The 288,358-nt window shown below is 37.7% G+C and overlaps 2 protein-coding genes across 5 annotated transcripts; both read right to left on the reverse strand.

Annotated features, from left to right (window-relative positions):
* Positions 1 to 3,404: 3,404 nt before the first annotated feature.
* LOC131061991 (uncharacterized) lies at positions 3,405 to 4,751 on the reverse strand. The gene has a single exon (XM_057995822.2). The coding sequence runs from the start codon at positions 4,649 to 4,651 to the stop codon at positions 3,815 to 3,817; it is 837 nt and encodes a 278-aa protein (XP_057851805.1). The 5' UTR covers positions 4,652 to 4,751; the 3' UTR covers positions 3,405 to 3,814.
* A 17,369-nt stretch (positions 4,752 to 22,120) lies between these two features.
* On the reverse strand, positions 22,121 to 159,336 carry LOC131061992 (uncharacterized). Of its 4 annotated transcripts, XM_057995823.2 has the most exons (11): positions 158,999 to 159,336; positions 62,463 to 62,563; positions 60,198 to 60,387; positions 59,790 to 60,086; positions 59,564 to 59,702; positions 58,572 to 59,437; positions 58,355 to 58,469; positions 36,273 to 36,337; positions 23,335 to 23,441; positions 23,105 to 23,192; positions 22,121 to 23,008 (listed from the first exon to the last, which is right to left on the reverse strand). In XM_057995823.2, exons 1-11 carry the CDS (start codon positions 159,128 to 159,130, stop codon positions 22,751 to 22,753), a joined length of 2,358 nt encoding a protein of 785 aa, XP_057851806.1. In that variant the 5' UTR covers positions 159,131 to 159,336; the 3' UTR covers positions 22,121 to 22,750. The 4 variants fall into 4 exon arrangements, 3 of the variants coding, with proteins under 3 accessions (XP_057851806.1, XP_059072642.1, XP_057851807.1); XM_057995824.2 differs by lacking the exon at positions 22,121 to 23,008 and having other exon boundaries at positions 23,288 to 23,441; XM_059216659.1 differs by lacking the exons at positions 22,121 to 23,008; positions 36,273 to 36,337 and having other exon boundaries at positions 23,103 to 23,192.
* Between the last annotated feature and the right edge of the window lie 129,022 nt (positions 159,337 to 288,358).

Here is a 288,358-nt window from a genome sequence, read left to right on the forward strand (position 1 = left end):
TGATTAAAAATCACGATTCACATTCCATAATTAACTAATCAATCAACATAGTTAACTAATCAATCAATTTAGTTAATAATTCAATCAAATCAATTAAGTCATGAACAATTTAGTTAACAATTCGACCAAACTAGTCAACTCATTGATCAAAATAATTAAATAATTCAATTATATGAGATAAATATCTAATTGCTTCCATGCAAATGGATAATAACTACCACCTCTCCATATCCATTCTACCATTAATTGGGTAAACCGATGATCTAAAATAAAATCCTATTTGTGTCGACTTGAATTTCATCCTCAGATCGTTACCTGTAATAAGTTAGTTTCACAAAATACAAATGAAAATGCATATAGGAAATCCAAACTCAACCAATGAAACTGCATGAAATACATATGAAATAAAATATTAATATTACCTTCATGGCTTATGTCTCATTGTGTCCTAACTCCACCGTTCTTGGTTGCAGGTGGTGTGCTCTCAGACAATGCACTGATGGCTTCCAAGATGGCATATGAAAAATGGACTGATAACTTGTAGTTAACTGATACTATGATATGCAAATACTACATGGTTATGCTAAAATGATTATGCTATTTTCTATTTGCTTCAAAACTAAAACTCACGAATGCATATGATTAGCTTGGAAAATGCACTTTAAGTCTCTTGAAGTCTAACTCTCTCTCAACTGAAGCTCTTGATTTTATAGACTTTGAGAGGATGAGATGATGTGGCTTAGATCAACGATCATGATCAGATCTACGGATTTGGATGGTTGTGAGCAAAGGTGAAGGTTGAGAGAAAGGGGGAAGGAGAAGACAAGTGTCACCCATCTCACCTTGACTGGGTTGCTAAATGAGGGAATCTAAGGATGGTTGGAGAAGATTTAGGCATGAGAGGACAAATGGACTCAAGTCCTTCCTAAGATGTAGAGGGTGTTGGAGAGAATATAGGAAATGGTTATGAAATATGTGTACATACACAATATTCATTAAATTTGGTGGTTGAAGATAAATGATAAATTAATTTCCTAGAAACTTATCTTTTGTTAGATCTCACACTTACATTTGGCATCAAATGGTATTACATGGCAAAAATTCTTGTTACAAATGTGTTGCATTATCATTGTTAAGATACTTTAGGTTTCAAAAATACATAATAATTAATTATGTTTTAATTGAGTTTGTCCATGGTAAATTATGAATGTTGTAATAGTGTAATAGAGCTTTTTGTGTTTAAGTTTGTGATAAGTATGTTTGCTCTGTGAACACCGCACATACCTCGACCTTTGGCACACGTCTTGTCTTAGGATGTTTGACTCACTCCTTGTCTGCAATGTGGTTGTTTTACTTAAAGGGATTGCATTATCGCCTTGCCCTTAATACCATGATGTGCTGCATCTCTTTTGCAATATTAAATAAAGGTTCTCACCTACTCTTTGTGCATTTGTGAAAGTAATATCTTTCTTCACCACCAACTCTTCTCCATCTAATTTCCTCTAACTAACATTGTTAAGGCACAAATTTGCACCCTACTAAACTATAAGTTTAGCAATCTGGCCTAACATGGGATTCACTTCTGCATGTGGGCAATGCGCAGCTTGAAATGAAACCTCCGGTTCTTAGGCCGGTTCCTATTGGATAATCACCTGATACTCTATAATATTGGACTAACTTTGCAGGGTAAAGGGTAAGAAATTACAGAAAAGGTACTTAAAACTGAACTAAAATTAACTAGAACCTGGTGATACACCAAAATGTGAGAGATAAATGATTAAAAACTGATCTCAGTCTGCAATATTCTACTTTAATTGATAAACACTTCTTTCCTGTTATACGTTTGCATAAGTATTTCATAATAAGGTCTTGAGACGAACCAATGAGGAAATAATAATGTTTCACTCAAAAATTTTGAACTTTAAAACACATACTATGACCTGCAAACATACATACGTTCCTATATTAAGGTACTGACTAAGACAAGTAAACAAGGAGTAATATAACTCACAAATTTAGCTTCATCAATCATGCTTGTACACAAAAATTGGAAGGATAACAAGGTTTGATTCCATAGAAAATCGCTCCAAAAGATGCTGTTTCATATATCATATCTCCAAATCTGAGTTACAAAATCTGTGCAAAAGAAAATGCTAAGGACAAGAAAAAAGTCTCTCAAAACACTATTCTTGCATAAATCTGAACTAACTCCAAATGAAGTGTCTTCAGGCATTAAGTACAAAAACCCCCAACTGATTGGGTCGGATGCAAGAAAAGTGCCTCAAAAAGAGGAGTCTAGAAGACACCAAAGAGGGCTATAAACCTGGAAAAGTCTTCCTTAATAAATAATCAACCCAAAAGATCACTAGAAACAACCTCAAAACACTTAACCAAGTAATAAAAGCTCCCCAAAATGGTGGAAAAGTCCAACTTCGACCCTTTACCTAAAAGTGCTCCAACCTCCCTAGATTCACTCCATTTGGTTTCAAACAACCTCATGTTCCTATAAAAACGTTCTTGTCTCCAAAATTATCTCAACTTCTTTTGAATGTTTCCCAAGTGGTTATGCATGATCCTATATGCTCTCCTTATGTCTCCAAACTGAAAAGACTTCTTCAATGAGAGCCTTATCTCTCCTGAATTAACTCCTCCTTCAAAACTAAGTCAAAAGACTTAGTCTCCTTCTTGCATATGGATATACCTTTTACATTTCGAATAATAATATTCAATTACAATTTATAATTGCATTGTAATTAAATACTTTTTACAAAGAAATACCAGCTTTTTGAAACAAGAATGAAAACAAAAATATAATAAAAATAAAACATATTTGATATATTAATAAACATCTATTTATCGAATATGTTTGATTTTTATTATATTGCATATAATAAAGCCCAGCGGACTTGAGGGAGAATATAAAAAATGATAAAGGGTTTTTGTAACCCTAAAAGTTTCGCACTCCATTGTATTTCTCATTTTGCAAAGTGCGAACAGCAAAGAAGGTTCTGGAGGGTTTGGTGCCGCCATTGACATTCTGATTTTTTCATGAGGGTTCGTGATCTATAGGTATGGAAATGATTCCTTCGATTTTGTGGCTTCCTCAAAATCTCTTTGAAGCATCCTATTATTTTCCTTCTCTTCTAATAAACTCCTTTTAGATGCCTCTAACTTGCTACTTAAAGCTGCTGACATTTTTATTTTTTTGCGCATTCAAAGCCGCAAATGAAGTTTCAGCTGTCTTGCAAATTTTGGATAGTTCTTCCTTCAAATTCTCATTAGAGACTGTGCTATCTTTTAATTTCTTACTCAAAAATAATATTTCATTTCCTGATGTATCCAATGCTTTCCTAACTGAACCCAATTCACTGGACAGTTTTCTCAACCTTCCAGAAATTTGCAAATAATTGCAAATAATCTCTTATAATATTTTATGAGATCTCCAGCCGAACATTCTTAATATCATGTTCTCTGATTTATCTTCCTGATTACCTAGCATCTCTTACAGGATGTAGTCAACTTCACATGAAATAACTTAATGTCATCACCTTCTTCTATTCCCCTTCTCCATATTCATCATTCCACTGCCGCAATTCGAGAATGCTTCTTGCATCTGCAGAGACACTGGAACAAACCTTTTCCATAGCTTTGCGCATATCATCCATGCTTATGGGCCGCAGTTCTGGTGTTTTAGTGGTTGGAGGAGGTAGACGTCCTTCAGATTTTGCTCTCTCTCTCTCCTTAGATTCTTGATCTAATAGCTCACGTATCCGTTCATATGCAACAGTTGTACACAAACTCATATAAATTTTGATCAGAAATGATATTCCCCAGAAAGCACCAAACTATAAGAAGATCTGTCAACAAAGACTACCTTCAAGTCACTTCCTGAATATCCATCAGTAACAGCAACCAATTCTTCCATATTAAATTCTGGTGCCAAGTCTTCATTCACAAGGATAACCTTAAGAATTTTAGATCGATTCTCAATATTAGGAAGATCAACCATTAACCTCCTTGGAAACCTTCTGATAACTGCCTCATCAAGATCAAAAGGTCGATTTGTAGCTGCTAGAACCAGTACTCGTTCCTTATCCCGAGTTCGAAGACCGTCCCAACTAGCCATAAATTCATTCTTTAGCTTACGCATAGCTGAATGTTTTGAGTCCTTCCCTCTTCTTCCAAGCATACTGTCCACCTCGTCAATAAATATTACACTTGGGGCTATCTTGTTAGCCAAAGTGAATACTGCTTTGACATACTTTTCTGCTTCACCAAACCACTTTGATGTAATTGTTGACATTGAGATATTAATAAAATTTGCTCCTGCTTCCGTGGCTACAGCCTTTGCAAGCATCGTTTTTCCAGTTCCAGGAGGGCCAAAGAGGAGCAATCCTCTGCAAGGCTTTCGTAATTGTCCTTTTGTAAAAAGCTCAGGCCGCTGCAATGGAAGCATAACGAGCTCCCTAAGTGCTTCCTTAACATTATCGAGTGCCCCAATACTATCAAAAGTAACTCCCAGTTCATCAGGAGGTATAACTTCAGAGAGGAGTATTTTCTCAAAATCATTGTCACAAGTAACATCCTTCAATGATTTTTTCATTGGTGAAGCTCTTTGCACAGATAGTAGCTCTGTAAGGCTTTGTTGCATGCTTTATGCTGTTATAACCAGTCTTCCATTGAATAAGACTGGCTCACCATCATTCTGCAAATGACGACTCACAGCCCATCCCACCACCTTCTCTGCCATATCATGAATAGTAAAGTAAAAGGTTTCATATTTAAAACAAACATGTCCCTTTGATACTTCAGTTGTTTTTTTTTATCATTCCACTTTGATATTCTGAGATTAGTTACTCTAAAGGGTATGTCGGGCTCATACCCGAAGGGAGCCTCGGTCAGGGGCACATGCCAATTAGAGTAACTAATTATCTGCACATGAAACAAACACATTAGCATAAACATTTCTTTTTCCTGAAGCAGTGATTTGTGTCTTTATCTTTCCCGCCCTTTTCAAAACAGAAATATGATAGGCTATGATAAATGATATGTTGTAGGATAATCCTTCATTGCTTAGATCTGTTGGATCTAACACCTCTTCTCTTTTGTGCAGGAAAGTAGGGGTTTTTCAGAGTCTGAAGATCGAGAAAACATCCATAAGGGCAACGGGGCAGGCAATAACCAGTCAAAGCAACCCAAGGCAATGACTGGTTATCCTCACACTCATTATTTGATTCTATCCTTTTTTGTTTTGGATATGTAGGAAAGATAGAAATGCTAAGCTCACGGCTTGTGTGAGGTTTTAAGAAACTCAGTGTCTATAAATATGCTTCAGATGCATGAACTCAATTTGTAATCTATCATTGTTCAATACAAATGAAAAATACGCCTTTTTTTCTTTTTAAACACTGCAATGTACCTTTTGTAAATGCAATCATTTGATAAATATGCATCCTTTGGCTAAAATTACATGGGTAATGAAATTTTAGATAACAAACATTTCTTTTGTAAGTCATTGCGGTCATCTTGGTCTAGTCGTGGTATTATTTTCGATAAATTGGCCTCTTTTCTGGATTTTTCTGGCCAATTCCTCGAGGGGGCATCCATAAATGTTGTCATTATTTGGGGCATATTTGTTGATTGTTCTTTGAAACAACACTCATAATCGCATTGTCTCAAAGAGCGGCAAAATGTTTGCATCTAAAAATGATCAACGCTTGTTGTGTCATACTTTAACATGTTTGTGTGACCTTATTTTAAGGTTTTCACATCCTATTAACATTTCTTCTGTGTGACCTTATTTTAAGATGTTTCCAATGGGGTCAAGGAATTTTTTGGGGCTAGGAAACTTTTGAAAGAAATCAATGGCACTTTTCTGGCTCTCATTCCCAAATCTCAAGGTGCTGACTCTATGGACAAATTTAGACCTATCAGTCTTTGCAATTCCCTTTATAAGATTATCTCTAAGGTTCTAACTTCCAGATTGCTATTTGTCCTTCCTGCTCTTATTAGTCACCAGCAAAATGGTTTTGTCCCTGGTCGTCAAATTCTTGACTCTATTATTACTGTCCATGAGAACATCCACTCTCTTGTTAAAGCTAAGAAGCAGGGTCTCATCCTAAAGCTTGATCTCTCCAAAGCCTATGATAGGGTTGACTGGTCTTTTCTCTTGAAGCTTCTCATGTCTTTTGGTTTCTCGCCCAGAGTTTTGGATCTCATCACCCAACTTATCACCTTCGCATCTTTTGTTGTCCTTATCAATGGTTCCCCTTCTCCTTTTTTCCAAGCTTCTAGAGGTCTTAGGCAAGGGGATCCTATTTTTCCCATCCTCTTCATTATTATGGCAGAATGTTTTGGAAGGAGTATGGAAAATTTGGTTTTGCAAGGCTCCTTTAAGGGTCTCCACCCTTCCTCAGTGGATCTTGTTTGTTCACATCAACAATTTGTCGATGATACTATTATCATGGGGGAATCTAGTATTTCTGAAGCTAAAATTTTGAAGAGTACTCTTTGTAAGTTTGCCTCTGCTTCGAGTCAACTAATCAACTGGACAAAAAGTGAAGTTTTTTTCATCAACACCCTGGAGAGAAGACAACAGAGAATCAGTAGAATCCTGGAGTGTAGGATTGTTGATCTTCCTGCTAACTACCTTGGTCTCCCAATGGGCACTTCTCCTCCTCACTCCTTCTAGAGTTCTCTAGTGGACAAATTCCAGAAAAAGTTAGTTGGCTGGAAAGGAGCCCTCCTAAGTCAGGCTGGAAAGCTCCAACTTCTTAAAGCATCTCTTCTAAGTATCTTGATATATGCTCTTAGCCTTTTCAGAATTCCAGTTAAGTATGCTGATGCTATCAAGAAAATCCAAAGAAGATTCCTTTGTTCTGGGGTTGAGGACAAGAAAAGAATGTCCCTGGTGTCCTGGGACCAGGTCTGTAAATCGAAGAGCCATGGAGGTCTGGGCCTGAGGAGGATCCAAACCCTAAATGAAGCTCTTCTGTCCAAACAAGTCTGGAGTATGTTTCATCTAGATACCGAATGGTGTAAAATTTGGCGAAGTAAGTACTCTCTTCAGTCCTCCTCCCATTCTTCTTTTATCAATTCGGATCTTAGTATTAATGGTTCCCACATATGGAATTATGCTTCTAAATGCAAAGAAAGTATAGCCAAAGGAGTGATCTGGAAAGTTGGTAATGGTAGGAAAGTTAAATTCTGGGAGGATCCCTGGCTTTTTTATAAACCTTTGATAGAAATCAATGAATGGCCCCCCCATGCTCCCTCTTGTATAAGATCTTTTGGCTTCTTAGTTGCTGAGTACTGGACTGGTAACAAATGGCAGAATATTGAAAGCATCCACCCAAGCCTTTCCAAGCTCAAGATCTATTTGTCTGCGGTATGGTTGAACAAAGAGGTTGACTCCCTGATCTGGAAACATGATCCCAAAGGTACCCTAACTGTTTCCTCTATGTATTGTGTTTTGTCCCCCAATCCTTTAGGTAATCCCTTCTGGTCTAAAGTCTAGATTAAAGGCCTTACCCCCAAGATCAATTTCTTCTTCTGGACCATCCTCCATAATAAAATCTTGACCCTTGACAACCTAAAAAGAAGAGGCTTTGCTTTCCCTAATAGATGTGCTCTATGCCTTCAGGAATAAGAGTCTGTGGACCACCTTGCCATCCACTGCCCCTTCTCAACCTCAGTCTGGGAAAGATTTCTCAATAGTTTTAGCATTGCTTGGGTGTTTCCCAATACCATCAAAGATCTGTTTTCCTCCTGGAACATAAAATGGACTAATTCTTTTTTGAGATCTTTGTGGCAACTCTCTCTTCCTCACATCCTATGGGGACTATGGAAATAAAGAAATAATCGAATCTTCTAGAATGTTTCCCTCAATCAGGATATTGTGTTCCAGAAAATCCAATGGGCGATTCGGGAAAATATAGGGATCATTGAGGGTCCTTGTTTTTCGAACAACTCTCTGGAAGCAAATATATTAAGGGTGTGGAATATGAAGAGTACCGACAGTCCAAACCTCAACCATAATAAAAGGCTTGAAGCCAAATGGCAAACACCCCCTCATGGTTGGTTCAAAGTTAATTTTGACGGTGCTGCCAAAGGTAACCTGGGTCCTTCAGGCTGTGGAGTTGTTCTAAGAGATCACAAAGGAATGTGCAAGGAAATGGTAGTTGTCCCTATTGGAATCCAAACTAATCATAAAGTTGAAGCTATGGCAGCTCTCCAAGGTATCCTCCTAGCTAAAAAATGGAATTGTCCCTACCTATGGATTGAAGGGGACTCAAACAATATTATAAATTGTCTTAAGGGGGTCTCAAAACCTTCATGGTCGATCTACAACATAATCATCTCTGCTAGAGACCTTATTAGCACCTTTTAAAAAAGCTACATTTCCTACATTTACCAGGAGGCCAATGGCTGCTGACTAGGCTGCCAATGCGGTGGTTAACAAGGAAGCAATTACCACGTGGACGGGAGAACAAGGACTCCCCGAAGATGTCAGGCAAATCATTTGCTATGATCGTTATAGAAGTACTCCAAAAATACTTGATGGACATGATAATTATGAAAAGAACTGACTTGAGTACTTCGAGTCATTATAATAATGAGAGATTCATTCATTATATAACCAATTCCATAAGTTCCCATGCTTTCTGGGTTACTTTGATAGTTCCGAAAAACTCTCCGGCTAATTTGCTCTGCAAGTTTCAAAATTTGGTGTTGAACAACGACAATATGGGTGGTAATAGGAGGCGATATGAACCAAGTAGCTGTAAAGATTGGAAACAAAAGGAGGAGGTTTGGGGTATTCTGCAGAAGGGTGGCTTCTCGAAATTCATGGAGAGACTCCATGGTCGAGACGACATGGTCACCAGTTTTTTCTGTAAAAATTGGAAAAAGGGCATGCTGAAAATGAGAGACCAAACTGTAGAAATCGATGAAGATTTAATTGCTCAAGCTACAGGCCTCACAAGAGAAGGGTGCAAATTCTACAGAGATAGGAAAGTCGGTAGGGAAGCTATTGAAAGATACCCAGATACCGAGAAGGAGAAAAAATGATTGGTAAAGTTGAGCAAAACCTACTACCCGCCTAGGGCTTTTGCCAAACCCTGGCGGTAGGTCCTCTTTGTTTTAATGCGATATATCACTCTAGATGGTAGGTTCGCAAAAGTTTATGGTTATCACTTTAGGCACAATGATAAGGTTAACTTCCCTTATTTTCTGCTCTGTTCGATGAATGCATCCCTCAAGGCCTACAAAGAGAACCCACGGGGTGATACGACCATGCATCAAGGCCTTATGGTCCTAATCTATGACCATCTTAAGGCCAACCAAATTGCTCGGATGCAGCCCTCTGTGGATTCTGAGGATGAGGGGTCTGACCTTGCCTTCTCAAAGGAATAGGAGTCTGAAAGTGACCCTTCGACTGACACTAAGGACAACATGGATGTCTCGGATTATGAAAGTGGGAAGAAGAGGAAATACATCAAAACCAGACCCTCATCCTCTAAGGGCAAAAAGCCTAAAGGTAGACCCCTGATTAGCATTTCTTCAGAAGAGGAGACTTCAGACGACTCTGAGGAGGAGAACCCTCAAGAGTTGTTGAAGAAGAAGACAAAAGCTCACACCCAGACCAGGAAAACACACAAGAAGAAAGAGGAGACTGTTAAGGAACTGGAAGCCCACAAGCAGGTAAGGGCCCTGGAAGCTGATCAAAATCTGGAAAAGGAGACCATGGAAGAGGCTCTTAGGGCTGTTGACACAACTACCACCCAACACACCCCTAAAGAGGAAAAGGCAACCCCTGGAAAACTTGACCCCCCCTCTAACCCTCCCCCCGAGGGTTTTCAAGGTTTCATGGAAACTATGGAGTGGCTTATCAATGGTTACAAGAAAGCTGTGGACGAAAACAAAAAACTCTGTAACAGAATCTTGATCGTGGAAACCATCAATACTGGGGAAGGGAAGACCATGGCCAACTACATAGAGGACCTAAAAAGCACCATTGCCAAAGCCGAAGACATAAGAGATGCTTTCAACCCCAGGTTTGAAAAAATTGAGAAGGATTTGCTGGAAAGGAAAAATCTTGCTGACACTAACGACCACACTCTCTCGAAAACTGTTAGCAAAATTGGTAAAATTGAGGAGTTTCTGAAGAACATTGTTGAATAGAGCCTTAGCATCCTGAAGATTTCAGCCAACAACACCAACACTCTCATCAGCAAACTGGATGATGAAAAGGAAATCCTGGACATCGACCCGAAAATTGAAGGAACAAGGGAAGCTCAAGGCCCCAGAACCCGCACCAGAGGCAAAAAGAAGGACAAAAAACCTAACAAGGATCTGGAAGACCTTAAAGTTGTTGGGGCCACTTACGACAAGCTGGTGATAAAGGCGGAGGACTTGTTGAAGAAAATTACTATGTAGTGCCTTCTTTGTTTCTTTGCTATTGTTTGTTTTGCTGTCCTTTCGGTTCACTGGATTTTTGCCAGTCTTTTTGTATGCGGTTCTTAAGCACTGATCTTTTTGGTGTCTTATCTTAATATCCTTTGTTAAAGGTTTCGGGTCCTGAAAACCTGCTTTTTTAATTAATCAAAACATTTCTTCTATGTCACACACTTGATCTTCATTATTTATCGACATCTTGTCATTATTTTGCATTTCTTCCCTCTTCAATTGTGTTTCTCACATTCTCAATTAGGTCTTGTTCCACACTCAATCATCAATTTGTCAATCTCTTGTCAATTTGCAGTCGATTTTCTCATTGATCTTTTGTCATTCGACCTTCCTCAAGTCGACCTTTTATCAATCTTTGATCGATTCGTCATCGATCTCAATCAATCATCATTTCTTACCAAATTGGATTGATTAGTCATTGGTCCTCTTCAAGTGGTGTCTATCAATTTCATCCTTGTCAAGCTTGATTAATTTATCATTGATCTTTATCAATCAACATCGACACTTTATCAATTATCCATTTTTCATCATTAAATCATGATCAAATCGACCTACATAAATTATCTTTTGTCAAGACCTAATTGCCATTCTTGCATTTCTAATTCATCTCCTAGGGTTTTCTAATTTAATCATTTAATCCTTTTGTCATTTTCCTTCTAGGTTAAATAAATTTATTTATTTTATCCTAGGTCCCTTTGTCACAATTTAATATTTTTATTTAATTGGCTAACTATGAATTAATGAATAAGGAATATTTATTTATTGATTCTTTCTAATTTCCATTTTTCAAAACTTTCTAATTCTTAATTTCTTCTCATTTTCCTAATTTTTAATTCATCAATATCCAACTAGTTCTTCAACTTTCTATTTTGATTTTGCCAACTAATATCCTTCCTAAAATCTATCCTATTTTGTGCTTTATTTGGAAGATATTACTTCTATAATTTTCAAATCCAAGGATTTGGCAATCTTATCTTGACATGATCTTATCCTCTTGCATGGGAAAGTGTGTCATGGCATTTCTTTTTCAATCTGATTTTTCCCTTGATTGAAATCAATTACAATTTTATTGATTTTATTCCAATCTTTGATCAATCTCTCCAATTTCTCTATAAATTGGATTCATTTCTCATTCATTTTTCAACCACATTTTCGAGTATCCTTATGCTATCAAAATCACTTTTCTATCATTATCTTGCTTTCAATACACTTGTGTTTTTAGGTGAGAGCCACATCCATTTGAAGGAGAAAGAAAGCCAATGGAGAATTATGGAGGAGATATCCACGTTTGTAATGGTTTGCATTTGGTTTGATTATCTTGTCTTCATAGCTCTATTGAGTGTATTAGGAAATTTTTCATTGCAATTTAGCTTTGTGGTTAGCTAATGTTTATTGCTTTGATGCATTTTATTTTCCTATTCACATTTTCTAGTGAGCCCGACATGAACTAACAATCGTGCTAACATTTGTGATTTTTTTTTATGAGTTCTTGATTGCACGCAAGAACTAGGAGGCAGATTTTAAAAGTGTTTTGTGCAAGTTTTGAAGTGTTTTGCATCTACGATCATAGTTTTGAGCCCAAATCTGCATCTCAAATTTAGTCTAATTAGGAGGTTTAAATCACTAGTTTGGACTAATTCTTTCCATTTGGGATTAAAATTAACATAAATTTGATTTTCATTTTGGTTAAAATTAACAACAAATTGCATCTACTTTCATTGCATGTGTTAAAATTTAACACAATCTGCATTTTCACTCATCTGGTTTAAAAAGAACCCACAATCTACATTTTCACTCATCTGGTTTAAAAAGAACCCACAATCTGCATTTTCAATTTTAGTCGTTTAGTTTAAAATTCCAATCAATGTTAGATTAAATAGGGGATCAAATTAACCACAATCTTCATTTTTTATTTTACAAATTGTTTAAAATGAACCCTATAGCTTTTTTTTTAGTTGCATGCTAGGTTTTTAGGCATATTAACTTTTTTAAAAAATTGCACGTCATTTAAAAAAAAAAAATCAATGTTAGCTTTTTTTAACTTTTTTGCATGTCATCTTTTTAAGTTGCATGCCATTTATTTTAAGTTGTATGTTAGTTTTTTTTAGCTTTTTTGTTGCACGTTAGCCTTTTTAGTCGCATGTCATCGTTTTTAGATTGCATGTCATTTTTTTTAGCTTTTTTATTGCATGTCAACAATTTATCTTAATTGCATATCTGTTTTTTTATTTGCATGTAGCTTTTTCCATTGCATGTCACTTTTCTCCACTTGCATGTTGCTTTTTTTTAATTTGCATGTAGCTTTTTTTATTGCATGTCACTTTTATTTGCTTGCATGTTACTTTTTTCTTGTTGCTTTTTAGTTGCATGTTGCTTTTTTGCCTATTGCTTTTTTCTTGCATGTTGTTTTCTTTTGCACATTGTTTTTTCTACTTAAGCAGGATTTATGTGTTACTAATCATTTTGTGCAGCATTAAAACTATTGACATATTTGTTGCAGGACGCGACCAAAGACATATTTGAAACCATGTGTTTGTGATTTCTAGCTTAGTTGCACACTTCGTTTCTAAGTGATCAATGAACACCATGTATGCCATGTTTGTTTTTCATTTGCTTGCATGTTTTAACCTTTAGATAGTGGGTTTGCCTCCCGATTTTGCCTAGTACCTCGATAGGCATTGGTGAGAGGGAACAATCCTAAGTGGTGACAGGGCTAAGGCCAAGCCTCTTCCAAACCACTATAAATAAATGTGGTTGCAACGAAAGTTGTAGACAACGGGTGCTGGAATGGCGTAGCGACGATTAAATTTGTCAGATCTACGTCCACCCGAACGGATGACCTGACTAAAAACCTTTGTGTTTAGAGACCAAAAACCTTCTAGTCATTGGGACAAGAGGTCGGACCTCTGATGTTATCTCACATTTTTACAGCTCATAGTAGAGATACAAAGTTCGCCATGAGGAGTTTTCATGGGAACTGATGCTTGGCTGCCCCAGAGAAGTGAGTGTCGTGGAGTGGAGCCAGTGGGGTCAAGCATCTAAGTATCCGCTTTGAGTAGGCGTAGCTGGGAAACCAAGTGAGATCCAATGACCATTTTCCTTGCCAACCATAGGATTTGTTGTTGAAGGTGCACGATTGTCTTGGATCATCAAAGTCAAACAAACATCTTGTCTTTTATGCTTGTAAAAGGTTGAATTAAAAACAATTGTCACAAGTGGTCCTAAACAACCTTGTTTTCAAAGTTCAAACAAATTTGAACAAGTCAAAAACAAGTTTCAGTTGTCCAAACAAGATTCAAACAAAATCAACCTTGGTCCAAAGAACTTCAAAATATTCATCCAACAATTTGCAAAATTTTTATCAACATGGCTTGGAAAAAGATTGGGTATCCTTGTTTCAACATTCATGTCACTTAGGGCTAGGTTTTGCATACTCCAACTTAGGTCTTAGGACATATTGTCATCTTCCTTCATTTTAATCCATTTCATTTGCAGTGTCCTCATTTTGCACTTAGGTTTAAAATCATTTTCCTAAGTCTTCATTGCATTATCATCATTCCAAAATTAGGTCTTTCTTGTCTTAGGTTGCACTTTGCATTTCCAAAGTCATTGGTCTTCACATATCCCTATCACATTAGCTTTGTCATTGTATATTCTAAACCCTAGGTCTTTTCTTAGGTTGACATTGTCAAACATTTCCATTCATATCCCTGGTTCATATCATTTTGTCATATCATATCATATCTTGAGAACATATCATATTCATATCATATCCTTAGGCCATTATCATTGCCCTCTTGCATTTAGTCTCAAAATTAGGTTTGCCAAACTTGCAAAGTAAAAAAATTAGATTAAACCCTAATTTTGTGTTAGGGAGTCTTGACCTTGTCCAACATTTGTCCTTTTGTCATTATCATTTTGTCAAACCTAGCTTAGTATCCAAGCGTATAGGTGAGACATTGTCAATTTGTCCTTTGTCCTCTTAAGGTCTTGACTTCATTTCAATTTCAAAAGGGTCACATATTTAGGTTTGCATTCTAAGAGTTTGTCCAAACCTCAAAAAAAACAAAAAAAACATAGATTGCATTTGTGTCCTAGATTGCATGATCATTTCCTAAGACTACATTTAGTTGCATACCATCATCACTCCAAAAATTCAAAAGGTACAAAAACATTTAATTGCATTGTCAATCACCTAGGTTGAATTAGTTGGATACATCATTCCTAAATTCAAAATTCCCAAAAACATTGCATAGTGACATGTCTATTGAAGCAAGGTTCCAAGCTTCTATGATGCAACAAAGTTTGACATATCAACCGATGATTGGTCCAATGAATAACACAATGCAATCAAGGTTTGATCCAATGAAATCACAATTCTATCCAACCCAACAACAAAGCAACATTGATCAAACTTTTTATGACAAAGTAAGTGTCTAAATACGACAACTGGAGGAAAAACTAGCTCGAGAAAAAGAGATCTTGGAACAAAAAGTGAAAAACAATGAAAAGATTAGATCCCAAATGTCCAAAACATTTCGAAAATTTCAAGGTCCAAACCCAAACTTTGAGCAAAATGATGTAAAATCTCTTATTGAACAATAAGACATACCTACTCTCATCTCTCAAATAGAGATGATGAAACAATTTCAAGCAAAAAACACAAATTTCAACCAAATCCCAAATCAGACCTCCTTTGATCAAATTTCATTCAATCAAATCTTGGATCAACAACCAATCATCCAAAAACTTCCAATGATCCAACCAACACAACATATCCAACATTTTCAACCAGCACAACCAATGGTCCAACATATTCAATCAACACAACCAATGGTGCAATTTCAACAATTTGTCCAACCAAACACACAATGTCAAGAAATGGTTCAACCAACTGTCCAGTACCAACAAAAACAATATCATTCAACAAGTCAATATCAACAAATACAACCACCAATTCAAAAACAAAAGTTGCAACTCACAGCAAGACAAATTTTAAACATGAAAAACCAATTCAACCAAAAACCAATTCAAGATCAAAGCGTAACATCAAATCAAAACCAAATACCTTTCAAACAAATCCAATATCAAAACCCAACCATGTCAAAACCTCACAAGGATTCAAATATGTCTCCAAAGAAAGGTGGCTCTATTACACAACTCTTAAAGAGATCCCTAGGTGATTTTTCTGAGAAAGATCAAAATCAAGCAACCATGTTTAGCAATGGCTCATCCCCCCGTAAAAAAATTGACTCTCTAGTGGCCTCTATTCATACACCTTTTCAAAGTTTACAAGAACCTCCCATATCATCCTCATCAAATGATACATCAAATAATGCATCCTCCCAAGGGTTGTTTGCCACAGAAATACATGCTAATCAATGCCTTTATACAAATCCCTTGTACTATTTGTAAATGCAAGATTTAATGCCATCGAATGCTTCTCTTTTAGAGAGTCCCATTCCAAGTCTAACTTCCTCATGTCAAAGCATTTATCCCTTGCTAAAATCCTCCATGCATATCCAAAGTCCAACCCCATGTTAAGAGGATAATTTAGAGCACAAAGAAATGAGTCCTAAAGAAAATCAAGATCAAGATCCTAAAATCTTATCAACCCATCCAATTGTTGACCAAGATCCCATCTCCCCAGAAACTCGCGATGATTCCCTTATTCCTATCCATCCTATCCAAAGTCCTATTGACATTCCACCTCCTAAGAAAGATCAAGATATCCTAGTCCATCCTATCCAAAATGATCCCCTTCCATTTTATGAACATAATGTCCTTTCAAATCCCATTGACATTCCACTTCCTAAGAAAGATCAAGACATCTTTCCCAATGATCCTATTGAAATCCAAGACCAAAGCACCTTTTAAAGAGGATTCCAATGATCTTCCTCCTTGTCAAGATCAGATTATTTCTTTAAATCCTCCACAAGATCCTTTTGTTCCTCCATCTCCATGTCCTAATCCTCCATATACGCTCCAAGATCTTATTTCCTTTGATGATCCCATTATTTCTCCCATTCCATCTCTTGAAGAGTCTCATTGATCCATGTCCACTACACAATCATAGTCCCCCTCATAATCCTAATCCCCCTCATGATTCTAACATGTCGGTGCAAGATGTTCATGAACCCTCAACATTCACAATGGATTCTTTCAATTTGGTCCAATCCGATCAACTTCATGATCTCATTATTTCTCTCATGTCATTTCCAACTCATAATGGACTCGTGTCTTCTTCCCAAAGCAAAAAGTATCCTACAAGTCAAGATATTCATAAAGGCAAAGGGGTAGACCTCTACAAGCAAGAACCCCTTCATGTTAAAGAAAATATTAATGGTCATGGCCTTAGTGGCATTCCTCAAGATGTTGGTACCCCTGCTAAATCCAACACCCCTCCAAAATCCAAACATGTCCCTTCCCCTTCATCCCTTCCATCCATCTTAGGTCCTTATATTCCTTCGTCCCCTAGTCAAGGTCAACACAGACACACATCTTCAAGCACCTTCCATCCATCAAAAAGACCTCCATATCATTCCTATCCATCCATACATTCCTTTCCCCCTCCAAGCAATTTGGATGCCAATCATAAAAGTCATAAGTCCAACAATCCACGTGTATTCAAGGATCAACATGCCAGTCTAATCAACATGTCAAAACAAAGAAAAATATGATCCAAAAATAAAAAGAAATGTCCAAAAGGCCACAAAGGCCCACTGAGCAAAATAAAGAAAAATCAAAATATATATGGGTTCCTAAATCCCTTGTGCAAGCTATGCATTCCAAAGAACAACAAAAGCATGAAAAATCCAAAACAATGTGTGTTCCTAAGTGACTCCTTGAAGCACAAAAAGAAAAATCCAACTTGGCATCCAAAATTGCTATTCATCCATCCAAACCTTTCAAATTTGTTCCTCCATCACCTCCTTCATCCATTTTGGGTCCTTATGTCCCAAAATCCCTAGCTATTCCTTCATCAAAATCTCCATATCCAAAATCCATTCTTCCTCCATCAGTCCATCACCCCTCAAGGTGTGTGCCAATGTTGATCTTGCCTTCATTTCCATCCACTGAAGCCCAATTCTTCCAATGCCCTATCCATTATCCCATGCATATTTTCCATCCTTCCATCCCTTTGGTCCAATCCTTTGCATAAATCCTTGCCTTAGTTTCATCTCATAATCCATGTCTTTATCCTACCAACGTCTTTCAGCATACTTTTAAAGGTCATGGTCCATTTTTTTCAAGGCTACTATCCAAATAACAAGATGCTTGAGTCCTCCTTCCATCCCCTATCATGTGTCCATTTTTAGCTAAAATGTCAAAATCCAAAAAAAAAACAATTGAAAAAATGGAAAAAGAAAGAGAAAAAATAAAGAAAAATAATTCGTTCATTGGTGAAAACCTGGCAAGCAGGCGCCTTGGGAAAGTACCATGATAAAAACCTAGCAAACAGACGTCATGTGTAATCCATGAACTTCTTTCATGTCATATTTGGGGGTAGGTTTTATCCTATCATTCCTTTTTGCCTTTCATTCCTCCATTATCATGTCATATCCTATTACCCTTCATTATCCTATCATAACCTATCATACCCTCCATTATCCTATCGTCACTCATGTCCATTTTCTCTTTTCCACCTTTGATCTTGACAAGGCTCTTAATGAATACCATGCATCCTATTCGTAGGTTTCAGTCTATCATAGCTTTTGGTCATTATCCGTTGGCTTATTACAACCCTTTGTCCATATTCCTTGGCTTATTGCAACCTTTTGTCATTATCCCTTAGTCTATCACATCCTTATCCTCTTCATATCCTTTATCCATTTTTTATCTTGCTTATTTTGTCCATATCATGTCATCATCCATACACTCTTTTTGTCCCTTGATCTTGATCTGACATAAGGACGTGAAATGCAACACGTTTTTCAAAACCTCTTGACATGTCCCTCATTCCATGTCACTCTTTTACATTGTCATATCCAGTCTCTTGTCCCATCACGCAATAGCCCTTGAAAATTGCATCTATGTTGTCTCCATAATAAAAGGCCTCTGTCTTCCCTCTATCCACCAACATTTCAGCAAGCCTATTTATTCACCTGTCATATTCCTTGCCTTGCTAGACACTGAGGGCAAAAACATAAAAATCCAAAAAAATCAAATAAAGTCCTAAAAAAAATCCTAAAAACTCAAATAGTGTCCTAAAAAATTCCAAAAAAAAATCGAATAATGTCCTGAAAAATTTCTAAAAAAAAACATGAAAAACATCTTGAAATTAATAAAAAAAAAATTATAAAAACGTCCTGAAATAATCCAAAAACATCGTAAAATGTCTTGTAAAAAGCACAAAAAAAAAACAAAAAAAACAAAAGGTTCAAAACCATAAAAATTTGAAACATAAACAATCCAAAAACAATCTTTCATTTCATTTCACCAATAAACTGTCCCATTTGTATATCGGCAAACATTTTGAACAAACGTCAAATAGAAACAATAAAACATTGCGCTTAACAAATCACGCATTAACAGATGAACTATTCAACCAATCAAGCGTTCAAACTGATCAAAGTCATCCTATCAATCAACAATATCAACATTATCAGTCTTTTGTCCATATTATCATGGGTCTTATACAGGATGTGGTATACTCGAAACCAGGTTGTGTCTTGTCTTAGATGGGGTATTGCGTTCCCTGAAACCAGACATCATGATCATACTTTTATCACAACACTATCACTTTGGCAACGAAAATCAGTGTGTTTGTTTGACTTGTTTGAACTGGCAAGTCTTATATTTCTTGGATTTCTCTTGGATCATGTTTCTATGTCACTCGATGATGTCACTGAGTGATTTAGAGTGGTCGGGATGGCTCATGATCATTTTTGTGTTTTTGTTTTTTGTTTTTTGTTTGTGGAGTGTTTCATCAACTTTTGGGACAAGTATGTCTTGGGTGTCTGTGATAAGTACGTTTGCTCTGTGAACACCGCACATACCTCGACCTTTGGCACACGTCTTGTCTTAGGATGTTTTGACTCACTCCTTGTCTGCAATGTGGTTGTTTTACGCAAAGGGATTGCATTATCGCCTTGGCCTTCAATACCATGATGTGTTGCATCTCTTTTGCAATATTAAATAAAGGTTCTCACCTACTCTGTGCATTTGTGAAAGTAATATCTTTCTTCACCACCAACTCTTCTCCATCTAATTTCCTCTAACAAACATTTCTTTTGTAAGTCATTACGGTCATCTTGGTCTAGTCGTGGTATTATTTTCAATAAATTGGCCTCTTTTCTGGATTTTTCTGGCCAATTCCTCGAGGGGGCATCCATATATGTTGTCATTATTTGGGGCATATTTCTTGATTGTTCTTTGAAACAACGCTCATATCACATTGTCTCAAAGAGGGGCAAAATGTAGGCATCTAAAAATGGTCAACGCTGCTTGTGTCATACTTTAACATGTTTGTGTGACCTTATTTTAAGGTTTTCGCATCCTGTTAACATTTCTTCTATGTCTCACACTTGATCTTCATTATTTGTCGACATCTTCTCATTCTTTTGCATTTCTTCCCCCTTCAATTGTGTTTCTCACATTCTCAATTAGGTCTTGTTGCACACTCAATCATCAATTTGTCAATCTCTTGTCAATTTGCGACCGATTTTGTCATTCGACCTTCATCAAGTCGACCTTTTATCAATCTTTGATTGATTCATCATCGATCTCAATCAATCATCATTTCTCACCAAATTGGATCGATTAGTCATTGGTCCTCTTCAATTAGCATCTATCAATTTCATCCTTGTCAATCTTGATCAATTTATCATTGATCTTTATCAATCAACATCGACACTTTATCAATTATCCATTTTTCATCATTACATCATCATCAAATTGACCCTACATCAATTATCTTTTGTCAAGACCTAATTGTCATTCTTGCATTTCTAATTCATCTCCTAGGGTTTTCTAATTTAATCATTTAATCATTTTGTCATTTTCCTTCTAGGTTAAATAAATTTATTTATTTTATCCTAGGTCCCATTGTCGCAATTAAATATTTTTATTTAATTGGCTAACTATGAATTAATGAATAAGGAATATTTATTTATTGATTCTTTCTAATTTCCATTTTTCAAAACTTTCTAATTCTTAATTTTTTCTCATTTTTCTAATTCCCACTATGTGTTTGATGGTCAAAATGAATTTAGGTAATGAATTCAAGTTTGTCCTTTTATACAACACCCTACATGCAATCCAATTGTTTTCACACTTTAGTTGGCTCATTATGGTTGACTAGAAAAGGAGAATAGGGGACCAAATTTGAAATATGAAATCACTAGTCATTTCCACAAATCGCAAAATACTTGTAATTCTAAACTTGGGTGGTGGATGTATACATTGAAGATCAAGTGATCAAGTGTGAACACTAAGATTAAATGGAGATAGAATTCAACTTCATCGTGTTATTAACCAGCTTTCATATAGAATTCTATACTAGTCATTACATTTAGGATAAGCAAGTCAAAATGAATTTAACATAAAAAGAAAAAATATAAAATATACAATTTTCACCATTACAAAAATATATGTACAAATATTTTGAATCTCTATTGAATTCATTTTAAATCCACAAAAGCCTTTAAAATTAACTATGCTTATAATCAAATTTTACAAAACTATTTAATGATGAGAAATATATTTCATGAATAATCATTAAATAAGAAATTCATATCAACTATCTACAAAATAGCAAAAAATAAAAATAAAAAACGATAAAATGAATATCATCCCATACTATTAGGATATTCTTGCATTCTACATCCTATGTTCGCCATTAACGTAAGTCTTGGCACTCATTGTTTGCTTCTAGGACTCTTGGCAAAACCGCCTAACGCCTTCAACCATCAATCAAAATGCAATAATATAGACCAAAATAACCTTCTACACGTTCATTTGTTACTTACAACGGTGGACCAATATTCGTCTTTTGAAGTGGAATATGCTGAAACAAGGTCCAGCTTTTAAGTATACTTTCACTATTTTACTCTGTTGAGAAGGCTGAGGACAATCCATCACAATTGCTCTTATAGTGAACTTGCTGAGGTATTGCAAAAGTACTTCTAAATAAAATTTAATGAGCTACTAATTGATGTGAAAAATACATATTTTGAGTATCCTGTATATTTTTTCTTATTCTTATTGCTGGCATGTGAACAGTTTTTTTTTTTTTTACATGTGAACAGTTTTTTTTTTTTTTTATATGTAAAAGATTTGAACTCAACACCATTTAAAATCTAATGTTTCCAGATAAAAAATGTAATTTTTTATATCATATTTCATTATTTAGAGATATGGTGTAACAGATTACAAATTTACATATTACCAGTTTTTTTTTGTTCTTGTTTTTCAGATGATGTCAACCACTAGAATTGCCTTATTCCTCACCGGTATTTCTTTCATAATGTGGATGAAAGATTGAATTTGGAAAGAAGATGTTAAACTAGTATTACATATAAAAACTAGACTTGCCCAATTAGCTAGTGGTTAATAGCCACGGGGTTTATATCAGACCTATAAAGAGCATGCTAGAAGCAATGGTACAGCAACCCCATAACAACCAGAAGCCATATAAATTCACGAAGTGAAGAAACTAAAATGGCAATCTACCCAGGTAGCATTAGACAAATAATCCGTACAAAGTAAAGAATATCATTAGCATAGAATATTCTTTGAACAATGAACTTTCATTTCATCCTTCTGTACCTTACCCAAAGATGCAACTTAATTGTTTTCGTAGGGAAGCAACTAGATTCAACTAGTCAAATAAGTAAAGCTGCCCTTAGGTTGATCTTTTCTTTTGTGAATCATGAGAAAAATTTTGTTAATGTAAACGAGCTAACAAGCAAAAAATTTGTCTCGTGGATTGACAACTTCCAGCACCATAACCATTATAAATGCTTGAGCAAACTCGGTTAAAGATCCAAAGATAGACTAAATGCCAGCTAGAAAAGATTTAAGATGAACACCATTTGCTGTGCTGCAAACCCTGCTATACTTACACACATAATGCTAGCTTTTCATCCCCTTTCATAAAGTGCCCAGAGTTACATTCACAACTTCCTTGATATGCACCCTTAAAGGTAGGTATACTAAACACGCTATAATCTATTTTAGGTGTATGTTGGAGCAGGACTCTCAAACAAAGTTTCTGTGGGAGCTTTATTGTAGGTAAGAGAACGTGTGTATTGCATGGATCCCAGGGCCACCAGGTTACCATTTACTGCAGGGACAGAGCTTGTTCAGGAGTAGTTTCTGGATTTCTACTACTTCCACCCATTGATCCATCTCTTCGCCACTGAAAATGTTGAGAACCAGTATTGGTTATTTGTAAAGAGCTTTTCCTAAAAGAAAATTGTGAACCTCTCGAATATGCAGCCCTTGCCATAGACCTGACAGGGCGTGTAAGAGGGCATTGTAAAGAAGGCTGAACAGAGCTAGGAGATGCTTCAAAGTGGGAGTCAGTTTTTGGCACAACCTAACAATAAACATGAAATAACAGAAGTAATTAATATGGATTGGAAACAGGGATTTACATAGATTCCAGTCAATATTTGAAAGAATGGAAGCTTACCTTCAACATCCGTGACATATATGATGTATTATTCAATGACAACGCTCTCTCTGCTGCTTCTCTGGAAGCAAACATGATATATGCTGATCTGTAACAGAAACACAATTAGGCACATAAAGAAACGAGATATCTGACTTCATGGAGAAAAACTAATTAAATCATAACATAAAGGCCTCATCCTACCCCACTCGCCAGAAGTAAATAATTATAGAGGACCATCATATATGTACCCTTTTGGCTGTCCATTTGTAACATCAGTTAGCACAATAACCTTGAGCACTTCTCCACACTGATTGAAATGGGAAGACAGTGCCTCTTTTGTTGCTGCAAAATGTACCTGCAACAATAGACCAGCCATATATTTAGGACAATATTATTAATCCCCAAGCACTTCTCTTAATTTGGTATGTTGCTCAAGACAAATATTTGCATACAGTTAACAGCTTTCTTAATGCAAAGACCATAAAGAATGTCATAGTTATGGTGTTGTGCACACCCAGCCTCCAAAGCATAAAGAGACACCCACTAGCATTTAATATTCACTCTAAAGTCTTGTTGATGTGTGTTTTAGGCACATAACATAACAGAATAAATTACCAAGATAATTTACCCCCTCTTGAACAAAATCACCTCAGATGCTAAGAATGAGATCAACTAAAATGATTCCAAGGTTTCTACATGTCAGGTCTTGACGAGTGGGTAACTCAATGGTCGATGTGAATTGTAGTGTTCATTTGGGGACTTACCCAAATGTTTGGATTATCATGAATAATGCGGAATAGGTGTGCTGACAACTTAAGATTTATCAATATGGCTCTGGATTTTACTTCTTACTAAAAATTGGGCAAAAGGAATAGGGTTCAAAAAATCTATTCTAAGCCTAGGAATGTAGGAAATGATGAATGGATCTAGTGGAATCAAACCAGGCAACGTCTCACAATCAGGTATTGACACAAGCTTAATGCAATCGTCTAAGGTATAAAGATTTTCAGGCTACCACCATCAAACGTTGACACCATCCAAGTTGATGCTTGTCAAGGGACGCGTAATAGTTGAAGTTAAGCTTACTTAAAACTCCAGTTGACCACACAAGGCACACTTACCAGCGGCAAGAGGCTAGTGGTATGGATTAAGGATTCCACACAAATAAATTCAACAAATCTTCCACTCAATCTAACATACATGAAAATAAATTCTAATCTAACTTGGAGGAATTGAGAACCATGAATGCAAATACAACACTTGAAGAGCAAAATCACCAACAATTGAACAATGATTATGATTCAAATAGCTGCAGCATATACCAACAATTCTACAAAAACTCTCTTACAAATGAGAGACAAGGAGGCATATATAGAGTCTCTTACAAAATGGATGGCCCAGATTGATACAAGATCAATGGCCAAGATCATGCCAACAAAACCCTAGAATTGCCCTAATTAGGGTTTACATAAAAAATGGCGCCACCTACATATGGCCCAATGAAAAGATACCTAGTCATCAAATAGGGAATCTTCTACATTCTTCAGTTGAAAGTCCAGATTGTCACTTATATCTTAGACCAATTTACTAATGTTCCTCTAAGACAATCCTGGATGAAGTAGAACATCCATCCATCGAATATTGCTCCCTGCGGCATCCTCATCACTCTGTTGAGAAGGAATATCAAATCACTATACTCCTCTTTGAAATCTATGCACATGAGTGTCTTGGGAGCCTTGGAATGATGAGATCTAGGCTCAATCATCCACTCTTTGTTTATCAAATTCTTGCATACACCCATCTTCTTCGTGTATCTTTCTGTATATTCATCCTTGGTCACATCCTTCATGTCTGTTCTGCGCGGAATTCCGAACACCTCAGCAATGGCATCCTCAGCAAGGTAGGCAATAGCAATGCCCTTAGGAGTCTTGATCATTCATGTGAGCGGATCGTAACATTGTGCACACTCCAAGATAAGCTCACTACACTGTATGGACTGTGGGAATCCAGTGGCATGGAAAATACCACTATTCATAATGTTCGCATATGCTGGGGAAAGAACTTGATCTCCAACTCCGAACATCCGCCGTTGCATCTGGTCAAAGTCTAGGAAATGCATGTTTGTATCTGTGATCTCCTTCCATCTTGATGAAATCTTAAGCTCTGGATAGAATCCAGTTTCCAACATCTTCAATAGTTATTTCCTTTCCTTATATCCAGACTTTGACATTGTACCTGTACGAAGCTTGAAGTTAGACTTAGGAAAATAAATAATGCTCTTGATAAAATTCCTGACTTTCTAAAGATTTTAGCTAATTAGAGCATAAAGTCTGGAAAATAGTCTATAAACTTTAGAGATTTTAACAATTAAATACAAAGTGGGACAACGCTAGGGCATGGAAACCCTCTATAAAATTCATTAATACCTCCTTATGCTTAGAAATTGTGCAAACTAAAATGCAAAGGAGTATACCGGATCAACGATGACTAAGGAAAGGTGTGAAAGGTAGTGTTTTCACACAAAGTATGTCTGAAGACACCTTTCGCAGTCAACAATGGAGGTCTAAATCTAAAGACAACCTACAACTAATAAATTAACTCCAAAAAACATGTTGCAATCCTTAAAAAATATGCATTAACTCGATAAAAATCAGTTTTGATGATGAAAACAATCATATCCAGGAATGTAAGTGTGGCTAGTAAAAAATAAATTTCTGAGGACAAGTCTGAAAATTAATTACTTCAGACTTACCAAAACCTTGCAAAGTAGTTAAAAATCCCTGAAATGATAGAAAATAGCTAAAGAATCAGTTCCACGCAAAATCGCCAAAGGGGTTAGGTGGCTGGAAATGAGAATTTCTGAGGACAGCTGCCTATAATGGAGTTTTCAGACCTGCAACAGCGATAAAATGGTCTGAAAATGCACTAAAAACTCCACAAAACACCTCCAAATGCAAATCGCCTAAGTTGGAATTGAATGGGCAATGAAAATTGAAGTCTGAAAATTAATTTGCAGCCAACAATGGAGGTCAAATTTGAAGCAAACCTCAGATCTGAAACAAATCAACGAGCTGGGAATGATGGCAGCCACCAAGCATGAAGAAAATCACCCCAAACAATGGCACAAAGCACTCCCAAATGCAAATCGAAATTTCCCAGCTATAGTGCCATTTTTAAAATTCTGAAAAATGTCTTTAATGGCAGCTCGGATCTGCAACAATGGAGGTTGGAACAGCAAGTAACAATGGAGGAAAAAATCACCAAGTTCTCCAACACCAAAAATCGCTACTTTTCACCAAAAATCGCCAAATTTGGAAAAATTGCAAACTTAGGAAAATCGAAAAATCTGAAAATAGTCTTCAATGGCAGCAAGGGGATGAATAGCCAAGTTGGAAAAAATGGAGGAAAGAATCCTCAACCCAACACTTCACTTCAGCATTTTGCCAAAATTAGCCAATAAGGGAGAAAAATCGTCTTTCATGGAGACACCCGGCAGATTTAATAATAAAATAATGCTGGAAACTCCTCTCATATACTTGTTTTTACCTCTCACTTTCACCACACAAGCAATGTGGGATAAAACACTTGCTTATATACTTGTTTGGTAAAAACTAACTTGCTTCTAGAAGGTTAAAATATTAAAATTTTATAGCAAGTTATTAAATTTTTGCTTTTAAAATTTTAAATAATCGTTAATCATTATTTAAAAGCGATCAAAATGGGGCTCACTTATTAAATATTTCGATTTAAATCCAAATTGAGCCTCCAGGGGAAAATCGACTTAAGTTGGGATTAAAAAAAAATCCCTTTAAAAATCATTTAAAATGTCAAAAATTCCCCACAAGGGAAAATCGATCTGAGCTTGGATAAAAATCCATACAAAACTTCATCAAAATGCATACAAAACACTCCAGGAGAAAATCGATGGCAGTCTGGACACAAAATCCACACTCCAAATCAACTTTTCTTGCAAAAAATACTCCTTGGTGGAAAATCGACCTCAGTCTGGATGAAAATCCGAACTTAAAACTCATCAAAATGCTCTCAGTGGAAAAACGATTTGGGTCTGGACTGAGAGTTTGCACAAAAAACCGCACTAAATTGTCACAAAACATCCTGGTGGAAAATCGACCCAGGCATGGAATCATCCTCAACGTTGTCCGCACTATAGTCCGCACTCCAATCCGCACTCCTGGTGGAAAATCAATGGCAGTCTGAAAAAATCCTGACACTTAGCCAAATTTTAGCACTTCCAGGGGAAAATCGATCCAGGTATGGATAAACAGTGGTGGAAAATCATAGCTAGTATGGATTTCAGGGGAAACCCCTGAAATCCATGTGTAGTGTGGATTTTGAGTGGAGGAAAAGGGTGGGTAGTCTGGAATATGAGGGGGAAAGCACCTCTAGCATGGAATTTGACCCTCTAACCCTTGGAATATGGATTTCCCTTAGGAATTTATCATTTTAACCACTCAAAATAGCTTAGAAACTTCAAAATTAGACTGGACTTAGGCAAATTTTCCAAAAAATTGAGCAAAATGCTAGGAAATTATTGGGATAAAGTGCGAAATCAATTTAAATAATACCTTAGGAGCGAAAAAACAACTCCAAAAGATCTGGGAATACCTTGGCACTTTAAAATCACTAATGCGCATGTTTAAAAACATGTTAACGCTCAAAAGGTCAACACTAAGACAAAATTTAGGATCATTAAAATATCAACGTTTGCAACTTGATCCTATAACTTCAAAAACCCTAGACGGCACTAGGCATGATCAAAACTCCGAGACTCTGGCACGGGAAACACAAAATCGCCCACTAAGCAGCCAAAACCTTAACCTAACAATGTGTTGACGTGTCTGAAATCGCATTGCTGCAAACTCCATACGGCCAACGCAGAATAGAATAGCCAACTGATTATCCTACTCTCTCTTGAGATAAGGAAGTCTCTAATGCTGCTTTCTAAGTTTGATCAAAGGAGACTACCTCAAGGTTTCTTTTGTCAGGTCTTGACTGTGGGATCTCTCAGTGGCTTTATGTGTTTATGCTGGAAACACAAGGGGGCTTACGTTTGATTAGTAATTTCATATGCGAATTCCCAGGGACCTCTTTTGGTTTTCTTTCAGGTGATGTTGATTTATTTGAAGCTGATTTAGCAAGACTAGATTTCTAAAAAAAGGGATAAAATTGGGAGGAAAGAAAGGAAGGGTAGAGAGAGAGAACAGTAAATATTAACTAGGACAACAGATTTACCCAAGCAGACAGACACCTCCAGGAAACCAGGTTAAGCATCATCAGTCATTCAGACACAATGTTTGCATAAACTTAGTGCAATCTTCAAAGGAGAAACCAGATTTTCATATTACCAAATACAATATTAGAACTTCTATATTCATGATATGTGTACTTTTGATAATCGAACTGAATCATAAAATAGCCCAGATTAACCATGCAGAAAGGAAAAAAAGCAATCAGCTATCCTCTAATGGTATGGACTGTGGAGATTCTATCAGATGCTTGGTAAGAACTGCTGTGTAAAATGAACAGACATAATTAAAAGCTTTCTAATTTAAATGAAGAAGGAGACCATGCACTCACAAGGAATTTTGAAGGTAATTTCAATCCATTGTATTAATTCCTGCAAAATTTCTTCAGAGCTTTCGCAACAATTCAAGAACTTCCTCCCAAATGAGGGAAAACCAGTCCCCTTAAATAGGTTTCCAAAAATGGATGAATGGCCAAGATCTAATCTAAACAAGTGGCCCAGATTCATCCTTACAAAAGAGGGACCCACACTCATAAATAGGGAGATAAATATCTACAACTACCCAAAAAGGAGCAATAACTACCAAAGGATAATTACAACTTTGAAATAATCCAAAAAGGGGAGGTGCACAAAAAACTTTACAATATGTTGACCAAAAGTCAACTGTCACCCTTTTGGGACAAAAGTGCACTTTTTAAGACTTGGAGGGAAAAGAGCATTTTTGAGAAACTACTTTCTCTATCCTGGTTTCACATTCCTTTTGCAGAAACTGGTCTTCGCCATGCAGGTATTCTCGCCATAAATCACGACCTGCTGCTCGTTCCTCGCGGACATATTCCTGAAACTTGATGCATAATTGGAAGAGGGGATTAAAAGGTGGCATGGGAGGGTGGCGAATTTTGTATTGCATGCCTTCGAGATACTGGTCCACGTGCCTTAAACCGTCCTTCCAGCTGGAGCGATTACGCTCGAAGCATAATATGTCTGAATGGAACTGACCAGCAAAACTCAAGTCTTCAATGGAATAAGAAGCCTTATCTGCTCCCAATCTTCCCTCCCAATCCGGCCAGATTACACTGTCGGACAGGTCATTTATCCACCCCGAAACCATTGATCGGAGGATGGTCTTGCCTAGTTCTTGCATGTTCCCCAGAATCGCCTCACACGCGTCATTTTCTTTGTCAATAATTTCCTGGGCGTCGTTCTTCATGGTGACGGTCCAATACCATTCCTTGAGAACACTGATGCTATGGGGATTCAAGATGTCAGGCAGTGTGGGAATTTGTGTATGTGTCCAGAAAAGAGCTCTTAGGAGTGGAAGGGTAGAGGCCGCTACTTCATGCATGTGAAGGGATTCTCTCTTTACTTCCAACAACCTGACGAGAGTGAGCTCTCAATGGAGAGCCATTTCCTTTACTTCTTTGAGGATCTGTTCTCCCTTTTTCTTGATGTCTTGCAACCATTCCTTAACGGCCTTTGCGGTATCCCGGATTCCTTCAAATTCAGTTGTGGTCCTTTGCGCCAATGCCATTGGGGGAATATGGGATTCAGAGGGGTTGTGTAGTGGCCGTAGGAGCTTATCGATGTATCCCTCGGCTTGTTCAGCACGAGCCCGATACATGTCCTTTTCAGCCGTGATTTCCTCGAGCTGTCTGAGTATGTTTTGCACCGAGTCCTTAAATTCCTCCTTTTCTTGCTCTTTTGTAGCTCGTCCGATGGGGACAGTCGTAATGCTATAATCTGCCAGGGTTATTTGATCTGCTAGCTTGTTTACGGGCGGGGTAGCAATATGAAGAGTGCGGTTCCTTTGCCCATCCTTGGTTATCTTAGAGTATGTTCTCGGTTTCTTCTTCCCTTTTGCTTTTGTTTGATCCATTCGTGAGAAGATGTCTTCAAGGTCGATGGGCGCCTTGGTGGCGGCCCTGCGTTGAGCTCTGGCGATCAGCCACTCTTGAGGCACCGTCTGGGTTGAGGATAGGGTTAAGTTAGCACCTTGTGCTCCCATACTTCCAACTGGCTGATCACAAATTAACAGCTGTCCCGCCATCGGAGGGGTGGAAGGAGGAGGAAGCTCTTTGTTTGCATCTGAGTTCTCCCCTATCTCACTGAATAATTGTCTGACATCTTCCTGTGATGGTGGCTCCTTGGTTCCCTCGAGCTCATGGATCTCGTCTGTTCTTTGTTCCCCTTCGACAGTTGAGTCGTCCTTGACTGCATGGAGGAGTAGTAATTCATGGCGGCTCTGCTGGGTAGGTTCATGCACTACGATCCCCTGGGTGGATGGGATTTCTCCTTCCTCTATCTGGTCACCCGGCTTAGTCGGATTGGGGCCCTTTTGCTCGGTGTCCGGCATATCTGGAGCAAGAGGATCATTGGCTTGGAATGCCTCTATGTCGCTCTGGGAAGGCGGAGCAGGTATGCAATCCAAATCTATGGCATCATCGGGCGAACTGGGGTCTGAAGATGAAGTGGTCTCTGGCCTTCTTATGGGAATCTTCTCCCTCCTTGTTCTCTTGGACGTCCGAGTCCCTTTGCAAGCCTTAGTTTTCTTCCTTTTCTCTGGTTTTTCAGCTGATGTCCTTTCATCTTCGGAAGACTGAGAGTCGAAATTGCCCATCAGATGGTAAGTAAACTGGACCCCTTCATGGACTAGCCTCTCGATCTGGTGTTGTAACCATTGATCTGTGTATCTTGCCGGGGCTGCCATGACTGCTTCGAAATCCGTGATTGGGTCTTGAGACCAATCAACGCCTGGCAAGAGATGCCTCACTGCTTCGAATTCCCGGACTTGGAGACAGTTCCCCGAGTCTGTGAGCTGATCCGGGACCCGACGGTACTCAAAGAGTCGCATTTGCTGCACACTCAATCTAGAATATTCCCGTCGCCTGACTTCGTAGTCATCGGAGCAATTTTTCCAGTAATCTTCAATTGACTCCTTTGCTCTGTAGCGCCTACCGTAAGCTCTCTTTGCCAAATTGTCATGATCAAAACATTTTCTTGGGAAATGTTCCTGTAGGCCATAAGAGGCTAGCTCTGCAAGGGACTCTTCTGCTAGGGTGGGAGTTCTCAATTGGACATCATGGTTGCCTATGATCATTGGAAATGCGAATCCAGCCTGCTTGCTTTCTCGTAATAATATGCCGGCAGGGCGTGATTGCCTTGCCACTTCCATGAGGACTACTTTATCGGTTGGGTACCGCGGAAGTCGAAGGGGGGCACCTTCAAAGCCAGCAATTCGGATGTAGGAGAATCTTGGGAACTGAATAAACCAGGCCCCATACCTCTGCACTAAAATGGTAGCTTGCTCCGAGAGCCTTATGTGTAACCCTCCCTGCATTAGCCTGACTAGACGCATTGTGAAGGCGTCGTTGACACGTTCGTACTGTCCAACCGCGTAAGCCGGGCTGCTCTTTTCCCTTTGAGCTATATCCTGGTAGTGCAGCTGCGGGTAGCAATCATAAACCTTTACCTGACCAGGCCCATTCCCGATCTCACCTTTCATTATTAATCCTGGCAGTGGCTGGTTCTTTGCGAACATATAGACCAAATAGGAGGTCATGGTGAAATACTTCTTTGTCTCAAGCTCAATCAGCTGAGCGTGGATGTTATCACTTATGATCTGAGCCCAGTCAAACTTAGACTTTCCGGCAAAGCCCTGTTCTGTAAAATAGAACATCCATTCTTCAAAGTAGTTGGACTTAGGGAGTCCCATGACTCGGCTAAGTAAGGTGACCATATCGCCATGTTCATTATGAAAGTCACTTCTGGGGGTCTTTTTCACAATCCTGGTGCTTGAAGGCCTTTTTTCTTTGAACCATTCTTCGTTAATTAGTGCCCTGCATCGAGCTGGGTTCATATCATACGCCCCCTGTGCCTCGTCCATTGTTGTAGCTATGGGATTATTTGGAAAGGGGATATCAAATGCATCGCCGATAGCCTCAGGGGAGAAGTCGGCAATAGTGATATCTTCCAGAAGCACTAATCTGGACTTTGGCTCGTAATGCCGAGCAGCTTCCACTACTAATTCATAGTTCTGGATTGCTGGAGGAAAACCTGCTGCTTGGGCGATGCCACTTTCCAGCATTTGCCTAGGTCTGCCATATGCATTGGGTGAGAAGACCCGATCCCTGAAATCCTGAATATCAATGTGGCCAAGGTCGGTGTCACCAATGTTGTCCCAGATACTCTGGACCTTTGACTCTCTTAGCCCTCCCCTCTGATACTGATACTTCATTCTTTCAACTTTCTGTGGGATGTCTGATTTGGATGCTCGTGAGGTTTCTGCTGCAGCGGGTGTTTTTGATGATTCTGCCGCTGATTTAGGCATTTATCCTGCACAGCCAGACACGGATTACAAGGTGACACGAGAATGACGATGCGGGTTAGATAATAACAGAAGTGTTTCAACAGACCGAGATTAGTTTAAATATCACTCTGGGCTAACAATCTGATTAACTTCTACAGCATCATATTCCTGAAGATTTATGACTAAGCATTCTTACTCTCGAATTTTTTGGATTAATTTTAACAAAGGCAAAACATGAGAATTTTGAAAAGAGATGCAGTTTTCGGCCAAACTCCGGGAATAAGTCCTAAATTTTGGATGCTCGAATGATGGAGATGCAGACTCTAAGCATTTCAAATTTTGCGTATTTGCGTATTTGATCCACACATTTTAAATGACCGTACGCGATAAGGCGTACTTACCTGATCGGAGCGAATGATGGGTGATTGCTCGACCTTGCGGGGGGGGGGGGGGCGAGCGGATGACCCTGCAAAATTTGAATCCCAACGGTTATCCTTCCTGTTTAAATTTTCGCAGTTTGGAAGATGAAAGAGGATTTATTAATTTCACACGGTTCTGTGTCTAGCAACCTGAATTTTAAATGGTCGATGGGAGGATGATGCAGTGTCTTACCTCCTTGCTTTCGGATTTAAGAGTTCCTTTCGAATTTTGAATTAGAGGTTTTCGAATCTAACCTTCGCGGGTGTGCTCGTCCTGACCTCCGCGTTACACACTGTGCCTTCTGCGTTTAATGTTTTGCTTGCTTTTGGACTTCGTTTTTAAACTTTCACCTTGGAATTTCGGACGCTTAGGGTCCGAAAACGCTGTTTGCCCGATGATGTTGAAGCTCGAACGCGGGGGGCCGAAGTGCGTCTCGATGTTGTTTTAGAAGCTTATACTGTCTTTGTTATTCGGACGCGGGGGTCCGAAGTGCGTCTCGATGTTGCTTTTGATTGTTATTCGGACGCGGGGGTCCGAAGTGCGTCTCGATGTTGCTTTTGAAACACCACACTTTCCCTTTCGGAGCTTAGGGTCCGAAGAATGTTATTTGATATGTTTTAAAACTTACACTTCGCCTTTTTCATTCGGACGCGGGGGTCCGAAGTGTGCCATGCGCTGCGTTTTTAAAACCTCAGTTCGCCCTTTTCATTCGGAGCTTAGGGCCCGAAGTATGCATTTCGATGCTGGAGAAATGCCTTTAAAAACTTACTTCGCCCTTGGTCATTCGGACGCGGGGGTCCGAAGTGCGTCTCGATGTTGTTTTGAAACACCACACTTTCCTTTTCGGAGCTTAGGGTCCGAAGTGTGTTATTTGATGTGTTTTAAAACTTACACTTCGCCCTTTTCATTCGGACGCGGGGGTCCGAAAACGCTGCTTATGTTGCTTTTAAAAAAAACTTTAACTTTGTCCCTTTTCGGAGCCTAGGGTCCGAAGTATGCATGGTATGCGTTTTGTTTTTTAAAACTTACTTCGCCCTTTTCGGAGCTTAGGGTCCGAAGTATGTATGATGTGCGTTTTTGTTTTTTTTAAACTTACTTCGCCCTTTTCGGAGCTTAGGGTCCGAAGTATGTATGATGTGCGTTTTTGTTTTAAAACTTACTTCGCCCTTTTCGGAGCTTAGGGTCCGAAGTATGTATGATGTGCGTTTTTGTTTTTTAAAACTTACTTCGCCCTTTTCGGAGCTTAGGGTCCGAAGTATGTATGATGTGCGTTTTTGTTTTAAAACTTACTTCGCCCTTGGTCGATATTCGGACGCGGGGGTCCGAAACGTGGTTTTTTTGACGTTGCTTAAAAAAACTTTAACTTTGTCTCTTTTCGGAGCCTAGGGTCCGAAGACGCTGTTTGATATGTTTTTTAGAACTTAACAGCTTGTGTTATTCGGACACGGGGGTCCGAAGTATGCTATTGCACTGTGTTTTAAACTTAACCTTCACTAAAATTCGGACCTAAGGTCCGAAAACGTTGTTGGGCAGTGTTATGTTTTGAAACTTTAATTTTTTGGAAATTTCGGACCTAGGGTCCGGGATGCGATTGCCACCTTATGCTTTCAAATTTTGAATTTTCACCTTCGGACGCTTACATCCAAAAAGGGGGGGAGCGCACAACGTTTTAAACTTAACGGCTCATCTTGACTTTCGCCAAGTTCGGACCTGGAGTCCGAAAAGATGCTCGCATTGCGTTAAGTTTTGAAATTTTGGAACAAACTCTCGGTATTTACGCCCGAAAGCCAGATTAGTCAAAAGGGCTCATTGGTTCATTACTCCAACGTTGATCAGCTTACGGACTGATCACGAACTCGCTCGAGGAGACACGAGAAACTCTGATTCGATTCTCGGGATGACGATCAAAAAACTCAAAACTGGAAAGGGGGACCCTGTCGGCGACAGGGGGCGTGTGCAACGCACAACACAATGCAGAAAGCAAGAAAAGAGGGGGTCCCCGTTAGCAATGGGGCAATGTGTGAAAAGGTCACAAGTCTAAACCCTACATACACTTCTTTTGAATTTTTCTACATTTCTTGTATAACTATGCATACAAAGGTATATAATATGTGTATAATAGCATAATACAAATGCACCCTTACCCTACACACCCAAGTTATGAGGGTCAGCACCAGGAGCTACACAAACCTACACCCAACTTGAGTCCAATTAACCTTGGTAAAGACCAATCAATACAGAAATCGAAAGCATTATATTATATTTTACCAGATCAAACATTCACATACTGAGTCATACTAGAGTCAAAACAAGAGGCCATGGAAAAATAAAGGCATAACAAAAATAAAACTGCTCATGCCTGTATATGACCTTAAAGAAGTTGGTTATTCAAATTTAAGCAAAGAAAAGTCTTTACATAATTGGACAGGTAGTTAGGATGACCACACAAGACCAAACCAATTTAACAATGCCGCTAAGAATATTTACTGCTTCTTGGAATAGATTAGCCTCTAACAAATGGATCGGAATTCACTGTCTGCCTCTTTGTTTCCTTGATGTTTTAAAGCACTTAATGTGCCCAACCATCATCCAGTTTAGTTGATGAAAAATTAATAATAGTGGCCGTGATGTTTATTTCATGTACTTAACTACTTAGGTTCATGAAAAAAGAGAAAATGAGTATCTTGTACATAACACTTTATGCTTCATTCCACTGTTTATTTGCATATGCCATATTCAACCAAGATCCCAATGCATCCATGTGAATACCCAAGGGATGTACCAGACAACACACTTACAGATCAAACACTTTTTGCACAAACATTGAAGTCATCCAGTCTGAAGCAAACTTCGACCATCCAAATAAAATCATTACCATAGAGCCAGGATGCTAAGTGAAAATTTGCTATCACAAACCAAATTTAGCTTAGTTCTTTTTCTAACTTTGATACAATAAAGATCGATATTCAACCCTTTATCTGTTGCAAGACTCATGTCATTAAAGTTCCAAACTCATGGACCATAAAATTACATCATTGTGTCTAGAAAAAACTTCCTACAAAATGAATTATACAAGGAAATAACTTGGAAATTGTCCAGAACATTACATCAAAAATCTCCATGCACTTATTTATAACTCCTATTAGATAAAATGCCAAAAAGAAGAAAGTACAGTTCCAAAATATCGGATTTACATTATTGACAAAAACTGTCCGTGAGTCAAGATTATCCTCAGAGTCTAGCAACAAGGATTGGATTCCTGAAAAAAAAAAAGGTAGCGCCCTCAGCATTTCTGTTTTCGTAAATATTACATTTATTCATAATTATGAACTTCACTACGTCAAAGAATTCAACATCAAATGGCATTGAAGATTTTAAAATACTAAAAACAAAAATATACCTAACAAGCCAACAGCAGAAAATGCATAAACACTATTAAAAAGATTTAAGCAATATTGAATTAAACAAAATAAGTTGGAGCTTCATTTTCACACTCCAAATAAATCAATAAAACAGGAAGTCATTGTTATGTCAAGCATGAAAAACTTAAATAAATTTCACAGTCACACTCGACCCAATCTATCACAATTCTATAAGAAATTACCTGTTAATGCCTGTTCCCAAAACAGAGAAGTCCAAGACTGAGTCTTGGTATTCGAAGTTCAATACAATCATATGTTTCATCCTTCATGCTATGGATTACAAAGGCAGGCAGGCATATTATGGTAACGAAGTGATAATGGTTTAGCTGAATAACCATGAGATGGCATCCTTCTCTGTATCAATTACTTGTTGACTAATTTATGAACATAATGACCATCCCTGTAAGCCATTGCATGTAGTTAAATCCAAACAAGAGCTATGTTACCCTTTGAGAATATATTTTGTTACAGAGGTCGGCACTTACGAGATAATGAGCAAGCTTAATACTCCAAATTTGAAATTTGAAATCATGAAGCAGTTTGGAAAGTGTAGACTATCTAATACAGCAAGATTCAGAGATTAGTCCAAGTCAAACTAATTCTAAAACAAGCCATAAGTGTATCCAATGCTATAGATTGTTCTCAATGGAGTATATTTCCATACTTGTTTTCTAATGTCCCCATTTTTGGGTTCTCTTGAGTATCAGCCTAGTCAGAAGGATTATTTGATGTTGCCAATAGCTCAGATGGTCTAGAGGACTCATATGCCACTTTTCAAAGTTAATTCTGGCTTCTAATGTGTTCTCCAAGATTCTTGGAGAGGGCATCTATTTATAGTAAGTCACTCAATCACCATAGTAGCAAAAACCATTTGGGGGAAAATCAGCAAATCAAAAGTATAAGATTTTTCTTTTAATTGGGATTTACACAGAAAAAAAAAACATATATTACGATAATTTATTATTATTATTATTATTATTTTGTTATAATAATACCATTATGATACAATAATAAAATTTTATTTTTTTATAAATGAAAATGTGACTTGAACAGGAGTCACCCGATTACAAAAAGCCTTGTTCTACACCCTCTATTTCACTACTATTACCGAATTATCTGTTCCATATGTCTTGTTGTAAAAGCTTATTGCAAAACCCATCAAATTTCAGGCCAACGTTCATACAAGTGATGTTCAAGGTCTCACTAAAATGTTTGTAAGTAGTGATAAGCTTTTCAAAATGATTATCGCCATGTCCTCTTCAATTTCTGACCCATGGTTGCCAACTACTCCTTGATATCCTTATCAAGAAGCATTTCATCTATCACAAATAAATTGATCAACATATCTACTTCATTTTCATGCATCAAGTTTCTCTTGGTCTTTATCCATAATATTTTTTTTGGTTTTTAACCATGGAGATTGAGGTGAGCAAACCTAGCGGCTTGGAGCTCAAGACCTTTTTATCGGAGACCTCAACACTCAAGACAAGGCGAGCTCTTCCCCTATAAACCATGGGATGACAGCAACAGCCCAAAAGCCACCATTATCAAGTAAACTTGGCAAGATGTGAACCTTGGACCTTCATGGGAAGAACCTAAAGCCTTTTTTTATCCATAATAGTTGGATGGGGATCTTTACCAAGGATAATATTTATGAGGCATTTGTACTAAAAAATAGTTAACACATGCTGCTTCCATGTATTATAGTTTTTTACAAAGAATTTTTGGTTGCCTTCCAACATGATGGTGGTTAATGAGGCTATTTGTATAGTCACTCCCTCAACCTACAATCTCAAAGGAAAAATAAATAAATGACACCCTACTACAACTGACTGCAAAAAATATTAAATAACAAATAGGAATCTTGACACTAAAAATCTTGATCCTTTTACATGCTCAAAAAACTATCCTAGTCATGAATGAGTAGAAACAAGCAAACAAATAACTTGGTCGTACTATTCAATCTTGGTCCTGAAAATCACCCAAAAATCTCATGTTTTCTGCCCTAGTTTTGGATTTAAAAACATTCAAAATTGCTCAAAAAATATACAAAGGTTACTAATTTTTGTTTTGAAACCCTACTGGCACATTTTTCAGAGAAACCCTTGATTTTCCAACCCAATTTCATCATGCTTTGTAGAAATGGGGGGCCTCAAATATCCTTAGCAAAATGTCATGATTTTTCAAACAATTTTTTTCAATTTTTAGTGACAAACCCTGTCACAATTCTATACAAGTTATACAACACACTACAAAATATACACGATTTTTCTATCTTTGATTCTACTTGCAAATCCCCAAAAACTGATGCTATTTCATACAATTCTAGCATACCGATTTTGGCTCTGTACTATGCCATGCTAGTGATCCTTCGATCCATCTCTACTAGTAGCAATCCCAAGTCTTCAAACTCTCACAAACTCGGTGACTCTCGCTAAGCTCTCATATCATATTACAAAAATCAAGCACATAAGGATTACTAAGATAATCATTTATAAAAAATAAGAAGCAACAGCTTTCTTATATAGGATTACAAGTATAGGAGACAACCCATACTTTAAATGTGGGACAAATATAAAAAACATGCTAAAGTGAAATAAAACATAAAATATATTCGAAAGTCTGAATGACTTTATTGAAGACTACGATTAATAACCAATTGACCATTACTATTAAGTTATTACTCTAGCAATTCACCAATATAGCTTCTCATACAATGGGGTAACAAAGCTATCCTCAAAATATAGAATAAGAATCAGAGTACAGTGCATATCCATGTGAATAGACCATGATTACATTACTTGCCCAAACTTGGCAAGATTTGAGGCAAACTAATCAAAATGAGGCCTATAGACTCAAGATCTGGGTACTCGACAAGTCTGATTAGACTTGTCAAGCTTTATCTACAAAACTAAGCCACGATAATATAGTGGAAAACTAGAAAAAAAAAGCCAAAGAAAAAATCAAAATGCTTAAACCTAAAACATGTAAAATGATCTTTTAAGTCTTCAAAATGATATTCACTTCATTTGCAAGCATAAGCAAGAAGAAAAAAGGAAAATTGAACCTAAAAATATAATTTGTTGAAACAAAAATCAGCAAACATAGGTAGGGCCTAATTACTCTGACACATTTTGTGGAAGGTTTGGAGGACTTTGGTGCTTTCTTAAAAGCGATAAAATTGTGAGAAATGGCATGCACAATGAAGGTCTGTGTGGTGGAAGGATTTGATTTAGGCCTGCCCCTAGACCCCATGAGGGGCACTACGCTCGACCTCACAAGGGGCATTAATCTTCAACCTTGTTGGGGACATTGCTCCTAGAACACTATGACAAGTCTTGCCCTCAACCTCACAAGGGGCATTAATATTCAACCTCGTTGGGGAAATTGCTCCTAGAACACTATGACAAGTCTTGCCCTCAACCCTACTTGAGGTTGGCTCTAGACCCCTGATCTAGTTTTAAAAACAAAAAATAAAAAAACATGTTGGGCCATGCCAAATGGGAAAATCAGCGCTTTTTATTCTTTTGACTTTCTCCCAATTAAATCCCAAGTAATTGAATTAGATTTATACTTTGTTTGCCAAATAAATCCACATTGCTCCTATGGTTGTAGCAACATTTGTAGACTTATCTAAGATACAAGCACGAGATCCGACATAGTGCTAGAGATGTTGGATTGAGTGGTACAAGATCCTATCTACCATAGTTCATGAGTCCATATCATGATTTTTGTTTTTGATGTCATGGATACCATAATCAATAAGTGTTGTATTGTTGTTTCCTTCAACTCAAATCCACTTTTGTACTCATTTATTTGATCTATAATTGTATATGTGATCAAAGTAGCTTCTAAGTGATAAGCTTATTATGTCTTTATAGTTAATCTAATGAATGGTGCCTAGTAAAAAGCTTTAAATCCTTCAAAAATCTCTTTATTTTATGATTTTTCGATTTGCTGAGTCTTTGACAAGTCTAAGTGCCAAGTCCAAATACAAGTAAAAAATCAGCTTGCCAAGACCAAGCTGAGTCCAAGTCCAAGTCAAAAATCAGCTTGTGGAGACCAAGTGAAATCTTGTAGCTCTAAAATAGATAAGTATTGGACAAGCTTGATTTGTCCATTTTCTTGCCAAGGGGAAGTCAACTTGATCCCCAAAGAACTCAACCACTCATCTACCATGCAATACAAAAAAATGTAGCACAAGACACAATATATCATGAACTTCTTGGAGTCTTGCATCTTCTTGAGAGGGATTTTATTGTCATACAAGAAAGCCAATGTTACATCTCCAATTTTTGAATCCACATCTGACCCAATTATTTGGGTGAAGTGGGAATAGGAAAATTAGAAATATCCCTAGAACTTGGCAATATCAATTGGTTCCTCCCATATAGAAGGAATAACTCTATCCTTTGGTTTCTCATTGTGCTCATGGATTCTATGAAATAGTAACTTGATTGCCTAGAAAAGATTCCTACTGCACTTACATTCTAAATCCAACTTTTCCAAATTACTGTTCCTTGTTAAAATTAGTCTCAGTCGTAACTAATCTGGTTATTAACGCCCAGAAATTCGATTTGATATACTTGCGATTTAATTGAGATTTATGTAAGTGACCATTAAACTAACACATTAGTTTGTTATTGTTATGTTTGGTTAAGTAATCCCGCCGGTGTAGAAGGATCGTGGCTCCACACAGGGGTCACAACCCTATGTGGAACCACGTGGTTTCACACAGGATCGTGACCCCCTGTGGAGGCACGATCCAATGAAGACAAGTAATATATATCTGCCACCCTCATTGAATAAGAAACAATGTCAAACGATACACGTGGTGAACGTAGAAGATATAATTGCTTGGTCTTCGTATCTGCAGAGGCAAACTGATAAGACATAAATAAAATTAGTTTATATTTCTTTAAATCAAATACTAACAGTATAAATTCTTTGTCTCAGAATTCTGATTGTTCTGAAAGTCATCACAGTCTATTTACATTTACATGGTATCAGAGCCTAACTACTTAAGATCCGAATAGACTAAAAGCGAAGTTGACATATCATATCAAAGATTTCTAAAATGGCGAACACAATCAGATTCGAGGACAGACTCGAAGGAGCAGCAAATTTTGTGGCTTGGAAAGTCAGAATTATGATAGTATTAAAAGAAAGCAAAGTAATCAAATTCATAAAAGAAGACAAGCCCGAACCTGCAGACGAACCTGAGAAAACTGTGTGGAATGAAGGAAATGATAAAGCTGTAAAAATCGTGATAGATGTAGTAAGGGATCACATAATACCACTTATATTAAAATATGACAAAGCTTATGAAATGTTCAAAACCCTTGAAAGGACATATGAGATAAACAATCTGAGCAAAACCCTAGCTCTAAAAAGACAGTTGAACCACATAAGTATAAATAAAGGTGAAACAATAAACTCATACTTCATGAGGATAGGTTCACTCAGAGATCAACTGCAAAAACTTGATTATCATGTCGAGAAGCAAGAACTATCAATGATTACTCTAGATGGATTACCTGAATCCTGGGAATCATTCAAATAAGGCATAAATGCAAGGGATAAATTTACAGAATTTGATCGACTAAGGGATGACTGCCTCCTTGAAGAGTCAAGGCAAATGAAAGGGGGAAATCACAAAACTAAAGATGAGGACCTCCACATTCTGAATACCGACTCCCGCAAGAAAGGCAAGAAGAGAAACTTCAAGAAGAGAAAATCCCATCATGGGAAAAGCTTTCATAAGAAAGACATGTCAAAAATCCAATGTCATAGATGTGATCAATACGGACACATGTCATTTAATTGTCCTGATAAAGTAAAACAGCAGGCATCATTCGCCAAAGTAGAGAGGAACACAGAACTTGAATCTGAGAAGTTTGTATTATATTCAGCACTATCAAGTCAAGCTTCAAACAAGTCTAACACTTGGGTGATAGATAGTGGATCGTCAAGACATGTCACCGGATTCAGAGAATTACTAGACTCGATGGAAAAGGGATCAAATGAAGAGGTAACAATAGGGGATGACTCTGCACATCCTGTAAAAGGTGTCGGGACATGTACAATCAGACTAAAGTCTGGAATCTCAATCCAACTCACCAGGGTACTATTTGTACTAGGCATCAAAAGGAACTTAGTCTCTATCTCTGCACTTGAGGATGACGGATATAGAGTCTCATTCATAGAAGGAAAGGTAATGGCATGGCCAAAAACATCCACCTTCAAAAGAGCACAAGTGATTGGTTACAGACAAGGACACCTATATGAATTGTGTAATGAGCCAAAACAAACCTTACTTCATGAAGTCATAGATCAAGCGGAAATTTGGCATAGAAGACTAGGGCACTTACATTTTCGTGCTCTACCCTCTATGGAGAAATTAGTCACAGGACTACCTAAACTAAAGCCAATTCATTCAAATGTTTGTAAAGGATGTGCACTAGGGAAAAACACTAAATATCCTATCCCTAAAGGATGTAAAGCATCAGTGTAAGGTCCAAATATCCTAAGTCTGAAAGACTAAGAGATGACTGTCTACAAGAAGAATCCCGATTGAACAAAGTAGGAATAAAATAGAAGAATATAGATGAAGACTTGCAAGTTCTAAATACAAACATCAATAAAAAGTACAAAAAGAAGCAATTCAGGAAAAGAAAAGCTAAACAAGGCAAGAACACTTCTAAGAAAGACCTATCACATGTTCAATGTTATAGGTGTGACAAATTCGGACAATATGTTGCAAACTGTCCGGAGAAAGGGAAGCAAGCCACATTTGCAAAAGTGAAGAAATCTAGAAAAGAAAATGACTCCGAGAACTATGTCCTCTACTCAGCACTTACAAGCCATACTTCAAACAAATCTAACTCATGGGTGATCGACAGTGGTTCATCCAGACACATCACCGGCTTTAGAGAAATACTAGACTCCATGATAGAGAAAGATGATGAGGAAGTAACCATCGGAGACGATTCTTCACATCCAGTCAGAGGAATTGGAACCTGCACCATCAAACTGAAGACAGGCATGTCACTACGACTTGAAGAAGTACTATATGTTCCAGGCATCAAAAGAAATCTAATCTCCATATCAGTACTAGAAGATCAAGGATACAGAGTGACCTTCATGGAAAACAAGGTGTTGGCTTGGCCAAAGAGATCCTCCATCAAAGACGCTAAGGTCATTGGTCGAAGACAAGGCTATTTGTATGAGCTATGTACAGAGCCCAATCTAGCATTGATCCATGAAGCAACTAATGCAAATAAAGTATGGCACAGGAGATTAGGCCATCTGAATTATAGAGCTTTGTCAACCATGGGAAACCTTGTCACAGGTCTACCTAAGTTGAAGCAATATCATTCAGAGGCATGCAAAGGGTGTGCCTCAGGTAAAAATACCAAAAATGCATTTCAGAATAGTACCAGGAAAACTAGCAAAGTTTTGGAGTTAATTCATTCTGATGTATGTGGACCTATGTCCGTACCCTCGCTAGGGGGATTTTTGTACTATGTAATTTTTGTTGATGACTACTCTAGGAAGACGTGGATCTACTTTCTGAAATGTAAAGAATCAGAAGAGATCCTAAGTAGGTTCAAAGAGTTTAAAACATTAACAGAAAATCTCTCTGAAAACAAAATTAAAACCTTAAGAATTGATAAGGGGGGGGAATACACATCAGAACTATTTAAAGACTTTTGTAGAAATTCTGGGATTAAGAGGGAGTTGACAATACCTTATAATCCACAACAAAATGGAGTAGCTGAAAGGAAAAATAGGACCATAGTAGAAGCTGCCAAAGCCATGATACTAGATCAAAATCTAAACTTGAACCTTTGGGCAGAAGCAACTAACACTGCTGTGTACATACAAAATAGATGTCCTCATTCACACCTTGAAGATAAAACTCCTGAGGAAGTCTTTACCAAGACAAAACCAGATATCAGCCATCTTAGGATATTTGGGTGTCCGGTCTATATTCATGTACCTAAAGAGAAAAGACTAAAACTAGAACCCTCTGGAAAAAGGGGAATACTTGTAGGATACAGTGAAACTTCTAAAGCCTACAGAATCTATGTACAAGGGCAGAGAAATATTGAACTCAGTAGGGATGTAATCTTCGAAGAAGATTTAGCCTTCAAAAGGGCCCAAAATACAATAGAACCTGAAATTCATAATCCTACTCCTAACCTAGAAGAAGAACCTACTCCTGAGCTTCAGATGAAGTATCTTGAGGAAACTATAAGTGAAACACAAGACCCACCTATAGATAATCGAAAGAAAAGACCACTATGGGCCACCAAAACTATAGCAAAAGCTCAGAAGTTCCCTGCTCCTTTAGGAACTTTCAGGGAAAGCAAGAGGCCTAATAAATTCATCAACTATGTTGCACTTATGAATGATCTCTCTAAAGCTAAACCTAACAATGTTTCAGATGCACTCAAACATCAAGTATGGATAGATGCCATGACTGAAGAATATCAGTCCATTATGAAGAATGATGTTTGGGAGATTGTTCCTAGGCCAACCAAGAAGTCTGTCGTGTCTTCTAAATGGTTGTTTAAAATCAAGCATGATGCAGATGGCAGTATTGAAAAACACAAGGCCAGATTTGTAGCTAGAGGGTTCTCACAGAAGGAAGGAATAGATTACGAAGAAACATTTGCACCTGTTGCCAGGTACACATCAGTAAGAGCTGTCCTAGCCATTGCAGCAGCAAAGGGGTGGAAGGTACATTAGATGGATGTTAAGACAGCATTCCTAAATGGCGAGATCGTGGAAGAAGTCTACTTAGAGCAACCTGAAGGGTTTGAAATTCATGATGCAAAGTCTCATGTGTGTAGACTCAAGAAAGCTCTTTATGGGCTCAAACAGGCTCCCCGAGTTTGGTATGAAAGAATTGACACCTATCTCTCAAAGCTGGGTTTCTCTAAGAATGATGCAGATCCTAATCTCTACCTCAAAAGAAATAAAGGTGATATGTTAATATTAATTTTATATGTTGATGACTTATTAATTACAGGAGATGATCACCTAATAGATCAATGCAAGAAAGATCTATCCACAAAATTTGATATGAAAGACTTGGGGCTTCTTCATTACTTCCTAGGATTGGAAGTATGGCAGAATTCTGATAATATTGTACTGAACCAAGGGAAGTACACCTTGGACATATTGACAAGATTTGGAATGCTAAACTGCAGACCCATGACCTCTCCTATGGAAACCAACTTCCATAAACTTAAAGAAGCAGCAGCAGAATCAAGACCTACTGACCCCACTCAATACAGGCAGATGATTGGGTCCCTGATGTATCTAGTAAATACAAGGCCAGATATCTGCTATGCTGTTAATGCCTTAAGTTAGTTCATGTGTGAACCTAAGGAGATACACCTGGTTGCAGTAAAGCATATAATGAGATATCTACAAGGTACCCTAAAGCTTGGTCTTAAATATGAAAAGGTTGACATAGATCTACATGGATTTACAAATTCAGATTGGGCTGGCAGTGTGACTAACAGAAAGAGTACTTCAGGGTGCTGCTTCAGTTTAGGGTCAGCCATGATATCCTAGATCAGCAGAAAACAATCTTCAGTAGCTCAGAGTTCCACAGAGGCTGAATATATTGCAGCTTCAATGGCTGCCCGAGAAGCAGTATGGCTAAGGAAATTGCTCGTGGGATTATTTGGAGAACCTATGAAACCTACAGTCATTCAGTGTGATAATCAAAGCTATATAAAACTTTCTGTAAATCCAGTATTTCATGACAGGTCCAAACATATTGAGATTCCATATCACTATGTACGAGATATGGTTGACAGGAATGTGATAAAGTTAGAATATGTGTGTACAGGAGATCAAACTGCAGATATTCTGACTAAACCACTTTCCAGAGTGAAGGTTGATCACTTCAGAAAGGGTCTAGGTATGATAGAAAGGTAATCTGCTTTGTAATCTATACTTACATATATTTAAGATGTTTAATGTGTAAACTTCTTTGTCATGTCTGGACTATCTCTTGGCTTCTTGCCACCTGTGTTCATATCTAAGAGGTGACGATCTCTCAGATACTGAACACTTGTATGTAGACATCATAAGGTGACAATCTTATGATAGTCAGACCAGTAATCATGTTGGATCACTGGTAAGTCATGGATGTGTCATGACTATGTTGTGATACAACATTTGTACAAATGTTATTGCATTATCACAACTTGGATATGATGAGAACTTAAGCACTTCTCATATGGTTATCCCTGTATTGCGTGTTAGGCAATACTGATATCACGTGTAGGTGATATCTCAACCATTGATCATGTTGGATCTCTGGTAAGTCATGGATGTGCCATGACTATGTTGTGATAAACATTTATAAATGTTATTGCACTTATCACAACTTGGATATGATGAGAAACTAACCTTTCTCATAGACTTATCCTTAAGTATTGCGTGTTAGGCAATACTGATATCACGTGTTAGGTGATATCTTGATGAATCTTACAGATCACATGTTTTGGTGATTTCTCACATGATCAGGTGATGTTCTTCTATTTTGTATCATATGTCTTGATGGTACTTCTCATGTATAAATGATTTTTGCTGACTGACATTATCTTAGTTATGAAAAGGAATTGTGATGCAGGTTGCCTTATCTATCTTCCAAAGCTAAGAGGGAGTGTTAATGCATGATAGCTTATGCAAGATAAGATCTTCCTAACCTTCCTTGTTCTGTTATTTACATGCTTCATGTCTGATTTGTATTGCATATGATTATCAGATTGTACAAACATTGCTTATCATAATGCTATCGGGCTAACAACCCGATAGCATATTAATGTCAATTGTTAATTGGCATTAATATGCTATCGGGGTATTAACCCGATAGCATATTAAATGCTATAAGTTATCGGGTTAAATTCGCCGATACATACTTGCTATCGGGTGCATAACCATTGGCACCGATTCACATCTGTTATCGGGCTTAATTCTATCGAGCATATTTGTTATCGGGTTTAATGAATACACCGCTTCATTTGGAATTAACATTGGTTAACAACTGCACCGGTTGGATTACATACATCGTGCACTTTGAATCATCGGTGTTTATATGAACCGATTTATTATATTGATTAGTCATTATATTATGATATTACAATATGCTATCGGGGGTTTTGAACCGATAATCAGCATTGTGTTAATGGTATAATTACAAAGGCACCGATCAATGGGTGCATTGATCAGTCATGCCTAAAAGGCATGACTAGTCAATACACCAATTGACCGGTTGCCTAAATGATATATATGCCAATTGAATTCATTTGGAGAAGACATAGAAAATATTAAATGATCTCTCTCCTTCAGACCTGCAGATAAAAATCAGAATTATTAGACATTGACATAATTCCTCATATCCATATATAGCATACATAGTTCATAACTTGTTCTTTAATTGAAATTGAAATAACTTTACAATATCAAAGTGAGTATATCCTTCGTATCACAGGCTGATACTTAAAACAGGGATATCAAAGTGAGTATATCCTTAGTATCACAGGCTGATACTTAAAACAGGGATATCAAAGTGAGTATATCCTTAGTATCATAGGCTGATACTTAAAACAGGGATATCAAAGTGAGTATATCCTTAGAATCACAGGTTGATTCTTCACACCTAGGTGATGTAATTATCATGAGATTAGTGTGGAGCTAAATTAAGTTTTAGGTCTATACTCCTAAGACTAAGAGGGAGTGTTAAAATTAGTCTCAGTCGTAACTGATCTGGTTATTAACGCCCAGAAATTCGATTTGATATACTTGCGATTTAATTGAGATTTATGTAAGTGAGCATTAAACTAACACATTAGTTTGTTATTGTTATGTTTGGTTAAGTAATCCCGCCGGTGTAGAAGGATCGTGGCTCCACACAGGGGTCACGACCCTATGTGGAACCACGTGGTTTCACATAGGATCGTGACCCCCTGTGGAGGCACGATCCAATGAAGACAAGTAATATATATCCGCCACCCTCGTTGAATAAGAAACAATGTCAGACGATACACGTGGTGAACGTAGAAGATATAATTGCTTGGTCTTCGTATCTGTAGAGGCAAACTGCTAAGACATAAATAAAATCAGTTTATATTTCTTTAAATCAAATACTAACAGTATAAATTCTTTGTCTCAGAATTTTGATTGTTCTGAAAGTCATCACAATCTATTTACATTTACATTCCTATTGGTCTTAGGCCTCAAGCAAAAGAACTTCACCATCTCCCTATTCAACTTGATAATTAACTCTCCATCTTTGGTGTGCATTTCCTTGACTTCCCATAATAACATTTAACTACCCATTCTATAATACCAGGGTTTGCAAAACAATTTGGCATTGTTAGCTTTCCCAAGTCAAGCTTACATGTATTGCACATAAGAACACTTCAACCCTTGTTATTGTTATGCCAAGTGAAACAAATCCCAACACAAATAAGAACTTAGTGGGTCACAAATGTTCCCTTTGGAATCCTCAAAGTGTTGTCCACTGCTCTTGCCTTTGCCATTTGATTTCTTATAATGCTTGGATACCAAGTGAGATAGAGAATGTGTTCTAACTTAAAGCATATTTTGGAGAAGCCATGGTTAATGTTGAGTTTCAGGGTTTTAAGGTTTACCAGCAAAGATTGCAATTGCAAAACTAGCACTTAAATTGTTTCTTCTACCCAGCTAACAATTTGACCACAGACAATTCTTCTATCCCACAATTCAATTGTTAACCCTCTCACATTTTTAGAAAATTTGAATACAAACAGCTTTTCAATTTTGAATTCAGCACCACGTATAGGAAAAAAAGTTCTATGAACTCACTCAAGAACACTCAGATTGAACACCAAGTTGAAGTGAATTGTAATTGCACCTTAAATCCTTGCACAACAATCTCTCTAGTCACCTTAATTGCTTTAGAGCTCTATTCATTATGGCATCACAAAATGCGCAAATCACTTATAAAGCATCCAATTAGAGACTCATTAAAGCTTCATTAGCGTACTATAGCTTTTTCTACGTCGTGAGCTATTGAATTTTAAAAAATTCAAATTTCTTGGTAGAAAACATAATACATTTTAATTTTTCAACAATTTAACAAAGATCACATGTTGCAACAAATCAATGGTTAGCAATCAACAAGGAGTTCCAAGTTGCACACATTCATGCTATATATATCTATCACAAAGCCTCAACAACTTCTGCATGGCATGATCTGGTGAATTGGAAGGGAATATCAATGGCCATCAAAAGATCCATACATTTTGTATGGGCTATACCTGACCATCCTTAGATCTACAAAAAATGGTCAGAAAGTGCCTCTTGGCTTCACTTTTGAGATGTTGACAGACACCATAGGTAGCATAGAACACTGCCAATCAGAGGAGCAAATTGTCATCACTACTTAAAGATCAACAATCATTAGAATATCAATAGTACTCTCTAGAGCTGGATTCACCATCTATAGATCTACAAATACCAATAAGAAACAACCACATCATCTCAACGACAAACTATAAAGAATTTACTCCACACAACCAACTCATTCTTCAAATAATCAATCGCTAATGATGTGGGCCAGCTAGAAGGGTCAATGTCAACAGAATCTCACAAGGAAGCATCCCACACAAAAAGCAGCCAAATGTTAAGTTCAACCACTACGAAACTTTTATGGATTGAGATTTACCATTTATCCAGTCCATAGATGTATAGAAAGTTGTCAAACAATCAACTTACAAGGAGAAGCGACACAGACATACAATATCGACTAACACATCAGTTTAACATGGCAAATGGAAGATTTGACTTGATGTGTTAAGAAAGTGAACATTTAATATTCATTAACAAATCCTGATTGTTAGATGTAACACTGTGATGACTTCAATGAGACTGCCATGAATGATGAGAAATAGATAGAAGCAAAGCAGCTCACAAGAATAAGAACTTACACTTTCAACAACAAACACACGAGAGAGATATCCAATATACAAAAGCTTGAAGCCAACATAATACTCTTCCACTAAGAGTATCTAAATTCCAAAAAACTGAAACTAAACAAAACAAACTAAAAACCCAAGTTGTAAAATTTTGCAGATATCAATCCAACAATTAGGTCAATAATGCACCCTACTATGTTAGAAATGCTTCTGTTAGTCACAGGTTGTGTTACAGGTTGTCATTGATGTCAATGTATTAGTTTTCAGATTATACATGGTTGCATTCACAATATGTCCTCTAATCATAGACTTGCAATTAGATTCTGAAATGAAATATGTACTTCTATATATTGTCTATTCAAGAGAAAAATATGAATTAGTTACACGTACCATCTGCAAAAAGAAATTAAGTCTGATTGAGTTCATATAGTGTTAGAGGAGAATTGATGTCAAATGCATTTCATTGTTATTCCAGATTTCATATGAGTAAAGTTGAAGTTCATACACATTGCTATACCTTGCCATGGTCATTTACAGAATTATCATGCTTATCTTTGGCTTGAGGGCGAATTGTTGTATTTTGGATTTCCACATTCATCATGGTTATCATCTGGTTATGATTGATTCACTGTATCTTCAGGTTGGATGAGAATGTGATTAGTGCTTTGTATCATCTACAGATTGGATGTGATTATCTCTTTGTTGGGACAGAATGGCACACATTCTAAATATAAAATGCAGATTGAAAGTGGTTTTGGAAGATTGGATAGTTATAACTGCACAAGCAACTAAACAATGAGGGCAGTTAATAGTTAGAATATGATTAACACATGACTATAACCGATTTTCATAGCAGTTATTAACTCCTCCAACGTACTTCCTTCTTATTTATGTTTGGTAGTCTTTATCATTTATCTTTGATAAATGAAAGTGGTTGATGTGGTTCAAAGTTTGTTATTGATCTGTACAAACAGACAAAAAGTGGTTGGATGATGTGGCAATTAACTAAACATTGGTTGGAGACAGTTATAACCTCCTCCAAACAGCTTAAGAACCACCGAATAGTATTTGAAAAGTCAGTTTTCAGATCAAAGTTCAGTAATAGTTTCAAGTTGTCAAGCAAAATTAATAGTTTTTTGTACTACTGATTCACTCCCCCCCCCTCTCAGTAGTACTTCTGTGTTCTACAGCTTCATCCTGGAAGCATGATTAGAGGACACTAATTGATATGATCACAACAAATCAACACAATAATGTTGCATTAAATCATATCTATTCATACTTAAAGTGATTTTAATTGGCATCAAAGATTGGTGAAATATAATATTGGAATTGTGATAAGTGGAATATTTCAACTTAAAACTTCTTATTTATCATCTGGAAGAGCTAGTACCAGGTTAAGATAAGGACGTTCTAATTGCTTAGTGTTGTTTGAAAATTTTGTACACCTGGGGGATGTACAAAATTGTGGTTTCAGCAACAGTGTGAGTATAAAACTCTCCTAATTTAGGGAAGGCTCCCCCTTTGCTCTCTACTTCAACAATTCAAAAATAAACTCCAACTCTAAATCTGGGTGAAATTCTGTCTTGTTCTCTTTTTTCAGAAAATACACTTATTTTTTCTCTTCTTTCAGAAAAGACTCACAGCTAAAAGAACAAATGATTAATGAAGTAAACTAAATAAAGAAGCAAAGTTTCCATAAAGGCACAAAGTCCTCCGTTGCTTCTCCGGGACAGGAAAACAGAAAAAAAGCTCAAAGTCTTCAACTATTTACTCTCCTATCAACCTTTTTAGATGATTTTCTGGTAACCAAGCACAATATGTAGCAGCTCAAAGTCTAACTACATGATGCATCTCTTATGCACAAACATAGAAAATAAAAGCAGCACAAATTCTACAAGTTACCCCCTTTGCTTAAGCTTTCTACACTAGCTTTAAACGTGATAAGTAGCTCAAAGTCTGCAATATCAAATCTAAAACTCCAAACGCAATAAGCAGCTCAAAGTCTGCAAGATTGAGCTTGAATCCCTCTTGTATAACACCTCAAAACTCTCACAATCAATCTCCAGAAAACGTCGTCACATAACACCTTGAATCAACACAAAGTTTGAAAGCAATTTGCCTCTTTTTATTGACTGCAATCTGATTTACAACTAAGCTCAAAGTCAACTAAGCTCAAAGTCTTAGAGTGCACATACAAACTGGCAAAATTTTGTTGCATTGCCAAAAGATATCCAATACAATAGACCCTCTCCAATATATATAGGAGAGGAAGCTTGAGAAAAAGGTGGGAGGATCCCAACTAACTTGAGAAATCCTCTCAACCACCATGACTTATTCCAACTACAGTCCTAATTTAACTCAACTTGTAGTTGCTTATTACATTTTACAAAAATGCAAGTAATGTGATTACTTGCAATTACAATTTTTGACATTAAATGTAATTTGTCAAAACAAAATACATAATTGAAACCATTCTTTGTGTCCAAAGACACGAGTCTAACTACATCATCATTTGTTTGTGATGATCTTCATGCTGCTTCAGGATGCTAGAACTTGAAGTATTCAGGATTGGTGAAGACATCTCGAACCGAAACGGAAATTTGCATCCTTAATGATATTTGTGTCCTTGGCCAATGAACTTCAATCTTATCCTCTTGCTTGAGGTAGTACTAGCTTTTCAGGAGGGAAGTTCTTTGCAAGGCTGAGGTAAGAAGCCTATCTCTGTCTTGAAGGCAGTCTATGCTCTTAATCATTCATATCACTTTTCCATCTCCTTGTATGGCTCCTTTATGTTGTTGTTCTTTCATTGTATAATTCCAATCTTGGAATCTGCTTGCAAAACAAGGCACATGCCTTTATTTATTGATTTGGTAGGTCGTGTGTGCAAACAGAACTGACATGGATGAGAAAAAAGGGCTGCAAAAGTGAGGTCAAAGCTCAATTTCGGGTTTTGAGGACTGCATTACATGTGTGGAAAAACATGAGCATTGACTTGCAATTGTGGAGAAAGAACATGCAACTTCATATGTGTAATGGGAAAATACAAGTTTGCACTAGTATTTGGATCTTAGAGACTCATTTTCAAGTGTTTTTTAGTGCATTTTGGACCAATTTCGGGTTTTGAAAGGCTCACTGCAAGTGCAATGTAGGGAAAAACCTTGGCACTTACACTTGTAATCGGGTCTTGAAGACCCGACTGCAAGTAAGCATTTAGATTGGGTGTAAGCTTGCAATCTTGTGGGAAAGCCTTCATAATCTGTCTATGGGAATTTTGTGGAGGCATGCAATGTTATTAAACTTTTGAAATCACTTGCAATCGGGTCTTAGAGACCCGATTGCAAGTAATGAAAGCCATGGATAATGAACTTGCAATCACCCTTTTGAGACCCGAAGTGAAACATGCGGGCATAATAAAGAGGAAACAACAACAATAGGCATTATTGGTAATTGCTTGTAATGGAGGCAATGTTCTTTTATGTGAAAAGTACTTGCAGCAGCAACATAAAAATCCGACCAAGGAGGGAAGGGCATCATCAAACTCAAATCTGCAAAAACGTGGCAATGGTAGAGAACAAATGGGGGATTCAATAAAGTTGCATACCTTGCCAAAAATCTCTCTAATAGGGGTTTGAATGAGCAAGAGCAAGTAAAAATCAGTTGCAAAACTGATTTCGGGTTTGGAAAGACTCTTTACAAGTTTAAAATAACTTGTAATTTCTTATTGCAAGCATTTCAGGTTTTTCATTACCCATTACAAGTTGAAAATGTCCTGTAATCCTTTACTTGAAGCAAATCGGGTTATTTTTGGTTCATTACAAGTTGCTTTTTGAAAATATCTTGTAATGAAAGCTTTTAAAATCACTTTACAAGTTTGAAATATGACTTAAAGGCAAATTCGGTTCTTAAAAGTCACTTTACAAGTTTGAAAAAAATGACTTGAAGGCCAAATTCGGGTTTTAAAGGACACATTACAAGTTAAAATAACTTGTTTTAATTACTTGCAATCACCTCAAAAAGACCCCCACTTACACTTAAAGTGAAAAAAGAAACATAAAGTGAAATTTAAAACTTGTAATTGCATCAAAAAGTTCCTACCTGCTGTGACTTTACTTGCAATGACATCAAAAAGACCCCCACTTGTAGTGACTACTTTGAAACCCGAAATTGCACAGAAAATGGCCAAAATGAAGGCCAAAAGTAACCAAAATTTTCATAGAGATGGAAGATAAACTCATGATTGATTTACCATCAAGAAATGTAGACTTTCCACCTTGAAAAGCGTGCCTTAGAGCCTTAAAATCACAAATTTTGTATAAAAATCTCCTACTTGCAGTGACTGCTCTGAAACCCGAAATTGAAGGAAAAGCTAGGAAAATGAAAGCCAAAACTCACCAAAACTTGGACAACAATGGCAAACACACCCCCTGATGATTTGATACTAACAAATGTGAGTTTTGCACCTCGTAAAATAGAGACAAAAACGACATATTTTGAGCAAAAATTCAAAGGGGTTGTCAAATTTTTGAAAATCCAAAAATTGGGACAACACTTAGTTGGTCAATAGTCACAATGTTGATAGATTTCAATTTCAGATTTCATCCCTTTTTAACAAAAATGGTTAATCTTTTCTATGGTTGTTACATTCAATAGAGTATCATAAATTAGTTTTTCTTCAATTTGAACGTCTCCAATGGAAGGTCTAACATTTGTTTGGATTCACATATATATCAGAAAGAACTTATCTGTATTATTTTTATGAACAACTAAGCCTAGATTTTTGTATTCTGATTTTTTCTTTTTGGCTGATTTAAGACACAATTGACTAGGCAAAGACTTAAGAATGATTACACAAATGAATAATATTTGCATCTTTTTCAAGTAAAACTATAAATCTTTATCAAATTTTCTTTTTACCAAGTTCGAAATTTTTTTTCTCTTGATTTTTACCATTGTTATTTCTCAATTCCTTGAGCAAAAGACAATATTCACAGAAATTGTACTTCTAAATTTGAACAATTGTCTCCTGGTGAAATAAATAATTATAGTATCCAAAGACTCAAAGACTAACCCCCTAGAACTTGTCTTCATATCAGAAATGTAACCCCATCTTAGAATCGTGTGGCGCATCTCCAAACACCAAGATACTTCAAATGAAGTTTCCTTGCATGTCTCTATACATTTCTAGAAAGCATACCTCAAAATTTGGGAAACTTCATACAGAAGTTTCTTAGATATATCAAATAAATAAATTAGCATTTGCCTCAAGTGCTGGGAACTGGTAGACAAGAGCTAAAAGAACTAAAGAAAAACAACTGACTTATTCAATGCACAACCAGTAAAAATAAAATGAATAAAAATAGGGGATGGCTAGTGGAGAGGGCAGAGGTCAGACAAGGAGTGGAGAAGAAAATAACAAGAATAGAAGAGAAGATAGGCAAAACGTAGGTAAAACAATGCACTTAAAAAAATGTGGAAGTTAAAGTGAATAACAAACTTTAAAAAATAGATGAATAAGAAACAAAGACTGACAGGGTATGTAGAAAATTACAGAAAGTCCAAGTGGATGGAGAGATAAGCGAAGAAAGAGGGAAAATGTATTTAAGGAGCAAAATGTGGAAGACTAAGTTTATATTTTTGTCCTAATTTGTGTTTTTTCCATAGATTTTTGTTTACTTTTTAACCTTTTTTTACATTTATATGTTTTTTAATTGACTAAAAACCTAATAAATTGTTCAATTTTTTCAACTCGTAAAAACACTAACTATAGTTAGGCTCCAGGTGTTTTATTTTTTTTCCTCTACCTCACATAGACAGGAATTTCCAATTAATTTTCACTTAATCCCTTGTTGAGTAGAAGGAACAGTAAGCACCATTTTGTGTATTTTGTATTTCATTCTAAAGAGAGTCTTAAGTATATATCAGCATGATATCTGTAGTTCAACCTGGCGCTGAATTTTGAAATCCATTCTGTTGTTCCATAATGAACAATTGCAGAGAAGTATCTCGATAATATCATTTTCTAAATGTTATCACAAATTCAATTCAGAATTTTTCTGAACAGTGTACCAAATTAGATGGTGCAGACAATTAAGAGGTAGAAAAAAGAATAAAGAAAAAAGTTGGACATTCTGAGCAAATTTCATTTTACAGAAAGGTTAACCAAGGCCCAGTTCAAGGCCTAGATGAAGTCGTGAAGATAATAAGTTTTACCTTTCCAGCATCTGTTGTTCATTTTACTATCCTAGGACCGTAAAAACTGTCAAATCAACATTAGTACTAATTCTAAGCAGTGGGGACAAGACCTGAACTAAAAGTAAAAGGAATATCTCTGCCGGATGGATCAGAAAAAAAAATGTACTTTTACATCCATTAAGGAAAGAGTTGATGTATGCCATTAAGTATAAAATACATTCTATATGTAATGGCACTTGGTTAAAAGTGAAAACATTTAGACTTGTAAGAAATATTACTTATGATACTAACCCAGGAAGTATAAAAAAACTTAAATAGAAAACATGATTGGTTCTTCTAGGAAGCATCTGCATCACATGTTCCCAGGTAACAATGTGGAGAACACTTTCCAAATAGAATCATCTAGAAATAAATTGTAATCATCTTCTATTAAGGTACCTATCATGAAAACAGTTTCACTTTTTTGCTACTCATTATGTAAGTAACTGATATTTTACAAAAGTGTGGCAATTTTTGGCTGAATTATTCAACCATGTAACTTGAACAGAAATTTGAAGCTTGGTCAAATTCAAATAGAGAAGAAGAATGAAATGTTGAATTTTAGTCATAGACTCATAATTTCAAGAACTAGAGGCAAACATATTTACTATTAAATAGTTATGATGTCATTTAAGCATAATTCTCTCGATAGAGCGGAATTTGGATATTTTATCAGTAAGTATTTTACATGGGACTCAAATGACAAATATAATTCACAACTGGAAGATCCTTATATCCAAGCATGTAAATCAGTCTTCCATTGGATGTTTACCTGTTATCTAAAAAGCATTATCTCATTACTTCAGGTTCCTTTTATGATGCCGTTTGTAGTTCATATTATCAAAGCTGAGCTGGGAAGTTGAATTCAATTAAAAAGGAATAAAGTCATAAGAATCTGGAAAATTAAAATTGATTGTTGTATGAATCTGATATCATTTTCTTTTCTTATTCTTGTTTTGCTGACTAAAAAAAACTGTATATGATGGCTACCATAATATTGTGTATGGTATAGAGTTGAAGCCAGAACAATTGATAGCCCAAAACGCCACATTAATACCAAAGCAGACAGCATTGGAACTTGAAAATACAGGTTATCATTACTTCAAATGTTATCAGTAGTCAATTTAAATGACAAGATTTATCAACTTCATTGTCAACAGTCCTGGCCACAAGTGTAGCAACAGAAAAAAATCCAAGGTAACTGTGATGGTGAATCAGCATTTCAAATTCCTGAGAGACCTTCTATGGGCGAAGCTAGTAACTATAAGAAATGGCAGTTTCCCTTTTTCAACAAATTGAGGGAGTACAACACAATAATACCCATTTCGAGCTACTGAAGCCAAATGTCATGGAATTGTAGGCCCTCACAAAGAATACAAAGAGTCAAAGTGCTCAAAAAAAATAAAAAATCCATCACACCTCTGCCAAAGAGATACATAAGAGAGATAGGAGAACCTATTCGCTAGTTAGAGCTAAGAGAGAAGAGCAAGAATAAATAGCCCACATTAGGTGATAGCTTCCACCCAAGAATCCACAGCATAAACTCCATGTTAGCTCTACAAATAAAAATCCCCATTGACATATGCAGATTAAAAACCTATTCCCTGAGTTCATTTATGAGAAAGGATAACTAACCAGAGGTTGCTGTACCAGCATTTGGTACATCTTTGCAGAACTTGGCCTGCTTTGCACGTAAATTAGCCATCTCTAGTTCAACTTTGCATAATCTACTTCGTATGCTTGCTACATCCTGCAGTAATAAAACAACATTACCTGGTAAGATGAAAATTCTTCTGATGAAAAACAAAGCACTTGAGTCCTGAGTCACACAAGCCCAGATTCATTCCAATACATTTTTCTCAAATGTATGTGTGAGTTGTTCACTCTCTTTGAGAAGACCCATTTCATTTATGTCTGCCAATACATCATCCACAGACATCTCATTTTGGTCTTGCAGTTTCTGCTGAGTCGTGCTTGAAACAACAGCTTCCTCATCAACTGTACCCTTCACGGACTCCAAATGAGCCTGTTTCCAAGTGTTCACATTCACAGATATATTCACAACTTTTTGCGAAGTATCTGCTGCTCTGAAAGATGAGGTATTGTGCTTTCTACTTTCACTTGTACTTTTGTTCAGAGTTTGAGAAAGCTTGTATTCTAGAGTAACTGGCTCTTCATGGTCCTTGTTTATTAATTCTGTTGGTGGATGTCTGGCTCGCTTGTACCCTTGTTGTCTGTTTCCCATTGAGCTAGTTGCATTTGCATGCATATTTATTTTGGAGACATCCTCCCACAGCTCTCTATATCCCTCACCATTAGTTACAGGCTTGATGTTCTTATCCTCAATCATTGCTCTATCTTCTGTGAAGTTTTTATACAGCCTATTCAAGAGACCTCTGCCAGGTAGACTGTGTACATCAAACCACCCTCCATGTTCACAATTTATATCGTCTTGATCTAAAAATATACTTTCTATTTCTTGTTTTTTAGCAAATCCTTTTATATGTTCATCCATTTCTTGCTCAAAACCATTCACCTCTTCACTAAATGGATTCCCCAACCTGTCCCAGACACTTCGTGTGGGCCTGACTCTAGCTATATCATTCTCATAGGCCACATCAGCCACACACATGGCAATATTTGTAGCTGGTACAGGGCTTCTATGAGGATTTGATATATGAGGGACTGCAACAGTGTCTCTTGCTGCATCTGGATTCTCTGTGAAATAAAATTCAAAAGATTATGAGGCTGCATTAATTCTCTAGCACATGCAATATATGGGACAAAAAAGTTAAAAAACAACATTCAAAAAAAAAAAAATCATTTTGCATTATTCTCACTCACCCACAACCACAGAATGTAAATTTTTTATTTCTGACTCAGAATATTTTGAGCTGGTCAACCCAGAGGGACTAACAACTTCTCTGACTGCTGACTGAAGAAGGTGATGAGGTGCAACAGTGCATGGAGAAGAGACGATTCTCTGCTCAATTCAAAACAAGTCCTGCTTTTAGGTTTAAACTAAGATTAAATGTCACTGAGATTAATACAAAAGTTAGATGTCTTCCACCTTGTTGGCAAATTTCCCATGTTGCACACTATGATCTCTATAGGATGAAAAATCTGCAGTGTGTTGTCTCTTCAAATGTGAACTGCATTTTAAATCAGCATGCTGATCATTTTCATCTTCTCTAAAATTGACATGTGCGTACTGACTTGGCTTTAGCCTTTGGATTTTCCTTCTTTCTACTGAAAAAGAATTATCTCCCATACAACCCCTCTGGAGAGTTTCTATGACCTCAATATGTTTTGGCAGTTTTGCCTTAGAGTCCTCATGACTCATAGTCGAAACAAGTGAATGTTTAATCTGCATTGTATGCAGAAGTTATCAGTTTTCATTGTTAAAATAATTTTGAGGTGATCACACTTTTACCAAGAAGACATTATTGTAACTGGACTAGAGAACAGTCTACTATACCATTAATTTGGTATGTGCATTCTGTTTGGGTTTATCATGAGTCGTCCTCAGTTTCTCCTTTGACCATTCTTTAGTTTGCTTCTCATAGTTACTTTTTTCTTTCTCATCTAAAGCAGTTCCTTCTATTGATCGCAGCATTTGGGATGATGCCTTATATATATGGGTGTTTGCTGCAAGGTGGTCCCACAACCTGCAGGAATTCACAGATGAGACTTAGATTTACATGTCAATTGCATTTGTCATGTGAAATTGTAATTTTGATACACTATTGTGATAAAAAATATTAGAGCGATTACGATCTGAAAAGGCAAGAAGTGCTGAACTGATAAATTTGTTCTTTCCCAAATGAATTTGGCACACTATCAATTTGATAGGCAAAACTAGTTTGTAATAGATGTAGTGAGTTAAAAGTTAAAAATTCTGAATGAACACAAATATGTCATGTCCCTCCTTGATCGTTATATATATCCTAAATGAAATAATTATTATTATTAATTAATATAATAATTACCAAAAAATGATTATTTAAAACTTATTTATTTATTAAATATTATTATTTATTAATATTTATTACTAATAATTTTTGAAATATTCAAATAAAAATATATTAATATTATACTATAAACATAATTTATATATATTATAAATTATAAACACAGTTTACATATTCACGTGTCATATCAGAAATAAATAAATGGATTTAGAATTTTTTCTTAATTAATAGGACTTCACAATTTTCTAACATTTAAACCACCAGCCCAAATTCTCTTGATTGGCTAGTTTAGAGTCTTAACAATTTATTAAACCCAAACTGTCCTCCAAAAGCCACGTAAGATAAAGAGGTGTGTGATTAAGGGGAACGGAGAGACATTTACTACTTCGGCTATTTACTAAGTCAGAAGGCAAGTCTAGAAGGCATCACATTTAGGAAGCATGTGGCCATGAAGAGACATAACCCTCCAAGGTCGATTGAGGATATTTATTGTAGATTGGCACTTAAAAAAGTAAAAGGGGGTATCGGGATGATGATAGGGTAGAAAACAAAAACGGAAAAAGTATAGAAGAGAGTCGGGTCTAAATCAGCAGGCAGTTCACACATGTACGCAATATCAAATACCTGCCACACCGTCCATAGGTTATGTCTGGCATAATTTAGCATAGGAAGACATGATAATCGTATCAAGATTTAAAAGGTATAACTGCTATCAGAATTATAAGATACAGTCAAATTGTTATCAGATTTAATAGGTATAAATGCTTAGGTTCGAGGACTAATGAATCACAGTGTTAAGAACAACATATTGGTAATTAGAGTAGCATCGTATAGGAATTGCCCTGAAATGATTCAATTGTATTTAGTTAAGACTAACAGATTGGTTAAATTGGGAAAGACACAATTTGGAGAAGGCAATGCCAAGAGACAAGGGGCATGTCTCTTGGAGCATCCATTTTCACCGTTTATGAGGACTGTCCAAATCATTTGGAAAAAGGATGATGGAATTGGAAACTTATTAACTCTTATTCATATAATTGGATCTGCTCTTTGACCACCTACCTAATTGGCTCTTATTGGTTGCAAGCACATCAACCACAGATCAGAATTGTTATTAAGTTCCAGACAGTAACATCTTGGTTCTGGGTGGTATGCTCGGGAATGTGCTAATTATTTAAAACCTGATAAAAAAAAATTATACAGGATTTAATAATAATATTTAATAGTAATGTTAACATAGACTACAATTCATAAGGTAGTCATACTTGATCTTTTATACAGTGGCAGACCAGATCTGACATGTCAGATCTGTCTGCTATTGCAGCTATTAGATAGACTAATGATTAGAGTTTTAGGAATTGGCAGTGCTAATAGTTTATATTGTAGAGAATATAATTTGATTTTTCATATTAACTTATGTATATATAAGGGTGATTAGAACAATAACAATATTAAATTGTATAATCAGAAAGAACTTAATAATAATATAATAGTAGAAAATAATATAATGATTATAATTATTATAATACTTTATAAGAACTGCTCTGCAGTAAAATATGTATATTATAATACTATCCGAAAATAAATACTTTATTTGAATGAACATTTTACTGATTGAACTGTGGAATTGACACTGATTTGATTCATGTTGAGATGGATTTGTCTCCTACTTAAGTTAGTTAAGTGTATAGAAATAGATTAATTATGGTTAAACAGGCCTAAACTTAGTAGGGGGCATTACAAAATATAATTAAATAAAAACAAAAAATTACCAGGCAACAAATGGTCCACTTTCATCTCCAAGAAATGCATCCAGATCTTCCATTGCCTGAAGTTGATGTTTGCCATTACATACAAGCACCACAACATACTCCTGTAATTTTTCAAAAGAGTACTATACTTATTAATATTTTTCCATGATGCATTCTATAAGGATTATAGCCTACAATGATAGAAGAAACCTAATCAGCTCAATTATTTGATCGGTATTTTAAAAAAAGTCACTTTGATTGGAGTGGCAAAAGAATCAAAGAACAGAAGCTCTTTCTTAAATAACTAAAAAATAATATGCCAACACTTTATCAGATAATATGCCTTTTCTCTTTAAAACCAGCGGAAAACTCCTATAATCCACACTATCCATAAAGCTTATAAAGGTTGCTTGAAACTACTTAACCACTTGTGCCAGCATATTATCTTAACATTTCATAAGCTAAATATAACATCACTTAAGTAAGAATGTAGAAGTCATTTTAAAACTAATTGTTGATATCTACGTTTATACCCTCACTATAAACATGCACTCGTAAGAAACCAAGCATGGAAAGTTTGTGAATGTGGGATGTGGCTAATAGAACAATCAACAAGATTAAAAGGCCGGTTAATTTTACAATATCCAATTTAGTTCTTAAATTCACTTGCAAGAAAAGCGATAGAAAGAGCTAAAATGAAACTATACAAATGAAAACTAATCTAAGCAAACAATCATGGATCATTCTCTTAATGAGTTTTCTATTCCTGGAGCACAAATTGTACAACAATAATGTGACGAGAATGTAAATTAAGCATAAATGAAATAAGCAAGAGGCTCATAATATGACTAAATAGAAGAGAGAACAAATCGTGACTTCTTGTATTAATCATATGATACGACACAATTACAATTTTTTTGGATAACAAGATTGCATAAATGAAGGCTACTAAAATTAAAACTTACACATGCTGCAAATCCTATATTACATTTTGTCTTCATTTTGGTGTTTGTTTTCCTAGTCCATTTTAGGTCATTTTATACTTATTTTTGGTCTCCCTAGAGATCACAATTGACGATGCAACCTTCCTAAACCATATCCCAACCATGCTAGACACCTCCAAAAAGCAAAGCCTTCTAGCATAATAGGGCATTTGTGCCCCCTAGCATGGCAATTGTGCCCCCTCGAGCATATGACTATGGAATCCTTTCACCAAACTTTCCTCGTTAGCAATTGATCTATCCCTAACTATGTTTTGTTGGTCCCAAACCCTAAAACTTATCCTTAAGCATTTAGATTGATATTTAAGCCCACATTTCACTCATAACTTATCCTTGTGAAAACGTAGTTTCCTCTTCTCCACTTACAAGAGAAAAATTCCATGTGCATAATCAAGAAAAGAAAGTTAAAGACATAGGATTTTGCATATGAAACTATGGAGTCACCCTTGAGAGTTTTTATTCTTGTAGTTTTCTTCCTCTATCTTCATGTTATAACCATAATTTGAAAACATAGGCTTTGGTAGAACAAAAATTTGACTTGAACTTGAGACTCAACCCAAACTCAACAAAACATGACCAAAAAAAAACCATAATTACAAGACAAAAAGAAGAAATATATGAATTTAGAGAGCACAAAAGTTTACTTTGATTATCAATTTGTTATAATACAAACATTGCATGTCATGTGATCCTCAAACTCTCAAATTGAAATTTCAAAGTTTCAATGTTGAACAATACACTGTAATACAACAAAATTATAAATAATTAAAAATGTATGACACTAACTATTTACACATGATGATATGTCAAAAGGTGGCCAAATACAATCTACATCTTCCTCTTCCCCCTCCTAGTGTAACTTTATTTTTCAGACCTCAAACTAGAAGGTAAATCAGTATCAAAATGATGACTAAGTAGTTCCACAAAAATACCTTAATTTTCCCCCATTGCATCCAACTCTATTGCTTCTATTGTTCCTTTCTCCAATTCAACAAAATCTTCATCAATAAACAAGCAATAAATATGTTCTTCAACAATCCAATCATTCAAAGGATCAACGTCATCCAAGTCAATGGCATCATGAGGAGGACCCTCCACCTTTTTTAAAGGCGATGGCTGTATCGAATTAAGACAAGATCATTGAGCCGCTCATGCGTCAACCTATTTCTCTTCTTCATGTGACTGATCTTAAATAGGATCCAACTGCATTCACACCCATAAGCACTAAAAGGCTGTTGCAAAACATGGATAGCTAGCCTCTAAAGATCTATTGTGCCAGCACCATAATTCTCCAACAATAAATCTACAAGAAAAACATTTAAAAAAGAATAAAATATTAAATAAAAAAATTAGAGCTTGTTCAAACTTTAAAGTTTCTAGTTTTTATTTCTAATATTAAACTAAAAACTAAAGAATTGTTTTTTATGTAGCTATTGTTATTCCCTCCTTTGAATTGCTTGAGTTGAAGAACAAAGCCTCCCCTCCACAGCCTTGTAAGACCTCCAACTCATCAAGAACTTTGCCTCTCATCTCATTTTCTAGCACAATCTTATCAATGCATGACACAACACCTTCCATGACCCCCTCATCAACCTTAAATGTGTTAGAGAAGTAGAACTTTTGGTTCAAATAGTAGGTCAAGGGATGTATCAACTAGTTGAGTTGGTTCATTCACCTACGACCAATGATGCACCAAATAATTTCATTTTTCTTTTGTTTCCACCATATTAATGCAAAATGGTCTCTTTGGCCTTATCCATGGCCTCACAGAAGTAACCCATCAATATGCCATCCCCATCCACCATACGAGGAACATTGTTAAAGGTTCTATCACCTAAAAAATTGGACAACTTTGAAATTATTACACAATTAACCAAAAAATATAGCAAATAGATAATTTTGTATAAAGCTTATATTTGTAGTTGTTACTTAGTGATATTTGGGGAAATGAGATCCTAGCCTAGGCACATAAACTAAGATCTCAAATCTCCATTACATATCATTGGAACATGAATTAGATTCAGCTGCAGTCCTATACGAAAGCTAGACATTTGAATTGTTCTTTTCTTGCAATGGAATTGAGATTGTGAAGTGTGCGCAAACGAACTAGGTTAAATCTCAGATACTGGATTCTCCCCCGATAGGCTAGAATCAAAGCCAGGTCCGAGCCTAGTCCGCAGTTGGGTTCTCCCCGGGTGCGACCTTGGTGGCTGGGTCCTTTGTGGGTTTTGCAAATCAGTACCCACAAAGGACCCAACCACCAGGGTCGCACCCGGGGAGAACCCAGAGCGGACCTGGGTGGACCCAAGCTCGTGGGTGCCCAAAAATGGGGCCCACGGGTCAAAAAGTGACTTTCTTAAAAATAAAAACAATTTTTTTTGTTATTTTTTTTTCTTTCAACCCTAACTTTAACTTTTTATGCATTTTATTCCTCTATACAATCATTCTTCTCATTTTATTTGCATCTTTCAAGTTTTTTTCTCTCCAAGCAGGTTTTTTGAAGCTTTTTGCATATTTCTTTGAAAATGAAGGCTACGGATGTGTGAGACATGCATCAAAGGCATAGGAATCATTGGAGAAGGAAAATTTAGCCATCAAAGGTGAGTGAATCTTAATTTTTTTCAAGTTTTTTTAAAAAATTTAAGTTTTTAAAAAAAAATTAGTATTGTATATTTTTTTACACTTTATATGCATAATATGGGGTTCTAATGCCGAATTTTTTTCAATTTTTTTCAATAATGTTGTGTTTTCTATTTTTATTTTAGGTGCATTATTCATATAATCATACATAATGTGGCTCAAACTAGAAGTGCCAGTGCAAGCTCTAGTTCAATTGCCCAGACCCGAACTCAACATAACCCCTTTAAAATTGATGTTGATTCACCACTTTGGCATTATACAACAATGATCAAGCAAATGTCTGGTGGTGGGAGTTTTCTTTGGCGGTGTAACCGTTGTGGCACTAAGTATACTAGCTCATACTATCGAGCGAAAGGTCACCTTTACTTCATCCCTGGACGTGGAATAAAAAATTGTCAGGGATCAGATGGCAACGGGCTGCCAAAAGCTCTAGTTTTGGAATATATTAGAGAACAAGAGGAAGCTGATAGGAGAAGTGGCAAACCAAAGACTGGTCATCCTTTTGCCAAGGCAAGCTCGAAGAGGCCTTCTAGTAGTAGTGGCTCCACAAGACCAGCTGATCCACATCCTTTCATGCCAATACCACCACCTTTATGGTAATGGGCTTCCTTTCAATGTTGTTAGATCAGCTTACTTTCAGGACATGGTGCATGCCCTTTGCGATACACCTTTTGATTATGTTTGTCCAGGGTATGAAAAGGTGTGAACCACCTTATTGGAAAAGGGGAAAGCTTTCGTGAGACACAATTGAAAGTCATCAAAGATACATGGTCGGAAACAGGTGCGTCCATCATTTCTGATGGATGGAAAAATTGTAAAAATAGGCCAATGATCAATGTTATAGTAGTGTGCCCTAAAGGGGCAATGTTTTTGAAAGTGATGGATTGTGAGGGGCAAGTGAAAAATGCAAGTTTCATTGGCAATATCCTCATGGAATCCATTGACATGGTGAGGCTTGAAAATGTTGTCCAAGTCATAAAGGACAAAGCTAAAAATTTTAGGGCAGTTGGGACTATAGTGGAGGCTACATATGGTCACATCTTTTGAACACCATGTGCAGTCCACTCACTCAATTTAATCATGCAAAAGATTGGCACACAAATTGATTGGGTGAAACAGGTGTATGCAGAGGGCGAGGCGATTCAAATGTTTGTGACTAATCATCATGTCACAAGCCATTTTTAGGACCTTCTCCAAGTTGGAGTCGTTGAAATTAATTACTAATTTAAATTTTATTTTTTAATTTTTTAATTTTTATTTTTTATAGTTGATATATGATGTGTATTTTTTTATGTCATGTTAGGTTGCTGAAACACAATTTGCATCTCACACTCTCGTCTTAAGACAACTTCTGAAGGTGCGAGAGGCCTTGAGTTCTATAGTCATCAACACCTTGTGGAGTGTATGGAAGTAGTCCAACACAAAAAGAGCTCAAAAAGTAAGAGCATTGATCCTAAATGAGAAATGGTGGTATAATGTGGAATATGTTTTGAATTTCACCGAGCCCATCATGAGCATGATTAGGTATGTTGATAGCGATCACCCATGTTTGGGTGATATTTATGATGGCATGGATTGCATGGTGGAGAAAATAAGAGAAGTAATACAAAAAAATGAAAATGACCCAACGGAAACATTTTTCAAAGTTGTACAACAAATTGTCATTGACCATTGGAACAAGATGACCACCCCCTTACATCTCTTAGTATTTAGGAAGTTTGGCCAATTTGTATCTACAAAATATCATGATACTATAGCTCATGTCAGATATAGGATGGATGATGATGAGTGGTGGTATGTACATGGTCAAGGCTCCAAATTTCTTGCAACCTCTTTCAATTAAACTTCTCTCCCAAGTCTGTATCTTTTTATTTTTTATTTTTATAGCTTTCCAATTCCATTTGATGCTATCATATTAAAATATTTTTATTTTATAATTTATAAATTTATAATTATGTTTTAATTTTTAACAGGTTGCAAGTTCGTTGTCAACTAAGCGGAATTGAAGTACATACTCCATCTACTCAGTCAAACATAATCATTTGGGTGCAAAGAAAGCAAAGGATTTGATCTACATACACTCCAACCTTCATTTGTTGTCACATAAGAAACCTGAATATAATGCGGATGCAACAAGGAATTGGGATCTAGCCCCTGAGTGTGTTGATTTAGATGCTACAGTTGCACAACTTGCCCAAGTCTCTATATGTAATGTCCCCTTCCTAGGTGACAAGCAGTTGAGCAGGGATTGGCCTATCATCTGGTTCTCGTAGGCCAATGGAGTGAAGAGGGAACCCATTCAGGAGTCATGGAGCCTCGCAGGGGGCTTTGTGAGCTAATTCAAACATTCAGACGATAGTTCCTAGTTTTTAGGAGGGATCCCTATTTTTTAGGGAATGACTAAGAGTTGGTCCCGGGGTGTCTGGAAACCATTCTGAATCATTTGAGACCATCTCCTAAATTTTAGGGAGGGGTCCTATTTTTTAGGGAGGACTACCAGTTGATTGGTTGACCACCTGGAGGGCCACGAAGCAAAGTTGGTTCGCTTCAAAGCATTCCTAGAAGTTTGGAAACAGTTTCCTACTTTCTAGGAGGATGCCTACTTTTTAGGGGGATCACTGTCAATTAGCCTGCAACACTCAGAGTTCATCCATGGACAGGTGGCTTGAGTCAAAATTCGATTTGGAGTCCAGATGAGCAGCTTTTGAATTATTTGGGAAATATTTAATATTTCCTAAGTTGGATTAAATAAATAATAATAAAGTGAAATAATATAATCACTTTATATTATAATAAAGTGGCCCCTTGGCACATTTTCCTAGAAGTTATAACTTAATAATATGGCCACTTTTAATGAGGAATTAGACCCTCAATGGGTTAAACCTCTTAGGGGAAGTTATTTTTTAATAAAAATAAACATTTTAACATGTTTTATGATGCCAAAAGTACAACCCTAGCCCCAAATTCGAATTAGGATTTGAGGCATGTTAAAAAGACATTTTGGAGGCTCATTTTGGCATTGTGTGATTTTATTTTTTTGGAAATTATCTCTGCAGCAGCCTACAACTAGCAGATAGAAGCTTGGAATCACCATTGGGAATGAAAAGTCTCAATGTTTTAGTGTTTGGACGTAGCCCCATTCACTTACAGCCACTTGGTGCCAATTTGGAAGGTTCATATCAGGCCATTGAGGGTCAAATTATTGAAGTTAATGACTGAAACAGCAAGGGACATACAGAGAAATCAGATCTGAGCAAGTTGGAGGTTCAAATTTACAAATTTGGGGGTCATTTATGCAAGCCACACCATTCCAGGATAGATTGTACCATTTCAACTAGCCTGGAGATTCAAAAAATAATTTAGAGGGGTTTTGAATCAGCTGTTTCTTGGAAATTCATTGCCAGGGAAATAAAAGGGCAGTTTGATGATTTTTTGATAGATTCCATAGCAGATTAGAGCTACACCAGCAATTATTCAGGGAAGTCATCATTTTTCGAGGGTCTCTCCTGGCAAGGAATTGGAATTCAGCTTATGTGTGCATAATTCTTCATTATTTGTTTTTGGTAGTTTATATTAGAGTCAATAAGACATATTGGAGCTGTTGTCTCATTGTGGGAGCTCCAATTTCATCATACTCTTCAATTCAGGCAATAAAAATAAGCCTTACCAGGCAAGCTCAGGACACCTGCTATGTTAGTTTGGCTTTGAATGTTAGCATTTAACTATTCTTTGAAATTATTCATTGTTGATAAAAAAAATCAAAAGCCTGAGTTTTTTTCTAGTTAGTTATTATATATGTGTTGCATTTGTTTTCATTTTATGATTTCAAAATTACAAGCATAAAACTCAAAACTTCACCAAAAAAATCCAAAACACCTATTCGCTGGTCAAAGTCTCAGTTTGAAATAAACACATCAAATTAGAACCAATCCCTAGTTGGCATCTTAAAGTATAGACGAGGCATCTATGGAATTTGAGGGAGACATAGCTTGTGGGAGTGGCATGTTGGTTGAAAATTTTGTACACCTATAGGGATGTGCAAAATTGTGGTTTCAGCCACAGTGTGCGAGTATGATACTCTCCTAATTTAGGGAAGGCTCCCCCTATCTACTAACTAATTTCATCTAATTGTCAATGTGATAGCTATGGTCGGATCCTTATGGCCAACATAGCAAATACAAATGTGTGAGTGGCCTATTGGCCTTACACATTTATATGTGCGATTTAATTCTAATGATTATCGACTTTGTAATTTATATTTGCATTTATACATATCCTGCCACCCTTGATTATAAAAGACATGTTAATTAAATGTAATCAATCCCTAACAAAAGGATGTGTTGATTAATAAGCTGACTTGTGATATAAGTCGTGTTGGTTGACAAGATGTGTTTGGTATATAGATTCATTCACTCCATCACCTTCAGCAATTCGTATTGATCATCAAGCAAATCGTGTTCTCTCTATTTTCAGTTCGAGTTTATTCTGAAGCAGTTTGAATTCATTCCATACATCATATCTATTACTACTTATGTGAAAGTCTTCTTCAGCAGATCGGCTTCATTCTTCAGTAGTGTACCCTCGTTTTCAAGGCAGATCAAATAATATAGAAGTCAGATCAATCAACGTAGACTATCATACAGCAGTTCGGATTCATTATTGCAGTCTAGGGTGAACTTGTATCATCACTAAGCTTCGAAGTGTGAAGCAATTTCTTGTAAAGGCACTTGTCTTATTAAAAGAATAAAGATATACTCTTTTGTTGGTTTTTTCACCTTCAAGAGGAAGGTTTTCCCAGAGTAAATTTTGTACATTTGTGTTTGAATTATCTCCATCTAATCTGATCACTAAAACTTAACACTAATATGGGTAGGACAGCAATCTTTCCTCTTTTTTCAAGGAGGGCTATAATATTTTCTCTTCACAGAAAAGTAATGATAGTTGTAAAGAAATAATAATAGCAACTTTTAAAGCAAAACCGAAAGAAGAAATGAAGTGAAAGCACAAAGACTTCCATCAGCTCCTTCAACATGGGGAAACAATAACAAGCACAAAGTCTTGAATATCTGAAATCCTATCTACCCTTTTATGAAAGACAAAATAAGAACAATATACAACATATGGCAGCGCAAATTCTACGAGTATGATGCACCTTCACCTTACATGCACAAGTCTTAAAAATAAAAGCAACACAAGGTCTACAAGTTATCTCCTTACTTGAGCTTTCTACACTAGCTTCAAACGTGATAAGCAGCTCAAAGTTTGCAAGACCAGGCCTGAAAACCAAACATATGACTCTAAATACAATTAGCAGTTCAAAGTCTGCAAGATTGAATTTAAATCCCTCTTGAACAATAGAACAAGAATCACAATCAATTCCAGAAAATATCATCACATACAAACTGGTAGAATTTTGTTGCATTGCCAAAAGATATCGCTTACAATAGACCCCCTCAAGTATTTATAGAAGAGGAACCTTGAGAAAAAGGTGGGAGGATCCCAGCTAACTTGAGAAATTCTCTCAACCACCATGACTTACTCCAACTACGGTTCTAATTTAACTCAACTTGTAGTTGCTTTACATGTAATTACAATTTACAAAAATGCAAGTAAAAGTGACACTTGCAATTACAAAACTTGTTTTTACATGTAACTTGTCAAAACAAAATTACAAATGCATAATTGAAACTATTCTATGTGTTCGAAGACACAACTCTAACTGCATCATCCTTTGTCTGTGATGATCTTCATGCTGCTTCAGGATTTTAGAACTTGAAGTATTTAGGATTAGTGAATACATCTCGATCCGGAACGGGAATTTGCATCCTTAATGATATTTGTGTCCTTGGCCAACGAACTTCAATCTTATCTTCTTGCTTGAGGTAGTACTAGCTTTTCAGGAGGGAAGTTCTTTACAAGGCTGAGGTAAGAAGCCTATCTCTATCTTGAAAGCATTCTATGCTCTCAATCATTCATATCACTTATCCATCTCCTTGTATTGCTTTGTCATGTTGTTGTTCTTTCTTTGTATCATCTTCCAATCTTGGAATCTGCTTGCAAAATAAGGCACATGCCTTTTTTAGTTGGTTTGGTAGGTCGTGTGTGCAAACAGGACTGACATGGATGAGACAAAGGGGCTGCAAAAGTGAGGTCAAAGCTCAATTTCGGGTTTGGGAAGGCTAACTGCAAGTGTGGAAAAACAAGAGCATTGACTTGCAATTGTGGAGAACAAACATGCAACTTCATATGTGCAATAGGAAAATACAAGTTTACACCTGTAATTGGATCCTAGAGACTCATTTTCAAGTGTTTTTTAGTGCATTTTGGACCAATCTCGGGTTTTGGAAGGCTGACTACAATTTACTTTTTGACTTAAAGCCAAATTCAAGTTTTTCATGACCCATTACAAGTTACTTTTTGACAAATAACTTGTAATAGGGCTTTTATAATCACTTTACGACTTTCAAACATGACTTAAAGCCAAATTACGGGTTTCAAAAGTCACTTTACAAGTTTGAAAAAATGACTTAAAGGCCAATTTCGGGTTTTGAAGGACACTTTACAAGTTTCAAGACTTGTAATTTCAATTACTTGCAATCACCTCAAAAAGACCCCCACAAACACTTCAAGTGAAAAAAGAAACATAAAGTGAAATTTGAAACTTGTAATTGCATTAAAAAGTTCCTACCTGCAGTCACTTAACTTGTAATGACATCTAAAAGACCCCCACTTGTAGTGACTTTACTTGCAATGACATCAAAAAGACCCCCACTTGCAGTGACTGCTCTGAAACCCGAAATTGCATAGAAAATGACCAAAATGAAGGCCAAAACTGACCAAAATTTTCACAGAGATGGAAGATAAACTCATGATTGATTTACCATCAAGAAATGTAGACTTTCCACCTTGAAAAGCTTGCCTTAGAGCCTTAAAATCACAAATTTCAAGCAAAAAGTTCCTACTTGCAGTGACTGTTCTGAAACCCGAAATTGCACAGAAAGCTAGGAAAATCAAGGCAAAAATCAACCAAAACTTGGACAACAATGGCAAACACACCCCTGCATGTTTTAACATTAACAAATATGAGTTTTTGCACCTCGTAAAACATGCTGTAGAGACAAAATCAACACATTTTGAGCAAAAATTCATAGGGGTTGTCAAATTTTTGAAAATCCAAAAATTGGGACAACATGGCATTCCAATGGATAGTGGTTCAATTGATACTGAATTTGAACCAAATGATGACCTTGGGCTTGGGTTGGACCGTTGGATGCTTCAGATGAAGATGAACATGGAGATTAAATCCCATAGGCCATATCAATATGGCTTGTAATTTGAATTTCCATTGTGCCATGACATTTTGAAACTTGAATATTACCGTTTTTGCAAATTATGAATATGATATTACATTTTCGATATATGAATATTTATTGGCAATTATGGATTTATCATTTATGTATGGGAAAGTTACATTGTATGGATTGGTATCATTGTAATAATGGTAGTGATAGTTTATATTTTATAATTTTGATGTTTGAACATATATATATATATATGTACGAATGTACCTGTACCTGTACCCAAGGAAAAAAAATTGTCGATTCTACGATTTCGCACCCAATTCTATACCCATACCCGTGTACCCGAATTGGTAACTTAGGGTTAAATGATAGCAAAATGATAGCTTTCAGCATAAACAATGAAATACAAAATAGAAAACCAACACAGTAGCTCAAATCTGGGAATGAGATACAGTGAGGAACTTGTAGCTAAAATCTGGAGCGGAAAGGCCCAAACATGATTGGAGGGTGCCCTCGTCCTCAAGGTGTCCAAACTGACAAAAAGGGGCAAAAATGCATTTAGGAGGTCCTCTAGGTCTATTTCCTAGAATTCCAGCCAAAAAAGCCTCAGACACAATTGGAGGGTGCCATAGTCCAAGGGTTTTCGCCTATCCGAAATCCAAAATTGTCTGTCTTAGTCTACTCTACACACCTGTAACCTCATTTGTTGTCGGATCTGAACCTGCACACAAGAAAACCAAGAAAAATGATTGTGCTATACAGGGGCTTGCCTAAGTCAAACCTAGCATTCCCACCTCCACAATAGCTATGATTGATAAAAAGAGAGCTTATCCTCATGGAGGATGGAAGCTAAATCATAATAGAAATGCTGAATTGAAATGATTATACCTTAGGAATGATTATGATTATGATACAATGCTCTTTAGACAAGTGTTCCAAGTGTTGATGCAATAACATGACAAAAGTAACAAAATCAATCATGAAATCATACTTGAATGTAGGTTGGTGTAGCTTGTTGCTTAATAGGTTGAATACTCAGATCTAAAGTGCTTGCTTGATAATAATGTTCTCCTTATAATGTCTTTTAGACTTTATGAAAGATAGAAGATTGCTTTATACAGGGTTCACAAGGTATTTTTTATAAAAGAACGACATAAAATGGCCAAGTACAACAATCGAGACCAAAACTCGAATTGTGAAGGCCGATATTAGCAATGGCTGCAATTTCGGGATATTTTGGTAGGACGCCATTGGAGGGTGCCCTAGTCTCACCAAAATAGGGCCTCCAAATTGGAGTCATGAATGTCGAGGTTTGTGATGCTAGATCAAGTCCTAATTTGAGTATTTGAAGATGGTTAAATTGCAAGATTGATAATTAAATTATAGGGTAGCATAGGGCACAAATAGGCTTAAAATGATCTAGGAAAGAGCACATTTAAGTAGGGGCCCAAATAGAGTGTGACATTGTAAAGGGAACAATCCACTACACTACACTTACCTTGATAAACTCCTTTTGCATTTTTATGAATGTCATCAAAAACCATTCTTGCAACCTTCTCCCCTTCAATTCTTTTAGAATATGGAGACTCCATTCAACCATCGAGCAAATACATTTGTTTCAGAGAAGGAATTGCAGCAACAATGCTTTGCAAAGTGAGGAAGTGGCTAGCAAATAGTGTCACTCCTAGTCACAGAAGCTATTTGTCATTTGTGTGCTTTATCATCAAAGAAACAACCCAAGTATGGTTGCAGATAAATTTGCTAACTTGATTAGCATCTTCAACCACACTTTTGACCCATCCAATATTCCCAATGTCCTTTAGCATCAAATCCAAACAATGTGTAGCACAAGAAGTCCACGAAATAGTAGGATGCCTCTTCATGATAAGTTTGCTTGAAAATATATATGTTGTTGTATTGTCCATGATAACTTGGACAACATTCTCAACCACAACCTCCTAGATCACCCTTTCTAGTAGATTACAAAAATTCTTAGCCTTTTTTACTTTGTGTGTGAAGCATCTAAGGACTTCAGGAACACCAATGTGCCATAAACACATTAAAAGATACTAAAATATTAAGGAGAGTTATATTCCGTGCATCTATCCATCCCTCAATTAAGATGTTGCAGCCCTTTCTACACCATACTTTCTTTGAATTATCAACCACAATTCGTGTATCTTTTACAAATTCGTCTAGCAATGGCCCACTCAAATCCCTAGCTATTGGAGTTTTAAACCCCTTATCAACAATTATCAATGCATTCACCAACTCTTCCCAATATGGACTGTTAGTCACATTGAAGGTTAAAATATTGTAATACCGAAAATTTACCACTACCATCCTAGCCTCATGGTGTTTTCTCTTATTCCAAGCAATACCTTAAAAGGAAAGTTGTGCAACTAACATTGTGTGGAAAAAAGATATTTATTGTTGATGAAGAAGACAACTAGAAGTAGAATGCTCAAGAGTCTCACCAGTAGATTGTAGCTCAAATTTTCGTTCCCATTTTCACTCCATTCCCTTCTTTGTGTATGCCTATCAAACATTATTTTTGTAAATAACTGATTTGAGAAATTTGTAATAGGGATCATTGTGTCAAATTTTTACCTTGATTATGTTTTCCTCTCCTGTCTTCAGTCAATTCACCAAAATCAGAATTCAAAAATTGCCTAAGTCAAGGCAATGATCGAAGGTTCCATAGGAACCAGGAATCATTAGTTCCCGATTCTCATGGAACCCCTGACAAGAGGAGGGCGAAGGGAAATGGTTACGCAGGCGTGTGAAGAATGGTAGGCAATGAGTGGCATAAGGTAGGCATCTAGCTCAAACCTATGTTTAGCAGTATGCACGAAACCCAACCCCTAACAACTCATCTTGTTGGGGGTTTGATGTGTTTAATACTTCTCTCCTTCATGAGACAAACTTAAATCCCAACCCCCAACGGCAAAGGAAAGCACTAAGGCAAAAGGCGGGTAGCGAATGGTAAAGGCACAATGCAAGCCAATGGTCCAATCCCCAACAATTCCTCTTGTTAAGGGTCTATAAATTTTAATACCTTTCCTTTCTATGTTTTGAGTGGTTTTGGCATGTAGGTGAAGTTTTAATGTGTTTTTGAGCCTAATAATGTTCTTGTTCGAGTCTTGGCATCTTCTTCCCCTTTGCTTGTTCCACCAACACGTAATAATGGCACCCCTCTTTTCTCAACTACCAAAAATAATCGTGGTTGCCCTTTCATCTGTAGTGTCCATTTTGGGCGAGATTCATCCAGAGCCATAGATTTTGTCCAATTACAAAATGACCATGGATTCATGGAGCATGTAAAATCATTGTTTGTATACCTCTTGGAAAGTCTTTGATGGCTATAAAGATTATCCCTTGCCACATTTGCTAGTATGATGTTAACATGAAATTGGTGAATGTAACAAAATTCCAAATATTGCAAGCATTGTAATGGCCTTCTGCATGCTTCAAATGGATGTATTCAATTTAATGTGAATTACTAAGTATGCTCTTTGTGTGATGTTAATGCTTTGAAAGCATATATGCCTAGATCAGTTCTATTATGCTTTTCCCATAGCTTTCTTTCTTGCTATTTGTGACTCTATAGCCCAATGGATAGGCATCGGTCTCTTTGCCCACCTGACCAATCTCAAATCTTTTAAAATCAATAGTTAATTTAAGTAGTCCTTGTGCATCCACAGTTGTCATTATAGCTAAAGAATTATTCTCATGTGAACAATTAATACCTATATCTTATGTGGGTCATGCTTGCACAGTCATATCAGCTATAAAGGGGTCATATGCAACAATGTTCTCTTGACCCAATGACAATAGTTGGGGTCGAGATTATAATTGGGTTTGGTTGTAATTGTTTTAGTTATCCATTTTGTTTGATTTCAATACCTATTAAGGCATACCCCTGGGAACAACCTCATGAGTCTAAGTTGAGCTCAAAGTGCAAGAGAGATAACCCACTCTTGTAGAGTTGGCCATTAACCCTCCACAATATATAGATGAGCTGATTTCACTTGCATGATGACAACCCTAGCCTTGTGAGTGAAATTTGGTTCTACGAAGTGCAGCAGCATTTTTTAGCACCAACAAATTGGCAATGTTGCTGAGGAAGTGAACGATAAAAGAATATTTTGAGACCCCTAGTAGCTTGAAAAAAAAATTGTTGTTGTGGATTTTGTTTGGGTAAGTCTGGCATCCTGTCAACTTAAGCCAACAAATTGGCACCATTTCCAAGAATATATAAGCAAAATATTATTCTCAGAACCTTGGTAACTAGAGAAGTTTGTAGATGTGCATAGCATTGGGCAAGTTGGCATCCTGTTAACTTGCATTAACAGAATGGCACCAAAAATATGAGAAGGATTGTTGGGTTATGAAGATTTGAAGACTTTGCTAGTGGCTGCAACTCTACTGTCGAAGAACGAAGTTTTTACTGCTATTGTTCATGTTTCATGAACACATATCAAGTGACCGTAGTTGAGGACAAGGTACTCCGTTTTCTTCCAATTTGAAGCATGGTTTTCTCTTGATAGAGAGACAATTTTCTTTTTCCTCTCTTTCATGCCCTACATAAAAGTTGTAACCAACAATGTGAGCTAGAATGGATGCATTTATCCTAGGGAGACTCTTTCAAAAGTAACATATAATTCAAACCCTATGAAGTATGATAGGATGCATGTCTTGGAGAGCTATGAGGATGAATCACCAAGCTGTTCCTACAGCCCAGCACAAAGAAATGTTTCACATTCAAGCACATAGGTGTCCATATTTGAAAGAAGATGGAGATGGATAGGCTTATTGAGCTAGAAAGCCAATATGAAGAACAAATCAAGGCTTGACAATCACAAAGACACCCAGCTATTACAGAGCAACAAGTTTCTCAGTAATGTCCCCTTTTAGGATAACTTGGAATTATGGGACAATCACTTGAATTACTTAGAATTACAATTGTAGACGTCTAAAAATGGTCAACGCTTGTGGAGTCATACTTTAACATTTGCGCATTGCCTTATTTTAGGGTTCTTGTGTAGCATTAACATTTCTTCTATGTTGCGCACTTGGTCTTTATCATTTGCGAGCATTGAGTCCTTCTGCATTCCTCATTTTTCTCGCTTTTGAATTAGGTCTTGTCGATAGCAATCTTCAGTCATGATTTTGGTCGATCTTATCCTATCGCATCAATGTACGTGCTCATTTATCATCATTTTGGACATCGTCAATCCTAATCGATGATAGAATTAGGGTTTTGTCCTCTTGTCAATTTTGTCATTTTGTGATCGATTTGTCATCGATCCTTGTCCTTGTCAAATCTTGTCATTTTGCGATCGATTCGTCATCGATCCTTGTCCTTGTCAATCTCGTCATTTTGCGATCGATTCGTCATCGATCCTTGTCCTTGCCAATTTTGTCATTTTACGATCGATTCGTCATCGATCCTTGTCCTCTTCAATCATGTCAATTGGCGCTTATCAATTTGATCTCCTTGTCAATCTTGGTCAATTTGTCATTGATTTTTGTCACCCAATCTCAATCATTTATCAACACTGGTCCTTTGTCAGTCAGAATCATGATCAAATCGACCCTACATCAATTATCTTTTGTCAAGACCTAATTGTCGTCTTTGCATTTCTAATTCATCTTCTAGGGTTTTATGATTTATTAATTTAATCTTGTTTGTCATTTTCCCTCTAGGTTAAATAATTTATTTATTTATCCTAAGTCTTCTTGTCACAATTAAATATTTATTTAATTGGCTAATTAATTCCCCCTCTTTTTGTGAATTAATTAATGAATGAAAAATTATTAATTAATTCACCTAATTTTCTAATTTCATCAATTTCTATTTTCCTAATTTCCAATTCATCATTTCTAACCTTATTTCTAATTTTCCTAATTCCTAATTTCCACCTCATTTCTAATTTTCCTAATTCCTAATTTCCACCTCATTTTCTAATTTGCTAAATTCAATTCCTCTCTAGTCTCTCCCTATTTTTGTGCTTCGGTGGAAGCATGAATTTCTCATGCGTCATACCGTTGGCATAGCAAGATGTCATAGGCTTTTAGTCTTCTAACCTTTGCATTGGCAATATGTCATAATTCATGACATAGAAGGTGTCATAACCTTCTTCCTTCAACTCAATTTTGCCATTTTTGAAATCAATTGCCTAAAATATCAATTTCATGCTATTCTTGTCCTCTCTCCAATTTGTCTATAAATTGGATGAGTTTCTTCAATCAAGGGATGGAATCAATCAATCACATTTTCGAGTAACCTTATGCTACAAATTTCATCAACTTGCTTTCCACTTGCAAATGCACTTTGTAGGTGAGAACAACATCAAATTGGAAGGTGAAAGAAGAACAATGGAGCCACATGAAGGAGATATCTGCATTTGGTTTGCTTTGATTTCATTTTGAATATCTTGTCTTCATGTTTTCATTGATTAGATTAGGATTGTTTTCATTGCAGTTTTAGGTTTTGTGATTGTCCTAATTGTTATTTGCTTTGATGAATTCTCATTTCCTAGTTTACATTTTGGTGAACCCGACGTGAACTAACCATTTAACCATGTTTTGAGTGCCTTTTGAGCTGTTTGCAGGTGAAAAACTCAAGAAACAGGGCAACTCAGAACTTTCTGGACACTTTTGCGCCTGTGTTAAGGAGATCTGCGCTTGTGTAGAAGGGATTTGTGCCTATGCAGATGAGATCTACGCCTGTGTAGGAGGGATTTGCGCCTGTGTTAAGGAGATCTGCGCCTGTGTTGATGAGATCTACGCCTGTGTAAGGCCAGAAACAGGGGTAAAAATTAGTTGTTTTTCTTGCAAGTTTGTTTGTTTGCAATTTGTTTCTTGCATTAGGGTTTTTCCTTGGTACTAATTCTCTGTGCAGCATCTTGGCGTTACGTATGACGAAGACAAAAATGCAACTACTAACGAATCTTATGCAGGACGCAGTCAAAGACTCACATTAAAACATCTTGCTTGCAAATTTTTAGAGTAGTTGCACATTTCATTTCTTAAAGGTTAATGAACACCATGCATGCTTTGTCTATTTTTAATTTGATTGCATGTTTTAACCCTTAGAACTGGGCCTGCCTCCCGATTTGCCTGGCACTTCGCACAGGCATTGGTGAGAGGGAACGACCCAAAGTGGTGACGGGCTAAAACCAAGCTCTTCCAAACCACTCTAAATAATTGTGGATGCAACGAAAGTTGTAGACAACGGGTGCTGGAATGGTATTGCGACAATTTATTCGCCGGATCAATACCCACCCGAACGGATGCCCTTACTAGAATCTCTTGTTTAGATGCCAAAATCCTTCTATCTGTTGGCTCAAGCGTTGTGATACGCGCATGCCGAAGACACCTCTCATGTACTCCTTAGTTAGAGATAGCAAGTTCTTGGGAAGTGATGCCCCTTGAACTCGAAGCTTGGTATGCCCGAGAAGTGAGTGCACTGTAAGGGGGAGCCAGTGCTACCAAGCGTCTAGCTATCCGGCTAAGTGTTGTATTTTATGGTTAGAGGATTCAACAGATATTGCCCTTGCCAGCCATAGGATTTGTTGTGAATGAGAATGATTGTCTTGAGTCTAAGTCCAAACATCTTGTCTTTTGTGATTGTCAAAAGTTGAATTATACAATTGTCACAAAACATCATTTGTCAAACAAGTCCAAACATTGTCCAAACAAGGTTTTAAAAAGAGAACATTCATCCAACAAAGTTCAAAACATTTTCAAAACATGGCTTACAAACACATTGAAAACTTTGTCTCAACATTCATGTCACTTTAGGCTAGGTTTTGCATAGTCCAACTTAGGTCCTAGGGCATATTGTCATCTCCCTTCATTTTAGTCCTTTTCATTGCCTCATTTTACACTTATGGTTCAAAATCATTTCCCTAAGTTTGCATTTCATTGTCATATCCAAGATAGATTTCCATTAGGTCTTGCCTAGGTTGCATTTTGCATATTCCAAGTCATTGGTCTTCGCATATCCTTATCATTGTATTGTCATCTTGTCTTGGCTTCATCTTGTCATATCATATCCTTGGATCATTTTCATGTCATATCCTAAGTCATTGTCAAAATCATTGCTTTCTTGCATTTAGTCTCAAAAATTTGGTTTGTCAAACTTGAAAAATCAAAACTTTGGATGATACCCTAAGTTGTTGTTAAGGAGTCTTGACCTTGTCTAAAATTTGTCCTTTCATTAATATCATTTTTTGTCAAACCTAGCTTAGTATCCAAGCATATAGGTGAGACATTGTCAATTTGTCCTATTGTCATTTGGTCCTTTGTCCTTTAAGGTCTTGACTTCATTTCAACTTCCCAAGGTTGTGTCTTTAGTTTTGCATTTCAAAAGTTTGTCTCCAAAAATTCAAAAAGTCCAAAAACATTTAAGTTGCATTGTCATCCTTTAGGTTGCATTTGTCAATCCCATTAGTTGCATTGCATAGTGATATGTTTGTTGAAATGAGATCTCAACCTTCTTACAAAGCCATGTCATCACAATTGAGAAATCAATCATGTCAATCCAATCTCTACATGTCTCAAAACTTGGATCAAACTTATCATGATGATGTAAATGTCCAAATACAAAAACTAGAGGAGAAACTAGCTCAAGAAAAGGAGATTTTGGAACAAAAAGTGAAAAACATTGAGAAGAATAGATCACAAATGTCCAAAACATTTAAAAAATTTCAAGGTCCAAACCCAAAATTTGAGCCAATTGATGTAAAAGCTCTTATCGAACGATCAGACATACCAGCTCTCATCTCTCAAATAGAGATGATGAAACAATTTCAAAAAACAAGCACAAATTTCAATCAAGTCCCAAATCAAAATTTATTTGGTCAAATTTCATTCAATCAAATCTCGAATCAACAACATATCCAACAGACACAACCAATGGTGGAATATCAACAAGTTCAACCAACATATCAATGTCAACAACCACAACCAAACATTCAAAAACAAAGGTTGCAGCACACACCAACCCAAGTTTCAAACATGTCGGAACAATTGAACCAAGTCCAATATCAAAACATGACATCAAACCAAAAACAAGTTCAAATTCCAGATTCAACTATGTCAAAACCTCGAAAGAAAGGTGGCCTTATTGCAAGGATCTTAAGGAAATTACCAAGTGAGTTCTTTGAGGAAGATGAAAATAATACACATATGTCTAGAAATGCCTCATCCCCCCACAAACAAATTGACTCTCCAATGGCATCTATCCCTACACCTTTAGAAGTTTCCCAAGAACCTTCCATATTGTCCTCATCAAATAATACACCCAAGGATGAAATTATTCAAGGGCTATCCATAACTGATTGCCAAGATAATCCAATTCATGATGCACATCCTTGTCATGTTTCAGAAATACAAGACCCAATGCCACCATGCACTTTATTGCCATTACCTGTTTTAGAGGACCCCATTCGAAGTCCCTCTTCCTCATGTTCAAGCATTGATTCCCTGCCAAAATCCATCACAAATGTTCAAAGTGCATTTCCTTCATGCCAAAACATTGATTCCTTGTCAGAATCCCCCATGCATATCCAAAGTCCAACCCCATTTCAAGAGGATAATTTAGAGCATGAAGAAACACGTCTTGAAATAGATGAAGATCAAGATCTTGAAACCTTATCATCTCATCCAATTGTTGACTAGGACTCCATCTTCCCAGACACTCATGATGATTCCCCTATTCTTGTCCATCCTATCCAAAGTCCTATTGACACTCCATTCCCCAAGCAAGATCAAGATATCCCAGTCCATCCAATCCCAAACGATCCCCTTCCATTTCATGAAAAAAATGTCCTTTCAAATCCCATTGACATTCCACTTCCTAAGAAAGATCAAGATATCCCTTCCATCCTTTCCGATGATCCCATTAAAAGTCAAGAGAAAAGCAACTTTAAAGAGGATTCCAATGATCTTCCTCCTTGTCAAGATCAAATTATTCCTTTAAATCCTCCACAAGATCCACTTGTTCCTCCATCTCCTTGTCTTAATGCTCCATATACACTCCAAGATCTCATTTCTTGTGATGATCCCATTATTTCTCCTATTCCATCTCTTGAAGAGCCTGCCATTGAACCATGTCCACTACACAATCCTAGTCTCCCTCATGATCCTAATCCCCCTCATGATTCTAACGTGACAGTGCAAGATGTTCATGAACCCTCGACATGCATAATGGGTTCTTCCACTTTGGTGCAATCCGATCCACTTCAAGATCTCATTATTTCTCTCATATCATATCCACCTCATAATGGACTCGCGTCTTTTTCCCAAAGAAAGAGTATCCTACAAGTCAAAATATTCATAAAGGCAAAGGGTTAGACATCCATAAGCAAGAATCCCTTCATGTTAAAGAAAATATTAAGGGTCATGGCCTAAGTGAAATTCCTCAAGACGTGGGAACCCCTACTAAATCCAACATCCCTTCAAAATCCAAACATATCCCTTCCCCATCATCCCTTCCATCCATCTTAGGTCCTTATATCCCTTCGTCCTCTATGCAAGGTCAGCAAAGGCACACATCTTTGAGAACCTTCCAGTCATCCAAAATAAGTCCATTTCATTCATATCCATCCATGCATTCCTTTCCCCCTCCAAGCAATTTGGATGCCAAGTATAAACGTCATAAGTCTAGCAATCCGCATGTATTCAAGGATCAATATGTCCAATATAATCGACATGTCAAAACAAAGAACAATATGATCTATAAAGAAAAAGAAATATCCAAAAGGCCACAAAGGCCCATTGCTCAAAATCAAGCAAAGTCAAAATATATATGGGTTCCTAAATCCATTGTGCAAGCAATGCACTCCAAGGAACCACAAAAGCATGAAAAATCAAAAACCATGTGGATCCCTAAGCAGCTCTTTGAAGCACAAAAGCCTAAAGAAACATCAAAATTGGCATCTAAAATTGCTATTCCTCCATCCAAACCTTCCAAGTCTATTCCTCTGCCACCTTCTTCATCCGTTTTGGGCCCTTATGTCCACAAATCCCTAGCTATTCCTTCATCAAAATCTCAATATCCAAAATACATTTTTCCTCCATCAGTCCATCACCCCTCAAGGTGTGTGCCAATGTCAATCTTGCCTACATTTCCGTCCACTGAAGCCCAATTCTTCCAATACCCTATCCATTATCCAATGCATATTTTTCATCCTTCGATCCCTTTGATCCAATCCTTTGCATAAATCCTTGCCTTAATTTCATCTCTTTTTCCATGTCCTTATCCTACCAACGTCTTTGAGCATACTTTTAAAGGTCATGGTCCATTTTTTTCAAGGCTACTATCCAAACAAAAATACGCTTGAGTCCTTCTTCCATCCCCTATCATGTGTCCATCTTCTATTGAAAAAGTCAAAATACAAAAAAAAAAAAAATTGAAAAAAAAAAAAAGACAAAAGAAAAAAGTAAAGCAAAAATAATTCGTCCACTAGTGGAAACCTGGCAAACAGGCGCCTTGGGCAAGTACCGTGATGAAAACCTGGCAAACAGGCGTCATGCGTAATCTATGAACTTCTTGCATACCGTACTTGGGGACAGGTTTTATCCTATCATATCCTTTTGTCCTTCATTGTTTCATTATCCTATCGAACCCCTGTCATTACCCTCCATTATCCTATTGTCCCTCCTGTCCATTTCCTCTTTCCACCTTTGCTCTTGACAAGGCTGAGGATCGTCATGAGCATCATGCATCTTGTTTGCAGCTTTTAGTCCATCATAGCTTTTGGTCTTTAGCCATTTGCTTATTACAACCTTTCATCCATATTCCCTAGCTTATTGCAGCTTTCTGCCACTATCCCGTATCCTATCCCGACCTTCAGTCCATGTCCCTTATCCATTCTTGGTCTTGCTTATCCTATCCATATCTTATCACTATCCATACACTCTTTTTCATTCCTTGATCTTGGTCTGTAATAAGGACGCAAAATTTAAACATGGTTTCAAAAACCTCTTGACATGTCTCTCATGCCATGTCACTGCTTTACATAGTCATATCCAGTCTTTTATCCCATTGTCTCCATAATAAAAGGCCTTTGTTTTCCCTCTATCCACCAACATTTCAGAAAGCCTATTTATTCACCTGTCATATTCCTTGCCTTGCTAGACACTGGGGGCAAAATCATAAAAATCAAATAATGTCCTTAAAAAATCCAAAAAAATCATATAATGTCCTGAAAAAATCCCTAAAAATCAAATAATGTCTTGAAAAAATCCCTAAAAAGTCAAATAAAGTCCTGAAAAACCGAACAAATTTTTTTTTTTCAAAACATCAAAATCCAAAAACAATTTCTTTGGCATTTTGCATTTTGTCAATAAAGGGTACCCTCTGTGCATAGACAGATTGCTGAGCATACATCCAACGACAATCAATCAAACATTTGTGTAGACAACAAACAGATAATATGTTACAACACTATGCTTTACTGAAAATCACGCATTAACAGATGAACTTTTCAATCAAACCAGACATTCAAACTGATTAAAATTGTCATATCAATCAATCAACATCAATATCATTTGTCCTTGTCACTACTATCATGGGTCTTATACAGGGTGTGGTATACTTGAAACCAGACTGTATCCTGTCTTAGACGGGGTACCACATTCCCTGAAACCAGACAGCATGATCATTCTTGTTTTCCACTTTTGACAATGACAATCAGATTGTTTGTTTGACTTGGTCGAATTTGTGAGTCTTATCTTTTTACTGATTTATCTTCGGCTTCGATCATGTTCCTATGTTACTCGAGGATGTCACTGAGTGATTTAGAGTACCCGGGATGGTTCATGGTCCCTTTTTCTTTTCTTTGTTGTGTTTGTTGTTTGTGGAATGTTTGTCATAAACTGGGGCAACTATATCATTGGGTGTCTGTGATAAGTACGTTCGCTTTGTGAACGCCGCACATACCTCGACTCTTGATGCATGCACCCTAGGATGCTTCACTCATTCCTTGTGTGTGATGTGTCTGCCTTTTGCAAAAATGGTTGCGTTTTAGCTCTGGCCTTCAATGCCATGATGCTCTGCATCCGCTTTGCTACATTAAATAAAGGTTCTCACCTACTTATGTGCATTTGTGAAAGCAAGTTTTCCTTCATCTCTAATTGTCCTCTGTCTAATTTCTTCTCACTAACATTTCTTCCGTCAGTCTTGGCAGTCCGTTCGAATCTATCGTCTTCTGTCATTCTTATCGATCACTTGGCCTCTTTTCTGGATTTTTTCCGGCCAATTCCTCGAGGGGGCATGCATATGTCATTGTTATTGTCTGGGGCATTTTCAATATTGTTTTTTGAAACAACGCTTAGAATCGCATTGTCTCAAAGAGGGGCAAAATGTAAACGTCTAAAAATGGTCAACGCTTGTGGAGTCATACTTTAACATTTGCGCATTGCCTTATTTTAGGGTTCTTGCGTCGCATTAACATTTCTTCTATGTTGCGCACTTGGTCTTTATCATTTGCGAGCATCGAGTCCTCCTTCTGCATTCCTCATTTTTCTCGCTTTCGAATTAGGTCTTGTCGATAGCAATCTTCAGTCATGATTTTGGTCGATCTTATCCTGTCGCATCAATGTGCGTGCTCATTTATCATCATTTTGGACATCGTCAATCCTAATCGATGATAGAATTAGGGTTTTGTCCTCTTGTCAATTTTGTCATTTTGCAATCGATTTGTCATCGATCCTTGTCCTTGTCAAATCTCGTCATTTTGTGATCGATTCGTCATCGATCCTTGTCCTTGTCAATCTCGTCATTTTGCGATCGATTCGTCATCGATCCTTGTCCTTGCCAATTTTGTCATTTTACGATCGATTTGTCATCGATCCTTGTCCTCTTCAATCATGTCAATTGGCGCTTATCAATTTGATCTCCTTGTCAATCTTGGTCAATTTGTCATTGATTTTTGTCACCCAATCTCAATCATTTATCAACACTGGTCCTTTGTCAATCAGAATCATGATCAAATCGACCCTACATCAATTATCTTTTGTCAAGACCTAATTGTCGTCTTTGCATTTCTAATTCATCTTCTAGGGTTTTATGATTTATTAATTTAATCTTGTTTGTCATTTTCCCTCTAGGTTAAATAATTTATTTATTTATCCCAAGTCTTCTTGTCACAATTAAATATTCATTTAATTGGTTAATTAATTCCCCCTCTTTTTGTGAATTAATTAATGAATGAAAAATTATTAATTAATTCACCTAATTTTCTAATTTCATCAATTTCTAATTTCCTAATTTCCAATTCATCATTTCTAACCTTATTTCTAATTTTCCTAATTCCTAATTTCCACCTCATTTCTAATTTTCCTAATTCCTAATTTCCACCTCATTTTCTAATTTGCTAAATTCAATTCCTCTCTAGTCTCTCCCTATTTTTGTGCTTCGGTGGAAGCATGAATTTCTCATGCGTCATACCGTTGGCATAGCAAGATGTCATAGGCTTTTAGTCTTCTAACCTTTGCATTGGCAATATGTCATAATTCATGACATAGAAGGTGTCATAACCTTCTTCCTTCAACTCAATTTTGCCATTTTTGAAATCAATTGCCTAAAATATCAATTTCATGCTATTCTTGTCCTCTCTCCAATTTGTCTATAAATTGGATGAGTTTCTTCAATCAAGGGATGGAATCAATCAATCACATTTTCGAGTAACCTTATGCTACAAATTTCATCAACTTGCTTTCCACTTGCAAATGCACTTTGTAGGTGAGAACAACATCAAATTGGAAGGTGAAAGAAGAACAATGGAGCCACATGAAGGAGATATCTGTATTTGGTTTGCTTTGATTTCATTTTGAATATCTTGTCTTCATGTTTTCATTGATTAGATTAGGATTGTTTTCATTGCAGTTTTAGGTTTTGTGATTGTCCTAATTGTTATTTGCTTTGATGAATTCTCATTTCCTAGTTCACAACAATATCCGATTTTGCTATGAACTTGTGTAATTGATAATATAAAGACAAATATATATATCAAATGACAAATTTCAATGCCACTTGCTCTTTCTAATTTATATAATTAGGTGTATGCTTAAGTGAATTGTTGTATTTGCACTTACTGCAATGATCAATAGGATCTCTGCTATATCAAATATGGCAATGTAAATATGCAAGATGACCTTGACATATTGCTATGTCTGATGTAATCCTTTTGAATATATGCAATGAGATGTAGGACAATATTGCTGGCAGCAATATTAATTGATGTCTGTGTAACAAAGTTTTTACTGCTATTGTTCACGTTTCATGAACACATATCAAGGGACCGTAGTTGAGGACAAAGTACTCCATTTTTTTCCAATCTGAAGCATGGTTTTCTCTTGATAGAGAAACAATTTTCTTTTTCCTCTCTTTTAAGCCCTACATAAAAGTTGTAACCAACAATGATGAGCTAGAATGGATGCATTTATCCTAGGGACTCTTTCAAATGTAATATATAATTCAAACCCTATGAAGTATGATAGGATGCATGTCCTGGAGAGCTATGGGAATGAATCGCTAGGCTGTTCCTACAGCCCATCACAAAGAAATGTTTCACATTCAAGCACGTAGGTGTCAGTATTTGAAAAGAAGTTGGAGATGGATAGGCTTATTGAGCTAGAAAGGCAATATGAAGAACGAATCAAGGCTTTACAATCACAAAGACATCTAGCTATTACAGAGTAACAAGCTTCTCTGTAACATCCCGTTGGTGTACGTTTTATCATATACCGAACATTAGAATAAAATATCCAAGGATACTCTATCCTCTCCTGAACAAAATCATTACTTGTGCCAAGATTACAAGAAAGACCACAAGGCGACTCCAAGGTCTATATGTGCGAACAAGTGACCTTATGTGGATAGCTTCTTGGGTAGTGTATGATGAAATACAAGGGGGACTTACACTTAACAACTGATATCATCCACAAGCCGGACTTAAGCGAATTTATTAATAAATGCTCTTTGTTTTTTTGGATTTTTTGATTTGGGATTTCAAAGAAAAAGGAATAAAAAGGATAAGGGTTTAGGAATTCTAACTACTTCTAAGCTATTCCTATGAACTCAAGAGACGGTAAAGACTGAGTGAAACTAGTAACGATGCTTTGTTTCGCCACACTTCGGCAACTACGCAAAGCATGTGCAATCTTCTAGGGTTGTGCTTAAGATTTTCACACTCATGAATAATACAAAAAATTGAACAATATTACTCAAAGTAGAAGTTCAGGATCCACATCAAAAGCTCAAGCTAACTTTATACATTGAATGAAAATCATCCATCCAACAAAAGTATGAGCAAAATTTCACCAATCTAAACTTATCAATCCTTCATTCATCTAACAATTTCAAAGCAAATTACTTAAAGCAAATCTATTCTAAGTGTTGAAGAAACTATGCAACCACTTGATAACAAATAAGACTTCAAAACAATACTTATAATGAACTTTTTATTATTCAAGTAGCTCTCCGCAACAATTTCATAAATCTCTCCACACTGAAATGAAATGAGAGAATGAGTTTATATAGAGTTTCTGAAAACAAATGAATGGAAGAGATCAATCTAAGATCAACAGTCAAGATCAAGTCAACCTAACGCTAATTAAACTTTACCAAAATAAAATCAATATCTAGTGTGTTGCGCGTATTACACACCCATCCCCGTCCTGGACAGGGACCCCATTTTCTAGTCTAGTCTGCCCTATAGAGAGAAAGGCATGCGATTGAACTACGTGAGAAACCCCTTGCAACTTCACAAAGTCTCCTCTTTAGCCGAAAATGTGAAAAGAAAGGCGTTAATCATCAAACTCACAAAAGGGACTTCCAGCCCGAAAATCCCCAAAATCATGAAAAATAGGCATTCACACCAAAGGGAAATAGAATCCCAAAATCACGCAAAACGTCCATTATGCCCGAAAACCACTTCAAGCTTCCAAAGTAACGATGTAGGCCGAGTAAACTTACACCTCCCAAATTCGGCTTCCAGGCCGAAACTGGCTACAAACCAAGTCGCGATTTCAAGTCAATTGACCGAAATACAAGATCGCCTGAGTTCTCAAAGTCGCCTTTCAGGTCGAAAAGGAGGAAAACACTAAAATAAAATCGCACACTTTTGCCCTTCAGGCCGAAACTCGCGAAATCTCCAAACAAGCCAAAAATGGTGTTCAAAAATCGTGCAATTTCGCCTCACAAGCCGAAACTCGCAGAAATTCATCTTTCAACCCGAAAGACATTCATCTCCCAAAATGATGATTCAACCCGATATATGAAGACGGGCCGAAAAACTCTCCCGCAAAATGGCCTTCTAACCCGAAAACATTAAAATCGTGAAAGTCTCCTCTTTTGCCGAAATTGATAAAGTTCACAAAGTGGCCTTTTAGGCCGCAATTCATTAAAATTTAAAATCGGCTTAACAGGCCGAAATGTGAAAACATAACTAAAACTCACAAAACGCCCAAGTTGGCCGAAATACTGAAAATCGTTAAGAATCACGCAAAGGAAAGAAGTTTCGGTCTTTTCATTCATTTTGAAAGAAACAAATTCTCGCCAAATGGCTCTATGGGCCGAAAAGTTCAATATCTCCCGAGTTCGCACAAAATGGTCATTTGGCATAAAATGAGAAAAGCTCACAATCGCGCAGTCAGGTCTAATAGGCCGAAAATCTCACACTTTGTTCAAAGTCGCGAATTTCATCAGACATGAGGGCATTTTTTAACCAAAGTTTCTCAAAGTGGTCTAAATGGCCGAAATTAGGAAAGGATGCTTAAACATGAGTCATGCAAATCGCACCAAGCATCCAGAGAGCACGAATTTGCCCAAAGTCCGAATTCGCCAAACAAGGGATTATAACATGGAAAGGTAAATCTCTAAAAACCCCAGTTTCTTCGAAATTCTAGAACTTAGGTAATTTACAGATAAGATCACACGAAATTTCACCGGGATGACACTAAAATGGAAAGCCAAAATCGTTTAAAACATGTGGAAGGCCTGAATTTCATCTAAGTTGGAGGGCGAATCAAGAAGACAGATCGAACTTCATGTAAGAAGTGAGAGATTCAAAAGATACATCTCACAAAGAACTTCTCGAGCCAAACGTTAAAAGTTTAATGTTTGTTAAATTAATTTAATTAATTTTTCAAATTGATTTATTAAAGTGAGATTAATTGTTCATAAGTTGAAGGCATCATCCCGAAGAACCAGGAGAAGGCCTGAAACGTCAAGGAGCCAAGCGTTGAAAGCTGAAGAAGAAAATGCAGGAACATGAGATCGGAACTGAGCATTGGGAAGCGTGCCGCTGGACGACAAGCCAAAGTCCACCACCGGGACCAAAGACCAAAGAACACTTCGAGTGTTGCAAGTCTATGCATTCTTGAGAAATACACAGCTGGATTTAATTCCAGGAATTCAGTTTTAAGAACTGAAATTGTTTTAATGTAAAACTGTCTATGGGCCCCACTTAAGATATTTTGAAATAGAGGGGAAACAGGTCAGTTGTGGACAGTTATGTCCAACCACCGGATAGACCCAAATTGAATCCAAACAGTTGTAGGCAGCTGAGGGGAGTGGTTGGGTAGATGACTGAGATTTTAATAGGCATGGGTTAAAGCTGCCAGCTTCTGGACGGCAGGCCAGGACCCTTCGATGTAGTCCATCCTAGCCTCTGATTCGTATTGTAAAATCTATAAAAGGCAAAGGCCTTTCTTTTGTAAAGGGTTAGAATTTTGTGGTTAGAGTTTTGTAGTTAGATTTTAAAGTTAGAATAGGTTAAATTTTAGGCATAGCATAGAGATGCTACAGAAATTGTTGTAATGGCAGCTGAAGCAAATATATGAACATTGAAATATGGTGTTTGTTGTCTTTGTTTTAGTCTGTTTGCATGTTTTCTTTCAGCTGGTTAATTTTAGAGTGGAAGGATTTTAATGGTGAAGTGTAGAGGGGTATTTGATGCATTTTTGGTTCATACCATTGGGGGTCTGCTGATTGTAGGTCACCGTGCATGGTTAGTCTGAACCCAAACTGTGCTTAGTTCAACTGCAGGTGTTCATCTTAGGCTGCGCCAGAATTGGGTGCCTAAAACGAGTGCCTTCGGTCTGAAAATCCTTCATCCCTTGAAGCTTGCACTGTTCTTGTCTAGTTGTGAGGGTGTCTCTGGCAAAAACAAGAATTGGTTTATCAAAATCTGTCTACCTGTTGCATCAACTGTTATCATCCTTGTCCTTAGGCTTCCTGAACCCTTCTCTTTTTCTTTTGTTTCCCAGTTCGAGAATCGCAGCAGACCACCTTGTTGCAAAACATAAGTCCCCTTGTGCTCCCAACAAATCACATCAATCAATGAGTAATCCTACAGTCAAGACCTGACAATCGAAACCCTGAGGTCGTCCCCATTGATCAATTGAAACAGCATTAGGGATTTCCTTAATTCAAGAGAGGATAGGATACTTAGCATTCTATTCTGCGTTGGCCGGAGAGAGTCGTAGTTCCGCGATTTTAGCTACGTCAACAGAATTGGCACTAGAAGGAGGGCCCTTATCAGGTTCCTTGCAGCAAGTTGAGTCCATTAAGCCAATTTAAATGCTATATTTGGGATATGCAAGATCCCTGTTAAACTAGAGAAGCCAAAAAAAAAAATCTGAAAATCTGAAAATACCTAAAAAGGTTCTGAGTCAAAATGTATGGTCTGTCGCTTCATGAAGGTTGTCCGCAATCCAAAATTTTCCAGATCCAGCAAAGGCTGAGTTTGCAGTTGTATCCAAGGCAGTTATTCGAGTTCACATCAACAGCTCACTGCAGAATCCATAACACCACAAAGCACGAAGAGCCGATTTTCTTGACATTTCTGTCAAGAGTCGAGTTAGCACTGCATGGACATCTTTTTCTGGGATATTCCCAAACCAGAGGAATTCGTAGAGCCGAATATCCTCAGTCCTCCATCCAGCATCGAGGAGTTTACACGATTTAAAGACCGGATTGAGAACCAGTTTGGTCTCGAAGAAAAGTTACGCCTAGAGAGCGTGTTGTCCCCTTGGTTGTGCAAAATTCACCGCACCCCACACTCAGAATTCACCTTCTCACCATGCATGGAGGCAGTTAGTCAAGTTAAAGCCCAGTTTGGACTATCGGAAGAACCAGAAGAGCCCATCACCAACAAAGAATGGAGTGCCTATCTTGCTGCAGATGAGTACAGAAGATCTCAACATCAATGCAGTGCCACACTCTTCAATGATGAAAAGATAAAATTGCCAAGTGCTGACCAAGAAGAACCAGTCAATCAGACTATGGCAGCAAATGATTGTGTTGTCCTTGTGCCAAAGGAAGATGTGACAGAAGATGACTCTGTCGTCCCTGCACTGGATACAGTCCAAGAGTCCGTTGAGGATACTTTTGAGGACCAAGCAATCGAAGGGTCCCTGTTGTTTGAAGACGTGCTGACAGAGGTGCCTAAGGCCGCATTGTTCACACAATATGAAGATACACCGATAGACGATGCACCCCTCTTTCCTAAGTTCGAGTTCGGTTTTGAGATTGATTTTAAGCTTGCGCAACCCGATAAAGAATGTGATGCTGATTTGCATACACCGGACGCGAGCGAGATGTTGCACCACCAATGGTGACCTCCTGATACAGCTATTGAAGACCTTCACCCACCGCATGACTCAGGATGGTTAATTGCTCGAGCTCAGCGCAAAGCCACCACAAAGCCACCCATTGATTTGGAGGACATCTTCTCACGTATAGATCAAGCTAAAGCCAAGGGGAAGAAAAAGCCCAAGGCATATTCCATGATGACCAAAGATGAGCAAAGGAACCATACTCTTCACATCGCCACCCCGCCTGTAGACAAGCCAGCAGATCAAATCACACTGGCATATTATAGCATCACGACTATCCCCATCGGACGAGCCACTAAGGAACAGGAAAAGGAGGAATTCAAGGATTCAGTACAGAACATGCTCAGGCAACTTGAAGAGATAACAGCTGAAAAGGACATGTATCGAGCTCGTGTCGAGCAGGCCGAGGGATACATCGATCAACTCGTGAGACCATTGCACAATGCTTCCGAATCCCACATTCTCTCGACGATCTTGGCACAGAGCCACAACACAATTTGAAGGAGTACGGGATACTGCGAGGGCCGTCAGAGAATGGATACAAGGCATCAAAGGGAGGGGAGAACGAATCCTCGAAGAAGTAAAAGAGATGGCTCACCATCGAGAAGCCACCCTAGTCTGGCTATTAGAGGTAAAGAGGGAATCCCTTAGAATGCATGAAGTGGCTGCCACTACTCTTCCCCTCATGAGAGCTCTCTTCTAGACCCACGCACAGATTCCTGCATTGTCCACCATCCTAGATCCTTATAACATCAGCACTCTTAAGGAATGGTATTGGACTATCACCATTAAGAATGACACAAGAGAAATCATTGATAAAGAACACAATGCATGCCAGACAATTCTGAACACCATGCAAGAACTCGGCAAAATGATCCTCCGATCAATGGTCTCGGGATGGCAAAATGCTTTGTCCAATGAAGTGATACAACCGGACTAGGAGGAAAGACTAGGGACGGATAGGATCACCTATTCCGTTAAGGACCTAAGTTTTGTTGGTCAATTCCAGTCAGACATGTTGTGCTTCGAGCGTAATCGTTCCAGCTAGAAGGATGGTTTGAAGCACGTAGACCAATACCTTGAAGGCATGCAGTATAAAATTCGCCATCCTCCTATGCCTCCATTCAGTTTGCTATTCCAATTGTGCCTTAGGTTCCAGGAATATGTTCGTGAGGAACGTACAGCAGGTTGGGACCTTTGGCAAGAATATTTGCACAGCGAGGATGAATTCCTGGAAAAGGGGTGTGAAGCTGAAAAACTTCCAAGTCAACTAAATGTAAAACTTTATGTGTATGCACCTTTTTGGATTATTTTTGGATAAGTTCTAATTACTTTTTGGGGTATGCATGAAACCCAACCCCTAACAACATCAGCACTCTTAAGGAATGGTACTGGACTATCACCATGAAAAATGACACAAGAGAAATCATTGATAAAGAACACGATGCATGCGAGACAATTCTGAACACCATGCAAGAACTCGGCAAAATGATCCTCCGATCAATGGTCTCGGGATGGCAAAATGCTTTGTCTGATGAAGTGATACAGTCGGACTAGGAGGAAAGACTAGGGACGGATAGGATCACCTATTCCGCTAAGGACCTAAGTTTTGCTGGTCAATTTCAGTCAGACATGTTGTGCTTCGAGCATAATCGTTCCAGCTGGAAGGATGGTTTGAAGCACGTAGACCAATACCTTGAAGGCATGCAGTATAAAATTGGCCATCCTCTTATGCCTCCATTCAGTTTGATATTCCAATTGTGCCTCAGGTTCCAGGAATATGTTCGTGAGGAACGTACAGCAGGTCGAGACCTTTGGCAAGAATATTTGCACGACGAGGATGAATTCCTGGAAAAGGGGTGTGAAGCTGAAAAACTTCCAAGTCAACTAAATGTAAAACTTTGTGTATGCACCTTTTTGGATTATTTTTGGATAAGTTCTAATTACTTTTTGGGGTATGCACGAAACCCAACCCCTAACAACATCAGCACTCTTAAGGAATGGTACTGGACTATCACCATGAAGAATGACACAAGAGAAATCATTGATAAAGAACATGATGCATGCGAGACAATTCTGAACACCATGCAAGAACTCGGCAAAATGATCCTCCGATCAATGGTCTCGGGATGGCAAAATGCCCTGTCCGATGAAGTGATACAGCCGGACTGGGAGGAAAGACTAGGGACGGATAGGATCACCTATTCCGCTAAGGACCTAAGTTTTGCTGGTCAATTCCAGTCAGACATGTTGTGCTTCGAGCGTAATCGTTCCAGCTGGAAGGATGGTTTGAAGCACGTAGACCAATACCTTTAAGGCATGCAGTATAAAATTCGCCATCCTCCTATGCCTCCATTCAGTTTGCTATTCCAATTGTGCCTCAGGTTCCAGGAATATGTTCGTGAGGAACGTACAGCAGGACGGGACCTTTGGCAAGAATATTTGCACGGCAAGGATGAATTCCTGGAAAAGGGGTGTGAAGCTGAAAAAGAAAAAGTGCTCTCCTAAAGTGGTTTTTTTTTTTTTTTTCCTTTTTGATTTTGAAAAGTGCACTTTTCGGCCAAAGGGTCGTGTTTGACTTCCAAGTCAGCTAAATGTAAAACTTTATGTGTATGCACCTTTTTGGATTATTTTTGGATAAGTTCTAATTACCTTTTGGGGTAGTTATTACTCCCTTTGGGGTAGTTGCTGATATTTGCCTCCCATTTATGGATATGGGCAGCCATGTTTTATGGATGAATCTGGGCCTTTAGTTTAGATTAGATCTTGGCCATTCATCCATTTTTGAAATCTATTTAAGGGACTGGTTTTCCCTCATTTTGTAAGAAGTTTTTTGGATTGTTGTTGAAGCTCTGGCGAAATTTACAGGATTTAATGCAAAGTTAAGACTGTTTCAAGTTTCCCTGTGAGTGCATGGTCTCCTTCTTCATTAATTTAGAATTTTCAGTTATGTTTCTTTCCTTTATATAGCATTTTCTAAGTAAACATCCGATAGAATCCTCGTTGTTCATACCATTACGGAATGGCTAATTGTCTTTCCTTCTGTATGGTTAATCTGAACCTTTCATATGATTAGTTCGGTTATTGAATGCTCACTGAATGAATGTCAAAGTTCTGATGTTGTATTTAATAGCATGAAAATTCAATTTTCCCTTGAAGATCGCACTAGATTGATGCAAGTATTGTGCTTAAATGGCTGGTAATGCTTAATTTAGTTATTTGGAGGTGTCTGTTTGTTTACTAAATCTGCTATCTTAGTTAAAATTTATATTTTTTTGGAGCTCTCTCTCTCTCTATCCCTCCTTTTCCCCTTTTTTTTACCCAGAGAATCTGCAGTCTTGCTGAAAACAGTATCAACCCGACTTAAACCATTTGATAAGCAAGACCGTTAAAGTTTCGGGGAACTCATCCAGCAATTGCCTATTTCACCGTAAGTCCCCCTTGTGTTTCCAGCAAAAAACACATCAAACCACTGAGCAATCCCGCAGTCAAGACCTGACAAACGAAACCTTGAGGTTATCCCCTTTGATCAAACGTAGAAAATAGCACTAGGGATTTCCTTATCTCAAGAGAGGATAGGATACTCAGCAGGTTTATTCTATTTTGCGTTGGCCGTATGGAGTTTGCAACAATGCGACTTTAGACACGTCAACAGAATTGGCGCTAGAAGGAGGGCGTTAATAATGCAGTATGGTATTGCTGCATGAATTCTCGCTCAAACTTCCCCTTGAACAACCTGGTCAAGGACTGAACCAGTCATATATTGCAGACCAGTTACGAGCACTTGCTTGGAAATCACAAGCAAATCACCCTCATTTCAGACAAGTAAGTTACACTATTAATCAGGAAGAAGAAGGGGGTCTGCAAATAGAAATTGTGATCAAGGAAGATTTAGACAGACAAAGGATCGTTGCCCTTCACAAGCAAGTTCTTAAAGAGTTCCGGCAGTTTTCCCTCCAGTTTGCAAACATGGTAAGTGGTGGACCTGCCCATTAATCCTCCTCGGCCAAGAAGAGACCCTGAACCAGTGATACAACCAGATTTAGATTTCAGCGACGAACAAGAAAACCTCATCACAGAGCTGTACAGTTTGGCCTGGTCCGTGAAAAGAAATTACCCAGACTGGTCTTGGATGCCCTTGATCCTTGAGGAAGAATAGGAGATTGTTGATCGTATCGATGCACAGAATCAGAGAGATCAAGAGGAGGCTAATTTAGCCCCTGTACCTGCTCCTGCACTACATCAGCAGATTTGATATTGGAAATAACTCACGCTGGAATGAATTGGATCTTTCTCTCCGGAGAGATTCGAAAGAGTCCTAAAATCTAGCCCGGAGCGGGAAAGATTTGTTGGATTTCACTTTTACAGGCGCAAAAGTTATCACCGGGCTGCAGACCCCAATGAGCCCAGTAACAGTTTGTTGTCCCAGCAAGTACAGTTTTTACAGCTCCAGCGGTTATAACTCCAGTTCCTATTGTAACTCAACTAAATCAGCCATAGATGGCACACAATCCACCTGCTCCAAACGGTGCTACTTGGTTGGTAGACAATCCGTCACCCATCATTTTCCCAGCTTACCATCATATGCCTAAGAGCTCGGACAAGTTCTGTTCTATTTTTCATGCAAATGATCCAAACAGAACAGCAGAATCACATATTAAAATATTTGAAGATGCGTTACACAATAGACAGATTGAGTATGCAGACGTTGCATGTAGACTTTTCCCTTATTCATTGGGGGAAGACACATTTTACTGGTTTATCCACTTGCCGGTATCTTCTATTGACTCTTGGGAGAAGCTGAAGACAGCTTTTACGAGAAAGTATGGTATCCCTATAACCCCTACAGAGCTATACAGACAGTTTGTAGAAGTCAAAAGATAGGGACATGAGCCAATCAGTTCTTTCAACAACAGGTTTCATAAGGCTTTTACCCGGTTGCAAGACCCGTATGTGGTAAGTGATGCTTCAGTAAGAGAGATCTACTATTCAGCTCTGGACTATTTAACAGCTATGTTTGTCCGACAGTCACACCCCGCACCGACCACGTTAACTGAAGCCTATGCTAAGGCTATGGAGATCAGTAAGGGACTAGGCCAAAACATCGCCGAACCATTGATACAATTAGGACCCCCTGCTATGCCTAGCCAAATTCAAGAAATCAGCCAGGCTTTGGCTCACCAAACGCCTATTATGAATCCAATTCCACAATCGGCATATCAGCCTCAGCAACCTACAAATCAATTGGTGCTCCACCCAGGACCGCCTATATCTCAACTCCCTCCCAAGCAGCCCATATATCTACAGAATACTACAGTATCGTCTAGAACCCAAGAGGAGAAGGATGAGATGCGGGAGCTGACTGACCAAATGAAGAAGCTTTCTTTTGAAGTCACTTATCTGCGAAATCAGAATAACCAACTGCAGAGTAGTCAGAGAAATCAGCAGCAAGGTCAGCACCAAAGTCAATACCAAAACCAAGGATATCAACGACCTACAAGGACGTGGAACACCCGTCCTAACAACGAAGGAGTCCCTACTCCACTTGATAACCCACCAACATCAGTAAACAGGCCGACAGACAGGGTATTCCTGGCAAAGGCAACTCTATCTAATTGGTGCAGGGTGCATAATACTAACCAGCACTCAAAGCTGCAATGTGACGAGTTTCAGGTGGCAGCAAATATATTCTAGCGAGAAGTTGAGAACACAATGCCTCAACCAATACTTCCTCCCATCGGGTTTGAAATAGTGCCGTCACCAAGGTATGATACAACGCTTGTCTTAGAGACCTACATTCCCCCATTTTTCTTCCCTAATCAGGATGAAAATGAGGTGGCAGACCCAAACCAGCCCGCTGATGTGAATGCATTTCAGCAATACCAACACGGCAATCGGGGGTATTACAATAATAAAAACCAAAACAGCAATAGTGGCCCTTATACTACTTCCACGCCTCCCAAAGATATTCAAGTCCCTCCAAATCAGAATGCCAATAACAACCCAAGTTATCCTAAGGCATCGCAGCAGTATGCGAGCCAAAGTCAACCGCAAAAGACGCAGGCCTCTCCAAAAGTACTTGTTTCTCAAAATCAGTTGACTACTGTCACGAATCAGGGCTCCAGTGATAAGCCATCTAGCAATGTAGAAATTACTAAACTAGGCCAATTGGTAGCAGATGAATTCAAGAAGATTAAAATCAGTTTATCCCTTGCTGAACTGATGAAAGTTTCTGAGGTTAGGGATATGGTCTTGGGCAGCCTTAAGGAGCCCTTGTTGGTTCAGTCTAAAGGAACTGATGAGAACTCCGGACTGAGAATACCACCAGGGCAGCCCCAAAAGGTCAGCAACGAGGTAAGAGGACCAACGAATCCCAGGGGTGCAACAGTAAATTACGTTGCACCGCCTGAGATCTCAAATGATCAACCCATGGAAACTAGTTTTGGAGTGCGTGCACGAGGAAGAACTCAAGATATCTAATCATGAACAATTACACCCTCCCATCCGAGCCTACTTCAATTTGTTTACTGAGAAGCTAGAACCCCCACCTTTCCTATTAACTCTCAGAATCTTTGGTAAGAACTTGCACAATTGTCTAATAGATTCAAGAGCCTCAGCTAATGTTATGCCTCTATCAGTGTGCACCGCTCTAGGCCTACCCCCCACCAAGACTAACCGAAAAGTTACTCAATTAGATAAATCTGAAGTGACAGTAGTGGGGGAGTTAAACAATATACACATGCAGTTGGCAGCAGATCCGCGTATCCAGATGTATATTGATATCCAGGTAGTAGACATCCCGGAAGCATATGGCATGTTACTTAGCCAAGACTGGACACGCGTCCTTAACGACTGGCTGCATTCTTGTTTCACTCATATGTGGCTACCATGGAGAGGGGTAGCGAATCAAATCCGGATTGAGTCCGAACCTAGGCTTAAATTGATGATCACCGAATATAACCAGGCTAATGAGACCTTGTTTCTAGAATCCGATATGGGTACTTACAGGGCGAACATAGGCCCAACAAACGAAGTTTTGTTGGTGCAATGTTCGAATCCAGTTCAGAATCTGGGAGGAATTGTGGAAGATTATGATAAAACAATGCCATGCCAAGGAGAAAATGAGTTGTTCGGCAGCTTCAAAGACTTTTTCTGCAAATACATGGAACATATGTAGCATCTAGACCGCCAAGATTCTATTAAGGATTTACTTTTAACCAGCTGGTGCAGAGTTCACAATGCCACCCATTCAGAAATAACATGTTCATTATGCAGAACGGCATTGAACCAAGTATGGAAGAGACATTCAGAGGTGTTGGAAGCCCATACTCTCAGGCCAGAAGACACCGCTTTCCCCGAGATTCCTAAAAGGAGGCCTCCTGAGCAAGAAAAGTATGAAATAGTAAGTCCAACAATCGCAACCAGTAAGGTTGCCAGCCCAAATCAAACTTGGACTTTAAGGTTTGATGGTTCAAAATCCAAGCGAGGAGCTGGAGCAAGAGTAGAACTCATAAGTCCTACCGGTGAAACCTATTTGGCCCCCTACCAACTACAATTTCACTGTACTAATAACATAGCAGAGTATGAATCATTGATTCATGGTTTGCTTCTGGCTATCAAGAAGGGAGCTCAGATCCTGCATTGTTTTGGAGATTCAGAGGTGGTAGTTCGGCAAGTTCGAAAATAATACACATGCCATGACAAGAGGCTCAGCGTTTATCGCAACCGTGTGGGATATAATTGAGAGTTTTGACGCTTTCAACATCAAAGCCACCTTCCGATCACAGAATCAAGTTGTTGATTCATTGGCATAGGTCGCAAGTACGCTCAAGCCTCTGTCAATGCAAAGTTTAAAAAAATTCACAGTGGAGTTAACATCAGTCCCATCTGTTCCGGACAATGTCACTAATTTTCAGGTATTCGATGATGATAAGCACATCATTGATTTTATTACAAGCTCCGATGTATTTGCTACACAGATTATTGACGAAGAGGAACCTCAAGAAGCCGAGATAGACATAGGAGAAGTCTTGAACCTCAAGACGAACACCATTCCTAGAGGTATGGTACAGTTAGAAAGGATCTTCGACTGGGACCAGCTCAAATCTCGCAAGGAAGGTACTTCCGAAGGAGGCGCCTGCGATAGGATCAACATCGGCACGCAAGAGAATCAAAAGCATGTGCTGATTGGCAAGGTATGTACATCTCAGGAAAGAGACGGAATCCTCAAGAACATGAGAGAATTCGCAGATATCATCACTTGGGGGTATGAGGATCTCAAGACTTATGACACTTCGGTGATAACTCATACCATACCCCTAAAGCCAAACTCAAAACCTTTTAGACAAAGACAGCGGCCAGTGAATGCCCTCCTCAAGCCTTTGATATATCAAGAAGTAAAAAAATTACTGGTTGCTCGCATCATCTTTCCAGTACGACATTCTACCTAGGTCGCTAACCTAGTTCCTGTGAGGAAAAAGAGCGGTGAAATCAGATTGTGTGTCGACTTCCACAATTTAAATAGAGCATCAAAAAAGGATAACTACCCACTACCTTTGCTTGATGAAGTCTTGCAGATGGTCAATGGATCCCAGATGATGTCTTTTCTAGATGGATATTCCGGGTACAACCAGGTAAAGGTCGAGTATGAAGATCGGCTAAAGACCGCATTCACCACGAAGTGGGGAGTGTTTGCTTATAGAAGGATGCCTTTTGGATTGATCAACGCAGGGGCCACATTTCAGCGCGCCATGGACATCGCATTTAAGGATCTTGTAGGCCGGTGCATCATTATCTATATGGACGACTTGACAGTTTTCTCCAAGCAAAGAGAAGATCACGTGCACGATCTGCGAAAAGTTTTTTAGCGATGTCGCCAATTTGGGATATCTTTAAATCCCAAGAAGTGTATGTTTGGCGTGACCGAAGGTAAGCTTCTCGGTCATGTTATCTCACAAAGGGGGATCTCAATCGATCCTGATAGAATCAAAGCCATATTGCAAATCAATCTCCCCGCAAGCAAAAAGGAACTTAAGTCATACTTCGGGAAGATAAATTTTGTCAGAAAATTTATAACTGGATTTGTTGAAATAGTTCGCCCACTCAATGACATGCTCAAGAAAGATGCCAAGATAGAGTGGACCTCAGCAACCAAGAAAGCGTTTGAGGAAATCAAACAAGCTATTGTCCAAGCGCCGGTTTTGGTAAGCCCAGATTACCTAAGGCCATTCTACATATATTCCTTCGCTTCCGAACACACCTGTGCAGCGATTTTAACTCAGCGAAAGGAAGAAGAGGGAGAACACCCAATAGCATTCATGAGCACTCCGCTGAAAGAGGCTGAATTGAGATATCCGAATATTGAGAAGCAAGCTTATGCACTGGTCAAAGCTATTAGGAAATTCCGGCATTATACACTAAGAAGTAAGATATATGCCATAGTGTCAAATGTCGAACATTGCTGATGCAGAATGAGCTAGGGGAAAGGAGAGGAAAATGGGTGACCATTATCCAAGAGTATGACATTGAAATTCAGCCCATGAAGCTAGTACGAGGTCAAGCTTTGACGCAAACTCTCGCATCTGAATGCTCAGGAATTGTACATCAGCAATACCTGATTGAACAAGTCTCGCCAGACGAGTGGTATGATGACATAACTTTCTATCTTCTTAATCAAAAATGTCCATCACACCTTAACCCAGTACAGAAGAGGGCTTTGAGAATGAAGAGCAGTCGTTTCATGTTGCAAGGTGTTGTCTTGTATCGAAGAAACAACAAGGGCATCTACCTAAGATGTATAAATAGAGATGAAGCGTGCCAAATTATAGAGCAATTCCATACTAAGTTTGGGACAGGTCATGGGTCAGGCTTAGCAATAGCGCACCAAATCCTCAGGGCAGGCTATTATTGGCCTACTTTATTCCGGGACACCCATGAACATGTGAAGATCTACCATGTTTGCCAAGTGGCAGCAACTAAGGAGCGAACCCCAGCCATGCCACTTCGACCAGTCATAGAGGTAAAACCATTCGGCCAGTGGGCTCTCGACTTCATAGGTATGATCAACCCGCTCTCCTCTGCGCAGCACAGGTACATTCTAACTGCTTCTGATTATTGTACGAGGTGGTGTGAAGCTCAATCTTTGAAGCAATGCAATGCTGATGTTGTTATTAAATTCTTAGAAGAAAACATTATCACACATTTCGGTTGTCCTCATGCTTTAGTCTGTGATAACGGTTCTGCATTTACATCATTAAAATTTTCAAATTGGGCTTTTGATTACGGGATTACATTAAAGTTTTCATCTAACTACTACCGAGTCCACTGACAAAAACCTGTTGCAAGTGATCAAGAAGCCTCTTGATAAGAATCCGAAAGATTGGCATACCCAACTCCGATTTGCCCTTTGGGCAGACCGCACCAGATGTAAGGCCGCCATCGGAACTTCACCATACCATTTGGTATATGGCCTCGACCCCATCTTTCCCATACAATTGAGAATACCAACCTTGATTTTCATGAAGGAATATCTGGGAATCGACAACGCTGTAGAGGCCAGGTTATCCCAACTGCTGTATTTGGAAGAAAAGAGAGACAACGCCATAGATAATTTTGCTAAACACCGAGAAGTGGTCAAGCGTTGGTTCGACAGAAGAGCAAAAGTAAAAGCTTTCCACATTTCTGACCTTGTCCTATGTTGGGACAAAGCTCACAAGCGGAAAGGAGAGCACGACAAGCTTGATAATCTGTGGCTCGGTCCTTTCCAGATTTCTAAAATTTTGGGAGACAATGCATTCCGACTCAGGACCCTAACAGGCGAGGACGTCCCTTTACTCGTGAATAGTCAATTCCTCAAGCATTATTTCCAGCCTTAGGTTTCTCTGGAGCCTTTTCTGTTTCCTGTATTAGTTAGTTTTCCATTTCCTGTTTTAGTTTAGTTTTCCGTTCCCTGTTTTATTTTAGTTTCCTGTTTTCCTGTTTTGTCTTGGGACCCCTGTCAATTTTGAAAGGAAGCCTATGTTGTGCACGATTTTGGTATGATGCTAGATTTCTGCAACCTTCTACTTCTAAGGTCCAGGTTCGGGGAGGACTCTTGATTGATGGAGCGCTCCATGATGAGGTCAGACTGATCTAGAATCCCTTTCTCTACAAGATCTTGTTTTTGTCAAAACCTATCCCCGATATCGTGATTACTGCACAAACACATTTTAAAATCGCATACAATTAGTTGTTAATCAAAGGGACACTACGTCGATGAAAGGTCCGAAGCTCTGCTTCAGCGACCACTGTTATGCTCAATCCTGTGTAGGCTTCGCTGCCTACTATGCCAAAAAAAAAAAGAGAGAAAGAATCCTGAGTAAAGACATTTTGAAATCAACTTGATATCAAGCATAAGATTGGCAAATGGGAATGCAAGCATCTCTGCCGATACAGAGCAAAAGTAAAACTTTCTTGCCGGAAACAGAGCAATCTCTGTGAGCTAACAGGCGATAACTCTGTCGGGGCTATGAACGCTTGCTGGCAGCGGGGCTCTATCCAAGTTGCTTTTGAAGTATCAGCTCACTGGGCATCATGACACTGTGAAACATTGATGCCTCAACTTTTTCTAGGCAAGAATGAACTCCACTTGCACACACTAGTTAATCCGATTTGCGTGTGATTCGATTTGACCCTTGACATTATCTCGTTTTGAAAGGCCTTTTCTCTTTTTTTCATCTGAATTGTGGTGGTTAACCAGAGATTCTGGGTTCGATCCGGACTTGCGTCCCTGAAATGACTGGGAGCATTTCTACAGCAGAGTCGCCATTTGTTGTGCGTTGCACACACTCCCTGTCGCCGACAAGGTCCCCCTTCCTTTTTTTGGGCCTCTCTGTCTTCGCCCTGTTGAGTTCCGCGCAAAGCCTCTCGCGTCCTTTCGAGCGAGCCCACGATCAGTCTGTGAGATGATAATGTTATGCGAAGGAACCAGTGTCTGTATGGTCAGTCAAGCCCTCGGGCGCGAATTCCAAGAGATTGTTTAAGCTTGTAAAACACCTCAAATAGGCGTAGGATGATGGAGACTGGCGAATTCTGCCAAGTAAAGAGTAGCGCGTCTGAAGGTCACATGAAGACCCAAAGTCGCCAGTTTTCGCGTAAAACGATGAGAGGGGTTACATGATGTTTGTTTTTATAAGTTTGCGAGATTTGTATGAATGGCGATTCTCGCCAACTGAGAGAAAATTAAGAAGTTGCCAAAACGCCCAAAAGGGGCGAAATTTCGGACCTTCAGGCTAAAATGCCAGAAAATGTGCGAATTCTGCCAAGTAAAGAGTAGCGCGTCTGAAGGTCACATGAAGACCCAAAGTCGCCAGTTTTCGCGTAAAATGATGAGAGGGGTTACATGATGTTTGTTTTTATAAGTTTGCGAGATTTGTATGAATGGCGATTCTCGCCAACTGAGAGAAAATTAAGAAGTTGCCAAAACGCCCAAAAGGGGCGAAATTTCGAACCTTCAGGCTAAAATGCCAGAAAATGTGAGAAGTTGCCAAAATGGCCAAAAGGGCCGAAATTCGGACCTTAAGGCCGAAATGTCAAAAAATTAAGAAAGTTGACAAAACTCACAAAAGGTCCGAAATATTAGAAAAGTTGACAAAATTGGCAAAAAGGCCAAAAGGGCCGAAATTCCGACCCTTTAAGTGAAATGCCAGAAAATGAAAAAGTTGGCAAAAAGGCCAAAGAGGCCAAAATTCGGACCCTTTAAGTGAAATGCCAAAAAATGAAAAAGTTGACAAAATGGCCAAAAGGGCCGAAATTCGGACCTTAAGGCCGAAACGCCAAAAAGAATAAAGTTTGCAAATGACCAAAGAGGTCCGAAAATTGACAAAAGTTGGAAAAGGTCCAAAATTCACTAAAGGCACTTAGATTGCTAAGTTGGCAAAACACCAGAAGTCGTCGAAGTTGACAAAAATGTCAAAAGGTCCGAACTTAGCTAAAAATCGCAGAAGTCATAAAAACCGAAAAATCGTGTGAAGGTACAAAGCGTGGAAAAGGTAAAATGTTTGCAAAATTGTCAAAAACGCCGAAGTTTCACACCCCGCACCCAACTCCCAAAAATCGCGATTTCTTTGAAGGTTGCGAAGTTGGCAAAGGGGGTTAAACCACGCGAAAATTTTCAAAAACCCTCATAGCTCCGAAAATCGCATTTTAGGGTGAAAGTGCGAAGTGTTTAAATTGGCAAAACGCCTAAGAGTGCCAAAAATCACGATTTAGGGTAAATGTGAAAGAAGGTTTAAAGTTTTAAATGGTCTTCAAAACTCTCCGATTCACCGAAATTTGCCATCTGCAGCCCCTCTTCAGAATCACATTTCAACTAGTTTACCCAGGTTAAACTCGCAAATCGCCCAGGGTAAAACCGCTGGAGTGAATCACAAGGTTGGAAAACGCAGAAGTCAAAATCACTAAAATCGCCCAAGGTAAATCGCTAAGTCTAAAATTCAGAATTGCAAATTCTTTTCAAACCACAGCCGCGAAAATTTGAATTAGAAAGATGACTGTTGAAATTCAAAATTGCAGAAGCCTCCCATTCCAATTTGCAAATCGTGCAAATTCTCGCCATTCATTTTCGCCAGGTAAGTACGCTTTACCTCTCTCGATCTTTTGAAGTATTTGCAAATTGGATAGATGTGTGTGCAGAAAATTGATTAAAATGCTTAAATCTTGAGAATCGCATCTTTCCGTTTATAAGGTGTCATGCAAAGCAATTGAAATCAGAATTTACTCCTAAGATTTAACCCAGAAATTGCATTTTCAAACTTAGGAAAATTTCTCAAGCTTTGTCCATTTTGAAAATTGATCCTGAAAATCCTTAAGTGTAAATCCACAATCGAAAGCTTCATGAACACTTGGGTTTAAATCAATCAAGCTTTTAACTAACAAGATCATGTTGTAGTTCTAATTCAGTTTTTGAATGCCGGTATACCCTTTATCTAACCCGCCTTACTTCCTTTATATTGCCTTGTAATCCGTGTCCGGCTGTGCAGGATAAATGCCTAAATCAGCTATAGAATCATCAAAGACGCCTACTACAGTTGAGACATCGCGAGCATCCAAATCAGATATCCCTCGCCGAGTCAAAAGGATGAAGTACCAGTATCAAAGAGGGGGATTGAGGGAGTCAAAAGTTCAGAGTGTCTGGGACAATGTCGGTGATACCGACCTAGGCCATATCGATATCCAAGATTTCAGGAGCCAAGTCTTCTCCCCTGATGCCTACGGCATGCCTAGGCAGATGATGGAAAGTGGTATCGCCCAAGTAGCAGGATTTCCCCCAGCAGTGCAAAACTATGAGTTAGTAGTAGAGGCTACCCGGCATTACCAGCCAGGTTCCAGATTGGTGCCCATTGAGGACATGGTCCTCGCTAACTTCACTCCCGAGGCCATTGGTGATGCATTTGACATTCCCTTCCCAAACAACCCTATGGCAACAACTATAGATTATGCGCAGGGGGCATATGATATGAATCTTGCCAGATGAAGAACACTGATCAATGAAGAGTGGTACAAGGAGAGAAGACCTCCAAGCGTCAAAATTGGGAAAAAGACCCCGAGAAGTGACTTTCACAATGAGCATGGGGACATGGTCACATTGCTCAGCAGGGTCATGGGACTCCCCAAATCCAACTACTTTAAAGAGTGGATGTTTTACTTCACAGAGCAAGTCTTTGCTGGGAAGTCCAAGTTTGACTGGGCCCAAATTATAAGCAACAACATCCACACTCAGCTAATTGAACTCGAGACAAACAAGTACTTCACTATGACCTCTTATTTGGTCTACATGTTCGCCAAGAACCAGCCACTGCCAGGTTTAATAATGAAAGGTGAAATTGGGAATGGACCTGATCAAGTAAAGGTATATGATTGTTACCCACAGCTTCACTATCAAGATATAGCTCAGAGAGAAAAGAACAGCCCGGCTTATGCAGTTGGCCAGTATGAGCGCGTCAATGACGCCTTCACAATGCGCCTGGTCACGCTTATGTAGGGAGGATTACATATAAGGCTCTCGGAGCAAGCTACTATTCTAGTACAGAGATACGGAGCCTAGTTCATCCAGTTCCCAAGGTTCTCTACCATTGAAGGAAAGCAAAAGACAAAGGAGACCCGCGAGCTCGAAAAGACTGAAGAGCTACCATCACACGAAGGCACCAGACAATTGTTCAGTGAGGTAGGAGAAAACTCTGCTACAAGCAAAGAGCTTGACACCTCCTCCACTCCTCCCGTAACCGAGCAGCTACAAATTTGTGATGAGACGGCTGAAAACATCAAAGAACAAAGTGAAAATTTAACCATAGCATCAGCCCAGACTGTACCTCAGGAATGGTTAATTGCTCGAGCTCAGCGCAAAGCCGCCACAAAGCCACCAATAGATTTGGAGGACATCTTCTCATGTATAGATCAAGCTAAAGCAAAGGGGAAGAAAAAGCCCAAGACATATTCCAGGATGACCAAAGATGAGCAAAGGAACCGTACTCTTCACATCACCACCCCGCCTGTAGACAAGCCAGCAGATCAGATCACACTAGCAGATTATAGCATCACGACTATCCCCATCGGACGAGCCACTAAGGAACAGGAAAAGGAGGAATTCAAGGATTCAGTACAGAACATGCTCAGGCAACTTGAAGAGATAACAGTTGAAAAGGACATGTATCGAGCTTGTGTCGAGCAGGTCGAGGGATACATCGATCAACTCGTGAGACCATTGCACAATGCTTCCGAATCCCACATTCCCCCGACGGCCTTGGCACAGAGGACCACAACACAATTTGAAGGAGTACGAGATACTGCGAGGGCCGTCAGAGAATGGATACAAGGCATCAAAGGGAGGGGAGAACAAATCCTCGAAGAAGTAAAAGAGATGTCTCACCATCGAGAGGCCACCCTGGTCCGGCTATTAGAGGTAAAGAGGGAATCCCTTAGAATGCATGAAGTGGCTGCCACTACTCTTCCCCTCATGAGAGCTCTCTTTTGGACCCACGCACAGATTCCTGCATTGTCCACCATCCTAGATCCTTATAACATCATCACTCTTAAGGAATGGTACTGGACTATCACCATGAAGAATGACACAAGAGAAATCATTGATAAAGAACACGATGCATGCCAGACAATTCTGAACACCTCCTATGCCTTGAAGGCATGCAATATAAAATTCGCCATCCTCCTATGCCTCCATTCAGTTTGCTATTCCAAATGTGCCTCAGGTTCCAGGAATATGTTCGTGAGGAACGTACAGCAGGTCGGGACCTTTGGCAAGAATATTTGCACGACGAGGATGAATTCCTGGAAAAGGGGTGTGAAGCTGAAAAACTTCCAAGTCAACTAAATGTAAAACTTTATGTGTATGCACCTTTTTGGATTATTTTTGGATAAGTTCTAATTACTTTTTGGGGTAGTTATTACTCCCTTTGGGGTAGTTGCTAATATTTGCCTCCCATTTATGGATATGGGCAGCCATGTTTTATGGATGAATCTGGGCCTTTAGTTTAGATTAGATCTTGGCCATTCATCCATTTTTTAAGCCTATTTAAGGGACTGGTTTTCCCTCATTTTGTAAGAAGTTTTTTGGATTGTTGCTGAAGCTCTGGTGAAATTTACAAGATTTAATGCAAAGTTAAGACTATTTCAAATTTCCCTGTGAGTGCATGGTCTCCTTCTTCATTAATTTAGAATTTCAGTTATGTTTCTTTCCTTTATATAGCATTTTCTAAGTAAACATCCGATAGAATCCTCGTTGTTCATACCATTACGGAATGGCTGATTGTCTTTCCTTTTGTATGGTTAATCTGAACCTTTCATATGCTTAGTCCAGTTATTGAATACTCACTGAATGAATGTCAAAGTTCTGATGTTGTATTTAATAGCATAAAAATTCAATTTTCCCTTGAAGATCGCACTAGATTGATGCAAGTATTGTGCTTAAATGGCTGGTAATGCTTAATTTAGTTATTTGGAGGTGTCTGTCTGTTTACTAAATCTGCTATCTTAGCTAAAATTTATATTTTTTGTAGCTCTCTCTCTCTCTCTATCCCTCCTTTTCCCCTTATTTTTACCCAGAGAATCTGCAGTCCTACTGAAAACAGTATCGACCCGACTTAAACCATTTTTAAGCAAGACCATTAAATTTTTGGGGAACTCATCCAGCAATTGCCTATTTCACTGTAAGTCCCCCTTGTGTTTCCAGCAAAAAACACATCAAACCACTAAGCAATCCCGCAGTCAAGACCTGACAAACGAAACCTTGAGGTTATCCCCTTTGATCAAACGTAGAAAATAGCACTAGGGATTTCCTTATCTCAAGAGAGGATAGGATACTCAGCAGGTTTATGCTATTCTGCGTTGGCCGTATGGAGTTTGCAGCAATGCGACTTTAGACACGTCAACACAAGCCAAACTGAGAACTATTACCACTACCCTGTTACTACTGCATATATAGAAAAATCACCCAGGGTTGGGAACGCATGCATATAGTCCACATTTTGTACAGTCGGTCTCTTCTTGTACATAGTTAGTTTAGGTTTTTGTTTTCTGTTTTAGTTCGTTTTCTATTTTTAGTTTGGTTTTCTTGTTTTGTTGCTTTAGTTTAGATTGCGGAAGGAGTTGTCTCCCTGTCGTTTGTAGGGGTATGTTTGCTTTTCCCAGCATTGGTGTGCGAAGTCAGGAAGTTTTTTCCGGCTCATTTCTTAGATGCCGACTTTGGTAGAGAGCCTAATTGACGGTTGCCCCCGTAGTCTGTTCATTTGGATTAAGGCCTAGTCATTTTAAAAATTTAGTTACTGCGTCTAGTCACCAACATTGTGATCACCTCACATTTAAACACTTAAAATCACTTAAGTCTGTCGTTTTATCAAAGGGAAGTTATTGCAAGTGAAAATGAAGCTCTTCTTCAGCGACCACTGTAACGCTCAATCCCACGTAGGCTTCGCTGCCTACCAGCCAAGGTGAAAAAGTGAAAACAAAAGAAAAGAAATTGAAAAGCAAGGAAATATCCAATGCTTGGCTATTGGGAATGCAGACACCTCTACCGGTATCGAAAAAACAAAAAAATATATATCTACCGGAAACAGAGCAATCTTTGTGAGCTTACAGGCGATAACTTCGTCCGGGCTATGAACACTCGCTGGCAGCGAGGCAATTTCCAGCTTGCTTTTGGAGTATGAGTTTCCAAGGTAACTTGTCTTGATTGAACGATGATATCTCAACTAACTTCAAGCTGGAATGAGCTTCACTACACACTTGATTTTCAGGGTTGGTGACTTAATTCAATTTGTGACCTCGTTTTTACTTTGATTTTGTCTTTTGTCATTTGGATTGTTTTGTGGGGTATAGAGATTTTGGGGTTCGATCCGGATAGTCATCCTTGAAATGTTCAGGAACATTTCCCAACCGAGTCGCCATTTGTTGTGCGTATTGCACATCCATCCCCATCCTGGACAGGAACCCCCATTTTCTAGCCTAGTTTGCCTTATAGACAGAAAGGCATGCAATTGAACTACGTGAGAAACCCCTTGCAACTTTGCAAAGTCTCCTCTTTAGCTGAAAATGTGAAAACAAAAGGCGTTAATCATCAAACTCGCAAAAGAGACTTCCAGCCCAAAATCGCGAAAATAGGGATTAACGCTAAAGGGAAATAGAATCCCAAAATTGCGCAAAACGTCCATTATGCCCGAAAACCACTTCAAGCTTCCAAAGTAACAATGTAGGCTGAGTAAACTTCGCCTCTCAAATTCGGCTTCCAAGCCGAAACTGGCTGCAAACCAAGTCGCAATTTCGGGTCAGTTGACCGAAATACAAGATCGCTTGACTTCTCAAAGTCGCCTTCCAGGCCGAAAAGGAGGTAAACACTAAAATAAAATCGCACACTTTTGCCCTTCAGGCCGAAACTCACGAAATCTCCAAACAAGCTGAAAATGGTGTTCAAAAATCGCGCAATTTCGCCTCAGGGCGAAACTCGCAGAAATTCATCTTTCAACCCGAAACACATTCATCTCCCAAAATGATGATTCAACCCGAAATATGAAGAGGGGCCGAAAAACTCAAATCCCGCAAAATGGCCTTCTAACCCAAAAACATTAAAATCGTGAAAGTCTCCTCTTTTGCCGAAATTCGTAAAGTTCACAAAGTGGCCTTTTAGGCCGAAATTCATTAAAATTTAAAATCTTCTTAACAGGCCGAAATGTGAAAAGATAACTAAAACTCACAAAGCGCCCAAGTTGGCCGAAATACCGAAAATCTTTAAGAATCAAGCAAAGGAAAGAAGTTTCGGCCTTTTCATTCATTTTGAAAGAAAAAAGTTCTCGCAAAATGGCTCTGGGCCGAAAAGTTCAATATCTCCCGAGTTCGCACAAAATGGTCATTTGGCCTAAAATGAGAAAAGCGCACAATCGCGCAATCAGGTCTAATAGGCCGAAAATCTCACACTTTGTTCAAAGTCGCAAATTTCATAAGACATGAGGACATTTTTTAACCAAAGTTTCTCAAAGTGATCTAAATGGTCGAAATTAGGAAAGGACGCTTAAACTTGAGTCATGCAAATTGCACCAAGCATCCGGAGAGCACGAATTTGCCCAAAGTCCGAATTCGCCAAACAAGGGATTATAACTTGGAAAGGTAAATCTCTATAAACCCCGGTTTATCCGAAATTCTAGAACTTAGGTAATTTACAGGTAAGATCACACGAAATTTCACCAGGATGACGTTAAAATGGAAAGCCAAAATCGTTTAAAACATGTGGAAGGCAAAATTTTGTCTAAGTTGGAGGGCGAATCAAGAAGACAGGTCGAACTTCATGTAAGTGAGAGATTCAAAAGATACATCTCACAAAGAGCTTCTCGAGCCAAACATTAAAAATTTAATGTTTGTTAAATTAATTTAATTAATTTTTCAATTTGATTTATTAAAGTGAGATTAATTGTTCGCAAGTCGAAGGCATCGTCCCGAAGAACCAAGAGAAGGCCTGAAACGTCAAGGAGCCAAGCACTCAAAGTTGAAGAAGAAAATGCAGGAACGCGAGATCAGAACCGAGCATTGGGAAGCGTGTCGTTGGACAACAAGCTAAAGTCCACCACCAGGACCAAAGACCAAAGAACACTCTGAATGCTGCAAGTCTATGCATTCCTGAGAAATACACAGCAGGATTTAATTCCAAGAATTTAGTTTTAAGAACTGAAATTGTTTTAATGTAAAACTGCCTGTGGCCCCACTTAAGATATTTTGAAATAGATGGGAAACAGGTCAGTTGTGGACACTTATGTCCAACCACCGGATAGACCCAAATTGAATCCAAACAGTTGTAGGCAGCTGAGGGGAGTGGTTGGGTAGATGACTGAGAGTTTAATAGGCATGGGTTAAAGCTGCCAGCTTCTGGAAGGCAGTGCAGGATCCTTGGATGCAGTCCATCCTAGCCTTTGATTCGTATTGTAAAATCTATAAAAGGCAGAGGCCTTTCTTTTGTAAAGGGTTAGAATTTTGTGGTTAGAGTTTTGTAGTTAGATTTTAGGCATAGCATAGAGATGCTACAGAAATTGTTGTAATGATAGCTGAAGCAAATATATGAACATTGAAATATGGTGTTTGTTGTCTTTGTTTTAGTCTGTTTGCACGTTTTCTTTCAGCTGGTTAATTTTAGAGTGCAAGGATTTTAATGGTAAAGTGTAGAGGGGTATTTGATGCATTTCTGGTTCATACCATTGGGGGTCTGCTGATTGTAGGTCACCGTGCATGGTTAGTCTGAATGCAAACTGTGCTTAGTTCAACTACAAGTGTTCGTCTTAGGCTGCGCCACAATTGGGTGCCTAAAACGAGTGTCTCTGGTCTGAAATTTCTTCATCCCTTGGAGCTTGCACCATTCTTGTCTAGTTGTGAGGGTGTCTCAGGCAAAAACAAGAACTGGTTTATCGAAATTTGTCTACCCGCTGCATCAACTGTTATCATCCTTGTCCTTAGGCTTCCTGAACCCTTCTCTTTTGCTTTTATTTCCCAGTTCAAAAATCGCAACAAACCAGCTTGTTGCAAAACGTAAGTCCCCTTGTGCCCCCAACAAATCTCATCAATCACTGAGTAATCCTACAGTCATGACCTGGCAATCAAAACCTTGAGGTCGTCCCCATTGATCAATTGAAACACCATTAGGGATTTCCTTATCTCAAGAGAGGATAGGATACTTAGCATTTTATTCTGTGTTGGCCGGAGAGAGTCATAGTTCCGCGATTTTAGCTAGGTCAACACAATGCATGTGAGACAAATGGCACGAGGTGCTATTTTTTAGGATTGCACCCCCTTCTCTTGGTGAAAAGTAGAAAATTCAATGAACTTGGACACAATCTGATCAACCTCTTCCATCGTGACATGTGGCAGCATATTGACTTTGTATTCTAATCCTTCCAAATCATCTGCACATACAACAAAAGTGATTTCCCAATCTAATTCCTATTTTTGGAAAGCATCTCTAATGGACAGGAGGTTCGATGCCTTAGACAAATTCTACCGTAGGATTGGTTTAGTGGAGAAGATTTTTGTCTGGGCTTTTAGATTTTCTGACTTCGTATCCTTTTCTCGGATAGTTTTTTTTTCAAGTACCTCTGCAGCTACAAGGTAAACTTTGTCTTGAATTCCTTTTATCTGCTCCTCTGCTCTGTTAGCATTTTCCTTCACTTTTTCCAAGACTTCACTGCGTGCAACCAATGTCCAGTGCCAACCGCTAAAATCATATGTTGCTCCTGCTTCGATTATACTTCCATCAACTAATTCTTGCTGCAACATTCCTTTCAATACTCTAAGGCAGAGAATGATTCTTTCTTGAATGTCCTGAAGATCAGCCCATGCTTCTACTATGCTTGCAATTCTGGAGAGTAAAGAGGAAGTTTGTCCATATGTCAATGCTAACCTTCCCGCAAATGTGGTTGCTTCTTTACTTGTGCTTTCTATCCATGCATTGGTCTCTCTGGCTGTTATCCTTTCTTCATCAGTATTTTCAGCAGCTTCTTGCGAATTCAAGGGCGGAAGAGCTTCTGGATTTGCTTGATCAAGTGGCTTAGTAGTCAAATGCTGAATGTAATCCCTTATGTGCTCATCTTTTCTCTTATACTCGTTCTTCTTTCCTACTTCCTTATCCAATCTTGCCTTCATGGAAGCAACTGAATTGTCCAAATCTCCAACTTCCTGCTTCTTGGTAATTCGTCCCAAATTGAATGTAGTGATTTCGTATTCATGAGAAGCAATATCTCTTTTGGTACGGCAATCTGCATTGTCCTGCATCCTGTTTCATCTCTTTGGATGGTGCAAAACCTTTTGGCTGGCTTCTTTACTGCAGTTTGCTCTAATCTGGCCAAGAAATTTGCCATATCATCTTCTTCTTGAACTTCTATTTCTTGTATCTTTTCTTTCAATATCTCCTTCAACCAATCAGGAAAAGTGGATTGTTCAATGCCTTCCATTTCCTAATTGCCCCTTTCACACATGATATCCCGAAGGGCGGAAATCACTCCTTAAAATTCACCTTCCTCAACATCCATTTTGTTGTCTGACTCTAGTACTTCTATGCCTGTAGGAGACAGAGGCTGGTCATCTTCTTGATGGATATTTTCTTCATGAACTGGGGAAGGAATTTCCATCTCTACCAATGACTAATCAATGGCCAATATATAGTTTTCATTCTTAGATTTGGCAGAACGAGATGGTTCTATCCTTTGCTTCTTCTGAGAATGCCCTTCATTCACAATTGTCTTCCCCTTCTTTTTAGCACCTTCAATCGCTCTGGCACTTTGAGTTGCTTCCTCATTTGAAGAATATCCTTCTGCTTCACCCATCAGGTCATAAGTCAAGATTATATGTCCCCGTCTTAATCTATGACACTGTTGATCAACCCACCACCTGGAATACTTCATAACTGGCCGCATCAAGGTGGTCAAGTCTGCATGCTCTGGCTCTGATCATTTGATAGGAGAAAGAGGTGCATGCTCATCAAAGCCAGGCTGAATATAGTCTGCATTATCTTCCAACTGATCAGGCACAAGAAAAGGCTCAGTCGTTCTAATCAAGCTTACTGGCAGTCTGGAACATAGTCATTTCCTGATGTCAAACTCATTTGCAGCATTTGCCCAAAATCTTCTATGTCTGCTCTATGTTTGAATCTTTCTCCATTCACCAATCCAATATTACCGAGAGGATCAAAATTAGCTTTGGATCAATAGAATGTAAAGGGATACCACTGCATTTCTAGCCTGGCACTTTCAGCTACCTGCGCTGTCGAACAAGACTCCTCCATATTTTCAATAAAGAATGGAAAGGTAATTGCTGCCTTCTGCCTTATTCTTTTGAAGCTCTGATATGTTTCAAGTTGCCTGAGAACTTCAAGTAGAACCATCCTGTTGGTTGGGTAGATTGGAAGTCGGTAAGGACAACCGTCAAAACCTTGGACTCTTATGTATGTAAATTTTGGAAACTGGATAAACCAGGATCTATACTTGCTGATCAAACTTTTGGCTTCAAGAGATAACTATTGTGAGGTATTCACACATCGTCCCATTGCAAATGGGGACCCCCACTTTTTTCGCTTTCTAGGTTAGTCGTCTTAGTTTAGTTGTTGGTTGTTGTCGAGTCTTTGCTATTAACCTTTTGTTTGTAGTTGCTCAAGAGCTGATCAAGTCTCTCTCTTGGAGATGAAGTAAGGTTCAACACTCCCTTTGCCCAGCCAAGGCATAATCCCTTCCACTTCCCCTAGTCCTGTCAATGGGCACCCAAACCCGATTCCTCCCATTCCATTCCTCACCGTTGCCATCACCATTTTCACTTCTCCTTGCTGCCTTCCATATCACTCAATACCCCTACCATTATCTTTACCTTTACCTCCATCACCCCTTCCATCTCATTCACCTCCCACCTTCTAACCTATACCTTTATCTACCTAACGCTCTTCCCATCCTAGCATACTCATCCCCTACCCTTCACCTACACTTACCTATACCTCCCTACCCTTCACCTACACTCACACCTACATTCTCCATCCTCCATCACCCCTTCCATCTCATTCACCTCCCACCTTCTAACCTATACCTTTATCTACCTAACGCTCTTCCCATCCTAGCATACTCATCCCCTACCCTTCACCTACACTTACCTATACCTCCCTACCCTTCACCTACACTCACACCTACATTCTCCATCCTCCGTCTCACACCCTTGACCCTTCTACTCCCCTTAGCCTACCCTTTCCCTTACCTACCACTCTACCTCCAACCCCTATCCTATCTTAACCTACCTTCCATTTTCCACCCAAACTCTTCCTTATCACCTTCTACCCCCTTTACCGCCTTCCTTACCCCTTTATTCCCCTTTCTAACTCCTACCTCCCACTGCAGCACTTCTTATAACCCCGTATCCACTTTCAATTACCCCTTATACCTCCCACATCCTAAACCTCCCTACCCCTCCGTAGCACTCACTCTACCTATTTCCCCACATCCATATCCCTTATGTCTCCCTTTTTCCAAACATCCTCTCCTTCCCTTCCTCGCGTGGCATTTCCCCTACCACTCTCCCCTCACACTCCTCTCCACCGTATCACATCACATGTTGGGCCCCACACACTCCAAAATGGAGAAATAAATAGATTTGTCTTAAGGACTCTTGCTCGGACCCACTAACCACTGGCTGAAAATGGAAAATGTTTTTTTGCCTTTGATATTGCATGAGCCCCACCAGAAATTTTGAATGAAAGAAAAGTTTTTTTTAGGAATTTTAAAAGATAAAGTATCCACCTCATCAGTCCTTGCAAGGTGTGGCAACAAAAAAATAAGGAGCTGGCCTCTGAATGAGGATGTGTCACTTTAATGAAGATAAGAGTAAAACAGACCCTTTAACATCCACCGTCTATATAAGAGGACATCCGTCCTCATTCCAAGGCATTAATCAAAGCAATTGATACAATCTGCTCTGCAATCTAAAGACAGCGAATCACAGCAGACAGAGAAGCAGAGCTACAAATTTGAGGATCAAAATTCAGATCAGAACTGATTTCAAGGACTAATTCCATCAGTAGATTGTTATTTCCCAGATTTGAATTGATCTTTGAAAGCACAATTAATGATGCATTAGGGGTGTGAAGGATTGTTTTCTTTGCATGATCCTTGATTCAATATGTATCTTTCAGGTTTTTGATAAGAGGACCGAAAGCTGATAAAGAGATGAATTCATTAGGAAGTTCAAAGACTACAAGGCAAATCAAATTCAAGGAGGACTCACACATCAATATCCACATTTGGGAAAGGAACAATATCAAGATTCAATCACATAAAGAGGGTGGATCAGACCATTACTATGCACTTACAGAGCTGACTGCAGGAGATTCACCACCTTAAACAGAGTTGGAATTTGATACAAAAGCAAAGGGAAGCTCATGGAATGAAGAAGGAGAACGAGCAAGTGCATCATAGTTTACTAACAACGAATTATCATAGGGCCTGTCCCTTGCTCCCAATTTAGAGCGAAATTCTTCTTAAGGCCTCCTTTAAGGGTTAATTTGACATGTTTCACATTGGAATGGTTGAAAGACTTGAGGATTGAACTAATGAAGCAAAGTCAGGTGAAAAGGATTGAATGGAGAGTCTTCCCTTAGGTCATGTACCTTGCTCCAAATTTGGAGGGAATTTCTCCCAGTTCGTGTACCTTGCTCCTCATTTTGAGCGAAAATCATCAAAAACCATGTCCATTGCATATAAATTGAAGCGAATCTCTTCAATGACTGTCCCTCATCTCCAAGTTTAAGCGAAATCTGTTTAAGGTCATGTGCCTTGCTCACAAATTAGAGCGAATTTTTCAACAAGGACATGTACCTTGCTCCCAAATTGGAGCGAACTTCTCCTAAGACCCTGTCCTTTGCCTCCCAATTGGAGCGAATTCCTTCCTTGAGCCTTCCTAAAACTCAAAATTTGACATGCGGTTTAAAGACTTAGGATATGGTTCAATAAAATGAAAGAAAGTTAGAGGATTGAATTAAAAAATTTCATTGAGACCATGTACCTTGCCTCAAACTTGGAGCGAAATTCACTAAAAGGCATGTACCTTGCCCTCCAAATTGAGCGAATTCACCTTGAGGCTCGGTCCTTTACTTCTTAATTAGAGCAAATTTGCTATGAGACCCCGTACCTTGCTAAGGACATGTACGATACTCATTGATTGGAGCGAATTTTCATCAAAAGACATGTACCTCTCTCACAAATTAGGGTGAATTTATCCTTGAAGTTATGTACCTTGGCCACCAAATGGAGCGAAGTTTACCCAAATCGTGTACCTTGTCCAAGGTCAAGAGCGAAATTGGTGAAATCATGTACCTTGCTCCAAGATTGGGCTCCCTATTTTGAGCGAATTCCCTCAAATTCAAAGCATGTTGGCGTCAAAACAGATTCAAAATTCGAATTGCAAAAGGAGAAGTGGAAATTGTAACAAGTCGGCCTTATGGGAAAAGACGTGTCTTTTACCCTAAAGCACCTATAAAGGAAAGGTCAAAATGAATCATTTGATCATCAATTCAAACCGAATTTCCCTCTCCTAGTGTGAATTTGAGCAGGTCAGCAGCAAGGCAGTGAATTTTATCAGCATATTGAGCGAATTTTATCAATGCGATAACAAAATCAGTCGGCATTAAAGCGAATTTAGACATTGAAGGTGCAGACCCAATCATCAAGGGGAGCGAATTTCACCACTAAGTAGCCCAGATTCATCATATAAGCAGCAAATTCATCTTTTATACAGCAAACTCCTTCAACTACAAGAAGCTCATTGAATGATATTAGCCTCCTCTTGATCAGATTTAGTGAAAAATCACATAAAATCAGAGTGAGAGATCAAGTCAAAATGGGAGTATGAAAAGGTTACAAATCATGTGTGTTTGATGCTCAATTGTTTGTTTTGCAGTAGGTAAGAAAAAGATCAAAAGGACAGGGTATTTCAAGGAGAAAATTTCAACAACAAGATCAAGATACAAGGAAGATGTCTTCAAGAAGCTTCATTAGCATCAAGAACACCTCAATTGCATGAAGAAGACTCAAAATGCTACTAGGTTGAAAGACTTCAAATGTTCAATAGCTGCAAGCAATAGAGTGAGATATCTTCTTCTCATTCTATCACATTGACATGGAGAGATCACAGGGGTGCAAAGGAGAGATCATCCAACTACCTCAAGGCACTAGAGCATAAAGGAAGGATAACCTACATGATGGAAGGATGTTTTACAATCTTGAATTCCCTTCGGGAATCCAAGAATCGAAGTCAGTATGATGAAGAGCTACATTCAACCAGTTGCATCATTCATCAAGTATGTCAAAAACAAAGGAGGATCAACCAAAGTCATCACAAGACCTACATCGAGCATGATTGAAGAAGCAAATAGTTTCAAAAGACTTAATCAAAGCTTGCTTCTCATCATCATCATCATCACTTTAAGCAAACTGGATAATGTTGAGTATCAAGAGATATCTCTCAACATCCTTCATGATGATGAATCAAATCAAGTCTACAAAGTGCAAGATTGAGGTGGCATCCCAGTCGCTACTCCACCAATCCGAGGGGTCCACATCAATGCATCTAAGTTCAATGAATCAAGCTCATATATGAAGGCACAAACTCTGATGTAACTACCCTCAATATCTATTGGTCCACATTCTCTGAATGTAACTGTCTCATTGGCTAAGAAGAGTTTGTTGTAACAAACCCTAATTAGGGTTTCATTGTAAAATCTTGGCCATTGATGGAGATTCAATCCTGGCCATTCATTGTAAATGAGCTCTCCATAAAAGCTCAGGCTCTTCATTTGTAAAGGTTAATAGGGAGTAGAATAGTGAATAGAGTGAATAGAGAGGAGAATAGAAAGAATAGAATAGCAATTAGAGAAGAGTAGGAGAAGGCAGAAATTGTTGCCTAAGTTGTAAATGAACTCCATTTTCATTGAAGTTATGGTGAAGTGTGTTGTTTCTTTACAATGTGCATGATTTCTTGTTGGATCTTCATGTTAGATGATAAATAAATTAGATTGAATGGAGGAATTTGTTGAATGTATTCATGTGGAATCCGTTTAGTCCATACCACTAGCCTCTTGTTGATTGTAAGTGCGCCTTGCGTGGTCAACTGGAATGATATGAGCTTAACTTCAAATTGTTATGCGTCCATTATTTATGCGTTAACTTGAATGGTGAGCAATGTTTGATGGTAATGATTTGAACATCTTTGAAACATCCTTAGAAGATTGCACTGAGCTTGTGCCAAATTGTTCAGTTTGATGGTGAGACCTTGCTCGGTAGGATTCCATCTAATCATTCATCCATCTTCTTGCATCCTAGGCCTTAGAATAGACTTTATCAACCCTTCACCTTTTGCCCCTTTTTTTCAATTATGAGTTAGTTTAGGACAAAAAGCATTACAAGATTGCAACATCAGATGATCTAAGTTCCAGCGATTCAAGCATTTGATGATTCAACGTAAGTCCCTTTGTGATACTAGCAATCACATCAACCAAATGAGCTTATCCACACGTCGTGACCCGACATACAAGAACCTCAGAGTTTTCTCAAGTGATCCTTAAGCCAATCTTCAGCACTTGAGGAGCTTTGTTCAAGAGAGGATAAGATACTTTGAGTATTTTATTCTGTGTTTGCATGTACGTAAAAAACACATCAACAATAACCTTTGGTGAGTTCCTCCTTGCAATGTTCTTGTGATGTACATTAGGAATGCATCATGTGCTCGATAGCTCTTCTCCTTAAGCTGCACCTGCGGGTAACAATCATAAAATTTAAATTCACCTTCACCATTACCAACCACGCCTCTACAGATCAGTCCGAAATATCTATAAGTACTAGCCAACGGGTAGATAATGTAGGAGCTCATGTAGAATGACTTTGTCCTCTCCAAATTTATCAATTGTTCATGAAGGTTGTTGCTGATTATGTGGGACCAATTGAACATCCAGACTCCCGAGGTTATTTCATCTATGAAGTAATACATCCATGTCTCAAATGGCGCACCCTTAGGGCTGCCCATTACTCTATTCAACAATAAGATTATGTCACCATATTCTTCCTTGAAGTATGGGCATAGCAAGATCTTTGGCACTTTCCCTTGGGGCCCTTTCTTTTCCAACCATGATTTGTTAACATTTGCCACACAGAATTCCGACTGGGCATCGTAAATCTTTTGGGAATCTTCTTTGGTCTTGTAGGAGGTTTTATTGTAGTTTGGAATTCCAAACGTTTCTTGAATGGACAACTTTAAAAGATTAGCTAAAAACTCTCCCATTGGGTGCAATGATCTCTCTTGATTGTGCATTGTAGTGTCTAGCACACTCAACCATTAACTCAGCACATTGTTTAGCCAAAGAAAATCCAGCTGCTTGGACGATGCCATTTCTCATCATCTGGCAGGCAATGGGTGTCGGCAGGTGTCCATCATGACCGTACATTCTCTTTTGAATTCTTCTAAATCCACATGTCCAAGGTCAGTGTCTGTGATATTCTTCCATTTAGATTTGATCTTGGATTCTGGTTGTACTCCCTTACTGGCAAACTTCATTGTTGCTTTTCTGGAAGGTGCTCCATTGGTGGTCATTAACCTGTATAACACATAAAAATTCAATATTATTTTCGAGACAACTTGCTGATTTTAATTCTGACTTTTTATCTTTTCCCTTGGAATTTTCACTTTCAGCCTGTTAAAAGGTTAAATTTCTGTGAAAAAACAGATTGAAATTGAAGAATTTGGCCATGATATTGATAAAATTGAGAGAAATAAGACAGAACAATAGAAGTATTCAGTCAATTTCAAATTTTATGTTTTAGAAATTGATCTTTGTGGCTGAAATTCACCTTCAATTTTTAACCCTAAAATTCTATGGAGTGGGAGTGGTATATCTTAAAATCAGAAAAAAAGAAATTAATTTCTTGACTTCAACACAGAGAAAAAAATCGCTTCTTCAAAATTCCTCTTCAAAAATCAATTTCCTCAAAAATTTGAGAGAAAACTTCTGCTCAATTGCTCTCCAAATTCTCAACCTGAATAGTGAATTTTGAAAGTGACTGGTTGAAAAAATATGGAGTTTTAAGGTTTTAAAACTTGGATGCTTCTTCTTTGTATTTTTTTTTGTTTTTTCTATTTTTTTTTTTTTTTTGTGTTGGAAAATAATTAAAAAATTTCATATGTCAAAATTTATTTTCCAACCTGCTCGTTGATGGACCCTTGATTTCATGTGCAATTATTGTCAAATTTATTTTTCTCTAGCCAATTTTGTCTTTCACCATGGCAAGTTGATCTTCATGTTTGATCTTCAAATCTTGGGCGAATTCTCATGTCTGGCTTAGGCATCTTCACATATTCCATTTATGCCTAGGTAAATTTGGAATGCCTGTGTGATTTATTTATTTCTTGTACTTGATCAAATTTCTAAGATGTTTGGACAATCTTGCTTTAGGCAAATTTTCATGTCTTCTTGGTCTTTGCCACGTCTTGGCAATCCTTTTCATATTCTCCTTAGCCTAGGTGGACTTCATGTCTTAGCCAACTTGGTCTTGTTTTATTCCACCATGTCTAGGTGGACTTGGCTTCATCTTTGACAAGGCGGACTTTGTCATGTCTTAGGCAAGGCAAACTTCATTTTTTGTAGGACATCTCCTTCATGGGCGGACTTCATGTGCCTTATGCCAAGGTGGACTTGGTACTTCTTTTGCCATGCCACAACATCTTTTTAAGAGGGCAGTCTTGGAGGCTTCTTGGACATGTTTCCAAATACCAAATATAGGGCGGACTTTGAAGACTTCATGCCAAGTTGTTTTATTCCATCTTGTTAAAGCCTTTGCTAGGCGGACTTTGGAGAAGTTTGGACATCTCTTTTCATTCTTCTTTCCAAACAATTCTCTTTGGCGAATTTTGATAGGCCTGCTTTATTCATTCATGTCTTATTTTCTCCATGGTGGACTTGGAAGAGTCTTAGTCATCTTTCCTTGCTTAAGTCAGACTTGCTTGGTCTTTGACATGCTTCTTATGCTTTGGCGGAGTTGGAATGTTCTTTGCCAAGGCGGACTTGGATGATGCTTGGACATTCTTGCTTTCTATGTGCCTTGTTAACTTCATACATAGGTGGACTTTGAAGTTTGTTTGCCATCCTCCACATATGTCTTAGGTGGACCTTTAAGTCACCTTGCAATGCTTTTACACTTCTTCCTTGGCGGACTTGGATGATGCTTAGCCAAGGCGGACTTTGGATGTCTTTAGCCAAGGGCGGACTTTGCATTGCCTTGGATATTCTTGCTTATGCCTTGGCGGACTTTGACTTGTTTGTGCCATCCTTGGGCAGAGTTGGAAGATTGTTTGCCAAGGCGGACTTGGAGGCTCCTTGGACAGCTTCATTTTCTCATGCTTTGGGCGGACTTGGAAGAAGTCATGCAATGTTTACCAGCCACTTGTCTTGGGCAGACTTGCTTCTTGCTTAGGGAATTTTCCTTGACTTAACCAAATTTTGAAATTTTATTCCCCAGGTATCAACACTTAGCCAATTTTTTGAATTTTTCCCTTAACCAAAGGTAGGAGTTTGATGAACCTTTGCCATGGGTTACTCGACTGAAGGTAGGAGTTTGCTAGTGCTTGGACAACTTTTCTTGTGCAGGAGGTAGACTTTGGGGAGTCTCTACTAAGAGCAAACTTGGAGGCTCCTTAGACAGGGCAGACTTGGATGATACTTTGCCAAGGCGGACTTGGCATCTGCTTGGACAATCTTCCAAGGTGGACTTTATGTGTCTCATACCAAGGCAAACTTCACTCTTCCTTGGACAAGTCGAGGTTGGAAGAAGCTTGGACATACTTCCACTTTGCTTTGTCATCTTCAATTTAACCTTGGCAAACTTTGTCTTCCATTAGCCATCCTTGGCTTGGGCGGAGTTTGAAAATGTCTAGACAAGTCTCCTTATGCCTTGGTCGAACTTTCATCTTCATGCCACCTTTTCTTCAAAACGTCTTCATTCAAATTGTCATGTCCATCTTTGACCTGCCATGTTCATACCTAGATCATCTGGAACAAAAAACCTAATTAGGGTTTTACCTCGCTTTTTGCACTTAAAGACATGATTTTTCAATTCTAAGGACATGGGTACAAATCATATGGCTAATCTTTTGGAACCAAACCCTAATTGGGGTTTTGTTGACGTGTATTTTGTACACAGCCAAACACAGAATAAAATACCTAAAGGTACCTTATCCTCTCTTGAATAAAGTCTCCGAATGCTGAAGATATCGCGAAAAGGATCAATCGGGATGACTTCAAGGTTCTTGTATGTAGGATCTCTACGTGTGGATAAGCTCTCTGTGGTATGATGTGATTTGCTGGAATCACAAGGGGACTTACACTTCAATGACCTGAACGTCTGATTCGCTTTGAATATTGCTGAAACACAAGATTTCACTGCCTTAGATTTGAAAAAAAAGGAAAAAAGACGAGGGTGAGGAAATGATCTAATTCTGATACTAAGAATGTAAGAGCAATGAATGATCTTTGATGAAATTCTAACTAAGTCTTGTTTTAACATCCCAGGACCATCTCCACAAGGTTAGTGCGATCTTCGAAGGAAAGCTTTATGATGTTCAAATCATCACTGCAGGCATAGACACCATCAGGCTGATGCATATCAATGAAGAAGCGACAATTGAAGTTAAGCTTAAGCTGAATGATTCCAGTTGACTACACAAGGCAAATCTGCAATCAACAAACTGCTAGTAGTATGGATATACGAATTTCACCATCAATCAAGCACATTTCTTCCACTCATCTAATAACATGAAATCAAATATGAGAAGTATAAAGACCATGCAAATTGTCGAATCGACCCATAAATTTCACCATTTCTTCAATGAAGTTTTACAAGTCTTTTACAACAACATCTTGGCAACAATCTTTGCCTTCTCTCTCTACTCTACTCTAATTGCTATTCTATCAACTGGCTAATCACCTTCTAACTACTTTCTATTCGCTAACTCCTTCTAATTGCTTTCTAACTGCCTTTACAAAAATGAAGAGTCGGGGATTATATAGTGCCCTTAATACAATTCAATGGCTAAGATCAATTTAAGATCAATGGCCAAGATTTAATAATGAAAACCCTAATTAGGGTTTGTTACAACCATTACATAACATTTAATGCTTGACCAATGATAAAATTACATCCTTAGGACACATGTCTTCTCTGGAAAATTCGACCAATGGATAGCTGGGGTAGGTACATCGAAGTTTGTGCCACCTTCCATGAGTTAGGTACATTGAGTCTGGACATGCTGAGGTGGACCACACTGACTGGAGAAGTGATGACTAGGATGCCAACTCGTCTAACACTTGGTTGATGCCAATTTGATGTTGCCGAGAAGCTAGCTTTAATTAACTCTTCTGGAACTATCTGCTCCTTCAACGAACCCTTGCTCTAACTTCTCTTGTCTTTGATGTGCAGGATGATGATGTACCTCGCCTTGAAATGCTGGATTGGAAGAAGTCATTCCTGATGATACTTGACCGAAGAAGGTCGTCCTTGTCGATGCTAGACTGGAGGAGATCATCTTTGTCCTGGACCGGATCTTCTTTGATGAGACCCTACCGACTTGTAGATACTCCAGCCTTGGGAGTCGCCATCTTGATACCTACACAACATTAAAATTAGTTCTTAAGCATTATATCTTGAAGTGTAGAAATTAAGACTCAAAAGGAAGTTTTAAGATATTGATTAGGAAACTTCATGATAAATCTAGAGTTATCATTTCCTAATTAACAATGCAATACTTAGACTTTTCAAAACAAATGCCCAAAAATCAAACCTTAAACAAGGGTGTCAAGATGATTTTGCCATACCTCGTCTTGAGTATTAAACTCTAAGAAATGATGTAAAAATAGATGAATTTTGCTAGGCAAAGTGTAGATCAAAGCCTTCTCTTGAATGAATTGCGCCTCCTTTAGCTTGAAAAAGAATAGACTCCACCCTCTTTGATCTTCAACTCTTAGTAGAAATTCGCTCCACTCTAGCTAGATTTCGCTCCTCCAAATTGCACTTCAACCTCTGGATTTCACTCCTCAAATAGCTCTCCAATTTCGCACTTAGGAAAGGATGAATGAATGATTAAACTTGAACAAAGCATCACCCATATATAGAGCGCTCACCTTGATTCCTGTTGAGGCCGACTTGACAAAAAGAAATGAAAATGAAATAAAATCCCCATCAAAAGAAGGCCGACTTGCTTGTAAAAGCAAATAAATGTATTTGAGCGCTCACCTTCATTTAAAATTTGAAAATTAATTTTAATGCCTCCAAAGTGGATTTTTGATTATTTCAAGGCCTAAAAATTAATTTATTAAATTAAAATGCCTTTGATTTAATGCGAATTTGATTTTAGTTTTCCAAATGCCTCCAATTTAGCAATTTTGGCGATCTAATGTAATTTGGAGAATATCAATTTTAAAAACAAGGCTTGATGAAGTTTGCAAATAATTTCGCCCTGGACCCTCACTGAGGGTCAGGAGCGATTTTTTCAATTTCTAGCTGGACTCCACCTAAATTTGATCGTTGACCCCTCAATGTCACTCCCAAAATCCATTTCCTTGCACTATAAAGTTAATTCATCAATAATTTTGAAGGAAATAATGTCCTTGAAGGCAATTTCGCTCTGGACCCTCTCTGAGGGTCAAGAGCGATTTTTCTGTTTTCAACAAAGTCCTTCATCATTTCTAGTCAAAACTTCTTCAGGTGGGTAGAGAAAGTCCTTTATTTTCCATTTATGATCAAAACTTGGTCTTTTTTCATTGCAAAATGAAGGAAATCAAAATCTCGCTGTGGGCCCTCTCTGAGGGTCAAGAGCGATTTTTCATTTTTTGAACTCTCTGTCAGGATAATTTTATGGAATATAACATTTAAGTATAAGTGTTTCTTCTTTCTTATACTTTAAGTTATATTCCATATATACTTTCAGGATGTTTGAGAGTGGTTTCAAACCTCCAGGAGTTATATTGCAAAATCTAGTTTTTGGAGGTTTTTCAGTTTCCAGACTTAGTCAAATTTCAAGATCAGGACTTTCAGACTTAGCCAAATTTTAGGATCAAGACTTTCAGACTTAGCCAAATTTCAGGACCAGGACATTCCAGACTTCAGCACTTACCAACTTGACCTCACTCAAGCAGAACCTTCTATCCAGGTGATCCCCTTGGCGACACTCAAAATGCAAAGGCTAACCGACAAAACCCTAAAAGACCTAGAAAACAAACCCTAAAAAGCAAAAAAAAGGGGTCCCCATTTGCAATGGGGCGATGTGTGAAATGGTCACAACAGGTTTCCATCTGTTTTTTACCCTTAGAGACCAAATTTTTCAATTATGAGAATATGGATAACAATAATATGGCTCGAGGATCAAAACCCTAATTTCAAAAAAAAGTAGAAAAAGAAAAACCCTGCTTTTTGCACTTGGGGGCAAAAAATCTTGAATCTAAAGACATGGGCAGTAATGATATGGCCTAAAGATCAAAACCCTAATCTCAGAAAAAAGCAAGAAAAACAAAGCCCTGCTTTTTATACTTAGAGGCAAAATTTTCAAATTCTAACAACATGGGCATTGACCAAATGACATGAGGAACAAAAGCCAGATTCCACTTTCAAAAAAGCAAAAAAGCAAAAAAAATCAAAAATTCCTAAAAATAGAAAGTTGTCAAAAATGACTCAAAGCTATTGCAATCCTCATCCTTCAGACCTTCTAAGCACTTTGACAACACTCATACATGATTTCTCAACTTGACTCGGGATGACCTTAGAAACTCAAACTCGAAACTCTCTCATGAAATTGCTGAGCTAGGTCAAAATCCTAAAAAGCGAAAAACAAGGGGTCCCCATCTGCGATGGGACGATATGTGAAATAGGTCACTACACGTCCCCTTTTAGGATAACTTGGAACTATGGGACAATTACTTGAATTCCTTAGAATTACAATATTGGATTTTGCTATTAACTTGTGTAATTGATAATAAAAAGACAAATTTATATATAACTAACAATTTCAATGCCACTTGCTCTTTCGGATTTATATAATTAGGTGTATGCTTAAGTGAATTGATGTATTTGCACTTAGTGCAATGATCAATAGGATCTCTGCTATATCAAATATGGCAATGTAAATATGCAAGATGACCTTGTTATATTGCTATGTCTGATGTAATCCTTTTGAATATGTGCCATGAGATGTAGGACAATATTGCTGGTAGCAATATTAATTGCTGTCTCTGGTATGTTTCCTTAAATCATGCAATGTCTGATATGTAAGATCGCCTATAGCGATATAGTTGCTGTTTCAAATATGGATGTAAAACCTTGCAACAATAATCTGATGCAGTGTCTGATATATACTATTCTCTCTTGTAATCAATGCTGCTATCTCAGATATAGAGTTATGAACTTGCAACCTGTTTTAGCCAAGTCGACCAATGCTCACAAGAGCAGATAAAATAAATGGATAAGAATTAAGAAGTTTCCAAAATCGATGATCTCTGATTTGAGTTTGATTCTTATTAAAATATCTCCCAATAGGAAGTGGTGGCATCTGTTCACCCAAACTGGACATGTCCCTTTTTGTTCGTGGCTCTTCCTACAAGTTAATCACATCATTCCAAGTTATTAATGAATGGAGATTAACTAAGGAATAACGATTGGTTTTTCTGTCTTTATTATCCTCAATCATGCCTCTTCATAACATAAGATTCACCATAGATTGGTTTTTTTATTCAAATCACACCATTAAGGATTGTTGTTATCTCTTAATTGGATTAGTTAACTTCCTCATACATCGATGTGCTTTGGACTTGGAATATGATTGATATCGAAGGACAGTTGGTATTAATGATGCGATCTGCATATCATTTTGTACTTGATATCTTTATTATCGATTCTAAGGATGCTTATCTTGATCTGGTCAAAGGTTTCTTGATAACATTGGTTCAATATGCTGATAAGGACAATGTTGTCTTCAGTCTGATTATCATCATGCTGGTTGACTTGCTGTTATACTTATTCAGATCAAATGTTTGACTATTGCATAGTTCTTTGAGTCTTCCTTTGATCTTCTTCGACACTTAATCTGTTGGCAGAGATAATGAAGAATGGACAAATATGGTTGGCATCACCCTTATAGTTGGCTTGATCATGATGTTGGAATGTCATCTTGAACATTTTAGGTGATGCATCTATTATTCATTATATTGATCGTATTTGATCAATGTAATCAATGGTAGGGTCATGATCTTGTACGTGCAAGATGGTTATTTAGCAAGATCATCTTCATGACAGTATGTGAGCTTGGTATGATGAATGCTTGCAAGCATTTATTCCTTGATGGATGGCTAACATATCAATTCCTATCCTTACTTTGTCATCCGTTGGGATCCTTGAATGAAAAATCGTGAAGTCTTATGGAATAAGATGATTTTCCACAATGTTTCTATGAAGTAGATATGCAACTTAACTGATAGTATTATGTGCAACTTATTATGTCCCAACTCCTAACTAATTGAAGATGCTATCAAGGCTGCCGCCCTTCATCACACACTTGTTTATTGATGGCTAACTCTATAGTTTAAGGATGGGGATGTAATCTCCCCTTTTTAGCAGTTATCTGGTGATTAGTCATTAGCCCTTTTTGCCTCAGTCCCGGGGGCTAACCAGGACTTGTCAGGGATCGTTGATGGATTTGGCCTAAGCAAATTCAGTTGCAGGCCAATCAGAGGTGATTTGACAGGTTTTCCAGGAACTTGCTATTTATAGTAAGTTAGTTTGGGCACAATGTCGAGTAAATTTTGGAGTGATTTTGGTTGACTTCATTTTGGCGCATTTAATTATTCTCTTGGATTGCATTTTAATGGGGGAATTAATTATTCAAGCCAAAAATCAAAAGTTTCTAAAGTTGAAATTAATTATTTAACTTTAAGGGTTATTTAATGCTAAACCTAATGTTAAAAAAGAAAATATTAAAAGTACCCCTTCTTTGTGGAGACATAAGGGGATAATAATATTTTATTCTATCTTGCATTTATCCCACATTTATGGTGCCTCAGTAAATGTGCCCAACTAAAATAAATAGAGCAATTAATGAAGAATGGGGATATCTTGGAAATTGTGTTCTTGGAGATTGGGAAACTGAGTTTCTAGAGAAATCTGGAAATGTACTTGGTGTTTGGGGATGAAATCCCTCAAATGTGACATTTCTCTTGCCTGTGAGAGACCAGGTTTGGGAAATCACTTAAAAATAATTAGAGCAATGAAGGGGAGTTCCAAACTTTCAGTCTGGGACTGTTTACATTGCAGGGCACATTGAAGTGGTAAGGAAATATTATCAAATACTGTGCTTTTGATAATAAAGGTTCCATTTGTAGGAAATCCCTTAGTTCAGAATAAATATAGTATTCTGCAGCAAATCGTGGGAACTGAGCAGCACAACAATTGCAAATGAATGGAAAATACGTTTAGCAGCAGCTCTGGCAAGTGATGGAATTTGAGGTTCGTGGAGTTTGCTGATAGCCAAAGCATAGTCTAACTTTCTGTAAACCGTGAACTATCTTACATTCGCTGTGCGTATACATTAAACCATTTGCTGGGCGCGACCTATCACCATTGGCTGGACGTAATAACTCCTTCCTGCTGGGCGTTAGAGCCACATTTCTGGGCACTGTGCTGGGTGTTGTTGACTGAGACGGCAGCTCCAAGCAAGTTGGTAACCATTATTGGCATTGGAGTCTCTTGGAGATGTTTGTTGGGCGTAGACCCCTCCTTGCTGGCCGTGGCAGCTCATTACCTGTGCGTGGTGATTGGTAAATGCTGTGTGCTGGGAGTGGAATATTCATTGGACTGGACGTGAGATTCATCCCTCCTGTTCATGGTACATCAGTAGACAGGCGTGGGTATCTTCGGGGTGATCATGGTCTTCAAATGCACAACCGTATGGCTTTACCCAAGTTCTCGGTCCACTATTTGTAATTTGTAATTGATATTTTGAGCATAGAATTAAAGAAACAGTTAGTGTTCAGAAGGAAAGAACAGTCATTTGTGCTAATGAAAGCTGGAAAATTTTGAAATATTGATCAATACAAATTGTTAGAAGTTCTGATATAATTAACCAAAAAGGGAAGCAATTTATCATTCATTTGATTAGCAGATTACAGTAGAATCGTAGATTTATTTCCCATGTGCATATAATCAATGAATGCTAGGAAAAAAATCAATTAAAATGCAACAGGGACTACATAACCACAGAAAACCTTTCAGGAAAGAAAAAATCAGACCTTCAGTGACCGCTTGCAAATTGTTTGTGAAAAACTCCAACAGTGGGTTTGACAGGGAATTAGCAGCAGATAGGACAGCCTATTACAGGTTTGATGCCTAGGTTTGATGATTATAATCAGTGGAGGGGGGTGCACATCTTGAAGTTTTTTCAGATTTTAAGGATAAGTATCAGTTTGAAGATGAAGACATGTGGATGAGATTCTTTGTCAAATCATTGGATGGAAAGGTAAGGAATTGTTACCAGAGCTTTCTTGAGCATTCTTTTGCTTCATGGAATCAGCTTGTGACTACATTTGAAGAGGTATTTCCTCTACACTTGGACTCTGTTGCTCTTGTTGAAGAAATGGAAAACATCAAATGGCAAGAGAGAGAGTCCAACATGGATTTCAATCACAAGTTTGTTGTTGCTCTTTCCAAGATCCTATAAAATTGCAGACATAACTTACCTGCTTGTATTGACATGTTTCTGGGAGCCTGTGATGTTTCTCTAGGTTTCGATTCAGTACGAGAAGAGTTTCATTTGGCAAAACATGCAACACGCATATAGGTGCCTTGATTTCATTGATGATCTAAGAAGGGATATGGTTGCAAGATCATTATCCTCAAGAACAGAAGTTGGCGGTAGTGAACTTGCAGTTGAAGATAGTGATTGCTTGGAGATGGCATCAAGTAGAAGCACAATATTCCATGATGATTGTGTTTACTAACAAGTAGAAGAAAGTGTTGATGCAAAGTATGACAGTAGTACACATAAAGATGACGATGTGTGCACCTACCTTTAATTGGATCAATCATCCATGGGTGATTGTAATTAAGAAATTAATGACATTCAATCTGTGGATGAGTAATATGTGACCCTATTGTTTGTTGCAAAAATGTGGACGGTGAAAAAGATGTGTATGCAAGAGATTAATCAGATGAATCAGCTCAGGTAGCTGATCATACAATGCATACACATATTGTTGCAAGTAGTGAACAAGAAGTTGCCTTCTTGTTTGATTTATCACTTCTTTTGTCCCTATTTCTGATTTTGAAGTTGCTACTAATTGTTTGCACAAGGACAGCATAGGTTTAGCTACACATAAAAATGAAAATGCAAAGATAAGTGTTGGTAACTTGGTACTGTAATACCCTAAAAATGGTCACTTAACCATGGGCCTCTAATCTCAACAATATCACCAAGGTCCTAACCAAAGGCAATTAAATCAACCTTGAGCACCTAATTAATTAATTCTTCAATCATTAATGTTACATGGCAAATTAATCACTCTATATTAATTAAATATTTATTTAATTAATTAAATCATTCCAAGTAAATCATTTTGATCAATTATCCTATTTATTTAATTAAATATCCTAGCATATTTAATTAATAAATAAATTTGCCATTAATTTACAAAAAATGAATTAATTTACAAAAAGAGATTAATCACAAAAAGAGGAATTAATTTACAAAGAGAGATTTATCACAAAAAGAGGAATTAATCTGCAAAAGAAAGAGTTAAATTGAAAACAAAAGAAAAGAATTAAATTGAAAGAAGAAATCAAACTTAAGATATTTCTTTTTCTAAAATTGAGATAACTTGAGAAATCGGAAAAGCAATTAAATTGAATTAATCATTTTCTCTAAAAATAAAACTTAAAAGCTTTTCTTGAGGAAAGAGGTTCGGATATATTGAAAAGTCTTTTTCTAAATAAAAATCTTGAGCAAATTAAATAAAAGTGCATGGAATCACCTATTTTTATCTCAAGTGCATGGAATCAACTAAATTTATCTCCAATGCAAACTCAGACTTATAATCTGAATGCATTCAATCAAGCTATAATTGGAATCCATCTAAAGATTAACTTAATCTGGTCTCTCAATTATTTCAATTATCCTAAATTGTGCTTTTTCTTGAGGAATCTCAACCGCTCATTGCTAACTGATCTTAACCGTTGGTCTCTCTTTTGAGTCTCTATAAATTCAGCCTTCATCTCTCATTCAAAACACCCTGGATATTTATTGTTATTATGCAGTTTTTGCTCTGGAGTCATTGAAGATATTATGCTTTGAGATTATTGCATCTTAGTTTAGTTTTTTGCATACATAGTTTAATCTTAATTGCTTGAATTCATATAGCTTATTATTCATTCATCTAGCTTAATCTTGCATCCATTTAGCTTATTCTTGTGCTCATATAGATTAAATCCTTCATCTTGGTGTAGTCTAGTCACTGGTATTGCTTAAACAAATCTTAGAGCAAGTCTATACTCGCATCTTTTAGAAGGCAATAGGTCGGTTTGTTAAGGTTTTCATATTCATATTAATATCTGTCTAACCATGCATGCAAGGACTTAATTGAAATGTTGTGTCTTACAGCTTACAGACTTAATCCACTTTTCACACACACAGGTACAAGTGATGATATTCAACATGAAGAGTTTGCATTGGATGAATGTGAAGTTGATCATATGGATGCATATGAGAACCTATTTCTATGGTGTTTAACTTGTTGTTTTCCTCATGCATTGTGCACTTCAAGAGGATCATATAAAAGTGATGTCAGTGAGTTAAGTGTGGAAGAGGTGTGCCACAAGTCTAATTTTTGTAGCACTTGTGTCACAATAGATTGTCAAGAGCTGACTAGAACAGAGAGGCAATTTGAAGAGTGCAGCACTTTGCATGAAGCGTCTCACGATCCAAGTGGTTGTGCTGATGAAGTTTGTATCAACATAGATGAATCCAAGGTATGTCGGTTGATATCCCTGAGGTGAGTAAAATTGAGTATGAAGTTTTCCTTTATCATGAAGATGCAGCTTCTTGTAGTGTAGATAACAATGTGCCGGGTTTCAGTGTTTCACTTGGGCCCAGCATAAATCTTGTGATGGTGTTGAGTAGCAACATGTATTCCAAGTTGATGATCAGCCCGCTGCTCAAGTTTCCTTTATGCCTGAGCTTCAAACTTCCAGTTTGAGCTGTCAGAAAATGGGTTTTCTTCTACAGGTCAACAAGATGAGGCAGCATATTTCTTTGTAATGTGAATTAGAGGTGTTCTCCTTTTGCCTCAATTCACCTATGGATGTCAACGGGTATGAAGATACCATGTTTTCTTTTGGTACTTATTTAAGTTTTCAAATTTTGCCCATTGCTGCTACAAAAATAAATGATGAGATCCAAGGTATTGTGGTGGCATATGATCTGTGGTTGCCATACACTGGCAAGGTCAATGGTGGAGCAAATCTTCACTTGTTCTAGGTAATCGCAGATTCATTTTTCAAAGGAGAAGGTTGCAGTTGATGCAGGTATGTGAAGGAGGTAACTTTGGGTTGAGGGAGATCAGTTCCTTCAACAAGATGGTGTTTGACAGAGGCACATAACCTTCTTTCCATCCTTTACAGGCTAGGCTTGCTATGTGTTAAAATTTTGTGTCACAGCCATACCTTTGGTGTTCTTGTTGTGTCTCTCTGATTGGCTATGATCCCTTCATGTACATACGTTTGTTGATCCCCATGAGTCAGTCCCGTTTTTTGTTGTTCCCTTTTGGTCTACCTGAAGATCTAGATTCTCACTTTGCCTGTAAGGGGCAGAAAATGTTCCTAACCAGAGCCATCATTGGAGCTCAAATTTGCCTTCCCCTTTTTGCTCCATTTCCCTTCTTTGTGTATGCCTATGAAACATGATCCCTTGTAAATATAACCAATTTGAGAAATTTGTAATAGGGATCATCATGTCACAGTTTTCTCTTGATTGTGCTTTCCTATCCTATATCTTTAGTCAATTCACCAAAATCAAAATTCAAAAATTGCCTAAGTCAAAGAGGTGATCAAAGGTTCCATAGGAACCAAGAACCATTGGTTCTCGATTTCCATGGAACCCCAGATAGGAGGAGGACAAAGGGAGATGGTTGTGTGGGTGTGTGAAGAATGGTAGGCAATGAGTGGCATAAGGAAGGCGTCTGGCTCAAACCTTGACGGCAACATTTGGTGGTATGCGCGAAGCTTGACCCTCGATGTTTTTAAAACTTCTCTCCTCACGCGACAAACTTATATTCCAACTCCCAACAACAAAGGTAGTGCTAAGGCAAAAGGAGGGCAGCAAATGGCGAAGGCATGATGCAAGCCGATAGCCCAACCCTCGACTATTCCTCTTGTTGGGGATCAGTGAATTTAATACCTTTCCTTCCTATGTTTTAAGTGGCATTGACGTGCAAAGAAGTTTTAAAGTGTTTTTGAGCCAAGTAATGTGCATGTTCAAGTCTTGGCATGTTCTTCCCCTCTTCTCATTCCACCAACCCAAAATAATGGCACCCCTCTTCTCAACTACCAAAAATAATTACAATTGTCCTTCCATATGCAATGCCCATTTTGGGCAGCATTCATCTTGGGCCACAAATTTTGGACCATTGCAAAAAATAGGGTTGGAAGCCATCCTTGTGTTAAATAATGTTGTATGTATTATTTTCAAAGAAGTTGGTTCTTCTTGGTGGCCGGTAGAGACTCAGTTGGTGCAAAAGATTGTCTAGGGTTTCAACTCACACCTTGTCCAATTGCAGAATGGTCATGGATTCATGGAGCATGTGAAGAATAAAATGCAAGTATGAATATTGTGCAAAGAATGTCTCCATCGTTGTTTGCATACCTCTTGGAAAGTGTTTGATGGTTGTAGATACTCTCCCTTGCCACATTTGTTGGTATGATTGATCACTTCTTTTATGCTTCTTCCATTGTTTTTTTTTTTGCTATATGTGACTCTGTAGCCTAATGGATAGGCACCGATCTCTATGCCCACCTAACCAATCTCAAATATTTTAAAATCAAACATTAATTTAGTAGTTTAGTTAGTGTAATGTCCCCTTTTGGGATTTGCCATAATTTAGTCCTGAGACAACACTTCCAACTTAAGCTTAGAGTTGTAATATTGATTCATTCTAATATTTATTCTGGAAACCAAAGCATAACCAGGTTTGCCCAGCCATCCCAAACTGAGCCCAGAAGCGGTCAACACGCCCTTCTGGCCTACGCCCCTTGTTTGTACCCAGTTTCTTAATTAATTCATCATCTTAACCACAGGACCAGCAGATGGCAGGGGTGGTTTAATTTTGCCAAACCCAAGCCCAGGAGTAGTCACTTGCCCTCCTGGCCTACTGATTTAATTAGTCTCAGTAGGTGGCCTACTTGAGCCACGGCAGTACTACCCCCCCTACAGATCCCTGCTCCTCCCTGGAATATCATCACTTAAGTGTAGGTGAATGTAAATTGTTATCTTTTGTTCACTGTTATTAATTTTAAATTGGTTATAATATTCAGCCCAGATTTCAATAACCTATAGCAATCTATCAGTTCATAATTGATTTTGTTCTTGTGTCTTGTAATTGTTATCTCAGTTTATTATTAATCAGATCATAATTTCCATTAACCTTATAAGTATATGATTAATATATCAGATTTGGCTGAATATAAATCCATTAGACTTATGTACGGTGCTATTGGAGTTTCATTTTATTATTAATACATATATCACATTACCAACATTAGATATGCTGGGAATTTTCTGGATCGAATCTCCTCTGTGTTTCTGATCACCCTTTCTTGCTGGCTGTATCCTTTCTCCCCTTGATTGAATGTGTTTGACGCCTTCTTATACATTGCAAGTGGATGGGATGTCTCCAAGAGTCATGTTTGATGTCCCTTATAATACCGATTAGTTATAACTTGTGAGCGCTGTCATTAGTCACCAAACTCATGTCTCTTCCAGAAGATATTGATTAGTGTATTATTTTGACATGCTTGTGATATGGTAATTGATGTCATTAATTAAAGTACAAATCATTGTTGCTTACCTTCCATTTATTGATAACTTAATATTACTATCGGCATCTAATCCTTGACTATAACTTGATAATATAAGTTGCTGTTTACCATCTACGTGTAGCCTTAGTTACTTTTGGATTCTGCCAGGTCATTGTTTACGTGGCTGGCAATACGTCTTTGTTGCCAATTAGAAGAGACAAACTTGCTCCATAAGTCGCTGTTCGTTTATCATTTATTTTCTATTGCTTTGAATGCCACATTGACTAAGGCAAATTAAATTCATTGGATGATACTCTTCACAGTCTTGCATCCTGAAAGCCTTTCTTCAACTCCCACGAATTTGCAAGTGTTTATGGTATAGTCAACTTAGATACTCTTATCATATTTCAGTCATCACTCCTTGATCGGTGAATACATCAAATACCCACTGCTGATGATGGATGATATTGGATTTTAGGGTGATCGCAATGATTCATATATTGATCTATGTTCCCTATTATTCATAACTGCATATTCGAACTATGGTTGTGCATTCATTTATCAGAGTGAGCATATCTTGCTGTGTACGACATTTAAATCACTATCAACCTTCACGGACAATAATGATTTATGAATGATTACTCGCTTATAATACTGTCACTTAAATGCTCTTTAGTCACTGTTCCTAATTGTGGATCACTGCCTTACGTATGCTGTCTTGGAGATAGTAGTATTGTTGTTTATAAATCTTAATTACTTTAAGACTTAAGGAATTAGTTTTTACTAATCTTTCCCTCCATTGTTAATATAAATGAATTGTAACTTTATTTCAGTTACTCCCTTTCATTTGTCATCCAAATCTTGTGAATATTTGTACTTCATTATAAAGATGATACAAGGAACTTTCTCAATATCAACAGTGCTTGATGAGGTTCAGTTTGGGGACATCGCAGTTAGGTAGTCCTTCTTGTGCATTCGTGGTTGTCATTACAACCAAGGAATTATTCTCAAGTGAACAGTTAATAGCTATATCTTATGTGGGTCATGCTTGCATAGTCATCTCAGCTATATAAGGGTTATATGGAACCGGTTTCTCTTGACCTAGTGATGGTATTTAGGGTGGAGATTACAATCGGGTTCGGTTGTAGTCGTTTTGGTTGTCCATTTTGTTTGATTCCATTGCCTATTAAGGCATACCACTAGGAACACCCTCTTGAGTCTAAGTTGAGCTTGAAGTGTGGGAGAGATTACCCATGCTTGTAAAGTTGGCCATGAACCTTGCACAATCTATTGATGAGCTGATTTCACTTGCATGTGAGTGAGATTTGGTTCTAGAAAGTGGAGTGGCATTTTTTAGCACCAACAAAGAGTGTTTTTCTTTATTCCAAGTGATACCTTCAAGTAAAGGTTGTACTCCTAAAACATTGGGTGGAATAAATAAATTCAATGTCAAAGAAGAAGGAAGATGACTAGCAGTAATACTCTTAGGAGTCTCACAAGTAGACGAACACAAATGACAAATGTTTGGGGCAAAATAGAAATCTATAAATAAATTAGGATTGACATTCAACACCGCTGTCATTGCTTCCCTTGTCCTCTACTTTTGCATTTTTTTCATTTCATAACTACCAAATAACGCATCCATTTCTCTCATAATCTCTTTGGGCACATTATGGCACACTTCCACATCATGTCTAGGTATGTTTTCAAGGTGGGACTTTAATCCATCAATTCCTCCTATCATAAGAAGCTAACATTTAATACAATGGACTTGACCCTTGACAACACTTGGTGTTCAATACTTCCATTCAAGGTCTTTATGACCACTCATCTGTGTTGAATTTTACATTGCTTCAACATAGAAAAAAATAAGAAAGCAAAGTGATAAACATTTGTAAGAGAAAATAGAATGCAAATACAATTGAAAAATGTTAGAAAATGATCTAGGGGGAGAAATGGACAGCATTTCCCCTGTGTTTTCAACTTTTTCAATTTCCAAATCAAAAAAGAAAAGAAAAATATAGATACACATTGGTTTGAATATTTAAAAGCACCTTAAAATCTCTTTGTGATCCTCTCTTGGTGCAAAAGCACCTAGTATCTAGTCATCATGTTAATTAGATGTTTGAGTCTTAGAAGTTAGGGGTCATGTTATTCCAGTGTTCCACGGGTGTTGGGGACGGGGGGACGGGGGGACGAGGGGGACGCGTTTCCGGGACGGGGGGACCAAGGGCCTAAATTTGGGGACGGCGGGGGGACGGCGACGGGGGTGTGGCGGGGTGGTGGTGCTCATATATATACATATAGTACTTGAAAAACTAGTTTTGAAAAGATGTATAACAGTATAACAGTATAAGAATTAGATTTCAAATGAAACTATAGGAAATACCAAGATTACTTAGATTAGTGATACGTAACTAATTGCTAAAAGTAAATAAAATTTGACAAATGAAATTGTCAAATTGGAGATTTCTCATTTCTATCATATGAATATCGAAAAAGGAAAACGAAAAATATGAATATCTGATGCCATTGCAAAGTCTATAATAATAAAGATGATTACATGATTCATCATTACAATGAGTAGCCAAATACAAATACGTGTAGCAATAGCATTACAAAAGAGACAAGTCAAATACAAAATGACAAAACTGAAAAGTGAAAACTCAAACTGTAGCTAATGGAGGCCTCTAATCATCTGCGAACTCCTCCTCACTGGAACTGCTGTACTCCTGAGGATCAAGGTCCCTCAAGCTCACACCAACTAGCCCTGCATCTGAAGTGGTAGGATCATCCTCATCAATCTGTGAAGGCTCCTCTGGCTCTACATCCCATCGTGCCGCTGGACTCTCCTTGTACACGAGTGTCTTGCGGTCAATGAGACGCAAAGCACTGTGTACAGCCACAAGCTTCTCTGCTCTCTTAGAGGTAAGTTTGTTCCTCTTAAGAGAGTGGATGAAGCTATATGTAGACCAGTTCCTCTCAGCAACTGAAGAACTGGAAACCTGGGATAGCAGACGGATGGCTAGAGTGGTGGTCAAAGATTTCGGGCCATGACAAGTCCACCACAAAAGTGGGTCCTCTTGTGCCATAGTGTCTATATCCATCTTTGCCGCGTCTGAATAACCTCTAAGAGTGGCAAATCTTCCCCACTCAGTGCGCATTGTGCCGGCATCTCTGGAATCAAACATCTTCTCTATGCACCTAAAGAAACCCGCCTTCACCTCATCATCCTCAATCGGTGTCATTCTACCCGGTCTAGCCTTGTACCACTTAGGATTCAAGGCAAAGGCAGCCATATGCAAAGGAGTGTTCAACTTGTCCCATCTACTCTGAATGATAGGCCGGATTTGCTCATTGTAGAATGCTAGAGAGGGGTCCTTCACTCGCACAGCAACCCTCATCTGGTCAAGCATAGAGTCAATGCACTCATACACCTCTCCAAGGTTAGGTGCATCCCCATCCCCATATCTGATTACCTGGAATACTGGAGAAATGATAGAGACAATGTATTTCGCATCAGTCCAAAACACATCACTCTTCACTATCTCCTTCACCCTTCTCCCCTGCTCTGTCTTGGCCTCAGCCCACCTATTCCACTCATTAGTCATAACCATTAGTTGCAATGCCTCTTGCAACTCAATCATTCTCTCCAAGAGAATGAAATAGGATGCATATCTAGTCTCAATTGGTTTCAAGAACTCCTTCTTCGCGAAGGTCCTGAAGAGTGCATGTGAAGTGTGGTGGTTGCAGATAAACATCTGCACATTTCTCGCATCGGTGACCACTCCTCTAATTCAGTCAATCTTCCCCATGTCCTTGAGTGCATTGTTCATGGCATGCACACAACATGGGGTCCACCAAATGTGTCTATAGGCTGCCTCAACGAGTCTCCTTGCTGCTCTACACACATAGGCTGCATCTGTCACTACTTGGACCACATTTTGTGGCCCAACCTCCTCAATAGCCTCCCTGAGGACCTGAAACTGGAAATCAGCATCTTTACGATGCCCTGTACAATCAACTGCTCTAAGGAAGTATGGGCCCTCTGCACATGTGACCATGACGTTGATGAGTGGACGATGGCTAATGTTCGTCCACCCATCCATAACTATGCTGCACCCCGATGCTGCCCAACATGCCTTCATCTTCTCCATCAAAATATTGATCTTGGAATAGCTTTTATCCAAGATCGAGGTCCTCATTTTCGTCTCACCTGGTGGCACATAAGATGGTCCTCCCTTGGCCACCATATCCATCATCTTCCTATAATAAGGAGACCGTGTAACATGAAATGGAATGCCATTGGCAAAGAAGAAATTGCCAATGGATTCATCTATCTCATCTCTCAGCTGCACATTAAACATATCAGCAATGGGGTTGCTCTGTGGTGTATGCAACTTACGTTTCCCAGCCCTGGCAGTAGTAGAAGTGGAAGTAGATGGAGATCCAAACATCATTCCTCCCGCCTGCAAAGCATGATAAGTATGTGGCACTGACACATTCTGGTTGTCGTGAAGTGATGCCCTAGCAGACAAAGTAGTAGGCATTGAAATATTTGTGTCATCTGGAACCCCCCAAAGCTTGTTAAACTCAATTCTGTACTGTATATTTTTGGGTTCCTCCAAAAACTTACAATGTTTCACGCCTTTTCCTCTCCAAAACAGAAAGTGTGCATTCACCCTGCTAATGCTACCGAACCATTCTCTGTCACAAATATTGCACTTCCACTTCCTTGTTCCCCCACTTGAATGTGATGCAGTGCCTTGTACTGATATTTGTGAAGCAAACTGTTTTAGAGGAGACTTAGGATCAAAATGACCCCTAGCATATGGTGCCAACAACTCTGAAGGGCAACCTGTACTAGCTGGTGCACTTGCCATAGAACTAGATTGGGCTCCAGGATCAGCCCCATGGTCACCCCCCTCATTTTCAGGTTCATATTCTGAATCATTCTCACTATGAGAATGGATTTCCATGTCATCTTCACTCGTGCCTTGGGAGCTCATTGTGAAATTGACACTGCATTTCACAAAATAAAAATAAAAATAAAATCAGCCTTGTTTAACAATATATTTTTAAATTTTTTTCCTATTCATCTCAAAATGAGATTTGATGTTGAATCTTGAGGGCAAAATGATGAACTGTTTTAGAGGAGACTTAGGATCAAAATGACCCCTAGCATATGGTGCCAACAACTCTGAAGGGCAACCTGTACTAGCTGGTGCACTTGCCATAGAACTAGATTGGGCTCCAGGATCAGCCCCATGGTCACCCCCCTCATTTTCAGGTTCATATTCTGAATCATTCTCACTATGAGAATGGATTTCCATGTCATCTTCACTCGTGCCTTGGGAGCTCATTGTGAAATTGACACTGCATTTCACAAAATAAAAATAAAAATAAAATCAGCCTTGTTTAACAATATATTTTTAAATTTTTTTCCTATTCATCTCAAAATGAGATTTGATGTTGAATCCCTCAAGATTCAACATCAAATCTCATTTTGAGTCTTGAGATGAATAGGGAAAAAAAAACCAAAAATGACATAGAACAATGAAAATCAGAAAGTAAAACAAAAAAAAAACAAGTTGAAAAACCCTACCTTGTGCTTGAAAAATCTCTCCAAAATGTAGAAGAATCTTCTTCTTCCTCTTCTTCTTGCTTCTTCTAGCTCCTATCATGCTTGCAGTCACTTTTCTCACCCCTTCAATCAATCTTCTTCAAGTATTTCCTCCTCTTCAAGTTGCTGGAAAAAAAATCAGTTTTCCAAAATGAGAGTGAAATCCAAAATAAACATGCTTTTGTGTTGTTTTGGGGGGTAGGGTGGGGCCCACGTCCAATAAGGGTTACCCCTTAACCCTCCCCCAAAAGGCACATGTTATAAAAAAACTTAAAAAAATAAAAAAACTGTCCTTTTTCGCGTGGGAACGCGAGAGACGCCTGGGCGTCTCCCCGTCCCTCGAGAGACGCCTGGACGTCTCTTGAGGGACGGGGAGACGCCCAGGCGTCTCCCACGGAGACGCCCAGACGTCTCCACGTCTCCCTGGGAGACGCCCAGACGTCTCCACGTCTCCATGTCTCGGCGGCGTTTGGGTGGCGGTGGCGGGACGGCGGGGGACGTCGCGTCCCCGTCCCCCCGTCCCCGAGACGTCTCTGACAGGGGGACGCGCCCAAAAAGGGGGGGGACGCGTCCCCGTGGAACACTGTGTTATTCTGGTTCAATAAGGTCTATGGAGACCACTTATAATGTCATTTCATGTTTTCAGATCTGTATGTCAAATTTGGAGTCATATTTTGCAAGTATGTAAAAGTTGTCAAATGTTGTTATCGGGATAAGTTATACCGATAAAGTGTCATGGTTGTAAAAAAACTATCAAGTTTGTCATCCCAATGAGGTGTCGCTGTTGTAAAAGAAGTGTCAAGTTTGTCATCAGGATAGTTATCCCGATAAAAGAGTCATCGGGATAGTTTCTTCTGTCGGGATTAGCAAAACGGTTTAGCCGACTGTGGAAGGTTATCCCAATAGTTGTCTAATTGCCTCGTTCGGTATAGCTATGCCGACATGGGGTCATCGGGGTAAGTTTACCTTATCGGAGTTGCACAAAAAGGTTATTCCGCCAATAGTAGCTATTCTGATGGGTGAATAAAGACTTCAGTTCGAGATTGCTATCCCGACGTCGGTGTCGGATAGGGTCTTATCAATTCGGGATTGTTATTCCAATGTATGTGTTCAAATTTGATTTTTCAAATGTGGAAGTCGATATTAGAATAATATCTTTCTCTTTGTGTTATTAATGGTCATTTAAGTTGTTTCTAATTTCGCCTCTAGTTAACGATTGTTTCTTTTAGAAACATCGTCTTTGTAACTCTATTTAAAGGAGCTTTGTCTCCTTGATTAATTGAACAATATCGATTCTTTGAAATCCATTGCGTGTCTCGCATTGTTTTATGGTATCAGAGCCTGGTTCCTTAAAAATTCGAAATTTTTTCAAAGCAAAAAATTCAGTGTGAATTTTTTTTTTTTGTTCTATTGTTTTGAAAAACAAAATTGAAGGATTTTTTTTCTGTTCGAATTTTTTTGGGGAATTTTCTTCCACAAAATCACGGATTTGTTTCAGCCTGTTCGGATTTTTTTGAAACCGCGAATTTTCAGTTCGCGCGTTTTCCAAGCGCCTGCATTCGCTGTGTAAAAAAAATCGTGATTTTCATCCTTGGCCGTGCGACTTTGTTTCCTGTGCCTGTGCGTGTGGGTTTATTTGTGATCGCGTTTTTTCCCGCCTGCAGATTTTTTTCTGCCATTTTTGGACGGAAATCTGCATTTTCGGCTAGGGTTTTGACCCTCCAGATTCAGTTGAACTTTTTTTCTGATTGCAGATTCTTGGTGGGTTTTTTGAGATCTCATCTGGGTCGTCGTTAGAATTTTCTGGGTGCCTCGATTTTAGTGCCTCGATTTTCGAGCCAGCAGATCCAGATTCCGACAACAGATTCTTTCTGGGTTTTTCGCAAGGATTTCTGGGTTGTCTTCAGATTTTTTTGGGTCAGCTGGAATTTTTTTCTTGAAATTCGTGCCCACCGTACTTCATTTTTTGAAGTTTGTACCTGCATTTGCCTCTGTTTCTGCATTGGGATTTGATTTTTTTGAATTCCATGCCAGCGCCTCTTCTCAGTTTTTTCGTTTTCCGTGCATTGGGAAACGTGCAAGATGGCGTCATTGACCAACTTGATGTTGGAAGACAATAAGGTTTTGTGCACTTAGCATCTTCTTAGTACCTTGTTTTTCGTGCCTCGAAAAACGTGAAGATGGCTTATGGGCATCGATGTTTGTTTCGGTTTTTAATAAAAAAATTCTGATGGGTTTTAATATTTTTTTCCCTTGAAAAAATCTGTGGGTTTTAATAATTTTGTCCTAAAAAATTATCTGTGGGTTTTTAAATATTTTGTCCCTGTAAAAAAAAAAAATCATGGGAGGGTTTATGATTTTTTCCTCAAAAATTGTACTTTGCTGCAGTTTGTTTTTAGTCGCACCTGGAGACGTGCGAACATCTACACTAGTCTCTTATTTGCAGTCTATTTTCGGCCATCGTGCTCATCTGCAATAGTTTGGAGGGTTTGCCTATTTTTTCCTCAAAATCGTGACAACTGTTCTTGGTGTGTCTCTGGTTACAGGGAGGGACAGTTCTCCAACATCAGGTTGGACGGTTGGTGTTGTTTTGGGTATCTCCAGAAGTTCTGCAGTTTCTGGGAGAGTTGGTGGCAGACTCATCTCAAGTGGCAGAGTGGTGGCAGGCTCTTGTCTTCTGTTGCAACGTGTTCTGAGAAGAAGGGGCAACCTTCTCTGTTATTTCCCTTGGTAGTTAGAATGATGACCATTAAGGGAGGGTATTAGAATAATATCTTTCTCTTTGTGTTATTAATGGTCATTTAAGTTGTTTCTAATTTAGCCTCTAGTTAACGATTGTTTCTTTTAGAAACATCGTCTTTGTAACTCTATTTAAAGGAGCTTTGTCTCCTTGATTATTTGAACAATATCAATTCTTTGAAATCCATTGCGTGTCTCGCATTGTTTTAGTCAAATAGTCATACAGTCCAATGGTCATAGCGAGAAAACACAAATTTGGTATAAATTGTATAGCAACATTGGAAAACAAATTCTGAAGGTTGAATTTGAATCTGATTCTATAACAAAGTTTGAAAGTTTTGAAATCATTGGCATTGTGTTGGAAGTTCATTTCATTTTCCTGTAATTAATCTATTTCCTGTACTTACATGTCGTTGTATGAATTCAAATTGGTTGATCTGTTTTGTATAGTTAAGCATTGAATTACCTTCCAATTGTCGGTGATCTGGGTTTCAAATTCGTTGCGAAGAAGTTGAGCCGTTTGCACACCACCTAGTTAGCAAGGTAACTAGGGTTTTAGACAGTCATTAAATCAATTATCCCACCCTATCTTACATCAAAGTGGTATCAGAGCTTAGGTTCTGATTGGGAGTTTTATGTGTGTGTAGTTTGTGTGGAAATAGTGATTGCATAGAACGAGAATGGCAAGATGCCTCCCAAGGCAAGTGCAGTCCTCAGAAAGGACGTGAGGTCGGTCAAGGAGGGCCAAGATGGTATGTTGGTCAAGATAGCAGCACTAGAAGCAGCTTTGAGGAGAACTAGGGTCGCTAATGTGGATAGCGACTCAGAGGAAGAAGAGGTAGGTGAGCAGGGGAATGAAGCTCCCCAAAATGTACCCCAAGAAGAACAGTTGGGCCCTGTTGTGACATTTTCACACATCGCCCCATTCCAAATGGGGACCCCCTACTTTTTAGGCCCTCCCGGTCTTTTGGCTTGCTGTTTTGGGGTCTTTTCGCAGCAGTCTCATCAGTCTCTCTGCTTTGCAAGTGTTTGTGGGTCATATTGATTAAATCTACTTTTCGTTTGACTGAATTTGATGAAGTCTAGGGCTTGTTTTGTCTTTTCTAAGGGTTCTACCTTTAGTCCTAGATTTTAGGGATTTTTGTTAGGGTTTTGGAAAAACTGAGCATATAACTGGAATCAGGACCCTTCAAGGAACCTCCCAGTAAAATTTGAGCCAAAATGGAGCAACTTTCTATTTTAGAAAGTTCCTATTTTTTAAGGATTTTTCTGAGTCCCGGAATGTCGTCATTTTGCCAAAAATCAAACTTACTATTTTTAGTAAGTTTCTATTTTTAGTAAGTACTTTTCTGACCTATTTTGCCCAAACCTTGACATTTTGAAACACTTACTATTTGGGAAAATCTATTTTTGGCAAGATCTTCACAGGAAAACACTGAAAGTTGAATATCGCTGAAGACACTGAAGACTGAACGTTCCTAAAGACCATTTCTAAATCCGGAAGAGTCAAAAGGCAGACAAGTTGGATCAAAAAATGGTTAAGTTTGGAACTCCTATTCCAAAAGAGGAAAGCATGCAAAATCATCCAAGTCCAGAAATTCACATCAATCCACCAATGTCATCCTGATTCGAAAATGGCTTGAAATTTGACTAAGTCTGAAAACTTTAAAGATCTTCCAAAATCCAAAATTTGCATTATGATTCCTATGGACCTGAAACCACTCTCAAACATCCTGACAATATATATGAAATATAACTTCAAGTATAAGAAAGGAAAAAGACATATTGAAGATGCCACTTATACTTAAATGTTATATTTCTTATATATATCCTGACGAAGAGCCTGGAACTTGTGAAAAGCACCAAAATCCTCCATGCATGAAGAATTCTGCCCAAGGAAATGATTGGGCACTAGATGAGGCAGGTCAAGAAATGTTTGGAATTTCATGAATCCTCCACAGGGGTGAAAATCCGCCCAACTGTGGACTTGGGTGCCAAAATGAGGGTCTCAAGGATTCACAAAAAATTCCATGAATCCTTCACATAGTGAAAATTCCGCCCGAAGAAGTGATTGGGCGCCAAAATGGAGGAGGCAAGGATAAATGAAAAATTTCATGAATCCTCCACAGGGGTGAAAATGCACCCAACTGTGGACTTGGGCACCAAAATGAGGGTCTCAAGGATTCACAAAATTCACTGAATCCTCCACCAAGTCAAAATTCCGCCCAAGATGAAGGACAGACGCCAAAACCAAGGAGGCATGGAGGATTCCCAAAATTCATTGAATCCTCCACCAAGTCAAAATTGTGCCCAAGAAGAAGAAATTCCAAGAAAGTGAAAAAATTGGCTGTGTCGGAAATTCCTTCCTTCAGGACAGAATTCCAGGAAAGGTAAAAAATTGACTAAGTGTTTGAAATTTCTTCCTTCAGGACATAGTTCTTGGAAATCATGAAAATTGGCTAAGGCATTAAGAATTTCCTTCCTCAGGGTAAGGAACAAATTCCTTTCCAAAGGAGAATTCCTCCACAACAAGAAATCACACCCAAGGATGAATTGAAGATAAAATTTCTAAGGCAAGGAAGGAATCAGGGATGAACTAAACAAGAAATTCCCCCCCCCCGGGGAAAAATTTGAAAAATCCATTTTCAGGGCTCAAATGACCTCCAAATTTAGAAATTTTTAAAGAAATGGATAGATGAGAGAATTCTCTCTCTCCTGGACCAAAACCCTAAAATTGTGGAAATTCCTTAAAAATAGGAGATGGTGGAGAATTGTTGAAAATCTCCTCCGGAGCAAGGAGAGTTCGAGAAACTTCAAGAAATAATTCTTCATGGATCAAATTCTTCTCCCCTGAAGTTTTCTCTCTCCAAGGTTTTCTTGCCAAGTGGCAGCCGAGTTAACGGACGTTGAATTAATGAAGCACCTCTCTACATGCAGCCGTCACATTTATGGCATTATGACATATTCCTTCTGCATCAGTCGTCACATTCAGAAGAAGATGGTGCATTTATGGCATCACGGGCGATTTTTGCATGAGGGTACATTCATTGCATAGTGGGCACTTCTGGAATGTAATTAATTGTAATGGGATGGAATTAATTGTATATGGGCGTGATGGGTTATTAATTGGAGATTCCCACCTTGTTGCATCTTGAGTGGAGAATCTTTACAGAAAACCCTAATTAGGGTTTTGCATGTTGAGTCCTACTCCATTTATTTCTTCAACACCACCCAAACTTTTGGCCGCCATCATAAGTGACTAGCAAAAGATAAATATAAAAATCTCCTCAAAGGGATATAACAAGCAAGCTACTTAGTTCACATGCATTTGTTCAATGCAACATGTTTTAGACTACATCATGATGAGATGAGCGCTTGCTCACTAAGTTGTTTTTACAAAGCTTGAAAGATTATGCACTCACTTGGTTTCATTCTTTATCTCATGCTTCAATTCATTCCTTCAAAAGTTTAGCTAATGCATTTGTTGAACATTTCCAACATAATATCAAAATTAAGCAACATTTGTACAATTAGCACAATACAAACAAGAATTGCATGAAGCAATCAATAATTGCATAATTAGATTAAAAAGTATTTTAGCTCAAATGAGTTTCAAACCATCAAAAATCAATCTCTAATGAGTTAAGTGACATTTGTACAATTAGCACAATGCAAACAAGAATTGCATGAAGCAATCAATGATTATGTACTTAGATTTTATACTAAATTGCCTCAAATGAGTTTTAAATCACCAAAAATTGAGCTCTAATGTTTACTTATCAATAGTTGCTACCCATCATCAAGGAAAAGGTGATTTTCAATAATCATATTTCATTTTCTGAATTATGTGCTAGTGTATACCATTATGAGCTTCTATGTTAGAAGTAATCACCTCCACTATAGTATCTCTAGCACTTCTCATTCCCAAAAGTTTCCACCAAAGTCAAATTTCAAAAACAAGGGCAATGAAAATGGATTGAAGCACAATACCCATGCAATTAATGATTCTCATGTCAATACAATTCAACTCAAGCCAAAAGAATTTAGAAAGTTCACTACATTGGCAGATCCCCCATGTGTAGTGTTAGAACAATTATTGCAAATCAACTCACATTACTTCTCATTAAACCATTTGATATATCGAAAGGAATCCCACATTACTTCAATGGTTTTTCTTTTGTGATTATTACCATACACATGGACACATTCTAAGTAGGTGTGTAACATTCAAACATAAAATCCAAGATCTTACTAATAAAAAAATTGCTTCAAGTGGAAGACTTTTGTAATCGTGGAAATACATCTTTAGCACCTTAACATGAAGAGTATAATCAAGAAGAAATGGATGACGAGGACCCTCCCCATGCCAGTTATATGATCATATAGGTTTTGTTGAAAAATCTAAACTATATGAGTACATCCAACATTAATGATGAGCACAAAAATTAGAAACGTGATGACTGTCAAGAAAAAAATTACATAAAAGTTTATATCAATGAGACACACTAAGTGATGGTATGATGGTTGACCCTACAGCTCAAGTACATATTTCAATACAAACAAACCTACTTAAAGAAAATCAATGTGAGACAACATTACAAAAGATACATTCTTTGCTATTCATTCTCATGTTCATGATCAGCATGCTCACAAAGAAACATATAATGAAACAACTCAAATAAAAGTGCATAAAACACAAGTAACAAAATCTCAACCAGTTTCTCAAATGAAAACATCAACTGCACAATACTTTTGTTAAAAGAGGCACTTCGTGATCATATACCATCACCATCTCCACTTGTGCATCATAGCATCACAAAGGGCATTCCCACGGGAGCATTGATTTCTATGACACATCTTTTGGTCCTATTGAGATAAACCCATTGCCACTTGAGTACACTAAAATCACTGGATGACCTCTTTGCAATGCCTTTCACTTGGTTTCTTTTTTATTATATTTTACATATGTAATTTACATATGCTTTGTTCATGTCCTCACTTCTTTCTCTTGATCTTGTCAAATGGCAAGCAAGGTATTGTCTTGAAAAAAAACATCAACTGCACAATACTTTTGTTCAAAGACGCTCTTCATCATATACATCACCATCTCCACTTACACAGCATAGCATTACGAAGGATAGTCCCATGGGAGCATTGATTTCTGTAACACATCTTTTGATCCTATTGAGATGAACCTATTACCACTTGAGTAAACTAAAATCGTTGAATGACCTCTTTGCAATGTCTATCACTTGCTTTCTTATTATAATATTTTACATGTGTAATATACATATGCTTTGTTCATGTTTTATCACTTCTTTCACTTGATCTTGCCAATTGACAAACAAGGTATTGTTTCTGTTTGTAAATTCTATGTCCTCATGCTCGCAGAGAGGACAGGAGAGTTGCAAGGGCCCTTGCAAGTAATGATCATAACACGAGTAGAATTGATAGGCTAATGTAGCAGCCCATCATGGCCAACCCCAGATTTTATAACTAAATCTGGGAGGCCTTAGATTATTTTAACCATTGCCTACCACTTCCATAGCCATTCCTTTCATTGCTATGCCTAGTTCTAGCCACATTAACTCTATGCCTCAAACCATATACACTTCCACTTTGACTACACATATCCCAATGTGTCTACGAATCCTTTGTTGTCTACTTATATGTGTTTAAACTTTTATGCCTACCAGTCCTATTCCATTTATTTCTTCAACACCACCCAAACTTTTGGCCGCCATCATAAGTGACTAGCAAAAGATAAATATAAAAATCTCCTCAAAGGGATATAACAAGCAAGCTACTTAGTTCACATGCATTTGTTCAATGCAACATGTTTTAGACTACATCATGATGAGATGAGCGCTTGCTCACTAAGTTGTTTTTACAAAGCTTGAAAAATTATGCACTCACTTGGTTTCATTCTTTATCTCATGCTTCAATTCATTCCTTCAAAAGTTTAGCTAATGCATTTGTTGAACATTTCCAACATAATATCAAAATTAAGCAACATTTGTACAATTAGCACAATACAAACAAGAATTGCATGAAGCAATCAATAATTGCGTACTTAGATTAAAAAGTATTTTAGCTCAAATGAGTTTCAAACCATCAAAAATCAATCTCTAATGAGTTAAGTGACATTTGTACAATTAGCACAATGCAAACAAGAATTGCATGAAGCAATCAATGATTACGTACTTAGATTTTATACTAAATTGGCTCAAATGAGTTTTAAATCACCAAAAATTGAGCTCTAATGTTTACTTATCAATAGTTGCTACCCATCATCAAGGAAAAGGTGATTTTCAATAATCATATTTCATTTTCTGAATTATGTGCTAGTGTATACCATTATGAGCTTCTGTGTTAGAAGTAATCACCTCCACTATAGTATCTCTAGCACTTCTCATTCCCAAAAGTTTCCACCAAAGTCAAATTTCAAAAACAAGGGCAATGAAAATGGATTGAAGCACAATACCCATGCAATTAATGATTCTCGTGTCAATACAATTCAACTCAAGCCAAAAGAATTTAGAAAGTTCACTACATTGGCAGATCCCCCATGTGTAGTGTTAGAACAATTATTGCAAATCAACTCACATTACTTCTCATTAAACCATTTGATATATCGAAAGGAATCCCACATTACTTCAATGGTTTTTCTTTTGTGATTATTACCATACACATGGACACATTCTAAGTAGGTGTGTAACACTCAAACATAAAATCCAAGATCTTACTAATAAAAAAATTGCTTCAAGTGGAAGACTTTTGTAATCGTGGAAATACATCTTTAGAACCTTAACATGAAGAGTATAATCAAGAAGAAATGGATGATGAGGACCCTCCCCATGCCAGTTATATGATCATATAGGTTTTGTTGAAAAATCTAAACTATATGAGTACATCCAACATTAATGATGAGCACAAAAATAAGAAACGTGATGACTGTCAAGGAAAAAATTACATAAAAGTTTATATCAATGAGACACACTAAGTGATGGTATGATGGTTGACCCTACAGCTCAAGTACATATTTCAATACAAACAAACCTACTTAAAGAAAATCAATGTGAGACAACATTACAAAAGATACATTCTTTGCTATTCATTCTCATGTTCATGATCAGCATGCTCACAAAGAAACATATAATGAAACAACTCAAATAAAAGTGCATAAAACACAAGCAACAAAATCTCAACCAGTTTCTCAAACGAAAACATCAACTGCACAATACTTTTGTTAAAAGAGGCACTTCGTGATCATATACCATCACCATCTCCACTTGTGCATCATAGCATCACAAAGGACATTCCCACGGGAGCATTGATTTCTATGACACATCTTTTGGTCCTATTGAGATAAACCCATTGCCACTTGAGTACACTAAAATCACTGGATGACCTCTTTGCAATGCCTTTCACTTGGTTTCTTTTTTATTATATTTTACATATGTAATTTACATATGCTTTGTTCATGTCCTCACTTCTTTCGCTTGATCTTGCCAAATGTCAAGCAAGGTATTGTCTTGAAAAAAAACATCAACTGCACAATACTTTTGTTCAAAGACGCTCTTCATGATCATATACATCACCATCTCCACTTACACAGCATAGCATTACGAAGGATAGTCCCATGGGAGCATTGATTTCTATAACACATCTTTTGATCCTATTGAGATGAACCTATTACCACTTGAGTAAACTAAAATCGTTGAATGACCTCTTTGCAATGTCTATCACTTGCTTTCTTATTATAATATTTTACATGTGTAATATACATATGCTTTGTTCATGTCTTATCACTTCTTTCGCTTGATCTTGCCAATTGACAAGCAAGGTATTGTTTCTGTTTGTAAATTCTATGTCCTCATGCTCGCTTTCATTGGGGGTGAAATTGGGGAAATCTTCCATATTGATTGAACACATAGGTAAGTACATCACAAGTACATATGCCATACTCAAATTCCTTTATCAGTTAGATTCGATTTATTTTATCAATCATTCTCAACTTCTTTTACAGGTCACACTCAGTTTTCAAGCATAATTTTCAAATTTCATTCTGTTTTCTCCTCAATTTGTGGGCACTCCCTTGTAATACACACAATTCAAGGGAAGCATATTATCACTAATCTTATTTCCAAATTATGCAAAGTTTTAACACGTCGGTGCTTTTCCTTCAACAATATGACATGATCAATGGGTGTTTGTTGTATATCAAGGGCAAAGGAAGACAGCACTTGTTCCAATGGCCTAAATTTCTAGATTTTGGAAAACCTATATCTTTTTATGTGTTGCTTCTTTTATTTCTACTTCGGCATGCTTGCTCATTTAGTTTTGCACACACACTAAAGTAGGGGAGAAATGTAGAGGAGAAAAGTGCATACCTTGCCCTTTTCCTCTCTCATTTTATGCTATTTTACATGGATTCCATAGATGCACAGTTTAGTACCTGATGCAATGTCCCCTTTTGTAAAGTGCCCTAGTTTGCCCTAGATTACAATTCTCAGCCAATAAGGGAGGGTTAGAGGGGGAGTACCTTTATCTCCTTTAAAGGGAAAACCTGAAAACAAGTTAGAAAATAACCTACAAATTATATTATATAAGTGAATAATAATTACAAACAACTGTATATGTAGAGATATAGATCATAACTTACTAATTGAATACAAGGTTACTTAACTAATGAACCCCAATCATAGCAAGCTAGAATGGGTAACTTGATAGGGTGTCTTAATAACCGTTCTCCTTTAATCAAGCCCCACTTGTGAAGGTTTCTAAACCATTCTCCCTCTATCAAACCATACTTGTGAGGGTGTCTTTATCAACCATTCTCCCTCGTACTAGAGAGTGTGTCTGAACCATTCTCCCTCATATGCCAGAGAGGGTGTCTGAACCGTTCTCCCTCTAACAAATAATGAGGGTGTCTGAACCATTCTCCCTCTACTGTCAATCTCTTCTCAGAATATTCAGAATTATGCCAAAAGCCAGACTTATATAAACAAATATATATTCAGAATATTAATATACAGAATGTTGATTATTATCTATCTCAGAGATTCACAAATGCTGTTATGGAAACCCAGTCATGTAAATATATACTGTAAAGGTGTTGCACAGAAAGTCCATACCAGAAAGACGCTTTTTCCCCAAATATTATTGTGTGGATATGAGCAAGCCCCAAAGCTTCAATTCTGATTTCTCCACATCCGCAAACTCTATATTAATATTACTATTAAAGTCTTCATAAGAACATTATCAGGCTTCATATATTAAGCACATCCCCATGCATACCACCAAGAACAAGGATGTTATTGTCTGTAACTTTAATAGTTCTGATCTGATCTGATCGATGGTGATATCACTGGAGGATTTTGATTCCAGAAGAACATTAATATTACTATTAAAGTCTGCATAAGAACATTATCAGGCTTCATATATTAAGCATACATATTAAGCACATCCCCATGCATACCACCAAGAATAAGGATGTTACTGTCTGTAACTTAGTAAATGTTCTGATCTGATCTGATCAATGGTGATATCACTGGAGGCTTTTGATTCATTTCCCTTATATCACTCAATGTGAGGGAGAGGAGAGGTCACACCTCTTCATCATGTATGCCCTTTGGCAAGAGACACACCCTTAGCACCCTTTTAAAGAGTGCAACTTTTCATTATTTCTACCCTTTGAAAGGGACACAACCTTTCACAATCAGATCTGCACTTCTGATTCCCAAATTATCCCCCCTCAAATGAGTCTATTTTCTCCCTTTTATATCTCATGTTTGAGGGAGACAACTTTTCCTTCCATGTCTTTTGACCCTTTATTAACTTAATTAAATTTTGATTATATTTAGTTATATTCTTTTATATTTTTATTTTTATTTTATTTTTATTCTTTTGTTTTTTAATTTTATTATTATCATTTAATATTAATTATATTCCAGAGGGGGGACATTACACCTGATTTGGTTTTTTTGGCACACTAGCTGCACCTAACCTTGAACACCTTACTATGTTATGCTTAATCCTTCACTTCAGAACTAGACTAAATCATGTGTGGCCATATCCCTTGGACTAGATCGCACGCATAGCCTCATCCATTAGTTTGAAATTCAAATTTACCATGTCCAAGCCAAACAATAACAGAATTGACTCTAATCCATCGGCTTCCGGTCCAAAAGTTTTGAATTATGTGTCGGGGTTGTGTATTTAAGGACATCATCCTAGGTAATTTTTATTCACTAAGATCAGATATCAATGGAAAGCATTTGCATTTAGCACCCAGTCTCAGTCTCAGTCACAACTCAGTCTCGGATTACTCGGTCACAAACCACTCAACAATAAGCTTCCATCATAAGCAGATTTTCTCCATTTCAATATGGTGAAATGAAAATCAATACTGACATCAAAACAATCAAACGTATTTCCCTCCCAACATAACATGGCCCCAAAAGTGCTTTTCAGCAGCACCCTTTCTTAAAAGCAGTTATCACATCAGCAAACAGGTTCAGAAGATTCCAAAGGTCAAATTTTGTGGCAAACAAAAGTGCGCTTGGGGTCTCCCTGGACTAGACCAAGCACAGGGCCTAGTCCTATGACCCAAAATTCACAGATTCTCTTTTTTCTGAAATCTCTAAGCAATATTTCACTACCAGTTTCCAACTCTGCTATAGTGTCTCAGGTAGACATCAGACCGAATTCTAGGTAATGCTTATTTGCATTTCAATTATCTATGTCTCAGAATGCTCAGATTTCAGTTTACATTAGCCAATCTCAAACTCATATTAATCTAGGGTCTAATTAATATTAATTGCTATATCATTCGTAATAGACAGTTAAATAAAGGGTAGGGTGTGTAATCTCAACAGCTCATGTTGATGATTTACGGTCTGACTGCTATTATTGCTTTATCATCCATATTAGAATTTCTAACTACTTGTAGAATGTTTTATTTCACTAGAGTTATAATTGTTGAAATTAATTGCTTCCGACATCTTCGTTCCAAATTTAGTGTATTGTCCATCATAATGCCAATCAAATCCAGATTACTTCCATAACTATTAGAGATAAGCCACTATACCTTTGCTTTTGAGGCAGCAATAATATATCAAAAATTTTATCCTTTAAAATTATATTAAACGTATATGTAAATAATGTTTAGAAAAAATAAACTAGAATGAACGTATCAAATATTGACGTCTCGTTATTTGCATTTCTTCTAGATTTATTGGAAATCGGCGGTAGCCTACACCTACTAAAGAAAAATGTTGTCAAACAATCAGCCTATACAAACTTATCCATGATTGAGTGTTCCAAATTTACGAAACCACCTCAGAAATTGAAGAAAACTAAAGCCTCAGGAAAATATTGTTGTAATCCTACGCACTGTTGCCTCGGTCTCCTGACATTTTAATATTTAACAGATATGTTGGAAAGAAAGAAAATAGAAAAGCCCTAAATGACTTACAGCGAGAACCATATCTGGATAATCCCCCATAAATTCTGAAAGCTTCTGATGGACCACATCGCGTAATTTGGCAGCCTGGGGAGTGTTGATGGCGATGCTAAAGCTCCCCCTGCTCCTTTTCCCCTTTCCCATTCTAAATTTCTAAATCCAAACAATACCTGTTCTCATATCCTCATCGAAGGAACCAGTTACACAATTCCGAATCCTCTCTCAATCTTTACAAAGTGGAGCATACCAAAAGATTTTGCTCTGGCACGTAAATAGCCAGTGACGGAGGCGCATCTATAATTCTCCTGGGCGCACCTTCCTTTGTTTATCTTCTCTTGATAATGAATTATGAGTGTAAACTCAAATCTTGTAAAAATTTAAGAACATGGTTGTTAATATTAAAAAATAAAAAATAATGAATGTTTTATATTTTAAAGACTGTTTTGTTGAATAGCAAGTGATCTTTTTCAAATGGAAGGTATATCAAATTAAACCAAAAAGTGTTGGGTAGTATTGAGATCTTATAGTGGTTTCTTTGTAAAAGATGGTTCTTATTTTCTTGGACAAAAAATCTAATAATGAAATTATGTTAATGTATTTATAGAAGGTATGAATTTGGTGAAATTAGTAATACTATTTAAAGGTTGGCGTTTATCAAATTATTATAAGTGGTTGTTTAGATAGTCATAACAAATTAGAAACAATTTTCTATTTTTAAACAGTTTCTCTGCAACTATAACATTTCTCTGCAATTTTCACTCTCTTAAATTGATTTTGAATTTTGAATCTCCTCTCTCATGGTGTCTGTGGAAGGTGGGGACCAAATCCCCCGCCTGTTGATCCTCCCCCAGACTCTGCTACGGTGATAGGCTTTGTCACGAATTATGCTACTCTTTCTAGGGATAATGCATCCCTTGGTGATAAGGTGGCTTCTCATTCCACGAGGACCCCTACGACCACTCTTCATGTGAAAGAGATGACAGTAGATGGTATTGAGACGGTGGTTTCGTTGGGACCTTTAGTTTCCCAATACAGGGAATCAGGGCCCCTTTCAATTTTAAACGCGACATTTTCCAATTCTAAGGCGACCATCACTCATGAGGAGATTGTTTCCAAATGGTAGCACACTTGACAAGGGCTAGAAGAATGTGCTTGTTGGCAGCACTCAAGGAGGGGTGAACCCCGATTTCATCCCTGAACAGTTACAAACTGAGGAAGGCACGACTATTGTCTTACCGGACGCAGTTGTAGATCGTATTGTGTCCAACATGAACAATACTCTAGTGGGGAAATTCTTCTCCCTCAGACCTACTATTGATATGGTTAGGAAATGGGCCACTGCAAAATGGAAGCTAAAGGGTAGTGTCTCTACTGGCGCCATGCCTGGTCCTCTATTTCTTCTTAAGTTTATGGCAGAGGAGGATGTTGTCATGGTTCTCTCTAGATTTTGGATGTATGGCAAGCATCACCTTTCTCTATGCAGATGGAAACTAGGTTTCGACCCAACAGCGATTTGCATAAGTTTGCCCCTATATGGGTTCGCCTTTCGAGACTACCCTTGGAATACTAGGATGAATTGGTGTTTAGATGGATTGAAAATACATTTGGGCACTTTGTGGCAGTGGACAAGATTACCCGAACTAAATCCAAGTTGGTGTATGCGCATTTCTGTGTTTCGGCTACGGTCAGTAAAAATCTTCCCAACTTTATAACTCTGAAATCCAAATTGGGAAGTTGGACTTGGGCTTTGGTTTATGAAACGCTACTCTCTTTTTTCAAAAGTGCTCCAATGTTGGGCATCTAGTAAGGCCCCTGATCCTAAGCCTCTCAAGATTAAAGGACCTATGACTAATGTGGACTCCTCGGTGAAGGGGGATACTAGTTCTGCGGTGGATTGTTAAATATCTGGGCAACTGAGAAGGGGGGTGAATCAGTTGACAACTAAAATTTTTCTTCAATTCTTTCACACATCTGAAATAACCAACAGAATTAATTAAAGCAGATATAACATGAAAGCACATACACAAAACATATCACACAATGAACATCAGATATGACATGGAAAACCCAAGAAGGGAAAAACCACAAAGAATGTTCTCAATATAACACTGGTTAAGGTGATTTTTACAAAACGTGGCTCAATGTCGAAGGGCTCACTGCTAAAGGAAGAAAAAAGAAAAAAAATTCCACCACTATAACATAATCTACAATGCCAGAACTACTTTTGATGTCGCTCAGCAGCAACACACTTCACATATCAACATCAATCATATTTATCCTTTTTAGTCTTGTACATCTTTTGTATATCAATTTTCTTCCTCTATATTATTCATTAAAATCATCCTCCTACTTATACTGTCTCCGAACAACATAATTTTCTAAGTCGACCAAACAAAGATTCAAGAATAGGTCAGCACTAAACATTCTGGTGGTGGGAAGGAATGAAAAGTGGACCATACCACCACAACACACATCATCTATCAAATCAACACGTTACATCCATCACAAATACCAGACCCAAATCATGACTCATACGCTACACAAATTGCATTACTTATTCTCGAATTTTAGATTAAACCGAACCCAAAATTTAGCACTACCCAACTTAGCAAAAATAAGAATGGAACCAAGATACTCATGAATACAATCGATCAATATCATATCCTGTAAATAGATAAATCTGGATCACCATCAACACAATCACTCAGCATTGAATATCAACTATAACACAACTTCTGGAGCACCAAAGATTCCAGGAACACATTTCTAAATCACCAATCTCAAAACAATATGTTGACATCAATGACAACCATTAATGACAACCATCAATATCGTACCTGCAACAATCACAACCATCAACATCATACCTGCAACAATCTCCCCCTTTGTCATTGATGGCAACATTCATCAACAACAAACACACAACTTACTCAGTGTCATCAGATCAGTGTTTCTTCACATCTCTTCCATCCTACATCATCTCTCCCCCTTTGACATCAAAGACTAAGGTGGGCATAACTCCCCCTATGAAACTCACTCTGAAAACATAAGAGGAAGCACCCAAGCATTAGTTCAGCTAAGAATATTCAAGCAGTTCACTGGACCAATGCACATCCAAATGTACATCAGTTCAATAGGAAGGGGTAATACCCCTAACTTCTGCCAGAGATACTCAAAAGTATCCTTACACAATGTCTTAGTGAAGATATCTGCAATATGCTCTTTTTTAGGTACATACTCAAGCTTTACTTCATTATCCAACATCTTTCCCCTCAAGAATATATATATATATATATATATATATATATATATATATATATATATATATATATATATATATATATATATATATATATATATATATATATATATATATATATATATATATATTTTGTGTCGACTTGAATTTCATCATTAGAATACTACCTGCAACATATTAGTTTCACAAAATACAAAAATCCAAACTCAACCAATGAAACTACATGAAATGAATATTAAAATAAAAACACTATTTTTACCTTCATGATTTAAGTCTCATTGTGTCCTAACTCCATTGTTCTTGGTTGCAAATGGTGTGCTCTCAGACAAGCACTGATAGCTTCCAAGATGGCATATGAAGAATGGACCGATAACTGATAGTTAACAGATACTATGATATGCAAAATGCTAAATGATGAGAAATGCTAAAATGCTAATTGCTTCAAGATAAAAACTCACAGATGCATAAGTTTTCACAAATTGTTAACTTGAAAACTCACTTGAAGACTAACTCTCTCTCAACTCAAACTCCCACATTTATAGATTTTGAGAGGATAAGATGATGTGGCCTAGATCAATGGTCATAATCAAATCTACAGATTTGGATGGTTGTGAGCAAAGGTGAAGGTTGAGAGAAAGGGGGAAGGAGAAGACAAGTGTCACTCATCTCACCTTGACTGGGTTTCTGACTGAGGGAATCTAGGGATGGTTGGAGAAGATTTAGGCATGAGAGGACAAGTGGACTCAAGTCCTTCCTAAGATGTAGGAATGTTGGAGAGAATATAGAAGAAAGTTAAGAAATATGTGTACGTACACAATATTTTATTTATTTAATAAGTGGCTAATAAATGTTTATTTATTTTAATTTTGTTGAATTAATTTAGCCACATGGTGAATGAGTTGGCAAAGGAAAGATGAAGTGGAGATGGAAGGATGGGTTGGAAATGAAATTAAATAATTAAGAAATTATTTAATATTTGAGACTATAGGATAGAAGAATAATGATTTAGAGGGATAATTAAATATATTTTATCTAATTAAATGATTAGAAGAAAAGGATAAATGAATCAATTAATAAAATATTTCAATTAAATTAATTAATAGAAAGACACGAAATGAATTAAATAAATTAATCTTTTCAAATTAACTATTTAATAGAAGAATAATTATTAAATAAATATAAAATATTTATTTAATCGCTCATAGCCATTTTTATGTGTATACATTTTGCCCCTCTTTGAAATGATGTCGAGACAACATTGTTTCAAAGATTAAATCAAGTCTTGATAGTACCTGATGGAGATAAAAATCTTGATTGTGTGCCCCCTCGGGAGATTGATCGTGAATTTGTTGAAAATTTTTGATTGAGCGATTGATCTCACGATAATTAAAAAGGCCCTTCAATTAAATTCATTTGTGAAAAATAAATAAATTTACCCCATTTTAAAGCATTAATTACCCTTCCAAATGGTAAATATAAAATTAACCAAAGGTAATTTTAAGTTCATTTGCATCCTTGTCAGCTTTTGAAGAGAATTATCTTTGGTGAGGTGGTGAAATGGTGATCTCGTTTGAGAACCATCGATTTGAGCGTACTCGACGATATCAACGACCTCCTGACTATGGGTATTTGGTATGTACCTTATCCCGAGCTCTTTTTGCAACTTGTCCTACGATTTTCCATGTTTTTCGGCGCGTGTGAGGCTATTTTGATTTTTTTTCGATTTTCGGCTTTATGTTAGCGCGTTTGTTTTTTATGTTAGCACTTATGCTAGTTTTAGAGCATGTGTTTGTGTTGTTCACTCTTTTAAGATGTATGTTAGCACTTATGCTCTAGATGAATTTGTTTGATGTTGTTCATGTTTAAAATTCACTTTGATGATTAGATTTAGGTATTTTGATGTGCAATTTGTTATTGATAGGTATTTGATTGATGTATTGATTGATAGGATAAACGATTGATTGATTTAATTTGATTGGATAGATTGATAGATAGCTACTAAGAAACCGATGCAGTTTCTGATGAAGAGGATTGCAGAGTTTGATTGAACTCATTGATTGATAGAAAACCATGAGTGATAGGTTTAGATTGATTTGATAGCAGAGAGATGGCATAGCGAGCATAACACTTTCCACCTGACCACTGGTGAGATTAGTGTGACGCTCAAGGATGTCTATAGGATTATCCACATCCATGTGACTAGTGAGTTAGTCCAATATGATTTTCAGGATCGTGGAGGGACAGAGGCTTGCAGAGTCGTATTTGGTGATGAGAGCATTTCTATAGGAGAGATCCGATGGGAGGATATGATAATGTATTACGAGACTCTCCCTATGATTCTTGCAGGTTTGATTGGGGGATTCATCTATCCAAATAGGAGATCTCGAGGTTTTGTTGTTGGTTGGGGTGAGATTCTTCAGAGCATGATGCAGCATCAGACTCGATATGCTTGGGGTGTTTGTATGCTTGCTCATTTGTATCATGATCTTCATCAGATTGTTTTTGATGAGAGTGTTAGTATGTCAACAAGATGCACGCTTTTACAGATCTAGTGTTGGGAGAACATTGCTATTACTCGACCTATTCATCATAGAGTTCGTGGAGAGAGGCAGCCATATGTTTATTTATATGCAGGTATCCTTACTTGGCATAAGCTGGGTAAGATGGAGTATTGACATTGGGTTCTTGATTCATTGGATAGTGTTATTTGGAGACCATATATCGATTGTGAGCCATGGATGGATGATGTACATACATTACCATTTATTATGCAGAGTAGATATCTCATTGGTCGAACTCCATACATTGTTGAGTGGCAGTTGATTAGTCACATTTTGAGACACTTTAGTATCATTCAACACATGCCTACTGGTGTCACGATATATGCACGATGGTACAGAGATAGGCAAGATTGGGGACCGTCTTTGTCTTTTGAGATAACACGCATAGAGTTTCTAGCTACTCCTAGGGTGGCATATGATTTGCGATTACACATTCTAGATCCTGGGGTGACTGTGGATTATGCTCAGTACATGTTTGCACACCCGTTTCCTCAGATTACCGATCCAGCAAACCCTCCTCCCAGCTTAGGAGATGAGGAGGATGATTCAGATGATCCCATCATTAGGAGATGGAGACGGAGACGGAGGCCAGAGCTTAGAGCTCCTCAGGAGGCCGGGGGTGATGGAGATGAGGGAGGAGATGGAGGCAGAGGCGGTAGGAGACCCAGACGGAGAGGAGGTCGATTGAGAGTCCGTGGAGGACCTTTTGGACCAGTTGGTAGGATTGGGAGACCACTTCTCATGGGTGGGAGAGAGGCAGGACAAATTGGGAGGGATACTAGCAGGACAGGGATGAGATCAGTGAGAGGGTTACCCTCTACAAGAGGAGGCAGGATTACTGGACTGGATGGGGGTTGCGGGAGAGGCATTGATTTTGGTCAGATTCATCTAGACCCTAGGGTTATTTCAGATCATGGTGGAGAGGATGAGGATCCAGAGGGTCATGTTCCTCAACAGGATGTGCCAGAGCAGGAGACCTTGGAGAGTCTCAGAGCACAGATACAGACACTCATGTCAGAGAGGGACAGGGTTGTTAGGAGAAAATAGGATACTCAGGGTCTCCTTGATCATATTCAGTAGGTTGGATTGGGTACTCTCTCAGCTGATATCGTTAGAGCACTAGTTCGGGTCAGGAAGGAGACATCACACTAGCGACAATTATATAGGATTTAGTTGCAGAGAGCCAAACATCAGGTAGCTATCATACCACTGTGAGGATGGATATTAGCAATGGTGGAGTTATGGGGCCTCCTCAAAGGAGTGGTGACCATGTGAGACAGGCATTTGGAGGATCTTTTTGCCCACAGCTACAAAGATAGACAGAGTCAGGTGGTAGTGATACAGGACAACCTTGACATGATTTATATTGATGAGGCACTTGTATTTTTTATTCGATATCATTGTATACTTGGACTTTTTATTGTTTTATGATGATCTATATGCAGACATGGACTCTATATGATGATCTATTATTATGCATGTGACTCGATATGATGATGATCTATATGCATTGATTACATGGATGATGTTCTTGGGTGAACTCACAATGTTGGTTCCCACTTTTTAGTACATCTTGATTTTTGTTGAAATCATACATGTTTTAGAAAATATAATGATTTAAGCTTGAAGAGGTCCCATTTGAAGTAATTAATTGAAGAGAGTTACATCAAAGGCTCTTAGGTCAAAATTTCTTGGATAGAACCTCTCTACTTCTAAATCATACTTGCAATGGAGTCTCCTTTGCATCTATCAAATGTTGATTAAAAACCAATTTTACATTAGCTTTTGGGGGGTCAAATGAATTCATTTAGAAGTATTTTTTAAAAATTATTTAGTCCTTATTATAAGCTTTCCAAATAGTATAATTTTTAATATATTTAATTTCATTATATTTTTACTTTATTTCTTATGAATGTAGGTTTTTCACCGAACATGAACTTCTTTGTTCAATGCATCAGGAAAAATAGTAAACTAATTCAAAAAAAATCTAAAAAATATCTATGCCCTAGGTATTGATGTCTTCTTTCTAACAAAAAAATAAATTGATATTTATAGAACAAGTTATTTGTTCAAACGTACACCTATATCTAAATTATAATTAGTTAGACTTCAAAACTTAATAAAATGAAAAATATTCAACATATCACTATCAAACCAATTGAATGCCCTGGGTATTGATGTTACAAACCAAAATTCAAAAGAATTAAGTTTTTATCATTTCTATAAAAAAAATTATGCGTTTTGGGATGCACATCACTCTTAAAAAACGTTGTTTGCTGTAAAAAACTACTTTTTGAGGGAGATGGAAAAATCAATAGAAAAATTATTCAAAAAAAATTGAAACAAATATATTTAGAATCTACAAACAAGATGTTACAAATCACTAGTTTACATCATCTTCAAATTCTTAACGGTTTAAAAGTTATAGGTGTCAGAAAGTGTGGGTTTTTTTCAAAATGTTCATCTAAGTGTCAAAGTTGGTCAAAAAGTGGGAACTAGTATTGTGAGTTCACCCTCTTTTCTTTTCTTTTCATGATGATGATGCTCTATATGATGATGCAATGAAAAAAATGTTTTTGATTTTTTTGTTTTGATGATCATGGATGCACTTGAAAATGATCACTAACTTAAATGATGCTAATGGAATGATCTATATGGGAATGCAGATGAATGGTTTTGAAATACAAATGATCTACATGGAATGTTTTTTATTTTTATATGTAATGCTTATGATTATAATGATTCTAAGTGCAAAGATGGAACAAAATGACTTTAATGGATAAAAATAACTACAATGATAATGATCCTAATGCAAATAATAATGATGATATACTACATGACTAATGAAATGCACTTAATGGAATGCAAACTAATGCTATGATTTAAATGCAACTAAATGAAATGGATGATAATTAAAATGATTCTAAAAATGAATGCACCTACAATGATCAAATGCAAATTGTTTTTGTTTGTCCAAATATACTCAATCTTTATTTATGACCGTTGATTTATGAATGAAATGATATGCTTATAATGCAACTGACAATGAATGCTTATAATGCAGATGAATAATGAGCTAATCTAAAATGATCTAACTAAAAATGATACTGCCATTCTTCATATGTTGTCTTGTAACAGTGCTTGATTTCATCATTGAGCTTTAAAATGTTGTAAGAAAATACAAGCAACTTGACATAATGATCCAAGTTGACCCGAGTATTTCTTACATGGATTTTGATATAGCAAGTCTATACAAGCAACTTGATCTAATGAATCAAGTTGACCTGAGTATTTCTTGTCGAATAGACAAGGATTGTCCGCTTTCATGCATGACTTAGAACGTCCTCCTTGATCTTTTGCCTATCATATCCTTGGACAAGTACATGCCTTAATAAGAGATAAACCACATACATCAATCAAATAAAATAATCATGCCCCATCATAGCTTCTCTAGTCATGGACATCCTTGAGTCGCATAGAGTACATTATTAGCATTAAAATCAAGATATAAACACTAAATCTTATATGTCATTCACATTTTCTCATGGTCATTAACTGATATAATCATCTTGATGAATGATAATTGATAATTTGTTATTACTTGTTGGTTGAATTCTTCATATCCTGAGGTTCATGATTCAGTTGTCATAAAAGGCCTTGATCTTCATTGCTTTGTTGCTCATTATCTGTTTCAAAATCCTAGATGTTTTTGGTTTTTCTAAGTTTTTCGAATGTTTTGGATTTTCAAAGATTCAAAAGATTACCTTTGCAAAAGGAATTAGGATTTTTGCCCCCAGCGGAAACAAAACTTTATTATGGATGTATGAAGCATGATCCAAACCATGGTGGGATAAAAATGCAGGTTGATTGATTCTGATAAAATTTGAGACAGTGACTACGACAAGTATGCCAAAGATTGATAACTGTTGGTAAGCTGCATATTTCTTGCTAAATGGTTCAAAGCAATGGATGCGAAAGATGAAATGGATGAGATAAGATAGATGGAAGTGGTAGATGTGATAGGATGGAGTGGATAGGTGTGTAAAACGATCTCATAGATGGAAGAACTCACTTTTTTAGATAACATCTGTTTACCAGGTTTTCACTATCTAAATTTATTGCATTTTTTTCATATTTTAATTATTTTTCTTCTTTTCTGTTGTTTTATGCTTTTTAGGTATATTCTGCTTTTCTGATTTTTACTTATTTCTTCAGGGCTTTATATCCTTTTTATTAATATTTTCCAGGACTTTTATATCTCAAGCATAGAATTTCTTGAGATGGATAAAATTGATAGGTTCATCAAACCAATCACCTTCAGGGGTAGATAACTTGTATGCTCCTGAGCCATATGTTGCTACTATGACAAAAGGACCTAGCCAATTTGGTTCAAATGTACCCTTGTTTTCTCAGTCTTGCTGATTTCTTGGATTCTCCCTTAGAAGTATATCTCCAATCTGAAAAATGTGTGGCTTGACTCTATGATTATAACTTCTTGTCATTCTCTGTTGATATACCTTCAAATGATCTGTTGTATTTTTGCGACGTTCTTGGATCAGTTCAAGTTCTTTAAGCTTAGAGACTCGTTGTTCTTCTTCTGGTATAAGACCTTTCAAGGAAACTCGTAGAGAAGGTATCTCTACTTCTATTGGTAATATGGCTTTTGATCCATAAACTAAGCAATATGGAGTTGCCCCTGTTGGTGTGCGAATGCTGGTTTGGTATGCCCAAAGAGCAGGATTTCGCTGAATGTGCCAATCTTTTCCAGCTTCATTGATGGTTTTCTTCAAGATTTTCAGGACAGTCTTGTTTGATGCCTTAGCTTGACCATTTTCTTGTGGATAATATGGAGTAGAAAACCTATGTTGAATATGGAATTTCTCACATGGTTCCTTCACATCTTGATTCTTAAATGGTCGTCCATTATCAATGATAATGGTCATAGGAACTCCATAGTGACAGATAATATAATTCAAGATGAATGATGATATTTGTTTTCCTGTCACTTGTGTCAAAGGTAGTGCTTCAATCCATTTAGTGAAATATTCAGTAGAAGTCAGAATGAACTTGTGTCCATTAGAGGATGAAGGATTTATCTTACCTACCAAATCAAGGCCCCATTGAGAAAATGGCCATAATCATGCCATAGGATACAATTCTTGTGCTGGTGCATGGATGAGATTCCCATGGATCTGGCATTGTTTTCATTTCTTGGCATATGTGAATGAATCTCTCTCTATAGTAAGCCAATAGTAACCCATACGAATAAGTTTCTTAGCTAGTGTTAATCCACTTGAGTGTGTGCCACAAATACCTCCGTGAACTTCGTTAAGAACTTTCTCAGATTCTTCTTGTTCGAGCCATCTCAATAAAGTGTTATCTAGACCTTGCCTACATAAGGTATCAACAATAATAGTATAGCAGGATTATTGACTGATAAAATTTCTTCTCTAATTGCAGGATAGGTCAGGAGGAAGGATATTCTCTTTTAAGTACTGATAGGTTTGGCTGTATAAGGATTAACTGGTTCCCGATATATGGCAAATCATGTACGTATGCTGGGATTGAATGGTAGGGGTTAAGATATCTTCCACCATGAATTCATAATGTTGTTGATTCTCCTGATTCTACAAGAGAGATGTTATTGTAGCCATTGCATCTGCTGCTTTATTCTCATTTCTTGGGATCTGAGTGAATGATACTTCCCGAAAGTGTTCTTTAAACTCTTCTACCAACTGTTTGTAGGGCATGAGCTTGTCATCCTTAGTTTGATAATCATCATTTATTTGGTTGATGATAAGTTGTGAATCACCATAGACATGTAAGTCCTTGATATTCTATTCAATAACCATTTTGAGCCCTATAGTCAATGCTTCATATTCTGCAATATTGTTTGTGCATGGAAACTGCAGCCTATATGATTTTGGAATTGTGTCCCTGAGAAGAGATGAACAAAATTCTTGCGCCCGATCCATATTGTGTATAAGAACCATCAAAGTACAACTCCCAAAATTTTGTACTTATTGTCAGAATGTCTGCATTAGGAAATTCAATGTGCAATGGTATGTCATCTTGTAAAGGTGCTTAAGCTAATTGATCAACAATGACCTATCCTTTGATAGATTTTCGATCAACATATTCTATATCAAACTTAGTACCATAACCACTTTACTAGTCTGCTTGTCAAAGTTGATTTGTTCAGCAAATACTTTAGTGGATCTATCTTTTCTATCAGTTTCACAAAATGAGTCAACATATAATGTCGCAGCTTCTAAGTTGCAAATACAACTGCTAGGCATGCCTTCTCTATTGATGTATAATTCAATTCATAGCCAACAAGTGTTCTAGTGATGTAATACACTGCTATTTATTTTCCTTCTTCATCATGTTGTGCTAGGAGAGCTCCTAATGATACATTTATCGCCGAGATATAAAGTAACAATGGTTTCCCTTTGATTGGAGATACAAGTACTGGAGGATTCATGAGATATTCTTTGATTTTCATAAAAGCCTCTTTACATTTCCGATCCCATTTGAATGGAACGTTCTTATGTAAAAAATGAGTGAATGGATGGCATCTATCTACTAATTGAGAGACAAATCTTCTGATTGATTGCAATCTTACTTGTAAAGAACACAATTGACTTATGTTCCTAGGTGACTCCATTTCCATGATAACTTTGACCTTTTCTGCATCTACTTCAATTCCATGAGCTGATATAATGTACCCAAGAGGTTTTCCAGAGGTTACTCCAAATGCACATTTCTTTGGGTTTAATCTTAACTGGTATCTTTCAAGCCTATCAAAGATCTTGCCCAAGATGTTCAAATGTTTTTTTCTTGTATGATATTTTGCAAGTATATCATCTACATAGTCTTCCATAAATGTATGCATCATATCATGGAAGATTGTTATCATAGCTCTTTGATAAGTTGCTCCTGCATTCTTAAGCCCAAATGGCATAACATTCCAGCAGTAAGTACCCCATGCATAGGTGAATGTTGTCTTTTCTTGATCTTTAGGGGCGATTCTTATTTGATTGTATCCTGAGAATTCATCCATTAATGAAAACATCTCATGTCCTGTTGATATGTCCACAATTATATCAATGTTGGGTAGTGGGAAATCATCTTTGGGACATGCCTTGTTCAAATCTCTGAAATCAGTGCAAACTCTTATGCTTTTATTTGGCTTTGACACTGGCACAATGCTTGAAACCCATTATGGATAGGCAACAGGCCTTATGAAACCCACATCTAATAGTTTCTTTAGCTCAACTTTTATAAGGAGAGCGATGTGTGGATGCATCTTCCTTAGCTTTTGTTTAAATGGTTTTGCTTTTAGATCCACATTGAGATGATGCATGATAAGATCTAGATTAAGTCCTGACATGTCTGCATATGACCAAGCAAAATTTATATGTCTTTGTCTAAAGAATTCTATGTATTCTTTCCTCTCTTTATCTAATAATGAGGCAACAGAATGAAGTATCTTGGGATCCTTTGGTGTGCCAATGTTTATTGCTTCTATTTGTTCTATTAGAATAGCAAATCTCTCCTGAAAATATGTAGGGAGGATGTCAAACTTTCCATCTTCTGGCACCTTAAAGAGGTTTTCACCGTCAGATACATCCTTTATTTTTCTTTTTGATTGATCTAGTGTTGCCATGAAATGGTTTTCAGCACCAGGTCTTTTTCCTTGTTTTATTTCAATTTTGCGACTGGAAAGTTTGACATTCTCCTGACTGTAAGAAACTTTACTTGATTCCACAATGGAAGGTATCTTAGGTGTTATGGGTTTGACAACATTAAGATACATGGCTAAATCATGGTCATTGGAAAAGACATCCAATTCAGGGTTTTCTAGGTTATCCCAATCAATTAGTTCTGGATGAAGAAGGGGTAGGTCATAATCATCGTCACTGTTAGGTTCTTCAAGGTTCATGACATAATAGTCATAATTTGGCGTAGAGTAGGTAATGTCATAGATAGAATGATCTTGAGGATAGTCTCTCCCAAATGTTCTCCAATCAGTTCTAACAAAATCAATATTAGTATTTTGTAGTTCACACTCAAGTGGTTCTTCGTCTGACGTGTGTCCCTTAAATGAATGGATTATATCAACACACACATTTTTAGTAGTGCAAGTTCCTTCTTGATTGATTTCAATAGATTCATTTGTATTTTGAATTTTACATACTTGTGTACATGATATAGAGGATTATTTTGCTAGCTTTTGTCTTCTCTCAAACTCATCTTCTTCTGGACTAATAGTCAATCCTGCTTGACTATCTCTTAGTTCTTCTATGGTTCTTCCATACCTTGGTACATCTTGCTCCTCATTTGATAGAAATTTGATATCTCCTGATGCTTGATCCATATTTGTTTGTGCTTCTTGTGGCGTCACTTCTTGGTCTTTTTCATTCTCTTTCTTTTGTTGTCTTGTATATGCCTCTTTTCTCTGAATTTTGAGTTCTTATCTTCTTTCGAACTCTGTCTTTTGTTTTGTAAAAGACAAGTCTTCATTTGTGATAGTTGCTTGCTCTTCATTCTTTTCTTCACTTGATATACTAGATGATACATGTGGACTCCATTCATATTCATTTGAATCTGTCTCTGAACTGTTGTCTAGGATTACACCACTGTACCATACATGAATATTATATGATGCAAATAATTCTCTGATTACTGTCAACTCTGCTTTTACTACTTCTGGAATATCTTGTTTAGATTTTGCATTTGCTCGTATTCCTTGAACTTGTTTACAAGATTCTTCTTCTCTTTTGATTGCAAATTCTTCTTCTTGTTTCTCATGTTCTTCTTGTTTTTGCTTATTGGCTACTATTTTTGTTGCTTGATGTAGATTTTCTTGCCATTGTTCTTCTTTAGAGACTGATTTCTTTCTCCACTTTGGCTGTTGATAATTATGGTGCTTTTGATTTGGTTTTGAATATCCAAGTCATGATTTATCTTCTTTAGATTGCGAGTGAGGACAAATAAGTTCTGAAATACCTTGATGTCGCTTACCAATTGGTCATTTTCCTTCATATCTCATTTTATGCATGATCTTATAACCATTGCCATATTTCTCTATGGGAATATTGACTTCTATAGTTGTTGCTATAGTTTCATTTTCATCTTTGTACAACCAACCAAGAATGTCCTTGTCTTCAGTTTCTTCTGCAAGTGTTCCAGCTCTAACAAATGCTCCATTGAACATTTCTTTTGATTTTTCTGAGATCCGAGGTTGGATATTTGTAGGCTTTCCACATGATTTAGATGAAAGTGGAAAATTATGCAAAGAATGTTTTCGCATTCCTTCATCATTTAATTTGAGCTTTTTCTCGAAGGTTTCCCATAACTTTTCTTGAATTTCTTTGGTAGGATATACTGATTCTCTGTTATGTGGAACTCTTGTATCTTGTGTTGGTTTCAGATTATTGCAATATTGGCTAGAGTTTGCAATTATAGTGACCTCTTATCCCTCATGAGGAAACTTTACACATTGGTGATATGTAGAAGGAACTGGTTGCATGTTGTGAATCCATGGCCTTCCTAGAAGAATGTTCTAAGAGAGAGTCAAATCTAAAACCTGACATAATGTATTCCTTTCCACATGTCCTATTTTGATTGGTAACACCACAGTTCCTTTAGAAGAATGCTTCTCTTCATCATAGGCTTTAATAGTTATTTTTTTATTTTGATCTACTACATTTTCTAAATATCTTAAAGCCTTTATTAAACTTAATGCACAAATGTTTAAGCCAGCTCCACCATCTATGAGTACGCATTTGACACGAGTTTTATTAATGGTGACTTCAACATGTAAGGGAGCATTGTGAGGATGGTGCAAGGATGCATCCTCATTTTTCAGAAAATTCAGAAAATGATAAGCAATGAGGGGTTATAAGGTGTCCCACCACGTTTTGGAACTGATCTACATCGAAGTCTTTTGAAACTGTTGTTTTCATTATAAATTTTTCTAAAATTTCCTTATGCATAGGTGAAACTTTGAGAAGTTCCAAAATTGATATTTGAGCAGGTATTCTTTGTAATTGCTCTACTAAGTTATATTGCCATGAATTGGAGGTTGATTCATTTGTTATACCTGGAAATGTGACCTTCGCTTTGCTTCTTGTAATGACATTGATTGGATATGAAGGTGTGTTATCCTTAACGATGATGACATTTACCACATCGTCATATGTATAAGTATAGTTCCCTTTGGATTTTCCTTTGTCATCTTTTGATTTGGATTGTTCACATTTTTCATAGTTTGGAAGCGAAGTTTTGAAGGCTAGGTGTGATTCGTTTGTCTTATGGCTATCCATTGTGATAGTTATATTATCGATTAAATCTTGGATAAGGTGTTTCAATCTCTGACAATCATTAGTTTGGTGTCCTTTATTTCAATGGTAATTTCAAAAATGTTTGTCATTCCACCAATTTGGTTTGAATTGTGGTTCATAACTTCTTGCTTCTGGTAAAATAATCAGTTTGTTTGCAAGAAGAGTTTTCAAAGTTGATTCCAAGGGTTCTCCAATGTTTGTGAATTTCCTGCGAGGATTGGAGAAGAAAGACTTGGATTTATTATTTTCTTGATTGTTATTGCTTGGGATTTGACTTGATAGATTAAAGATTGATTGTTGTTTCATAGCATTACTGTCATCATTTCCTCCATTGATGACATTCCTATTCTTTGACCATAACTTGGGTTTGTCATTGTTGTTGTTGTTGTTGTTGTGATTGTTGTTGTTGTAATTATTGTTGTTGTTGTTGAAAGAATTATTGTAATGTTTTAGCTCTCATTTCTTTACGATTGTGTCTTCTATTTTTAGACCATTCTCAATCATCTTGGAAAGAAGGAAGACATTGCATTTTTATATGATAACTTATTTCACTAATAAGATTATCAATGAATATGTCCATCTTTTCTTGATCAAGTACAAATCTTGGATACCTATTAAACATTTGTTTCCATCGTTGCAAGCAGACCATAAAAGATTCACCATTCTTTTGTTTAACATTGCATAAATCCAACTTTGTTATCTCATTCCTTACATTGTAGGAGTATTATGAAATAAACCTATTCACGAGTTCTTCAAAAGATTTGATTCCAGATGGTAATTTGGAAAACCATTCCATTGATTGTACATTTAAACTCCTATTGAATAGATGCATCAGGTAAGTTTCATCGTGTGCAAATTCTATACTCATAGTACAAAACTCCCTAATGTGATCTTGAGGATCAGATTTGCCATCGTATTTGTCATATTTAGGGATCTCACAATGCTGTGGAAATGGTATCATATTCAAACATTTATCAAAAGGATATGGGCAAATATCTTCCAATGAATACTTGTTGGAGCTTGTTTCATTATGCATATCTTGTATTTGTTGTTGTAGAGTTTGCATTTGTTGAGTGAGATTTAACAATGGATTATTCATACAATTTCTCCTTGTCTCTTCGTAAGTTCTTCTATCACTACGCTCTCTTCTTGTGTCATCATGTTCTTTTCTTGTTTAGTCATGACTTTCTTTGTTTATATCTTCGTTATTTGGATCATCTGTGTTTTGAGTATTACTTGTCTCTGCATCTTGTTTCAAGCCTTCTATGTTAAAGTATTATGGCAATTTAGCTCCTGATTTTGCCAACATCAAAAGATATTTTTCTTTTTTGCTTTGCTAATATTTTTTCTACTAGTCTATCAAATTTGAAATCTTGCTCAAGGTCTCTAATGGTGTTATTGAATGCTTCTTCATCAACGGTTGTATGCCCAAAAGTGTGGAACGTTGAATTATCTTCTTCTTCCATTTGTTTTTGTTGTTTTCTGAGTTGTTTGTATTGAGCTCTAGTCCAAACTGGCATGTGATTGTTTCGAAATTTTTGAAGTTTTCTAAAGACAACTCAATAGGTGATTATTGGTTTAGGAAGGTATGCTTTGTTGATTTTACCACTATTGTTTGTTTGTTGTGATAAAGCATCTCTTTGTTGAAAAGCACATCCTTGCAAAATTTCTTCGTCAAATTCTGTGCCGCAGTCACGTAAATAGTGACGAAAATGGTGTAAGAATGTCCTATGTTTTAATAAGATCTTGCGATTGATATACAAGAATCTTATCCTTTTTTGAGTAGCTTTATAATTGGGTTTTCTTTTCTTAAGGCGATACTTAAAAGTTATATAAGCATATGATAGTTTACAAGTTTGCTTGATTCCAATGTGAGCGCAATTCTGATTTTGATATAACCTAGGTTCAAAATAGGAAAGATATATCTAAGATAATGAACACATGGTGGATTGATCAAGTTTCGTGATACAGGATTTGATATATCCTAATGAGAAACTGACAATGATGTTGATTTTTGCACTTAAGATGTTTGATTCAATAGCTTGTTGAATGTTTTATGCTTATGGAAACCTTTTGGAAATAGTCTACTGGATTGGTGACCCAGTTATTGAACTAGTTTGAAAATGTGTGATAGTTTAAAGACAAATCTATTTCAAGAAGTGTTTTTGACATTGATTTTGAAATTTTAGTTTGATATGCTTTGTCTTAGATGTGGGAAAGTAATTGCGTTAACTTTTTTGGTCAAAAGTGCTAACTTATGGGATAAAAGCGCTATTTCATTGCTTGAAAACGCTACTCTGACTATGTTTCAAGGATTCTTTTCAAATTTTCCAGCAAGTTGTTGGATTTTTTCTCATTTTTAGATGATGACTTTCTTCATTTTTTGACCATTATGAGCATGTTATAGACATAGAAGACACAATGTTTGAAGAAAAAAATGCACAAGCAAGTACAAATCTTATGGTAGGCTGAGACAATAATTGTTGAATCTCACATGGGGTTTCCCTCGAGGCTACCCTATTCAAAGTGGATATTTTATTTTTTTTGAATTAATTTAGCCACATGGTGAATGAGTTGACAAAGTAAAGATGAAGTGGAGATGGAAGGATGAGTTGGAAATGAAATTAAATAATTAAGAAATTATTTAATATTTGAGACTATAGGATAGAAAAATAATCATTAAATATTAGATATTTAATTGATTTGGAGGGATAGTTAAATATTAGATATTTAATTAATTGATTAAAAGAAAAAGATAAATGAATTAATTAATAAAATGTTTCAATTAAATTAATTAATAGAAAGACACGAAATAACTTAAATAAATTAATCTTTTCAAATTAACTATTTAATAGAAGAAGAATTATTAAATAAATATAAAATATTTATTTAATCGCTCATAGCCATTTTTATGTGTATATCTATATATATGTATGTTTTGTTTTGGAATGTTGTACCAAATTCCTAGAAATGTTTATTGCACTGGTGTTATCACACATAATTGAGATGGGTTCATTTAACATTACACCAATGTCCTTCAAAGTCTGCTTCATCCATAGAATTTGTGTGCAACATGAAGATGTTGCAATATATTCTGCTTCATTTGTAGATAAAGACACAAAAAAATGCTCCACCACTTGTATTTTTCTTGTCATCAACACTTCCAGAACAAACTGCATCTATATGAGCTATCAAATTGAAATTTGAATTTTTGGGATACCACAAACCAAACTCTTATGTTCCTTTTAAATATCTATAAATTCTTTTTACTGCAACAACATGTAATTCTTTTGGTTCTTGCTCAAATCTAGCCGCTAGACAAACTGCATACATGATATTTGGTCTGTTAGCAGTCAAATATAAAAATCCTCCAATCATTAATCTGTACTAACTTGCATTAGCTTTAGGAGGTTTATCCTCTTTAGTTAACTTGCATCTAGTGGTCACAGTTGTACACACCGGTTTGGAATTCTGCAACCCAAACTTCTTCAATAATTCTTTAATGTATTTAGACTGAGAAATGAAAATTCTTTTGTTATTTTGATTTACTTGCAAAAATTAAGAAAGAAATTTAACTCATTGATCATGGACATTTCAAACTCCTTTTGCATCTCATTAGCAAACTTTTTGCACATGCCTTCATTACCTCCAAATATTATGCCATCAACATACACTACAACAATTACGATTTTGCCTGAGACAATTTTGAAGTATAAATTACTATCAACAAATCCCTTTTGAAAACCTTGATCAATCAAATATTTATCTAGCCTTCCGTACCAAGCTCTAGGAGCTTGTTTCAATCCATACAGAGCCTTCTTCAATCTACAAACAATGTTCAAATCATCTCTCAACTTAAAACCTTTGGGTTGTTTAATGTAAACTTCTTTCAATTCTCCATTCAAAAATGTTGATTTTACATCCATATGATAAACCTTGGAATCCTTAAAAGTTGCAAAAGCAAGAAACATCTTGATTGCCTCCACCCGAGCAAGAAGGGCATATGTCTCCTCAAAGTCAATCCCTTAAACTTGTGTGTAACCTTTGCAAACCAACCTTTCTTTTGTTGGCAATTGACACTCAATTGGTTGGTTTCACTATGTTGTCATTAATGGCAACATGGTATTGTGTTTCAGCTTCATGTTTTGGTTCTATGGTATACCGATAAGCACTTCACAGATACTACACCGACACCGACACCTGTAGGGCAAGAGGATTTCTTTGGTCACCGACAATGCAGGCCGACATGGTTTAGTAAAGGTTATCGATATTGAAGACCGACATATCTTGGATTTGGCATCGACAATTGATTTTAATGTTTATGCATTTATGTTATCTGGCCGACATGTAATTTGATATTGTATATATCTTTGTAAGCCGACATAAAGCATGAAAATTTATATAGGGTATATAGGACAATTTGATAGATCATGATAATTTGTATAGGGTATATAGGACAGTTTGATAGATCATTTTGTAACACATATATATTAGAGACATATATAGGAGATTATGGTGATGCGAATGTAATATGATGCAAATTATATCAGAGAGATCATGTATGTGAGGAAGTTAATGTAAGGGTTATTCCGGTAAAGGGTTTAGGGTTTCACACCGGAACATATAGAGCTTAAACCAGAACTGTATTCTGGCATAGAAGTGTTGGAATACAATAAATCCAAGAACACTGAGAGGGGGGGGGGGGGGGTGAATCAATGTTCTGTCGGTAATACAAGATTTTAACCTTTTATAACATACACATATAAACTGGTAAATGAAGAAATATATAACATGAAGCAAATAAACCAGCCACATGAATGAACACCATAACACACTGAATTTATACATGGAAAACCTCAAAGAGGAAAAACCACGGTGGGATTTGTGACCCACAATATCAATTCACTAGCCATATGAAAGATATTACATAGCATGGGGGCCTGCACATGCAGGAAGGCACACTACCTAGAGCACACTTCTCAACACAAAAGAGTCTCACTGACTACAAGCTTTTGCTGAGATAAAACAGTACTGGAGAACTCACAAAATGCATCTGCAATGCCAAATAGAGTTTCGGTTAAAGCTCTGTTCTGTACCGATTCATAAATCCTGAATCCTTCTACCGATATCTCCTTTCCTCCAAGAATACTTTATAAACCATCTACTGATCATAGCATGACATTAAATTCACATACAAATGACCTACATACATATCCTTCGCATTACATAGTTCTACTACCTTGTCATATATATCATCCTATTCAAAATGACCTAGCAGACTGACTTATATACCCTTTACAAACAATATGCCTTATGTCGGCTTACAATACAAAAGATATTCAATGTCGGCCTTACACAATAATTACAAAATGATTTTACAAATAAAACCTTTCGGATCCAGACCGATGTCGACTTCGTTGAAGTGCTAGATGCTGGTGCCAGTGCCAGTGATGACCCTGAATACTCAATGTCGATATCTATCGGTGTATGCCTCCAAATGCCGGTATATGCCTTCAATATAATCTTGTTTCCATAAATGACAACATATGATTCCAATGAGTGTCAATTGCCAACAATCTCCCCCTTTGGCATTGATGGCAACACTCATGTGAAAAATGGATTCCCTGTCGGTTCAACTGAAACCTGCTCCCCCTGAGTTGATTGACTTTGTCTGTAATATACTCTACCTGATATCCCCCCCTTAGGATTACATACATATTTTTTACATAATATACACTCCCCCTTTGGCATCAATGCCAAAGACCGGTGAAAGAATAATTACAGATTACTTTACCGGAGCTTGACCAATCTCAAATTTTTTGGATAAGCTTTCTCTAGTAATTGTACATAGGAGTCCTAGCCAATTTTGAATGTTTAAGATATGGATACAAGTCCACTCAGTAAATGTGCAAGTGTTTATTTCTCAGTGACTTCTGTCGGTGTGGGCTTCGCAAGCATATCCATACATTCCCTCTTATGTACACCAAGTGAATCCAATCTTGGACTCACCAAACCTCTGAGACTCCTTTCTCTCCAAATGATCTTGTCTCTTTCCTTTTCAAAAGCAAAAAATTGGTTCTCCAAGTTAAAATTTGTCCATCAATGGAAGTTGTAAGTGAAGTTAGTCCATCAAAATAATTAGCAATATTAGCAATCTTTTCATGTAATTCCTTTAACCTCTTATCTACATTTGTTGTAAGAATCTCTATATTACAACAGACCCTGTAGATGTTAGTACACTGTTTCTAATAATTTTCAATGAGTATAAGTTTCTCTTCAACCTTCCTCTTCTCTATCTCAATAATCTAGTCAAAAGCGGCTTTCTTTGCAAGAGTAAATCTTTCAAGTGCTTTCGTGTCTGAAATCTGCTGCAATGATTGAAAGTTTTTAGATATGTGCTTTGTTAATACCTTAAGCTTGCTAGAAGGGCTTGCTTCATTTTCAATCATACAATCAGGAATCAATATATGCAAAATTGTTATTGATTGATCTATTATTTCTTTGTCTACAGATCCCTCCTTTATTAGCTTTTGAGTAGCCGTCATCATTAGCTCTGTGGTACTCATCTTGATGATTGATTTCTTCTCAACTTGAGAAGTGTCAATTGCCAAAAGTTTTGCAGGGGAATCAACTGTCGGTTTAGTCTCCTTTTTCTGATCTTCCTTACCCTCTCTCGGTGAATCTCCTTTCTCCTCCTCTATTGCACTGTGGCTTCACCACTTGGTGCAGTATCTATTACTGTCGGTGAAGTATTATCCATAATATTATTTGTAACCTGTATACTGCCTTGCTCGGACTGTACAAATGTAGTCTATGCTGATTTAGTCTATACATTTGTTAGGATTCCCAAAGATACTGAGAGGGGGGGGGGTGAATCAGTATCTGATCGGTTAATGAATTTTCTGAATTTATTATATGAAAAGCATTCCAAAATTGTGTACCGGTAAACCAAAATTAATGCAGTAAATAAGAACAATAAGCACAACATGAAAGACACACCATAACACAATATTTTAATGAGGAAACCTGGTGTGGGAAAAACCTCAGTGAGATTTGTGACCCACAATATTTGCTTATTGGCCAATAAGAGAATATTACTGTTACAATATCGGCCTGCATATGCAGGAAGGCCAAGTGCCTAGAGCTCACTGCTCAGTTACAAAAGAAGTCTCACTGACTTACAAAAATGGATTATACAAATCCAGTGTCATGTACTGCTTCAGATCAGCATCTGCTATGCCAGGTTTAGTACCGGTTTAAGCTCTATAATAATCATAAACCCTTATCCAAAATCTACCTTACAATTCGCACATTAGGTCTGCAATAATCTAACCATTCCACTTCCTAAATGATCTACAAGATCTCATACTTATATGAGTCTTATTACAATCCACCATGTCGGCTTACAAAAAGATTTTACAATTAAATACAAAATATAATTAAACAAAATTCTTGTCGGCCATGGTGCTGGTAGTCAATCTTTTCGGTGCTGGTGAACTGTATGCCGGTGTAGAGTCTGCCAATGTCAGTGCCTATCGGTATCATATGATTGTAAGGCTGCCATCAATGACAATACCTTCAATCACCTACAATTTCTCATTGGAGTGTGCATTTTCCAACAACATTCTCACCAATTTTGGGTTTAACTGCCAGTTCATTCAAAATTTGATCTGAACTTATCAAAATTTCTTTCCCTTTAGATTTGTCCGGAATGGTGGGAGCAGTTGCCTTAGAAAATTCTTCTTGAGAAGTGAGAAAATCAGGATTCTTTTGGAAGAATTTGGTCCAACCATCTCTGGTCTCATTTACTATCTCATTGATTCTACCCATCATTAGGCCTATTTATTGGGTTTTAATGCTAAATATTGTTCTATTAGCAACATCTATACATCTTTTCATTTCCTCGTTATTTATAGAGCCACACATATTCAAACGTTCAACTTCTTTGATTTCTTTGTCCCTCCTTATTGCATCTAATCTCCTTGCATCTAACTTATTATACAATGATAAGGGACTTTCCTTCAAAATCTCTACCAAAGCCTTCTTATATATAACAAAATTGATTCTTCTATTTCATTTTGCTCATTATCATCTAAATCTTCATAAAATTTTGACACATTTTTCAACATTCTATCTTTAGTTATCTCATCAATCAATTCAACACAAGTCATTTTACCAGATTCAGTTTCTTCATCACTCTTTTTCTTCTTACTGGGGATTGCAGGAGCGGATGGAGCAAATTGCCTCTTCTTTGTCGGAGGTGTGGATGCAATTGTTACCTTTCTTACTAGCTTCCTCCTTGGTTCCACCTTCTTCTTTTCTACCAGAGGCTTGTCAGCTTTCTTCCTCTGTACCCTTGTGAATGCAAGAGGTTGATTATCCTCTGGATCAGAGTTAGAAGTGATAGAAGAAATGAAAGTCTCAGACCTCTTCACCTCAAGAGCACTTACTACTGCCGACTGATCTACCGATTTAAATCCAGAACCTAGTTCTGTATCTATCCTATGAATTACATCCTGAACAAATGCAAACATTTTGTCTATCTTCTTTTCTCTTATTTTCTTATTGCAACCAATCTTAACCTCAAGAGCCTTCTCCTTTGCAGTGCCAAAGTGTTCAACCTTATCATCCAAAGGTGAATCAAACAACATTTTAGAATATAGCTCCAAAATGTTGTCATCTACTTCATAACCCAATTCAGTGACCCATATAGTTCTAGGTTCTACTGCTTCCATCAGTGTCTCATCTGTTTTTACCATGAAGCAAATATCAGTGGAGTATATCTCCATAATGTGTTTGGAAATTCTCTCCCTCAGTCTCATGTTTTCCTGAAAAGTTTTGAAGTAGCCCCAAATCTTCTCATCCCTATTACTGCCAAGATTGGTGATTGCACCTTTGATGTGCATACCTACCGGTATATCATGAGCCCAACTCTTCTTTCCCAAACCCGGTAGCTCATTCATGAAGTATATCATCAAACAGACAATAAGATTGCCAAATCGGAATGTTCCTTTCTTAACACCTTTGATCTTGCCAAGATTAATCATTAATTCACTCCTTAACCATTCACACAAGTCATACTTTTCATTATTCTTTATCATTTGATATGCAACATAGATGCAGGAACTGGCAATAGAGTTCAATTGACTTGATTGAGTTACCTTGTAGCCGATGATCATGCTGGCAAATTTCACATCAGTGTCTTTGATGGTGCTAACCCTCATAGATCTTCCATCATGGGTTGCATCAGTGAGCTTCTCAACCGCAGTGTTGGAGATCTTCTTTCTTGGTTCTTGTCCAACTTTGGGTAAGCTGACGACCGCTTGAATTGCTTCTTTGGTAATCATGTGGGGCCGGTCCAGCCAGATAAATTCATTATGGATCCTGCTTAGAACAAATCTGATCACTTCATCCTTGAATTCTGGTATGTATAAGATTCCGGTTAACCCTAGATCTTCAATAACTTGATATTCCCGCTTGATTGTACTGGAGCTGCCTAGTATCATAGATTGATACATTACCTTGATTTCTTCAGTGCCTAAGTCCTCTAAGGTGCAGTGAATATAGGCCCTGGCATCTTCCACATAAACCACGTCATCAGGAACCCTCGAAAACACACCAGTAGAGTCTTCCTTCATAGCAATTTGGGGAACATCCTTGAAAATAGGCCTAAGCCTATCCTTGACCTCAACAATAGTGGGATTCACAATGAAAGTAGGAGCAGATGATGATCCGAATGCCATTTCAAATAAATACCTAGATAACAGTCGTCGATTGAAGGGTTTTGATTACTTCTCAGATGACTGTTGGAAATCCTTTAGAATGCCTTTGCTTGCTCTTGATCATCTGTAATTCGTCTTTGCTTTGCTCTGGTTTGCTCAAGTGTTGGGTGAGTGAAAACGAGTCCATTTTCCCTTTTTATCAACGAGTAAACCCTAATTCATCACTGTCATAAATGCTTAGCGATGTACCCTACCGGATGCTAGTTTCACTATTTTATGTTGGGTAAACCTCCATCAATGATAAATACCACTCTCTAGATCTCTTCCAAATCTCTTCCAGGGAATATGCAAGATTTGCAATGAATTTGCCAACCCCTAAGGCGTATGCCTCATTTACCAGTTGAATTTCTTGCTGGTGCAGGAATGCTCTGGTCTGCCGGTGGAGTTACAGGTGGAGTTATCAGTGTAGTTGCATCTCCACTTGGTTCTTCAGATTTTCTAACCCATCTCTTGGTGTGATCTTGTTGTATTTCATATACTTTCTTCTTTCCTTTCTCATTTGCTTTATCATTGCTAACCGGTGTAGTCTTGCTTCTGTAGTACTTAGCAATATGACCTATTTTGTTGCATACATAACATGTAACATTGTTCTTTTGAACTGCTTTGACATATCCTGTGTCATTCCTTGACCTACATTGATTAGCCAAATGACCAAACTTTCCACATGTATAACATTTAACATTCATTATGCAATCTTCTGACTTATGACCATATTTCTTGCAATTTGTGAATTGACCAGGAACTAAATTATAGTTTTGATTTTCTCTATTTCTACATTGTCTAGCCATATGCCCAAACTTATTACAGACAAAACATCTACCATTGAATTTGTAAGCATTAGATTGCCTTACCAGTTTCCTCTGGTCTGATGAGTTCTACATACTGGTTGTGTGAGCTTCATTTGCAGTACCAGAGCTTTCACCTTGTACAAATGCAAGTCCTCTAGAATCTTCACTCTGCCTTTGTCTTTTTAATAAATCATCCAACTGTGCAACACTAATCCTAAATTTTTCTTTATACTCACTTGTAGTAGTCAGATCATCTCTCAGAGTAGTTATTTGTCTTTCAAGCTCTTGTTCATTATTTTGGGAGTGTATCAAATATGTTCTCAATAGATTATTTTCATGAGTCAATCTGCCACGTTCTTCAAATTTGTTCTTCAGAGATATAGCAAGCTTTTCTTCCTTCTTCTTTCTGTCCTCAATATCTTTTGATAACCTCATAGTCAGGTCTTGCATTTCATTCTTCATGAGCATGTTTGCTTGACTCAACTTCTGACATTGTTCCTTAAGTGCATTTTTCTCTTCATCATCCTGGTTTTGTAAAAGTTCCTTTCTCTTAGCTTGAGATGATGATAACCTTTCTTGTAGAACAAGAATAAATTCATTAGCAGAATTCAATTCATCTTGCAGTTTTAAGTTCTTCATCCTTTCAGCATCATAATCCTCAAGTGCCAGCTCAAGTTGCTTCTCAATAGCCATGTTCAATGATTCCAGTTTCAAGATCTTCCTCAAGATGTTAAACTTCCTCTGAGGTACCAAGCTCTGATACCAATTTTTGGAATACAATGAATCCAAGAACACTAAGAGGAGAGGGGGGGGGCGGGCGGGGGGTGAATCAGTGTTCTGTCGGTAATTCAAGATTTTAACCTTTTATAACATACACATAGAAATCGGTAAATGAAGAAACATATAACATGAAGCAAATAAACCAGCCACATGAATGAACACCATAACACACTGAATTTATACGTGGAAAACCTCAAAGAGGAAAAACCACGGCGGGATTTGTGACCCACAATATTAATTCACTGGCCATATGAAAGATATTGCATAGCATGGGGGCCTGCACATGTAGGAAGGCACACTACTCAACACAAAAGAGTCTCACTGACTACAAGCTTCTGCTGAGATGAAACAGTACTGGAGAACTCACAAAATGCATCTGCAATGCCAAATAGAGTTTCGGTTAAAGCTCTATTATGTACCGATTCATAAATCCTAAATCCTTCTACCGATATCTCCTTTCCTCCAAGAATGCTTTATAAACCATCTACTGATCATAACATTACATTATATTCACATACAAATGACCTACATACATATCCTTTGCATTACACAGTTCTACTACCTTGTCATATATATCATCCTATTCAAAATGACCTAGCATACTGACTTATATACCCTTTACAAACAATATGCCTTATGTCGGCTTACAATACAAAAGATATTCAATGTCGGCCTTACACAATAATTACAAATGATGTCAACTTCATTGAAGTGTTGGATGCCGATGTTGGTGATGACCCTCAATACTCAATGTCGATATATGTCGGTGTATGCCTCCAAATGCCGATATATGTCTTCAATAGAATCTTGTTGCCATCAATGACCTACAAATAAAACCTGTCGGATCCAGACTAATGTCAGCTTCATTGAAGTGCTGGATGTTGGTGTCGATGCCGGTGATGACCCTGAATACTCAATGCCCATATCCGTCGATGTATGCCTCCAAATGCTGGTATATGCTTTCAATAGAATCTTGTTGCCATCAATGACAACATATGATTCCAAGGAGTGTCAATTTCCAACAAGAAGATGCTATCTTAGCAGTTCACACTTCTCTGGATTGTAGTCTGGAATTTTATGTAGTCAGTGAGGCTCCTTTTGTGACTGAGCAGTGTGCTCTAGGCTGTAAGCCTTCCTGCAAGCGTAGGCCCCTCACATTTTTTAATATCTCTTCATTGGCTAGTGGATTGATATTATGGGTCACAAATCCCACCGTGGTTTTTCCTCTTTGAGGTTTTCCACGTATAAATCTGTGTGTTATGATTCTCATTTATGTGATTGGCTTATTGGTTGCTTTACTTCTTTCAATTCTATATGTACTGGTATACCGGTTGGTGTATGCATGTTTTGATAAGGTTAAAACTTATCATTCCAGTATAACACTGATTCACCCCCCCCTCTTAGTGTTATTGGTTTCCAACAATTGGTATCAGAGCCTTGTGCCTCAGAGGAAGTTTAACAGCTTGAGGAAGATCCTGAAATCAGAATCCATGGATATGGCTTTGGAGAAGCAACTTGAGATGGCACTCGAAGATTATGATGTTGAAAGGTTGAAGAACTTAAAGCTACAATATGAATTGAATTATGCTAAGGAATTCATTCTTGTCCTACAAGAGAGGCTATCATCTGTTCAAGCTAGGAGGAAGGAACTTTTGCAAAGTCAGGATGATGAAGAGAAAGATACACTCAAGGAACAATGTTAGAAATTGAGTCAGGAGAACATGGTTATGAAAAATGAAATGCAAGTTATAACTATGTGTATGTCTAAGGAGATTGAGGACAGAAAGAAAAAGGAACAAAATCTTGTTGTATCCCTGAAGAACAAATTTGAAGAATGTGGTAGGTTGGTTCATGAGAATGATATGTTGAGAACTGATTTGGTACAATCCCAGAGTAATGAACAAGAGCTTGAGAGACAAATGATAATTCTGCAAGAAGATTTAACTACTGCAAGTGAGTATAAAGAAAAATTCAAGATCAGGTCAGCACAACTTGATGAGTTGTTGAAGAGACAAAGGCAGATTGGAGATTCCAATGGACTTGGATTTGAGCAAGGACAGAGTTCTGGTACTGCTAATGAAGATCAAAACCATAAGGCACTAGTAAGGCAATTCAATGCTTATAAATTCAATGGTAGATGTTTTGTTTGCAGTAGATTTGGTCACATGGATAGGCAATGTAGAAACAGAGCGAATCAGAACCCTGATTCTACTCCCGCTAAATGTTCTAAATGCAATAAGTTTGGTCATAAAACAGAAGATTTCAGAATGAATGAAATGCTATGCTTGTGGAAAATTTGGACATATGGCTAATCAGTGCAGGTCAAGCAATTTCACCAATTTTAGCAAAGCAATTCAAAGGAACAATGTTACATGTTATGCATGTAATGAGGTTGGACATATTGCTAAGTTCTGTAGAAGCAGAAATCCACCGGTTGGTAATGGAAGATCAAATGAGAAAGGAAAAGAGAAGGTTAGTGAAATCCGGCAAGATCATACTCAAAGATGGGTTAGAAAGATTGAAGAACAATCATCTGATGGGAATGTCTCCATTACTTATCCATCAGGGGAGGCTGCTCTTGCACTGGTAGGGAGCTCATCCGGTAACTAAGGTAGATGCCTTGGGGGTAGGCAAAATTCATAAAGATGCTGCATATGCCCCAAGAAGAGGTTTTGGAAGATGTTCCAAATATTGGAGATGATTATTCGACATGGATATGTTCTGAGTGAGTTCAAGTATCTTTTACTAGTAGTCATTTATGTCAATGAAAGATTAGGGTTTTTCTTGAAGGTTAAAAGGTCAAATACACTTCATTATCGATTGCCTTGCATTCAGAGCAATCCAGAGTGACTAAGAGCAATCAAAGGCAATTCAGAGCAATCGGATTTCTTCTTGAGCAATTTCACCGACGTCTGGAAGAATTTGTTGGAGGTTTTCACCGAGAGCGATCAAAAGGTATTTATCTTTGAACATGGAAGCGAGATAATCATCTATTTCTATTTTTGTTGCAAACCCGACCGTGGTAGAGGTCAAGGACCACCCTAGGCCAATTTTTAAGCGGTATCCACATGTGGCTACCCTAGAAGATTCGGTTGGAGCATTTTCTTGCGTTCCGTAGGGAGTTGCCTATGTAGAGGATGTTAGGGCATATATTCACTGTCACATTGAGGACTTGAGAACTTTAGAAATTAAGGGCATGTATATGAGTGAGCTAATGGGAGAATCCGGAAAGATCAACTCGACATTCAAACATATTGAAGACCTAGGGTTTATCGACATTCTGGATATTCCATAATTTGAGGATGAGATAATCAGATTTGTTTCGAGTAGAGTACATGGGTAGTTTATATGGTTAAACAAACCTTATAAAATCACCATGGAAGCCATTCGGGCAATCACTGGTTTGCCATCGATTGGATAACATCCAGACAAGAAGTTCTTAAATGATTTCATGAGAAAGATCACCAGTGCGACATCTAATAAAAGATCCATGAAAGTGAGCACTATCACCGACATAGACATCAAATTTGGTAGCATGATCATTGGGTATAAGGTAACTCAGTCAAATCAACTGAATTCTGTTTCTAGTTCATGCATTTTGGCTGCATACAAAATGATGAGAGAGAATGTGGAATTAGATCTATGTGGTTGGATGCTTGATGAGTTGTTAATGAACTTAGGGAATATTAACGATGAAAAGAAGGGCACATTATGGTATGGAAACTTGATAGTTTTCTAGATGTTATATTTCATGAATGATATACCCAGTTTTGGTAAGAGGCAATGGGCTTCTGACATCCCGGTAGGAAGACAATTGAAATAGTCAATTGCTAGCTTTAGGAAGTCAGAGAGATGATAAGTTATGGGGATATTTCAAAGCATTCTAGAAAACGATGAGATCTAGGGTAAGGTTACTTGAGCATATTGTAGAAAAATATTCAACCGACATATGCTTCATGGTAAAGAAGGTTGAGACACTCATGAAAGAAGTTAAGCCCTAAAAGATTTGGATTAAAGAAATGGGCTATGAGGTGGATGCACGGATTTTTGATGCCTATGCAAAAATGTTGATTGATGCACCAATAGATGAGGCAAAGAAGCCCTGTGGTACTGCACAACAGAAAACTCAAGAGGTTGAAACAAAGTTCAACCGGAAGAAAAGAGAGAAGCATGAAGGAAAATCAAGAAAATTTGTGGAGAAGGTCTCAAAGGACATCAAAGCATTGATTGATGATGTCCCAGAGAAAGGTAGAAAGAGGAAGGATCCTGTAGTTCATATTGAGCCTGTTACTACAGAAGCAGAATCTAAGGATGACACACTGTTGGCATTTAAGAGGGTTGTTAGGAAGAAACCAGAGGAAACAAGGGCAGAAGCTAAGAAGCAACCAGTTAGGAAGGTTACAATCAAAATACCGACACAAAAGCAAGCACCAAAGGTAACCACTTTAGCTGCATCAGGTACTGCAAAGAGGAAGAAGAAGAATGACATTGATTCTGGTAAGGTTCCACCTAAAACTTGTGCATAATTAGTAGATGAAATCACTAAAGATGGTATGTTGAAGAATGTTCAACTTTACTATGATCACTCAGAGGAGGATGAATAAAGAGAGGTAAAGGAAGAAGTCTTATTATACTTGGATATTTATAAGAAAGCCTTAATAGAAATAGAAAATTAAATACCGACTGAGTTGTATAACATGTTAGATGTTAGAAGACTGTCAGCTATGCAAGAAGATAAACATATTAAAATTCAAGAGCTATTATCTATCTGTGTTACTATTGCCCCTGATGAAATGGAAAAGACAATTGAGGTGGCAAACAAAAAAGTTTTACATATCAAACATAGGATAACTAGTCTGATGCTAGGAAGAGAAAATGAAATAATAAAGGAGACTCAAAATTCATGGGTTGAATTTCTTGGAGAGAACAGGGGATTCTTTACTTCATCAGAAACCAAGACAGACACTGTAGATACTCCAGTTGAAGGAAAAGGAAAGGGGATTATGGGTACTTCACCCTCAGTTTTGAAAAATATTAAAATAGTGGAAATTGAGCCTCGAGTAAATACAAATGTACAGACAAATATTGAGATATCGATTAATACAAAGAGTGAACAAGATAACATTGTACATGATACTAATATTGAGGATAATTTTCCTCTGGATAAAAATGTATAGGTTGAGGTTATAGATCCTACAGAGGAACCGACAGTTACACAGACTGCACCAAGTGACGAAGCCACCGGTGCAAGTGAGGAGGTTATAAAGGATAAATCTTCAGAGGAGAAGGCAGGGGAATCCAGTAGGGAACCTGTTATGCCTAGCAAATCTGTTTCCCCATTTAGTCTCCTTTAGTCAAAATATGGACCCCCTTTTACTTCTTTTTGGGTTTACCTCGTACTCCGGAGTCCCGAGGTCCCTTTTTGTTCCGACCTCGGAACTCTGGAGTCCCGGAGTCCCGAGGTCTTGCTGTTGTTCCGACCTCGGAACTCTGGAGTCCCGGAGTCCCGAGGTCTTGCTGTTGTTCCGACCTCGGAACTCCAGAGTCCCGAAGTCCCGAGGTCCTTGTTGTTCCGACCTCGGAACTCCGGAGTCCCAGAGTCCCGAGGTCTTGGGTCTTTTGGCCTCAGAACTTTGGAGTCCTGGAGTCCCGAGGTGGTTTTGTTCTGGTGCATTTTGTCAACCTCTGAACCCCGGATCCCCGAAGTCCCGAGATCGTATTTATGGTGTTCGTACAGAAGGATTCGGGAGGCTATATATAAGAGATGATGAGCTTTTTGAGTTCATTTGTGCATTTAGAGCTTCTCCTACCTAGCCCCAAGTTGCGAACCTCCGGACCTCCGAGCTCTATCTTGGCATTTTTTGGTTTTTCGATTCACCAGGTTGGTGAATTTTCTCCCCTCGTGATGTTTTTCTAGGTTAGATTTCTTTTTCTTGTTGTTTGTTTTTCGCATTTTGGGTTTTTTTTGGCGTGCCCTAGTTTTCCCACTTAGAACCCTGGATCCCCAGAGTTCCGGGCAACTCCCATTTCCACCTCGGAACCCTAGATCCCCAAAGTTCCAGGTGCCCCTTCCATTTTACCCCGGATACCCAGAGTTCCAAGCGACCTCCATTTCCACCTCGAAACCCCGGATCCTCGGAGTTCCGGGTGCCCCTTCCATTTCACCCTGGAACCCCGGATCCCCAGAGTTCTGGATCGCCCCAAGCCATGAACCCAGAACCCCAGAACTTCGAAGTTCTGGGAGGTTTGTATTGACCTAACTTTGGAACCCCGGATCCCCAGAGTTCCGAGCCTTCTCCCCTTTGTGCTTACCCTCGGACCCCGGGACCCTGAAGTCCTGAAGTGAATCAAAATTTATGTTTAGTATTGAGGACTGAAGATTTGTGTTTTGCCTACAGGTTCAAGTGGTTAGATGGAATCATCCTCCAGCAAAAGAGGCAAAGAAATTGATAGACTCCCGACCACCATGAAGTATCATTACCAAGGACAGGTATATGTTTCAAAGCTGGAGGATCAAACCAGATGGGTTACCGATACAGAAATCGGCCACATCGAAATTGAACATATCAAGGTTCAATTGGATAAATCTACTCTAGAGGCCCTCCACCGAAGAATTAAGAGGTCCGGCTTAGTTGAAGCCATTGTTTTCCCATAGTCAGTACAAGCACCAGAATTCATAATGTCCATTGCACCATTTTACAATCCAGAAACTAGAAAATGCATAGATGCACAGGGAAGGACAGTCATAGACTTGTCTGTAGATATGCTTGGTTTCGTCTTTGGAATTCCAACCAGAGAGGAAGCATTTCTATTGACCAAAGAAGAGGCCTTGAAGGCATGGAATGTCAAGACATCGGCCAGCAAAAGGCATATGAATGCGAACTGGTTAGAAGAAGAAAGAAAGACAGGGCTCAAGGCAACAAAGATCCTAAGGGTGGACTTCAAAGAGCCTCAAAGAAATTTAATCATCATGCTCAGCAGGGCCTTTGGCAAGCCAAACTGCAAGCACTTCCATCCCTGGATGTTCCAGTTCATGACCACCATTTTGATAGGGAAACAATACTTTGACTGGCCGCAGATCCTCTCTGATAATATCTATAGGCAGATGAAAGAGGTGCAACACACACAAAAAATCTTCTTCACATCATATGTCATCTGGGTAGCCGCCAGAGCTGGAAAATTCCCAAGCCTACAGGTGGAAGGACAATTGGGAGAGAAGGAAGGACAAAAGAAGATATGGGAGTATTATTCCCAACTCACTCTAGCCAATTCTAAGGCGCATTTCAAGAGGGTTAATGATGCCTTTGTTTTCCCAATAATCATCAAATTGATAGGGGATGCAGGATATCGGATTAGCCCAGAGGCCATGGCTATCATCCGGGAGTGGGCATGTTGGTTCATTTAAAACCCACGCTCCACTTACATCAGGGTTAGTGGATTCACACGGAATCCAATGCTGTTGCCTTGTTATTGCAATGATAGGGTGATTCTGTTGGAATATGTAAGGCAACTTGTAGGCCTCCAATCATTGCCAGAGATTACTTTAGTGGCGAATATTCGCCAATGGCAAATTTTTCATGTCGGCCATGTCGGAAATGGTGAATATTTTGTATCGTCTGGGGGTGGCCATGTCACTAGAACATTATCAATTTCTATCAAAGTCACGGCCCGATCGCCATATGTTTTATGCAAATAAATGTTTCTATGCGATGATTTTGCCAATACAATATATGGTGGACACACGGTAAATTTAATTGTTTCGCCTACACTCTTCGAGGTTGCCTTAATAGATGACCTTAATTCGCCTATAGGCATGTGAAGATTTGTTAGCCAGGGGGGCCCAATTCACCTGACATCTTGCCGACGCGTGTCTCCATTCATCCCAACTTTGGCCAACTATATTGTATTCGACTATTATTTGGATGACCTATAATCGCCTCGAAAATTACATAAGTCGTATTTGGACGACCTATAATCGCCTCAAAAATTACATAAGTCGTGTTATAGTTACGCGGGATTCACCAAATATTTGTATACCATATAAAATTCCTGCGGAATATGCCATATAAGGATCGGTATAAATACATGCAAAGATCAGATCTATCTCAACACAATCTGGTGGGTTCTAGGCTCTGAATTCTGATCAATAGCGAAGTTTCAGACCAAGGAAAATCATTGTTGTTGAGTCGTTGACTGTATTGGCGACTGCTAGTGACCTAAAGCCTAAAGGTGAGCAATCATATTTTTGAAGTGGTATATTATACATTATAGCCTATTATTGCTTCTTTAGCAAATTGATATTTTTTTGGCAGCCTTTATTTCGTTGGAGATGACAAACAAGAAGAGGGGTAGGAAACCTGAATGTGGGGAAGGCCAGGAGACGCCAACAAAAAGCAGAACGTTGTCTTCGTACTTTGGCATTGGAAAAGATTGTGGTACTGGTGAAAATTAGGAAGGTACATCATCACAAATACAAGTACAAAATTTGCCACTTGCACCGCATGTTGAAGACGGCGGCGAACCTGATATCTCAGATCAGGATGATCTTGAAGAAGATTATCTGGTATATACCCAAGTTAGCTGGAATGATATAACCGACTTGGGTGATAATGCCATTGATGATAATGCACGGAAGGGGAAAAGAAAAGCCATATCAGAAAAGGGTGAACCACAATCAAAAAAGGATCAGGAGTGGGATATGTCAGTGAGGAATTTTCAAATTAATTGGGCATCAAAGTATCCATTCATTGAGCCAGTGGAGAATCCAATTGAAGGTGAGCTTCCAATAGAATGTAGGTGTAAGATTTGCACTTGGAAACATAACAAGGAAATTAGGTTGTAGCTAAAATTTGACACCATAGAAAAGCATATGGGTAAAGTTTATGAAAAACAAATGATAGACGGGGTTGAAAAATCAATGATAAGATGGAAAACAAAGGATGAATGTAAGCATGTGAGGAATGCCGAAGAGTATTATTTTCATGAGAAATTATAGACGAAGCCTACTGAAGTTAAAGGTTCTATTGAATCTATTTTTGGAAAAGCAATGCAAATAAAACAACTGGGAAAAGCTGTTCAGTTAAGCATTGTTTTTCATATTTTGAGTAGAGGGCATGCTATGATAGATTTCCCATCAATTAGTGGTTTATTACACTTTTTGAAAGTTCCTAACTATCCTAATAGACATTGGTCAGTAAAAAATGGATGGGAATGGGCAAGTTTTCTTGCTAAGGTTGAAAAAGAAGATGTACAAGAAAAAATAAGAGAGTCAAACTTCATTGCATTTTCTTTAGACAAAGTTACCGCAGTAGACAATACTTCATGGGTATGCATGCATGTTTATACTGTAGAGAATCATACCCGCCAACCTCATCTACTATGTGTTGCTAAAATGAAGGAGAGTGTGACAACGGAAAATTTATTTCAACTTGTAAAGAGAAGTTTAATTGAATATGGAGGTATGGATGACATGACGGTAGCCAAAAAATTGGTTTGTGTTGGAGTAGATGGAGCTTCAGTAATGCAAGGTCACAGGAATGGACTTTGTACAAAGATTGAAACTTCATTTGCACCGTACATTACTGTAATTCACTGCATGGCTCATAGAATGAATCTAGCTTTTGGAATTGTGAGCAAGTTTGCTTCGGTTAAAAAAATTGAAATTTTAATCAGAGAGCTCTACTCACACTTCTGTCAAAGTCCCAAGCGATTTATGGAATTTCAAAACTTTGCTGATGGATTAACTGATGGGAACAATCTTCTCAAGGATAATGATACCAGATGGATCTCTTTGGATGGTCCAGCGCATCGAGTGTTTTCAGAATATCCATCCTTGATTGGACTATTTCACACAACTCGCGATGAATCAGATCAACCAAAATTTCTTGAACTTCTTGGTAGGTTAAGTAATTTAGAAACACTCTTAACTTTAGTAGCTCTTCTGCCCATGCTAGAGGAAATGAGGAATATTATGAAGGCTGCCCAAAAAAGAGCTTTGTATATTGTAGAATATGCTACGCTACGTAAGATGACATGCCTGACCCTCGACAATCTCTATCGAAATCAACCAACACTATCTGATGAAAAATTTGTTAAGTGGCAGACACTCACAGATTTGAACAATCTTGATAACTTTTTACAAATTGGTGCAGACGGGGAGGTATGTGCCAATGTATGGGGAGTTGAGATACCAATGCACTTCTATGCCACGGTCGACCCCGAGGAACTAGGAAAGCGCCCCAGGAAGAAACTAGCAAGAGTTACAAAGGAAGATTTTGACAAGATTGTTGAGACTGTAACTACTTCTGTGAAGAAAATTGCATATGATCTTTCCTCACAAATTAGAAGCAGATTCCCTCTTGACAATCTACTCGAAGCCATGTCTATTGTGTTTCCTCATTATTGGAGCCTCAACAGTGCATCTGATTTTTGAAGTAAGCTACTGACTTTGGTAAAACAATTTTGCATATCCAGAGAATTTAATGGAGTAACTATAAATGGAATATTAGACGAAACTCATCTTCGAGAGCAATCAGCTCATTTTGCATACACTATGAAAGAACAATATGCCAAAATGGATAACCCCCGTGAAGAGGGATCAGTAACAAGGGTTTGGAAATATATAGCTGAGAACAAATCCTTGCGTGATTCAATGCCAGAATATGTGAAGCTTGCTGATTTATGTCTTACCATGATATTGGGTTCAGTGGAAGATGAGAGAGTTTTTAGTGCTTTGGGGTTCCTAAAATCAAAGCTAAGAAACAAACTAGACAAAAATTTGGAAAATTGCTTGAGGCTCTATACATCTAGGTATTGATGTCCACACTTTTCCTTACGATAGGGCACTGCAAATCTGGAGGTCCAAATGTGAAAGAAGAGGTTTGAGCAACACTTCAAACCAAAGTGCCAGTGGGACTACTGGAGCTACTGGTAGCATTGAGATGCAGTTCGGTGAAGATATGCAGACTCAGACTCAGAGTGAAGAAACCACAAATGGGAATCAAGAAAGCACTGGATTTGATGAGGATGAATGGCAACTGTAAGAGATTGGTATTTATTAATCTTATTAATGTATCTCATCATTCATATTACAAAAGCATATTACTTGTTGTAATTAGAATTTAATATTGATTTGTAATTATATTTTTCAACTTTCTATTTCCAGATTTAAAATAGCATAATAAAAAAAAAACCATAATGTGTTTATTGATACAGAGATGTTTATTGTTTATTTATACATGTTTGAGTCTAAAATCTATGTGATACATTTCAGAACCATATGATACAATTCATTCAATAGTAATACACATGTCGAGAACTTAGATTTTCATTAATTCTTTCAAAATATAGCCATATGATACAATTCATTCAATAGTAATACACCAATTCTCCATACCAATTGCAAAAGTGAATACAAAGTTTCAGAACCCTTTGCAAATGACCCCGAATTCCCTTTTATAAAAACAAGAGAGAAACAACAACTCCTATGTGATTCTCCAATGTCCATGCAAAAGTGAATACAAAGTTTCAGAAGTAGAACCCTTTGCAAAATTGCAAATGACCTTGAATTCCCTTTTATAGAAACAAGGGAGCAACAACAGCTTCAGGTCGAATTGCAAGTTTGCAACATGTGAACACTGAACATCAAAATCACAAACTTAGCACATATTTATATGGCCATCACAGGCCGTATTAGCAATTTAACATCTACTACATGTTTGATGTCTCCTGTTCAAAAAACAGAGTTCAAAATTAAATATTAATTCACGCCATGACAAATTAAACATAGATAATAGCAGTGCCTAAAACCTACTAATCAGAAATAGAGAAATGCATAAATGTTAAAGCAAGGGAGAATTTGAGAATACAAATTTACTGGCTGAAGTTTTGCACTGTGCATCATAGATTCATAGGCTGGATTAGCAAAATAGCAATAGCGAGTGCTATTTTTTTCCTATTCATAAAATAGATTCATAGGATGGATTAGCAAAATAGCAAACAAAAAAAACATAAAACCTTGAAATTAAGAATAAAAGAAGAAAATTGTGCAATACATACTATGATTCTTAAGAATTCTGTGCCAGTTTTTGTAGGGTGCTCCACTCTTCGTCTGATGGAAGGTCAATATTCTGTAAACTATGGAAAGTCAACTCCAACTTCGTCAACATTCCATATTTATAAGATTTACTTGACATCACTATTTCATCCAATACCGTATTTAGAGTTGTAAATGGTTGGATGAATTCCAGAAAGATTTTGGGAGTTGTGTCCTTTGGAAGCAAGTCTAAATCAAACTTCATTTTTATCTCCATGATTTTTTTGTAAGCTTCTTCTCCAATGAATTTATTTGATGTGTCAACAGGCTTAGGCAAACCAAGTTTAATCAAATTATTTTTCATTTCTTGCAGCTTCACTATCTTTTTTCCACAACTGTCCATAACTTTTGATGTTTCCCTTAGCTTCTGGCATTTTTGAATGATAGATGATGTCTTAACTGTGGCATCAATGCGTCTCTTAATTCCCTTGGATGCCAAGTAGCTATCACTGGAACTGTAGACTACTTTCAGAATCTTTTTTGCCATTTCTTCTTTTGAATAAACATGCGTGCTCTTCTCATAGTGCCCGTTGATTTTTATAAAAAATTGTCTCATACTTTCAGTCAATTGAAACCATTTACACAACTTCTCACTACTCTGCATTATTCACTGCCAAATGTTTTCTTGTATATACTTCGTTGTATTTTTCATATTATCTTTCAATCTATCCTCCAAAGTTTTTATTTTATCATTTGCATTGTGCAGGTCTTCTTTCATTTGTGCACATTTTTTTCTTTCTTCCTCTACTTCCTCTTGCAAATGTTTTTCTTTTTCCTTTCCATGATCCAATAGGTCCTGTAACTTTCTCATTTCTGCAGCAGCAGACTCATAACTTTTGTATAATTTTTGAAAACTGACTTTTTCCTCAACAATTTTTTTACTGCTTTTAGCTAGTTTTTCAGTCAGGTCCTTCAATTCTGCATCCTTCTTCTCCTGCTCTGCAATTTCTACTGCAGAGCCCGAATTTTTTATCCTTTTCTGTAAATCATTGTGTTGGAACCCTAAAATTTGCAATTTTTAGAATTCCAAATTCCAAGACAAGGATCAAGAAAAATTCTAAATATATATATACATATATATATATATATATATATATATATATATATATATTGAATAGGTACAAGTAATATATTTTATATTTGTTGCACAATATGAAACCATAACATAAACACAATAATGGGCATAAAAAATGGAGTGTGAAGCACCAAAGGGGGTATTTACATCATTTAAAGACCATTTATCCATTATATACCCATAAAATAGCCTTAAAATACCTCTAATATGCCTAAACAACTTGTAAAGTGACAATTAATTACATAAACTAAGGCAATTTCGGGATTTGGAATTATTTTTATTTAAAAGGGGGGTGTCTTTTCACCCAAAGGGGTATGAAAACCATTCAAACACATATATATGTGTGATGTAAAATGTAAAGAGAAAAGAGAATAGAGAGATACAAGAGGTGGAGGCAATTTTGTACTTTTAAACTTTTTATCAGAAATAACCAGTTGCATTTTCTTTCTCATATGTGTTGAGAGTTAACATATTTTTAGAAGGCAGTTGCTTGTGATATTATCTAAAGGAGATAAGGTTATTTGTGTTCTTCTAGTGAAATTTTGTGTTTCATATTGTAGATTTGGATAAAAAAATATTTACTTGTGAATTGTAATTGTTCTATGTATTTATTCCTTGGATGGTCTCTTAAAGTTAGGGTTAAACTCATTCAAGCGGTTTACAATATAAACATCAAAATAGAGCTCATAAGAAACAGTAACTGATAGACTTACCAAAAGGGGTGGGTTTAAAAATTGTCTCATAAGTTTACACAATAAGTCCTGAAGAAATATAAGACTCTGTAGCCCAAATAAGAGGAAAGACACTGGTCATTTGTAAACAAACCCTTTAACCATACCAATTACCCTTTACTTTTAAGCATTAGGATTAGTAGAGTAGGTAATTTAGCCAAAGTGTAACATATATACTTTTACAAGATACATAGATCAATACACACATCTGAAATCAATCTGTTTAAGAAACTTATGCCATTCTAAGACTAGGAGATATCAGATTAAGACACTAAATCTGCTATAAAAAGCATTAGCTGAAGGAACAACTAGTGAGTAGGTATACCCGCCTAGGTCCTGCAGAGCCTAAAGTGAGAGAGTTAGTAACCAAATAGGTTCACTCTATAAGTTGGCCAAGTCAATTGGAGGGTTTGGTCATAAGAGTTGGCATTTCCTTAGAACCTATCCAATCTGTTGATTTGAGACCCAACAGATTGGCGACTCTGCTGGGGAAGAATTATTAAGACTCTGCTGTGGGAGAGAACTCAGAAGAAATAAATAACTTATGTCCTCTATGAAAGAGGTGGCGACTCTATAAAAAGGAAAATTAAATGAAAAAGATCAGTAGCATTCAGTATGTTTCAATATCCATATTTTAATGGAGAAGCATCTTCAAAAAATAATGCGCAGTGGCAACCACTGCCACAAAGAGACAGGAATATTCCAAGAAGATTTAAGCCATTGGATTTCAATAACATCCCTGCGTATCCAAATGCATTTCCCTGTGAGTTGAAGATCTATATGCCGAGGTTCCATGGAGATGAAAGAGAATCACCAATTGGGCATCTAAAATCATTTTATTGGTTTATTGAGACCTTCATAATCTACTCAGAAGAAACGATCATGAAATGGTTTGTGCTAACATTGGAGGATGTTGCAGAGCAGTCATTCAGCTTGTTACCCCCACAAAGTATCTCATCATGGGAAGAACTTGAGTGGTGGTTCATGGAAGAATTCTACGGTGTAATCGAGGACAACACTTCAGTCGCTAGCCCTTCAATTGGTTATCCATACCAAAATCAGATTCAATCGGATTATGATTGCAGCAATGCAATCTACAACATAAGAAGAAAGGAAGGTGAATCTATAGAAAAATTGATTGGTAGAATAATGGTGACTTATTTCCAAATGCTTGATAATACACAACTTAATTCAGCTATACTGGAGGAATTGATCGTGAGAGAATGTGGGTCTGACAGTTTGGAATCAGCATGTTCAATTCTTGAAGAATTGAATAAAAAAATACATGATTTGCGTGAGACGGGTAACATCAACATAAGAGATGAAAATGAAGATGATTATATAGAAGAATCAGTTATCCCTTTCGAAGTCCCATCTGATGAAGAATCAATTGATGATGTTTGTGAGTACAAGTCAGAACCTGAAGAAATTGTTGCTAACATTGATGAAGAATATTGTACCAGTCATGAGGAGAGTGAATCCATACTTGAGTACCTTGATGATACAATTGATAAAGAGGAGGTATGCGAATTTGAAAATGGCTTTCAAATATTTTCAAACCCCTTATGTGATGAAGTGATAGAGGAAAATCATATTCCCTACTACTATGGTATGTGTGAAAAGAATTTTCATGTATTCTCAAATCCTTTATATGATGAAGAAGAAAAAATTTCAGATAGTATGGACAATACAAACATTTGTGAAGACAACATGGGTAATAATATGACTAAGTCACGTGATAAAAGGACCACAAAAATAAGAGAGTTACAAAAGGAAGGTACATCACATAGAGATAAAATAAAAGGTGAAAAGAAGTACCAGTTAGATAATATGTAGCATTCCAATAAAATAGAGATGAAGAATATGCGGATGCCACAAGAAGCAAACTTTTGTAAAAGTATAAATATCATTTCCTATGGAATAAGGGATAATGGTAATCCAGGTGAAATAAAGAATCCTTATAAAATAAGGATGGATAATGCATCTTATGACAGGAATTGCCAATCAGGTGATATCACTAATTTCAAAGTTTTTATACTACTTCATGATGAGAATCAGATGTTTGATAGAGGAAAGAATTGGTGTTCAGTTTTTGGGCTTGAGGCCACCAAAACAGGTCAATGAATTAGGCACATGGTCTGCTCTACTAGAGATCTGAATTCTTGCTATGCCCACAAGGGGCATCCATCCCCAGACAGAGCCACTGTTGGAACCCTAAAATTTGCAATTTTTAGAATTCCAAATTCCAAGACAAGGAGCAAGAAAAATTCTAAATATATATATAATATATATTGAATAGGTACAAGTAATATATTTTATATTTGTTGGACAATATGAAACCATAACATAAACACAATAATGGGCATAAAAAATGGAGTGTGAAGCACCAAAGGGGGTATTTACATCATTTAAAGACCATTTATCCATTATATACCCATAAAATAGCCTTAAAATACCTCTAATATGCCTAAACAACTTGTAAAGTGACAATTAATTACATAAACTAAGGCAATTTCGGGATTTGGAATTATTTTTATTTAAAAGGGGGGTGTCTTTTCACCCAAAGGGGTATGAAAACCATTCAAACACATATATATGTGTGATGTAAAATGTAAAGAGAAAAGAGAATAGAGAGATACAAGAGGTGGAGGCAATTTTGTACTTTTAAACTTTTTATTAGAAATAACCAGTTGCATTTTCTTTCTCATATGTGTTGAGAGTTAACATATTTTTAGAAGGCAGTTGCTTATGATATTATCTAAAGGAGATAAGGTTATTTGTGTTCTTCCAGTGAAATTTTGTGTTTCATATTGTAGATTTGGATAAAAAAAGATTTACTTGTGAATTGTAATTGTTCCATGTATTTCTTCCTTGGATGGTCTCTTAAAGTTAGGGTTAAACTCATTCAAGCAGTTTACAATATAAACATCAAAATAGAGCTCATAAGAAATAGTAACTGACAGACTTACCAAAAGGGGTGGGTTTAAAAATTGTCTCATAAGTTTACACAATAAGTCCTGAAGAAATATAAGACTCTGTAGCCCAAATAAGAGGAAAGGCACTGGTCATTTGTAAACAAACCCTTTAACCATACCAATTACCCTTTACTTTTAAGCATTAGGATTAGTAGAGTAGGTATAGTAGGTAATTTAGCCAAAGTGTAACATATATACTTTTACAAGATACATAGATCAATACACACATCTAAAATCAATCTGTTTAAGAAACTTATGCCATTCTGAGACTAGGAGATATCGGATTAAGACACTAAATCTGCTATAAAAAGCATTAGCTGAAGGAACAACTAGTGAGTAGGTATACCCGCCTAGGTCCTACAGAGCCTAAAGTGAGAGAGTTAGTAACCAAATAGGTTCACTTTATAAGTTGGCCAAGTCAATTGGAGGGTTTGATCATAGGAGTTGGCATTTCCTTAGAACCTATCCAATGTGTTGATTTGAGACCCAACACATTGCACTTGCTATCTGCTGCTTTCCTCCTTGATTTTTTCGTTATCCAGGTGTGCCTGTAACTTTTCTATTTGTTTCTCCAGTTTATTTTTTTCTTTCTCCACCTTTAGTAGTGAAGTGTAGACCACTTCGTTAGTCCTTTTTGACACACTAATTTTGTCCACATTATGTACTCTGGAAAAATCCATTTGGAGGGTGCTAACTTGAAATTGAGAGGGATATATCTGACTGTGTGGTGGATTTTTATCTTTAGATGTGTCCAGGGGCATAACAACCATGAACTCCATCATATCTTTCTGTGGGTCATATGTTGGAAATACCCTATTTCTTGTAGGCTGTTCGTTTACAACTTCAGACACAGAATTCCTATGAAATGCTTTCTTTTTTTCTTTATTTGCTTTTGTTGTGTGTTCATATTTTTCATAGTAATCATGAAATTGAAAATCTGGGCTTGTTGAAGCAATTGAATGTTTGAAAGGTGACATAGGAATACCATAGGCTCCAGTTCCACTTATTGCTGTGGTTTTAACTAATGCTTGACCAGGATTACCAACAACAGTTCTTGATGTTGTCCCACTCCCACTAACACTTTCATGTGTAGTTTTCATAGTCTTTTGAGGTGTGTGATCTGAAGCTGCAAATGATTAATTTGTAGTATCAGTGGCACTTGATATAGGATTCTCAATAGTATGACATTGAGTATCTACCTCTAGTGGCCTCTTGCGAGAGATATTTTGTTGTTGCCCTTGTCCAACACCAAGACGACTAGTATCAGTCGTAGACCCCATGCCAACCCCACTAATCACAGCGGCACTTGATTGAAAAATAATAGGAATACTATCCCCAGATTCCCCACCAGTGGCAGTGGCACTTGATTCACCACCAATGGGAATACCATGATGTAGTGGTGGTTGTGGATTTGAACCTGAAACAAATGAAGGTGGACCCTGAGGGTAATGAGTAGTACCTATCCGTGATGAATCTAAAGAATCAAGTCCAATGACTAGTTTATAAGGACCTTTTGATTTTGACTGTGATGGAAGTTGTACCTGAAGTGGATACCAAATGCCATCTCCTCTGGCACCTAGACCACCACCTTCAAAACCCATTTTTTCCACAAGGTTTGCCCCTTTGCTATATTTTTCTTTCATGGACTCACTGACTCCACCTGATATTTTTGGGACTGTAGTAGTTGTTGGAGGGGGCTCAACAGCAACCTCATGCTCATCATCATCACCTTTAGTCCCACCATGCTCCATATCCCACAATTTGCTAAACTCTGCATCCTCGTCGATGCTCTCAAATTCTGCACTTGTCTTTGGTTCACCGAGATTCCTCCTCATAGTCCAAAAATCATTTATTTTGGTTTGAGTTAAATAATTCCCTTTACATTCGTGCAAAATTGATCTGGGAATAGATTTTTTAGATGGATTAGCAGATTTTAGGTAGAAATTGTAGGACCTCCTATTTTGGATGCCCTGGCCCTCCTCTATTGTCCTCTCTATTTGCATTTGCAATGCCATAATTTGTGATGAAATTTCTTCTATTGAAATGTTATTGTTAGCTGCAACTTTCTCCATCTCTTTTTTAACCTCATCCCAGGAGTCCTTGTTTCTAAGCTTTTCTAGCAATGGTTTACTTTCATGTTGACATAATGCTGAAGAGTTCCCATTTTTCTTAAGCCTTGCTTGAACTACACCGATTGGATCATACTGCCAGAGACCCTCATCACCAAAGTTAAAAACTGTCAAGAAATCATGTGCCACAATGAATGCTTTTCTCTCAAATGTGAACCCTCCACATGAGAAAGGCAAGGAAGGAAATATGCTCTTCTTTTGCTGACCATGGAAGTGTCTATCTGTGCTCTCCAATTGCTGTACATACTTTAATGCAAATACCCTCTCTGTCACATGTATTGGAAGTTTGTATGGTTTTATTGCCGATCCGTAAAACCTTAACACAATGAATTCTTCCATGAAGAACCAGTCAGCCAATTCTATTTGACTTCCGAGTTGAATGCAATCTCTACAAGACACAGGCAACCTAGGCATTGGAGTGCTTGTAATTTCATTATACATTGGTGCCAAAAAGAAGTCTACAAAATGGTTGTAGTTCTTTCTGTTATCATGCATCCTTATCTTTGGGGTCCAATCATATATTGGACACTCTGTTCTCTTCCCAGTCTTTTCATCAAATCTTATAGCTCACAATTTGAAGCTTGTTGGTCTCAAATATTGCATGATACTTGGATAGAAGGAGATAGCACAAGTAGGATGAGAACCTAAATGTCTTACAGGAACCTTTTTTGATCATTAGTAATTGTTTTTGCATGGATTTTACAATGTGCTCAATAAAATTATATCTTACTGGTTGACCTACACAATGGATATTATAAATCATTTCAAGAAGGCTTGGACCCACTTCCCTATCATTTTCCAATCCCAGGCAAAATGACAGCAAGGAAATAGTATCCCCAACCCATGGAACAAAAATTTTAGAATCATAAGGAGGCTTATGATTCCAATCCAGCACAATACCAGTACCAATGTTTATTAGAGCTTTGATATTTGAATCTCTGCGACTTGGATCAAGACTCTCATAATTCCCTGTGAGCTTTTCAAGGTCAATTTGGACGTTTGAATTTTGGGCTTCAAATCCTAGGTTCAACAAACGAGCAAATTCTCCCTCCTTTATGGATAGAATTTCCTCTTTTGTATTTTTATTGACAATTGCTTTTTTATCTTCATCATAATTTTCGGCGTAGACCATGACAAAATCAAGGCAAGGGAATACTTCAGGTAACACCATGCTTCCCAATCCAACATCCCACGATGCGATTTTATTTGTTTTTTGTTGTAACATTGGGTTGAAAACAATAAATTTTGCCCTGGATGCATCTGCCGCCTTACTAGACAATGTATATCTAATATCTATGATACACTTTTCACCATGGATAGCAGGGTCATAAATATCATGGTATTCATCAGTGAAACCTGGTCTTTTAACCAGTTCGGTTAGGTACATTTTCTTTTTCACTTGGCTTCTTGTTGAACTACTGCTTCCCGTTTTCCCCATCACTATTATTGTTAATAATTCAAAATAATGCTAGATAAAAACCTGAAAATGCTAACCCTCAAATTGGACCACGAGATTACCAAAAGCAAAAAAGGCGGGACGTAGGTGTTCTAGATTTTACCCAGAAATTGGAATTTCTATTTCACTAGATTGACGCAGACAGTCTCTGTTGCAACTTGCATTCCTCAATCTAGTAGCTGTTTCTGAATCTCCCTCGATTTACGGGTTTGTCCAAGAAATGAAAGACGATTATGATTTACGAGTCTCTTATTTTGAAAACTCTAAAAAGTAGAAAAGTAAAACCTAAATGGCAAAATATCAAGAATCATGTTGTAATTTTATTAATTACTATTAATAACTATTCGATGCCGAAGGACAAAACATTCATTACTTCAGTATAAATTCCGAGGACATTAAGAATCATGTTGTAATTTTATTAATTATTATTAATAACTATTTGATGCCGAAGGACAAAACATTCACTACTTCAGTATAAATTCTGAGGACATTAAATGTAATACGTTCAATTTCGGGCGAAGTTCTCCCAAATGTGTTCACTTCCCACATTCGGGCCGAAATCCACCCTAAGTCGTTGATCTTTGCTCATCCAACGGATGAGGGACCAAGGTACCTGTTGTGACTTTACGGGTCTGTTTTTTAAGTCTGTTTAATAATTTTAAACTTCCGTCCGAAAAAGTGCTTTATAGACTTACTTATATTTAATTAAATTTAAAACGTTTCAATTCCGAGCGAAGTTCTCCCAAATGTGTTCACTTCCCACATTCGGGCCGAATTCCACCCTAAGTCGTTGATCTTTGCTCATCCAACGGACTATGGTACCTATTGTCAGTTGTCGTGGGTCCCATGACTTCTACCAGTTTTCAGGCACGTCACCATACTCGTGTCACTTTTCCGGGCAAAGTTCTCAGAAATCTGTTCACTTCCCACATTCGCCCCGAAATCCACCCTAAGTCGTTGATATTTGTTCATCCGACGGTCGATGGTACCTGTTTTAAGATGTAGTGGGTCCCACGACTTCTGCCATTTTTCTGGCACGTCACCATAATCGTGTCACTTTTCGGGTTTGATTTTTAGGCTATTTAATCATTTTAAACCTCCGCCTGAAAAAAAACTTTATAGACTTAATTATATTTAATTACATTTAAAATGTCCAATTCCAGGCGAAGTTCTCAGAAAGGTGTTCACTTCCCACATTCGGGCTGAAATCCACCCTAGCCGTTGATCTTTGTTCATCCAACAGTCGATGGTACCTGTTTTAAGATGTAGTGGGTCCCACGACTTCTGCCATTTTTCTGGCACGTCACCATACTCGTGTCACTTTTCCGGTTTGATTTTTAGTCTATTTAATCATTTTAAAATTTCGCTCGAAAAAGAGATTTATAGACTTAATTATATTTAATTAAATTTAAAATGTCCAATTCTGGGCGAAGTTCTCAGAAAGGTGTTCACTTCCCACATTCGGGCCGAAATCCACCCTAGCCATTGATCTTTGTTCATCCAACGGTCGATGGTACATGTTTTAAGATGAAGTGGGTCCCACGACTTCTGCCATTTTTTCTGGCACGTCACCATACTCGTGTTACTTTTTCAGGGCTTTTTAAAAAGTCTACTTAATCATTTTAAAATTCCGCTCGAAAAAGAGATTTATAGTCTATAGACTATAGACTTTCACTTAATTCTATTTAATTAAATTATGTTCAATTCCGGGCAATAGTTTGAGATAACTATTAAATATAATGTTAATATTATTTGTAATTAAAGATGTGCAATAGTTTGAGATAACTATTAAATATAATGTTAATATTATTTGTAAAAATTTTAAATTCAAAACTAGTATAAAACATGAAACTTAGTTTCTATAATAAAACAAATAACTAAATAAAAATATAAATTTTGATATTCAAGGTAAAAGTTTAATATTAAAAAGAAAACATTCAATATTAAATCTAAAATATTAATTTAAATTTTAACAAAATTCTTTGAAAATATTTTTACGATATATAATTTTCAAAAATAGTTTTAATATATATATAAAATTAAAATTAAAATTTTAACAAAATTCTTTGAAAATATGTTTACAATATATAATTTTCAGAAATAGTTTTAAAATATATATAAAATTTCAACATAAATTTAGTCTATTAATTTAAAAAAATGTGCAATTGCAGTCCTCAACCTGTTAAGGCTAGCAAATTTGGAAAGTACAAATGCCAAGGTGGCGATTAATTGTTGCACAAGGAGTTGTCTGCGGCATGCCGCACGAAAGGAGGAAGGGGAGGATGGCAGGAAATCTTTTTCCTGATCTCATGGCATTAATGTCTTATCGTGCACATTCATTACCCGACCTATAAGAGTTAAGACAGAGGCAGATTTTTTTACCTTTTGATATGTGTACCACTTTTTGCTTTGAAGCAGCTGCAGAACAAATTTGTAGTTCGTAGAATCGTACCTTCTGTAAGACATTTTTTTGCAGGAAGTGATTTTGAAATTGCAGGTGACAATGGAGGCCAATTTCACACTTCGAATAGATAAGAAGTTGGTGCCCTTTTTGGGCAAAGTATCTGATAAACGAATGCAAGGACTATTTAGGTTTAAGGAGGAGAAGTTGTGGGCGGCATCTCGACTTATGCTTGCGGAGGAGGTGGCACATATCAGTCACCGGTATCAAACTAACATGGAGGTTTTACTCTCTGATTATGGTGTGGGCCTATGAATTCGAACCGGAGGTGGAAAAGGTAAAACTCACATTGATCAAATTGATTGATGGGGAGTTTTTGATTAACCTGGATTCAATCTTGGAGTGGGTGGTGCCGGGAGTTGGCATTTGAATTATGGAAGGGGACGACTAGGAGGAATTGCTTCCTTTTATTCGTGGCCTAGAGGATGAAACCAAATACCAGTGCCGTGAACGAGCCCGAGTGGGGTGGGAAGCGATGAAACTCTTTGTTAAATTAACGAGGGTGGATGAAGTCCTGAATGATTTGCATGTGGTGGCAAGGATTGAGGTTGGTAGGGCATTGAGAGATAGGGCTGAAGAAGGAAGGCCATACAGCTACTAGTAAGCTTGGAGGGCGACCCTAACTTCGGGTTCCTAAACTGCATTCCAAAAATGAAAGCTGAAGTGGCAAAAGGGAAAGCCAAAGCATCGACCTCCGAGGAGGGAAGGGACTAGGAGGAGGCGACCTAGGGGGATAGTGAGATTGAGTGAGCGGCCTATCAGCAATGAACTAGTTTTTTTGTCTGCTTGCTATAACTTGTGGACAAATTTTGTATCTTGAAACTTTTCAATTAATTGAATAAAAAAACCTTGACTGATAAACTTTTGTATCTTGCAACTTTTGAAATTTTGTATTTTGAATGACTATATAGTAATAGTATATATTTATAAAATTATAATCAACCATAATCAATGCACAAATAATTAATGGAACGAATTGAATTTTTTTTTATAGCATTACATAAAAAAGATCACGGTATTAAATTTATTTTCATTGTTTAACAAATAATTGAAATAACGTAGCTCGTATACAAAAAGCATTTGAAAGAAATTAATTAATAAAAATGAAATAGAATTATAGAAAGCATTTTTATATCCATAAGACTGTAAGAGGCAAAGTGAAACAAACTAGAATTTGAAAAATTATCATTAATATTTATGCTTTTGAAATTTACAATTTTTTCGTCTGAGACTTGAGTCCCACAAAAACTTAAAAGCCAAAATGAGTGAGCCACTGACAGCCTGTTAGAGTTCAAGGACATAGGAAAAAAAAACTACAGGGGGGTGGGGCTAGGGCACAGGTAGTGGAATTGTTTACAATTTTGCCCTAAGAATCTGACCCTCCTTCCATGTAGAATTGTTCGGACAACATAAGCTGAGAGAATTCTTAAAGCCACATGTAGTTTGGAAAGTCATCCAGGAGGAACCATTTCCGGAGGAAGTCCCTGCCAATCCGCGCCCATTTTCTTTGACGCGTCAGCTGCTTCGCATTTAGGTTTATGAGAAACGGTTGCCTGGCCACTGGTAGTGTTTGGTCAGGGAGGAGAAGCTTGGATAAATCACTCGCCCAAGGGATCCCCACCCCTACTTCTGCAAGAACGACAAGAGTAATGCCATCTCCGAGGAAGTCTTCCTTAAAAACCTTCCTCAACAACATCAACATATCCACTTTGTCTCCTCCCAGGTCCAAAAGAGACGCTAAGAAGCGGGATGTAAGGTCCGTGTTAACACGGTACCTATTTTCATTTCACAGAAATTCTCTACCCAACACCATCCGCACAGCCTCATTGGTGAACGACCCAACCTCCTTGCAGACTGATTGGAGGGTTGGGTCTCTAATGGAGCCTAGAAAGGCCCTCTGGTCCTCTGCAGAGATGCTTCTCAAGTGGATGGGAGTGTCCATCTTGAGAAAATAGATTAACAAATTAAACAACTTGAGCAGTGAGCCTATAAACCTAAAATACCGTGAGCAAAGGCTAATTGAAGATGAAAGAAGCAGAGATCGTATATAAAGTGTTGAAGCTCTTGATTGTAATAATTACTTCTTTAACAGTATTAATTGCTATAAATTTTTTTAAATCTTTCGTATCTCTACAAATCTTTCCCATAAATGCACTATTGTGCGAAAATGGAAACAACTATGAACCAGTACCAAATTGGCAAGTATCACATTGGAAGTCGTGGGGACAAAGTGGATTGCCATATGCGAATAGATGTATATTAAATGAATGAAATTATCGATCGTGATTCGTGACATTTGATACATGTCTATTGAATCCAATTCCATTCCGGGCACTTTCTGGTGAGCTATGTTCTCTTCAGAAAATTGGACTGAAATAAAACTTCAGCCATTGATCTACGATCATCGAACGGTTTAAAATCATTGATAGATTTTAGGTATGTGTCACCCTTTACATGTCAAAGAGGCCGCACTTATTAATACATCGTGCAGAGTCTGAACTCAATGTATTCTGTGATGTGATGTAATGTGCCTTGTCTATTAATGGCAATTGGCAATGAATTCATGAAATCGCTAATGAATTATATATTGTACCATAAATAACAAAATATTCGCCAAAACAAATTAAATAATTTTCAAGTAGTGGAAAAAAATCGCCAATACATTTAAATAATTTTCAAGCGGTGGATAAAAATCGCCAATACATTTAAATAATTTTTCCTTCGGAGTAAAATTTTTCGCTCATACAATTATATATTTGTTCCTTTAAGCAAAAATTATTCGCCTCCCACAATAAATATTTTCCCCATAGAACAAGGTATTATTCGCCAGAAATTTATGGCATTTTCGTACCCTTGAAAAAAAATCGCCAATACAAAATAATTTTTTCCTCATTTAAAAAAAACATTTCGCCATCGATATGAAAATTTCCCCCTGAAAATAATGTCTGATTCGCCAGGATTTTACACAGTTGCCCGGGGTGGGGGGTTTCTTTGATCCAGTCTATAGAGAATCAGGTATAGATAAGAGGCCCCTCTCCCCAGTAAAGTGGTCTGCAACTAAGGATACAAATATGGAGAAGGTCACTCAGGCGGTCATCAATAGGACTAAACAATGGTTAAGCCAGAGGGTAAGGCCCAGCGTATCAAAAACAAAGCAAAAGGAATCCACCTCAGGGGTACCTCAGTCAAGAGGCCATAAGGAGTATGCCCAAAAGACAAGGTCGGCCTCAAGGCAGAATACCTCCACTGACCCAGGGGAGGAAGACAAGCCTCAAGAAAGCACCGAGGACTTGTTGAAGAAACTCCAAGAAAAGATGAAGGAGTCTGACCTGTTGAAGAAGGCTGTAGACCCAGGGGTGACCAATGGACTGGGCACAGTGCCACTCACCAAAGTTCTCCCACCAAGGATGGCTATAGGCCACACTGCAGGAGAGGGTACCCAGGGAAAAGAAGAGAAAGTAGAAGCCATTGAGGAGGTACCCGCTCAACCATCTTCCACAGGTACAACAAGTGCTTCAGGCACCACTGCTCCGACACCACCATTAGTTAATGTATCTACAGGGAAGCCCAGAGTGCAAGGTTTCACATCCACTACTGAGGAGGTAAAAGTTAGAAACATTGAGTCTGACTCCGATCAAGAAGAGGAGAATTTTGAGCAACAACGACCACTAGGGAGCGAACAAGAAGGGGGTAAGGTAGAAGACATCTTGAATGAAAGGTTGATTCTAATTCCTCAAGATCAAGAGGACCTTCTTAAGGATATAGCAGTCGAGCAAGCAGAGATGGAGCCAGGTGATGAAGAAATGGCATTCAATGAGGAGGTCAGTGGTAAGCTAGAAGAATTACACAAACAACAAGCTCTCCAAGCTAACCTAGCCCACCAGATTTCATCATTCCAAGATCCTGGGCAAATGAGAGCCGAAGCAAGAGATGAAGCGAAAGAGCAGGGAGAGGTTCATGTCATAACTGCAAATATTGTATCACATCAAGGTGATAAAGCTGAAGATATACCACAATGGCTGGAGTTTACCTTCGGGAAGAAAAAGAGAAAAGCAGAGCTCCCGAAGGTTACTCTACAAAAAGCAATCACCAAGGAACCACCAAAGGTTAAGAAGCTGAAGATGGTTCATCACTTGTCAAAAAGTAGTTCTGATGAAGTGATTATAGATGTGGTGGTTCCATTGCAGGCCAAGGGACAAGCTTCTCCCAAATACCAAATTTCAGAGATAAACCTGGGTAAGCAAACCAAGTGGAGAGAACTAGATACCTTGGAGCTAGCCACAAGCATTGTCAGAGGGCACGTGGAAAAGGAGCACACCTCAAATATGGAGCTTAAGGCGCAGCTTGGGCAGTATAAACAACTCTTGATAAAAATGTGTAAACCTTTGGACTCTTGTAGAACAAATGACCTACCTTCAACCTCATCACTGCCAGAGGGAGAGGTAAAGGCACTACTAGAGGTGAGACGAGTAGCTGCGGTTGCCAAATCTTGGACTTAGGTAAATGCGGCCAAGATTAGATTGTTTCTACAGAATACAATGGAAATATACTTTAAGGCGGTACAGGTGGGTGAAGCTTTGGCAACCTGCTCCACACAATGGGAGCGGAAGGAGAACACCTTTAATAAATAGCTCCAAATTTTGAAAAGGATGCTACGGTTAGGAGAAGAGCTGATAGTAAAAGAAGACCTCTTAGGAGGGGACAGTTGTGAGAATTTACAGTCCTACATATACATTTTGGAGCTGAAAATAGAGATGTATCAGCAGTATATCAAGGAGATGACTAACATTCGGGACCCTCTCCTCAGGGAGATTTTGTCATATGAGAATTTTGTGACGAATGTACTAGGGCCTTTTGGCCTCAGAATAGCTGATACTGGAATAATGGACCAGCAACAAGTCTTGAATCAATGGGATGCGTATGAGGCACAAAACCTAGGACCTGCCGCCCAGTTTGACGTCGCCCTTATGGATAGATACACACAGCTGATTACTCAGTGTCAAGAGGTGGCAGATACGGTAAAGGAGTTAGAGGAACAAGGAGCACATGTAGATGAGGCTTTGAAGAAATATAAATTTAGAATTAAGCATGTAACCAATCCGCCAGTCCAAGCAGTTGCTGTATAATTGAAAATTATGAGGATTTTACTAAGAAATAAAAAGTTAAGCACACAATTGCTAAAGATAGCAAAGCTTTTTCTTCTACTGCTGCTCCCACTCAAGTTCCAGTTTTGAAAGAAATCCTTCATGATTCTGAAAACGTGGCTCACCCAGCATGGTCTTCGTAGTGCTCGTGCAACGTCCGTTTTGTAGTTGTTAAGTGGAGTGTCCAGGCAGAAACTTGCAAGTTAACTGCGACTCCTAATTTTAGTTCTTAATTTAGGGTAGAGTTATTTCCTAAATTATAGGGTGAAGAGCTTTTATAAATTGGGAAGTTGGATTCATTTGTAGAGGTCCCAAATTGATGATTTGTGGCCTATTTAGAGATTTTAGAGTATTTTGCAGATTGTTAAGAAGTTTGAGTTATTTTTGTTATACATTCATGGAGATTAATATGAAAAGCAGCTTGTAGATTGCCTGATCTACGTTTATATTCTACCAAATTGTTCTGTGTAATTTGGTAACGTCTATTGTTTTGAGTTAGCAACGTGGTTTAATCTTTTTGTCTATCATTTTATGAATCATATTGCATACATCAGTGGTGTATTAGAATTACCGTGATAGGCCATATTGTTGATAATTTTATTTCCATAGATTTGCAAAATTGATGATTTTGCAGGCTTTCTGGAGGTCCGTTGTTGAATGCTAACTTGGATAATATTTGATAATTGCTTGGATTGCAGGGAATTAATTGAAGAGTTTATTAAGTTGTCATTGCATTGATCTTTATTGTTATTTTCTTGTTTCCCTTACGCTTCACATTTTATTTCCCTAGAGAATCTTAAATCATAAAATACATAAAAAAGAGGAAGTGCAATTTGTCCGTTAACCGACGAAATTTAGCTCTAACCAGTAGGCCCCTTTATAGGTATAACCACATCAACCATTGAGCTATCCATCACCGTCGAGACCCAACTACAGAGACCTTGGGGTAGTGAGTTTGTCCAAACTCATTACTTTTCAGGAGAGGTGGTGAGTGTTTGCATAAACTACCTGACTGTTGGTGGGTGTGTCAAAAAACACGTCAACAGAAACTGGCGCTAGAAGGAGGGCCAAGACTAATCCCCTCATAGGTGAACCACATATGGTACTTCCAGGAGATGGATTGATGCCCCTTACCCAACTTGACCTCAACAACCAACAATATGACATTCTTACTCAACTATATGACTTTGCTTGGGACAGTACGAGAAGTTACAACCATTGGTTACAAGTACGACAAGTCTTAGATAATGAGAGACAAAATGCTATACATATAGAAGCAAAGGCACAAAGACAACTCAATCCTCAAGCAAACCCATGAGAAAATCTACAACCACCTCCTCAACCAGATAATTGAGGTACTAGGCTGGATCGTATATCATCTTTTTCTCCCGAGAGATTCCATTGAGTCCTTAGGAGTGGTTCTTCACCATCTGACTTAGTTCAATTAGGGCCTACCACTAGGAGGAAGAAGAACAAAGCTGAGAAACAACCCTCAACATCCTCACCAGTACAGTGATCCATACCCAACGTAAGAGATCAACTGATCCCCAGTCCTCAACCTATCGCTGCACCTTTTGTAACTCAATGTTCACCATCACTACCTTCGATGGCCTACTTCAACCAAGACACCACACCACTAGGAACCATACCAGGGGGTATACATGACCTACCTAGAAACCCTGACAAATTTTGCAGCAAATTTTACTATCTAGGGGGATGAATGGCTGATGAACATATTGAACACCAAGATGTAGTATGCAGACTCTTCCCATATTCACTTGGGGAGAATGAATACAATTGGTACTTAACCCTACCTGCAAATTCCATCATAGGTTGGGATCTCTTGGAGAAGGCCTTCATTGATCAATTCTGAGTGTACGTAGACCCCGAGACATTATACCATCAGTTTGCTTCTCTTAAGAAATTGCCGAATGAGCCATTAACAACTTTTAATACCAGCTTCCAAAGGGCATTCAAGAGGCTGCAAGCCCCTTACCAGGTAGCGCTTAACGTAGCCATCGATTCATATTTGAGAGCTATTGACCCTTGGACTGCTATGTTCATTAAAAAGAGTGTTCCTCAAGATCAAAGGGATACCTTAGCAAAAGTCTTCATATTAGCAATTAGCATGAATCATGAGTTGAATCAAACTCCAGGAGGGATCGGATATAATTTACCCACAGGGGTGAATCAAGGAAATTACAATCAACTCCGAGGTGTACCCTCGTCTCTACCTAAAGGTGCCCCAATGATGAACCTTGTGCCAATTTATGCACCCCAACCACAGGCAAGTTAGAAGTTCGTAGCTCAAGCGTCGACTTGGCAAAATGGTGCCAATACCATCCCCACTCAAACACAATACGCCGGTCAATTGCAAGCCGAAAATCAACAATTTGACAATATGAATTTGGCAAACCAACTTCCAACTACGACACCTGAGAATCAAGGATCCCATATATCCGCTGAAGTAGAGGCCTTGAAGAAAATGATCTCACAGGTTACTTTAGACTTGAGCCATCTAAAGATGAATCCACTAGGAGGGTATAATCAATCTCAACCATATAATAATCAATGAAACTATAATAACCAGAACCAAAATCAAAGGTACAATAATAAACCTTATAATAAGCAGTGGAATACGGGTCTGAATAATGGTGGGGTGAACCACGACCACCCGAATGCACGTGATAACCCAAACCACACACAAAGTGTTAACCTTGCTGATATGAATCTACTAACAAATTGGTGCAGGTTGCATGACACAGCTGCCCATTCTGAGGTTAATTGTGCACAATTCGAGAAAATCATAAGAATTGCTCAAGTGGATTCTCAGCCTAAAGATTGTTCTAATGATGAACCTGATAAGGTTAATACTACCATGCTGGTTGATACTTTCCTATGTAAAGAGTTTCAGGCTGAAGCTGATGGTGAACCATGTGTATACGATGCTCAAGTCTTTTAGACCAGGAACAATTATAATCTTAGGAGTCAAGGCAAGGCTCCTTTAACAGAGCCACCTCCCCTGATGGGCGGGTTTGTACCTCCGGACGCTAATGCAAGCAACAATCCTCGTCCACCTCAAGCTTTCCAAGGAACACACCCTAGACAAGCTCAGGGGCAAGATTATCTTCTGAAGGGATCATTCGATGTTACTAAGGAGATGAAAAGGACTGCCACTACTATGTCCTTATTGGAAGTATTGAGATATTGCCCTGAACAGAAGAGGGCTCTCCTTAGAAAGTTGGAAATGTTAGAATCACAGAGTAATGAGGTTAAGATGGCTGACTTTAATAAAGTCAATGCTAACGTCTGTAATGATGCAATAGAAAATCTACCATTTTTACTGAGTTTGAAGATATGTGGGAAGAATTTACATAACTGTTTGGTAGACTCAGGAGCTTCAGGAAATGTAATGCCTTACTCTATATGCCAACAACTTGGACTTCAACCAGTACGTGCAAATAGTAAGTAGTACAATTAGACAAAACAGAGGTTAATGTCATTAGAGAATTGAAAGATGTATACAACTAGTTAGGCGCTGATCCTCGAATATCTCACTATATTGATATTCAAGTGGTGGATATTCCAGAAGTATATGGGATGCTCCTCAGTAGGGATTGGTCTAAGACATTTGGAGGATATTTATCAACTTTTTTTACGTACTTATGGCTTCCTTGGAAGGGGGTGAGCAACCAGATCTGAATTGATAGTGAGCCTAAATTGAAGAAATTAGTCACGGATTATGGCACTCTTAATGAAGTGGCATTTGTTGAGGTAAGCCCAGGGGTTTACAGAGTCAATGAGATTCTTAATTTCTCTACACCAACCGCTTCAACTATTTCAAGCCAACAAGACCGCATATAGAGGGCGGGTGAAAGAGTTCATTACAACAGTACAACAAGGAATGTGCTTATTAGGAAACACTATGAAGATACAAGAGTTGTTGCTTCCAAAGTGGTGTCGGATACACCATGAGTAGCACTCAAAAGTTTCATGTATCCCATGTTAGAATGAGATTACGAAGTTGATGAGTCTGGTTCCATTCGAAGAGGATGATCATACTAATAGTATGGAGGAAGTTCAAGGTTTCAAATTAGAGCCCTAGACAATCGAGCCCGTAGACAAGATTACCTTACCTAAAGAATACAACCACGAGGTTCTTGCGGTTAAGGTTGTTAAAAATGAAGAGGGAGATGTTCCTCTAGAGCTTAATAAGGAAGAAACATAATCCAAGCTTCAACCCCAATCGAAACACATTGTTCCAAGTACTACTGAAGTGTTTATACAATCAGAAATTGAACAAACTCAATTGTCGCAAGGTCTCGAGCTTGAGAAGCAACAATCATCTCTGAACACTAACCTCAGCATTGACCCCCAAAGGTGAAGAATATGAAGTGGCCAAAAGATGAAATATGGTTTTTAAAGTTTGATGGGTCAAGATCCAAACAAGGCAGCGGAGCAGGCATAGAGTTAACCAACCCAAAAGGGAAAACCCTTTTACCTTCTTACCGACTTCAATTCCCTTGTACTAATAATGTGACAAAGTATGAAGCCTTAATTAGAGGATTAATTTTTGCTCATAAGAAAGGAGCAAAGTGTTTGAAGGTGCAAGGAGATTCAGAGTAACAAGTACAAAGCCAATATGCATGCCATGACAAAAGGTTAGCGGCATATCGGAATAGAGTGTGGGATTTGATTGAAGATTTCAAGGCTTTTGACATTCAGTTGGTACCTAGGAAAGTAAATGGAATACCTGATGCGCTGGCTGTAGCTGCCAGTACATTAGAACCAGTAAGCCAATCCCCTTTAAAGAAGTTCTCAGTGGAATTAATCTCTGCACCTGCTATGCTTGACAATATTAAATATTTCCAAGTCTTTTGGGATGATGCCCATATCTTATCCTTTCTCACCAATTCAGGGGCTTTTGAAGATCAAATTATTGATGAGGAAGACAAATCGGATGATTTTAATAACGAAGGTAATGTGGATATTTTGGATTTACCAACCAATGTTATTCCCAAAGGGATGGTCACCTTGGAGAGAATTTTTGATTCAGACTCGAGAGCAAAAGAGAGATTAACAACTGATTCAGATGCCAGAAAATACGAGCCTCATAATATTGGTTCAGAAGGACAAGAGAGAATTGTCTATATTGGGAAGATTTGCACTCAAAGCAAAAGAGAAAAACTGATACAGATCTTGAAAGAATTCATCGATGTAATAGCATGGGGGTATGAAGATTTAAAGACATTCAATACAACGATTATCACCCATGTGATTCCCCTAAAACCTAACATAAAATCGTTCAGGCAAAAACAACGTCCAGTCAATACACTAATAGAACCCTTGATCTTCAAGGAAGTGCAAAAGTTACTCTCCGCTAAGATAATTTTTCCAGTACGACATTCTACTTGGGTTGCTAATTTGGTACCAGTGTGGAAAAAGAGTGGAGAAATATAGCTTTGCGTGGATTTTCGCAATCTCAACAAATCCTTTAAGAAAGATAATTACCCACTCCCTTCTTTGGATGAAGTATTGCAAATTGTGAATGGTTCACAAATGATGTTGTAGACGTCTAAAAATGGTCAATGCTTGCGAAATCATACTTTAACATTGATGAATTGCCTTATTTTAGGGTTTTTGCGTCGCATTAACATTCCTCCTATGATTCGCACTTGGGCTTTATCATTTACGAGCATCGAGTCCTTCTTTTGCATTCTTTATTTGTCTCGCTTTCGAATTTGGTCTTGTTGATAACAATATTTGTCATGATTTTGGTCGATCTTATCTTGTCGCATCAATGTGCGTGCTCATTTGTCATATTTTGACATTGTCAATTCGATTTCATTTTGGACATCGTCAATCCTAATTAGGGTTTTGTCCTCTTATCAATCTTGTCATCTTGCAATCGATTTGACATCGATCGTTGTTGTTTTCAATCTTGTCATCTTGCGATTGATTTGACATCGATCGTTGTTGTTTTCAATCTTGTCGTCATGCGATCGATTTGTCATCGATCGTGGTCATTATCAATCTTGTCATCTTGCGATCAGTTTGTCATCGATCGTTGTCGTTTTCAATCTTGTCATCTTGCGATCGATTTGTCATCGATCCTCGTTGTTCTCTTGTCAATCTCGTCAATTTTGCGATTGATTTGTCATCGATCGTCGTCTTTCTCAATCATGTCAATTTGGATCAATTAGTCATTGTTCCTCGTCAATTGGCGCATTTATCAGTCAAATCATTTATCAAGTCAGAATCATGATCAAATCGAATCGATATCAATTATCCTTTGTCAAGACCTAATTGTCATTCTTGCATTTTCTAATTCATCTTCTAGGGTTTCATGATTTATTCATTTAACCTTGTTTGTCATTTCTTCCTCTAGGTTAAATAATTTATTTATTTATCCTAAGTCTTCTTGTCACAATTAAATGTTTATTTAATTGGCTAACTAATTTCTCCCTCTTTGTGAATTAATTAATAAATGAAAAATTGTTAATTAATTCACTTAATTCCTAATTTCCTCATTTTCTAAATTCCCTCTTTGTGAATTAATTAATAAATGAAAAATTGTTAATTAGTTCACTTAATTCCTAATTTCCTCAATTTTCTAATTTCCTAATTTCTAATTTCAATTCTCTCCTATTTTTCTCCTAATTTCATGGGAATGACATTTCAATTTGTCATAATTTGTCATAATTGACAATCAATCAATTTTGACATAAAAATTTGTCATAATTTTGTCATGAATTATCAATCAATCAATCTTGCATAGAAAGTGCAAATTTGTCATAATTTGTCATGATTGACATTCTTGATTTGCAATTTCCATTCGAATATCTTCATGCTAATTTGATATTTTCTCCAATTTGTCTATAAATTGGATGATTTTCTTCAATCAAGATCCCTACCTGGTCGAATCAATCACGCTTCGAGTATTCTTGCGCTACAATCTTGTCTACTTGCTTTCATATCATGCTTATGCACTAGTAGGTGAGATCCACAAACAAAGCTATTTGAAGGAGAAAGAAGGACAATGGAGCCACATGAAGAAGACATCTGCATTTGGTTTGCTTAGTTTTCAATCTTGAATGTCTTGTTTTCATGTCTTTATTGAGTGTGTTTAGGATTGATCATTGCATTTGAGCTTTCATGATTGAGCTAGATTACTAATATTGATTTGCTTTGATGATTTCCAGATTCCTATCTACAGATGTCATTTTTAGACGGTTATTCATGATATAACCAGGTATTGGTAAATTATGAAGATCGTATGAAGATGATATTTACAACGAAGTGGGGAACATATGCATATAAAAGAATGCCATTTGGATTGATTAATGCTGGGGAAACCTTCCAGCGAGCGATGGATACAACATTCAAAGAACTGATTGGAAAATGCATTATTATTTATATGGATGATTTGACGATATTTTCCAAGATCAGAGAAGACCACCCAGACCACCTCATAAAGGTATTAGAGAGGTGTCGAAGATATGGGATTTCCCTTAATCCCAAGAAATGTGTGTTTGGAGTGACTGAAAGAAAGCTACTTGGCCACGTAATCTCTGAGAGGGGGATCTCTATAGACCCAGATTGGGTAGAAGCATTATTAAAATTACAAATGCTTGGCAGTAAAAAAGAGATGAGATCTTTCTTCGGGAAGATCAATTTTGTCAGAAAATTCATTACTAGGTTTGCAGAAATAGTCAAGCCCTTGAATGAAATGATGAAGAAGGATGCTAAGGTCGAGTGGACAACTGAAGCAAAAGAGGCTTTCGCGCAGATCAAGAAATCCATCGTCGAAGCTCCTGTACTAACTAGCCCTGATTACACACTGCCGTTTTACATATATTCTTTTCTTCGCTACACTCAGGAGCAGCTGTTTTGACGTAAAGGCAAGCAGGAGACGAGAAACCTATTGCATTTATGAGTTCTCCTTTCAAAAGTGCTGAGGTTAGATATTCTGCTTTTGAAAAACAAGCCTTTGTATTAGTAAGAGTAGTCAAGAAGTTCAGACATTACATCTTGAGGAGTAAAATTTATGCGATCGTTCCTAACCAAGCAGTAAAGTCACTACTGATGCAGTCTGAACTGGGAGAACGATGAGGGAAATGGATGACAATATTGCAAGAATTTGACTTAGAGATGCATCCAATGAAGTTGGTCCGAGGCCAAGGATTGTCTCAAGCCATGGCGACCGACATCCCTCAAATCCAGTGCCAACAGTATACATTGAAGTCATTCACTCAGGACCCTTAGTACAGGGATTTGGTATTTGTATTGTTGAATAATAGGTGTCCTAAGGGATTGACAACCACACAACAATGAGCATTAAGGCTCAAGAGCGCTAATTATATGATCAAGGATTCGACACTCTATAGAAAAAATTATGAGGGTATCTACCTTCGGTGCCTTGATCATCAAGAAGCCCATAATATGATTGAGGAATTTCATGGGCAATATGGTACTGGTCATGGGTCAGCAGATACCACTGCACATCAAATTTTGAAGGCTGGATATTATTGGCCTAGCATATTTAAGGATACTCATGAACATGTTCGACATTGCCATACATGCCAATTTGCAACCTCCAGAGAAAGAAATCCCGCTATGCCTCTCTAACCAGTGTTTGAGGTAAGACCTTTTGCTCAATGGGCTATGGATTTCATAGGTGGTATTGACCCTAATTCATCTGCAGGACATAGTTTTATTCTTACAGCAACAAATTATTATACCCGGTGCATAGAAGCCATTGCATGCCGCAATGCTACTATTACCAATGGTCCCGCTTTTACTTCTACACGGTTGATGTAATGGTCATACCAATATAAAGTGATATTGAAATTTTCATCCAACTATTACCCGCAAGGTAATGGGGTAGCTGAATCCACAAATAAGAACATCCTAGATGTCATCAGGAAGCTACTCAAGAAAAACCCCAGGGATTGGCATAATCAACTGAGATATGCCCAATGGGCTGATTGAACCAGAATAAAAGCCGTCCTGGGAACTTCTCCATACTACCTTGTCTATGGCTAGACCTCTGTTTTCCCAATTAACTTACAAATACCAGTCCTCCAATTAATTGAAGAAATTGACATTGAGGATCAGGTAGAGGTACGCCTCTTAAACTTATTAAGACTTGATGAAAAATTTTTTAATACGCTACAACACTTTGCCAAGAATCAAGCCATTGTTAAGCAATGGTTTGATAAAAGAGCCAAGGTGAAAGCTTTTCGGATCTCTGACCTGGTCCTGTTATGGGACAAGGCCAAGGAAAAGAAAGGTGATCATCACAAGTTTGAAAGGTTGTGGCTAGGTCCTTACCAAATAGCTGAAATTCTAGGTGAGAACACTTTTATGTTGAGCTCATTGACTGGAGAACTGGTACCATTGCCCGTCAATGGTCAGTTCCTCAAGCACTACTTTGATTAAATCCTCAGTAAAGCTTGACCTATTGTATATAGTTGTTAGTTGTTTTCTTTTTGGTTGTGCTTCATTTTTTGGGCCTTGTTATGTGTTTTCCCTTTTGTTTTTGTTTTCTTTGCTTGTTTGTTCTTTTGTTTGTTGGGTCGGGGTATATGTTTTGTTCTTGAAGTTTCTAAAAGGAAGTAGGTATCCTTTGTATAAAACTTGCCAAATTCTGAGAGACTTCGACTCTCTATTATTTATGATTTCATTGTCATTTGGTTAATTTCAAAACCTTTGTCTATACTCATTCAAAGTGGTATATAATCGTTTAAATATGATGTGAGTTATGCCTTTCAATTTGGAAAAGGCTAGCTTGATAAACTCAACACTAACGTCACATTAAGATACATCACAAAGGTTTTATGAGATAGTAGATAAATTGGGTATCAAGTGAAAAATCCGAAGTCAAGGCGTTTCATGTTAACCACCGTGGCTCCCAACCCAGTTATCGAACTTCAATGTTTGAAAGTTTCTTAAAAGATTATTGAAGAAAGAAGTCATTCTCTATATCCTATAATGTTTTCAAAAAAAATTAAAAAAATAAAAAAATGATCGTCTTAAAGCAACTCAAATGGGTGCTTCAAGTAACCTCCACGGGGCTATGGACCCCTGGCTGGCAGTGGAGCACTGCTTGATGGAAGCTAGAGGTATCTCTGTCGGGGCTATGGACGTCTGACTGGCAGCAGAGCTATGCCCAGGATAACCTTGCACAAAACACAATTAATGACTTCACCTATGTAGCTTGCGCCTAGTTTCCTCTGCCTATCTACATTATTGAAATGACGGAGTAACAAATCACACGCACACACTTAAGGGTTGATCATGTCTATTCCTCGTCTTGGTTGTTTGTTCATCACTTACTCATCTTCTACTCTTATACATCCTTTTGAATCATAATAGCCTTAAGTGTCAGGTTAACCAGAGATTCTGAAATTCTAAATTGCCTACAGTCATTTTTCCTAGATAGTCGCCATTTGTTATGCCTTGCATATCTGTTTCCCCATTTAGTTTCCTCGAGTCAAAATATGGACCCCCTTTTTCTTCTTTTTGGTTTTACCTCGTAACTCCGAAGTCCCGAGGTCCCTTTTTATTCCAACCTCGGAACTCTGGAGTCCCGGAGTCCCGAGGTCTTGGGTCTTTTGGCCTTAGAACTTCGGAGTCCCGGAGTCCCGAGGTGGTTTTGTTCTGGTGCTTTCTGTCAACCTTGGAACCCCGGATCCCCGGAGTCTCAAGATCGTATTTATGGTGTTCGTATGGAAGGATTCAGGAGGCTATATATAAGAGATGATGAGCTTTTTGAGTTCATTTGTGCATTTAGAGCTTCTCCTCCCTAGCCCCAAGTCGCGAACCTCCAGACCTTCGAGCTCTCTATTGGCATTTTTTGGTTTTTCGATTCACTAGGTTGGTGAATTTTCTCCCCTCGTGATGTTTTTATAGGTTAGATTTCTTTTTCTTGTTGTTTGTTTTTCGTGTTTTGGGTTTTTTTGGTGTGCCCTAGTTTTCCCGCTCGGAACCCTGGATCCCTGGAGTTCCAGGCGACTCCCGTTTCTACCTTGGAACCCCGGATCCCCAGAGTTCCGGGCGACTCCCATTTCTACCTTGGAACCCCAGATCCCCAGAGTTCTGGGTGACCCTTCCATTTAACCCCGGATCCTCAGAGTTCCGGGTGACCTCCATTTCCACCTCGAAACCCCAGATCCTTGGAGTTCCGGGTGCCCCTTCCATTTCACCCCAGATCCTCAGAGTTCCGGATCGCCCCAAGCCATGAACCTGGAACCCCGAAACTCTAGAGTTCTGAGAGGTTTGTATAGACCTAACCTCGGAACCCTGCATCCCCGGAGTTCTGAGCCTTCTCCCCTTTGTGCTTACCCCGGAACCCTGGGACCCCAAAGTCCTGAAGTGAATCAAAATTTATGTTTAGTATTGAGGACTGAAGATTTGTGTTTTGCCTACAGGTTCAAGTGGTTAGATGGACTCATCCTCCAGCAAAAGAGGCAAAGAAATTGATAGACTCCCGACCACCATGAAGTCTCATTACCAAGGATAGGTATATGTTTCAAAGTTGGAGGATCAAATTAGATGGGTTACCTATACGAAAATAGGCCACATCGAAATTGAAGATATTAGGGTTCAATTGGATAAATCTACTCTGGAGGCCCTCCACCAAATAATTAAGAGGTTCGGCTTTGTTGAAGCCACTATTTTCCCATAGTCAGTACAAGCACCAGAATTCATAATGTCCATTGCACCATTTTACAATCCAGAAACTAGAAAATGCACAGATGCACAGGGAAGGACAGTCATAGACTTGTCTGCAGATATGCTTGGTTTCGTCTTTGGAATTCCAACCAGAGATGAAGCATTTTTCTATTGATCGAAGAAGAGGCCTTGAAGGCATGGAATGACAAGACATCGGCCAGCAAAAGGCATATGAATGCGAACTGGTTAGAAGAAGAAAGAAAGATAGGGCTCAAGGCAATAGAGATCCTAAGGGTGGACTTCAAAGAGCCTCAAAGAGATTTAATCATCATGATCAGTAGGGCCTTTGGCAAGCCAGTCTGCAAGCACTTCCATCCCTTGATGTTCCAATTCATGACCACCATTTTGATAGGGAAACAATACTTTGACTGGCCGCAGATCCTCTCTGATAATATCCGTAGGCAGATGAAAGAGGTGGAACACACACAAAAATTATTCTTCACATCATATGTCATTTGGGTAGCTGCCAGAGCTGGAAAATTCCCAGGCCTACAGGTGGAAGGACAATTGGGAGAGAAGGAAGGATAGAAGAAGATATGGGAGTATTATTCCCAACTCACTCTAGCCAATTCTAAGGTGCATTTCAAGAGGGTTAATGATGCCTTTGTTTTCCCAATAATCATCAAATTGATAGGGGATGCAGGATATCGGATTAGCCCAGAGGCCATGCCTATCATCCGGGAGTTGGCATGTTGGTTCATTCAAAACCCACGCTCCACTTACATCAGGGTTAGTGGATTCACAGGGAATCCAATGCTGCTGCCTGGTTAATGCAACGATAGGGTGATTTTGTTGGAACATGTAAGGCAGCTTGTAGGCCTCCAATCACTACTGTCATCAAAGCATAAAACAGGAATTGATTTCTCGGTATCTATTGGATACTTTGTCTGTTCCAAGATACAAGTGGCAAAGTTGGCGGAACAAGAGCTTCAAGATCTAAACTTGAAGGAATACGATCATGCTAGGGAGTTTTATGATCCCTACGGGAAACTCAAACAAGCTATGCCTAAGGCATATGAGGGGAATAGGGCCAGCCTGAAAGATTTTTGGGCTCACTTAGAAGATAGTTTTGAGGTCAGGGAAAAGAACTATAATAGGTTATCTATCCCACAGGTAAGAGATTTTGGTATTGACACTAACCTCCCTAAAGAACCGAGGGATGACAGAGAGTTACTTGATCCAGTCTATAGAGAATCAGGTATAGATAGGAGGCCCCTCTCCCTAGTAAAGTGGTATGCAACTGAGGATACAAATATGGAGAAGGTCACTCAGGCCGTCATCAATAGGACTAAACAATGGTTAAGCTAGAGGGTAAGGCCCAGCGTATCAAAAATAAAGCAAAAGGAATCCACCTCAGGGGTACCTCAGGCAAGATGCCATAAGGAGTATGCCCGAAAGACAAGGTCGGCCTCAAGGCAGAATACCTCCACTGGCCCAGGTGAGGAAGACAAGCCTCAAGAAAACACTGAGGACTTGTTGAAGAAACTCCAAGAAAAGATGAAGGAGTTTGACCTGTTGAAGAAGGTTGCAGACCTAGGGGTGACCGATGGACTGGGTGCAGTGCCACTTGCTAAAGTTCTCCCACCAAGGACGACTATAGGCCACACTATAGGAGAGGGTACCCAGGGACAAGAAGAGAAAGTAGAAGCCATTGAGGAGGTACCCGCTCAAACAACTTCCATAGGTACAACAAGTGCTTCAGGCACCACTGCTCCCGCACCACCATTAGTTAATGCATCTACAGGGCATCCCGGAGTGCAATGTTTCACATCCACTACTGAGGAGGTAAAAGTTAGAAACATTGAGTCTGACTCTAATGAAGAAGAGGAGGATTTTGAGCAACAACGATCGCTAGGTAGCGAACAAGAAGCTGGTGAGGCAGAAGACATCTTGAATGAAAGGTTGATTCTAACTCCTCAAGATCAAGAGGACCTTCTTAAGGATATAGCAGCCGGGCAAGTAGAGATGGAGCCAGGTGATGAAGAAATGGCATTCAATGAGGAGGTCAGTGGTAAGCTAGGAGAATTACACAAACAACAAGCTCTCCAAGCTAACCTAGCCTACCAGATTTCATCATTCCAAGATCCTGGGCAAACAAGAGCCAAAGCAAGAGATGAAGTGGAAGAACAGGCAGAGGTTCATGTCATAACTGTAGATATTGTATCACATGAAGGTGATAAAGATGAAGATATACCACAATGGCTGGAGTTTACCTTCAGGAAGAAAAAGAGAAAAGCAGAGCTCGCCAAGGTTACTCTACAACAAGCAATCACCGAGGAACCACCAAAGGTTAAGAAGCTGAAGATGGTTCATCACCTATCAAAAGCTAGTTCTGGTGAAGTGATTGTAGATGTGGCAGTTCCATCGCAGGCCAAGGGACAAGCCTCTCCCAAATACCTAATATCACAGATAAACCTGGGTAAGCAAACCAAGTGGGGAGAACTAGATACCTTGGAGCTAGCCACAAGCATTGTCAGAGAGTGCATGGAAAAGGAGCACACCTCAAATATGGAGCTTAAGGCACAACTTGGGCAGTATAAACAACTCTTGATAGAAATGTGTAAACCTTTGGACTCTTGTAGAATGGATGACCTACCTTCAACCTCATCACTGCCAGAGGGAGAGGTAAAGGCACTATTGGAGGTGAGATGAGTAGTTGCGGCAGCCAAATCTTGGACTCAGGTAAATGTGGCCAAGATTAGATTGTTTCTACAAAATACAATGGAAATATACCGTAAGGCGGTATAGGCGGGTGGAGCTTTGGCAACCTGCTCCACACAATGGGAGCAGAAGGAGAACACCTTTAATAAACAACTCTGAATTTTGAAAAGGATACTACGGTTAGGAGAAGAGCTGATAGTAAAAGAAGACCTCTTAGGAGGGGACAGTTGTGAGAATTTATAGTCCTACATATACATTTTGGAGCTGAAAATAGAGATGTATCAGCAGTATATCAAGGAGATGACTAACATTCGGGACCCTCTCCTTAGGGAGATTTTGTCATATGAGAATTTTGTGACGAATGTACTAGGGGCTTTTGGCCACAAAATAGCTGATACTGGAATAATGGACCAGCAACAAGTCTTGAATCAATGGGATGCATATGAGGCACAAAACCTAGGACCTACCGCACAGTTTGATGTCACCCTTATGGATAGATACATACAGCTGATTACTCAGTGTCAAGAGGTGGCAGATACGATAAAGGAGTTAGAGAAACAAGGAGCACATACAGATGAGGCTTTGAAGAAATATAAATTTAGAATTAAGCATGTAACCAATCCGCCAGTCCAAGCAGTTGCATGCATAATTGGAAATTATAAGGCTTTTACTAAAAAATAAAAAGTTAAGCACACAATTGCTAAAGATAGCAAAACTTTTTCTTCTACTGCTGCTCCCACCCAAGTTCCAGTTTTGAAAGAAATCTTGCATGATTATGAAAACGTGGCTCACCCAGCATGGTCTTCGTAGTGCTCGTGCAACGTCCGTTTTGTAGTTGTTAAGTGGAGTGTCCAGGCAGAAACTTGCAAGTTAACTGCGACTCCTAATTTTAGTTCTTAATTTAGGGTAGAGTTATTTCCTAAATAATAGGGTGAAGAGCTTCTATAATTTGAGAAGTTGGATTCATTTGTAGAGGTCCCAAATTGATGATTTGTGGCCTATTTAGAGATTTTAGAGTATTTTGCAGATTGTTATGAAGTTTGAGTTATTTTTGTTATACATTCATGGAGATTAATATGAAAAGCACCTTGTAGATTGCCTGATCTATGTTTATATTCTACCAAATTGTTCTGTGTAATCTGGTAACGTCTATTATTTTGAGTTAGCAACGTGGTTTAATCTTTTTGTCTACCATTTTATGAATCATATTGCACACATGAGTGGTGTATGAGAATTACTGTGATAGGCCATATTGTTGATAATTTTATTTTTACAGATTTGCAAAATTGATGATTTTGCAGGCTTTCTGGAGGTCCATTGTTGAATGCTAACTTGGATAATATTCGATAATTGCTTGGATTGTAGGGAGCTAATTGAAGAGTTTATTAAGTTGTCATTATATTGATCTTTATTGTTATTTTCTTTTTTCCCTTACGCTTAGCCTTTTATTTCCCTAGAGAATCTTAAATCATAAAATACAAAAAATAGAGGAAGTGCAATTGTCCGTTAACCAACGAAATTTAGCTGTAACTAGGAGGCCCCTTTACAGGTATAACCAGATAAACCATTGAGCTATCCATCACCATTGAGACCCAACTACAGAGACCTTGGGGTAGTGAGTTCATCCAAACTTGTTACTTTTTAGGAGAGGGGGTGAGTGTTTGCATATACTACCTGACTGTTGGTGGGTGTGTCAAAACACACGTCAATAGAACTGATTGTCGGTCCATCATTGCCAATTGACACTTCACAGGTCGAAAAGAAAAACATCACAAAAATGAGTCCCATTGAACTGATGATGATGACAACACAAAAATTGATGAAGGAAGGATACTTAGATAAAGGGATTATAGATCAATCAATCACTGTTTTACACCGATTGGTCCCAAAGTGTAAGATTGAAAATGAAGCGAGCCCATCCGACAAGCTTAAGATAATCACTGAGTATATTTCAAAGGATTTTTAATCCTTACAACAAATGTCAAACCGACAAGCACTAGAAAGGTTTACTTAGGCTAAGAGATTTGCATTTGATCAGGTAATTGAAACTGAGAAGAAAAAGATTGATGAGAAGCTGACACTAATAGAAAATTCTTTGAATCAATGTACAAATATATATAGGGTATGTTGTAACACTGAAATACTTACAGCTAATGTGGATAAAAGGATAAAAGAAATTCAGGAGAAAATTGCAAGTATAGCTAACTCTTTTGATGGATTAATTTTATTGAATACATCAATTGATGGTCAAATTTTGATTTTGGAGAACCAAATTTATGTTCTTGAGAAGGAAAGAGACAAAATAATAAGGAGAGCCATAAGTCTGAGAGGCTTGGTGAGTCCCCGGTTGGATTCACTCAGTGTACATAAGAAATAATTTATGGATATGGTGGGGAATCCCACACCAACAAAGGTAAATGAGAAAGAGTCTTTTGCACATTCATTGAGTGGACTTGTATCTATTTTTGGCACATTAAAAACCAGTTGGGATACTTATTTGGAGTTACTGGAGAAGGCTTATCTGGAGTTACTGGGGAAGGCTTATCTAGAAATTTTGAAAATTTTCAAGCTCCGGTAAGACTTTTTTGGGATATTCATTGTATAGTTCTTATTCTTTGACATTCTTTCTAGAATTTTTGGATGACATCTATGTCAAAGGGGGATTAGTATAGATGTGAAAAACAATAAAAGGAGTTGTATACATTAGGGGGATTCATGGAGTTATGGTGATATAGAGTATTTTGCATATTCAACTTAGGGGGATTAGGGCAGGTTGAAACTGACATATGCAACCTTGACCATTTTTCACATGAGTGTTGCCATCAATGCCAAAGGGGGAGATTGTTGGCAATTGACACTCAATTGGTTGGTTTCATTGTGTTGTCATTGATGGAAAAATGGTATTGTGTTTCGGCTTCATGTTTTAGTTCTATGGTGTATCGGCAAGCACTTCACAGATACTACACTGGCACCGACACCGACAGGGCAGGAGGATTTCTTTGGTCACCTGCAATGCATGCCGACATGGTTTAGTAAAGGTTATCAGTATTGAAGGCCAACATATCTTGGATCCGACATCGGTAATTGATTTCAATGTTTATGCATTTATGTTATTTGACTGACATGTAATTTGATATTGTATATATCTGTGTAAGCTGACATAAGGCATGAAAATTTGTATAGGATATATAAGACAATTTGATAGATCATTTTGTAACATATATATAAGAGACATATATAGGAGATTATGGTGATCCGAATGTAATATTATGCAAATTATATCAGAGAGATCATGTATGTGAGGAAGTTAATGTAAGGGTTATTCCGGTAAAGGGTTTAGGGTTTCAGACTGGAACAGACAGAGCTTAAACCAGAGCTGTATTCTAGCATAGAAGATGCTATCTTAGTAGTTCACAGTTTTGCGGATTGTAGTCTAGAATTTTATGTAGTTAGTGAGGCTCCTTTTATGATTGAGCAGTGTGCTCTAGGCTGTAAGCCTTCCTGCAAGTGCAGGCCCCTCATATTTTACAATATCTCTTCATATGGCCAGTGGATTGATATTGTGGGTCACAAATCCCACCGTGGTTTTTCCTCTTTGAGGTTTTCCACATATAAATTTGTGTGTTATGATTCTCATTTATGTGATTGGCTTATTGGTTGCTTTACTTCTTTCAATTCTATATGTACTGGTATACCGGTTGGTGTATGCATATTTTAATAAGGTTAAAACTTATCATTATGGTATAACACTGATTCACCCCCCCTATTAGTGTTATTGGTTTCCAACATATTTATTCCTCATAACTTTTCCATCCTCATCCAATTTGTTTTTGGAATACCCATTTTGTTCCAATTACATTCTTGTTTCGGGTCTTTGAACTACTTCCCATGTCTGATTTTACTCAATCTCGTCCAACTTTACTCTCATTGTCTTTATCCAACTTTGATTGTTGCAAGCTTCTTCTGCTGATTTTGGTTTAGTCTCGAACAATAAATATAACAAAACTTGTTCTTGAGATACTTTGCTTCTTGTGATAATTCCTTTATTCTTATCTCCAATAATTAGATCCACATAAATGATTCTTCTGTACATACCTTGGATTTTTAGAGGTAGATGCCAGAGCATCTTGAGTTTCTTTTTCTTTCTCTTATTCTCTAGTTTCCTCTTCCCTTTATCTATTAGCAGGCTCATCAAATTTATATCCTTCCAATTCATTAGTCTTTAGAAATGTCTTCATAATCATTCACATTTGCACTTCCAACAGTCTTGTTTAGTCTTTTATTGTAACACTGACATGCCTTTCTCTTTGTACAATATCCTAGGAATATGCCTTCATTTGCTCTACTATCAAATTTTCTAAGATTATTTTCATCTCTCCGGATACAACACTTGCTTCCAAATACCTTGAAATATTTCATTGTCGAAGTTCTACCATGCCATAGTTCATATGATTTCTTTTTATATCTTTCGATATAAAATTATGTTAAGAGTGTAGACTGTTGTGTGAATTGCTCCTCTCCAGTAAACTTTTGGTAGTTCTTCTCCTTTGAACATTGGTCTAACTACTTTGTGTATAGGTCGATTCATCATTTCCACTACACGAATCTGTTGTGGTGTCTTAGGAGCTGATAATTGCCTTCTAATACCATGTTCCTCACAAATTTTTTTAAAATCATCATAAATAAATTACCCTCCTCTATCAGACCTTAAACACTTAATCTTTCTATCAACTTCATTTTCAAGTCTTTCTTTGAATATCTTGATTTTTTCTAATACTTCTAACTTCTCTCTTAAAAATGCAATGCATGAAATTCTAGAATAATCATCAATTAACAACATGAAATACCTCTCACCTTGTATACTCCTTGTTCTAGTAGGACCACATAAGTTTGTATGCACCAAGTCCAACAATCCAGTGGGTGACTGTTCCTTTCCTTTAAATGTTCCTTGTCTTCTTTCCTACTTGACATTCCTTGCAAATATTGTTATCCAGTTTGGTCAGCCTCAAAAAATCTCTCACTACACATGATGAACTAATCTTTACCAAATTATTAAAGTTGATATGACACATCCTCTGGTGCTAGAGCTAGCTACCATTGATCTAAGATAACAAACAATGTCTTGTAGCTCCTTCTAGCTGATACATATTTCCACCAATATTTTTCCCTACTGTAATAACAGTTTTGGATCCTTTCCAGATCTCACAACCATCATCATGAAAAACAACATTGTAACCATTTTCACACATTTACCCAACACTCAATCGATTATGATGCAAACATGTAGTAAACCTTGTTAGTATGATGGTTTCCATCAAAAGTAATAGAGCCAATTCCTACAATTTGTGTTGTCTAATCATCTTCAAACCTTATAGATCCCCCATCATACTTTTCAAAAATTAAAAACTTACTTTTTATCGCCATTCATATGATTTGAGCAACCACTATCAATCAACCATTCATTTCTATCTCTCTTAGCATGTAAGGTAGTAGCAACAGTCTTAGAAACATCAATCTTAGGTACATCCTTTTCTACCAAAAAAAAAATAGTCACCATCTTCGTAGTCCAATTCATCATCTAAAATACTAGCATCATCTCTAACATAATAAGATTTCTTACTAAACTTCTCTTTATTCTCCTTGAATTTTTGTCTTGATGCTTTTTTCAGACATCTAGTAGCTATATGACCAATCTTTCCACATCTAAAGAATTTAAGAGGTAACATACCTTTATATTTGTCGGTTCCTTTCTTCAATCTTGTTACAAAGTTCGCTTCCATCTCATCCAAGCTTTCATCTTTTGGATCTTCCTTAGAGGCTTTAAAGGTAGTCTCAGATTTAGCTTTGTCTTTTCCAAACTTTCTTATCTCAAATGCAGAAAAGGTGCCATATAGTTGTTCTCTAGTAAAATTCTTCAGATCATAGGTTTCTTCAATATCAGAGATCTTATCATTGTATCTTTGTAGTAGAAACATCAAAATCTTCTCAATTATATCTTCATTTGTCAAGGTGTCACCAAGTACTCTGATTTCCTTTATTGCATTGTCAACATTCTAAAAATAATTTGTTATATCTTCTCCTTCTTCCATTTTCAAGTTCTCATATCCGTGCTTAGCTATTAGTTTCTTTGATATCTTAACTCTGTCATTTCCTTCATAGATATCCTTTAACTTTTTCCAAACCTCATGAGCAGTATTCAATGAAATAACCTTTGATAATTTAGTCTTTGATAAAGCACTAAAGATAACATATCTTGCCTTTTCATTTTCTTCATAGGCTTGAATCTCATCCAGAGTGGTAAGACCATTTGCCAGTTGTACATACTTAGTTTCCACTACTTTCCAAGTGTTTTATACCAAAGAGATCAGGTAACCTCTCATCTTCACTTTCTAGAAGCTATAGTTGGATCCTTCAAAGATAGAAATGCTTAGTTTATGTGCCATCAAATCAGGATCTACCTCAAGCAGTTAAGCTCTTTTCCAAGGAACCAAAGCTCTAATATCAATTGTTAAATATCCAGGCAACTAAGAGGGGGGGTGAATCAATTGACAACTAACTTTTTTTTTTCAATTCTTTCACACATCCAGAATAACAAACAAAACTAATTAAAGCAGATATAACATGAAAGCACATACAGAAAATAAATCACACAATGAACACCAGATATGATGTGGAAAACCCAAGAAGGGAAAAACCACAGAGAATCTTAGTTCTTAATATATAACATCGATTACGGTGACATCGGTTAAGGTTATTTTTTACAAAAGGTGGCTCACTAATAGAAAGGCTCATTGTTAAAGGGCTCATTTTTGAAGGAAGAAGAAAGAAAATAAAATCCACCAATGTAATATAATCTACAATGTCAGAACTGCTTCTAGTGCTACTCAACAACAACACACTTCACATATCAACATCAATCAGATTTATCCTTTTCAGTCTCACACATCTTTCGTATATCAGTTTTATTCCTCTATATTATTCGTTCAAATTATCCTCTTACTTCTAAGTAAATAGAGAAATCTAGATCACCATCAACACAATCAATCAACATTGAATATAAACTATCACACAACATCCAGAGCACCAAAGGTTTCAGGAACACATCTTTCAGATCACCAATCTCAAAACAATATGTTGACATCAATGACAACCATTAATGACAACCATTAATGATAATCATCAACATCATACCTTCAACAATCACAAACATATAGATAGCAATGAATATCCCTTATGGGAAGGAATAGATAAGTTACTGAAAGCCCCTACTAAGCCTATCGGTGGGGCTGTTGTAACCCTTGTTCCCTTCGACTCTGTGATGACAAGCTTTCACAAGGGGTACCTATGCCTTTGCTTGATGTGGATGGACAATGGCTTTTGAGTTCCTTTGACACACTTTTTTTGGTCCCACTTTGGGGGAGACACCTCTGGAGGAGGGGGAGATCCCGAACAGGCCTTCAACTCTTGCTAGCAAAACTAGGGAGGTTCTAACCCAAAGTTCCAAGGCTTCGAATATGACGATTGTGCAGACTTGTTCATCTGTCATGGTGGTTCCCTCTGCACCTCTAAAGAATGTTTCTTTTCCAGGGGCCTCTTTGAGCAATTTTCTCCTCTTTGGTGATGATGGTTGGATTACACAAAGGAGAAAGACTAGGAACATGAAAGCTGATGTTGGGATTGACCTAAAGATAGGCCGCCCATCATAGAGACTATCTTGACAAAAGAAAGCAGCTAGAGAAATCACCAATGGAAGGCAGAGGACCCTAGAGGCATCAACTAAAGTTAAGAAATGAAGATCCTTTCATGGAACATGTGGGGCCTTAATAGTAACCACAAACAAAATGCTCTTAAGAATTGTATTCTCGAAAACAAGATATAAGTTCTCTTAATTCAGGAAGTTAAAATGACTCATACCTCCTTTATTACCATTGCTACTAAAATTTGGCGTGGTTCCCAGTTTTTCATCAGTAATGCCATTGGGGCATCTGGTGGGGTGGTTACTATGTGGGATGCCCTGTGATTTTTTGGCATTTTATCTCTTCCTCAACAAGCTTCCTCGCTACTAAGTTATCTTCCCATAATGGTTCCTAGTTTCTTATCAATGTTTATGCCCCCAAAAATAGAATAGGTTGTCTTACCCTCTGGAATGACATCTCCCTTTTGGTCCAAACTGACTCTAATGCTCACTAGATGGTTGCTAGGGATTTCAACTCCCCTCTTTTCCCTTTTGAAAAGCTTGGGGTCCTCCTTGATTAATATGATAGTATGACAAATTCGACTGACTTCATTAACAAGAATGGGTTGATGGATGTGGAGTTGGTTGGACAAATATTTACTTGGTCTAATCACAAGAAAGGTGGTCATCTCATCCAGGTCAATACAAATTCTTAATGTCATGCAACTAGGATCTTGCTTTCAATGCCTTCCTATTTGCTTTACCTTGAACAATGTCTAACCACAATCCCATACTCCTAGTGTGTCCTGCTCAACATGCCAAGGGAGGTTACCCTTTTTGTTATGAAATAATGTGGACTTCTCATCCAAAGTTTAGGGATTGCATCAAAAGATGATGGAACACCCCCATCATAAGAACACCTATGTTTAGGGTGACCAAAAAACTGGACCCGATTCAAAGAAATGTGAAGGGATGGAACAAAAAGACTTTTGAAAATATTTTTGTTAAGAAAAAGGAACCTAGTAGCAAATTGTCTGCAATCCAGAAGTGGATTGACCAAGGTGACCTCCTTGATTCCACCCATTGCAAAGAGGAATCTTTAAGAAGGGAATGAAAGGAAAATTTGAAGTAGGAGGAGATCTTTTGGAAGCACAAATCTAGAGTCCGATGATTGAGAGAGGGGGATATGAACTCCTTTCTTCCATAGATTGACTAGTAGGCATAGGAGAAGAAGTCTAATTAATTTCTTAAAGAATGATCATAATTATGAAATTGAGGATGATGATTCTTTAGGGTCTATGGCCTCCGATTACTTTTGTAGGTTGTTTGAAGATGATAATAGATTCAAGGATTCTCCTTTCGATGAGACTCTCCTTCAATGCCTCTCGACTCCCTTGAATGAGGCAGATAATGTTGTCATAACGGCCCCAGTTACTAATGATGAGGTGAGGGTGGAACTCTTCTCTATGAGTGCCTACAAGGCCCTAGGCCCAGATGGGTTCCCTCTAGCTTTTTTCCAAGACTTCTGGGACATCATTGGTGCTAACGTTGTGATGGCCACTAAAGATTTTTTCAAATTAGGCAAGTTGTTAAAAAAGCTAAACAACACTTTTATTGCCTTGATTCCTAAAGTTCAAGAACCTACATGCCTCTAGGACTTAAGACCTATCAACCTTTGTAACATAATCTACACAATATTTTCCAAAGTCCTTGACAACAAGATTAATCCTTTTCTTTATAATCTTATGTCGAAACCAAAAAGGTTTCGTACCAGGAAGACAAATCTTGGATGTTGCCATCACTACTCATGAGGTTATTCACTCTATGGACTAAAGTCGTCAGCTAGGTATGGTATTGAAGCTTGACATATCTGAGTCGTACAACAAAGTTAATTGGAATTTCTTATTTAAAGTCCTTAAAAAGCTTGGGGTTGGTGATAGACTGTTCAACCTTATCAGGGAATGTATCACCAAAGTTAGATATTTTGTTCTTGTTAATGGAATCCCTACAAAATCCTTTGGGGCATCCAAGGGACCTTGTCAAGGTGATCCTCTATCCCCCTACCTTTTTATTATTCTGGTTGAGGTTTTTAGTAGGTACTTTAGTTCTTTAGTCTGCGATGGAACCTTAATGGGGATTAAGCCAGCTTCCTCGGTCCCTCCACTATTTTGTAGCAATTTGTCGATGACACCATCCTCTTTGGGGTGAAACTGGTGGTTGAAGATAAGGGGTGGAAAACCTTTAGAAGTTGATCATTATGTGGAATCATCTGGTCAACATATCAATTATGATAAAAGCAACATTTATTTCTTCCATACTGCCGACAAACTCCAAATCAAAATCAAGGGTATTATGGGATTTCAAATTGCTTCCCTCCTGGACACCTATCTTGAACTACCAATAATAGTTAAGGAAGTTTCTAACTCGTTTTGGAACTATATCCTTGAGAGAATGCAAAAGAAAATTGTAGGTTGGAAGGGTAGACTTCTCAGCAGTGCAGATAAACTTCAGCTCTTGGTCTCCTCTTTGCAAGGGATCCCTGTGTATTTCCTATCATCATTTAAAATATCTACCTCAATGGCTGGGAAATTTGAAAGAATCCAAAGAACGTTTCTTTGGATGGGCATGAAAGAAAAGAAAAGGTTAGCTTTGGTCAGTTGGGATAAAGTCTGCCACCTGTAAAGTAATGGTGGGCTGGGAATTAGGAAAATTTATCTTTTTAATGTCCTTTATGGCTAAAACTCTTGGACACTGGCCTACCAAAATTATGATTGGGGTTGTATTATGTGTGCAAGGTATCTCGGTCAAGACAAATTCCATAAGGTTCTAGAATTGGATGGTGTCCCCAAGGGATCTAAAATTTGGAACAACATTCTAAGGTGTAGAGACATTGTCTCCCATGGTCTGAGGTGGCTCTTAGGTGATGGAAGAAACATCCACTTCTGGTAGGACTATTGGTTGGGAGATAAACCTCTGACTTCTTTCCCCTCTGTTGGTAGATTATAGGGCTGGGCTATTGCTTTCCTTGGTCATTGGGTTAGCAATTATCTCTCTGCAAACACTTGGAAGGATATTTCAGCCTGTTGTCATGACCAACCCCACCTTCTATTCTTTGCCTTGGAGCTATAGAACATGCTCAATAAGGTCACACTACCCCCTTTCCCCCAGGAGGATAAATTCATTTGGAGATGGAACCCGAGTGTGGAATTTTTAGTGAAATTGACTAATCACAACTTTCTCAAGGACAACAACTCCCCTAATTGGTGGAAGCAAGTTTAGAACCCCCACCCCATCCCTAAAATCAATTTCTTTTGGTGGACTGCCCTTCATGAAAAAATCCTCACCCAAGACAATCTCTCCAAAGAGGCTTCCAGTTTCTTAACAAATGTGTCATGTGCAAATTGGATGAAGAAAATGTTCCTCATTTACTACTGCATTGTGCTTTTGTTAGAACCCTTTGGGGAATGGTTTGTTAAAAGTTTAATCTTTATTGAACCATGAATGAGGATATGAACCACCTGATGCAGGAATGGGGGGGTCAACTTGTAATCTACTAATTTGTCAGTTATGGAGGCTAATACCATCACACCTGGGCTGATGCATTTGAAAGGAAAAGAATAATATGATCTTTTGTGATGTTGAAACCCTTGCAAAGATAGTTTTCAGATCCTTCCTCAAGCTCCTTTTATATAATATGTTTGTTATAGTTTTTAAAGCCCCCCCCAACCCTCCCTCTATTAGTGACTTTGAGGTCGCTCTTCAATGGAACCTCCCATGATCTTTTACAACCTTTGATAACTCTAAGTATTTTCTTAGAATAAATACCAAGTGGTCACCATCTTCCCCTGGCTTCTTCAAGCTTAACTTTGATGGTACTACCAGACACCCCATGGGCTGGCTGCAGGCAGAAGAATTTTAAGATGACACTCTAGGGAGATTGTGACTACTTATACTATCAATTTGAATGGTTGTTCTAGTAACCAGGCTAAAGGTATGACCCTTGATTGGGATCTTCAAACCTCCCTCTATATCTGTATTCATGTTATTGATATTGAAGGGGATTCAAAACTCATCATCGATGCTATTAAAGGGTTGAACAAAATCAATTGGTCAATTGATGGCATTATCAAAGATATTGTCAAGCTAATCTCAGGTTTTGACTCCTTCACTATAGGTCATGTTTTTAGGAAAGGTGATGAGGTTGTCGATGCCTTAACAGTGCCTGACCTCCCTAGCTAGGGACTAAGATGCTGGAGGAGTTTGAATTTCTTAACCATGAATGTCAGACTACTCCTCCAAGGAGAGTATAACACTTATATCCCCCATGGATATGCATCTCTTTGATATTACTTGCCCTCCTCATCTGGGCCGTGGGTGTTTCCGAAAGACAAAGTTTTCAAATTTGAATAATCTTGACTTGGTGTACACTAGCAACAATGGTCATATGATGTGGACTACCAACTAGTCTTCTATGCTTGGCGACCACCTCACCATCATCGCTTGGTATTGCTTCTCTGTGTTTCTTTTAATGATGCAGTTTGCTTAGGTTGGAGCACATTCGACACCTTTGGAAATTTAGATGCTCATGGAAAGAAAAGAGCTTGGATGGACACATGTGTGTCTAATTAATGATTATCCCTTATGCCTTAATTACAAGTCAACGTCATTAATCTCTAATGTCACTTCAAAAGACTGGAGTTGCCCTTCACACGTGTCTCTTTGTCCAGAGGATAATCCAAGCAATTATTTCACCGTTGGCTTGTATGATTTTCATAATTTTCACATTTTGGTTAAAGCTAATCTTACTTTTATAAGGAAGTGTTTTTTGGCTATCATTCATGTTAAAGGGTTTATGTCGAGAGTTCAGGAAAGCACTTTAGTTGTTAGTTTCAGTGAATCTACCATGGGAAGGGATAGAGTTTTCTTTGAGTTTGATAAGCTTGATGATTTCAAGAAGGACCTGGTGGTTTGGAACTACTGCATTGAAGGTGGTGTGACAGAGTTCATGGAAAATCTGCATGGACATGATGAACAAGTCTCTATTCAATTTGTTGTTTCTTGGAATAATCGCATAGTTGTTGTTGGAGGAATCTCCTTTGAAGTTTCTAAGGAAGTTATTGGTCATGTGATTGGCCTTTCTCTGGGAAGGAGATGGAAGCGAATGAGTCATGTGGAAAATATCAACGACCTCAACAATTTCTTCAAGCAGAAGGAGGCCCTTGTCAAATTGCAAGGTGGTTTCGCTAGAGAAGAACTCAAACATCCATGGGACATGGAATTTTAATGATCATGAAATATTTCACTCTTGAGGGCTGCCACAAAATTTATTATTATTATCATTTTCCCTCGCTAAATCTTTTTAGGAACCATGATCTTTTATGTTTTCCTTTCTATCTGTTGCATTCTCTGGAATGTTCTATCAAGGATGCCCTAGACCCCAAAAATAAGGATAAACAACCTATCCCCCTCCACCATGGCCTGATTTATAAGATTTAATGTTACCATTTTCCTTATACCCCCCTGTAACATTATGTTAGTTCAACTCCCTCTGCACTCCTCTCACCCTTGGGTGGCGTTTGCGAGTGGAGTGGTCCCTTCCAGATTCTTCTAACTCTCTAATGAAGATTTTGTTTCCTCTCCTCTTCCCTCTTCCTTGGTTACCATCATAGAGTTGAGCCCCTCTACCTTCCCCTCCTCCTCTTCTACTAAAGAGAAGAAACCATTTTTCCCTGAGGGCAAGGGTAAATCCACTAGAAAATAGAAACAAATTGTGATTGGTAATTCCATCTTGGAGGATACTGATGAAGAAGATCCTATTCTAGAAACCGAGGGAAGGAGAAGGTCCTGAAGGATTGCCTCCAAGGGTGCCAGGGATAAAAAGGATAAGAATCAAAATTTTATTGATATTGAAGATGATGGTATCAGAGCACTAGGTCCTCTGTATGCAAGTGCTTAAGTGCTTGAGGTAAAGATCTAAGATGATGAAGAAGGAGGGTCCTAAGTTCACAAAGGATAAGTACAGAATCTAGAGCGACATAATGAAGATCTACATCAAAGGTATGGGGCCACAATTCTGGGAGCATATTGTTAATCAGTACTCAACTCCTACCGGTACTTTGACAGTAGATCAACTTATGAAACAACAAGAGAATATTCAAGTATTGGAAGCCATTCTAAGTACATTTTGTCATTTTGAGTATATTGATGTTCATGGTTTAGAAACCGCTTATGAAGTTTGGGAAAATTTGAAGTTGATTTATGGTGGAGATGAGAATGTGCAAAAAGATAAAGAAGAAAGCCTAAGACGCAAGTTTGATGACATGAAGATGATGGAAGGTGAGAACATCACCCGGTACGGATAAAGGATAAAAGAAGTAGTTGGAGGAATCAAAAGTGTTGGTGGAACCATAACAGAAGACACAGTGGTAAGTAAAATTCTTAGAACCTTATTGCCAACTTATTCTATTAGAGTTTCTGCTATCCAAGAATTGAGGTCAGTCAACAAAGATAAAGTTACAGTTGATTCTTTGATAGGCAAGCTTACTACTTTTGAATTGAATAGCTTTGACAATATTGTATCTAAAGTAGAATCTTCTTTCAAAGCATTAGTATCTAATGCACCGGTAAGAAAAGAAAAGAATGAATATAGGTCAAGTCATCATGGTGGTGGTAATGAAGAAGTGGATGGTGAACATAACTTGATGGATATTGAGGCTTTATTGGCAAAAAATTTCCTAGAGGCACTGGTAAGTACAAATGCAAGCTTTCTCTTAAGTATTTATCATGTAACAAAATATGACATATTGCTGCTAATTGTCATAATAGTGATCAAAAGGAAAAGTTTAGAGGGTTTAAGGGAAAAGGTAAGAAACAATGTTATGTTGCAGTTCATGAAGGTGTTACCGATGATGAATCAGAGGATGAAGATAATGAGGAAATTATTTTTGTAGTAGTTAAGGAAGATCTCTCTGACAAGAAAGATTTAGTGTCCCATACTGACAACAGTGATGAGTGGGTCATTGATAGTGGTTTCTCACATCACATGACCAGTGACAAGAACAAGTTCATCTTGTAGGATTTGAGAAATACAAATCCACAGAACCCAAAGAAACCTGCATGCAAGAAACCTGTCACAGAGAAAGAGAGAGAACGAATACAAGGGTTTTGGCTCTGAAAAAGTGAAAAGATTTATTATCAGAGAAAAATGAATCAAGAGAATGACAATAATACAAGAGATCAATCCTTATAAAGGAGATCAACACCGAAAGGAAAACCTAACCCTAAGGTGAGAGCATTTAATAATTAAATGACTAATGTATGCATAAAGAGAAATCTTAAGAGGAGAGTAAAGTTAATTAATTACTTTACTCTAACACCCCCCCTTAAGATGAGCTACAATGCAGCTACAAACAATGTAGAAGAAAGCAAAGGAACTACAATGCAATAAAGGGTCCTGACAACAAGGCCTGATCAGGTACCCGAATACAAGAAAATCTCTATAAAGCGGAGTAAAGGAGAAAACCCAGAGGGAAAAAACTCCTCTCCAAAAAGAGATAAAGAATCATGCTGAAAAGAAAACATGAAGGAAGGAAGGCCTCACTGAGACCCCCCAAGGACAACTTCCTTCACCCCAAGCATGGAGCGCAACTGAAGATAGTGTGGAGATGCCAAAGGTTTAGTGAAGATGTCAGCAACCTGCTCCTCTGTAGGAATGTACTCTAAGATGAGAGAACCATCCTGAATCAACTGCCTGATGAAGTGCATGTGGATTTCAATATGCTTTGTCCACTGATGCTCCACTGGGTTGTGAGAAATATGAATGGCACTCTTATTGTCACACCAAAGAATAGTGGGACAATCTGGAGGAAACCCAAACTCAGTCATCAACTGCCGAAGCCACAAAACCTCCTGACTGGCTCACACTGCTGCTCGATACTCAGCCTCTATAGATGATAATGCAATAGCAGACTGCTTCTTGCAAGACCATGTAATAGGACCAGAACCAAGGCAAAAAACAAAGCCAGAAGTAGATTTCCGATCATTGACATCACCAGCCCAATCGGAGTCAGTGAAGCCAATGATGTGAGGGGATCCTGAAGTGTAGTGAATGCCATAATGTGTGGTGCCCCGAATGTACCTCAAAATACGTTTGGCTGCTTGCCAATGGCTCTCATGAGGATCATGGTAGAACCGAGAGACAAGGCCAATCGCAAAGGAAAGATTAGGACGAGAATGTGTCAGGTACAACAAATTGCCAACCAACTGCCTGTATAAAGTGGGGTCTACTGAAGGAGTAGAGCAAGTGGAAGACAAAACAACACTTGACTGAAATGGAGTGGGGGCAGACTTGCAATCAAGCATGCCAAATCGCTGAAGCATATCAAGAGCATGCTTCTCCTAAAATATGGAAATCCCATCCGAAGATTGAATAACCTGTAGACCCAGAAAGAAGTGCAAGACACCAAGATCTGTCATCTCAAACTGCTCCATCAAAGCTCTCTGAACACTCTGAATCATGGAGGATGAGCTACCTGTAATGATTGGATCATCTACATATAGCACAAGAATCAAAAGATCACCCTCCTGACACTGAATATACACTGTGTGATCGGAATGACAGCGTGTGAAGTGAGAGGAAAGCAAAAAGGAGTCCATCTTCTCATACCAAGCCCGAGGGGCTTGTTTGAGACCATACAATGAATGTCGAAGTCTGCAAACCAAAGAAGTGTCCTGCACAAAACCCTGAGGCTGCTCCATATAGATCTCCTCATGTAGATCTCCATGCAAGAAGGCACTCTTCACATCCATCTGAAACACTGTCCATCCCTATGAAGCTGCAAGGGAAAGTACCAGGCGGATAGAATTCATCTTGGCGACAGTAGCAAAGGTCTCAGAGTAGTCAATACCCTCTACCTGAGAAAACCCCTTCGCAACAAGACGGGCCTTATACTTATCAATAGAACCATCTGTAGCATACTTGGTACGATACACCCACTTGCACCGAACCAACTTTCTTCCCTTAGGAAGAGGACAAAGATCCCAAGTATGATTCTTCATCAAAGAAGAATACTCCTCATCCATGGCCCTATCCCACTCAAGGTGTCCTGTCGCCTCTGAAAACTTCTGAGGATCATCTGAAATGGTATGACTCAAAAGACTAGAACCAGATGTCTGAGCACGAGTGCGACGAGTATCTGAAGGATCACCTGCCAAAGAACTAGCTGCATCAACAGTATCACGTGCCCACTTCGGCAAAGACAGAGCAACTGGTGGTGGTGGAGAAGATGGATCATCATCTACATCATCCTCAAGAGAGAAGTAATCCTCAAGAGATGAAGAGGAAGGAGTAGGCAATGAGAGAGAAGCTGGTGATGGAGAATCCATCTAAGGATAGAGCTCCAAACAGGACATCCCGCCGAAACAGGACCTCTCTGGAATCAGGATCAAACAACCTGTATGCCTTAACATCCTCACAATAGCCAACAAATATGAGTGGTCAGCTCTTCCTCTCCATGGCTTTCCGCTGAGCATCAGGAATAAATGCCCAAGCCTCACTACCAAAAACTCGAAATGTAGAAACATCAGGCTTGACATGGGTCCAAGCCTCCTCAAGAGTCATATGTTGCAATGCCTTATGAGGCATCCGATTTTGAATAAAATTGGCACAATTGACTGCCTCAGCCCAAAATGAAGAACTCATAGCTCGAGACTGTATCATACAATTTGTCATCTCCCGTAAGGTTCTGTTCTTTCTCTCAGCAACACCATTCTACTGAGGGGTGTAAGGAACGGTAAATTGATGCTGTAAACCATGCTTAGTGCAAAAATCTCTAAAAGCCTGATTAACATACTCCCCCCCATTGTCGGTGCATATCCTCCTGATAGAAAGTCCAGATTGCTTCTCCACAAATGTCTTAAAAATCCTGAAGGAGTCAAAGACATCAGACTTGTACTTAAGAAAGTACACCCATGTACGTCTGGAGAAGTCATCAATAAAAGTGAGCACATAACGGGCCCCTGAAAAAGAAAGAGTCAGAAAGGACATAAGATCATTGTGTACCAACTCTAGGGCTGCCCTAGCACGAGAGGCTCTACCCTTAGGAAAAGGATCTCGATTATGTTTGCCAAGAACACAACCACGACATACACCATCCGTACAAGAAATCTATGGAAGCCCAATCACAAGTGCCTGTGTACTCATCTGCTGTAGATATCCATAATTGACATGGCCAAAACGCTCATGCCAAAGCCTACTCACTAAATCTGCATGTGCTATAAGAGAGGAACCAACAGTGTCTAAACTCTCAAAGCCATCAAAACTATATAAGTGAGATACAGAATCCACACTCCCAGTAGCCACAACCAAGTCAGGATCATGAAGATCTTGAATAACCACATCATGAGGTGAGAACTCAACTGTCTTACCAGAGCTAGAGTGGCAAATCTGATAAACGGATAGAAGGTTTGTCGAAATGTCAGGAACCAAAAGTACATCCTGTAGACAACCACCATCCAATGAAACAATACCGGAACCCTGAACGGAAAGTTGTGCTGAGTCACCAACTACAATAAGTCTAGTGCCTGTAGGGGTAAGAGCGGTGACCAAATCCTCTGTGTGTGTCATATGGTGAGAGGCACCAGAATCTAGAATCCAAGTGGATGCTGAGGATAATGCTCGTGCAGAAAGAGCATGACCTTTCCTTGTGGGCTGTGAAGGAGGCTGAGGTGCACTGATATTATGCTGCTGCATGGCTTCCTCCAAAGCCTCTAAACGTTTCCAACACCTGGAAACGGGATGTCCTTCCTTGCCACAAAAACTGCAAGGATCACCAGATTTCTTCTTAGTCTTGGAGGAAGACTCACCAGACTTTGAAGATTTGCCCTGTTTAGAATTGGACTGTGGTTTTGAATCAAACTTAGGTGGTGGCTTGGAGGGATTCTCACTAGCCTTTGAATCTTTCTTAGGCTTTGGTTTCTGCTTTTGTTTTCCTTTGGAGGACTGGGCTACCAATGCTTGGTTCTGTGAACCTGAAAGTGAATCCAACTGCTTAAGCTTAGCTTGCTCACGAGTCAGACGATCACAAAAGACCTCAAAAGAAGGCATGACATGTCGAGCACCCAAGGCATCCATGGTGGAATAGAAGGTTGAAGAGAAGATCTAAAATGGACCCCGAAGCTTGGAGAGGATTAGGAAAATGCACTCTGTATTAGTCTTAGTCTTACCACAACCCTGCAAGATAGATCTTTGCTATTTGAACTTCATCAGAAAGTCCTCAATAGAGGGAAACAAATCAAGTACCAAGGAAGTTAACTCTGCCTCAAGCTGCAAAGCTCTGAACTCGTTGACAGTACCAAAAAGTCCATCAAACTTGGTCCAAATGGCTCAAGGAGTGAGACAACCCTCAAGATGAAACTGGAGACTATTGGAAATATGTAAAGCCATCAATCCCATAGCCTGATCCATATTGTTCCTGTGCTGCATAACCTCAAAAGGACATGTCAACTGAGGCTGAACCTCATCCAAATAGGACCATAACCCTCGAGACTAGAGAAGAGTCATCATGCGACCCTTCCAAGTGTGGTAATTATGCGGTGTGAGAGAGTCAATAGGTTTGTCGGCCATCCTGTGAACTGTGCCTCAACTGCTCTGAATTTTTTTTAATTATTATTAAGTGGTCTTTCAGAACTAGACAGAAGATGTAGAAGGGGTTTGATTTTTTTGTATTGGTGTTTGTAGATTCTTATTTTCTGATGTAAATAACAAAAAGCAAGAAAAACACCCCCCCATAATGCAAAAAAACTAATCCCAAGTACAAACTGAAAGCCTGAAAAATGAGAGAAAGCAGTAACGGGTTGAGACAAAATTATGAGCACCTAAAGAATTTACTAATGAAATAGACTATAGATTTGGAAAGAGCACAGAACCACCTTTCCGATGCCTATTCGCTTTCAAAAAATGGAGCAAAAACGAGCAAGTTATGCCCTTCGGAGTGCAAAAAGGCTCATCGGACTTTGACTGCGAAAAAATGCAATCAAACTAGAGAAATATGAAAAAATTCCTACACCATTAGAATGAGCTTGGAGTCAGCTTTCCAACGCCTATTTGTTTTCGAAAAAATGGAGATCGGACACCCGAGTTATGCCCGATTTTGTAAAACAGCTCCATAAAGGCCTAGATGGGCCCTTATAGCCCTCAAGGGCTTAAAAAAAAGAGGCCCCTGGTCCTCTGGGTGACCAGGAGTTGGCGCAGGGGGCTGGCGGTGTGGTGGTGGCTCAGGGGCAGTGCCGCTGGTTCCGGCGGAGGGCAGGCGGCACGCGGGCTGCGGGCTTCGCCGGCGGCGCAGCGGTGGCTGCCTGGCCGCGACCGGTGGTTACCGTCGGTGGCGGTGGCTGGGCAGTGGCCGCTGGGCTGCACACCGGTGGCGCTTGCCATTAAACTGGCCGTGCCCAATTTTTTTTAAAAAATCATGGTTTTTGTTTTTTTTTAAATTTTTTCGTCTCGAACTGCGTGCCCTGGGGCCGTACGGCCTTGGGGCAAAATTTTGTTTTGCCTTCTGGAGCAACTGTGTCCAAATCGGATGAATTTTATATGAAAATAGGGGTTTTTGGGCACTACGAGCTCAACGGTGAGGTCCGTTTGGGCTCAAAGTGTACCAAAAAAAATACCCCCTATTCCAAAATAAAAAATAGAAGACAAACACAGATCTGATGCAACCAAAACCTAGATCTCAAAATCTTTCAAAAGTCTGAACAAGCTGCAACATATATGACTCTGATACCATGTAGGATTTGAGAAATACAAATCCATAGAACCCAAAGAAACCTACATGCAAGAAACCTGTCACAGAGAAAGAGAGAGAACGAATACAAGGGTTTTGGCTCTGACAAAGTGAAAAGATTTATTATCAGAGAAAAATGAATCAAGAGAATGACAATAATATAAGAGATCAATCCTTATAAAGGAGATCAACACCGAAAGGAAAACCTAACCCTAAGGTGAGAGCATTTAATAATTAAATGACTAATGTATGCATAAAGAGAAATCTTAAGAGGAGAGTAAAGTTAATTAATTACTTTACTCTAACACATCTCACTTGAAGAATTTGATGGCAGAGTAGTGAGATTTGGCAAGAATACACCATGCTTGGTAAAAGGTAAAGGTTCAATTTATTTAAATGGAAAAAGTAACGTTGATGATGTATATTGGGTTGAAGGATTGAAGCATAACTTGTTGAGTGTTGGTCAGCTAAATGATAAAGGTTGCCATCTTGAGTTCAACAATGGAGTGTGCAGGATTTTAGGAAGCAAAGGAGACCTGATTGCTACCGGTAAACAGACAAAAGGTAACTTATTCCATCTGAATACTTATGTGATTTGTAAAGAGTGTCAGTTGGGTAAGATGACTACTTCCTCTTTCAAAAGCAAATAATTTTCTTGTAAAAATATTTTAGATTTAGTGCACACTAATTTGTGTGGTCCTATGAGGACTAGGAGTTTTTATGGTGATAAATATTTCATGATATTTACTGATGATCATTCAAGAATTATGTGGGTTACATTCTTGAAGGAGAAGTCTGATGCTTTCAGCAAGTGTAAGGTATTCAAAGGCTTAGTGTAGAAGGAAACCGGTAAGAACCTAAAGTGCCTGAGATATGACCGGGGTGGAGAATTCACATGAGCCGAATTTGTGAAATACTATGATGATAATGGAATCAATAGACAACTGTCTGTACCAAGGACACCACAACAGAATGGAATTGTAGAAAGGAGGAACTAGATCATAGTTGAAGCTGGTAGAACAATGTTGATACAAGGGGATGTACCTAAAATATTTTGGAGAGAAGCAGTCAGCACTGCAATATACGCAATGAACTAGGTATTGGTCAAGAAAGGTAGTGACAAAACTCCCTATGAATTATGGTATGGTCATACTCCTAATGTTAGTTATTTCAAAGTCTTTGGCATCAGGTGTTACATAAAGAGAGATGAGTATACCAGAAAGTTTGATCGTAAGAGTGCTGAAGGAACTTTCCTTGGCTATTCAACTAAGAGAAAAACATTCAAGTTCTTTAACAAAAGAACCAAGAAGATTGTGAAAAGTGTTAATGTGAAAGTTGATGAGTATTCTGACAAATCTGATGATACCAACAAATCTGATGTAGTAGAAGAACATAAGATAGCAATCATTGAACCAGAAGCTCAAAATGATGTTGAGCAGAACAATGTGGAGGATACTGCTCAACCGATGGATGAAGAAGAAAACAAAGAAGAAGAAGAAACTTCTATACCAGAACCAATTATACCTAGATATGTTAAGCTGAATCACTCTACAGAACAGATAATTGGAGACAGGAATGTTGGAGTACAAACAAGAAGAAAGATTAGAGGAAGTGCTTGTCTGATTTTCACAGTTGAACCTAAGACAATGAGGGAAGCTCTTAAGGATGATGATTGGATAAAGGATATGAATGAAGAGCTTGATCAAATAGAGAAGAACAACACTTGTTCACTTGTCCCTAGACCAACTGATAAAAATCTGTTTGGTACTAAGTGGGTGTTTAGAAACAAATTGAATGAAGATGGTGAAGTGATTAGGAACAAGGCTAGACTAGTTTGCAAAGGATATGCACAAGAAGAAGGTGAAGATTATGGAGAAACCTTTGCATCGGTTGCTAGACTTGAAGGAGTAAGAATGTTATTTGCATTTGGTGCATTCAAAGGATTCAAGTTTTACCAAATGGATGTTAAGTCTACATTTTTTTAATGGAATTCTAGAAGAAGAGGTTTATATTGAACAACCAGATGGGTTTGCATTGACTAAAGACAAGGACATGGTGTGCAAACTGCATAAAGCTTTATATGGATTAAAGCAAGCTCGAAGAGCATGGTATGAGAGACTCCATTCACAGGTTTGATAAAGATTAGATTTCAAAGAACCAGTGAGGACAACAACATTTACTTGAAGATAGAAGGAGACAAGTTATTGATTGCAGAAGTGTTTGTAGATGATACCATATTTGGAGGAGATGATGACATGAGTTTAACTTTTGCAGAAGAAATGAAAAAAGAATTTGAAATGTCTTTAATCAGAGAAATCAAATTTTTTATTGGTTTGCAGATCCAACAGATGAAAGGAGGAATCTTTATCAATCAGTCCAAGTATGTGAAGGAGGTATTGAAAATTTTTGGAATGGAAGACTGTAAACCAATTGGAACCCCTATGATTACTGGTTGCAGATTATCCAAGGAAGACGATTTAGATCTAGTGAATAAAACTGTGTATAGATCCATGATTTGGAAACTACACCATGTTGTTCATAGTAGATCGAATATTGCTCATGCAGTTGGTACAGTGGCTAGATTTCAGAATAATCCTAAAGAGACCATATGGTTGCAATGAAGAAAATTTTTCAAGTATCTTAGAGGAACTATTGATTATGGATTATGGTATCCATACAAAGGGAACTTCTCTTTGAAGGTGTTCACAGATATTGATTGGGCAGGTAATATAGATGACCAAAACAACACAACCGGTGGAGAATTCTTTCTAGGAGGAAGAATAGTATCTTGGACTAGTAAGAAACAAAGTTGCATTTCTCAGTTTACAACAAAAGTAGAGTATGTGGCTGCATCTATGGACTATACTCAAGCAGTATAGATGAGACATGTATTAGAAGGATTCAAGGAGAATATGACATAACTGATGATCATATATTGTGATAATCTAAGTGCAATAAGTATTTCAAAGAACTCGGTATTCCATGCCAGAACAAAGCATATTGAACTGAAGTATGATTTATTGAGAGAGAGAGTGCAGGAAAAGAAAGTTAGGATGGAACATGTGTCAAGGAGCAGTTGGTTGATATCTTCACTAAACCATTACCTAAATCGACTTTTGAATATCTCAAAGGCAAGCTAGGAGTTATACCCCTACCGAAGGTCAACTATGATGCTATTGCAAAATCAATCCAGTGGACTAATTCAAGATCTTTAACTGTGGATTGATGAGAAGTGGGCTACTCCTCAGGGGGAGCAGCAGAGATGAAGAAAACATAGCAACAAAAGATGAATTTGACACTTTGCACCTTTAGAATTGTTGTCAAAGGGGGAGAAGAAAAGTGATAGGGGGAGAAGTAAAGCAAAGGAGGAGAAGAAAATTAAAGGAGGAGAAGAATTGATGAATGGAGAAGATCATGTACAACAGTCATAACTGGAACTCTAACAATTTTGCATGTTTTGCATGATGAGATTTTTGGTGAGATTTTGGTATTGCTATTTTGGTGTTTCCATCAATGCCAAAGGGGAATATTGTTGGCATAACTGATGAAGATAATGATGAGGAGATTGTTGGCATATCGAGATGTTGATGAGAAGATGGCTGGTAAAGTTATTATTGGCATAACTTGTAAAGTTGATGGAAATTGTTGGCTAGATGATGATGATATAGTTGTAAGTTGTTTGATAACTTTAATTGTGTTGTGATTTATGGCAACCATGTTTGTTGAGTCATCTAAGTCATCTAGGCCTACTGTTATAGCCTAACCGGTAGTGGAACCTATTTACAAGGTAAGCAGGAACAATGCGATGATCAAGACACCAGTACAAATGATTGGTGAGGAGTTAGATGTTGTGGTTTGGAACATATGTTTATGACATTGGCATGAGTCTATGATTGCAACCACATCAATAGATTCAAAGTATTGAGTGAGTTATGATTGACTATCATGAACTCTATGAATATGAATGTATACCGGTAACTGTGTGTGTGAAAAAGTGAACCTGTAGCTGCAAGCACAACACTTTAATTAAGTCATTATATGCATGGTTAGTAATCAATAATCAATAAGAAATAAACCATAGCAAAGCGACTAATTGCCTTTTAAAAGATGCGAGTATAAGATTGCTCTCAGATTTTTATAAGCAATACCAGTGACTAGACTATACCAAGACGAAGGATTTAATCTATATGATATTAAGCTATATGGATGCAAGATGGATGAATAATTCAAGCAATAATAATCAATTCAAGCAACAATGGATGCAAGCAATAATGAATGTAAATAATCTAAAAAGCACAATAATCTTCAATGACTTCAGAGCGAAATTAGCGTGATAATAATCTCCAAGCGTGTTCTCAAAAATCTCTGGGGTGAATTGGAATGAGAGCTGAAGACTGAATTTATAGAGAATCACAAGAGAAAAAGCTTAATTTAGGATTAATTGAAAATAATTGAGAAATCAGATTCAGTTAACCTTGAGGTAGATTCCAATTATAGTTTAATTGAAATGCATTCAAATTAGAAGTCCAAGTTGCATTGGAAAATAATAATAAATTAATTCCATGCATATAGGATACAAATAGACAATTCTTTAATTTATTCAGGAAAAGGGTCTTTTCAATGCAACTGAACTTCTTTTTCTGAAAATCTTTGAGTTCCAATTTTAGAGAATAATTCAATAATTCAATTAAATTGCTTTTCTGATTTCAAGTTCTAAATTTAGAAAAAAAAAAATATCTCAAGTTTGATTTCTCTCTCAATTCAATTCTTTTTTTGTTTTATTTTCAATTCAACTCTTTGTAATAAATTAATTCATTTTTTGTAATAAATTAATCCTTTTTGCATGATTGAATGGCAAATTTATTAATTAATTAAATATGCAAGGATATTTAATAAATTAAAATAGGATAATTGATCAAAATGATATTCTTGGAAATGATTTGATTAATTAAATAAATATTTAATTAATATTGAGTAGTTGATTTGCCATGTGATTTTTGATAATTAAAGAATTAATAATGTGTTCAAGATTGATTTAATTGCCTTTGGTTAGGACCTTGGTGATGTTTTCGAGATTAGGGGCCCATGGTTTAGATGACCAATTTTAGGGTATTACATTTGCCCCTCTTTGAATTAATGTGCGAGCAACGCGTTGGTTCAAAGAATGTGTGATGTCTAGGAGATGCCAATTCTGAACTTGATTGATCACGAACTAGATGAAAAGAAAAGTGTTTATCTTGATTCGAAGCGACAAAGCTCAATGAAGTCTGATTAAAGTGATACTGATCCTAAACTTGATTGAATAGAGGAACGATAGAAAACAAAGATATCGAACTTGAACTTGATTGATCAAGAAGTAGATCTTACTGATCTAGAACTTGATTGATCTTAGATGCAGTGAGTGATGATACAAATTGATCTTGAACTTGATTGATCAAGACACGATGAGTGAAGAATGAACCGTTCAACTTGATCAAGAAATGAATACTGAACACCTGCTTAGATTTAGTGTGATCAAAGAAACTCTTTAAACTTTTGATTGAGTTTAAACGAATAATCAGTTTGATTTGAAGCGATGAAACTGATTAATGTGAAGAGATTAATTCAGATGAAAGACAAATATCAGTTTGATTTAAAGTGATGAAACTGATATGCCCCTAGTGATTGATTCAGATGATTGAGAGATCTCAACTTGATGTGAAGCGATGAAGCTGAGATGCCCCTTAGCAATAAGGATTTTTTTTCTTTAATTGAAAAGATTTTGCTTGACTTTTGATGAAGATTTGAAAAAATTTCTCGACTTGAGGAGATGTGAAGTCATAAGGTCGTGAGTATGCCCCCTCAGGAGCGAAATCAAAAGATAGCGAGGGTACTTGAATATAGGCAATTGTTTGGTGAAAATAAGTTATTTGAGCACAAATTGATTCTGAGGATTTTTCTAAAAATTTTGGTGCTGATTGATGAGAAATTGAGCGCAAAGTTGATTGAAATGTTGATGTGTAGAACGAAATTGAATTGAGATTCAACATTGAAATTTGAGCGCAATTTGAAGAAAGAATGAACATTTGATGAAAAAAGCACTAAGTGGTCAAAATTGTGAAATTGACTAGCAAAATGATCTCGAATTTCGATTTCGATCCCGAAAATGGAATCAGAGCAGGCAAATTAGCTAAGGGTAAAATTTTCATAACCATCGGAGCAATTTGAAAAATTAGGTTTTATGCTATATATAGGATGAAAGTGTCATTTTCAAATCATTTTAACCCTCCAAGTTTGAAAATTCAAAAAGCCTTCTGCGAAGAAAAATGGTGGTCCCTACTCGTCAACATCGATTTGAGCACCAGAGACGTCACAATCAACCTCAAAACTACGAGCCAACGGTAAGTGATCGATCTTTAGCCTCTTTATGTTTCCAATTTTGAATTTTTTTGGTTCATTTTTCACATTTTCCACGGGTTTTGGGTCGGGTGTGGCAGTTTATCATGCAAGACAGGATCCTGTCTCATACAAGAAACTGGCAAATTTTCTTTTGTCGTTTGAAGCCATTAGATTTGTCGTACGGGATTCACCCTTGTGTCGTACGACAGGTCGGTTAGAAGACCATGTTGTTGTACGATGTGTAAAATTTTGTCATTTGAGGCTGTTTTCTCCTACGAGAGCCATTCCTGATTCGTATGAGATGCTGTTTGACTGTGTTTTGTCGTTCAAAAAATAGTGATCATTTTTGAAAGTGTAAACATGAAATTTTGCTTTTGCATTTGACTTATTTGGATTTGCATGATGTTTAACTTCTCTTGTAGACTCATGTGGAATGTTTTCTGATGCTCGTTGTTGGGTTTTTGCAGGTGTGCTTACCCCCTGTGCTCTTTAGATGCGTATATCCTCCCACTATGGCTTTAGTTCATGATTTGTCTGAGGTTGAGCAGGCTCATGTTGATATGTGTGGCTTGACTCACCTGATGAGGTTACCTGATATCTGTGTGAACCATGGGATGCTCACAGCGTTGGTAGAGCGGTTTCATTCAGATCATAATACCTTTCATTTGCTAGTTGGGGAGTTGACTATGACTCCCGAGGATGTGTACAGGATCCTTCGCATCCCTTTTGCTGGGGATAAGGTGGATTATGATACTACATTGTTACCTAGACTACAGGCTCTTAGGAACGTATTCAGGGATCCCGATATCTTGACTCGTTCCATGAGTTGGGATATATTGATGAGCAGGTACAGTGAGGAGTATCCGCTGGCATGTATCCTAGCAGGTTTCATTGGTTGCTTCTTGATGCCAGACATAGGGCAACAAGGTTTCCAAAGTGGATGAGGCCGTATGCTAGAGAGGTTGATAGAGACCCCTTAGAGACTTGGCTAGGGCTCTTGTTTGTTGGCCCACATGTATCGGGAGATGCATGAGATTGTTTACAAAGATGGGTGGATCATGGCTGCAGGGGTGTACATTTTACAGGTGTGGGCTTGGGAGCGCCTTCCCGTTTGTTGGCCAATAGTTGATGATAGCAAAGAGCCAGGGCAACCAATTATTTACAGGTATGCCGGATATATTACTCAGCCCCATCTGGGCAAGACAGACTTTTGGTGACGACAACTCGATGATCTGATAGCTGTCATATGGAGAACATACAGAGGGTTGGAGTCATGGGATGACTGGTGGGTGGTTCAGAGAGACCTTTTTGTTACATGCCCATTGATTGGGAGGTCATAGACTATTGTGGAGAGATTCGTCGTTTCACGAGTGATGAGGCAGTACAACTAACCTCAGGGGATCTCTTAGGAGTATACAACGTATGCTTGATATGCCGATGAGGAGAGATAGGGATGGTCACCTAGGCTATCCTATGCTTTAGTGATGCAGGAGCTGACAGGTTTACACCGCCTGAGGTGGGATTACCTGAATGATATAGCAGATGCGGGGTATTGCCCCAGTACAAGGATTACTTTCAACAACATCCATTCCCTCGGTTTACAGATCCAGGAGAGCATGCTCCTCATATTGAGGATGTGGAGGATGATTCCCCCGCACTGACACAAGGATAGGCACAGAGACAGGGCCATAGGCACAGACAGGGCCAGAGACCAGATGCTCCACGACAGACTGGTGGTGTTCCTAGTGCTAGCAGCAGTGGGGTGCGAGCTGATGTTGGACAACAGAGGGGTGAGGGTGGATCCCTTGGGAGAGTAGGCATGAGGTTGGGTGGTGGGGAGGAGGAGTGAGCAGCGCCGAGGCAAGTCCGACAACGGCGGGATGAGCAGGGTGGAGCCACAGGTGGAGATGGTGGTGGAGATGGTGGCGGAGAGCCTGCGAGAGAGCAGGGGGTGACACCAGACGGTCGATGAGAGCACGTCTTGCAGAGCTGCAGTCACAGTGATAGTGGCTCAGACTCAGCTAGCGGAGTGAGACTGACAGTTGGTCGAGGTTAGGGCCGAGCATGATCACCAGATCACAGCATTGAGAGCTGAGTCAAGAGTAGAGATAGAGTCTCTACGATAGGAGGTGCTTCTCCAGAGCAGTAGGGTAGCATATTATGTGGCGGTATATAGTGTCGCAGTTCTTGTTGCACAGCAGGTGCAATCCTATTCACAGTATATGGCTAGATCAAAAGGAGCATGAGCAGTGCACCAGGATCCCAGGCATCAGGCTCCTCCTCCTCCACCAGGCGATGAGGGAGAGGGCGCTAGCTAGATGATTCTTTTTGTAGTTGGGATATTTTTTGTAGACACGCCCATTTTTTTTGTAGCCGATACGATTCTTGCTCCGATGGGAGTTTGTATATGTCATTGGACATCATTTTGTACCCTTATACTTGACATTATATATATATGAGATCCATTTTGACGTCATTGTACTTATGTCAATCGACTATGAGATGTTTCTATATGCTTTATTCTATATGTATGCATTTATTTTAGCATGAATGTATGTAATGCAAATGAATATGGATGTCTATGTTTTGGTTTCTTTTTATATGCAAATAAATGAATGAAAAATGAGTAATGAGTAATGAGTAATGCAATTTTTTTTCGTTTTTCTATGCAATAAGATCAATGTAAATGAATAATAATGAAATGAATGAATCTATATGAAATGTTATATATGCAGCTAAACATCTCAAAACACAAGTACTCGATCAGAGAAATAATGATAAAAAGACCACTTAGCATAAGAAATAATGATGCTTTCAGCTCTCATTCAGAAGATAAAGAGATTATTACCATAACGAAATCACTCTAGATTCACAAAAATGCAGAATGAAATGCAAAATGATATGCGAAATGCAACCTAAACCTAGTCATTGGATTTAAAATACTTAAGATTCATCACTGAGCATAACGAACACAACAGGCAGGTTAGAGTTCCTTTCTTTTTCAATGTGCAATTTTAATTATTTTGTCCGCAATGACCCTTTTTCGTTCATATCCTTGGACAGATTTCGCAGGGACCCAGATTGCATCATAAAGAAATTCCCTCAAAACAAACAAAGAAATGATATGGACCTCCCTGTATCATACAAATAAGCGGAGTCGAGGTATGTGAGGCGATTTCACCTTAATGTGAAGGCTCTTATCACAGACACCCAGCTAATTTATATGTTTCCAGATCATCGGGATCATTCCTACAAGCAAAAAACAAAGAAAATATTATGCCACCAATCCTTGCTTCTCTTAGTCACAATAGACTTCCTCGAGTTACTCAGAGGGACAATAATCGAAAATCAATATAAAAGACAACATACAAAGAAAATTTTCATTCATAGCTCAAACTGTTTAGTAATTGTTTTCCGTTATGTTGTTTTGCTTGTGAACTCAGTGATAAAAACTCTGTAGTAGTCAGGAGACAAGTGACTAACTCGAAAGAGGACGACCAGGTTTCACTGACGGAATAATGACCTGGTTGACACTGCTTAGGATATGTAATGTTCTCTGTCGAGTAACCTAAGACTAGGACGTTGATCAGTTTCAAGTCATGAGGGTTCCAACAAACCAGGATGTCACAAAAGTGACTGAAAATATGTACAAGCAAAAGCAAAAGATGCTTGAAAGCGGGAAATGTCAACGTTGCGTTGATAGATGGAGTGCTTGAGTACAAGAGGTGCCTGTTTGCCAGGTTTTCACCTACTTGGCAGAGATTCATTTTTTTTTTTACCAAGGTGCCTGTTTACCAGGTTTTCACCAGGGCAATTTCTCTCTTTTTATATATTTTTTTGTTTTCTCTTTTTTTTTTTTTGATTTCTTCAGGACTTTTTCTGATTTTTAGGATTTGTTTCAGGACTTTTTCCAACTGTACAAGTTTTCTGGAGCAGAGAGTGCTAAGTGAAGAATCTATTCAAGTGGATGGCATTAATCGGCTCACGGAGCTGTTCTCCTTCCAAGTTTGAGAGTTGATAGGCACCAGAGCCGTATGCTGCAGTAACAATGTAGGGACCCAGCCAGTTGGGTTCAAACTTCCCTTTATTGTTGAGAAACTGTTGATTTTTTGGATTTTCTCTCAGAACTAGGTCGCCAACTTGAAATTCTCTTTGTTGAACCTTCTTGTTATACCCTTTGGAAATTCTCTTCTGATACACTCTAAGATGATCAAACACCACTTGCCGATGCTCATCCAACAATTCGAGTTCTTGTAATCTAGATATTCTATGATCTTTATCAGTAACAAGACCTTGCAACGAAACTCTTAGAGATGGTATTTATACTTCAATAGGTAATACTGCTTCGGACCCATACACCAAAGAGAAAGGTGTAGCCCTAGTAGGTGTTCTGATACTAGTTTTGTAAGCCCATAGTGCAAGATTGAGTTGCAGCTGCCAATCCTTCCCAGACTTGTTCACTGTTATGTGCAAGATAGTTAGTAGGTTTTTGTTAGACGCCTCAGCTTGTCCATTACCTTGAGGGTAATACATTGATGACCAGTGTTGCTTTATTTTGAATTTCTCACAAAGCTCGTCCAGATCTTTATTCTTGAATTGTCCTCCATTATCAGTCATGATGGATGAAGGTATCCCATACCTGCAAATTATATAGTTTAGGATGAATAAGGCGACTTGTTTACCAATTGCTTTGGTGAGAAGAACTACCTTTACCCACTTGGTGAAATACTCAGTGGTGGTTATGATTTATATATGTCCGTTGGATGAAGTCAGATATATCTGACCAATGAGATCAAAGGCCCATTGCTGAAAAGGCCAGTGTGTTATAAATGGTATGAGGTCCCTTGCCGGGGCATGTATGAGAATTCTATGAAGCTGACATTTCTCACAAGTCTTAGCAAATTTAATGGCATCTTTTTCCATATCTGGCCAGGAGTAGCCAGCTCGTAATAGTTTCTGAGCTAAAGTAAAACCATTCGAATGAGATCCATAAATACCTTCATGGACTTCCAATAATGCACATTTAGATTTTTCAATTTCTAGACATCTAAGAAATGTACCGTCCAAACCTCGTCTAAATAAATCGTTAGCTATGATAACATACCACGAAGCGTTTCGAGTTAGGTTTCTTTTCTCGTTACAAGTAAGGTTTTCAGGGATAATTTGATCGCATAGATAGGAATAGATGTGGCTGTATTGGGATGAGTCATGTCCAATAATAGAACAGACTATTTGGGTCTTAGGAGAATCATAAGCAGGGTAATATAACTCTTCCACCAAGAAATCAAAGCAAAAATTGGACTTCTGTAGCTTAGGTATAGATGCCAAGGTAGCCATAGCATCTGCTGCTCTATTCGCTGATCTAGGAATCTATTGGAATGATACAAAAGCAAAGTACTTCTTGAAATCATCCACCATCCTCTTGTAAGGCATGAATTTCTCATCTTGAGTCTGATATGTATCATTGATCTGATTGATAACCAGCTGAGAATCTCCATAGATATGTAATTCAGCAACCTTCCATTCAATGGCTAGTTTTATTCCATTCACCAAAGCTTCATATTCTGCAATGTTGTTTGTGCAAGGGAATAGAATCTTGTAAGACTTTGGGATTGAATACTTATGAGGAGTAATGAATAGTATGCCAGCACCTAAACCATTTTGAGTAAAGGAACCATCGAAGAACATCTTCCAGGGTTGTTGAGTAAGATGCATTATTGATTCATCTGGGAACTCGATGTGTAGTGGTTGAGTATCCTCAAGTGGAGCTTCAACATGTTGATCAACAATTACCTGTCCTTTTATGGCTTTGCATTCCACATATTCAATGTCAAACTCTGTAAGGATCATTACCCACTTTGCCAATCTTCCGGTGAGTGTTGCTTTATTAAGAAGATACTTGAGTGGATCAATTTTGGCCACCAACTTGACTGAATGTGCTAGCATATAGTGCCTCAGTTTCTGTGATGAAAAGACTAATGCCAAGCATGCTTTTTCTATTATACTGTAGTTCATTTCATAAGACACCAATGTCCTGCTGATGTAATAAATAACTCTTTCCTTTTTGTTGTCATCTTGTTGTGCCAAAAGTGCCCCCAGTGATGAATCAATTGCTGATATATATAAGATTAGTGGCTTACCCTGAATAGGTGGCATCAATATTGGATTAGACAGGTAGTCTTTTATCTGCTGAAGATGTTGTTCACACTGCTGATCCCAGTTGTTCACATTGCTAATCTCAGTTGTATATTATTCCTTTTCTCAATACTTTTGTAAAAGGTTGAGCCTTGTCTTCTAGTTGAGAAATGAATCTTCTAATGGATTGGAGACGTCCTTGTAGACTTCTCATTTGACTGATGTTCTTTGGAGGTGACATTTCCATTATAGCTTGGACCTTCTCAGGATCAACCTCGATGCCCTTCTTTGAAATGATGTAGCCAAGTAGTTTACTAGATGTCACTCCGAATGCACACTTCTTTAGATTTAATCGGAGCTTAAACTTTTCCATTCTGTTAAGTATAGGACCTAACTCTTGAATATGCGTTGATCTTTTCATAGTCTTCACTAAGGTATCATCAACATAATCTTCCATATTCTTATGCATCATGTCATGAAAGAAATTTGTAACTGCTCTTTGATAGGTCGCCCCTGCGTTCTTTAACCCAAATGGCATGACATTCTAGCAAAAGGTTCCCCACGCATAGGTGAAAGCTGTCTTTTCTTGATCTCCAGGAGCGATTTTAATCTAGTTGTAACCAGAAAATCCATCCATTAGTGAGTACATCTCATACCCAGCTATCATGTCGACTATCATATCAATATTTGGCAATGGAAAGTCGTCTTTTGGACATGCTTTGTTGAGATCTCTAAAATCTGTACAAACTCTGATAGATTTATCTACCTTCGACATAGGCACTATGTTGGAAATCCATTTAGCATAATCTATTGCTCTGATAAATCCAGCTTTGAGCAGTTTCTCTAGTTCAACTTTGACCAATAGTGCTATATGCGGGTGCATCTTATGGAGTTTTTGTTTAACTGGTTTTACTCCTGGTGTGATTGAGAGATGGTGCATAATGAGATCAGGATCCAAGCTAGGTATATCAGAGTATGTCCATGCAAAGTTTATTTTCTTTTCTAAGAATAGCTGAGTGAAATCCTTCAATTCCTTTGCTGATAGTGATTGAGCTACGTGAATAATTTGTGGTGTCTCTTGAATCCTGATATTCACTGGTTGAGTTGGCTCGATCAATATGGAAGACCGCTCCTAAAAATAACTGGGCAGTATACCAAGTATCTCACCTTCAAGCACCTCAAAGAGGTTTTCACCTTTAGGTACGTCCTTTATTTTCTCTTTTTTAGATTCTGATACCGCTACAATGTGGTTTTCACCATCAGATATTTTATTTTTATTTTTCTTGTTTTTGTGACTAAGATACTTGATATCCTCTTTAGTCATATTTTCACTCCGTTCACTGGTGGAAGAGTTCATAGGTTTGACTGCATTGAGATAATAGGATAATGTATAGTCATTAGCAAAAGTAGGTATATCCATGGGTTGATTCTATAAAGTACAGTCAATCAATTCAGGATGTACTAAGGACAAATTTTGGATAGGTTCAAGAGCGTTCACGGTATTGTTATCACAACTGCGGATCAAAAAGTTGAGTTCCAGAATGATACCTTGCGTAAGTGTCTCGAGACTAGGAAGAGTCAGATCATGATTATTAAAGTTCATGTTAATATTTAATCGATCTAATCCAATAGACATACTTGTAACGTCGTTTACTACGCCGGATTGGACGTTATATCGTGGTTTAACAACAATAAGACTAGTAGGCAACTTTTCATTGTTTGTATCAGATGGCTCATAATTTGAGGCTGAGTGGATATCATCATGAATAGGACTATCATCAGAGTCATCAGATGAAGTTTCCAAGTCTCTTTCAGGTGATTTAGTAAGCATATGTATGGTATCAATACTAACATCTTTAATGCTACAAGTTCCTTCATGTTGTGGTTCATTTGCCATTTGTATTTGACACACTTGTTGACTTGATCTCATTATTTTTGTGATTTTTTGTCATCTACTCCATTCAGCTTCTTTTGGACTGATGACTGGTTCTTGTTGTGTAGCTTCTAACTCTTCCTGTGTAGTGCTATAACTAATTTGTTCTATTTTAGGATAAGGACACATAGATGAGAAGCTTTCTGGTATTGTTCCTTCTTTCAATCCTTGTTCATAATTTGCTTGCCTCTTTTGTCTAATTTCTTGTATTTCCCTCTCTAGTTTTATGTGCATCAACTCTTGAGTATCATCTATGACACCACTAGATTCTTCTGGAGTTTCTATAGTGGATGTGTCTGAAAGATAGTCAAGACCCCATTCATACTTGTTTGAATCAGTCTCTGAATCATCTACTTGTTGCCTGCCAGTATATGTGACTGGAACTGTTAATGGTGCAAACAATTCTCTGATTCTTATGACTTCATCTCTTATATCCTCAGGAACCTCAACTTCTTGTATTATTGTAGTTGATACCGTCGAAGCTTGAGCACTGATTATTTCTTCTTTCTTGACTGTTGATTCCTCTTTCTCTTGTCTACACTCTACTTTTGTTTGTTTAGTGTCTGCTTCATGTAATGTTAAAGGCGATATCTTTTTCGAGCACTTAGACTTAGAAACATGTTTTTGGTCTGATGTCTTTATAGGATTGTATCCCAGTCCAGCCTTATCATGTGTGGATTTGGTTTGTAGCTGAATTGGTTCAGTTATACCTTCTTTTTGTTTTCCCAAAGGACCAGTACTTGAGTACCCCATGTGCTGAATCATTTTGTAACCATGACCATATTGGTTTGAGGAAATCTCACAATGTCGTACCTCCTCATTTGGACTATCTTCCTTAAAGAGCCAGTTAAGCACAACATCCTCTTCTATTTCATCCACTAAGGAGGTAGAAGACTGTATAAAGAGACCATCATATATAGTATTCGGAGCTGAAGTTTGTGTTCTCATAGCCTCTGATGGCTTGCCCAACTATTTTGGTGATGGAGGGAGAGAAACTAATGATAGTACTGGTTCTATCTTATAGCCATCCATGCCGGTATCTGTAATCTTCAATCTCTTTTCTAAGTCTTTCATCAACGCTTCTGGATCTTCATTTGGAGAGGCTGCCCTATTATGAGGCACAAAAGTATCTGCACCTTTTGTCAATGCATTACAAATGACATTTGTATCAACAGGAATACTGACTTCAACTCTGTTATAAGGAAACTTTAAGCATTGGTGATATGTTGATGGTACTGCCTTCATTTCATGAATCCACGACCTGCCTAGTAAAATATTGTATGACAATGGAATATCAAGAACCTGGAAAAGGACATCTCTCTCTACCGGTCCCACTCTGATTGGTAATGATACCAGACCTTTGGAGGTCCTCTCTTCTTCATCATAGGCTTTAATTGTTATTTTCTTGCCTAGATCAATGACATTTTCAGAGAATCCTAGTTGTGTAAGCAGATGATAAGTACAAATATTCAACCCTGCGCCTCCGTCTATCAAAACACGTTTGACTCTGTGTTTGTGGATCACGGCTTCAATATGCAATGGTTGGTTATGTGGATGGTTTAATGAATTATCATCTTCTTCAGAGAAGGTCAAATAGTGAGGTGAAGTCAGATGACCCACCATAGACTAAAACTGATCAATGTCTAAATCTTTTGGAATGTTGGTAGTGAGCAATGCTTTGTCTAGGATTTCCTTATGAGCAGATGAGAGTTGTAGCAATTCAAAAATTGAAATTTGAGCATTTGTCCTTTTTAACTATTCAACCACACTATATCCAGTGGATGATGATGAGGTCAATCTTTTAAATTTGTCCAAGGTTGATTCCTTTTGTTTGTTTGGCAAGGCTGTTGGATTTGATGTTTCTTGAGCCAGGTTGGAAGAACTAGTTCCTTGGAGGGTAACTTTCTTTTGAGATCGGGTCAGAGCTCTTGCATATCATGATTCATTTGGTTTATCTTGAACTATAATCACATTGCAATATTCTAAGTGTGAAGGTTCAATCATGTTGATAACGTTGTCCTGGCTAGCATAAGTATAATTTACCTTGGCACCTCCTTTGGTCTTTGAGGAATCACCTTGTTCATAAGCATGCAAAGGGTCTTTAAATGCTTTATGATTAGCATTGGTTGGATGATTCCCAACAACAACTTTACCAGCGTCTATGAGATCTTGAATCTCATGTTTTAGCTTCATGCAATTGTTTATGTTATGACCCTTGTTCTGATGGAAGTCACAGTATTCATTTTCTCTCCACCATCTTGGTTTGACATCTGGATCATATGGTCTAGAGTTATCTGGTAGTGTTATCAAGTTGTTTGCCAATAGAGTTTTGAAAGAAGATTCATATGATTCTTCAAGAGGAGTAAAATCACACTTAGGTTTGGAAAGACAAGGCTTTTCTTTGAACCATTCCTTTGTTTTCTTTGGTGAATTCTCTGCTGCAATCTCACTAGCTTTAAGTGCTTGTGTACCACTAGCCAAGTTGAATATTGTAGATTTTGAGTTGGTTTTGATAGTGTCTACTACTCCATCATTAACAACATTCTTGTTGTTGTCTTTGGCAAATTTCCAATACTTATTCTTCTCTTTAGAGCTAGATCTTGTTTGTGTTTCTTTCCAAGGTGTGATATCCCCCTTTTTTATGAGCACATCTTCCATTTGAATGGCATTATCTACCATTTTGTTAAATGATGGGTGTACTTTCATTTGTATGCTATATTTCAGTTCGGGGACCAAGTTATTGACAAATATATCCATTTTCTCAGAGTCTGGAATAGGTCGTGGGTACCTAGAGAACATCCTTCTCTAGCGTTGGAGAAAAGTAAGAAGAGGTTCCTCTGTTTTCTGTTGAGTATTACAAAGATCGATCATAGTCACAGGATGTCGAATGTTGTATGAGTATTGTTGTAAAAACAGTTGGATTAGTTCTTCGAATGTTTTTATTCCTTTGGGTAGACTTGAGAACCATTCCATTGCTTGACCCCCTAAACTCCTTGGGAAGAGATGCATGAGGTACGTTTGATCATGCATGAATTCCATACAAGCAGCACTAAATTCCCTAACATGATCTTGAGGATCTAAGGTACCATCATATTTGTCAAACTTTGGGATTTCCACTCATGAAGGAAATGGAGGCATGTGTAGATTCTTGTCAAATGGAAAGGGACATATTGTTTCCAGAGAATATTGTTTTGGGGATTTGTCCTTATTCTTTAGCTTTGTGAGCTCCATCTGCAAAGCTAGTAACTATTTGTGTACCATGAGTATAGGTGAGTCTTCCCTTTTAGTAACAAGTGTCTGAACATCATATCCAATAGGAAGTTTGGCACCTTGTTTTTCTAGTTCTAAGAAATAGTCTTCCTTCTCTCGGGTCATGATAGTTTTCATCATTTTTCTAAAGTCTTTGTCTTTCTGACAATCAAGGATTTCTTTTTCTGGAGGTTCAGCGTCTTCGTCAATCTCACTTGATGATGAGGAGTCTTTATGATTTTTGGGAATATTACGGTCATTTTTGTTTCCATCATTGTATTCTGTCTCATGTATAGTGGGAGATTTTGATTCATCAAAAATTGGTCCGCTTGATGACAATGACATGTCAGTGAGTGGATCCTTCACGTAGAATGGATTATCTTGATAGGTGAAGGTTTGTTCTTTGCCTTTGGCTTGTTTCTTACGAGAACTCCTGGTTTGAATAGGCATCTTTATGGATTTGTGTGACCTAAATGTGTTTGTGATGCAGAGGTCAAGATCAATTTCAGAGCTAGTTGTTCTGTTTAGAGTATTGTTTAGGAGAAACAACTGAGATTTAGGTTGATTTCAGGAATGATCTATCCTGTCTAAGATGTTATCTAAGTTGATTCTAAGCGTAGTGTAAGATTCAGTTTGGTTTCAGGAATGATCTATCCTGTATAAGACGTTATCTAAGTGACTAAAATTTGATAGGTAGTTGATTGAACTAGCTGAAAGGTGATCGACCAAATCGTGCAACACAAATGGCAGAGGTACATTGTCTTGATATGTTTATGCTCAGGAAAATGATAACCAATATTATGTTTGCTGTAAGCCATTTTTAGGCAAGTTTGACTGTTCTGTTCTGACAAAACCAGAGACTCGTACGACAGGATTTTCTAGACCAAACGATAATTCAGGGTATGTGCAGGATGACAAAAGACTCAGAGTAGTTCTGTTTCGTACGACACAGAATACAGAGTCAGACGACAGAATAAAATGACTCGTACGACACAAGATTGAGTCTAGGATGACAAACCAGAAGACTTGCATGACATAGGATGTTATATAGGATGATAAATTATCAGACTCGTACGACTGTTCATAGGACAGAGCGTAGAAATTTTGAGATTTTCCGATTGCTGAGTATGATAACTGAGTATGACCAATTCTGAGATGGACTGATTTTTGACCAAAATAGACTAGTTTCTAACACGGATGGAGTTTCAACTCAGGATGGACTAGTTTCTGACACGGACAGAGTTTCGACTTAGGATGGACTAGTTTCTGACACAAACAGAGTTTTGACTTAGGATGGACTAGTTTCTGACACAGACAAAGTTTTGACTTAGGATGGACTAGTTTCTGACACAGACAGAGTTTCGACTTAGGATGGACTAGTTTCTGACACAGACAGAGTTTCGACATAGGATGGACTAGTTTCTGACACGGATAGAGTTTTGACTTAGGATGGACTAGTTTCTGACACAGACAGAGTTTTGACTTAGGATGGACTAGTTTCTGACACGGACAGAGTTTCGACTCAGGATGGACTAGTTTCTGACACGGACAGAGTTTTGACTTAGGATGGACTAGTTTTTGACATGGACAAAGTTTTGACTCACTAAGTTGTTTCTGGTCTTCACCAATTTTTGGTATTTTAGTTTTTGTTTCAGGGATGGAAACACAGAAAACAAGTAGTATGTATAGTGACTCCAATCACAACATGCAAACCCTAAGGAATTTGGTGAGGAAAGAAAACCTTTGATTGTAGACTCAGGTACACACCCAATACCTAATCAAAATATGGCCACTGAGTCTCACGCAATGGATTCTCAACGCCGTATTATCCAACTCCAAATGCTAATGGGCGCACGAAATGACAAGTATCTTGGGAGAGTTACTATCTCTCTTGCACAAATATTATCCCCCTTTCGGAGATGAACCGGGTAGCTTCTAATTTTAAATTGGATTTAGTCAGGGATCCGTTTGGCGCGTCGAGGTATAAACTCAATTGAGAGGTCTCCCAGCCTTGAAAACCAAGGTTTAATATACCCGAAGGTACGGAGGAGAGCTATTCTCGAGCACTGCCGTTGACTTGATTTTCATCAAATCACGTTTATTTTATAGTGGGTTGGAGTACTTGGTGTCTAGTTGTTCCCACTTAGGTCATTTCCCTCACACCGACCGTAACAGCTTTAAGAGTTTTTCAACCCCTCGGGAGGGCAGGCCTGCTAAAGATGTACAAATCTCAAACAAAGAAAAAGCTTCAAGGGTCTGGATTTCTGATTGTCTAGAAAAAGACAAGAGCATGCTCTCCTACCTCTCAGAATCTTCTAAAAGTACAAAAGACAAATTTGTTCTTTAACCAGATAGCAAGTTAGGTTCCTAAAAAATGAATTTAAAGAATACACGATGTTTAGTTGATTCTCCTTAGGCAACCCACAAAGACAACGAATCAATAGTCATATTGTCTTTGTGTGACAAGCATATTCTTCGACAAGCATTCTGCAAAAACTAGTTAGGCTGTGAAAAACTCTAAGATAGATAGATAAACAGTCAGGGTCAGTCATCAGAATAATCAATCAGAAATGAAAAAAATATGAAATTTGCCTCTTTTACCAGAAAATACAGAATCGTACGACAGACCCCTGACTCGTACGAGACAGGATGTAGTATTGTATGAAATAAGATTGCTGATGATGTCGGCTTGTACGACAGAGGATTTCTACTCGTACGACAGAGGATCTACTCGTACGACAAAGGATTTGCTCGTACGATAAGATATTTGCAATTCATGCGACACCTGCAGTTTGTCATTTCAGTCTGTAAAAATTGTCGTACGAGATGTACAGACGAAAAAACCAAAAAATCTGAAACCTGAAAAATAACAAAAAAAATAAAGCAGTCAGTCTTGGAGGCCGAAAAAAATGTAGTCTTCAGGCCCCATGGTGGGCGCCAGAGATGTGTGTGTGAAAAAGTGAACCTGTAGCTGCAAGCACAACACTTCAATTAAGTCATTATATGCATGGTTAGTAATCAATAATCAATAAGAAATAAACCATAGCAAAGCGACTAATTGCCTTCTAAAAGATGCGAGTAAAAGATTGCTCTCAGATTTTTATAAGCAATACCAGTGACTAGACTACACCAAGACAAAGGATTTAATCTATATGATATTAAGCTATATGGATGCAAGATGGATGAATAATTCAAGCAATATTAATCAATTCAAGCAACAATGGATGCAAGCAATAATGAATGTAAATAATCTAAAAAGAACAATAATCTTCAATGACTTCAGAGCGAAATTAGCGTGATAATAATCTCCAAGCGTGTTCTCAAAAATCTCTGGGGTGAATTGGAATGAGAGCTGAAGACTGAATTTATAGAGAATCACAAGAGAAAAAGCTTAATTTAGGATTAATTGAAAATAATTGAGAAATCAGATTTAGTTAACCTTGAGATAGATTCCAATTATAGTTTAATTGAAATGCATTCAAATTAGAAGTCCAAGTTGCATTGGAAAATAATAATAAATTAATTCCATGCATATAGGATACAAATAGACAATTCTTTAATTTATTCAAGAAAAGGGTCTTTTCAATGCAACTGAACTTCTTTTTCTGAAAAGCTTTGAGTTCCAATTTTAGAGAATAATTCAATAATTCAATTAAATTGCTTTTCTGATTTCAAGTTCTAAATTTAGAATAAGAAATAATATCTCAAGTTTGATTTCTCTCTCAATTCAATTCTTTTTTTGTTTTATTTTCAATTCAACTCTTTGTAATAAATTAATTCATTTTTTGTAATAAATTAATCCTTTTTGCATGATTGAATGGCAAATTTATTAATTAATTAAATATGCAAGGATATTTAATAAATTAAAATGGGATAATTGATCAAAATGATATTCTTGGAAATGATTTGATTAATTAAATAAATATTTAATTAATATTGAGTAGTTGATTTGCCATGTGATTTTTGATAATTAAAGAATTAATAATGTGCTCAAGATTGATTTAATTGCCTTTGGTTAGGACCTTGGTGATGTTGTCGAGATTAGGGGCCCATGGTTTAGATGACCAATTTTAGGGTATTACAGTAACAGATCTTTAACCGATAATGATTTATGGTTTGGCGGTGGATCTTATCATGTTCATAACTTAGTGATGACGTGTCAGAAATTGTGTGTAATGATAAGATTGCATTTAAGCATGTACAAGGATCAGATTTCTTGGCAAACAACAAAGTGTTTAGTAGAATGTGACAAGAGTTTGATTGCTTATCAAATCGATGTGCGATGACGTGTGGTGATCATTCAATGGTGGAAATTGTCTTGAAATTTGTTGTAATGATATGTAATGATCTGTAATATAAATTCATTGTATTTTGAATGTAGTTAGGGTTATGTAGCCGACCTAATTGTAAAATTTATTTAAGGGCTAATTGGAGAAGAGATTGTGTGTCGGTGATTTGAGAAGAAGGTGTTGTCAAACCTATTGGCTTGATGATGATTGTAATGAATAACTTCATCATATGTTGTCATTGATGAAACACATACACACATATGTTCATATTGTCTACCAGTGTGACTTAAAAGTTCTTTATATTACATGTATACTAGAGGTTTATATCTAACCGATACATGGTGACAACTAGTATATACATGGAGACAACCAGTGGATATACATAACTCGATATCAACATGAAGATCCATCAGAGATTATCATAGGAGCATCAAAGGATAAATCATTTATATGTTTAACTCCAACCGGTATTGTTGTTCCAACCGGTATTCATTGATCATGTAATGAGTTATCACTAGTCGTGATGAGTTATCCTTACTGACAATTTTTGGCGGTATTTTTGTGATGAGTTATGATTGTTTGACCAGATACACTGCACCTAGAAAATTGTGGTATGATTTCTAGAGGCCGACATGAAATCTAAATGTCTATATATTGACATCACAATGAATTATTTTGTATGAGCGAAAGAGATATGTTATGTGCAAAGGCAGAAGTGTTAAGTTGCAGAGTATGTTGGTAAAGAAGTGTTGAGTGCATAGAAGAGGATCTATACAAGCAAGTTGTGCTACTACTAGATCACACCACCTGTTGTTTTCTAATCACTGCAACAGTCAAATCCCCTAATCGGGTAAGCTCTAACAAGCTTCATTGTTCAAATCCTCTAACCAGGTGATCCATTAGTTTGGATTTAGAAATCCTCCATCGAGGTTACTCCTTACAGGGTACTACCTTTTATAGGGTATAGCTTTTAACTAAGCTTGGGATCTTTAATAGGATTAGCTCCTAGTAGAGCACTTTGTAGACCTTAACTGGTCAGTTATCTATTACTGCCAAAAGTTAACTTGTGAGTCCCATCTCACTGTGGTTTTTACCTATTTGGGTTTTCCATGTATAAACACTTGTGTTATGGTGGATGTTTTACTTATTGTGGATGTTGTTATATCATTTGGGATTGCATTCATATTGTTTAACAAACTTGTTAAGTTTATCTACTGGTCAGTATTTAAAGTAGTATTGTTTTTGGTGTCATTGATTCACACCCCCCTCTCACTGCTTTACAAGTCCATCAATTGATATCAGAGCCTAACTTATTTAAAGCCTAATCGCTTGGAAGGAAACCCTAAAGCTACCATGGGGGATATGAGCTACTTTGAGATGGCTAGAGAGCTTGAGCCTAGTAGGAATGAGCTTGAAACCCTAAGGGTCAAACTAAAAGCTTGTCAAGTCAAAAGGAGAGAGCTAACTGAACAATTGTTAGAAATATCTAATAATAGTTCTTCAGATGAGGCCAATATTGATGCTTTAACTAAGGAAGTTGAAAAACTAAATAGTGAAAAGCTAAATCTGAGGAGAGAGCTAGAAGGTCTTACTATTCGCGTGAGTCGGGAACTGGAAGCCAGGAGAACTATTGAAGATCTAATCAAGGAAAGAGATCATGAGATTGCCAAGATTAAGTGAGAGAAAGCTACTTTGCATGAGAATTTGAATGCAGTGAGAGAAGAAAAAGAGAACTTACAACTAGATCTTGAATTAGCATCATCTCTGAGAGAGAACTTGTCAAAACATAATGAAGATCTCACTAGACAACTCACTCAAGCAAATGGGAAATTGGAAAAGTTCAACAGAAGTTCTACCTTGCTAGAAGAGAAAACTCAATCACAAAGGATGAATGGTGATACCTCTGGACTTGGTTTTTACACATGTGAAAAAGGTGAATCCTTCGATACCAAGAGCAACACTCATAAGAAAAAATCTTCTCCTAAGGCCAAAAAGCCTATCGGTAAGACGGTCTTTAAACCTGTTTTCTTTGTTTGCCATAAACCTGGTCACACTACAAATGTTTGTAGAAACAAACCTAATAGAAATGCAAGATACAATACTAATGCAAGGTATGTGTCCAAGAAATTTGAAGGTCATTGCTTCACATGCAAAATGTATGGACATAAATCAGTTGAATGCAGATATGGAGCAAATAATCTAGTACCGCATATGCATCCGAGACCAAATGGAAAGTGGATAATAAATTATGACAACCAGGGTAACATGAACTGACAAAGACCCTATGACAATTGGTTTAGTCCATTTGAGATGGAAAAGGTAACAAATGTTATTTGCACCATCTGTAACAACTTTGGCCATGTGGCTATGAATTGCAGAAGAAGATCTAGGAGAGGTAATGCACGACCTTGGAGATCATTTGGTATGGCCTACTATCATTGTCACAAACCAGGACACATGGCAAAATTTTGTAGATCCAGAAAGAGCAAACTGGTTAATCCTTATAAAGATTAGAAAGGCAAACAAAAGGTCAATATTGAAGAAGCCAAAGAAGAAATGAATCGAATATGGAAGAAGAAGAGTGACGACTCACCTGGAGAAGAAATTATTCCTTCACCAAGTGTGGAGAATCCTGCACTGGTGAATTAAGCCTTTTCAATATGGCTAAGGGGAGCATAACAGTAAACCTACCTCCGGACCCCTTGAAATGAATGAGTGGTAAGAGAATTTGAATGCATGAAATTTTGATCTTTTTGTCAATCGGTTATCAACCAGTTTTACATCTATGTATCATCAAGCAGTGTAATTAGGGTTTGTAACCCTAACGGGTGAGCATTTAATGCAGTATGTAAAAAGGATAAAAGCGAGTTTTCACTTTGTTATTTTTACCCTAACACATACGAGAAATAATTTTTGAGTGCTTGCAAAGCTAAGAAAGGATTGTTAGCTGATTTTAGTCAAAGTTGTATTGTGATTTGAGTGATCAAGCTGATTTGAAGGTTGGTGAAGACTGAATTGGTGTGATGTGAGTATTCAACCGGTAAATGAGGCAACGCACGTGAAATAAGGTATTTATTTGAAAAATCTTGCTTCGAATCTAGTTTATCTGGAATGGCATCATCTTCTAAACCAATAGAGAAATTGATGATTACATCTAAACCTATGAAAGTTGTAAAGGCAGAACGAATTGTGTCTTATAATTATTTATCACAAGTTCCTATTGGTGTTATAGTGAAAGGAGATTTGTCGAGCTACATTGATTGTAAGATTGAGGATTTAGGATAATTGTCGATATATTATCAGTTGAAATCCCTTTGCGATGAAAACAAAAAGATTCAACTAGATTATATTAGGGTTTATGAGAAAGGTTTTCATAATGCAACTTACTTTCTTGAATATTTTGAAGAGGAACATATCTGAATTATTCTAAGTCGTGTTCATGGGGAAACATGTATTTGGAAAGGACTCATACTATAACCAAGGAAGCTATTCAAGCTGTAACTGGTTTTTACTCAATTGATGAAGTACCTAAGTTGAGGCATATTTTAAAAGAGACAGTAAACACTCTAACCGGATCAACATCTGATGGGCGCTCTTTTTCTATCAATAACATCAAGGACCCATCGGTAAAGTTGGAAGCTATGGTTATAGGCTACCGAGTATTCTATTCTAGCAAATTGAATAGTGTTCCATCTGCAACGGTGCATACTGCTTACAAAATGATAGCTGAAAATGCTTATTATGACCTATGTGAGGCCATAAGGAGCCAATTTTTGTTTAATTCTCCAGTCTATCAAGAAGGACAATAGTCAAAAGTTTAAATTTGGATAGTTCTTGATCGGTCTATTCTTTTATTTCTAGAATTTTCTACCAGGAATTGGTGATCTTGAATGGTCTAAGGATCTACCGGTATCTGCCCAGATTAAGAACAGTATCAAGGCTATAAAGAACACCACCTCTGCTGTAATGAATAAATACTTCAATGAATTTCAGAAGAAAATGAGCATGAGAGTAAGATTGCCTGAGGATGCGGTAAAATACTTTGCTAAGGACATTACTTTCACAATTACCACTGATTTCTGTTTGATGGAGGCTATTGAGCCTAGAGAAGAAGAAATGGAAGATATGAGTTATGAAGTCTGTATACACCTAAAAATGGTCTGAAGATAATTAATTGAATAAGCAATTATATAATTAATCTTTCTCCCCAATTTAATTGAATTCACTAAGCAATTTGAGCAATAATTATCCCATCTCATTTGCATTCAAGCATTGTTACTATAGGCATCTAGCTTCTAGTTTGTCATTCTTAACATTGTTATCATGTTCAATTTTAGCTTAATTGCATCTTCATTCTAGCTTATTTTCTAGAATAATCATGAAATCATTTAGCTTAATCTTTCTATCATTGCTAGCTTATGCATATTCATCATTTAAATCCTTCGTTTAAGTGTAGTCAAGTCACTGGAATTTGCATAACCAGATCTGAGAGCAAAATTCATACTCACATTTACTAGGAGGCAATAGATCGATTAGCTATGGTTTTACCTTTCATTGATTAATTTTCTAACCATTGCTTGTAATGATTTATTGAGTGTTTTGTGTTGTAGCTACAGGTATAACATGTACACACTTCACAGGCACGACATTTTGGCGCCCACCATGGGGCCGGAATCATCATTTTTGGCCTCTCAAGCTTCAACAAAACTTCTTTCCTGCTAGATCTGATTTAGAATGTCGTACGAGTTGATTTTCCAACTCGTACAAACTTCCTTTTAGGATGGGATGAAACCTAATTCTGTGTTGTATGAATTTCTAGCTGGTAAATTCCCGACTTGTATCAAGTGAATCCTGTGTCGTACGAGTTCATTTGCCTTGTCGTACGGAAGCTAAATTCACGTCGTACAAATTTTTGGCTGGTAAATTCTATGTCGTATGAATCTATTTTGGCTTATGTCTGAAATTTAAATTTGTGTCGTTTTATCTCATAAATAATGTCGTATGAATCTCTACATCTATGTCTTCAAACAGACTGTGTTTTTTAGGATTTTCATGTTGAATTTGATCATTTACTAATGCTAATCCTGATCTGTTTGTGAGATTTTTGGTAGCCTAACAAGTTTTGCAGGACGTTGTCGAAGATATGCTGACCAAATTCAAAACACAATCATGACTACTAATGGATTTATTTTGCAGGTTGCCTATGAATTCAACTAAACTTTGTGTATTCATTAAAGTTTTCTAGGCACACTTCAATTTTGCTAAAGGAAATGAACTATCATGTCTTATGTGATTTTGATGATATGCGAGCATGCTCTCACCTTTCTTAGGTGATCAGAAAGCTAGACTCATCTTCTACTTTTATTAGTGCATATCTTTAGTAGGCCTGCCCTCCCGAGGAGCTTAAAAACTCTTAAAGCCATTATGACCGGTGTGAGGGGAACGACCCAAGTGGGAACGGCTAATGCCAAGTAATCTAACCCACTATAAAATAAACATGATTTGATGAAAATCAAGTCAATGAAAGTGCTCAGGAATAGCTCTCCTCCATACCTTCGAGTATATCAAACCTTGTTTTCAAGGCTGGGAGACCTCTTAATTGAGTTTATACCCCAACGCACCGAACGAATCCCTTACTAGTGCCAGTTAAAATAGAAGCTACCCGATTCACCTCCGAAAGGGTGATAATCTTTGTGCAAGAGAGATAGTAACTCTCCCAAGATACTTGCCATATCGTGCCCCCAATAGCATTTGGAGTTGGATAATACAACGTTGAGAATCCATTGCGTGAGACTCAGCGACCGTATTCTGATTAGCTATTGGGTGTGTACCTAAGTCAACAAGAAAAGGTTTTCATTCTCAACCAGCTTCCATAGGGTTTAGCATGCTTGGAGTTACTTATCACATCACGTGTTTGCTGTGTATTCATCCCTAAATTGAAAAATCAAACAGCTAAAACTGGAAAACATAAGCAAAACACCAAAATTCACTAATCAAATTCGGCAAAACAAACATATTTTTCATTGTCTTGTTCTCTGTCGTACGAGTCTCTACTCTTTCAAAGGAGATTTCTAATTTTTTGTATGGTTCATGAACTATTGTCATATGAGTCTTTGTGTTTACCAGTCCAGAATTGCTGCTTTGCATGACTTTTTCAGGTCTGTCATTCTGCTTGATCAATTTGCAGTATTCATAAACATCTGTTATCTATTGTTCTGTGCTTAAATTGTCCTGTTGGTTTTCTTGGTCAAGTTATCATCCGTCAAAATTAGACTCTAGAAGATAAACACCTTAAGATTTTCAAAGTGCTCACCCTTAACACGTTCAAAATCTAAACATATCAAAGTGCATTATCACCCTTTTTGGTAAATTGATCACTCAAACATAGTTTCTCATCAGGATCAATCATCCTTAACCACTAAACTGAAATGTTTGGTCAGGATAATCTTGTCCCACATCATAGGATATATCATTCCTACTGGACTTGGTTCTTATCAAATCATCGTCATTGCACTCCTAAATCGAAGATCGAAAAACTTGCATAATTTTAAACACTTGAATCATCTTTTTGTGTCATATCATTCTAGCATATCTACCTTGAAAATTGATCACTTACCCAAAACAACTTTTTGGGCAATCGAATTCTAGCACAATATCTAACACACGTGTATGCTCGTTCTAACTAGAGCTCAGAGATGAAGAATCGCAGAGACAAAAATCGAAATATTGAAAACAATCGAAGAACATATAATCATGGAACATGAAGATAAAATACAAGTTGAAGGAGAAATAATAGAACAAAACATCAGAGACATCAAAAAGGATCCTCAATTCGACAAATTTATATAGAAATTATTGGAAGAAGAAAAAGAAAAATACTTCCTAATGTTAGCCAAATCTGGTGCTACACTCCCCCAAGATTTTGATGTGAACAAATTGACACAAAGGAAAAATGATCCTCCCCCTAATAACGAACAATACACAGATATTTTTGGTTTCTGCATAATGACACATCAATTCCTAATAATACCAGAACCAATGAAGAAACTTACAAAACCAAAAGAGATGAAGTAGAAATTCTGAATATCATTCAATCCAATGAAGATACAAGAAGGACTAGAAATGAAACAAGAAGAGATCCATATCCTCCTAGAATGCAAAATCATGGTCATGCAAGAACAAATCATGTTGATGATCCTATCACAACTCTCACACAAAAACTACAAACACTGCAAATTCAAGATATGCAGAGGGGAAATGTTAGATGATACTCACTTCAAGAAATCTATCCTTATCCATTCGACAGAAACCTAAACATGATACCATTTCCTATAGGTTTTGAAACTCCTAGATACGAAAAATATGATGGAAGCACTGATCCTCAATATCATATACGAGAATTTTGCACAATGAGTATGGAGTTTGCACATGAGGATACCTACTTAATGAGATTATTTCTGAAAAGCTTAACTGGACTAGTTATGGAATGGTTCTCAAAACTTCCACCTGGAATCAGATCATTTTCAGAGTTGGTGGATAAGTTTTTTTGACAATACTCTTACAACATACAACATGAAGTAACAATGCTAGACCTATGTAATGCCAAACAAAAGAGTGAAGAACCTTTCATGACATTTTTACAATGATGGAGATGGTTAGCTTCGCGATATCCTCAAACAGTGCCAGAATACAAAAAAATGGACATATTCATCGATAAATTAAATGATCAAATGAGTTATTACTTAAAAATGCAAGGAAATCAAAGTTTCAGAAAAAAGGTCAATAATGGAATTAGAATGGAGGAAGCCATGATAAAGAAAGGTGAGTTGAAAATATACAAAGAAGGAGTCCATCCTCCTAACAACACCAATAACAACAATCACAATGATACACCAAAGTTTTGGAATAGAAATCGAAATATCGTCAATGATGGAATAGTAGATAACAACAATGTGAAACCAAAACAACTGATTTTTAATTTATCCACTCATTCAACAGTGGCTCAACAAAACAACAATCACCAAAGAGAAACTATCAAAACTTTCTTTCGAAGACAATTTACAAACATTGGTGAACCCCTTGGATCAACTCTAAAAACACTTCTCGCAAACAAATTGATCACTTTACCAGAAGAAAGAAACTATGAACCTCAAATCAAACCACCTTGGTGGAATGATAACCATTATTGAGATTTCCATCAAAACAAGGGACATCATACAGATAGTTGTCAGAAGTTGGAACATGTCATACAAGATTTGATTGATAATGGAGTAATAATTGTGGATGGACATACAACAAATGAATCTCATACAACTTTTAAAACTTCACTTCCAAACTATGAGTAAGGTGAATCATCAACAACAAATAATGGCAAGTGTAAAGCGAAGGTAAACTACGCTCATACATATGACAATGTGGTGAACGTGATTGTAGTTAAAGAAAAACAAAATCAAGAACAAGCTCATGCTATCACAAGAAGTAATTCCAAAGTTGTTTTACCGAGTCCTACAACAAACAAATCATCCACTACCAAATAATACAACCTAGTGGAGCAATTGCAGAAAACACCCGCACAAATATCCATCTTAGAACTGTTAAAGATTTCACCTGCACACAAAGAAATTCTAGAAAAAGCATTAATCGATACAATAATATCCAAATATCTTGATATCGATCAATTCCAAACCATGGTGGGACACCTCACAATCCCTCATTGCTTATCATTCACTGAAGAAGATGACATATCCTTACAACATCCCCATAACACTCCTCTGCATATTGAAGTCCTCATTCACAAAATGCGCGTTAAATGTGTTCTAATAGACGGTGGAGCTGGCCTAAATATTTGTTCATTGAGTCTTGTTTGTGCCTTAGGATATTCAGAAGATGCAGTTGATGTCCGAAAAAAGATCACCATAAAAGCCTATGATGAAGAAGAACGTTCCTCCAAGGGAATTGTGATAGTACCCATTAGAGTGGGACCTTTGCAGAAGGACACAACATGCCAAGTTCTAGACTTGGACTTATCATATAATGTACTCTTGGGAAGACCCTGGATACATGACTTGCAAGATGTCCCATCAACATACCACCAATGTGTAAAATTTCCCTACAATGAGCAAGAAATCACAATATCTGCAGATTCAAATCCATTTCAATACTACAACAATCTAAAAATGGCCCAAGAAGTCATTGTTCCACATAACAGGGAAGCATAATCTTCGAGCACACAATCCAAAGAACAATCTGTTGAAATGTGGCGACTAATAAAAAAAGTATTGTACACTCAGTACGTATCCTCATCAGGGTCCGGGGCCAGGCCGGGCTCTGGGCAGGGGTTCGGGGGCGGGAGCCCCTGAGAATTTTTTTTTTTGTTGGTATTTTTGTTGATGAAAACCGACATTGTAATAAAACCCTAAAAAGGCTGACTTTGATTGTTGCCCTAAAAATGAATGTTATAAGTGGCTAGGATGCTTAAGGCATTGTAAGGTTGATGTACTATTTTTTGCTGGATAATAAGAAAGATCGGACGGCTGTGTATGGTGGACGTAACCCATTCTGGGTGAACCACGTTAAATCTCTGTGTTATCTGTGTCTTGTTTTATTCCTTTATCTTTTGTATTTAAATCTGCATATAATTGTTAGTTCATATTTGCTTCGGATCTGCTTGAAACCCTAACACAATCATTTGCTTCAATTCTATCAAGTATGGAAAAACAAATGCAACTAAGAGATAGAGGGAACAGAGAATATTCAATATCACAATTACCACTTTCTCCTAAATCCTTTGGAAAACCATGAAACTCTAAACAACAACCAATTGTGAAACATCTTTCGATATTTGTTGGAGCATTTGTTAGTGCTGGGACCTTATAAGAGGAGACAAAAGACAAAGATGTGCTACAGTGGCTATACAAGGATGAAGAATGTCAACAAAAAATCAACAATGTCAGAATACCTACAGAAAAGTATGGAAAAGGATTTAATATTCTAAGAAGGATGGGATACACTGGAACATGTCCTATAGGAAAAAGAAAAGAAGGTATCTTAGAACCTATTCAACCTTACACTCAATAGACTACAGACAAAACAGGCTTAGGGTATGGACAAGTCACTCTACCAGAAGACACATATTTTAGTCAACAACAAGAGGAATATGAAAACAAACAAGAACAACTTGCAATTAAAAGAGAAGAAACATCAGCTAAGCAACAAACACAAGCAAGCATGAAATGGGAAAATAAACAAGCTTCCAATCAACAAGAGAAAAAAACTAAAATAAACTCTCAAGAAACATTAAATCTCAATCAAAACAAGAAAGAAACTAATATAAGTCCAGGAGAACTCATAGAAAAGTTGACAAAACTCAATCTCAGTCCTGAAGAAGTTGAATATGTAAGAAGAAAAGATATAGCCGGAAAGGCAGAATAAATGCTATATGACCAAATCTATAGATTGCAAGCTGCAAGTGATACAAATTCTAATGAAAGGGAATGGGATTCCTATCACTCTGAAGAATCAGCTGAAGAAAATTGCTTTCAAGGAGATGTAGAAGTCGATATAGTTCACACGTATGCAGGACAAACGTCAGGAACTAGTTCACTTGAATTAGAATCACATTCGACTGACTTGGACTTAACCAAAGATGATCAAGAGTTTCTTATGCGAGGTCATTTTGATGAGAGTACCATTCTAGACATCAACATACATATTGAAAAATTTGATACATCTATCATGACCCTTGATATCCTCGAAACATCCCAACCTGAAGATCCCTTACCTCTACTCTACCCTGAGCTTATTGATTGGGAAAATGAAGGACATACCACCATTGATACCTTTCCAAATGACCATGCCATATTTGTATATCTTAATGCAATCGAACCCGTAACAACTCTCACCAGGAATTTCAGCAACGCATCTTCCAGTCAAGTGGGTGCCAAATCTCCTAGTCACAAAAATGAAAATAAACAAAAGAATATCAAGTCTAATGCTGAAAACCATTTATTGGCAATATTAGATAAGGAAAAAGTAAAAATAAAGGACGTATCTAATGGTGAAAACCTCCTTAAGGTGCTGGAAGATGGGAGATTTGACACTTTACCTGAGCACTATCAAGAAAGGTCATCCATTTTGATCAAACCAACATAGGCAGTTAACATTGGCACAACATAGCAACCAAAGATTCTTCATCCAACAACTTCTCCATTAGAAGAATAAATGCAATAATATGTGGAATTCTTCAAATGACGGTAAATCAATTTTGGCTGGTCATATGCAGACATGCCAGGGTTAGATCCAGAGATTATTATGCGTCACTTGAATGTTAGTCCAGGAGCCAAACCAGTCAAACAGAAGTTAAGGAAAATGCATCCGCATATCACTCTTCTAGTCAAAGCAAAACTAAAGAAATTATTGGATGTAGGATTCATCAGACCTATAGCATATCCTCAATGGGTATCCAACATCATTCCTATTTCAAAACCAGATAAAAACATCAGAATATGCACAGACTTCAGAGATCTTAATAACGCATGTCCAAAGGATGACTTTCCTTTGCCTAACATCGACATCATTGTAGATTTAACTGCTGGAAAATCCATGTTTTCTTTAATGGATGGTTTCTCTAGATACAATCAGATCAAAATAGCACCCAAAGATCAAGAAAAGACAACTTTCACATATCCATGGGGTACTTTTTACTGGAATGTCATGCCTTTTGGATTAAAGAATGCAGGTGCTACATATCAAAGAGCTATGACAACTATATTTCATGACATGATGCATACATTCATGGAAGACTATGTGGATGACATCTTGGCTAAATCATACAACAGAGAAGAACATATAGAGATACTAGAAAAGATCTTTGACAGGTTAGAACAATACAAGCTATGGCTAAATCCTAAGAAATGTGCCTTTGGTGTAACTTTAGGAAAGCTATTGGGATACATTGTTTCAGCTAGAGGTATCAAAGTAGATCCAGCTAAGGTTAAGGCAATCATGGAAATGACATCTCCCAAGAATATCAGTCAACTAAGATCACTCCAAGGAAGACTCCAGTCAATTAGAAGATTTGTTGCTCAACTTGCAGATAAATGCCAACCATTTACACATCTATTGCACAAAAATGTTTATTTCAAGTGGGACCATCAATGCACGCATTCAACAAGATCAAGGCATATCTCATACAACCACCTGTCCTAATGTCACCAATTCTAGGAAAGTCGTTATTACTCTATGTATCAACCACCAAAGCATCATTAGGACTTTTTCTTGCACAACAGGATAATGAAGGAAAAGAATGAGCTATCTACTACATCAACAAAACACTAGTAGGATACAAGATCAATTATTCACCAACAGAAAAAGCATGCTTGGAAGTAGTTTTTGCTTCTCAAAAATTATGACACTATTTACTATTTCACTCCATCAAGTTAATAGCTAAAATTGATCCTCCGAAGTATTTGCTAGCAAGGCCACATTGACAGGAGGACTAGCGAAATGGATCATGATTCTAAGTGACTTTGATATTGAATATGTTGACAAAAAATCTATAAAAGGACAAGTCATTGCAGATCAACTAGTAGAAGCACCACTTCAAGATGATCATCCTTTATAGATCAAGTTTCCTGATGCTGATATCCTAACAGTCACAACAAAAATATGGCAATTATATTTTGATGGTTCATATACACAACATGGATCAGGAGCAGGTATTTTATTCATCACACCACAAGTCATACAATCCCAAAAGCATACAAATTAAGCTTTCCATGCACCAATAACACAACAAAGTATGAAGCTTTGGTTACAGGTATCAAAATGGCTATAGAATGGAACATAACACAACTTCAAGTCTTTGGAGACTCTCAGCTTACCATCAATCAAATCAATAATGACTATCAAAGAAAGGACGAAAAGCTAATGCCTTATAAAAACATGGTTGATGATATCAAGAAATACTTTGTAGAAATAAATTTTGAACAGATCCCAAGAAATGATAACAAAGCAATAGATGCCATGGCTACACTTGCTTCACTCCTTCAAACACAGGAAAATCAACAACGTTATGAATTCTTGGTAGAAGATTTGTTTTATCCCGCCTATAATTGTCTTGATTCCCAAACCATCTGTCAACTTATTGGGCATGATTCCTCCCGCTATGGCCAAACTTACACATACCTGAAAGATAATACCCTACCCCCCGACTTATCAAAAAACCAAAAGAGAAATTTTATTCACCAATCCTCCCATTTTACTCTCGTCGCAGATACCCTATTTAAACGAGGTCTAGACGATACTCTTTTAACATGTCTCGAACAAGAAGAATCTGAGAAGGCCTTACATGAAGTCCATAATGACATTTGTGGCACTCATTCAAGTGGTCTTACCCTTTCAAAAAAACTCATACGCTTGGGCTATTATTGGCTGACTATGGAACAAGATTCTTTTCAGATAGCTAGAACATGCAAACAATGTCAAATCCATGGGAATTTGATCCACGCACCAGCACAAGAACTTCATGCTTTAGCAACATCTTGGCCGTTTTATCAATGGGGTCTTGATCTAGTAGGAAAGATAAATCCTTCTTCATCTAATGGTCACAAAGTTATCCTTGTAGCTACAGAATATTTTACAAAATGGATTGAGGCTGTACCTCTCACAAACATCATAGGAAAATACATTGCTGCATTTATCTTGAATTATATCATCTGTCGCTATGGAATACCCATGACCATTATCACTGATAATGGGTGACCATTCAAAAATCAGGATGTACAAGAGCTATGTGAGAAGTTCAAAATCCAGCACAGATTCTCTACACCATATTATCCACAGGGAAATGGATAGGCAAAAGCATCTAACAAAACTATTATGAGAATCCTTAAAAATACAGTGAATGATGCTGGAAGAGATTGGCATATTCAACTAAACCCTGCTTTATGGGCCTACCGTACCAGTATCCGAACACCAACATGTGCCACACCTTTCTCTCTTATATATGGATTAGAAGCCATATTGCCAATCAAAGTAGAGATACCCTCTCTACGTGTATCATTAAAAAGTTTGATCCTAGATGAAGAACAATGAGTATCTAGACTGCAAGAGTTAGAACTGATCCATGAACAAAGACAACATGCCTTTGATCATCTAAAGGTATATCAACAAATAATGTGTTAGAGTTATAATCATAAGGTTAAACCATGAGTCTTTCAAGTTGGAGAACTAGCGCTAAAAGAAAATCCACGCAATCAGGTAGATCGAGAAAAGAAAGGAAAATTTGAACCAAACTAGTTAGGTCCATTTGTGATCACAACAGTATTTGGATCAAGAGCATATCAGCTATCAACACAAGACAAAGATTAGCTCGAGGAACCTATCAATAGCATGCATCTAAAAAAGTTTTATGTTTGCAAAAAGCAGAAAAACTCAAAAACAGTGAAAAACCAGAAAAATCAAAAACAGTGAAAAAGCAAAAAAATTCAAAAACAGTGAAAAATCAGAAAAAATAAAAAAAACAGTGAAAAATAAAAAATAGTGCAAAAAAATAAATAAATAATAATTAAAAAAAAAATTAAATATGAAAAAAAGTGCAATAAAAAATAGATGGTGAAAACCTGGCAAATAGGCGCTATCTGTCAGCTAGCTCTTCCATCTATTAGTTCATGCATCTTTCCGCTTTCATTCATTTTCCATCAGCGCTATTCATATGCATCATAAAGCCTTTGTACATATGCAGGCATCACGACTGCTCTCTCACCATGGTTTAGATCATTGGGTATATCATAACAAATTTGTTTCTAGGCTTGGGGAAAAATCCTACACTTAGCTGGGGGCAAAACTTTGGATCAATTCAAAGCTTAATCAAACAGAATAGTTAGACAACTATTATCAAGCGAAAACTGAGACATATCCAACATTGAACACAAGATCAAATTATCAACCATCAAACTATCACAAGGTTAGTCTAAACGCATGAATGCCATCTTTTGGATCATAATTTTGACATGATTGTTCAACTTTTCTATATTGATTTTCGCTATCATGATTTTTGAGTGACTCCAGGATGTCTTTGACTAGAGGAACAAGGAAGAAACATGATATTTTTCTTGTCTGTTGTCTGTAAATTGATCATTAATATGTGCAAATTTGTCTTGGGACATGATCATCAGAGTATCATCGAAGACATTTCTGATTTGCGTATTGAAATGATTAATACTGCCTGTTTTACGCAAGCAACACTCAGGTCATCAAGGTTCAATTATACCTCGATGCTTGTGCTAACTTGCTTTATCAAAATATAGGAAAGTAATGCTCAGGTCATCATGGTTTAATAATACCATCGATGTTTGCACTCACTTACCACATTTTAAAAAGCTCAATGATGACAAAAATGCAATAATCCAGTGACTGGTCCACTTGTAGGTTTGCATTTCATTTTCATTTGCATTTTAGCTTGCATTTCATTCTTGCATGATCCTTTTATCCAAGGTTAAATCTATCGCAGAAATCATCAAGGTATCAATAGAACCAACATCAACATATCTAAATCTTACTGCAACTTGATATCAACAAACTATCAGTTCTTTATCCAATCGACCTTATCAATTCTATCAATCAATCACATCTAAATCAATTTTCTCATGTCTTATACAGGATGTATCTTTCCTGAAACCAGACGATCTGATCATGTCTTATACAGGATGAATCCTTCCTCAAACTAGACGCTTTGATCATCTTTGTCTTATAGAGGAGGTGTCATTCCTGAAACTAGACTGAATCTCGATCTTATCAATCTAATCAATCAAGATTTATCAATCTTATCAATCTAATCAATCAAGATAATCGAATAACTTGCATTTTCATCAAACACAGTTGCAAAATTCAAATCAAATCTATCGGGATATCAATTTTGCAAAGATCCAAACACTCCAAAGATCAATTATCTCAATTGATCTCCTGAGGGGGCATCATCGTATCACAATCTATCAATCAAGAGCTAGGGCATCCTATCGAACCGATATCATCATCAAAATGAGATTATTCTTTGAATCAACGCGTCATAACACCTCACTTCAAAGAGGGGCAAAATGTATACACCTAAAAATGGTCTGAAGATAATTAATTGAATAAGCAATTATTTAATTAATCTCCCTCCCCAATTTAATTGAATTCACTAAGCAATTTGATTAAATTCCCCCTTTTCCTCTACTTATTAATAAATCTAAGGATTTATTTAATAGGTTCATTTCATAATCCCTTTAATTAATTAATTCAAATTAATTAATTCCCCTCATCAAACTCATTTCTTCAATAATCCCATAATTAATTAAAACAAATCAATTTATGAGTTGTTGAGATTAATTAGCCTTCTCCTATTATTTGAATTTTTAAATTCAAATTCTCCTAACTTCTAACCACCTAACCTAACCCCTTCTAAACCTAACCCCTTCTAAACCTAACCCATTCCATCCTAACCACCATGTCCCCTTTCCTTGAACACTTTACCCTCTCATGAGCAAATCTTTGTGACACTTGTCACTAAGTGTTCCCTTTCATCTAACATCTTCTAGAATCTTTGTGACACTTGTCACTAAGTGTTCCCTTTCATCCAACCTCTTCTAGAAGCCTCTTGACACTTGTCACCATAGAGATGACAGACATTCCCTTTAATCCAACCTCTTTGCCAACCTCCTCCAATTTCACCATTGATACCTTCAAACTTAATCTTGACCATTGATTCCTGCGACCTCATCCCTAGCCTTGGAAATCCTATAAATAGATCCCATTTTGGAGCAATAATCATACCCTCTCATTTGCATTCAAGCATTGTTACTATAGGCATCTAGCTTCTAGTTTATCATTCTTAGCATTGTTATCATGTTCAATTTTAGCTTAATTGCATCTTCATTCTAACTTATTTTCTAGAATAATCATGAAACCATTTAG

Source organism: Cryptomeria japonica, chromosome 2 (assembly GCF_030272615.1).
Source record: "Cryptomeria japonica chromosome 2, Sugi_1.0, whole genome shotgun sequence".
In the NCBI taxonomy this organism is placed as follows: domain Eukaryota; kingdom Viridiplantae; phylum Streptophyta; class Pinopsida; order Cupressales; family Cupressaceae; genus Cryptomeria; species Cryptomeria japonica.

Excerpts from the sequence above, each read along its gene's own strand:
- LOC131061991 (XM_057995822.2), bottom strand. The coding sequence starts at position 4,651 with ATGCAACAAAGCCTTACAGAGCTACTATCTGTGCAAAGAGCTTCACCA.
- LOC131061992 (XM_057995823.2), bottom strand. The coding sequence starts at position 159,130 with ATGGGAAAGGGGAAAAGGAGCAGGGGGAGCTTTAGCATCGCCATCAAC. Across the intron at positions 36,338-58,354 it reads TGCTGGTACAGCAACCTCTG|GAATCCAATCCTTGTTGCTA; the intron begins GTTAGTTATCCT and ends TTTTTTTTTCAG. Across the intron at positions 23,009-23,104 it reads ATATGTCACGGATGTTGAAG|GTTGTGCCAAAAACTGACTC; the intron begins GTAAGCTTCCAT and ends GTTTATTGTTAG.